This window comes from Condylostylus longicornis, unplaced genomic scaffold, assembly GCF_029603195.1.
Source record: "Condylostylus longicornis isolate FDR11 unplaced genomic scaffold, ASM2960319v2 ptg000034l, whole genome shotgun sequence".
Lineage (NCBI taxonomy): Eukaryota > Metazoa > Arthropoda > Insecta > Diptera > Dolichopodidae > Condylostylus > Condylostylus longicornis.
In genome coordinates, this window is record NW_026578003.1 from 2,805,649 (window position 1) to 3,094,006 (window position 288,358).

Consider the following 288,358-nt stretch of genomic DNA (forward strand, 5'->3'; position numbering starts at 1 on the left):
TTATTTTAATAAACGCTTTTTATTTACTTTTATAATTTATTGTAGGAACAACATTTTTTATATAAACATTTTCTCACTTAATGTTCTTTTCAGAATAAAATTTAAGATATTTCCTTTATTTTCCAAAATTTCTATTATAGTATAAAAACTTAGAATATTATTGGCCCAAAATATGTTACAGTAGGAATCACTACTGTAAAATAATCCAAATTTGATTGATTATTAATAATTAGATTTTCAATAAAATAAATACTGTTTAGTAGAGTATTTTTACTTTTATACTGTTTAGTAGAGTAAATTTTATTTAATTTTTAATTGTATTATTTAATATTTATATAAACTCCTAAACGGAAATCATTGAATCATTAATATCTTTTGCATAACAATTATATCAAGTATAACTAATTTGTCGCAAAGTTAACTCAATTTTTAACACAAACTGCTACTATACAAAATAATAAGTAACTAAATATTGAAACTATAAATTATAATCCAACCACTCCGTGTTTTTACATTTCTTTACATTATAATTAATACTCATATCAATTACATCACATAAAATATTATAGTCTTTTATATCATAAATATAAAATTTAATTTTTTTAAAATTTAAATCATAATATATTAAAATATTAAAATTATTTAATGTTATACAATTATTGATATTATATGTTTGTTAATTCTACAAACAGAAATTATATTTTATTTTAATTAACATATTAGTTTTAAATAAAATATTTAAACTTTCGCTATATATATATATATATAAAATGAAAAATAAAATGCGAATCTGTGATATTTCTTCATATTAATTATAAGTTTAAGTGTAATTAATTTGTTTTCAAAATTTTAATTTATTCTATTTAATTTTGTGTAACAAAATTAATATTGAAATTTTTCCAATTACAAAAGAAAAGAAAATATTACAACTAAAAGTAAAGATTTTATTTAACAAAGAAAAAAAAAATCTAATTAGGGTAATTTATCTTTATTTTTAAAAATACAACATTATTAAAATATTGTTAAATTTTTATTTTATTTGTACCCATTAATTATATTTTTCCAAATAAAAATGAAAAAATCAAATATTTTCATTGCAGTATTAATTTTTTTTAAATACATAAATTGAAAATTTTTCTAATATTTTTAAATTATTCATTTGTATAAAAATATTTAAGAGGATAATAATTAAAAGCCAATAGCGTGTCAAAAATAATAATTTGTTTATAGTTTTAAAATTGACAATAATTAGTACCCAAATAACTCCCATTCAATGTTAATAATAATCACTTTAAAGAATATTTACTCATATTTATTGTTTAAAATTTAACATTTAAAATAAAAACCGTAATCAATTAAAAATTTGAAGAAAACAATTTAATTCCGAAAATAAAATATATTTTATTTCAGTAATTTAATTAAAAAAGAAATTAATACTGCAGTGAAAAAATCTTGAAACTTAATAATTTTCTAATAAAAAGCAAATATTAAAATAGAAATAAGATCAAGATGTGAAAATTTGTTCTTAAAAGTTATGAAAATTCTCTTTTAAATTTTTATAATAAAAAACACTGTTTTTTTATGGAAAATAATTAAAATAAAATTCCATTTCTTGAACAGTAGAACAATTTTGATCCAATCTAATAATATTTAATTTGAATATTCATTGAGTTCCTGGAAAAAAAAACCAATTAATTTTATTTCATAAAATCTCTAACAATTTTTATTTATTATTAAAACTTAAAAATTCTAAAAATATTTTCCAAATTAATTAAAATAAATTTAAATTGCTAGCAGAAACTTATAAATGAAAACACCAAATTGCTTTGTACAAAATTTTCTCACAAAATTTCATTTTTATATAAATAAAATTTTTTTCTTAAACTTCATATGGGGTAGCTATATACATAATTATAATTTTTGGTTTAAATATTTTCGAAACAAAACTCTTAAGATTTAAAAAAAAAAAATATTTCAAATTTATTTTAATATTTTTCTAAATTTTATAAGCCATTCTCTTAGCCGCAAATTATCAAGTCATTATTTAAATTTTATATAGGTTTTATTTATTTTAAACGGACGAAGGGATGAATTTAATCACATTAATTTTTATTTTTTTTATAATATTATTTTCTGCATTTTTGTTTTAATTTCGTATTTTTAATAATACATGAACAATATTTTAATTTTTACCAAATATTAAGAAAAAAAAAAACAAAATGGGAAAAAATTAATCGTGATCAGGGAAAATTTTTTTTTTAATTTTATCATAATTTTTAAAAATAATTTTTTTTTTCTCAGTTTTTTTTTTTTTAATTAAATTTGTGATATATAAAAATTTCTTAATCAAAAAACAAAGTGTAATAATGAAATTATAAATTTTATAATAATTGTATATAGTTTTAATTAATTATACAAATTTTTAGTTATTATATATGTAATTCAAAAAACAAACAAAAAATATCAATTAAAATACAAAATTAATTATTTTCTTTTTATATTATTGTATACATTGATTTTAAATTGGTTTATACACATACATTTATATACCTTGCCTAAATTAAAAATACATAAATAAAAATAAATAAAATTAATTTTAAAAGCGTAAAATAATAAATTAATAGAAAGAAGCGATGGAAATTAAAACAAAAACTATAAACTATTTATCAGTATATTTTGAATCTTAAATTGCGATAAAACAACAACAAAAAAAAATGAATTTTAGTAAAATTAATTAATTAAAAATGCATTATCCATTATATAAAAATAAAGAAAAAAAAAAATCAAAAAAAAAATCCAAAAAAAAAATGAATCAATCAATCATATAAATTAAAAAATTTTGTTTTTTTTTTGATTTTATACAATTGGAAATTCTTTACAAAATTAAAATAAACCTTTAACGGCCCTGACTCTTTAAAATACCCAAAATAATACTTCAAATTCGCTTAATTCGAAAAATATGTTCTTGTGGAAAATTCTGTGTTATATTGTATGTGAACCAAATCAAAATCAAAGGAGTTTTAGAGTTAACTTTCAAATATGCATATAAAATTAATGTTTAAATGTGAAAATTAAAAAATGTTTGGTTTTAATAACGAAATCTTTATAACTCTATATTTAAACAATAATTATTTACCACAATAAACTTTAATTAATTTAGAGTCATAATTAAATTCAGGAAAACTAACGTGATCTGTAGCTTTTAATACCAATATTTCAGCATTAATTTTGAATTTATAATATAAAACAGTGCAAATTTAAAAATTAATTTAATTAAATCCATTAATTGTATGCAAATATTAATAGAACCTTAAATGAGATTGCATATGTTTAGGCGAACTCAATTTATTATAATGCATTTAAAAATATTTTTTTCATTCTTTAAAAGTTCACATTCAATACAATTGGCAATCCTTGTTTGCAAAAACAATATTTTTTTCCTAATATAATATTATCACACGACATTATTTAAATATGTAAATTTATTATTTATTTGTATATTATTCAATAACATCTTTGAAATATTACATAAAATTTTTGTAATCCTTTCATATTACAAAAATTACAAAAATTATTTTAATCGTGTCAACATTTTGATAATATTCTTATATTATATCATAGACTATTGACTTTTTAATAAAATTTATCATTTATAATATTTTATTTGTCGGGCTGGCTATTTATTTACAAAACGTGAATTACTTAATCTTATATAGCTTAAAATTTTCGTCACGACTTTATGAACATATCAAGAAATATATGTAGAAATAAATAAAAAAATGTAATTCCAACGGTTCCATATGTCATTCTTAATAATTAAATTATTATTATTTTTCTAGTTTTCACTGGAAGAAAAAATTCAGAATATATAAATATAGAAGTGTATGCCTAGGTAAAAATTGAATTATATAGGATATAAAATGTTATACATTCAATTAACATTAGAGAAATTAAATTTCTTCATGAAATATCCTAATTAATTTCAAAGCAAGAAATCATGCATCAGACGTTTTCATTGTAAAACTATTCCAAGCGTTGAAGTTGATGTTAAGACAAATCAAATTTTGATTCTCTCTCTTACTGCAGTCTACAAAAACTTTAAATTCTGGACTGTTATACAAATTATCTTTCCCAAGTTCAAATATTCAAGCAATTTAACTGGTTTCTCTAATATTTACTCAAAATATTTCAGCTTTGTATAATTTAATGTTATATTTAATAAATTATAGAAAATATTCTAATAATAATAACAGGCTAAAACTAAAAATTATTGCTATGAATACTGTTATATGTTAATAATGTAGAAATTACTGCCGTACCTATAATATTTATATATAAACTTGTGCATTATATATTATAGCATAGTCTATCTAATGAAAATCATCACTCATTTATCGATGTATAAGTAAATATTCAATATATTCATTGCATAAAATATTTAACAGAAAATGTGCAACAACTTAATAAAATGTAATGATTTAAATATGTTGCAAATAAAGTAAGTAACATGCATACTATATACACATATATGTACTTTATATACACACATACATATGTGTATACATAATATGTATATATGTGACATAAACAGTTACTCGTAAATAAATTCATCAATAATATTATATACTCCCTTCACTTTCATCAATGTTTATAAACATTCAACAATTTATTATTGTGTCCCGTATAGTAACATTTAACAATAATGTATACCTATATAATATATACGTAATTTCATATATGTATTAATATATGAAATTTTCAACAAAAACAAAATTATTCTTTTAGTTTACTTTCACTGCTTGAATAGTTCTATCATCATAGTGCAAAAGGACCAAATAAAATTTTATTTTTTAATAAATTTTTCGTTGTCCTTCTTTATTCTTTTTCGTTTTATTATTAATTTTTGCTTTTATTTTATTTTTTTTTTGTCAAATGATGCAATTACCCTTTTTAATCATCATTTAAAATAAATAAATAAATTTATATATTTATGCTGTTAAAAATATTAGATAGAATGTCAATTAATATAATAAATTAGAAGGTTTCAAATACTTCATATATAAATAGGTTTTTACTATATAGGAAAAAAGAAATAAACAGAAAGTTCCTGAAAATCAAATATATAAAAAAAAACAATATAAAAGTAATACATTAAACGACATCTATGTCCATTATTATGAACATTGAAAGCACTTCAACAATTTGTTTGAGTTCCAACAATAAAACGTAAGTATACATATATGTATGTATATTGTTGTATAATATTTTAAGAATATTGCTGAATGTGCATAAAATTAATTCACTTGCATGTACAGTGCAAGAGAATAGTTCTTATATGTATAAGAATGTGCATTAAACAAAAACAAAAATTCGAATTTTATTGCAACTTGAATTAATGAAAAAATTTTGAATTTTTAATAAAATTCGTTCTATATATTAGTTTAATAATTATTTCTAGAGTGAATATAATAAAATTCTTTATAAAATTATTATAAATTTCTATGTTCTATGTACATATGTATATTCCAAGAGAATATTTTCATAACACATGTTGCTTTTAATATTTTAATTAAAAATTAAAATTGAATATTGTACAGGAAATCTACTTCGTTAGAAAATCGATTCGTACTTTATGATGTCATAGCCTATGAAAAAAGTATCGCTCTACTATTTTTTGAAACAACCACACTAAAAAAACGGAAAAGAACTTCAAAAATAAAATTCAATTTTATTCAATTTTTAAAACTTATATCTCATAGGTTCTTAGATTATTTAATTCAAATTGAAAAATTTCATCAATCCAGTCAATTCCATCTGTCATGTTTATAGTAAATAATATGTTAATTATTTAAGTAAATGCATATACCAGAATTAAAAAAAAAATGGTTTCATCTCAGAAAACTGACTATTTGTCACATAATAGGCAAGCATTAATACTTGTTTATTAACAATTTGTAGATTTATATTTTATTCCTTAATTTATCATTTGACTTCTAATTGATTTTAAACACTAAAATAATTCATAAAATTTAAATTTATAAATATTATAAAAATTATATCAAAAAATAATATTTTCTCTGTTATACAATTTTTAAACAATATTGTCAAGAAAAAGAGAAATCATGGTAAAGCTCTATACTCTCCAGCCAAAAAGAGGGCGAAATTTTAACAGAATCGATGTAAAACAAACTAATTATTATTTGTTTGATATAGGAAATAATTAATTTATTATTGTAATAAATTTCAAATTATTAATAAATTATAAATAAAGGAATATTTAATAATTTTTTAAGAATTCTAAATCTGATTTTTAAAATAATTAAAAAGTTTTATATTTCTTTAACGCAATGCTCCAATTATTTAAAACCAGCATAAAGGCCAGTTACACAATAACACATTGGTTATTGTCTAGACTAAATTATAATTATAAATTAGAATATTTAAACAATATCATAAAATATTTCAACGTTTTTAAACTAGTTTAATAGTTAAAGGCAAATAATTAAAATTTCACTTGTATAAATTCCACTTGCCCTAAAAAAAACTGAAATTCAACAAATTTATGAACTATGAATATAATAAAATCCTTTCTTTTTTTTCTAAATTATATAATACAATAAAATTTGCGAATTTGATTTATTTCTTATCGCATCACCTATACATACAAAATCTTATATAAATATATTTGTGTATTAAGATTTTTATTTTTATAAAACCAGATTTCTTAAAGCCGGAACTCATGTACGTGAGCATAGAATAAAAAAAAATTTTTTGTTGTTATCTATAATTTTAGACACGTACATACGTCATAATAATATTAAATTTTTAATATAAAAGTTTTATATAAATTAATTGTTATACTCGTAATATTTTCGATAATAGTCGAAAAATAGCTTTTATCGTGCTATTATTAGAAAATTAAAAGCTATTACATTGTAGTACAGTTCTTCACCAAACCTAATGTATATAAGAAAATGTTGCACTAATTTTTCACTACACCTATGTATATAAGAATATTATGAGGAATTTGTGCAGATATTACACACATATACGCTTAATAGGATGTTATACAATTTATTTTTTATATGATAGAAATTCACATTTAATGTGAAACAGAAATTTCGCATAATCCAATACTTTCCACGCGCACTGTATCTAAAAAATACATACATACATTTATATACAAGAATGAATATTCAAAAACAAAAATGAATGCGCTTTGCAAAAAAAAAAATTTTTTTATATTCTTTTTTTTTTTCTGTATCCAAAAGTAGAAATGACACACAAAAGTGCAACTTTTATTGTTATAATTTGTATGGTATCACAATGTTATTGAAACTTAATTGAGCAGGAAAAATCGATAGCCATTTTTTTCTTCTCCAACATATAAACATATGCACTTCTATACATACATACATAAACAATTTTATTGTAGCTGTCATTTTAATAAATAGGAACAAAAAAAAATAACAGCAATGTATGAAATGCACCTTTACACACTTCCATATAACAAAAGGACATCAACAAGTATTTTCAACAACTTTTAACTGGAATATATGTATACATATACATGATGTAAATAATTATATAAATATGTAAATATTTGTATGGATATATTATAAATGTATAGGAAAATTAGGTGCATTTACTGTTAATAAAATAAAATTGTACAGAAAAAAAAAAATAATATTTAGAAATTTATTTTGTTATATGAAAAATTAAGAAAATATTTTTAATAATTTTAATAAATTATGATTATATTTACTCTTTGATTAACACACACAATAATACATCATGAAATTCGTGGCTCTAGTTGGAGTTATATTGAAATCCCAATTTTAAAGAAATTTTAAAGAAATTTTATAAAAAATATTACATAAAACTTTTAAAAATAATCATTACAATTAATTCATTAGGTTGATACAATAACAAAAATAAATATATTAGTATTTATGTATAATAAAATATGTAGTGACAAGGTCATCCTCCATATTAGAAATATTTAATATACCTTCATATTAACATATACCACATTTAGAACTTAGAACAGAGTATAGAAAAATAAGCAAGATTTGAAATATTTTCCAACAGATTCATCAGCACGATTTAATACGATGCGAAATTCACATTTAAGACCACTATATACCTCATTAGATTTTGTGGTAAAGAACCACCATTGTTGTTAAATGGCAAATAAAAATAATATACCGCTTTATTCCTGTTTATTTTCTTCTTTAAATGCCTGTCGTTTCTTTTATCGGTTCCCAATTGCATAAGAGGCAGATTTGTTAATAAATTTTATCTTTTTTTTTTTCAGAAAACTGATTTTATAAACTTATATTTTTTATACGACAAAAATTTATTATATAATGTTAATATTGTTATTGAGTGTACCGTTTTATTAATTTAAAAAAAAAAAAAATTTATTAATTTTTTAAAAAAAAATTTATTAATTTATTAATTGGATTTTAGGGTAACTTACAATCTATTAAGTACGAGTATTGAATAACACAGAGAATTACTGAAGAAAGGAAATTTTGTTAGAAATTTTATTGCATGCCAGAATATGTATAATTAGATTTTCTATATATACATACTTATATGTAATTACATATTTTTAATATATTAGAATGTTAAATATGTGACATACGCAATCTTTGAATGCAGTGTGAATTTGTTGTATGTATTATATAAATTTATTATATATACAAATAGTGTTATACTTAAAATTTTAGTCATATGAGATATGGACAGTTCACTTGCATATACTTTTTCCCTTGAATTTATTTTCTTCTAAAATATAAGAGGTTTACAACAGATTTATAGCCAAAAAACCGTTTGAGCACTCTCTCAATTAATTTGCCGACTAACATTTTCTCAATTAATTAAAATATATTCACCATAATATTTTATTTGGACACTCAATTTAATTTTATTCGTTATAGATACAAATAGAAATTTAAAATCCCTAATACAAAAATATTTTTAAAATTATAATTTAAAATTATTTATCTTCAATTGTTTTTTTTTAATTCATTAATAAATTGCTGTATATTATTCATAAAAGCAATTTATTAATATAATTATCAGAAAAAATATTTAATCTCTAATATTGCTCATATAATAATAATTAACTCCCTCTCTTCCTCTTTAATAACACCATTTATTCAATTACTGAAGCAATTAAAAAAAAAAAGTAGAAAAAAATAAATAAAGTTCAAAGTCTAATTTACAATACTTAAAAAACAAAACACCAGCAACGAAAAATTATTAATAATATTAATTTAAAGTTTTAAAGTTCTTCTTTTGTGAATCACTTGTATACAGTATGTATGCATACATATATATGTATATACAGATGTAATAAATTTATAATACAAATATTTCCACATACTTTTACCTAATTTTTGTTAAAAATCTATATAAAACTCTCAATGGATCAAAACATAGAACCTCTCAACAATTACTTACAAAGTCAAGGAAATTCGTAAAATAAATAAAAATGTCGAATATAATTTTAAAGCATACTTCGAAATGTTTTTTAAAACAAAAAACTCTTTTTAATAAAAAAAAAGAATATCGCGCAATAATAAACGTTATCAGTAGAGCTTTTATGAAAATTCACAATACATAAAAAGAAAAAAACTCGTTCTAAAGTGCAATTACTAAATTACGGAATTTACAAAAAAAAAAGAAACAAAAAATAAGGAAATTAAAGTTCGTTCATCCAACTTAGAGGTACTACTATTTAATATGCAATTCTGTTACAAAATGAGCATAAAAATTCTGTATTACCATTCCAAAATCTGAAAATTAAGTCACACTGCGATATCATTTACTTCTATTAATACGAGTACAAACTTCCTGACAATTGTATAGTACGTCAAAAATTATCAGAAAAAAATTTTTAGTTGCAACAAAGCAAGCCCGGAATAGATAATTCCACTCTAAGGTTTTTGTGACACATTTTCAAAATTCTCCAAAAAAAATATATTATAAAAGTAAAATGATTTTCTTTTCATTTTTAGAAATGCAGATTTTTTTATAAAAATATAACAAATCTCCATTATTGAATATAGTTTCTTAAAATTGAATGTTATATAATTTTTAATCAAGGGCTCATTTGAATAAATATATTTCACCAATTCCCTATAATTCGTAAAACATATTTTTCATACTATATAATAAACGTAATTGTTAATCTTTTATACATTTTAAAAAATTTATTTATTATACGGAACAAAAAAAAATAAGCATTTATGCGAAGATACAAACAGTATGATGAGGTTCGATTACGAACAAATAATTATACTTTCATGAACTTTGAGCCCATTACTTAGAAATTAGAATTATCGTAAAAATTGAATTATTTACTGTTGTCACAAAAATGTCGTAAAAATGATAACTTTCAATAATACCCTCAGTTAAAAATTTGTGCAACGTAATTCAAAAATTTGCTTAATTAATACATACATACATAATTTAAAAATTAAAGTACTTTAATGAAATGTGTCGAAAAAATTAACTCCTTTAAGAGCATTTAAGTCATCTTTATTATGTAATATGCATGTTTATTTAAAATTATGCTTAACATTATGCTTAACGATTTGTATTACAGGTATATGTATGTATGTATGTATAACACTCAAATAATGTATAACTGTTTACAGTACTTTGTTAATTCCTTATATCGTATATAATGAAGATCAAATGTAATGAAATTTGTAGTAACTAGAAAGTAATAACTAGTAATTTGTAGAGAATAATAACTAGTGTTAACGTTTTCTTCCACGTCTGCGTCGTATCATTTTCCATTTTACCATAGAAAAGAATTATCCATAAAAAGTATTAAAATTTGTATTTTTGTAAATTAAGTAAAATTTTTTTAACTAATTAAAATAATTAGTTCAATAAATTGATCGGATTCGGATTCATTGGTATAATAGTTGACATTAGCTAAAATACCTATACATATATTTTATACAAGTTATGAGTTAAAATTTGTTAAAATTGACTCGTGAATTTACAAAAAATAGTATATTATACATTAATAAATATTATATTAAGAGCCCCATTGTGTATCTCACTATTTTACTTACTTTGTTTTTGAAGGTGAAACGTTCAGTCGATAATTTAAGAAAAATTCAAAAATCCTATTGAAAAATGAGTAATCTTATTGGAAAAATTAAATATTCATTAGAAAAATAGATAATTCTTGTTCGAAAGTGAATAAAAAGTGAGAAGAAGAAGTGCGTAACACGATTAGGCTGCAAATATTAAAACACATAAAGTGATTAGAAGAATCTTTTAAAATTATGCAATTGCTCAATATTTTATACAAATTACAGAACAAAGAATTGACTTCAACAAGTTCCGTATTTATTTTTTATTATTCAACAAGTTTAATTTTATTCATTTTTCAATTTTCTTATTTTAAAAAAAAATTTTACAAAATCTCAATATTAATTTATATTAACAAAATTCCAATTTTATTGAAATTTCCGCGTAAAATATTTGCTAATTTAATAAATCCAATTTCAAACAATTTTTTCACAACATTTTAATACATTCTTTTTAATTCTATTAATTAAAAAGAAATTGTTTAAATATTCAAAAAATTAAAAAGTGATATTAAATATTTAATTTTTGCCTTATCTATATTTAATAAATGATCACGTTTTTATATACGTAAGTCTGATGCAATTTAATCTTCCGGAAAAATTTGTAAATATAAAATAATTTATTAAATTTCTATCTCTCACGTTTGTAAAATAGAATCAACCAAAGTATAATGAATTTATAATTATAGAATAATGTAAATTTCATTTTTTAAACTTAACTTATTTAAAAATTATTTATATTCAAATGAAAATTTCTATTTCAAGTCAATTAACAATTCTCTAAATCACAGTTCAGTCTTATTAGAAATTATGATAAAAATTAGAATATTGAACATTACCGTTCAGTAAAAAGAAACATTAATTTGATTTTCCGAAAACGATTAAGGGTTATTTATTCCCATACCACAGTTCAGTAGAATATTTTACGTATTAAGCGTCTCACTTTTTCCAAAAAATGAAAGAAGAGATTAATTATTGAAAAAGCTAGAAAAATTAGATTTGGCCGCTGTAAATATGCGACAATAATTTATGTGATAACAGTTGTAACGTATTGTAGCTTCACGATATTTACGATATTTATTTTGAAATCAAAGGCTCTATTGAAGATTCACTTTTTGCCAGACAACTTATAATATTATTTGCAGAAGAATTTTTACTTACATAAGTATATATAATATACTATTATAATTGTATAGAAATCAAATATGAAATGCAAATATGTGTAAAATGAAAACTTATCTAAAATTAATTAAAAATACGTAATATGTATAACACTTTCACATATATCTGCATATCTCTACAAACGATCACATGTATACCTATAAATACTTATACAATCTTATAAAAATTTCTAAACCTTTGATAACCTTTGAAATGCTGAGCTTTTAATTATCAATCAATCTGCTGTACAAAGCAAATAATAAGTTTTTGATATAATATAATTAAATACATATGCAATTATAAATATTTTAGAATTCATTTAAAATATTCTAAAAACAAGTTTCATTTAATTAATAACTATATAACGTATATAATCATTGCTTTTTTTTAATGACAAATCAAAATTGCACAACTAAAATAATTAAGTACATGCAACACCAACTTTTTCAATTTTTTAAAATTTCAGTATGAATGTGTGTGTTAATGAAATCTTGAAATATATTAAGGAACATTGACTTATTGGTTTTATATCAAACCATTATATTATATAAAATTTATACATAATAATTTGTAATTGAGTGCAAAAATTTATGTACTTTACTCTTATTACTTCAAAAAATAAAATTTTGGTGAAAAATTGAAAATGTAGACTTGAAATTATATAATGTGGCCCACTTGTAAATTATATAAAATAGCAATATTCAATTTGTCACGAAGTATATGCAATAGATGATTATTTTTAATGCAAGCATGTTTACTAGACAAGTACCCCAGAGCCATGCCAGTGCAATACAACGTTCAAAAAGATCCCAATATAGCTTTAAAAAGTTAAATTGACACAGTCTGCTGACCTACCATTGAAAAGATTTAAAAAAAACTCTTAAACTTTTCATAATCATTTAAGGGACTTTTCAAGCCCCGGAAAAAATTATCGAAACGGCCTTAAATATTGGAATAATATAATTTCTCGTTGAACTGTTGAATTGCAAATAATTCAATCTTTTTTAGATTAAACTCAACTTTTTTACACAATTGCTTGTCTTCCCTTTCTTTTCTTTTTAATAAAAATTTAGTAACTTGCTTCGAAGTTATGCTGAAATATCAATAAGTACCTACTGTTTAATTTCTAACAGAACCGTAATATCGAAAAATTAAAACTAATTATATACTATTTTATATTATATTATTATATTGCTTTCGTAAATTTTGGTTATATAATTTATATAACAATTAATTCTAGCAAAAATCAATAATTTAATTCAATATCTATTTTCCTTGTTAGACTTTTAAATTTTACAATATCTGTATGTACATAATGATCAAAGGTACATTCTAATAAGCTCTGAAACATGATAATGTGCAACTATCACAAAAAAAAACATGTTAATTAATCGATTGTCTTAGATACTAAAGTTACTTTAATTTTAAACCTTGAATATTATATTTCAGATTAAGATAAGATAATAATATAATGTATAACATTAATTTTATAATTTAAGAATATAACTTTATGAGCAAACATATATGTAAGTATTTATCATCAAAATGTCATTGATCAGTTATTAGATTTGATAAGATTTTGTTAATGGCATTTCAAAATTTGACCTAAACATTTACCTATACACACGGCTTGTAACTTGTAGAGTGGCTATATAATTAATAGCATGCACTATGCATATAATTTGGTTATCAACAAAATTTTCTTTATTTAATTGAAAATTTAATAAATTTGTTATTTTACATAAATTATGTATATGAGTCATATAAGATGTGTAATACAATATAACACTTGAACCATACCTTGCTTATTGCTATAGTTACTAAGTGCAGGAAATCAATTCATTTTTATTTAAATTTCTAATCATTCTTTTTTTAATTGCATATCAATATACGTAACATATTTAAAAAGAGAATCACTAGAAACTAGAATAGTGCGCACTATTTCTCTGGAAAGAGAGCGCAATCTTAAATTAATCTTAAGAATTTGAAATTTGAATTTCATTTATCTTTATTTTAATGATGTTATTTAAATATTATAATCTTAGAATATTAACAAAAATTGTAGTTGTTTTAATTACAATTTTTATAATTCTTTTTAATTCGCTCTTTAACATTTGAAATTTATTTATGAAACATTTTTTCTAAGTATGAAACACATGTTTGATTGTGGTTTAACAACAAACCAAATGTTTTATTTCATATAAAAAATTCTATTTTTAAAACCAATACATTTAATTTATTAAAATTATATTTAACCATACACACACACAGATAAATTTCTTATGATGATAATGTAAAATGAGAAATTTTATTTTAAGCTCCCAAACACATATACAAAAGAACTGCCATTATAACAGCTGTATAATAAAGATAGTGTTTGAAATGGTAATCTCAAATATGCTACATACAATAAAATTAATAGATAACATGTTCAGAAAAAATTAGAATAAATTTTTGGAACGCTTATGAAAAATGAACAATTTTTTAACATATTGATTTCAAAAAATTAAAAATAGAAGATTTCAATAAATTTAAAAAGTTTACGATATAAAATTATTTGTAGATTATATCAGAACTTATAACCTCCAACTGCAGCAATTCTTTATTTAAAACAATAATAATATGTGTCAAAAAGTGGAATGAATCCTAAAGTAGAATGAAAACAAATAACAGAAAAGAACAGATAAAATACAATATTTTATAGTTTTAAATTAAATATTCTAAAATAGCTTTAGTTAAAAAAAAAAAACTAAATTGACTGTACTTCAAAAATGGTTTTTTATTAAATTATTTTAATAATTAGAAAATTTTGTTATTAAATTTGGCCGACATGTAGTAATTATAACTGGAACAGAACTTATAACTTATTTTGTTTTACATTAGCCTGTTCGTCTAATTTGATTTAAGCATATAACATAATATTCTATTATAATTAAAATTTAATGTAGTTTGAAAAACTATCATCTATCAAAACCTAAATAGTATTGTTACTTAAACATCTATCAATACTCAAGTGGTGCTCAAGCGAAATTTGACTACTTCAAATAAAATTTTGCACTGTACTCTTTAACAATATGCCTTTGATACACAACATTTTTTTTACTACATTTTTATTTGATAATCTAAAATTAACATCACTAATATTGTATTTAGAATTTTAACAAAACATAGAGCAAAGAAAAAGGCAATCACTCTATCTAGTGAAAAATTAAAAGAAATGTAATTAAATGTAGTGTTAGTAAATTGTGTTTACTCTACTCTTACTATTGCTATTTCACCTTCTTACTCACACTTTTTCATTTTATTGTTACACACATTTCAAACACACATTAAGTCTTTTACAATTTTCATATCATTCATTTTATCTGTATAGTGTAGTGTAGTAGTAGAATAAATAATCTGAGTTGATTTTTATTCATTTGTTTCTTTAAAATATTGTTCATTTCATTTTTAACTCAATCGAATTTCACACATTCATTTTGATTTTCTTTCAGTCTCGATCGTACTTTCATTACAAGAAGTTGAATTCTAAAATTATAGCGCATATTTAATAAAAAAAAAAGAAAAATAAAAGTGATCGGATTAACAAACTTATAAGAGATTAGGAAGAAATATACACAAACATATATATCTATATGTAAATGTACATAATATATATTTTGTACAATAATTTTATTTAATTTTCAAATTCAAATAATAAAATAAAAACTTCGATAATAAGTTTTTAAAATCAAAAAGAGAAAATAATTTTTTTTTTTTTGTAATAATTTTTTACAAAAAATAAAAGACTGTTGTATTGTAAATTATTTTAATTTTCTTTTATTGTAAATCTTCTACATGAAGAATTTTAAGAATAAAGAGAGAAAAAATTGGAATAAATAAATAATAATAAAAAAATACATAAGTATATAATTACATATATAAAAAATTTTGTAATTTTAAACAAAGAAAATAAAAAAATTATCAATACTACTACGACGACACTTTAAAAAGCAAGAGGTTATAAAAAAATTTATCAACGAAAAAAATAGAAAAAAAAAAAACAAATAAATAAAACAACAATCTTTTTCTTTTTCATATAGAAAATATTGCAAAACATGTTAAAAATAATATTCAAGTTGCAATAAAAAGAATTTTATTTTATTTTATAAAATATATTGTATACAACCTACATATACATATATATACAGATGCATTTATATGTATATAAGAATATACAAAATAAAAATAATTAATTAATATTTATTATAAAAAATTTATTAATAATTATTAATATAAAAATACATAAAAAAATATTATTAATAGTTAATTAATTAAAAATAACAAAAAATAAAAAAAATTAAATATTCTTCAAAATGCCGAACGACAATAACAGTAGTGTTGTTAATAATTTACTTAGTGATAATAAAACAAAACCAATAATTGTTAAAAGTCAAATATCACCAAATCAACCGAAAAAATTAAAAAATTTACCACCAAGGTCTCCAGTTGACTTAGCATTTCATAATTTAACATATAGAGTCAAGGAAGGCAACCGTAACAGTAAGTATACAAAATTTACTTATATATATGTGTATAACAATATATATCATATAAATATAATCATATATGTATGTATAACAAATGTATATAATATACATTTAAATAAATGTAATTAATTTTTTTTAGTTTTGTTTTTTTTTTTGTTTAATTCATTAATTTTATGTTATACATTTGTACATACATACATATACAAATATGTAAGTATACTCACATAAATTTCAATTAAAAGACCAAAAAATATAAAAATTAAATGATTTTTTTTTTTGTATTTCTTCTTTTTATAAATTAAAATATTTATTAAATAAATGTACGATTAAAATTTATTAATAATAGCTATTTAATTGTTTCAGAAATTTTTAAAAATAATTAGAAATATATAAGTAGACAATTTAAATATGGCATTGAAATTAAATTCAAATAATTAAAAAATTATTAATTTTTATTATACTTATACCTACCTAATTAATAATTTAAATATACATATAAATGTAAGTATACATATTAATAATTTATATAAAAAACTATTAATGGAAAATTTTATTTAAATAATCTTTACAAATTTTTTTACATGCAAAGAAATTTTAAAAAACAAAATTACTACTTACGATGCTACATACATATGTATGTTGCGTGTATGAATGTAATTGTTGTAACTCGTCATTTATACTCGTATAATATACAAAATATACATATTCATATAGTTAATTATCATAATATAACAATATAATATTTACATACATAACGTACAATATCAAAGTTTTATTCAAATACTAAAAATTCTTTGCATATCTTTTCATTAAAATATTCCGTGTTTTGTACTTTGAAATTATTAATAATAATATTAATTATAATAATTGTTTTCCGCTACTTATATAAAAGTATTATAATTACATATATTTACTTACTTATATTTAGATTATTTGCAAAGGTCCGTTTGATTTTGATAACATTATTTTTAAAAATAATAATAAAAAAAAAATATAGAATTATACTTGATAAGATTAAAATAAAATTTTATTTTTATATATACTTACTTATTTATTTATTTAATAATACGTATAAGCGTATTTACATATATTTAAGAATTATTATTTATTGTGTTAAATATTTTTATTTATAAAAATATATTATTATATTTTTAAAAATATAAGTATTTGATCCTAATTAAAATGGTATTAATTTTGTAAATTACTTATATAATTATATAGGTACTTGTATTATAACAGTTTGCAAAAAAAAATATTATATTTACTTATGTACTCAATATTAAAATAAATAAATTCAAATAAATATTTTATATTATAACCTTTTTATTTAAATAAGCAATTAAGAAAATAAAATAATTAATAAAATTAATAAAATAGAAAATAAAATAAAAAATGATTTCGGAATTATTGTAAGCATTGTAAATATTATACTATCGGGATTTCTTGGAGAAAATCTTTTATCTGAAATTTTCAAAATTTTATTTTGTTATACTTATAATACAAAATAAAATGACCATTTTACTTTGAATTGTAAGTATTATTAATAAAATGTTTTGTAATTTTGCAATGTTTTGTAAATTGCTTGTCATATTTGATATAGGTTTTCATTAAGCTCTCCACATAGTTAAAAATTCGTAATCCGTAAAGAGAAATAATAGAAATTAACTTAATTAACAAAATTTTACTTTTAATTTTTTTCATTCAAAAAATATTATTGAAATTTTCATAATGAACGAATTTTAATCTACTTTATTTATCAGAATAAATTTTAAAATTTTTAAAGTATTAGCAATAAAATTTTTCTAATAAATATAATTTATCTGCAACATTGTATAGATAGTCTGATATAATTAAATGGGATTAAATAAGTTTTGATAAATTAAATAATTCAAACAATTAAAAAATAATTTATAAATGATCGATCAATTACTAATAATGTTGAAAACATGAACTTGAAATTAAAAATTTGAAATATCAATTAAAATTATATTAAATTGAAAATCAATTTAGCCACTTAGAGTGAAAATGGAATATTTAATTAAAGCTTGTATTAAACAAGTAATTTTATTTATTTTAAAAACAAATTTACAACAATTTTATTTTTTATTATTACAAACGTACCTATTTGATTTTAAATAAAGCAAAACTGTACTATTGTTATATTATTGTATAGAACAGAATATTTCTATCAAGAAAACAAAATGGAGAAGAATTTTGTATAAAAATTAAACTAAAATTCAATGAAGAGAAAGTATGGTGTAAAAAATTTTCATTAATTAAAGCATAAATTGCAAATATTTTAAATAAATATAAAAATGATAAGGTTGAAACACTTCATAATTAGAAAGAAATGGTCTGTCCGATAAAAATTAGGTAAATGTCATAAGTAAATGAACAACAGATAGGAAAATGTAAAATTAATTGAAATCAGTTACAATAATTAAAAATATCGTATTCAGTAGAATCTATTATACTGCTGAATAAACATTCTAGCAAATATAATTAAAATCTTTTAAAATCAAATTGAAACCAAATATTTTAATAAATATTTGGTTTCAATAAATTCTAAAAAATAAATTAAAAATATTTCAATCCATTCCTTTGGATAACCCAGAATGATTTTTTTTATTAAAAAAAAAGTGTGTTGTTTTTGTAAACTACTCAATCTTATATTGAAAAAATTGCAAATAACAATAAAAATGCACTTAGTTTATTACGAAGGGATTAAAATTATTTTGTTGATTTTTAAAATTAATCAATTAATTGATTATATATTACTTATGTATGCAGTTAACTAAATCAATTTTTTTATTTTATTTTTCTATTTTCCTTAATTAATTAACTTACGTATTAAGTTACGTAAATTCTATTAAAATTTATTAACTGACATTAAATTATTGAAAAAGCTAGCAAGTAAACACAAATGAAATACATTTTTTTTTAATTATTTTAAACAGCGACTATCATTATTAATCAAAAGTTATAAGTACTATAAATTAGAATTAAATTAAATCTCATTAAACCGGGTAAAAGATTGTATTTATTAAGATTCTATATAAAAATATTCAATTTATTTTTGTTTCCTATATTTGTTATTATGCGTATTTCTATTTTAAATTTTTTATTTTTCACATCCATATATGCAAAAAGAGAAAAACACATGCAATAATATTGAAAGAAAATTTTGATCTGTATAAAACTTTACTACAAAGGAAAAGGGTGATTATTTTCAATTACAACGTCAAATCAATCATCTCTCCATTGCAAACTGATACTTCAACAATGATTACATACCCTTGGGCTATTTAATTATACGTAAATTGCCTGATTTGTGTCAACCGTTATTGAATTATAATAATTTATCGTAACCTTAAAAAATAATTTTATACGCACATGTTTTACATATTTGTAATTAGATATACTCCAGTCAAAATGGTTGAAATAATATTAAAGTCTAGCATTTACATAAAAAATTCGATTTAGATAAAAAATTTTAATGAAAATTTGCATTTCTTTTCGTATATTTTGGCTAAAAATGAAACTCTTAAAAAATCACCCATTATTTTTATTATTGACACTTTAACATAAACCGGTTTTCAGATTGTTATTTACGTCAAATGCGGTCACAAATATCTAATTATATTTTATACTAAAATATACATGCATACATATGTACGTACAAATATGGATGTTCATACATACATTTTTTTAGTAAATACGTATACGTATATATCTACTAAAACAAAACTTTCAAATAATTTGCATTTTAAATCGATTCATTATTGATTAATTTGTAAAAAAATTTATTAGAAAGCATTTGAAAATTTTATATATGTAAGTACGCATAAACGTATAACAACGGATTTTTTTTAAAACCAGTTCTTAATAGTTTGTATGTTTGTATGGTATATAGTATTTATACCATACATACATACATATATTATAATATAAGCAAAAAATACAATATAATATTATTTATTTTCAATCAAATATAAAATATTAATTCAAGATCAGATCAATATCATGTTTATTGTAAAAAATGCCATTAATAAAAGTGAAATGTGCATTTGGAGACGTCTTATCTATGAAAATGATAAATTTTTTTTTTGTATAAGTACCTCTTGACAGAATTTTTGTAATTTTAGAAATATTAAATGATTTGTAAAATTGTTGCATACATACATATTTTTACATATATATAACACTCTCTTTGTATTATTATGTTTCTCTTTATTGTATAATTGACAATTATTACTTATTAATCAGCAATTTTAAATGATATTTATTACTTCGCCCATGTGTCATTGTGGCAAAAAGTTTTACATACAATATAACAATAAAAACATATAGTTACAATTAAATGCGAAATATGCGTTTCAGAATTCTTCATACACATAAATTTAAAATCGATTCAAACAAGTTTTTATTAGATTCATAACCATTTTTTACTTATATATATACACTTTAATTATATTTTCATATTCACTCCGATATATACATAATGTATGTAAAAATATAATTATACATACTTGCCATATGTTATATTCTCATAATATAATAGCTATTTATTTCTATGCAATATAATTTAATTTAATAGTCTTCTACAAATTCACCTGTTATTCAATAATATTTTTCTGATATAATAAAGTATTTGCGTAACATTTAAGTATGTACATACTGTTATACAAATATTAAACCCGGTAGTATAATAGTACCATTTTTAATTAATCACGATTGTTATGTACTATAATTACCTATACTTAAATTAAATTTTTAATTTAAAAAAAAATAAAATTTTTTTAAATAAAATTTTTCCATTATGTATTTAACTTATAATTGCCTTTACATTTAATAAGGGGTACTTAATATTTGTATTCCAAGTTTTTTAAATTACTCAAAAACTAAAATTCGAAAGTTTGATAAGCAAAAGTCAAAACCAACATCATGCATACTCGGCCACCTTATAGGACCCAGCAAACTTCTTTTCCGTTTCATAAAGATTCTATTAGTACGCTTTCGCTTGTTTCTCGGAATTTTCATTTTTAATTCCGGATCAAATTTGCAGAAGATTTACTAAGGTTTATATAATATACTTATACGTACAATCATATTCATAGTACATACAATAGTATACATATATAGGCATACTAAATATTCTGAAAAAAAAAAATGGCTCTGTATTACGACAAATTATTTAAGAAACATAATCTGTAATAAAAATCAACGTTTTAAAATTAAAGTCAAATGTCATTTCCGTATTAATAAAAAAAAACAAATCATAATAATGACTTTTACATTTTTGTAAGTTTTCATGTATACATATAATAATATAACGTGAAATTATTTACAAAATTATCTTGAACTTGCCTGCAACTGTATACGAGTACATGTATATAACAATTATAAATCTGTATATGCATAAACATATTTATTTTTTATTGAAATCAAATACCATTTACGATCATTTAAAAGTTTAATTGTTATCGGAGAGAGCAAATGTACTTAATTGTAATTAATTTCTTATATTACAATCATATTCTAATAGTATAAAATATTACTAATTATTACACTTACACAGATTTGTTATACTTATAGAAAAATATATACATATGTATAACTTCACTTGACCTACACTTAAATAATTTTACTTTTTTATTATCTAAAATTGTTTCTTTTAATTAAAATTTATCTAAAATTGTAATCTAATAGACTAATTGCAGAAATGAAGACTTTTATTTTAATTGGTAACTAATATATTATTAGAAATATTAGCACAATATTAAATCTATTTGTATTTTATGTTAGAAAACAAATAAATTATTGCTTACAAATATATTTTAAAAATTTCAGAATTAGGGTTTCAATCAAAAACTCTGTCAAAACTATAACCTAAATTCATTTTTGAATCTTTGTAAATTTAATAGTATTTAAAAAATAACGAAAAACCTCTGATATAATCCAAAAATAGAAATCAGTTTGTTTTATATACATAATTATATTCTCTAATATAGATCTAATATGTATAGATATTTTATTTATGTATATGGTTATTTCCTCAAATAAAGCGCATAAAGAAATTCAAAAATTATTTCCGAATTTTTGTTTTAAAATTTCCTAATACGAGTATACCATTTTTTAATTTTTATACTTATTTTAGTATATAATTCAATAAAAAAACTTGTATGAAATGGTTTTCAAAATATTATAACAGATTTTCAAAACATTATAACAGTGACTTATTGTTAAAAATTTTCATTTTTCCGTGCATGTATATACATAAATACAATAAATTTTAAATTTGGAAATTTCCAGTAATATAGAAAATAAATTTCACATTATGAATATTATATCTACTTATATAAATATGGTAAATTCATATAAGATAATAAATACATGAATTATTGATGGTAACTCTCGACATTTTAGATATTGATCAAAAATTTATTCAAAATATCATATTAAAAATTCATTCAACGTGTTCAATTACAAATAAATGTTTGTATATCATAGATTCTTATAATTTAGTATTCCAAACACAATCACCTTAACATCCAAATTAGAGTGATACTGTAAAACTATATAAAATTTGATGAATAGCACTTATAAAATTTTGATTACTTATGTAGTGTTATTAGAATTTAAATGTCAAGGTTAATTATATTAATAAACACCAAGTTAACATTTTAGATTTATTTCTTTCGGCAAATTTTTTTCGTGATACTTTAGTTAATACGGTTTTTTTGTAAAATTAGTCAAAGTCAGGGTTTACACTATTTATGTTACGCTATAAATGTTGCTCATACATTTTGTTTGATTCGTTCACATAAACGTGCTCAAACATTTTGTTTGATTTGATGATGTTTAGTATGACATGTTTTTTTCATACAATTCATAAAATTCTCATATCAAATGGAATCCGAGAGCAATGTTTGATTTCTAAAATTTTTCTTATATACTTTCCACGTTATGTTTTACGTCTTATATTTTGTTATACAAGCACATATATTTAAAATATAATTTTTTCGAAACATTAAAATTTTACAACAACTAAAACCTGAAATGTCTTAAGAATGCATATTTTACAAAACAATTAAGTAAGTTAAAACTTTCTGTAAATTTTTAAAAATTCAATGTACGAAAATACTAATACAAATATTCAACAATTTTATTTTCGAAAAAAATATGTTGACATCATAAAATTTAAGCAACAGAGATAATGTTGCATACAACATTAAATTAAAATTACAACATTTTTATGTACGAACTCCATATTATCTGAATATAATGTGTGTTTAGATACCCCCAATTTTTTTTAAGTTAATAATCCATAATCAACGTTAATAACCCGTAATTTATAAGAAAATTTTAAAAAATTTTTAAATATCTACATATTATGTACATATGTATGTACACACATTATATCAGACAAAAATCACATCTAAGCAACATTACTTTACTTTTATATTTTATTTCAAATAGTTTTTGTCTTTAAATTTTTTTACTATCTAGTCATAAGTAGAGCCTTGAAAACGAGTGAAAAGTAAATTACTTTTTTTATCTTGTTTTCTTAGCTTTTTTTTATTTTAAAGTTTTTCTACTAAAAAATTGTAATTTCTTGTCATACACGTAGTGTTCGAACTTAAGATTTGTAAATATACTATCACAAATACAAATAAAAATGGAACCTTTAAGAAAATGTTAAATTTCCGATCATCTTGTCTTTCTAATGTGTCTAATGGTTTTCTTTTTTGATACAAATGCTCTTTTTCTGTTATTAGCCTGCATATATTAAAGAAACTAGCCCAGATTGTCAGAAAAACTTTTAAAATACATTAAAAGAAAAAATCTTTTCGAAATTTTCAAATAAGATTTCAATTTTGCGCCCCCAATATTTTTTAAATAAGAACCATTATTACACCAAAATCATATTAGATTCTCTTTCTCGAAATTTCTTAAAAAAAATTATTTTATATTGAAATCTACGTTTCCCTGTTTCTATTGTCTTCGCTTCGCTTATGAGCCACAAAATTTGAAATATGTATGAATGTATTTATATTAAAAACATCTGACGGGAATCTACTAAATAACTCACCATATTGAGATAGTAATTTTTTTTTAAATCATAAGCAAAACAACAATTTTTCAAATTAATCATAAATTTCAAATATTTTTAAAACTTATCATTTGTATATTGTTTGTTACCAATACATTTGTGTAGATTGATACTTAAATCTTTTTATACAGAAAAAATCTTACAAAAAAAACTGTATGTCGTTGGCAACAATAGTATATTTCTATTATTCTTTTATTAATTACCATTTTCGAACTAGTTTAAAACAAAATGTGAAATCGTGTTAGCTATATGTAAATGTATGTATGTGTACAACTTGTACATAGTGCTCATTTTCTTGAAAAAATTTGTTTGAAAAATAAAATTATTGCTTATTTTTGCTCATATTTCTTACATCATGATTTCTTTTCTTGCTCTTTCTTATCATATTATATACTACGCTATTATATTTCTTTCAAAATAAAATTTGACAATATACACATACATAATAAGTAATCTTTCTATGTCGATTCTGCGGTAAATAGGCCGGCAAAAAGAAAAAATCGAAATAAAAAAAATGAAAATTAAAAGAAATATTTTCATTTGTAACTCAAGGCTAGGTCATTTTTGAAACAAAAAATTGTAAAAGATATAGTCAAAAAAAAAAACAATAGATAATGTTACTTGTGGTATACAAATAACATGCATTTTAGCATTCCAATATTTTTAATATAATAAAATTAATTTTTCAATACATACATGCATACTTATATTAATTATATATTATATTTTTATTTTTATAATGCAGTCACTTATTAATCATATTTTTATCTTCTCCTATTAATTTTTGAAATCTTCATTATTATATTTGTTTCCAATACTTCTATACTACTCAATTCGAATATTTTTGTTCATTTGTTCATAAGTATGTTTATAGCATAAAATTTGAATTTAAAACTGTTTTTTTTAATTTGCATATACTTATTCGAAATTAAAATTAAAAATATAAAGAAAACTTATATATGTACATATGTATGTATGAATATGAATTAGAAGAGTACATATTTGAATCTTTTTTTTAATTTTATAAACTAATGTTAATATTATCTTGAAATTTCTAGATAAATTCATTTTTCCATATATTGTTTCCGTATTGTATGATTTCGTATACATTTACATAATGTGTACGTAAATATTCATTAAGGAAAACAATTTAAAAAATATTAATAACAATAAAAGTTAAATAATAATTTTTATTTGCAAACAACTTCACTGCATGTAGATTTTATGCTAACATTCTGTTATACAAACTGTTGCACTCCACTAAATAAAAGAATTGGCAAGATCATTTTCATTTATAAGTACATCATTATACTTATATTCGAGTATAATGTTATTTTTAATGGTTAGCCATTTACGTGAACATAATTCTCGAATTATAGAATATTTCAAATGCATAACACTGAAAAATCACAAATGCCAAATTCCAAAGAATATGGTTATGTCAATTTTTAGTAAATTTAGACCTACTTATATAAAAATATTTCAAAAAGAAATAGGATTTCATTTACCAAATGATTGAATTTAGTCCAGTAAGAGAAGTTAAAACTATTATACGCCACTTTCAATAATTCATAATAATGTGCGAAAATAGGTTGACCACGCAGGTTTTTTGGAAAGATTTTAAAAACTAACATTGAAATTTTATCATTAGTTAAAACGTCAAAATTTTTTAGTATTCGTATAGTTCTTGTCGTTTCGATCAGTTTTTAAAATCAGAATTATAATTATTGTAAAGTAAATCGTAGTTTTTGTATAATAATTACATATTTATTTTATATGTGATAACCATCTAGTTGGATAATAATTTAAGTTTAAATATAAGATTTATATTAATTGTCTTGAGTTAGTAAAATCGTGATTTTTTCTCAAATAAAATTTTTTACAGTACTCCCAAATATTATATTCAATAACAGTCAAGATTAAGATAAAATTTAAGTCTATATGGTATGATCTTTCTAAATATCTTCTATATTTGATCTTCTCTTGTTTACCAAATTTCTTTATCACAATCTAGTATCAGACAATTTTCACTGCAAATTTTGTTATTAAATTTATATAAACATATGTATGTATGTCTGTATATATACATATGTGTATGTCATAAAAGTTCATTTGATTTCAATTTTTCGTTTATTTACATATATTTTAAATGTCAATAACAAAATCGAATCGAAATTAAAACTACATACCTACTTATTTAAAACTTTTTTTTTTCATTTAATTCAAAACAATACTACTGCATATCTGCGTATGCACACATACATATATACACAATTTAATACATACTTTTCATACAAACAGTATGAAAAGCTTTAATCAACTATAAATATATTTTAAATGTACGTATGTATATATATATATATATATATATATATGTATATGAAAGGTATGAAATTAAAATAACATTAGTAACCATTTTGCTAATACAAAGCTCGGCTTAGCAAGCAAATAATAAAAAATATAGAAAAAATATAATAATATTTTACTAATAAAATAATAAGAAATAAAACTACATTCAAACTGAAAACAGGTTTATTGCACTTTTGCAGGTGAGAGAGCACATTTCAAAATTTATATAAGTATACAATACTTGTAAAGATTTTTTTTTAATTTTCTTTTTTTACGCTACAAAGAATTTAAAATTGCTTAGCTAATGGAAATTTACAAAATAAAAAATTATACTTAAGTACAGTATTTTTCATTTAAACCCCAAAAAAAAAAAAAATATGAGATTTGTTAAAAGTTAAAATAAATTCACTTTAGTCTTAAAATTTAAATTTAATTTTAGCTTTTAAAATTTCTATTAAAATATAACGCAAATTTGTAGTAATGTAGATACATGCAAATCACTTACGATAATTTTACAAGTTACGCACAATTCAAAATCTTATTCAAGTATCAGACTTCCTTTTTCTTAATTTAATTAGCAAAATGCTAATGTTAAATGAATTAAAGCGTTAATAAATTTATTACATACACAGTATCCATTATATTTTCACATAAAATTCGCCCTATGATTTGACACAATGCACTAACTTTCATACGATTTTAATAGCTTGACTCAATAGATTCATATTTGGAGGAAAAAGAATAAATAGAAACATACAAACCCATAGGTAATTCTTGATATAGATTCGTATATTGTGCGAATTCTAAGAATTTTCTCCATTTTATGAAAAATTTCAAATATTAAAATGTCACTTATTACATTCTGTTGGATACGAAAAGATAAGTAAATGTTTAAATTCAAAATGTCTTATAGATGAAATTTAATAAATTAAATATATTATAAAAAATTAAATGCGCATTGTCAACGCATCTAATAAAAATTAACGTGAATAATTTAACAAGTTTTTTTTCTTCTTTCTTTTTAATTATGACGGAATTCCTAATGCACGTAACCAATAAAAACAGCTTAGTATAAAATAACTATATTTGAGAAAAGAAATATACAAATTAGGAAACCTAATTCATGAAAAAAAAAATTATTTATAACCATAGATTATGCGACTATGTTTTAAGTATATCAATGGTTAAATGTAATAATTTAACGATTAATCGTTGAAATTGATCAATGAAAATTAATTATAAAAATTGAAACTATTATACGGGGAATATTTACCAAAATTCCAATAGAGTTTAATTTATTAGAAACATTTTAATATTTTACAAATATCAAATTTTATTGCTTAATTATTCTTCGATTTTTGAAAAAACTCTCAAAGTTGACAAAGTCTTTTGTTTCGTATTAAGTATTTATTATCAAAGTTAAAACTTAATTTTTAAAAGTCAAATTAAGGCCCTTTTATTATTTTACCATTGTTTCAGCTTTACGTAAGTTTAAACTTTCGAAAAATTCGAGTTTTTAATTAAAACTATTAAACTCGAACTAGGAAATTCCTTTTTGCCATCACGAAATTAGTTTGATTGAACACCATTTTTTAAATGTAATGTATAACTAATTGATTAATGTGATATATATAAATATTTATGGTAATTAAGTATCATATTCAAACATGTACATGTATGTATTTAAACAAAAATAAATTATCTTTAATAGAAAACATTTTCTATGAATAAGACTTATTTACCAAAGCTAAATAACATGTAATAATAATGAAAAAAATCCTAAAAGATAATTGGTATATACTTATAAGCAGTACGTCTATAAATATTATATGACTCATTTTCTAATTGATTCTGTATATAGAACCCTAAAATAGATTAACTTTCGTTACTATTAATATTTTCCGATATAAGTATGTAATGTATGCTACTAGTTTAGTAATAAAATTCATCTATCATTACAAATAATATCTTCGAGAAAATCACTAAAATTCAATAATAAAAAAAAATCATAATTAAACTTCAATACACACCATAATGTAATTAATGAAATTCGTGTAATAACTATATAATTATTGTAATATACCACATGCATATTGTATATATATCCAATGAATAAGGAAATATACTTGTAAATGATCGACAACTTGAAAAATATTCAAATTAAAATTCTTTTCGTTCATATTGTGTCTATTAAATTTACATACTTGCATATATTAATAAAAACATAAGTGTTTACATAATCAAATATAGGAAGAAAATTTAGGTATTATGGAAATTACATACATGATGCATGAAGCACAAATAAAATTTTGAACAAAAAAAAATTTTTAAACAAAAGGTCAATGGACATGAATAATTCCAGTTATCAATGAAAATATTTACTTTAATCTAATTGAAATTTATTTATTTAAAAAAAAAAATAGGAAAAAACAAATTAGAAAAAATTAAACTTCTGTCAATTTCAAGTAACTATCAGTGTCATTACTATTTTTAATTGACATTCGTTTATTATTGTAAATTCGTTTTATTCTTGATTTCCTCCAATTTATTTGATGATTCTTAAACTTAAAGAAAGAAAATATTGAGTATGTAGCGCAATGTAAAAAAAATAATATTCTATTTCGAATTAAAATTAATAACTACTAAATTGGCAGTGATGTCCAAAAAAAAAATCTGCTCTAATGATCAAAATAAGCCTAAAAGTACTTTCACATGATCTATACATGATTTGCATCAAAATTCATATTCTAGCGAAAAATATTAATTTTATTTTGTAATATAAAAATATTTTTGTACAGCAAAAGAATTTTTTTTTTATTTTCTGAAATATTGATAAATTGTCGCTTAGCCATAATGAAACATACTTAATCACATTTAATGAACTAAATAAACAAAAAGGTTCAAAGTAATATGTTCCTAAATTTTGAATTTTACGAATTTTCAAATTTAGAATTTAAAAAATGTATTTTGTTTTTGAAGTAGCTCAATTACTTATTCAATTACATTTGGTTTGAATAAAAAATGTATTTATAAACTAGAAATTAATTTATATAAACTCAAATTTACTAAGTTAAAGTTTACTGAAACACTAAATTAAGCAAATTCTTTAATATTCTTATCGTGAATTCTTGATGTTTTCGAAAAGAATTCTAAGAAACTTCAACTATGAAATTAAAATTTAGCATGAATTCAAAACGAATTTTTTTTTATTTATTTTAAATTTTCACGATTAGTTTTTAAAACATTTATTTTGTTAGACTTTGGTCTACTGTCCATACATATACATATATGTACACATATATATATAAAGGTTTTATTCAAATTCAATGTTTATTCTAAATTTTTTTTTTAAACAAAGCTCGTTAAGAATTTAGAATATATTAAAGAAGTTTTATAATTAATCATTCAAAAATTTTATTTTACAATGTTCTATAATAATATGTTAAATAATTTTTTTTTTCTTTAGAAATTTAAATAAATAAAAATGATTTTAATATTAGGTCAATATGTACAAAATGTGTGCAGAATTTTTGATTAGAATTTTAATTAAAAAATTTAGTACATGTATTGAATATAGAACATTAAAATCCTTTAATATCTTCTATAGGTATTTGTTACTTTAAGAAGATAAAAGTTTATTTGTGGCATTTTATTATACTGTATATAAAGTATTTTATACTTATTGGTATCTACTATAAGTGCTAACTTATAATTGCAATCAGGTTGTAAAAAATTACAAACTGTTTGATTGCTTAATTGCATGAGATCATACAGTTACATGTATGCGCCATTGAATATAAACCTATATGGAACACAAACAAGCATTCAAACAAAAGTTGAAAAACTAAAAATTGCATGTCTGTCTGAGCCATAAAATTCAAGGGTATTCGTATGTGAGTACACACAACATGAGTATTGCAATAATATTTCAAAATATTATTTTAAATACCCAATTAGAATACAAAAAATTCAGCATACACAATAGCTTTATTTAAATTTTAATTAGAAATCTTTAATATTCAATGCTGCTGTTTTAATATTGTATAATTAATTCTCGCAAGTTTATAGGAGAATATTGCAAAATTTTTGTTTTTAATTAATTCTTATCAATCAAAAATGAAATTTTTATAATATTACAATTGCGGCCATTTCTTTTCTCTGAAAATGCAAAAAATAATTATACAATATAAAAATGTTTCTTTCAAAATTTTAATTTAGAATTCCAAAATGATATTAAAATGACTATTGAAAATGAGATTGAATCATCATTCTATTTAAATCAAAATTATAGAAATTTCAAGAATTCCAATTTTCCTAGTACTTACCCTAGTTATACAGCCATGTATAAATTATAATTTCCTTATGTAAAATACAGTAAAAAAAAATACCGATACAGATCGTATAAATAAAAATAAAAAACAATTGAAAACAAAATTTAAGGTTAAAATTATTTTTCAAGATCAAAGTTAAAACCTACGCAAATTACTTAATTGGAATTTGTAAATAAATTAAAATTAATTAAATATTTAAAATATATTAAAAAATGAAAACAAAATATCGAATATTATTTATTATTCTATAAACGTATACTTACATTTATAATAAGTAGCAAAATATATAAGTATTGTATAACTATTAATTGGAAATAAATAGAAAACATGATTAACTGATTTAATTTTTTTTTTTTTTTGTTAATATAGTATGCAATGTAAGGTTCATACTGGGAAAAAAAAATGTTATCATCATCAAAATATTTTTTTTTTTATACACTCATATTAACGTGTTAATTGTACTAATTAGTTTAAAGTCCATATTTTTAAATTACTTTTCAATATTTCAATTTTCAAAAATTTATTTAACAATAAAGTTGAAGAAAATGGACAAATATTAAAAAAAATATAAATGTAAATGTTAAAATAATCGATGATAATTATGTGACCGGAACAATGACCTTTTTTGACAAAATTTTTTCAATATTTTTTAAATGCATGTAGGTGTAATCGCATAATAGACATGATTTGGTTGACTATTAAAAATTATATTTTGTATACGAATACCTTGAACTTTCTACCAAATTAAAATTTTATTTTTTATTTTAATAAATTTTGCATTCATTCAAATATAACTTGGCCATATTTATTTCATATATTGCACATATTAAAAATATTTGAATACTTTAGAATCAAATCTATTTTTATAATTATATCAAAAACATTAGAAATTCTAATTCCCAATAAGTATTTAAAATTTTTATAATTTATTAATTTATTATTATTATTTTTTACAGATGCTAAAACAATACTTAAAAGTGTTAGCGGTAAATTACGATCAAAAGAGCTTACCGCTATTATGGGCCCATCAGGAGCTGGTAAAAGTACATTATTGAACATTCTATCAGGTTATAAGTAAGTTTGTTTTTATTTTTCTTTAAATTATATGTGTATTATACGTTAATATATGTTTAATTCAAGAATAATAATAATAATAAAATTAGGAAAGCAATCTAGTATACAAAAAAAAATTTTCGAATTCTTTTAATTCTATACTCTCTTTCTAATTCTATTTCATCGATAATTATGGAAGACTATCTCTCTCAAACTTTTATTTATAAACTCAACAAAAGTTAATATAAGCTAGAAGATAGATTCAAAATGTCTTATATATAAAAATGTAAAATTACCGTTACTTAAAGTAACTTCCTTGGAATATTTCCCGAAACCAATTACTTCCTGGTTGTACACTAGGTTGATAAACAAAGCGTGAATAGAGCTTTGAGGAAAATTTATTTTCCATTTTTGCGAAAATAAATATCTTTACTATTACTTTGCTATTGAAAATTAATTGCGAGTTGTCAAAATTATATATAACATTACCAAACTTCTAAATCCGTTCTAAATTCCAAACGCTCTCTTTTATAAATGCATAAATAGTTTTGCGAGCCTTAGTTTTAGTGCAATATTTTTCATGGAAACCAATATTAATTGCCTTAATGCTTTAATGAAAATTTGCATAAAATGTTGGTGTACAATAAGTTCAACAATATAAATTGGTTGAAACGAAATCTGCAAAGAATTTGAAATGGGTACCATCTTGTCGGGATTGCATTTTTGTACTGTACTTCATATTAAGTACAGTGCATACTTATTGTACATTACCATCCAAAATAAATATAAGAAATACTTTTAAAAGTTAAAACAAAAAAAAAAAGAGGTTTAAACTACTTTTATGATGATCTTGGCTTGGACATAACAAAAGCATACTTATTTTATTTTATTAAAATGTTAAACTAGTTTTTTAAGATTTTCATGAAATAAACAAAAAATCCAGTTAAATATAAAATATTATTACTTATTTCTTCTTTTTTTAATTTTTATTTTTAACAACAACTTGTTTTTTAATAATATGAACTTTAAAAAAATTTTAATAGTTGTTACAGTCAAGTGTAACCCTTGATAGTGATGTTGACCTTGAGTTTTGAACTATAAATGTTTTTGTTTGTTTCTTTTTTTTTTGTTTTTTTTTTCTCTTTTCAATAACCAACCTGATATAAAATATAATTTTTAAATACCCTTTTTAAATTGTTGGCTAGTTATTATTAAAATAAAATTGACAAGTCTTACTTGTTTTCATATTTAGTACATATACATATATTATGTGTATGTATGTGCAATATTATATCCGTGTATGTGCCATACTTGTATATTAAATACTTATATTTACAGATATTAAATTTTCTTGCACAACAATTTAAGTTGTTAAAAAAAAAAAAAAGATAATTCAAATAATTAAGGCTCGTATTTTCAAGAATAATTGCTAGTTTTTTATTTTACCATATTTAAGCAATATATTTGGCAATTGTATTTCATTAAACATATATACATATTATGTATGTGTGTTTATGTAAATTAAGGTAAATATTTAAATTTATGCCCTAGTTGGTAATGATTTTCAAAAAAAATTTTTTTCAACTCTTTAATTTTATTGCTTCGTGTTGAAGACTTTTTAATTAACCCATGTGTGATGTCCGAAATTCCGTAATTTTTCTTAGTTATAAATTAAAAACATTAAATTCAATTTTGAATTAAAATTCTTGTAATTATAAAAAAGATATTTAAAAATCTAAGAGACCATTTTTTTCAGTTTCACATAATAATTTATTTATAGGGTCAAATTTACAATTGGGTAAGCGTTATTTTTAGTTTTTTGTGATAGAAAAATTGTGCATGCCCTATGGAATTTTACAGAACTAACAAATTTCCTTTAGTTTGGGTACAGCAGTTTCCTATACAGACTTAAATTTTCACGTTTTAAAAGCTCTACAAGTTCACGATACGTCTTTATGTTACTACACTATTTCGACATACTATTATTTGTTCCTACATACATTTTCAAGATTTTATATTCATTTTTAACACTGAAACAATTTTAAAGTACATTAGTACCGAAATGTACAATACTGCGTATAACAAAATTGAATTTATTAATTTTACATTATATATACAAAATAAATGAGCCTTCATTTTCATAATTATTCTTGACAAAAACAAAAGACAAAAAAATATAGAAAAACATATTGGGGGCTTCCATTTTAATTTCAATACTTTTATTCATTAAAGAAACCTTATCAGAGATTTCGGTCAAAAACCTCTTTTTTTTTTATTGATTTTTGTTCTTTTATTTTATTTTAAATTTTCTACTCCTTATATGTTTAATGTAAATACCCAATATTGATTCCCATTCAATAAGAAAATATTTATAAAATAAAATATTCATTATTTCCCATTACAATCTTAAGTAAATGAAATTAGATAAAGTTTATTTTGTGTTTATGGTTTAATTGAAAACAAAAATTTTATAGCTCCACATTTCTGTTATATTTTCGAGTAGCAAGTTAATCATTTAACATTATGAATTTTTTTTTAAATTTTTTACGAAAAATAACGTTAATTTTTTCTAAAATTATACGATAATTTTGACATACTCTAATTTTTTTTTTCTCTCAAAAAATAAACTAGGTTAATACTGATATAGAAATAAAATAGAATTTATTTTTTTTTTTTCTGTTTCCAAAACAAAAGAACCTAGACCTCAATTTATAAACATGTTTAAAAAGAATGTATAATATAATTTCCTATATAAGTACACACAATCAAATATTAACAAACGAATAAATAACACCCTGTAATCTTGAATATGAAGAAAAAAAGAAAACAGAACTGAAAAACAATTACAGTCACAAATTTCAAGGTGATTCAGTAAGTTAATAATTTTAATTTAATTGCAATGTGTTCAGTTCCTTGAATATATTATATAGGATTTGCAATAACTATATGAAATTAATGTATAACTTAATTTAACTGGTTTAGGTTCAAAAGCAATTTAAATTTGCTACTAAAATTAATATCATCATACTTGAAAGTATTTATATTTTTTACATTACAATTATGAAGAAACATATTCAAAATAAAAATAATAAGGCATATTTTAATTCTTTCGACCAAAATTATTGTTCAGCAAAGGCATCATCCCGAATAACTTTGAAACTTAAATCTCTTATACATTTTTAAAATTTTAACTAGTTTTTAACTCAGAATGCCTTTGATTTTTTAAAAGAACTTAGTTTTCTCCGTTGAAGAGAAAACAAAAATTTTTAGCAGATCTAAGGTACTGAATTTAATTTGCAACCGGGTATTTAACTCCAGGTTTTTCTCATTATTAATCACTGGTTCATATAAAGAATGTGTAATACACAATGTGCATATTTATTATACATTTTAAAATTTAATGAAATTTATAATATTTTCTTTTAAAAATATTTGTACTTTGAACATATTAAAATATTACGTAAAATTTGAAATAATCCCAATAATATAATCTACTTATTTTATGTATCTACTACTTGTATATATTTGTATAACTTATCAGTTTTTAACACGGATGATTATTTCATTGCTAAAAAGAAAATATTTTACGCAGTAAACAAGAGTTTAAAAATAACAAAACCTATCATTAATATTAAAAGCAATAAATTAATTAAAAAAATTAAATTAAAAATTAAATATAAAAACTGTTGCAATAAATATATAAAATACATTGAATTTTTTTGTATTCTTATATTTTAATGATTATAAGTGAAGTAAATGAGTGTATTAAGCACGATACCATTGACAAAGTCATGCGATAAGCCTTGATATCATTAAGTTTTATTTTAATCTTAAATTAAAAATTTTATATCATATTGTTGTTAAGTATATAAATACACGAGAATTTTGATATTTTTTTTCGAAAATTTAAAAGGATTCAAGTACTTATTAACTTAAGTTTTTTTTTATTATTTTTACATTCTGTTAAAAAAAAATCGGAAGCACTTGAAAATGTTCACATAATACAAGTATATTTTTTTGCATATTAACACATTATGAGCGGGTGGTCTAGCATGGGCAACAATGTTGCGTAGCGGGGGCGAATATACAATGTATACATCCGGATATATAAAAAGTTTAAAGGCCCTATTACTCAAAAAATAACAAGTTTTTGAAAAAAAAGCCTAGAATAAATTTCTACATCCATATCATGCCTATAATTGAATAAGATCCCAATTTTGTAGGTTAGTTTTAGGTGGATTGCTAAAATCCGCGTAATTTTATGAAGTTCTTGGGGATTTTATCACTTGTTTTTATAAAAATATAAGAAAAAAGAAAGTAAACGAAATAAGAAAAACACATAATGAAATGTACATTTCCAAAATATTTAGATAATGTTATATTCAGAGAACAATAATTAAAAATATAAGAATAAAAAAACACATAATGAATTGTTCATTTTAAACGCTTGTGTCGTTAGGGGTAAAAACGAAATGAAAGGCTGAAAAAAATTATTATAAGACCTTTGTGTATAAAAAAATAAACTAAAGGGCGCGACCAAATATTTTATCAATCGGTCCCATCATACAAATTGAAACATTGTAACAAATTGGTCTAGGAACGCGTTGCACTGTCATAGGAGTAGTAATGTATCATAATAAACGAAGTTCTATGAAACACAAACATAATATGAACGAAATTTGTAAGATAAACAAATTTTGTTATGATTGCTCCGAATGTTATGTCATATTTTTTAGCTTGTTTCATTTAAGAGTGGTAATTTTAAACGAGTAATTTTAAGTATGCGCGCAGCGGATACTTGTACCCGGCCCGCTTATAAGTGATAATCCACACAAGCGGGTACTAGTACCCGACCCGCTCATAATATTTTAAGTATACATTATGTACATAATTTTAAATTCCTTTGATTATATGAAATAAAAGAAATGACATTGTTATTTATTGATGATAAATTAATCGTAAATCGTTTATATGTATAGCATTTTTTATTTACATGTATTTACTTACTATTCAAATATATATGCAAAAATATTACAACAAATCGAACAAAGAAACCTAAGAAAAAAGATTCTCTATCTTAACATAATATAACAATTAAAATTAAAATGGAACTTCATTAATACACAATAATTATGATTAATGTACACACTCATATATATTTTTGTACATGATATATATGCAGAGAATGTATATATATAAAATAATAATGATATTAGACTTTAACCCTTTGTTCTCTGTATAATGAATGTAATTATTACAATTTCTAATATAATTGGTATTGTTTCTAGGTCATAAATATACTAAGAAACGTGTCATAATTATATATCATACTTTGATTAGCTTTGAATTCTTATATATGTACATGTATATGTGCATATGTACAATATTTAAATTTTGATAAGAAATGAATAATATTTTTATAATCTTTTTATTTACTTACCATATTTAAATTTTTAAATAATTGACACTTCAGAACGTGTGAAAATATTAAATTTATATTTTTCAATTGTTTTTTTGTTCTTTTGTAGTTTGTTTTTTTTTTCCTCATTTTCATTAAAATACTACAAATTATTATTAAGTAATGCACCTTCATTTCAATTGTTTTAAGGAAATAAAAATTTAAATTTAAAAATATGAAACATGAATTTAAAAAATTATTTTATCTTGAATATGTTTGTATGTATATACAAATATAAAATATAAAATTCTTGAAAGAATGCAATTTTGCGAATAAAAATCACCTTAACTATAAAAGTATTAACAAGAAACTATTTTATACATAATATGCACGTGACGTGACATAAAAATGACCTTACTTATTTTCTTTTACTTCCTATTTTGAAAAAAATATTTGAAAATATTTTGAAAATTAAATTAAAAAGTAAGAAAATGGAATTCAAATTGAATGTCATATTTTGCTCCTAAATTTTCTATCTTCCTTCTTCTCAGCCATATACGTAAAATGGGGTGTCTTTTATGAGGTTTTGTGGTATTAATATTCTGATTATGGTTTCTTTATTTATTTCATGACTTTGAAAGTTCAAGAAGTTATCCCATATTTTTATTTTCAAAAAAAAATTAAAAATTTTTCCTCCAGCTTTTAATCTCATAGAAGTTCATTGTTCCTAGGTGGACGAATAACAAAGAGCCTAAATTTCTTTGACTCAGAACAATTATTCAAGTAATATTATAGTAAATCAGCGGCGCAATTTTTTGTGAACCTTAATTATATATAATTGAAAATTTGAAGTTCAACAAACACTTCCTCCAAAGATCTGTCACTTTCTTTGTCATTTATGCATTTATAAGCCGACGTCGGCAGAACAAAAATTTCTTCTTCGAACCCAGTTTCATTAGCTTTTGTAAACGTTCTAACACTAAATTCATTCTAATTTGGACCAAATCTAATTGTTGCTTGACTATCTGGAAATGTTACTTCTTTATTTCGTTCTTTCTTTAACACTAGCTACATATTACATTTTTGTTTTTATTACAAAATTTATTTCATAATTGATTTTAAAAATTTTATTCTGTTAAATTGACAGTTTAATAATTGCTTGCTTTTTTTTTCTATTTATAGGACAACAAACATTGAAGGTTCAATTACAATGAATGATAACGAAAGAAATTTAAGTGTATTTCGTAAATTATCCGCTTATATTATGCAAGATAATCAATTACATGGTAATTTAACTGTAATGGAAGCTATGACGGTTGCAGCAAATCTTAAATTAAATAACAAAAAATTTAACAAACAAGAGAAACAAGCTGTGGTATGTATATATAGAAAATATAAAAGTCTTCTATCCAAAATATTCATTATCATTTATTATAAGATTCCCATAAAGTCCATAAAACATCTATAAGAAAATTGTATCTTAAAAAATACTCGTATTTATTCTTGATAATAAATTCAAATTATATTTTTATTTTTAGATTGATGATATTTTACAAACTTTGAATATCGATGAACATGCTAATACATTAAGCCGTAATTTATCAGGTGGCCAAAAGAAACGTTTATCAATTGCTTTAGAATTGGTTAATAATCCACCAATTATGTTTTTTGATGAACCAACATCTGGTTTAGATAGTTCAACATGTTTTCAATGTATACATTTATTAAAAATGTTAGCTGCTGGTGGTCGTACAATTATTTGTACAATTCATCAACCATCAGCTCGTTTATTTGAAATGTTTGATCAATTATATACGTTAGCTGATGGACAATGTGTTTATCAAGGTAGTACAAAACAATTAGTGCCTTTCTTGGGTAATTTAGGTTTAGAATGCCCAAGTTACCATAATCCTGCCAGTTTTATAATTGAAGTAGCTTGCGGTGAACATGGTGAACATACTAGAAAACTAGTTGATGCAATTGATAATGGAGCACGTGATATTAGAACTGCAGCTGATGTTGAAAATATTAAAATGAGGAATTTAGTTAAAGTACATAATATACAAACTTCAAATGATAGAAATAATGCACAAAATTTAAATTCAAATGGTTTCACAACAGAAAATAATAGAACAGCTGATACATCAAATGATACAGCTGCAATAAATGCAGCAGAATTGTTAAACAAAAATATTGTTAATGATATTGTTAAAGAAACAATTACAAATGGTGTTCAAACTCAAAGTAAAACTGATTCGATGGTAATTGAAATGGAACGTGAAGATGGTGTTAGATCTGCATTATTAGCACCAGATATTACATCACCAGAAAGATATCCAACATCTCAATTTCATCAATTTTGGGTGGTGTTAAAAAGAACATTATTGTTCAGTTTCAGAGATTGGGTAAATATTAAATAAATAATTATTAATAAATATTTTCAAATTTAATAAATTTTTCTTAATTTTTAGACTCTTATGTACCTACGTCTGTTTGCTCATTTATTAGTTGGATTTTTAATTGGTGCTCTCTACTATGATATTGGAAATGATGGAGCTAAAGTACTAAGTAATTTAGGATTCCTGTTCTTTAACATGCTCTTCTTAATGTACACTTCAATGACAATTACAATTTTATCATGTAAGTTGGTTTTAACTTCACATTTTTATGACTGGCCTTTTAACTTCACATCTTAAGAATTATATATTGAAGCCAAATGTCACGATCCATAAAACGGCAATAAAGAACCATTTCGACTATCCATAAAAGCTATGCCCATCCTTCTGTGAACGGTTACTTTAAAAGACGAATGCTTACTGTTATTGTACTCATGTCACTGCTTATAATAACGAGATCAGCTTACTGAAACGCGAACCCAGAATATAAAATTTTAAAAAGATCCGACAAGCTTTTTCTTTTTTTAAAATTCAGCAATCATAGCCGTGTAATATGCGCTTGAAAAGTTTTGAAACCTCTAAAACTTTGATCCTGCCATATTAGTTACAGAAATGGTCTTCTAGAAGAATTATTTAAATTTAGACAGTCCACTTATAATAGGCGAATTTTTTAATTATGAATATACATATACCAAAAAAACTTGCATTTGTTAAAAATTTATTTCAATTTTAATTATGAACTACTAATGTTTCTTTTTCAGTCCCTCTGGAATTACCAGTTTTATTGAAAGAAAACTTTAATCGATGGTACTCTCTTAAATCATATTATTTGGCTATTACGGTTTCAGATTTGCCATTCCAGGTAAGTTAGTATTAAAATATATAAACACAAAAATTCTCATATCTACATTTATAATAATACTTCTTTTAATTTTTAGGCCATTTTCTGTGTACTTTATATATCGATTGTATACTATTTTACGTCTCAACCTTGGGAACTCTGGAGATTTTCAATGTTCTTAATAATATGTTTATTAATATCATTTGTTGCTCAAAGTGTTGGTTTAGTTGTTGGTGCTGCAATGAATGTACAAAATGGTGTATTTTTAGCTCCAGTAATGTCTGTACCTTTCTTATTGTTCTCTGGATTCTTCGTATCATTTGACGCGATACCAGTTTACTTAAGATGGATTACATATCTATCATATATACGTTATGGTTTCGAAGGTACAGCATTAGCTACATATGGATATGGTAGAGAAAAGTTACAATGCTATCAAACTTATTGTCATTTCAAATCTCCATTAACAACACTTGAAGAATTAGATATGGTTGATGCTGATTTTACTTTAGATATTGTTGCTCTTATTGTCATATTTATTGTATTAAGAGTTGCAGCATATCTTTTCTTAAGATGGAAATTAAAAACAACACGATAATAATATAAGAATATTAAACTAAATAGTTATAAGAACATGGTTTTTTTTATAGTATTTAGATTTCTATTGGTATTGAGTTAAAATTAAGAATTTGAAAAAAAAAATATATAAGACAAAAATTAAGAGAAAATTAATTTTAAATAAATTTATTTACAAAAATGAATTGTCAAACTTTGTAAGTGGTTACAAAAATTTTATAATTATTATTGTTCTAAATTTGAGAACCATATAAATTAAAAATAAATTTAAAATGCTTTATGTACAACATTAGTTATTTACTAATGTTATTTGAGAAAATTGAATTGTTTCAAAAAGATGTCAGGCCCAACTATAGTTACAAATTTACTCTATATTTAGTAATTAAAACTTTTGCAAAAAATAGTATTTGAAATACAACATTGCATTCTAACTGACTTGTAAACGTAATCTATTGCCAAAATTTTTTAAAATATTAAATTTATTACCAATATTTCCGTTTCCTTTTAATGTTATGATACAACAAGGGTTATATTTATATAGGCGATAAAATTACATACATGAATATTTTAAATGTAAAATTTAAACGAAATTCACGCACATTAAACAGTCCAAAAATTATCATTATTGTCCTATACCATCATAACAAATTCAACTACTATTAGAAAAAATTTGAAAAATATAAAAATATATAGTAAATAAATTTGTAAATTTAAATTTTAGTGCTAAAAATATTTGTAAAACAGAAAAAAAATGTTGTCATCTTTAAAATCATAAACTCCATTACAAAATATTAAAATTTCTTATGTTATAGAATTAAGAAACATAATAGTAAAACTTTTACAATTTATCAAAAATTTTTATGGGTATTAAATGGAATTTTGATTCTTAAAATTTTTATTTCTTCAAAATTTTTTTCCCGTGTTTTAAACACACATTTTTTTTTTAAATATGTGTAGTTTTTGCAAAGTATTTTTGTCTGAAAATTTTTTTACAAAGCGAAAAAAAAATATTAGAGAATTTATCAATTATAGACTAAATTTATATAATATATGTATGTTTTATATTAATAACAAAAATTTAATAAAAATTCAAAAAAAAAATAATAAAATAAAATATTTGTGATAAATTTATACTTTGCGATTATTTATATATAACTAATAATTGAAACAAAATATAAAAATAAATGAAATTAATTTTTGTACACATTTATAATTAAATTCAAAATATATATACATATATATATATATATATATATTTGTATATTTAGATTATAATATCATATAAGCGAATAAAATTGGTGAAAAATTTAATGTAAATGTAAAATTATATTTTTATCAAATTCTTTACTTTTTGATATTTATCTGTATGTTTATAAATAATACGAAATTTATATACGTTTATAAATAAAAATATATAGCAAAAATGTTTGCTATAAAAATTATATAAAATTTTTTTTTCATGATTTAATTTTATCAGGATAAATATTAAATTCTTAAAAATATTAAATTGATTTTCTTGTTTTTTGATAATATTTCGCATTTTTTTTCTAGTAACATAAGAACTGTTCAATCCCTGTAATATTATCCAAAACACAACAGACGCTGCCAAAATTTTAAACAATTATTTATAGCAATAGATACAGTAAATCATAAATAAATGCAGATGATCATAAATGCAGTTTATCGCGGTTTATATAGTGAAAAATGCGCTATATTTGTGTTCATAAACAAATATTACTAACCTAATTTATTCATAAACATTTCTAATTTTTCACAACATAGAGGAGTTAGTGTGAGTAGCATAGTTAAATCATATGAACTCTTTTGATTTTATAGAATAGTTGAAAATATTATTGCATTACAGAATTGCATTTCGCAGTTATGGTTTTTGCAATATTGCGTTTTTAAAAAAATCTCGAAACCTTGTATCGACTTGTTTTAATATTTAATATTTTTGAAATTAATTAATTTACATTTCAAAAATATTATGTTTGAATTTTTCATTAAATAAATTTAACCTAGTTATGATCCTAAAACATATAAAACTGATACAAATTAGAGTTAATACTTAAATTTATCCTTATTTTGATTATAAACAAATTAAAATTAAAGAATGGGTATAAGTAATTTCACACACTCATTTTATAATGAAAAAATAATTATCAAATGAAATGGAGAACTACATACTAAATAAGAAACCAAATTAATTATACTATTACGAATACTTCTATTGTTTATCAACACATTCATATTTCTATAATTAATATTTTATTGAGAATCAACTATTAACTATTTCAATATATAAATAATTAACTATTATAATATTTCCTACAACCTTCAGCTAAACCACGCTTTAGAAATTCAATCCGCAAAATAAAATTAGTTATATTCAGAATATAAAAGCATAAAATTTCAATTTTAAATCATAACATAAATAACTATTAATATAAAAATTATTCACTTTACATAAAAATTACACTTTATATGAAAATTTTAATTAAAATTTTAATAACAATGCAATTTTATCATTATGCGTCATACTATTATCATACAAATGCATTATTTATATATACATAAATTATGTACATACATATGTATTATTCTAAATGATTTAGAAAACAAAGGAAAATTCATTTAATGCGAAAATATGATTACGATTCGAGAAATTTATATTAGTCAACTAAATTTAAAATAATTTTGTATAAATACATCCAAAGATTAATAATGATTTTATAAGAATTAAACAAAAAACAGAGTCATTTAATGTGTAATTTTTATAGAAAATTTAAATGTTTCAATTAACAAAAATTTCCTAGTACAAGTTACGATAAGAAAATGATCATCAAAAAATTTGTGTACAATAAAAACAAGAATTGATCGCAAATTGATTTGAAAAGAATTTCAAAATTTAAAAGCTTTTTAAAATTAATTTTTAACTCAAATACAGATATTTTATACCTCTGGTGAATTTTTTGTTATTAGATCGTAATTAGCATATAATATAAAATTCTAAAAAGAAAAACAGAATTATTTATTATATTGATGTAATGGTAAACAAGTGCCAGCCACTTTATATACAAAAATTCTTCCCGATTAAAACTCGTATACAACTCTTGTTTACCTCGTTACCCAAACAATTTATACATTACGTGACTTAATTCAGAAAAAAGTTATCTTGTATATATTAAGTTTTAAAAAAATATTTATTCATTAGGAAAACAATGTATTTTAGATCTTGTTTGAAAATTTTCTTAAAAAAATTTTTAAACAGCATAAAAGTATTTAAAAGACAAAAATAGCCTGTTATATTAAAAAATGTATTGCTGTGAATCTTTTTCAGAAACAAATTTTTACTATATGTGTATAACAAAATGAGTACCCTAAAACAGAATGAATATTTCATAAATTACAGCCTTATTAGATTAATTAATGATATTACCTAATATACATATATAATTTCCGAAATTCTCATTTTAAGAAAATCATTGAACAAATGAAAATTCTTATTCTTATACACATAGTATACTGTACCAAAAACAATTGGATTGGATTTAGTAACATTTAGGATTGGAAATTAAGTTGATGCGATATAAAAAAAATAAGTGAGTATTAAATTTAAAAATTAATTTAAATTTAAAAATTAACAAAATTTAAAACTAATTATTATAAAACTTAAAAGTTAGTGAAAATTTCAATGGACGTATGCATAGGTATTACGTTTTTTAATGGTTCTTATATTTCTGAAGTGTTAATTTTCCTAATCACTCCCCCATTATTTGAAGCACACTTGATTAAACCAAATTTTAAAATTAGCAAAAATAGCATGTTCAAAGTTCTAAAGAAATTTTTAAGTTTTTTTATAACTACACAAAAGATTTTGTAAATTAGAAGAAGAATAATATGGATATGGAAGAATAGCTCGAGTATTTTACAAATCTGCAATAGTAAAATATTCAGTTTCTCCATATTTGTAAGTATGTATGAAAAAACTTTTAAAATTTAATTTATAACTTTCAGTGCATGTCCGAATTATCGCAAATCTTCATCATCAAACCAAATGACCCTATATAATTTAGTTGATTTGTTTCTTCTTACGTAAATTTTATAAAACAATTAAAAATACTATATAAATATATTGATACCTACATTTATTATGTCTATATACCATGAAATAAATTGTATTTTGTTAAGCATTTTACCACCTTCGGAGCAACAGCAATTAACTATATTGATATAATATTTGATATAAGCACATTTTGTTTATCATTTACCAGTACGAATTCAGCCTTGTTTCAACAGAATAAGAGATACAGCTATAAATGCATATACATACTTTCGTTTTATACAACACGGTTCTTAAAATTTAATCAATCTAAAAAATTATGTGATTTTAATGAAAACTGAAATTTTAGAGGTTTGTCATTTTATCGTTCATATATGTACATAGATGTGTATATTTCAATGTCCAAGCTATTTCCAAGCTGATAATATCAAAAATCCGAAAAGAAGTTGATATTTCGAATATTTGATATTAAAGACTCAATTTTAATATCTTGAGCTTTATTGAAAATCTACCTAATAAGACCTCCTTTGTTATACCCTATATGCACATTAATATAAGAACAGAACGTTTATCGAACTTTACTATGTAACTGACAACAAATTTGTCACTATTAATTATTTGTATTTTTCACATTAATTTTTCAGACTTTAACAAATTTTTATAAATATTTTATTATCATGTTTTTATAGACGTTTCTCATCCATCTTCTAATTTTATTATTAAATTCTTTAAAACCAATATTTTTATTGATAACCGGCTATATAGTAGAGAAACAAAAAAAAAAAAAACAAATAACTCCAATAAATTTTATTTTTTTGTATTCGATTGACTTTGACAGTGTCATACTTATTTACCTGGTTTTTTGTATACAAGGTTAGATTATATTTTTAATTTTATACGAAAGAAATAAAAAAGATAATTACATACATATATGCATGTGCTAAATCAAAAAGATGAGTCAGAAAAGGAAACCATTTTTTTAATTATAAATTTTATATTCATTTTAATTAGATTCTTTTTGTTCGTTTTAGATTAAAAAAAAATAATTTTTTTTTTCTCCGCTTTAATTCTTAGAATATAGTTATACAATCTTATAATTAAAGGGAAGTATTAAAATATTTGGTAATTTGTTATACACATTGTGTATAACAACTGCACATTTAATTTAACACATATAGTTTATAATAAAATTTTAAAAAATATTTGGTTCATATAGAAAAGAACCAGAGCTGTTGAATTTGATTGCCGTCTTAATACATTAATAACAAGCAACGGAAAACATTGCACAAATTGAGTTTTCAATTACAATATAAAATCAATTTTTCAAATTTTTTTTTTTAATCTAATCTAATTAATTATTTTATTAATACTAATCTTAATTGAATTTTTAAACTAATCAAATAAAGTATACAGAAATTAATTTTTAAGTTTTGCGAATTTTCAACCTTGAATAATGAAAAATCTATCATTTCTTTAATGTGATAATGGTCACCTTATTTAGTTTGATCGCAATTACTATTTACTACTATACATAATATATAAAAATATATAATTGTGTTACTGTGTTTAATACAAAATGATAAATGTGCAATTGTATGAATAATGTGTGAGCAGGTCAAAATCATATGGTAATTTTATATTATAGCCTGTAATAATTAAATGATATGAAATAAGATTGTTTGTTCATTCTTTTTTTTTTATTCCTTTCTTTCTTTTTACATTTTATTTTCACATTTCATATTCATTCAGTTTTTGTTTTTTACATCTCTTGCGAAAAGAAATTGTTTTTGGTATTATGAAATTCATTGAAAGTTTTTGGGAATATGGAAATATGTAAAAGAAAAATCGAATACATTTATATAGTGAGTGAGTGTTGGACCGCCTTAGGATTAAGTAATTCCCTTATTAAATAAAGGTTTTAAAAAAAGAATTATGTACATATGTATATGTGATTAATACGATTTTGAATAATGTAACTTGAATTCTTTTTCTTGTATGTCAGTTAAAAATTGCAAAAATTAACAATTTAATTTAGTAATACCAATAATAAAATGGTTTTCATATACTTAATGTAATGTCAGTTTCAAAATTTATTTTTTCAGCTAACATTCAAACTCTTTCTAGTAAATAAATTCAGTATTCGTTATAACGCCTTACTAAATTTCTTAAAAAAGGATTCAATTTTTTATAGTTAATCTAATTGAATTGTGTATCTAATTTGTAACTTGTAAGGCAAATTTTAGGCATTCAACATTAATAAATTCTTGTTTTGTCTGATATATTCAATCTTAAATATATTTCTATTTTTTCTATTAAACAAAATTTACAAACATTTTACAGCTCTACAACATCATTAAAATACATACTTTCATTAAATTTCAATCGAATCAAACCAAATCATTTGATCAAACACCAGAGAATCATCATACATGTTTGAAATCATTTTAAAACATTTCAGTCATAATTCTTACGATAAAACGTAATATAACAATATCGTAATATTTGAGAAAATGAAAAATTCAACCTAAAGGTGTACCGAAATGCTAATCGTTTATGATTCTAATTGTATTTTTCTATTATACTACATTACAATTTATACAATATTGTATTATATACAAACATAGTCTAGGTATGATTATTATACCCTGCACTTCGTGAAGGGTATATTAACTTTGGTATGGAGTTTGTAACTACTTGAAGGAGTCATCTGCGGTATGGACATATATATATATTCTTGCTCAGCGTAAAATTCTGCGTTGATTTAGACATGTCCGTCCGTCCGTCCGTCCGTCCGTCCGTCCGTCCGATCGCACGATAACTCAAAAACGAATAATGCAATCGACACCAAACTTTCACAAGTTGCTTCTTTTGTGCCAAGGACGAACCCTATTGTTATTGGACCAATTCGGACATCGGGTTCGGGTAGCTGCCATACAACTCAAAGAGTTTATTTTAATTATTTCAAAAACTAATAAAGGTACAAATATAAAATTTTCTATACATGTGTCCAATTATATTCTACATATGCTCTAAAAATTTTAATGAGGTAGCTACACCGGTTCGGGTGGCTGCCATACAACTCCAAAAGCAAATTTTTTATATTCGGCAAAATAATAAAGTCAGATTCATGAAACTTGGCAGTTGTGTGTCCAATTATAGGTCAAAGATATTTCTGAAGTTTTGGTGGAATTGCTTGACAGGTTCGAGTGGCTTCCATACAACTCCAAAAGCTAATTTTAAATATTTGGAAAAATAATAAAGTCAAATTTATGAAACTTGGCAGTTGTGTGTCCAATTATAGATCAGATATACCTGCGAAGTTTTAGTGGAATTGCTTGACAGGTTCGGGTACCTGCCATACAACTCCAAAAGCTAATTTTAAATATTTGGAAAAATAATAAAGTCAAATTTATGAAACTTGGCAGTTGTGTGTCCAATTATAGATCAGATATACCTGCGAAGTTTTAGTGGAATTGCTTGACAGGTTCGGGTACCTGCCATACAACTCCAAAAGCTAATTTTAAATATTTGGAAAAATAATAAAGTCAAATTTATGAAACTTGGCAGTTGTGTGTCCAATTATAGGTCAAAGATATTTCTGAAGTTTTGGTGGAATTGCTTGACAGGTTCGAGTAGCTTCCATACAAGTCCAAAAGCTTATTTTAAATATTTGGAAAAGTAATAAAGTTAGATTCTTGAAACTTGGCAGTTATGTGTCCAATTATAGATCAGATATACCTGCGAAGTTTTAGTGGAATTGCTTGACAGGTTCGGATACCTGCCATACAACTCCAAAAGCTAATTTTAAATATTTGGAAAAATAATAAAGACAGATTCATGAAACTTGGCAGTTGTGTGTCCAATTATAGGTCAAAGATATTTCTGAAGTTTTGGTTGAATTGCTCTACAGCTACGAGTAGCTCCCATACAAGTCCAAAAGTTTAAATATTTGGAAAAATAAAGTCAGATTCATGAAACTTGGCAGTTGTGTGTCCAGTTATAAATCAGACATATCCGTGAAATTTCTATAGAATGGTTTCACAGGTTTGAGTAATTGCTATACAACAATGAAAGGTGCAGGGTATAATTCAATCGGTTCATACCGACTGAAACGTTTTTACTTGTTTTTAAAAACATTTTCTACACATTTTCATAATATTTTTGCTTTGAAAAAAAAAAAATGTGTTGTTTTTTTTTGTTTTTGTTTTGTTGCTGCCGTATTTTTTTTTGTTTTGTGTTGTTTTCTGTTATAAAAGGAAACGATGTGAATTTATTAAGAAGCCCACAATTTCGATAGAATAAATTTTATAAACAATATTTTAGTATGGTTTCAGATCTTCTCTATATAGAACAACAAATTTATATGAAATCGGAACGGCAAACATTTTTATTTGAAAAAAAAAAAAAATTTTTATTCTATTGTATATTTTAATAGTGTTTTTGTTATATTGTGTTTTAGCAAGGAAATCATAAAGAAAACGCAGCCACTTGTATGATAGAAAAAATTGCAAAATTTTTTTTTTATTTTTTTATAATTTTGCACAAGAATAGTTTTATAAATTTCAATAAGAAACTAGTAATTTTATTACATGGGAGGAAAAAAATAAACTAGCTTAACCTCTTAAAATAGTGACTTTGTTCTATATACGTATGAGGAAATAAAATTTATCATAATGTTGAATATCGTAATAAAAGAATATTACATAACATTGTACAAACACACACATTACTTGTATTAATAATAATAATAATAATATAAATAAATTATTTTTTTAAAGAAGAAGTGCAATGAACTTGAAAAATAAAAATTTAAATTTGAAAAAAAAAATAAAAAAAAATTATTTGAATGCAATTTGTATCGTAATTGCGCTTATATACCACTTTGTATTCAACTCCCATAGAGAAGTGTATAAGAAGAAATTGTTAATTAAAAAATCAAATAAATGAAAAATTTTCACGATCAATACAAAAACATTAAAAAAATATTAAAAATTAAAATAAATTTTTTTTTTGTTCATAATGCACATTGAATTTTTTTTCTGCTTCTTGTCTTAAAGAATATTTTTTTTAAATAAATTTTATTTTTTAATTACTTATTTGCTTATTTAATTTTTTAAATTTAAAAAACTCTTTAAGCGCAACAAATCTATAAAACTTGATAATTAAAAGATTCAATAAAGCTAAAAAAATTTTTTTTTTTGTCTTAGAAAATAATAAAGAAACTTTTACCTTAAATACTTTGTTTAGATTTATGTGACAACAAAAAAATATTATCACATTTCTGGGTGAGTAAATACGTCTTTATATGGGTGAATTAAAATCATTCATTTGCTTTCACTATTTACTTAAATAAATATATACATTGTTTGTACATATATGTATGTATGTACTTGCATAAATATTATACAAGTACATAATGGGTGCATGATGTCAATAATGTTTTATTTATAAAATTCCATTTGATTCATAGGGAATGAATATTTTTTTTTATTATTTGATAAATATTTTCTTATATTGTTGCTATAGTTTGTATACATGCTATACAACATGTATTACAAACGCCTCCACGTTATACATATGTACATATATGGTGTATATTATACGCAATTTCATATTTTTATAAGAATACTAAGTATATTTATAATGGGTGAATGCACATGTATGTAAATAATATAAATATTATGAAGTAAATGTTATTCTTTTGAAAATTTTGAAAATGCAATTTTATTTATCTTATCTTAGAAAAAAAAAATATAACACTCTTAACAAGAGCAAAAATTTTTTCTTATTAAAAAAAATATTTCGTAAATTTTTTTATTTTTTTTTTTATATATAGAAAACAAAGACAAATTAATGAATAATAATGAGTTATAGATATATTTTAATAAAAATATACTTATCTGAATATGTAGGGGTATTCCGCATTCAGTGGTGCATTGAAATATATCAGGTATATGTATGGATATCGTAGATCTTCATTAGTATATAGAAAAACAATTGGTTCACAATAGGCATTTATCCCGAACAAATTAAGTGGGTAGGGGTTCTCTTAAAGTCTAAATAATTTTTTTGCTGACTTTATTCAAATTAGGCATTACATCAATAAATCATTTAGTGGACAGCCCTGTAAATGACAAGCTAAAAAATTATATGAAAAATTAACTTCATTATTAATAATGTAACAAAAAAAAAATTATACGACAAATTAAAAAAAAAATTGTTTGATACAAAGTTAAAAATAATTATTGAAAATAATTAAATACTTTATTATAAATAATAATTATGGAAAATAAAATATGTAGTTATACAAATGTATTAACAATAAATATCGATTAAAATATATAAATTAATTGAATTATTGAATAAAATAGTTAAAATTAAATTATTTGATTCATTTTAGTTGTGATACACCTGTAATTTCTTATACCGACCTATATATTGTGCTGCGAAATCTCATTATTTTAACTCATATTTAAGTTATTGTGATGATGCACTTTTATTGCTGCCGGAAAATCACGTAAACGCAAAAACGTATCGTAATTTTTATCGGTTGAATAAAAAATTTAATATGTTCGACATCATGATTCAAATATAGTAAAATTTCAAAATTAAAAAATTTAATTTTGTTAAATTTAGAGACTAAGATGCACATGTTTGCAAATATGTACATAATTGGTTATTTGTATTTTTTGAATGCGAACAATTTCTTTCACTTTTCAAAATTTTCAAGAAAAAATTATTAAGTCTGTAATACTCGTAAATACAGCAACTCTTTATACATATACTTATTATATATACATATACTTATTATATATATATATGCACTTATTCGAAAATAAATTTCTTTTATATTCGAAATTCAGGTAGCTATTTACAATTTCAAATAATTCAAGTGCATAAATACATACTCGTATATGAAAATTCTATATAAATTGATTAATTTCAATTATAGATTTATTTAGAATTAAATAAAAAATACTTCAAGCACAGGTCAGAAGGCCTATATACATATAAGAAAATTTAATATACATATATTTATAAACAAGTTCATTGGTATATAAAAATCAAATTCTCGGATTACATATTGTTGATTTAAGGTTTAAATCTTAAAATCTGTTTAAGAAGAATGTCACTTCATATCTATACACACATACATACATACTTGTATAATTATTATATTATATAAATAAATATGTACGTATGTTTTGCAGATAAGTTGATAATTCAATTAATATTTTCAAGTTAAAATTTTATTTTCTTCAAAAAACAAAAAATTGCTCGTTTTATCTTATAGAATTTATTGCAAATGATTAATAAAATTCACAACAATTAAAATATAGTGATAAAGCGCAACAAAATTACTCTTTATCATTCCCTTATTTCCAAAAATCGCGCAAAAAACGTTCTGATTTAAAAATTTTATTGTTAATTAAAAAATAAAATTGTGCATTCGATTTTAAGCTGTTTTTTTTTTTTTTTTAAGTTCTATACGTATAACTTTGTCGAAATTTCAACATTTTTATACTTTAGTACTGTAAAAACTTATATTTAATTATAAGAATGTATAAAGACAATATTCTACTGTTATAACATACCGTGAAAATTTTCACCACAAGTAACTTTATTTCTATAAGATTTTGCATAATTGTAGTAAAAAATTAAATAAACATTATCAACATGTTTTGATAACTTGTGTTTTTACTTCCTATATTGTTTGTTGAAAATTACAATAAAATCTTTTTAATTTGCCCAGTTTCACAAATTTCCGTTTCAATAACAGAATCAGAGGAATATACCCAAAATCTGTACATGGAACTATTTAAAACATATATTTTTTTAATACTTTGTTTTTTAGTGTACATGGCCCCACAGAGCTGATTTCCCGAATTCTCCCTAAGCAATAGTTTAAGATTTTGCCGAAACCTTTCCACTAACACTTCGTATCATTATTTTTCCCGACTTTCAACTTTAGTATAACCGGGATTAAAATACGATCCGACAAATTTAGTTTTCCTGTAAAACCTCCGAAACAACAGGTTTTCAAAAAATGTTCTTTAGAAATCATCTCTAGGGTGATTTTTTAGTGACAAACGATCACACAAAATTTTACCTTCATTCAAGCATATGAAGCTTATTATGTTTATAGATAGATTAAGGTATAATTATCAAAGGAATCAATCAAAAATAAACTTTGTCATTTAATAAAAATATTTTCAGTAACTTTATAAACTAGATAAGTATTCAATTTTAATATCGTCTTTAAGTATATCGTCCACATTCCGAAACGGCTATATGAGTTCACTTTGAATTAAGTATTTTCACTTACATATGTACGTCAATATATATGTACATACCAAGTATAGAAGATCATGTGCAATTAGAATTAACATAAAATCAATAATATAGAAAAAAATTCAATATCAAATAAATATGTATATTTATTTTAATATTCACTATATACATTGTTACACATATTTGCAAATAGTGATAATAGAAATCACCGGGTTAGCTTGTCAAACCTGAAATGATTAATTTGTTAATAAAATGCAGATATGTAAGTATTTGGAAAATTATAGTTTTAATTACATTATTAAATATACAATTTAAAATAAAAAAAAAACATTGTTGTTCAAACTCATTACATTTCTTTATATATTTAATTTTCAAATTTGTTATAATATTCCAATTAAATTTTTATATTTAATTAAAACTACTTCATTAATAATTCTTAACTATAATTGTCAATAATTATATACTTATATGTATTTATTTTATACATATATATATAATTATTATATAATATGCTTGTCACTCTCTTTATTTGTTATCACTCTTTAATCTCATACAATATTTCGTGTTACTTTTTTGACATTAATTGTTAGAAAATGACACATTCATGACATTTAGTGTAGGCTGATTTGATCATTCACTATATAGAAAATTTGGGATGACAAAAATGGTAAAATTCACATGTCACTTGAAAAGTAAGATTTTCACAATAATGAAAATAAATATTAAAAGATATTATGTATTAATTATATTTCAAGAAATTTTCGAAGTTTTCAATGTTTCATTAAAATTTTGATTGGAAAAAAATTAAAACTTTATTCAGGTATCAGTTAAACAGCTTCTTTTAAATTTTATTTAATTGTAAGTATAAATTATCTAAAAATAGATTTTTCCTATCTTAAAAATGATTATAACTTCAGTTTATTGCAATTTTAAATATTTTCATAAAATTATATAAAAATTAATTCAAATTATATGTTTCAAATAAGATCTATAATTTACTGGATGAAATTCATTTAATTATACATATTTTATTATGAGAAAAATATAACTTTAAGCAATAATTACAGAATTAATCTTCAAATATAAAAAATAAAAAAAATTAATGCATAATAATTATTAAAATCAAAAAGTTAACATTTAAATAATAATTTTAAAACCCACTCTATGATGAACTTAAAAGCGTAACTAGTAATAATATTAAATATTTTAATTAAATATTTAAGTTGTTTAATGTTATAAACATTTTACAGCTTTTCTTTGTCGAAATATTCCAATTTAGTGCTTCCTTAATACACAATACATATTATACTCATAATCTACATAATCTAACTCTTCTAGTTCGAATTGATAATGCTGCTACAGTAAAATTAAAAAAGCGTTCGATCAAATTCGATTTACTGGTTTCATAAAAAAGCAGTTTACTGTATTTGAAAAAAAAAATGACCCTAGATCATTTTTGTTATAATTAGAGATTAAAATCTTAAATTGAATAATCAATCATATTTTTTTTTTATAATTTTTTTTTATAAAATCATTATACGAGTACATATATACGAATATTCATATAACTTTTAATTATAATACAATAGACATGAATAATACGACACGGAAAATTCTCTTAATTGATATTAAATATTCTTAAATTCACTTTCTATTTAAAAGTTATTCGAATTCTATTTGCAAATACACACATATGTATGTGTATATTTTGTAAAATATAACCATTTTAATATAATTATTTTGATAGACTTATTATGAATATTATTAATGCTTATAAAATCAAAAAAAAAAATATTTTTATGTAACAAACAAATTATAAAAAAAATTAATGATAAAAATCTTCTGATTATTGGAAAAATTTACAACGTAAGTTTTCATTTAAAATTAAAAATGAATAAAAATAAAAATTAAATATAAAATATGACGCAAACCAATTAATAAGACAAGTTTTATTTGGGAATAGCAATTACAGTATTTTTTAGTACTTTATACACATAGTACTAAAAATAGTACTTTTGTGTATTGAGTGTTGGATACCTTGACGTTTTAAAGTTTGATAGCAAAGCAATTATTGATTCAAAAAATTATTGAGAATCGATTCATATACTTTTGAAAAGAAACGAGTTTCAGGTTTTCCAAAACATTATTATAACATTAAGAATCTAAAGATTACTAATTAAATTTACTCCAATAAGATGTAATTTATCTATTAAAAACGTTCCAATTGATCTTAACCGACGGACTTATACCCTACACCTTAACAATCTGATTATAAAAATTATTTTTTTGAAAAATTAACATTACCTTTCAGGATTGTATGACAGCTACCATGAACCAGTACAGTAATTCCATTAAAACTTTCATAAATGTTAAGATGTAATTAGATACGCGTTTACGAAATATCATATTAATAACTTTATTAGGTTTCGAAATATTTAAAATAATCTCTTTGAATTGCAATGGCAGCTACCCGAACCCGTTTTTCGAATTTTCCAAATTAGAATAACAATCGTGGTTGACAGAAAGAATAACAATTTCCGAAAATTTGATTGTATTGCTTTATTGGCTTTTTTTTAGTGGTAAATTGTTCTGTAATATCTATATTAACACAGAATTTTTCGCTGAACAAGAATATACTGTTTATATATATATATATTATAAGATGTTCATATCGCAGTTGACTCATTCAATTGGTAACAAATTTCATGTCAAAGAAAACATATCTACCTACCCTACGCTATGGTGTAGGGTATAAAAATGTATAAAATAAACTTTAAACATCTCTTAAAACTTCAAAATTTTATATGAAGTACAACAGAGTAAAAAATATGAACCACCCGATCTTAATTTCTCAATTTATGTTATTAATATTTTATTTATAAGTGTTTAATAAAAAAAACAAAACCTATTTTTATAGTTTTATTAAAAATATCCCTAGGCTCCATAATAAAGTTGAGTGCAATTAATATAGTTAAATGCTATTCATTCGCAATGTTAAATATAAAATTTTAATAAAGTATAAAAAATTAGTAACACACCTAAACATTTGAATATTGTAATAGAACAGAATACAAATTACAAAGCAAGTTAAAGTAAGACTTGGTGGTATGGAAAAAAGTACATTTCACTTTAATGGGTACTTAAGAAATGAACGTTTTATTGCAAAAAAATTAGACAAAATTTTTTAAGTAACCATGAAAGAAATATGTAGAAATATTCGATCATCGTCCAAGAGATTTCAAAATAGCTTAATTAGGCATAAACAAGGGTTAATTTAACATCAGATTTATTGTAAAATATGAGCTAAACAGTAGATGATGAAAAAAAAAAATTTATAATAATATATTTTAAGACAGATTTCTGGTTTTTTCAAAATAACTTAAAATATTATTTATTAAATAAAGTTGACTATTTACATTTTAAATTATTCAACAATTTAAATAAAAAAATTGTAATTATGCATTTGCATCAAATAAACATTATTTTTAATAACGTTGAATTCAGTTAAATAAATAATATAATAAAAAATATAATTAGTTTTTTAAATTAATCTGTATACTATACATATTACAATGAATTTATTCAGTTAGAACGTAAAAACAGATCTTAATGTTCGGAATTTTAAATAACTACAAAAATATTATTTTTATATTTATAGTCACACAATTTGTTGACGTACATGTTCGTAGCTTGAATACATATCATAATTTTAAAATATACTTAATTCGTTAGTTAATAATGATTACAATTTGATGGCATAAAAAAAATCTGTTGTGATCAGCACAAATCGACTGCAGTAAGCTTCCATACCTAGCAAATATATGTTTGGCTCGGAGTTCGCTGAAAAGTCGTTTATTTCTTAGCTTCAACAGAACTCAAATGTTAAATATCACGAAATTTTGTTAATTAAGTACTTAGTTGTGATCAAAAATTTATAAGTTCATTCTTTCAATACACAGAGTTTTATTTTATTTTCCTTTATATACGCAAAAATATAAGAGGCCAGTTTAGATAGGCTACAAAATTACATATTTGCGCTGATTGGGGTGCGATTGACCTGCTGCATTTGCCAAATAAACCAACCAACCATCTAAGACTCCAGTTGAGTCCAAGAGTCCAAGCTGATATCTGATTTCTCCCAAACATTTAGAGGTTTCTTTTGTTGTCCAACGAAGCTTATTACAAGATAATCTTTTTAATATTTTCTTAAGAATAATCAAAAATATAAAATCAAACCGTAAAAATATACAGTTCTGTAAGCCGGACACATTCCAAATGTTGATTATAATCACACGTCACATAGCCGAAACGAACTCATGGTATAAAATTTTTCATCAAAATCGGTCCAACCGAATTTGAGATACACGTGTATACAGACTCAAACCGGAATCTCTCTTAAAATAATTTATTTACGCTTCCCTATACTATGAAGAAATGCGTTTTCGAGGAAAACTTGACGCTTGAAATTTTGGTGTCATCACATAACCTCCCTTATTATACGCAATGTGATCGATAATAACGAAAGAAATAATTTCACTATAAATTAATCGTTAAAAACTTTATTACTAAAAACTTTCCAAATTACAATAGAAGCTATATATATATATACTAGTTCACACACACAGATTATAAAAATAAATCTACTTGGCAATTAACTATAATTATTTCATGCACATAATATATAAGCATTCATATAACGAATACATAATTTATTTAATGATGCATTCTCACAATATACAAAAATTTCAAATTTCAAATTCCGTTTACAGTTTGTTTAACATCAAACATAGTATTGCCATACATTGTAAATAATCTGAACTAGCATTATACAGTTCAAATAAATATAAGTAGTTAATTTATGTACACACGAGTATAATGTGTGTATTTATGTTATGATTTCATACATACCATTTTAGTAAAATTATTCAACACGTTAAACTTACAATTTCCATATTGGTGACTTGAAAAAAATAAAAAAAAAATAAAATAGAAAAATAAAAGTTTTCATACAAATACTGCTTTATTTTTTTTATTTAGTTCTATTCAAAAACTAAAACAGTTCAGTTTAGAATTCTATATGATATTAATTTTCTTAAATTGTAAAAAAAAAATAAAATAAAATAAGTAATAAGAAATAAAGTGGTTTTTTTTGGCGCATAAATTTCATGGTTATTTTCAGTTTTAATAAAGAAATTTTCATGTACGAAAATAAAACAAAAATTTAATTTAAAAAGGAAATTCAATAGAATTTTATATATATTTTTTGTTAATTGAATTATATGTATATACGAACAACTTATATATGTATACATACTCGTATATGTATATTTTATTTGGAATATACCGTGAACGTGTACATTTCGTTGAACTTTTATTATTAAATTAATTTTATTTACATACATAAATAATTAAGTAGGTATTTTGGATATTATTCAATTTTAAAATGTAAAATATAAATATTTTACTTAAATAAATACACAATTTATTCTTAATTTAACTATACACTTATATGTATTGAGCGTAAATGTTTAAAATTAAATAAAAATATAATAAATGTAAAATAGATTTAATTAATTTAATTCATTAAAAGTGTAACACAAAATTATAAATGTGATATTAATTAACATTATACAGTGCACAAGTGTATACAATTCACATGTTTTAATATAATTTAAAATTATAAAATTAAAAATACAATCGAAGTGCTAATATATATTCTTTATATATCAATATAAAAAGTGTAATATAATATATACACACTTTATAATTATAATAATTAAATATATAATAATATACACTCTTTATAATTAAAATTTTCATATTTTATAATAACAAAAAATTATAGAATAATATAAAATTGTCGGGAAATTATATCAAATTAGAAATTCATTTATTTTATATAACAGCGTTAATGTCCGATATAAAATTCTTACGATTCTATTTAGATTTCTGTTTGCTTTAAATTATAAAAACTCATCCGAACTGAACACTAAAGGTAACACTGAATATTGTTAATAATTCTATAAGTAAGTTGATATACAAATTATATATACATACATGTGTATATACAGTAGAAGTCAGTTTAATTGAATATTATTACCGGTATAAATTGTTCTAATATTTTATTAATCAATTTGGTTTTTCAATTTATTTTCGTTTTCTACAATCAGCAATATTATTAATAGTTTTATTGAAAATTTTTTTAAATAATTTCACATTATAAATTTTCATTTTAAAACTTTTATAATTTTAGGTTGCTATACGTATAACAATTAACGTTTTGTTAATTGTTATACATATGTCACTTTTATTTTCTTCTACTAATTTTTTTGCAAATATTCATAACCATTTTTGTTTTTTATAAATTATAAGCATATAATATAAATTGTTATATTGTATAACAAATAATTAATATTATAAATAATGTGAATCATATAATGAGCCATAAATAAAAATATGTAAATAAAAATGATCCGTGAGTTCAAAAATCACATTAATTATAACACAATTCAATAATAATAATTGCGGCGAATTGTGAATTGTGCTTTTATTACCGTATTACTGCAATTTTAAAATCAAAAATGTCATTAAACTTTGACAAAAACAAAAATTTTTAAAATTTGACGGAAAGTCGTTTGAACAGAATTTTTCGTTTTAGCTAAGTTATTCTTAAACGAATTCTTTGTTAGCATACGAGTATCTGTTATAAAAAATTTTTATATAAACCAAGTGTTATATTATGAACCAAGTGCTTTTATTACTATTGTATAACTCTATTTTAATTGTATCTTAATAAATAATGTAAACCTTCATTAACTTGCCATTTTATTTTAATTACAATAGATTATATAGGTACTTAGTTCAATTATCACAAAATTAAGAGCTAAAGATCATTTTAATTTAATCATTATAGTTAATTACTATATATTATGTTACATATATATCCATCAAAAGTGTACTAATTTTTTTAACATAGTACTTAACTTATAAAGCAACGAATTTCTTTTTGATAGGTGACTTAAATAATTTGAATTTAAAATTCAATCAACTATAATAATTATAATATACTGTAATGAATATCATTAAATATTATTATTAAGTTAAAATGTATATTATATATGTAGTATTATACTACCCACTTAAATATATATGAAAATAAATACGAAAATAGGAAAAAAAATTAGAATCCTGTTAAACTACTTTCTTAATAAAGAATTTTCTTTTTACCTCAGTGAACGTGTTCTATATTCATATATAATATATAATTGTAAGAAATTATGTACATTAGGTTCATATAATTTATGAAAAATTTTTTTCGTATATGCATATATATATATATATATATATATATATGTATATATGCTTTTGATTCTTGAACTCAATTTTTAATCGTTATAAAGTTAACATATGGCCGTTGTCACATTTAATCAATTACACTATAAGTATAGAAGTTAAATTTTTAGTTGTTAATTTTTATAGTACAAAGTGTATTTAAAATGTTTATTTTTATTAAAACTAGTAAGTATTTATATACATATATGTAAGTATAGGAAATACAATTCATATTTTTTGCAATTATTCTATATAAATAAATTTTATTATGTTATTAAAAGTAAATATGTAGGTTAAGGTTACGTTATATTAGGTTTACAGGGCCGTCCGAGGGGTACACCTAGGCTATTTAGGCTCGTATTATAAATACCCGAACTAGTCAAATACCCCAGCCCGAACCAATCAAATATCGGCTAAGATTCGTCTTATTCATATTTCATATTAATTCGAGTACTTAATATTGGTTGGGTTTCATAAAAATATGACAATTAAAAAAAAAGAAACTATATTTTACAGGCCTAATATTTAACTGAAAAAAAAACTGTAAATTTAAAACTAGAAACAAATTAAAATACTATAAAAGCTATTAAAGGAACTTTGAACTCGAAATTTTTCAATTAAATAGAAAAAACAAGAAAAAATAGAGTTGACCGTGTCAACTCTATGATATCCGTACGAATAAAGTGCGAGTAAAAATGCCTTAGGTATAATTATGGAACAAACTATGGCTTATTAAGTTGTCATATTAACATATTAATTCATGAAAAATTTCAGTACTGTGTTTTCAATATTTTCTAATATATATATGGCCAAACTACTACTATTGAAGCTGAATGATTGCTACCACAAAAAGTTAGAAATTTCAATGATTTTTATTATACATTACAGCTTTAATAATACATCGGTTTTCACGAAATTTCTATAGTATAGCTTCAATAATTTGAAACCTCCAAAACAGTTGAAGCGCTTTTAAGATATAGGCAAATAATTTTTTTAGGTTGTATGGCAGCTACTCGAAACAGTACCTCGATCATATCCAATTTTAATACGATTCTGTACTTTACTATAATAAATCATTTGTGAAAATTTGGTGATCTTAGCTCAATTAGATTTTAAGTTGTCATTGGGACGGACAGACAAACATGATTAAATCGTCTCAGAATTCCACATTGGTCAAAAACACATTCTTTAGTCTATATATCTCAGGCTATTATTTGCCTTAGCGTTACAAACGGTAAGACAAATTTAGTATACTCTAGTACGGGTATAAAAAAAAATTTAGAAATAAATTTTTTTAAAATCACATTCAAAATATTTGGAAAACGTGTACTTTAAGAAAAATCATTTCCTTATATATAAAATTTAACAATTAAAATTATTGCTATAATTTTAGATAATAATACCTCTATTAAATATTGCAAATTAATGTACTGTTATGGAATATATGTACATATTTTTATATATATACATATATTTTTATATACTTACTCTGTTTCATATATGTACCATTTAACATATTCAATTACGTTTTCATTAAATTGCGTGCTCAATTGAACAAAATAACAAAAAACTACTCATTAACCATCACTACAGTTGTATGATTGCATGTAGTCATTTTTATCTATACATGATAAAATTTAAATCACGTAAATTCATTAAAAAGAAAACACAAATTAATATAAATTCTTATAAAGAATCACGTTTACGATATTACGTTATAATTTAAAATTTTTAATGTACATAATTAAGTGTACTTTTATAAAAATTTTATCTTCAAAGCCAAAATCAAAAAAAATTTGACTTATCCGAATTATAATAAAATTTACCAATTTTAAAGCATTTTTCTATAAATATTATAATTGAATAAATAAAATAAATTTCCGTTTTTATAATATGAGTTATAAAAAATTCGAAAATGTGATAACAGCACCGAGATGCAAAACTAAAAATCCGAAGATAGTTTAGAAAAGCTGTTTTTTCGCGAATTATTGATTGTCCTCCCCATTTTGTGAATCATTGATTCTATTACAAAAGCACCTTCAATGAACATTTGGCTGTCAACTGAGTGTAAAGTGAGACTTCGTCAAAATATAAAAGGCACGCAAACTTTCTGAGTATATAGTGCTCACTAAATTTTGTATGTTTAACTTGAATGACAATAATAACGAAATTTTCATTTAATATTTTACAGTCATTAAACAAATTAATTACACATCTGTTATATTATGTAGGATATTTAATAAATTTTGGAAATAAAAAAAAATTGATGGCAAAATTTGATATTTATAAAATATGTTCAAGTTGGAATCCTATACTTGACAATTCAAGTTTACAGCGCTTCTGAGAATGCATATTTTTTTTCAAACTCATATTGTCAAATTTTTTTGCATATTTTGAATTTACGAATACGAGGTTTGTTACAGTTTAGCCTATTAAGCATAATAGAGAGAACTTTTGATTTAGGATTTTTACCAAAGGCCTTGTATTAGTATGCATTTATATAGACAAACCCTCTAATATCAATTTTTTATTTTGTGTACTGCATATATAATTCAAAAAATTCCAAATTTAGAATTACCAAAAAAACAAATATGCTATAAAGCAATGTTGTTATACTATCAGAAATTTTACGAGTATATATGTGTATGTTGTACAGTACAAATATTTTAACTGTTGATAATAATTTTGAATATCATAAATCTATTTATTCAAATATTATGCAATTATTAAACGTTTAATTACAAAGATAAATTATTAACCTATCTTCAGTTAAGAAATCAATTCTTTAAATTTGTTTTTATATACACTTTACTTTTATACATATAAATACGTATGTATATAGCAGTAAATATATAAGAGAAGATATTAGTTCTTAAATACGGAAATTTTGATTTTAATTTATTAAATCATATGCTAAAAATATATTTTAAATAAAGCAAAATACCATTAATAACTACTAAAACTAGTTATTTATACTTAGACATTTAATAAACAAATGAACATATATAATAAAACTAGAATGTGATTTCAAAAGTTAAATAAAAAACAAAACTCATAATTTTAGGACAAATTTAATTTGAAGTTTGTATACAAATTTAAAACCAAATTATAATATACATAATGTATAAGAAAAGAAGCATAAAATTAAAATTAATTAAAATATATATTATTATTACTGGCAATTTTTACTAAACACTCAAAAAGTACTCCTTTCTTTAAATAAATCATAAAGTTATGGCAAATCGAATTTTATGCTTAATGATTATAGGTACTTAGTATATGGAAAAATGAAGTTTATTGTTCGAAATTGTAGACAAAAACAATAAAAGTTGCATCATAAGGTTATCATTATTATTTTGTAATTCTATACACACACGCATAACATAAATTTTATACATTATGTGAAATATTTTAAGCTTGCTATTTAAGGTGCTAGGCTATTCTTGAATAATGACTTAACGCATATTACAAAATTTTTCATGTTTTCGTTATACATATATGAATTTTTATTTTTTGTCGAAAATTTGCTACATCAGAATGACTAACTATATAATAAATATAAACAAGGACATAGCGTGATTATAGCGCAAAATTATTTACATAATGTGTAGATTTAATAATATACATATGTATATGTAGATGGCGCAGACATTATTAAATGACATGCTATAAAAATAAAGTATACTATAAAAATATTTATTAATATGAGAAAATTTTTTTGTTGTAATAATGAAATGCAGTTATAATATTGTTTCATAAAAAACTATATATTAAAAAATTTATAGATGATAAAAAAATAAAAATAATAAAAATTGACTAAAATTGTTATATATCTATTCTGTATTTAAATTTACAGTTACTTTTGAAGCCTGCTAATTTAAACAGTCTCGTGCAAAAATAAAAATCATTTATTTTTTTGAAATTGAACCTATCAAGAATAAACAAAATTTTTATTTTCGGTGGCTCATTTCTTTAAAAGTAAAATTCGAGATAGAATAAGCTGATATGCTACCACAGAAAGCTGAAATCTTATATACAAATAAATCTTTAGTAAAAACTTATTTCTTCAAGAAGAACATTTTTACCTAAAGCCCCTAAAATGTCATTCTTTTTTAGATTTATTGTAATAAAACAACAAAAATTTTTCAAAGTTCGCAAACGTATAAATATAGGTAGCGACACGACTCTTCTATCGCCGTAATGTGCGATGCTGAACATTGATGGCCATTAAAATTAGCCGTTATCTAAGACGCATTTTGTTTGAAATTTTTGATATTGTTTTTCTTTTAGACCGCCACTTTTAGCTCTCTTAATAATTTACAGCATTAGAAGAAAATGTTTTTCCACTTCAAATCCCTCTCAAGATGTCACCTTTCGAAGTTCGTAAAATTTGAAATTTTGACTCTATATATTTCCGAAACTACCAGTTTTTCCAAATTTAATTTTCCATCAAAAAGTATAATGATGTTTGTTCACTTGATAACTTAACCGTGCAATTCAGTCATTACGGCTGCTTTAAAATTTTCTTTTTTGCTCATTCTGAATGTGTGTAAAACATCGATATATTTTGTTATTTAATTAACTTTAATAATATCGTAGAATGTTTAGAAAGCGGTATTTTCATTTGCACATTAGAAGAAAGTGCTTCTTTACAGCCAATTGGTTTGACTCACTTTTTATTAAGCATATAATGTAGACAGAACGTTTTATTTTCAAAACAAACAAAAAATACTTTCAAATCCTTAATCGATTTGAATATTTTTCTTCATTAACCAGTGGTTTAGACCGAATAATTTATATTTTTTGCTCACGTATTATTATACACTGAAAAATTACAACGGTAATTTTAATTTATCACAACAAAATTATACCTTTTTCTTCAGTATATATGTATATAGAACAAATTTGCAATAAAATTTTGTAATCAATAAATTTAATTATTTATTGTGAATTAAAATCACTATGCTTATATTTTAGATAGATAGACACTTTAATTATCTTTATAATGGAATTTGAATTGTTTCGTCACTCTTGTCTTAACACTATTTTATAGAATTTTAAAAATGTACAAAGTGCATCACATACATAAGTTGTTTCTTAAATTTTGATTGAAACTTTGACTACAATTTGATACTTTTTACATCAGCAATCTATATAAAATAAAAATTATTTCATTAATTACTAATACATATGCACTATATAGAGAGATTTCGGTGAACATAATCCTTATATAACCGGTACAATTTTTTTTTCTATAAAATCATGCTTTTGTAAATTGCAATTTATTTATGTAATTTTGCATGCCAGATGAAATCAAACATTACCACTATAAGTATATTTAGTTTTTCTATGATACCAATCAAGAATATCAATCTTATTCGGTATACCTACCATAAACAAAATTACAACTATATTTGTATAGTTATCTATTATGTTTTTATATATATACGAAATTTTATTGTAACCCACATCTGCAATAACCACAAAAATTTAGTAGTATTATTTATATATCAAGTTTAAATTATATAGGCATTGACTTTTGTTATAATTTCAATGCTGATATTATGCATTATCATTCCTTTATGCTACATACATACATACATACTCATATTCGTAGTTCATAAAATTTACATTAAATTTTTATATGGAAAAACAAGAAAAGACAACGAAAAAAAAAAGACTAAAGCTCCCAAGTTAATTCAATTTTTTATTATGCTCTTTTTATGTAGCTGAAGTACATGCGCTTACGATTAAAACTAGTAGTAGAGTATAACATAGTATTGTATAACTGTAAAAAAAATTTATTTTGCAATTGAGATTGAGAATATGATCTGTGGAGAACAAAATATATCTGTGGTAATAAGGCGAAACTACCTAAGTCGAAACAAAATCGAAATAAAATTAAGGTACTGAATTCGAATTAGGTAATAAGACAGAATTACCTAAGTCAAATCAAAATCGAAATGTCCTAGCACATTTAATTGAATTTTCCGAGTACTTCAATAAAATTAAAGCACTAAATCTTGCAAATTTTAGCTTTAGCAATTAAAAATACACCAATTAAAATTGTGCGACTAAACAAGTCAAATCGACATTAAATCTCCGTATTTTGTATTATTTTAAAAAATTTTTCAAAATTCAAAGTTTTTAATGAATTTTTTTAAAAATTTCCTTAAAACTTTGAACAGATCGAACTACTACAAACTACTGGACATAACTGCGATTAAGTTAATTTCTTCTTATTCCTATACAGAAATGAAGCTGTACAAAATGTTAATAAAATGTTGATAAATGGTTTTTAGAAGAAAATCCGAAGAGAATGTTAAAAGAAAAAATAAAAAATTTAAAAAATCAATAGAATTTGTAAGCTGGTAAGGCGGAACACATTTTTTATTCAATAAATATTTTCTTTCTTTTCTTTTGTTCTTTTATTTAGTACCCATATTCAATTAACCAGATTACCTTTTTTACTGAGTGTATTTCATGCATATGAACTTAACCACTCAAACAATAATAGCCATTAAAGAAAGATAAAAAAAAAATTGCGGTAATTGTACCGAAAATAAAACAATTTTGTTCCAAAATAGTAAAAACAATTAAATTGAATGGTGAATACACACAGATACATACATTTATATATATATATATACATACGTATATGTACTTAAATTTGTTTTATATTAAAATATCTAAAAATATGCTGATTTTAGGTCAATTCAGGTTAATTCAGTTGATTATTAATATTATAGGTAAAGAAAAATGTTTTAATTTCGGTACATTAAGAGCTTTTTCATTATAGCATACTAAATTTTTTTCGGATGTTGATCGATTTCTATACTAACAAGGCAATCTTTACAAAATGTACTTTTTTTTGTTAATGTTTGTAAATAAAATCTTCGAAATTATTATTAGTATTAAATATTAAACAATACTAAATAATTGATAAAGAATTTTAGACTTGAAGTTTTTTCTAAAAATTTTGGAGCATTGCAAATTAAAATTCATAATTCATTTCTTATCTGAATAACCGCAACCTTCAGAAATGAACCGAAATTAATCTACCTAATGTTTTGAAAAAATTTTAACAATCTTTAATTTTATTTAATTTTAAATTGAATTGTAGGAAAATCTTGAAAAATCGCTCTTGCCGAAATTTAATTTTGAATTTTTTTAAGTTAGCGCCAAGCGCAACCTAAGTCCCAAATTTCGTAAACCACTTTTTGAAAAATAATCTTATGCATATCAAGAAATTCATTTTTTTTTTCTCCGAAAATTTCGTACATACGAAACCTGAATTCGGATACTAATTAAAAAACAACAATTCTAGTTCAATTGACAATAGACTTAATAAGTTGGATAAATTCGATGTTATTTCAAAAATTTTAAAAATACCCTTACGTAAATCTAAAAATTTTGAATAAAGAAAAAAACTTCGTTCAATTTCGGGTTCATATAATTGATGAAATGACAATTATGACAGATGAATCCGAAGATATTAAATTAAAAGTCTAACATTAATTACCAAAAAAAAATTGTGCTACTGAAATGAAAATCTAATAGTTTCTGAGTTTGGCTATGAATTCATTTTTGATAAAAATCAAAATAGCAATTAACATTCACAATAATTATTTAAAAATGCGAAAAAAAATCTTTATTTTTTTTATTTCCGAAAATTGTACATCATTATTGTTTAATTATTCATGAAAAGAAAAAATTTATTAAAATTCTAATATTGAAACTGATTAAAAAAAATAAAACGTGAAAAAATTTTAAGGTATTTTTAACATACAAAATCCCAAACAAAATACCCCAACGTAAGCACACATTTTCGTTACATATATGAGTATATATACATACACATTAATTGTACATATATTATGATATAATAAAGAAATGGCGTATGAATACTTAATTTAATTTTAATAATAACTAAATTTTATTTTCAGATTTAACCAAAATTGATAACATGCTCATTTTTCCCAATTAAACTTAGAATTAAAAATGCTATAAAACGGCAACATTTCAAAGCTTGACAATAAATTGTTATATACTCGTATAGTGCCTTTAAAATAAAAAATGACTTCGAATGTAACAAGTTCTGATGTAAAATCTCGAAATAATTCTGAATTAAAAAATAATAATTATATAAAAAATAAGAAGATGCAACAAAAACAGAAGAATCCAAATAATTCAGAACTTAAGCATTTACCGGAATGGCCACCAATTAATATAGATTTCAATGATTTATATTACACGGTACCTTCATCCTTTGAAAAAGGTAATTTATTATATATTAAAAGCTAGTTTTCTCTCATGACTTTCGATTTGAACAAAATATAAGCTATTCATTGTTACACGTTCATACAATATGAATCTTCACTAACTTTAAATTTTTTCTTTATCTATTATTATCGATAAAATTAGGAAATAAAACTATAATTAATAACGTTAGCGGACAATTCCGATCAAATGAATTAACAGCGATATTAGGACCATCTGGATGTGGAAAAACTACCTTATTGAATCTATTAGCAGAATACAAGTAAAATATTTAATAATAAATATTATTAAATATATTTTAATTAAAAAAAATTTATATTTATTATTTTAGAACTAAACCAAATTCAGGAGAAATTAATATAAATGGAAAACCACGTCAAACAAAAATATTTCGTAAAATGTCACGTTTTATAATGCAACATGAAGAATTAGATGAATTTGTAACAGTTAGGGAAGCTATGATGTTATCAGCTAATTTAAAATTAGGAAGTAAATTATCTATAGAAGAAAAAAATAGAATTGTAATAATTATAAAATGAAAAACATTAAATTTAAATATGAAAATAATTAAAATTTTACAGAATATAAAAATTTTATTTACAGATAGATGAAATATTAGTAAATCTTCGTTTAAGTAAAGCAGAAAATACTCTTGGTACAAGATTATCAGGAGGTGAAAAGAAAAGACTTTCAATTGCAATGGAATTAGTTGATAATCCACCTGTGATATTTTTAGATGAACCAACAACGTAACAATTATTATTTTCTTAAATAAATATTAATTTTGATAAATTTATAAAAATTTCAGTGGTTTAGATGATCTTTCTTCTTCTCAATGTATAACTTTATTAAGGAGAATAGCACATGCTGGTAGAACAGTAATATGTTCAATTCATACGCCATCAGCAAAAATTTTTCAGTGCAGTGATAATTAGAAAAAAAAATTTTAACAAAATTTTCATTTTATATTTTCTTTTTAGATCATTTGATAATATTTATGTTTTAAGTCAAGGGCAATGTATTTATCAAGGTCTCAGCAGTAATGTATTGCCATATCTTGAAAATATTGGATTACCTTGCCCAAGAACATATAATCCAGCAGATTTCAGTAAGTGTGATAATATTAAATCAAATGAAAAAATTAAATTATACTATTTAATTAAATAAAATAAAATTAATTATTTTCAGTAATTGAAGTATCATGTGGAGAATATGGTTTCGATCATATAGATAAAATGATAACTATAGTACAGAATGGAAAACTTCGATGGTCACCAAATTCGTCGGCAAATGAAATTCATGATCAATATAAAAATTTGGAAAAATTTGAAATGGAAATTAATCAAAGCTCATTAAGTAGCCAATCTGGTTGGTGGGAACAATTTTTCATATTACTACAAAGAATGTTAGTTCGAATGTGGCGTGATAAGGTTTTTATCTTTATACTTTTATATAAAACGTTAAAAATACCTTAATGGAAATTATCAATTTTTAGAGTTATATGAAATTAAAATTTGGAATGCAACTAACTTTAGGTTTATTATTGGGTTGTCTATATGAAGGTAGTGGTACGGATGCAACAAAAGCATTATTCAATTATGGATTAGCTTTTGCTATTATGATCTCTTTTGTTTATTTACCGATGATGCCGGTTTTAGCTGCCTGTTAGTAGAATTTAAAGTTTGTGTTTTTCCCTTTTTTTTGTAATTTTTCTTTTACTTATAATTTAAGTTCCTGCAGAATTTCATTTATTAAAAAGGGAACATTTTAATCAATGGTATAAATTGGGACCTTATTATTTAGCTTTAATAGTAGCTCGAATTCCATTTATGTTATTGATTGCTACAATATATTTAACAATAATTTATGTTATGTCAAGTCAACCATTAGAATTATGGAGATTTGGAAAAATGTTTTCTGTTGCAATACTTACTGGATTAGTATCAGATAGTTATGGTTATGTTATTGGATCAAGATTTAATATGGTGGTTAGTATATACTAAATTTTTGTAAATTTATTTGGATAATATCCTTTTATTTTTTAAATATTTCAGAATGGTCAGTTTATTGGACCAGCTAGTGTTGCTCCTATGATTATATTAGCTGGCTATGGTTTTGGTTTTGGCATTAAAGAAGTACCATTCTATATAACAATTTTAATGAATACAAGTTATTTACGGCATAGTATATTGGGTATAATGGCAGCATTATATGAAAATCGTCCGGATTCAATATGTCCAGATGAAGAAACTATATGTTTATTTAGAAAATCAAAAACTTTATTAAAAATTATTGGTTTAGAAGAAGCATACTATTTGACATCAATTTATGCATTAATTTGTTTTTATATAGTATTTACTGTGACAGCTTATTGGTTAATAAAAACACGTTTAAATTCCAGTTCTAAAAAGAACCAAATAGTACAATATGTTGAACAATTTTTGAAAAAATATTTTAATTTTACATCAAATAGATATTGAATTTTATTATGTAAATTTTACATTTAAATATTGGTTATTGGTTGGTTAAAAAATTTATTTAGTAGATTTTTTTTTTTTGAATTTTATTTTGCCTTTTCATGTTTTTAGGAATTCTACACTTTGAATTAAAATTTTGAGTCAAATTTGTACATTATTTTGTGAAGGTTTTATTTAAAGTACATGTTGAGTTTTCGTTAAAGCCGTTTTTCTTTAAAGCTATTAAAATATGCTTTTATTATAATTAGAATAATTAAATTTAATAATTGTGCCAAATAATAAAAATACATACTATGTATTTGAAAACTGATTAAATCTTATCCTGGCTATCATTTATTGAAGTCTATTTATTTTTCAAAATCTAAAATTAAACACCAGGTGTAACTGTAGAACGTGAATTGGGTCTTGTTTTATGATATACCTACACATAGCAGGAAATATTAAAAACACTGTGCCTTCATTGTTGAAAAGTAATTAATTTTTGTTCAGTTTGTTAAAAGTTAAATTATTTTTTTTAAATTCTGAGCCAAAAAATTCCAAAATATTTAAAAATTATAGACAAATACTTGTATTCAATAAGAAAACAAAATCTATCACATGACAAGAATTGAATATATGCGTAGCTTATCTTAATTATTTAAGGAAAGAAAATCCATACTCTTAATTTTAATATTAACCTTTAAATAATATATGTATGTCTATATGTTTAAATTTTTTTAAAATTGTATATTTATATATATATATATTTTTTTTCCAATTTATACAAGCGATATTTATAATAATAATTGTTATAACATTTTCAAATTTGTGATTTTTTAAAATAAACAATTTTTAACATTATATTTTAAAAGGCTTTTTAAAATCATTATTTTAACTGTTTGATTATTATTATTTTTTTTTTTTTTATTTCACAAACCATTATAGATAAAAATCAGTTCTTTGAGCTTGAAATAGAAAAATAAATGCTTATTGTAACAATAATTAAAAAAATAACTCCAACACCATATAATATACATTTTTCTCTTAATGCTCTCATCATAATTGAATTAAGAGTTCTAGATGATCGTCCTAAATCAGCATTTGTTTCACGTATTTTTGATCTAGTATTTTCTATAGTTTCCCTTTGATGATGTAAATCTTGTAATACTTGATTACCAATCTGCTCAGTTTCTAAAACAATACGATAACCTTCAGTTAATCTATTACCAGTACGTTCTATCCTTTCCGAATTATCTAATAAACGTTGTTTTTGATCATCGGATATAACAACATCATCATTATCATCAATTAAATCGAATGCTGTGCCTTGTCTTGCAATATCTTTAGTTTTTTTGAAATCATCTGCAAGACGTTTTAATTCAGCTTGATAACATTTATATTTATTATTAAGAATATTTCTAGCTGCTGGATCTTGATCACGTATTTCTAATCCGATTTGCTCTAACTGTAAAATTATTAAAATTTTATTAATATTATAAAATTAATAAAAAAAAAATATTTTAAAAATATTATTTTAAAATTTTATTTTCAAAACGCCTATTTTTTTTTTTTCGTTTATATACAAAATTTTCAATTCATAGTACATTTTACATTGCGGTTATTTTGTTAAAATCTACAATTTAATATGTAAGTATATATATACACACATTTATTTAATAATAAATATTTTAATAATTTTTTATAATAAGAATAATTTTTAACAAATTGAAAGCAAAATATCAATAGCATTTAAGTTTAACAAGTATACATAGACATATATATGTAAGTACGAATTATAATTCAGTGGAACATATAAGAGATCAAAATTCATTAGAAACTCGGACCTTACTATGTAATTCGATTTTCGTATTTGATGAAAATAAAAGGTAATGCCATAAAAATTGATTAGTGCTACTTTGTCATTTTTCCGTATACGAAATGCTTTTCACAATAATCGAATTATATAGGCCCAGGTCACAAATATTTTAATTAAAATAGATGCCTTGTTTTAAATTTTTCTATTTTTTCTTTGTCTATGGTGTAAATTGAAATTTAAAAATATTATTTGAAATGAAAAATCTTTTGAAAAATGTTAACTAGAAAATTAATTTATGACCATGTTTGATAAAATTCTGCAGGATTGTACAAACACCGTTCAACGTTTTCTTCGAAACACAAAATGACAATTTAATTAATTACATACCTATTTCAAAATTTATTGAATTTTTGAAAAAATATGTAAGAATAAATATGTAAGAATCAATACATCTAATAGAATAAAAATAATGTCCCAATACCTTTTTAAAAACCCTCTTTATGCCTTTTTTGATTTTTGAATTATTAACTTGTTTCTGTCAAAAATATAAACGATCAATTAACGAAAATAAAACTCATATAGTTTCCACATAGGCGTAAATCTTACAAAAATTTCATCATAATTAACATTGCATATATTTAGGCTAATTTAAAGACTAGTAAAGAATGGTATAAAATATAATATATTTCTTCATTGCTTATAAAATATTTTTATACCATATCTTATCACGTAATACTCGACCAAAAAATTGGCTTAGTTAAAATTTCCCTTTCCTTCTTTATTTACAAAACTAAGAAAAAATAAAAAATTAAAAAGGAATTGTGAAGAAAAACAACTATCAAAATTTTTAAAGAAACTTAACCATACACCCAAGATCCAATCATTTTAAATTTTTTATATTATAAGTACAATTGGATAAAAATCTTTTACGAGTAACAAGAAAAATATCTTTTGACTTGTGACTGACTGTACACGTAAAATAAATAACAGCTGCATATTTCTTTTACAGCTGCATAAAATTAATAAGTCCATTCTGTACAGTTTAGTTTACCTTATTTCTTTTACTCATTTAATTTTATTCGTCTTCGATTTTTATTCTTTTATTCGATCTTATTGTGCAATATAAGGTAAAATTAAACTTAAAAAAAAAATTACCACAGGTTAGGGGTATATAATACATATGTATGTTTGTAGATGCATAAAAATGTGACACATTTGCCTCTGTTTAAAATGTCTATGTGTGTGTAACTTTTGATATATTTACATTATAATTAATGCCATACAAGAAACGAAATCCTTGCTCGATTTCTTATTACAACAATACAAACAAGTAGAGTTTACACATAGAAAATTCAACTGAATATTAAGAAAACTATAGCTACATTACCTACTATAATAATTTTTTATTATTTTTACTACTTGCATTGAAAATTTGGAGTTGAGAGAACAGATAGGTAGACAATTTAAATGGGAAATGAAAATATATATGTATGTAATTATTATGAAAAAAGAAATTAACAGAAAAAAAAGAATAAAAAAAAAAATGAGGAAGTTATAAGAAAAAAGTAATGGCAGTTAAAAGTTGAAATGATAAAGGTGTTTACAAACTGTTTAATTTTTTTCATTTTGTTAGTTTTGTTCTTTTAATTTTATTTAGGTTAATATACTAGCACATGATGAAACACAATATTTTGAAATTATTGTGCTCGATTTATCACAAATCATAAAATTTTGTGTTATCGTCAATTTGGGATTGAACTATTACAGTTCAGTATATAAATAAAAAATATTTTAAAATATATTCCTATTAAATAAATAAAAATAACCTAACCCCATTTACAATTTCAAATGTTAGAATATGAAGAGCTGAAATTCAAACTACAGTATCTAATTGGACAAGAAAATAAATGTTCTATAAAGCAACTAACAAGTTAATCGAATTTTTGGTTATTTTATACCCGAAACGGGCACAATATTTCATTTTTTATTAAAATAGAGCTAGGTCCCTTTAAAAATAAACCCTCCATATATTTATGTATGTATATAGAAAAGAATATTATCTGCATACCTTTACCCATTTTCTGTTAGTCGCATCACTTGACGTGACGGGTTCTTCTTGAAAAATCTCGTAATTTTCTAATTAAAATAAATTCCGAAATTCGAAATTCTATATAATTCTCTATAATATCTCATCAACTCAAATGATGCGACTAAAAGAATATGGGTGTTATTATTAACTATTATTATAAAATCTGTTAGTTTCAATTAAATAAAATTTTACAATCGTTTCTTTAAGAAAAAAAATATTACATTTGCTATTTATACAAATTTTGAGGATTTTCGATTATTCAGATAGACATTTAAATTTAAAAAACTTTTTGCATCATTACAGATCTACGTGAACTACGAGTAACTATTAGAGGCTTACGTTTTAAAATTTTTAATATTTTACATTTTTCTACGCGATTTTTCTTAAATTTAAAATATTTTTTTCAGTATTTAAAAAAAATCTACATACAAAAATGCTTTATAACTTTAAGGATGCTAAGATTTTCGAATGTGCTTCTTTTACAATAAAAATTTATCAACCATGCTAATTTTTGAAAATTTGGTAGTATCGAACACGCTTTGTATTAAGATCAAAGTTAGAACTGAATTTTCGAAAATCCTCTTTTTATGTTAGAATAGAAAAAATAATTAATAAAAGGAAAGATTTCAAGAAAAAAGAATACTTTATGTTATAAAATTAATATTAGTTACTGTTCTAAACAAAACTAAGTAGATACTAAGTAGATTTTCTTATTACAGATTAAACGCTTTTTTTTATTTTTTTTTCTAATTTTTTCGAATACATAATATAAATTTTATAATTATATATGTATTTTTTTTTAAAATATGATTTAAGAAGCAACAACATAGTAAAATTTGAAAAGAATATTTAAAATTTACTAAAATTTTTTTTTTTTTTTTTTAAGAAAAAAAAGAGATATGAATTTATTACATTTTTAATAGAAAATTGAACTATTGTTGATATCTTTTGATTATTTTTATCAACAAAAACAACTACAAAAAAAAAAAAAAATTAATTGAAAAAAAAAAAACGCAATAGATCTCAACAACATTACCAACATTTTAACTTACTCTTTTTCCTTAAGATTTCCACTATAAAATTTACTAGCGTTTATATTTATAGCGTTGGACAATCAGTCCTTCGCTCCAATATCTTCAGTTTAGTTTCTTTTCCTTTTAATTTTACCTGGATTTTTTTTTTCTTGCAAATGTTTTGTTGATGCCACTCTTAACTTTATTATTATATTTTCATTTACATTTATTTTCTGTATTTTTTAAATTTTTTATTCTTTATTTTTGCTTGATTTTATTGCAAAATTAAGCTTATACATATGTTATATATATGTATGCAAAGTTTATGTGTATACATTTCATTCCTTAAAGTCCAAATTAGAGAGGTTTCATCATCAGTTAGGTGGTCTTGTTCCCTTTTCTTAATATTTTTTTTTTTTGTTTTTATTTTTCTTTTCATAAACAATATATATTTAACATATATTGTATCTGTATATGTACATAATATGTAGAAAGATGATTAAAAGAAATTGAAAAACACAATTTGTTCATTTTTATCAGATAAAAAAAATATATTCACAAAAAAAAATCTAGGCTACTATTTTAATCGCAATAATTATTATTGTTATTGTTATTATTATTATTATTAGCATTGTTATTATTAATTTTTGTTTTCTTTCCTTTTTGTTTTTTTTTTATACATAACATTTTACTTATTATGTTTAAACATAAACTTAACATTTACAACATTAAATCTAACAGGTTGACAGAAAAAATTATGTATGCCTTTATAATAATATATATATATATATATAATTATATATATATATATATATTACATACTATATTTAATGTATATGTATATATATATATAAATATACATATGAATCAAATACGTTAAGAAACAAAAGAAAAAAAAATATAATTTTTTTTTTATTTTTAAATTATTTGAAAAAGAAGATATTTAAAAAAAAAAAAAATTACAAATCAAAAAATTAGCACAAATTTTTTTAAATGCTAGGCTATTATGTTTTGTATTTAAAAAGAGCACCGAATTTTTCGTTTTATTAAAAAAAAAATATATATTATGAACTTAGAGTACATTTTTATTTATCCAATATTTTAAAATAATTTTTATATTGTTTTATGATGTAAGCATTTTATTTAATTTTCATTTTTTTATAAAATATTTGCATATGCAATATTTTTTTTTTTTACTAATATTTTAATTTTTTTTTATTGTGTGTTTATTTTATTTTTTATTGATAATATATTTATTATGTACTATGCATGTACTTTTATAATTTAAAGTGATTTCTGTTTTCGCATACAAAATTCTTTTAGGCTGAATTATTATTTGAATCTAAAATGAATTGTTATTTTCTACAACTTAACATTGCAATTTCAAAAAGTTAATGAATCAAATTAATCAATTACAATATGTATAATTTTTCAATAATTTTCTTATCATAAAATTTTTCAATAAAATTTACTTTAATTATATATTTTAAAGATGTTAACTACTATATTGTAATATTCTAAGCTCAATATAACAAAATAATTTTTTCAATTTATATACTGAAGAAGTTACATTTTTATATATATACATATATAATTAACAAAAAATTTAATTTTAAACATAGAAAAAATAATGTATTATTTAGTTAATGATAATCGATTTTAATGCCTTCAATTATTTATTTATTTTTTATTAAATATTATGTGAAACTTTCTATTGATAATTAATTAGTACAAATATCGCTATTGTTTAATTTTAAAACAATTTTAAAATTCAAAACATCTTTATTTAAAATATAAAAAATTTAATAATAATTTTAGTGAAATAATAAAATTTTATTGTATATATTGCGAAATTGTTATCTTCGTTAATATTGATAAAATAATTGAACTTAAACTAGAATAAAACAAAAAAAAGTAAAAGAAAAATAAAACATGAACAAAGTTATCATGTACAAAATTGATAGTTTGAACAAAAGAAAAAATTTACTTAATATAGAAAATATTAATTATTTTATTATTAATATACAATAACCTTTAATAAAATTAACGCAATTAATAAAACTTTACCATAATTTAATAAAAATTTACAAAAAAAAAAAAATAATAGGTCTTAAGTGAACAGTGTTTTAATTTTTGTTTTTTAACAATTTACATATGTGTATAATTCGAAAACAGAAAAACTTTAATATTTAGCCTATTTATGAATGAAAAATTAAATGTATAAAAATGCGAATATTTATGTAGGTAAATGTTTTTTTTTTTAATAAATGTTATACATATATATATGTATAAATGTATATATGTATGTAAAAATTTTTTGTTTAAGTTGCCCTTAAATAGTATTTAAACTTAAAATTTAAGACTAAATGTAAGTGTAAACAAAATTATGCATAAATTTAAACTTAATTATAATATAGAACATTACATGTAAAAGTCTTTTCTTTTTTTCTATTTTCTTTTCTTTTTCTATCCTTTTTTTTTTTTTTGCTTAACTTTAACTTAACTTATGTACTCTTTTCGAATCATTAGAAAACAATTTTCTTTTATTTTTTTTTTTCTGTTATTTTGATATTAGTAAATATTACTTTTATGTTTTTAATTTTTGTTTTTAATTTTTTTTTACAAATTTTTCAAATTGACTATTCATGGGTATAAACATGAACTTTGTATGCTTGAGATAAATCAGAAGATACCTTTGTTAAAAGGGATTCTGAACTAGTAACGCTATGCCGACAATCAAATTCATTTACTTGTTTTAAGTGTTGTGTTTCAAATGCATTTAATTCTAAACTTTGTTGTATATTTCGACTATGTTCTTCAAAAATTTTTTCCATTTTAGCCATGCAACTTCTTACAAAATCTTGTTCAACACCAGTTAAATCTGTTAAACGATTTAATAAGAATTGAAAATCTATACCAGTTCTTAAATCCCAATTTAAACCATGTAATGCAGCAGCTATACTTGAACATGCTATAGCACTTGGTGAATAAACAGAAAAATAATGTTCTTTTGCTGCTAATGATATAAAAGCTTGTGCATGCAAACGTATTTTATCAGTGCTAATATCTGGACATTTTTTATTTCTAATTGGTAAGCGTATTAATAATAATTCTAAAAAATCCAATGGTGTTACTGTAGATAAATCCCATTTTAATCTACTTAAAACATATAATTCCCAATGTATTAAATCTTGTTTGTGTACACTATTATCTGTATAAAATACTAATAATTCAGCTGTTAAACTTCTACAACTTGGTTCTCTTAATTTTGATGCTAATAATAGACATGCGGCAGCTAAAGTTTGCAAATGGGTTTTTTTAATTGGAGTTATATTTAAAAATCTATCCATATAATTTAATGCTAATAATACGACTTCTTCTTGACATTTCTCTTCTTCACATACCTCCATCATCCATTCAGCGACAATTTTACGCATTAATGGCGTAATATGACTTGTTTTGAAATATGAACATGAAACTATAAATTTTTCTTCGCTTTTTAAAAGATTTTCTAGACACCGGTCGGTTAAAAATGTTGGATCTACTACGGCTGATAATAAATTTGTTTTTGATGGTGTAACATAACGTGTTAATCCGTTATTTTGGTTCTTTTTTGTATCCAATTCTTCGTTTAATCTTACTTGTTCGGTACATAACAGTTCCATTTCGAATTTTTATAAAATTATACTTTCTCGATTAAATTGATTAACTTATTGATCAATTTAATTTCATAACATATATATAATTAACCCAATATATATTTATATATATATATATGAATTTAACTTTTTTTATATCCTTCAATTCTTTTCAATTTTATTATGTTGTGGCTTAAATGCAAAATTGACGGATTAGCTTACAATAAAAAAAAATTTAATTGTGTCAAAATAAAACTTTTTTTTTTGCAAAATGGTTCTGCTTCAAATTTTTTTATCGTGAATTTTCGCCAGGTGTTTTACAAATTTAATTTTTTTTTTTACAAGAAAAAAAAACAAAAATATAACTATAAAATTTTTACCAATTCTTCTGCTTCAGCTAGACTTGCATCAATTTTTGTTCCTAATTCTTTTCTTGCACCTATAAAAGACACAAAATAAAAATTCTTAGCTCGTTTTTGCAACACTCATTTTTTAAGAAATTTGTAATGGAGAATCACATCATAGCACACACCACTTGTATTATAGATATTTATTCTTCCAATATTTGCAGTTATTTCACCAATTAAAGCAGAATATTGTTGCTCATATTGTTCAATAAGGGACATTTTGGAATGTTAAAATAAATATATAAAATTTAAATTATTTTACATAATAAAAAGAATTAAAAATAATTGCAGAATCCCAACAAAAAAAAAACACACTTTTTTAATTTCTTGTTTCGTTCGAGTTTTCTATTCCTTCCGAGTTAAAATGTGGCTATTGTGAATAAGAGACAGATAAAATCGTTTTCAGTTTGTAGACAGAATGGTTCTCTTAACCAAACACTTTTGAGGAATTTTTTTTTGAAACAGTAATAAAACAAAACTCTCTCAATTATTCACAATTTTAATGATTGATACCAGCTGTCATTGCATTTAAAAGTTCATTCTACAAAAATTACGATACAATATGTAAGTATATTTGTCATTTGATAAACAAAACAAAATATTGACTTTGTTATGCCAAAAACACTATCAACAAAATATCTGTTTTTAATTTACATAGACTTATTGCATATGCAACAGTAGTAGAAGCTACAAGTTAATGTTAATCTATATTCTACGTTATAACGTCAAAACCTTTTTCATTCAAATTTTTTAAAATTTTTATTCACAGTATTAAACTAGGGCGCTTTCTTATTTATCATAAGAAACCTTAATTCTATCAAAATAAATATTAAGAAATTTAATGTTCCATGTTTTGAAAATAATGAACATGTCGTTTGAAAGATTCACTAAGTTTGTAGTTTTAGATCTCTTTAAAGTAAATGATTTTGATTTTGTTTTTTCCTTCAGCCTCCTTTTTGTTTAGGTCTGTATGTACCGATGTACATACCTTATTAATATATAAAAATTTACTAAAAATATTTGGCAGTAAAATCGAAACCATATTGATATATAAATATTAGAAATTATTTTATAAAATAAGAAATTACGGTATAAAAACATTTTACATATTGTGAATCATTTAAAGAGAAAAAAATAATAATTTCATCGTGAGTAAAAATTAAAGGGAAATTTAAATAAGTTCCACAAAATTCCTATATCCTCATGTTTTCTCTTCGAATATCTAAAAATTCTGACAGCTATAAATTTTCGAGTATTATTTTTAATTAAAACTTGATTTCCATGAATATAAAATTTATAAAAAATCATATAAAAATATTTTTAATTATTTCAAAATCTTATATCTGAAAATATCATATCTGAATATGAACGAGAAAAAGTAGGTGGGTTTTCAATAAGTCTCATAGGAGGAGAATCTTAGAAAATTCTAATATTTAATATACTTAAAAAATTAAGAATCCCAAAAGTAAAATTTTGTTAATTTTGGAAGGTGATAAATAACTTGGAATAACGTGTAAAAACAATGTTTAAAACTTGAAAAAAGAGGATTGAAATAATAATTAATTTCAACAAGTTCGTGTTTCAATAGTTTCGTGTTGGAAAAAACAATTTGGTCCTTTTGATCTTTTGAAGGGGAAATAGATTTCTCCCAAGTATCAGTTTGTATACGAAATTTCAGTTTTCTATCTTAAAGGGTTTAGAAGTATTGTAAACATGCACGGAGGGACGAATTGTGTAGAACGATACAACACGATTATTTTCCAAATTATGTTGAAAAATGTGAAAAATGAGTTCATTGTGGGAATAAATAACTTCACAATAAACTCAATTTCAACTATTCACAATATTGAACAAATTAAAAAAATTAAATTTTTCGCCGCCAGAGATCGCAATAATTCAATTTTCAATTTCAACCCTAACGCAACATTTCAAATTTCCTTAATGTTAACATAATAATATATGATATCATTTATAACATTTCTAAATGTCAGACAACACACTATTTAACACCGGCGCTTGTTATTATTTATAAATTAAAATTAGTCGTCACATCATTAAAGTTTTCTGATTTCGGTATTTCATAATGATGAAATTATCTTTAAATAAATTTTCAATAAGGACGACGACGAATAAAAACGTTTTTAATATTTATCAAGCAATTAATAATAAAATTGTTTGTAATGTAAGAAATTATTCGGAAGGTAAACAAGGTAAATTTGTTAACAATAATAATAATTTTACGCACCTACAAAATTCAAGTGTACAATAATTTCTTATCTAAAATTCCCATTAAATAGATAATTGCAGATTATAGCACCTTTAAGATAATTTACCTTAAAAATATATTCTTATATAAACTAAGGAAATTAGTTCCTATATATGTACATACATAATATGTATATTCCTATATTAAAATCTTTACATTACAGATTTAACATATCAAGAGAAATTCAATATTAAGCATGAAACACTTGATGGAAAGAGACCTTTATATTTAGATGCTCAGGCAACAACGCCGATGGTAAATTGAATATATCTGTGCCAATGTAATTCTTATTTAAACAAATTGAACATACCATTTTTTAGGATCCCAGAGTCTTAGATGCTATGTTACCATACATGTTAAATTTATTTGGTAATCCTCATTCTAGAACTCATGCTTATGGATGGGAAACAGAAAAAGCAGTAGAAGATGCAAGAAAACAGGTTGCTGACTTAATTGGAGCTGATCCAAGGGAAATTATTTTTACATCTGGCGCAACAGAATCAAATAATATATCGGTGAAAGGCGTTGCAAGGTAAATTAAATGTTTGGATTTAGTACGTATATTGTCTACACAAATAGTATAAATAATATGAACAATTTTGTAAACTTTTCTTGTAAAATTTTTATATAACATGAAACAAACTTCTATACCTATTCTATTTCTAGATTTTATGCTTCACGAAAAAAACATGTAATTACAACTCAAACTGAACATAAATGTGTTTTAGATTCATGTCGTGCTTTAGAAAATGAAGGGTTTAAAGTTACTTATTTGCCAGTCAAACAAAATGGTATAATTGATATGAATGAACTAGAAAAAAGCATAACCCCAGAAACATCCTTGGTGTCTATAATGACTGTAAATAATGAAATAGGTAGGAATTATGCAATTTATATTAATTCTAATAAAGTAAAATAAAATTAATTCAGGTGTTAAACAACCCGTGTCTGATATTGGAGCCCTTTGTCGTTCTAAAAAAGTGTTTTTCCATACAGATGCTGCCCAAGCAGTTGGAAAAATTCCAATAGATGTTAATAAAATGAATATTGACCTAATGTCAATATCAGGTCATAAATTATATGGACCTAAAGGGATTGGCGCTTTATTTGTTCGACGTAAGCCACGTGTTAGATTGGAACCAATTCAAAGTGGTGGCGGACAAGAAAGAGGTTTACGTAGTGGCACTGTACCTGCCCCTTTAGTTGTAGGCTTGGGTAAAGCATGTCAATTGGCTATTGAAGAAATAGACTACGATCATAAATGGATAGAATTTTTATCTAACAGATTAATAGATAAAATAACATCTCAATTACCACAAGTGATCCGAAATGGTGATCCTAAACAAACATATAGCGGCTGTGTTAATTTATCATTTGCATATGTTGAAGGTGAATCCTTATTAATGGCACTAAAAGATGTTGCATTATCTAGTGGTTCAGCTTGTACTTCTGCATCTTTGGAGCCATCTTATGTTTTGAGGGCAATTGGAGCAGACGAAGATTTGGCACATAGTTCTATCAGGTATGTTATACACTGAAATTTAAAGTTAAAAACAATATAAAATTTTATTTTTGTTTACAGATTTGGAATTGGACGTTTTACAACATTGGAAGAAGTTGATTATACAGCTGAAAAATGTATAAAACATGTCGAAAGATTAAGAGAAATGTCACCGCTTTGGGAAATGGTACAAGAAGGTGTCGACATTAAAACAATTAAATGGTCCCAACATTAGATTGTAACAATAATTTTACAAATTTGTTGACATTTGAAATGCTCGAAATTTTTTTTGTCCGTATTTGTTTTCGCTTCTTTTTTCAAGACCATTTTATTAATAGATATGATAAAGACTAAGCAAATATTGATTTTAGCAATTAGCGAATAATTTCTGGATAAATATTTGATTTTCGCTGTTTGTAACAATTTTTAATCAAAACTAAAACTCTTGTGAATAAAAGCTTTATTTAATAACAAAAAAACACTTAAATAATGTTATTCTATTGGGATGACTAAATTTATATAAAAACATACAAAACAGAAAGATGGAATCCAGGAAATCGTGAAATTTTCAAAAACAAAAAAGATGAAAAATTAAGTTTTTATGTAACTATATTCATATTTAAACGGCTAGTAGGAATGTTTATTAAAAAATCTTTCAGTTTTATTTAAAAACACTACACCATTGTTAAAATTTAATAAACAATTCAATAATTTAATTAAAATATAAAATTAAAACAATATAAAATTGTATATTAAATACAAGTAAATAATAATTTTAAAGCAACATACACATTTTAGTTTTATTTAATTTTAGGTTTGGTGCTTTCTTTTTTACCACTTAAAATTATTAATAATCTTTTTTTTTTTTGTTTTTTATTTCAAGTAAATACTAACAAATACATGTTGGATCTTTAACATCCTCTCCTAATGAATCAATTTTAAAGCTTTGCTCTTCTAGAGCTTGTAAATCTAATTTGGAGCGATTAGATTCAATTAAAATGCTTGCAATATCTTGAAACATTTCCTCGATACCTTCACCAGTTTTACATGAAGTTTTATAAATAGAGCTTATCATGCTCTGACACTGTTCAGTAAATTCTAAAATATCACTATTAGAGACTTGAGGTTTACTTTGTTCCAGATCAGATTTATTTCCACAAATAAATATTTTTGCATTTTCAGCATATGTAACCACATCTAATAAATGCTGTGATAATGAATGAAAAGATGTCTCATTATCTAAAGCAAATACAAGAATAGCTCCTTCTGCAAATTTATAATAGCTCGATGTAACACTAGCAACACGTTCCATACCACCGGTATCCCATAATTGAAGCTAGAATAATAATTCAAAAAAGAAAAGTAATAGAAAATTAATAATAAAAACATTTAATAGATATTTTACTCGTATTGTCCTATCCTCTGAAGTATAAAACTTATGAATATGATCTAATCCTAATGTGGAATTTCTATCTGTGGCTGTTACGAATGTATTAGTCGCAAATCCTAAAAAAAGAATTAATTACAGAAGTTTTTGAATACATAAAATGTACTATATATTACTATTATCTATTTTTCAAAAAAAATTTTAAAATGAAATCGACACTTATCTTAATATTTTCAACTATTGGTGCATAAAGTTTAACAACCTTTTATAGTAAGACATTACAAAGTTTTATTTACTATGTATTTTTACTTGAACTAATTTAGTATAAATGAATAAAAAAAATTGAGTGTGAGATAAGTAGTTACAAGAAATGATCAAAAGAAAAAACTCAATAATCAAGTTGACGCATAGTTGTTTCCAATTCCTATCATTGATTAATTTCTACTGTTCACTTTAATATATAAAATGTAAAACATTAAATATCTCTTATTTACCAAATATTTCTCTTATCAGTTGTTTAGATACTTTTACTGATTTCAAATTACTAAGAAGTGAAATTAAATTGTAATTTTTTAATTTTTTCTTCGCTCAACTTACTTCTAAACAATGAACTTTTTCCAACTCCGTAATCTCCACATAAAATGACTTTTTGTTCTGGAATTCTTATAGTTGCCATTAAAAAACAAATTGATAATTCTTTTAAATGCAATCTATTTGAAAATTTCCTTTAAATAATGTTTTTTTTAATATCTTTTTCCAAAAACTTTCGGACTATAATTGTATGGATTCATAAAACTATTAGAATAATAGATTTAATAAACACAAAATAAAAATCATCTTTCAATTTTATAAACTACAACCACAATTATTTGACTTTCAAAACTACAAAACTCTGAAAGAAGTAAAAAATTCACAATTTGTTCAAAATTAGTTTAGTATTTGACCGTTGGGTGTGCAATTCACAATAATGAATTTTTTTGAGTAGACTTGAATGAATCTGAAAAAATATTTTTGCATTTTTGCATAAATAAAATTTACTTTAATTTGAAAAAGATCATTTTTAACAATAAATTGCCTTTATTAGATTATTATTTTACGTTTCTTGTTTTTGATTCAAACCGAAAAATTAATAAAAGCGAAATCTGTATTTAGCACCATATTGTCATGTTTTCAAAAGAACTAAACGGTCGACGGCCTTCATTTTCATATAAACATATGTATTTACATACAAATGCTCATACATTATGTAGATAAAATTGAATTAGTAATCAATTAGAAATGTCAATACAAATGACCAAAATATAGGAATATTATTTAATTTTTGGATTAATAATTTTTTGACTTCAATAAATTAGTATTTTCTGTGTGCTAACCTTGTTCGTTTTTTATTTTTACAACGCCGTTTCAATTACATACTATATAAATTATTTTATTTGTAACAATATTGCAATAATAACAAGAAAAAAGTGAATATTCTGAGTGCACTGGTAAACTCTTTGTTTTTAACAAAGAAAATAATTTAAAATTATTTTTAGTGCGAGCTGCTATGACTAGAAGATCAAACGATGGCTCAAATGATGATGAATTGGATAGCCCATCGGAAGGTATTGAAACGGGAACATTAGCAATTAAATCTAACGAAAATATGAAAAATGAATGTGCGTAACTTAAATAAACTTGCAAGCATATGTATGTACATATGTTACAGGGTGGTTTAGACCCAACAATAGTCCTTACAGTAGGGTGCTAGGATGACTCCAGACGAACAAAAAATACCTACTAACATTTGGTTTTAATGTCCTCGAGTTATGAAGCCTCAAAGCTGGAATTTCTGAAAACCTTCTAATTTTTACATTTTTATTACTCCGAAAATATGAAAAATTGTATATAATCATTTCGAAACTAACGGTATTTCGTATATTCTTCTAACGGTATATCAGTGATGTTGAAGATGTTTTTAAATAAAAGTCAAAATTTTTAAAAAAACCCCCATGTTTGTTTCTAAAATACTTCAACAAATCACCTCCTCAGAGCTTGAACACTTGGGCAGAACACCCTGCATAAAATGCATAAATATTGTATAAACTTTTTATTCATGTATATGTACATACATATGTATGCTGTTAAAATTGTTATTTTTATAATTTTATATATGTTATTTTGTGCAGTTATTTGGTTAAGGCCAAATCGAAGGCGATTTACTCCAATGAATTCACCTAAAGCATATTTTGAGATATCAAAAGCAAAAATAATGCCACCTGAAGGGGAAGATGTAACCGTTAAGAGATATGTAATTTATGATTTAATAATTCATCAACAAGTAGAACAAAGAGATCCAAATCCAGTTTTAATAGAAAGACGTTATACAGATTTCGCAAAACTATTTTTATCATTAAAAAGTGAACATCCTCAATTAATGAATAATATTTATTTCCCTAAAAAAGTTTTAATAGGAAACTTTTCTACCGATTTGATCGCAGAAAGAAGTTCCGCTTTTGAATCATTATTAGATTATATTAGTGGCTCAACAACATTAAAGGACTCGAAATATTTTGTTAGCTTTTTACAAGATCATGAATTAAATAAAGCATGTATGTATTTAGATGAAAGAAGAAATGAAGTAGCCGTTCCAATATTAGAAAATTGTTTTCGTTTACTTAATAAAATTTTTATGGATCGTTCTCGACCAGTTTTATTATTGTTATGCCGTTTGGTAGCCGCTTGTACAACATCTCCTGTACCTCATCAATCAGCTGATAAATGGTAATAATGAATTTATTTAATAAAGTAAAATTTTAATAAAATAATATTATTTTATAGGGCTGAGTTGGCTTTAAAAAGATATGAAGGCGTTTGTGATACCGAATTACTTGTTTTGTATATACCATTATTACAAACCTGTTCCCATTTATGGTAATTATTTCTAACTACTCATTAAAATATTAATAAATTTCCTAATGTTTATTCAGCTTAGAATTTTATTGAAAATTTTACGAATACAATTTTGTAGTCAAATTATGATGGCTTCTTTCAATTTCTTAATAAAGTAAGAAATACATATAAAGAAGACGAGATAACAATGTACTCTTATCAATTAAACTAAAAAAATATAATATACTTAGAACATAGGTATAGGAAAACTATACTTATAAGCACAATTAAAATTAAAGTATTGCCTTGAAATACATACTTCTATTATTTTCTGTCTAAAGCTTTTTTTAATTTTCTTAATTCAAATCTTATGTATAAAAATGTACATACGTAATATATAGTTAAATAATTGTTTATTTGGAAATTATGAATTTCAATTTTGCACTAAAATTCATAAAATGGGAAATTTATAGCATATAAAGGAAGAAAATATTGGAATAAGAACATTTTCTTATAAATTTTTTATATTTAATTATATAATGCATATTTTCTTTTAGGTGGCAAAGGGGTCGAGACAAAAAACTAATTACGGAACGTTTAAATGATATGTCAAAAAAAGGTATACAAGTTACAAATGGACCGAGTCTTACACAAGCTTTACATTCATTAGATCCGAGAACTGAAACAATTTAATTTATTAAACATTATTTACTCCCATATTGTTCATATTTTAGATTTTTGTTTAATTTTTTTATTAGGTATATATATGTATGTTTGTTATAATCAAACGTTTGTTTTAGTATAAGACTATTATTAAAGTGGCAAAAACTTTTTTTTTAATTAACTCAGATAATTTTTTTATCTTTACGATATTATTTTTAACTATTTTAAAATGTCAATCAAAAGTAAAATTTATTTTTACACCTTATACCTTTACTTTAAATTTTATTAAGTACAGGAGAAATTATACGTGAAACTGATTTTTTTTTTAACTGGTAGTTGTATTTTCATTTTTAAACATTGTATTTTTGGTTTCGTTTTATATCACATTTTTTTTATTTAATGCATTCTTTATATGTTTATTTTTAAGATAATTGCAAAAAAAATATTGACTAGAAATTAAACAAATTTGTTTTATTTATTAAACAAACATCAATTTTAAAGTGTAATAAAAAATTTTAAAAAATCTTTTGTAATAAAGAGTGAAGCGGTTTTGAAAACAAAATTATATTTATTAAATTCAATTTGAAATTTCGAAAAAAGTATATTAATAAATTACCAATTGATAATTACAAAAATAAATTTAGTCAATTGATTGCTTAGTGCAAAATTTAGTATGTAAGGAAAAAAAAAATATTAAATTCGAATGTTATTTTTAATGATATTATATATTTACTTAGAATTTATGTATACTGTTAAAAAAAATATATTATCTTTTTTTAAAATCAATATAATATGTATTAATTAATGATTTTTATATAATTACAGTGTCAATAGTTTGTTCTATTAAAAACGTACAAATTCCAAGCTCCTGAATTTTTTTTGTTTTGTCATCATTGAGAAGTGTGTGGTACGTGTTAGAATTGAAAAATTTAAATTAAAGCAAAGAGCAAATTCAGTAAGATTCTTTTAAGATGAAAATTTTAAAAATTATTTATAACAACTATATTTGAAATAATCCTTATTTATTTTAAATTTTTTATTGTTGTATTTTGATACTAATTTAATCATCTTAAAAATATTGTGTTTGCTAAGTTAAACAAATTAGGAAACGTTGTTGTTTTAAAACTGTTGTATCAAAGATAATAAAAAGTTTTATTATAGGTGTGTTATTTGTTTAATACTTTTGTTTTTTATGCCTTAAATTAAGAAACTATTATTCAAACAATAATCAATACAAAAGAATTTCAAAATTTTTTGAAAATATTTTTCTGCTTTTTTCAAATAACTAATTAGTTCTTGATTGTAAACCTCTAAAATTTCTTACAAGGTCAAAAAAATTAGTGAAAAATATATTGGAACAATAATATATTTTCGATTTTTATATAATGTTATCAGGAATTTTCAATTTATTGCTTATCTTAAAATAAAATGTAAAAAACAAAAATTAAAATGTTTATTTAATACAAAAAATCATAGGAAGCAACGTTTTCAAAGTAGTAAAAGATTAAAATTGAAAAAAGAAATACTTCACCTGTTCTTCTGCTTCTTTTAAGATGAATACCAAATAGAGGAATTTTATAAAGATATGAAGTTTATTCAATTATTTATCCGTATATGCCAAATTATGTCGAACTGAAATATTTTTGTTGTTTCATATATTATAGAATTCACTGAAATTTTTCAATAACAGCAATTTTGTATAGTTTTTCACGGTAAAAATAATCAAAGAATTTAATAATTATTCACACTCACTAGGTAAGTTAACATATTAAATACCATGACGAGTTACGATAAATAAAAATATATGAGTAGTTACGAGTATGTATACTACACAATTTGCAAGCCATTTTTCTTATATAATTATCTGGGTACTAGAGTTATTTTTAGGGATGCTTAGTAGTTCAAATTTAAAGTTTAGTGAAATATAAATTATATTAAATATAATATAGTATGTATAATATAATTACTTCAACAAAAATTTAGACATTATGAAGACATGATGAATTCTATTATTTAGGCATCATAAACTATATAAAAATGGTGTTTCATGCTTTTGGCCATCAAATAACGTATTTGATTCAAACAGTACATATGACAGTACAAACAAATTATTTCTACATAAGGTTTTGGGCATATATCTTTTTAAGTATTCATACCTAAATTATTATTATTATATTATATACACAAAATACAATCGTACCTGAGAGCACCTCGTAAGCAGTCCAAGTTTAAAATGAAAAAAAAAATTTTATTATAGCTTAGTTCTACTAGCTACTACAGCTTAATTTTTTTACAACTTAATATAACTGTGCAAAAATATTATTTATTGAATTACTATTTAATATACAATAATTATACTTGTTATAATTTATATATTGCATATTGTATATAGAGGCATTTAAGTATAAGTGGAAAATCAAGATGTAAAATTTAAAAGCTTTAACTATAGTGTTGAATTTAAAATTTAAAGTTAAATTTTTTTTTCTTAGACGATCATGTAGATATACAGTGTAGGTATATTATATAATAGTATGTCTGAAATATATTATATATTATAAGAAATTATGTATTATATTATATATATATATATACAATCATATTATAATATTTGAAAGAATACCAAAATAAGTAAATGTCTAGTATGAAAGAAAAAAACAAAAACAGATACAAAATATTTATATTTGAAAAATATTTTACAAATAGTATTTTCAATTTTTCTTTTTATTTTTTTATTTACTCGTTGTTTTTTTTTTCTCTCTTAACTACTTCTGTATTACTGATTCTTTGAAATTCACTCAAATATAGAATCAATGATTTTTCTTGATATTCAGTTTGAAAACAAAGTGGAAAAGAAAAAGGTCGGATCAAAAATTAAAAATTTTTTTTATATTTGAATACGCCGTATAAGTATGATAATTTTGTTTTATGTGAAAGGTTTTTTTTTACAAATTATAATTGAATTTACGATTCTAATAAGTCTAATGGTAGAATATTTTTATTAAAATTGATTTCAATTAAATAACATATTATGTATGTATGTCCGTCTAGAAAAGTTTAGTAAACGAAAAAAAAAGTGAAATTATTATAAGTTAATAAATTGAATTTAATTTAATTATGAATGTATTTAATTCATAAATTTAATAAGAAAGTTCAAATTTAAATTAGATTTCCAATAAGATTTTCTAAGTAAATTGCCAATTTTATATTTTAATATTGTGGGTATGTAGGCATTAAAAGCATTTATTTTTAATTTGTCTTTAATTAATATAATTTAAAATCTACCCGTGTTCGTAGTCACCTTGCCTATGATACGAGTACTATAATAAAGCCCGTTTACTTAATGTCATATTGTCTTTAAATCGAGTTGGAAATGATAATTGATATAAAATTGTAATGTGCATTAACTTTCCCTTTCGATTTTTTACAAATTTGAATTTTTATTCAACTGATGTTATGTACAACATTATAGAATTTAAATAGAATGTTAGTATATAAAAATATTAACTATTAAATATATTTTGATATATAAATATAAATTATATACTTAAGTAATTAATATAAATACTTAGATAATAAGGAAAAAAATTTTCAACAGTTCCTAAAAAAATCAACGTTATAAAGCTTTAAAATACTGTTAGTATTTATTATAATTTCAAAAGGTATACACCTATGTTAATATTTATTAATTTAATGCAATATTAATGTTTACACGAGATATGTGTACATAGTTATATTTAAGAATAATATGTCATGGTTTTAATAAATCAGAATAACATTGTGAAAATTTGCAAAAAAAAAAAATTACACGCTCCATTTCATATTTACTAGCTAATCAATTTTGGTTATTAGTTTTATTTTTCAAAGACTTATATATTTTAAAAATTAAAATAATTTATATACATATGTACAATATATAATTATAATATTGTTAAATATTTCTATATAATATTTCCAATATTAATTGCTTTTAATATTCTTGAACTAAAATTAAATTATAGCAAATTATTATGGTAAATTAAAATTATAGTAATATGTTATATAGTATTCTAATGAAACAATTGCAAAAATTAATTATTATAAAGATTATTAATTTTAAAAATAAATCAAACAAATGCACATAGCTACGTTCCATAATTTTTTATAGTTTCCTTCGCCCAATTAATAAGAAATAATTTGCCTATTTCTAACAGTAATTAAACAATTATTATTATTAATCAAATATTCTAGGGAGGCAAAATTTAATATGTATGTATAGTCTAATTGATTAAAAATTATAATAATAATGAAATTACAAATTTTAATAAGTGACATTAATTGAGTTATAATAGTATATTGTAATTAAAAATTTTCTTCAATGACATTATTAATTAAGAGAAATCAATGAAATTTTTTACTTATCAAAAATTTTACTGTAAAAAATTACATAAACGGGACTTTGCTTGATATAAGATAATGTGTATGATCAAACATAAATTGTTTGAGCATGCATGTGTACCTAGGAAATGTAAATTGTTTGTACATGTTAGAAATATAATCAAAGTTGATAAGATATTCAACTAACATATTTACAAAAAGATATAAAATATTTTTAATTACTTAATTTTTAGTCATCATTTTTAAAGTTCTTTAAATTATCTAGATATACGATTTTTTATAAAATTGCATAAATTTATTACTGATGAACTTTTTCTTTTCGAAATATTTTTAACTGTATATTTTGCAATACATATAATAATATTACATTATACAATATATGATATCACCTTGAGAGAATGCGGGACACTACGAAGTACGAATTTTAAAAAGAAAAAATTTAAGAAAAAACAAAACCAAAAAAACCTACTACACTACTAAAAAATACAAAACCAGTTTGACAACGTCTGCATGGTATACGCGATTTACGATTACCTACCATACATATATGTATACATTATGCACATACGTACATATATTACGCACATTGTTTATATTTACTTTTATTTTTTTCTTAAATTTTTAATTCATTCTTATTCAATTTTAAAAGAATATTTATATATTATTAACCATTTTGTTATTAAAAAGTTTTATGAATATTTTTGAAATATCTATACAGATACTTACGTTATTTACATTGGGGGAAAAAAATTAATAATGTGGTCTATATAGCAAGCACATATGTTTTATGTTTACATTTTAATATAAAGAATTTATGAGCTTATTAGTAATAATTAAAAAAAATATCGGAAAAATTTAAAAAAAAAATTAATAAAAATTATTTTAAGTGATCATAATAATTAAACAAAATATGTATGTACCAAACGTCTACGTTCATACAATTATTTTCAAGCTTTTAGTATTGAAAAAATAATATAAAAGTGTAAACATAATAAAAATTATATAAAATAGGTACATATACAAAAAATATACGGGAATTATTATAATAGGCAATAAATTTTTATTATAAATAAAAACTATAATTATATAAACAGTGGAAACTATTTTTTAATAAAAAAGAAAAAAGAAAATGGGTAACAAATTAACTTCAATTAACTGTAAATCTTGTAATTGTTGTGATGAAGAAGATTCTACTAAAGATCATCATTATATTCATACAGAAATGAGATCTATACCAAATCGTTTTCGTTTAGGACACCCAGGACAAGATCAAATAGGTGAGTTTTTAGAATTAAGTCTAAATAAAATTTTGCCGAATCTTTGATCTATCTTATTCAACACAAAATTTTTATTGCAAATTAATTTGCATTTAATAACAAACCTATGAATTTGGATCCTGTAATTTTTGATGATTTAATACCTCTTATATGATTTAGTACCACACAATAACATACTTGAATCATATAGATATGTATATGGTTATTAGAGAGCTTTATTTTTAGCGTAGAAATTTGCTTCTTTTACAATCAAATTTCAATTTCAATTTATCCTAAATATATTAAATAAGTCGAATTATAACGTTAAAAGTTCATTCGGTAGAGATTTAGGCACTTCGTTTTGCTGATCAAAAATTTATATTTGCATATTATGGTTTATATTTTGTATAAATATATATATATGTATAATTTTTTCATATTTCTTACTTTTAATAAAGTCCTATAGATCCAATATGATCAATATTCATATCATTTTCATTTTATAAAGCTTCATATGATTGAAGTATGGGGTCATTTTCTTAAAACAGAAATATGAATACAAAGTATGGTGTTTGATCTAAGTATATAATAAATTTTATACTAAAAGTACAAATATAAATTGAACCCTGTTAGATCAATAATACTATAGTTTTGTTTCCAATGGAAAATATTTTATTTTATCAAAATTTTTTTTCTTTAAAATTAATTATAAAAAAAAAAATCAATTCTTTTTGCAAATTTTAAACGAAACTAAAATTTCTTATATTTCAAAATATTAATGTGCTCATACTTCAAAGAATGTACGGTATTTAATAAATAAATATTTGATTTTTAATTTAAAGTGTTTTTTTTTTATTTTATTACTATTCATGCTGATTAAATATTTCAATTTAGTCAATTAACCTTTTTAGTGTTATTATTGTACAGACTTTTTTTGTTTTATAATATTAGATTTTTATTAAATTTTTCAATAATTTTTTTTTTTGAAACAATGCCAATAAACATATTATATGAACGCATATACATATACATAATACACAGGGTGATTCATTCAGATAACATATACCATTATTTAGAGCATCGAAAATAAGTAAAATTTTTATTTGAAACTAATAATGAAAATGTCAACAGGAATTTCGAGGAACAGGAATTTTAACGAATTATCACAAGTCAGGAAGCAAGTATTTTTGGTTATATAACTTCTCTTCTGAAATGATTGAAAGTTCAACATCACACTTTTAAATAGGATACAGTAAAGGCCTTAAAATCAACGTATTAATTGCTTTTGTATTTAAAATACCAAGTATTCTAATATCAAAATGCTTAATACAATTAAATTTTAGAAACAAAACTTCAACTTTTTTTTTATAGGGTTTTGCCTGCCTTTGTACCTCGGAAAGCCATTGAGATTCGACACCTAGTTCTAAACAAAAAAATTACTCTTTTTTTTGGTACCCTAAACGATGGTATATATTAAGGCACCTATTACTGAATAACCCTGTATATATGAATATACATACAAATTATATTTTTTCTGTTTAAAGCATTTTTCTTTATATAAATAAATTATTCGAAAATTCGATTTTTAAAATATGTTCCGTTTATCAATAAGATACAAGTATAGCACATGTATACCGTATATATGTATATGATTATGTATGAATATACATATACATTAGTATATAATTTAATAATTGTATTTAAATTCAATTTTAGTCTTGTGGAGATTTTTGTTAATACTCGAATAGTTAAATACTAAATTAAATTAAAATTGTTTTTAAATGACGATTCCCCTTGGTCAGAAATGAAAAATTGTTTCAAATTTAATTTAGTCGGAAGTTTCAATTGTACGTCTGTACATATATTGAATGATAAAGAAAAGGATGCATTTTAGAAAATCTGAAAATTGAATCTATTACAAAATTAATTTTGCACTCAACGAATTATTACAGGTTCCGAAAATTTGTTAAATGGAACAAAATTTAAAAAAAGTTGAGTATTAAAAATTGTGTGGTGAACTTAAAAACTGATTCTTGTTTGATTTATTCGATTTTCGATCAATTACTAATAAGTCATTGTAATTTTCATCTATACTAAGTCAAAAAAAAAAATTGTTTGTGTATTATGCATTTTTATTATAAACAATAAAATATTAAGTTACTTACAGTTCAAATTTTTATATTTATACAACTATGGATAATCCGGCGTCAATTTTAAATGATTCTAAAACAGCAAATCCATAAACACTAAATGTTGTAAGACTCTCAATCGGTTCTTTAAATTCGAATGGTGTTAATTTACATCCATCCAAATATATTTCGAAATGATGTGATTTAACTTTAATAACAAGTTCAAATTTTCCTCTTCTCATCAATTTTGGTGTATAAGTATCAATATTATGTTTAAAACCTCCATTTACATATATTCTTCGATACATTTTTTGTTCATGAAATCTTAATGTTATATCATATTCCAAACATTGACTTAAAACTCCACTACTCCAATTGCATTTATCATTTTCTAAATCAAAACTTGCCCTACATAAACGTGTGTTTATTATTAAAATAGAAATATTAATATGCGTACAAATTAAAGTGTATTAGAAAATACATAATGGAAATTTTAACAGTATCAGAACAACCACAAATAAAAGGAAATTTTTAAATAATGTAAAGAAAAAAATAAAAACAAAATTTCATACTCTGTGCCAGAAGTTAAAAAACGTCCAGTTGCTATTATAACATCACCATGTTCCAATTGTTTTCCAAGACGAATATTTGCAGTTGGTTTTAAAATACTTAAACCCTGTAAAGCCTTAAAGATATTTTCTTTTACAATAATTTTTTATGTAAAATTTTTTAAAATGGAAGAATACCTTATTATCCGAATCACATTCAGCACAACAATTTTTAAATAAAATTTGAAAAATTACTAAGGATATTTGAAAAAATATTTTCGAATTCATTCTTTAGTTTATGAGGGTAAACGTACAATAGAACTGAATTTTTTAAAAATGAAATATTCAATTTATTTTTAATTTACTTATGAAAAAGTTTACTAAACACAAAAAATAAAAATCTGATGTGATCAGCACATAACCGACCACAACATGTATTGTCTAGTCAAGTGAAAGTACTACAGAAGATTATAAAAATGCCTTTTAAACACTTCTTTCCAGTTTTTGGTTAACATACTAAGAAAAATGTAAATTTGACTCTTAGTAGAATTACGCTTTGTGCCATCCGAATTCCCTGAAAAGCTCAACAGTTAATTTCGGTAACAACCAGAACTCAAATATCAAATTTAAAGAAATTTCATTAAGCCGTTTCGTAGATATAGTAAAAAATGAAAAATCGGCCTCCAGTTTGGTTTGCAAGTCCTGATCTCTCCAAAAAATTTATATGTTCATTTTTTTAACACTCCAAATTTAAATATTAAATTTCACGGAAATCGGTTGATTGTTTCTCTTTGTATGGGCAAAATTCTAAAATTAGCCCACAAAAAAAGTAAAATTCCCGAGGCCTAATATATCCCAAGAACTGATCAATCCCTGACATACCTAAAACAAACTCGCATATAAAATTTCATGAAAATCTTTTCAGCCGCATTTGAGATACATTGTGCACACACAGACCGACAGACAAACCGACAGACTGACATCTCTCTAAAAATAGTTTACTTACATTTCCCTACTACGGAAAAGTGCGTTCCCACCGAAAACTCGATATTCAAAATTTGTTGCCATCACATAACCTCCCTTATTGTATGCAATACAGTCGGTAAAAAACGTAAATAATAAGATAACTTAGATTTGACACGCAACATCATATTAAAGTACATATTAATCATTAATATTTTAAAAAGATTCAGGCTACTTTGGGATATTGAAATATTAATTCTCTACATTTAAAAAAAAAAACTACTTATGATAATTAAAAAGACTTGCTAATTCATCAACTCGTGCAATTCTCTTATGTGAATCGCCACAGTTTTACGTGATTGACAGTATTTCATAGTAAACTGTCACAATAATACTTTTTATATGTCCTACGTTTAAATTATTCACGTAGTTGTCACATTACAGATTCATTCGCTAGATATCATTTGCCACCAAAAAAAATGTGCCGAATCCGCATACTTAATTATAAGTATGTATTTTCTATTAAATTATAAGTATGCAACAAGATGAAAGTTTAAAAAATTATTTTGAAATTTTATCCAAATTTGTTCTACACATAGTATGTCACAGAATTGTAGGATTAAGACATGAAAAGAAAATTCAGTATACGTCTACAAGAAAAAATTTATTTTTATCAATAAATTATCAAAAATTCTTCGAAATATTTTAATAAAATTAATTACATATGAGTTTCTAAAAGCTTACCATCTTATTTATTAAAACCTTATCATCTCTAAATTCATATGTATTTACAGGGTATTTATATATAGTATATCATGTTTTATACACCGAATTAAAGTTCATAATTCAAATTTAATTTTTTAAAGTTTCAAAGTCTTATTTAATCATGTCTTTTTTTATAGAAAAACGAAGTTATGCTAAAAAATTAAAATAAAAATCGCTTAAATATGAACATAGACTACATACAAAATTTTTAACTGTTTCTAAGGGTTTGGTAAACGTTATAGACAAAGCAATACGATCAAAAAAATATCACCCTGTATGGTATGTGTAGCAATTATTGTATAATGCTTAAGATGTATTGAACTTAGATTAATCTTTATTATTAGGCAAATTAATCTTAATTATTATGAAATTATGTACATATGTATATATGTATGTATATTTTAATATGATTAGCAAAGCATATTTACATGCAAAAATTATAGATTATTTTATGGTTATTTGTTGTGAACATTTTTTAGTTCTTTGTTTTTTTTTTTAGTGCTTGTTTACCGCGTACTTATCTTCAATTGCTACCGGTCAGTTGTCAATATTTTAATGAAATAAAGAAAAACAAAATTTAAAATTAAAAATATGATTGAATTTCAACAGCAATAACTTTGCAAAACTCATATTTATGAGTATTGGAGCGTATGTTGCCTCCTTTAATACTTCAATTTTAAGCATGGTCTCTAAGAGCGAAGGGGTTTTGCATTATACCATCGGCGCTATATAGTCATGAATTGATTTATAAGGATAATTTATAATTATCCATATGTATATACACTTCTAAATTATAATGTTCGACATTGTTGCTTCATATAAATTACATCTAAAGAAATGCTTGCCCAAATTTACTTTTAAAAATTTCTTATATCAATCGGTATGATTACGAATTGATAATGAAATTTTCGATGTCACATTTATTATATTTTAAATTTATTAATATTTTTACAGTATTAATAATTTATTAAGTATTTTTTTTTTAAATTAATGCCCCTAATGGTATGCAATTTTGTTTTTTAGCATTTCTTATCTCATTTCTCATTTTCAGCAAAATTACAAAAAATATATACTAATTAGTTTCACTGGGTTTATTCGTCTAAGTTCGTTTACAAAATTCAAACCTTGAAAATTTTCTTCAATATCGATACCAAAGTATGTACCTCTAAATGTTATAGTATAGTCCGTCCTAACATTGTCTTTTTTCAACAGCCAATCGCACCCGTAAACAATTTTAAAATTTCATAAATGTTAATATTTATAATAATTGTTTATATACGAGCTATATAAAAAAAAATGAAAGTGCAAAATTGCTTCTCAAGCGCCTAAAATGAACCATTATAATTAAGTACACACACACATACTTTTTTCACACATAATTAATTGATCAAACATGAATAAATAACGAAATTGATAAAATATGCTACTTGACAAACAATTGGTTTGATCAAACTTTATTATACCCGTACGAACGTATGTATATTCGAAGGGTATACTAAATTTACCTTACCGTCTGTAACGCTAAGAAATAATAGTCTGAAATATAGACTCAAATGTATATTTTTGATCAGTGTCGAATTCTGAGTCGATTTAGCTTTGTCTATCCTTCCGTCCGTTCGTACCAGCGATAACTCAAAAACTATTTGAGCTAAGTTCACCAAATTTTCACAAATCATTTATTGTAATAAGTGCCAGAACCCTTTTTAAATTGGACATGATCGGGATGCTGGTTCGAGTAGCTGCCATACAACTTCAAAATTTATTTGACTATATCTTAGAAACTATAAAATGTGCGGTATTGAAATTTCACACAAGCAAATATATTAGTAGAGCCGATGTGTTTGATAAAAGTCGTTGAAATTTCTTAGCTCTTTCTGGTAGCTGCCATACAACTTCAATTGTATTTTGGCCACAACTTAGAAAATATTGTAAACACAGTACTGAAATTTTGCATAAATTAATATGGTACTACGGAGACTAAAAGTCATAGCCTGTCCTATAGTCAGCTATGGCGTATAGGATAACAAAATCGTTCGGATATCACAGAGTTGACACTGTCAATTCTATTTTTTCTCCTCTTTTTGTATATTTTAAATCTTTTTTTTAATAATATGGAATAATATAATATTATTCTTAGGATAAATGTACGTGTACGACAGTGTATTTATGTATGATTTTACATTATTCTATTTTGATTGTAGAATGAATGTTTCATTTTAAAAAAATATCAAACATATTAAAATTAACGCATCAATTAAATTGAAACATAGTACCTATATAAGTTTCAAAGAAATGAAATTTTTCACACATGAAACTGTAAGATCTTTATTATAAATTTTGAATTTTTGAAGAAAAAAAAACTGGTTCCACATAAATTCATTAACAATATGCACACAATTTAAAGTATACGGATACATATATCTTATAGGTGTTCGGTGGCAGTTCGAGAGCAAATACCAATTCTTACTAATATCTTTCTGATAAAAATTATGTAATAAAATAAATAAAAATATAAATGAATATGTAAATAAGAATAAATAAATTTTATTGTAAATGCACTAATCACATAGTATATATAAATGTATATGCACTTAAAATATATTTATTATAATAAAATATTTTCTTAATATTGACTGACTAGCAAATTAATATTAGTGAATGTGTCTTTAACACAAATATTAACAAAAGTATTTGTAATAAAACTTATCTGAATATTTTTTTTTACTATTAACTGTTTATTTAGTGTCATAATTTGATGTGTACAAGTACCAATATGCATCAGGAAAAGATGCTTTGCAATCCTCTTTTTATTTATTTACTACCATGGAATGTCTATGTCACTGCATTCATTTACGCAAATTTATGCCAAGAAATTATAATTTTTTTATATATTTTCAATAATTAATTTTTCTTACGCAAATATAGCTATCGAGTAAAAAAATACGTGCCTCTTGAAACTCTTACTTTTACTTTACCTAATCTATATTTATTGACCTCACATATTTTTGTATATCTCAATGTTAACAGCAGGTTTATATTATAAATTATTTACTTATACAAACAAAATATTTCTATTAATAAATTGAGAATTTTACATTTACTTATAAGAAATGTAATTGATGTCGAACGAGAATTCGATTTATTGCTTATCAAAAGGAGTTATTGGGAAAACCTATAACCCCTCTCGAAAACAATAAAACGAGTTAAATACGACCCTCTCAAATAATTTCAAAATTTTTAAAAACTTGTAACAGTGGTGTCTTTCGTCAAGCCCCCGTTGTCTTTTTACTTTGATCACAATATTTTCAATTTAAAGAAAAATAAGTAAAACAAAATAGCATATAGCATCATCACAATAAATATAAATATCTGGAAACGGAACTACATCACACTTCATTATTAGCATATTTTTATTAACAGGTAGGTAAGGAAATTTTTTTTTTGTTGTATTAAATCCGCCAAGAACATAAAATTTGCGGATAAAAATATCATTCCATTGTACACGCTGAACAAATTGTCAACACACGAGTATTTTTATCTTTTGTTCTTTTATTTTTTATTCTTTTTTTTCATTCTGATTCATTCATAAAATCATGTTTTTACTCATAAAATAAATTTTATTTTTTTTTCTTAATTTTCTTTTTATTTTAAAATTTATTACACACTTTTTCTGTTATCGTTTCATTGCGTCATCGCAGACGATCTAAAGCTTTTATTCTATTGAGTAGAAGCGATAATCATCAAACGTCGTGTCGCCTACTCTATATTTTACATTTAAATGTAGACAAATTGTAACACATGAATACATACATATATTATGATGAATGATATGTTCATTGTCCATAGCAAAAAAAAAAAAAACAAAATCAAAATGAAAAGGGATTCACCCAGTTAAACAACTTTTACTTTTTATTGTTAGCATCTCTAATTTTAGTTCGAAAGAAGAAATAAAGAAATCCCGAATTAAAATAAAACATTTTTTTTATAATTAATTTTTTTTGCAGAAGCCAAAGAGCAGCAATTTCTAATGAGAATTCTCGATTCAAAATTTTATGATTAATTCTAATTGCTTAAAGTAGTTTCGGAAATAGCTTTGAAGAACATCAATTGAATTTAAAATACATATTTTATTTATAATTATTATTCATAATTTCTTATACAATATACGTTATTACTCAGATTTACTGTAGGATCTTATGATCCTCATCTTCGAATTTATTTATGTGAGTCAATTTCAGTATTTAAAAAAAAAAAACAGAAACTTTTTGAATGTTGTAAGAAATTTTAGAAATTTTAGAGATTTTAGAGATAAAAAAAACTAAAAAGACACAGAATCATTTTAATTATTAATTTGATTAATGTATAATATTTGGCAGCTTTCAAAAATGTGTATATCCTACAGTTCGCAGACTCTTAATTGAGATATGTTTAAAGCCGAGTCATATTACTTTTGAAAATTTTTCTAATTCTAACATTTATTTTCATTAGACTTTTAATATTATTCATAGATATCGTGTATGTGTTGATATGGGCAAAAGAAATAAGCTCAATGCGAAATTTATTTTAAAACTATTTAGGATCAGATCCAATTTTAAACTTTAATTTTTAGTCTAATTATAATTAAATTTCAAAAATCATTTCTATTTTTAAAAAATTCATTTTTACAAACTAACAAAAAATTATTTCATATAACAGTATAATGTTGCCTCGCAAATCCGTACTAATATAGTAATACTAATTACATACAACATTCCCCAATGCTTTCTATTAGCCAAAAACAGTAATTTACATTCCAACGAAATAATATAATGCTCTTTTTTAACCCAATAATTATGAATTATAAATTTAGAGGTCAATCCTGCTCTTAAAATTTTTTTAATTATTAAAATCTATACTTCAAATATCTATAAGTAAATAATAACACAACAATTGTTATTATAAAGCACATTTTTATGTTATGTTGAACTCAAATGAGATCATGAATTTAAAAAAAAATTCCTTGATCAATATTACACATAGCTAAAGCACAAATATTTTCTTTCTACATATATAACTGTAGAAAAATTTCCCGTTATCAATTATTGAAATTGTCAAAGAAAGTAAAATTATGATTCAAGTCTAAATTAAATCGAAATAGCCTACTTAATATACGTACATATATTTTTCAAAATTAAATGCAAACAAATCCCAAGATTCATTGTATGTACAAGAACTTGTTGATAAGCAGTGCAAATTCCATATTTGCTAAAATGACATAATTACGCAAGTTATTACAATATTAGTATGCATTTCACTGCGATTACTTATTATTAGTATGCAACATGTATTATTTTAGAAATATTTGTTCTATTATTAGAATTATAAATATAGAAAAATTATTATTCTAATTTTAATTATAATTCAATAAATAATAATGCTGTGGTTATGTTTACTTTTGAAAATGACGAATCTGTTAGAATTAGTTTTTTTAGATTTAAATAGAAATTTAGTGTACATAATTGAAAATTTTTATTGGGAAAATTAAAATTATTACAACAAGTATAAATTAATTAAAAAAAATAATTATAGTAGAAATGAAATTTAAATGCCTTTAAAATGTATTTCCAAAGTGCTACTCCCGTAAGATCAAATGCAACTCTTCTAAGATCAAATTTTTATATTATTTTCATTGATCAATGAAACCATAACCACAACATATCTACATACATATATAATACATACTTAGAATTATAATTTTTTGCCAAATTCCAGTTAAATTTTACAACCTGTGAAAATATCTCATATTTAGTTCACGTGATGAAATCGAATCTTTAACTTTGATCTTGTCTAAAAATAAATAGAAAAATAAAATGGTAATCAAATATTGTAATTAATAAAAAAATTATAAATAAAACAAAATGAAAACAATATATGTATATATTAGCATTTGTCACATTGTTGCTATTTTAAATGAAATCACATATGACGTTCATACATATTAAATACATAATATATGTACATATGTAAGTACATTAAACATATTATTTAATGAAGTGTTGAATAATTTTTCAATTATAGTATACAAAAAAAAAATTAAAATATAAAGCGTTTGATTCAAGTCAAAACGCCCAAAATCAATATGAGAACCCAATTATCCAATAAATTTTTCAATAGAAAATGCTACATAATTCTATTAAATATTAAATATAAAATGTATAGGTATCATAACATATTGTCAACGTTTATATAGTTTATATCATACGATTGCTTAGTACAAGTATTTTAGTATGACATTATAAACGTCACTTAGTCAACAAATGTGATAGAAAGGGTAAGGTGAAGGAAAAATAATAAAATTATTATAAATTTAATATTAGTATATGAAATATTATAAATTAAAAATTAAATAACCTTGGTTCAACCGAAGTTGGACCAAGGTATGGATAACCAGTAGGTTTTTTCGCGCGACCTACGCGTCATTGGCTCATGCATTCCATAGTCCGTACTATGATGCGAAGATTGAAAAGCTCAACCGAACTTGAGTTACTGGGATTCTTCCTGTAAGAAATTAGACCCATTAAAACCGGAGCAACCACTTTACCCACGACAACTTGATGAATGAAAACTAAATCAGAAACCGTTCCACAACAACGAAACGACCTTAAGTCCAAAAGCTGAAGCCTACTTTTGTAATATACGTTAAAAGAATTATATCGGGAGCATATCACATTCAAATTTTTTATTTTTTAAGCGGTCGATAGTAGTTTTGTTATAATGTATATGCCATTCACCTGTTCAGCATTTGTATGTATAGTACTGTTTTTCCCCTTTATTCCTAGAACAATAACAAGAATAAATTTGTTAGAAAAAATTTTTAAAATTATGTAAGTACATATATTATGTTAAAGCTTACCAGATGTCCCAATTTGATCGGAGTTTTCAATTCTGAAAGAGATTCTGATAATTAATTTTTAAATTTTATCATACTGATAATTTGAGTTATTTTGTAAATATCCTATAGTTGTTTCGAAATGAAATTTTAATATTTTAAAATAAGATTTTCATTTAAAAAAAAATTCATAATTGCCTTTTTTTTTGTGCTTTTTTTTTGTGAATTTTCTGAAAAGCTTCTAAAGAATTGATTTATTCTGTTAAATAAAAAAAAAATGAGAAATAAATATCTTCACATCCAATGATATTATTGTTTAGTATAAAAAAATCATTCGTACGGTTAAGAAGTCACTTAATAAAAATAAGTAAAGCGCGTCCAATATTACTCGAGAGAATTTGATCGCTTTTAATTTTTTACAAATATTGTAATATTTTTATTAAATTATTTATTATATTAAGTTTACCATTTATTCGACAAAGTTTTGACGGATTTTTAAATTATATTGTTATTATAAACATAAAATATGAGCAACTTTATACCAGCGTTTTTTCGTAGGCGATCTTCATCGCATAATAGTACAACAAATCGCCCAACCTATAGACAATGGCCTTCAGCAATGTGTAAATATATACATATATATATTTTTTTAAATTGATTTTATATTGTTATAAATGACGCGTTTTCATTTATTTTGGTTTTTTTATAGTTAATTTTATTGTTAAAAAACATTTTTTTTTTTTTATTTGAATAAATTTAGTGCAAAATGTCGTTTAGATTTTGTAACAAAAATAAAATGTTCGGCACACAATAATAGTTAAATTATTCGAATTTGTCAAACGTGTTAGATTTTAATTATATATGAGTGAGATGATATGTAGACAAAAGTACAATGGATATTCTAAAAATAGAAATATTATTGCATGATAGGTATTCAGTTTTATCTTTTGTCAAACCCACTAAACTAGAATATTAATTTTTTAAGTGTTTTTTTTCTTATTTTTTTTTTAAGTTAATTTATGAAATGTTGTTTTTTTTGTTTAAATTTTTGCTTTTAATTAAAAAATTTTTGTTAAATAACATGTTTTGTTTAGTGAAGTTCTGTTAATATTGTTGTAAATGAGTAATGAATTTATTTTTTTTATAAAATATTGTAAATAAAAAAAATATTTTCGTGAGGTCAAGGTTAATTCTGCAATAATATAGAATTTTGGGGTAAACGGAAATTTACTTTGTTTTCTATACGAGAAAAAAAAACAGCTGAGTTAATTAAATAAGGAGGCCAGCTTAAATAAATTTCTCTTACCAGAAAATTTTCCATATATTTAGTTATCATTAGAAGATCTTCATGAATATTTTACCACTTAACGGACGGGCCAAATCTGCTCTGTCGTTCCTAGTTTCCGCGCATTTTTCAGAAGAATTAATTGAATATTAATATAAAGATTTGAATCGTCGTAATTACAATAAAACTTTGTTAATATAATTATACTAAAAGTTAATATAAGTGACTAATTAATAAATTACCACCATTGAGATGGAAGTTATGATAAGTAAATCAGGGGTTTGATCTTTACTAATATTTGTGATTTAGTTTTAATTTAATAAATATAAAAAAAACACAAAAAAAAAGCAACAAAAAGTGCTAAAATATTAAGTGCAAAAAAATAAGCAGAGTGTATACTTTTAATAATTTAAAATAAAACAAACAAACCTAATATTTCGAAGTACAATTTCGGGTTAAATTACACAATAAATACCTTAAAAATTATACTTCCTCTAGCTCTTCCTCATATGTGTAGTAATGAAAGTTTTAAAATTCATTCAACTATATTTTTTTGATTAATATAGAAAGAAATGCATCTAAGAAGGCCTAACTGAGTACTAAGAAAGTACATGAGTATTTTTCAATGTTAAAACTCTTCAATTTTCTTACTGTTTTCACTTTCTTTTAGTTATTGAGTAGTAAGTGTATTAGTTATTGAGTAGTAAGTGTATTATCAAAATGCTGTTAATTTTATCAATATTATAAAGCATACACAAATAAAGTAACAATTACTAATTATGTTAATATTGATTTACGCATTTTGTATAATTAACAATCGATATGCATTTTACTCTTCGATACCGTGAATTCCATTGAACCATATCCCAAATAATTCAAAAATAGCGTATATACAAAAAAATAAATGGTGATTCAAAATATTATTTTTAATGTCTTTAAATCGGTACGAATAAATACTTGAATATTATTATATATAATATTTAAAATATATATAAAAAAGTTGTCCCATTCCAGGTTAATCAAATGTTTAAAATGCACATAATTAGGTAAATTAATTATTCATATTTTTTATTCTTTGTATATACAAAATTAGTGGCAAATATAATTTTAAAGACCATATATTTATGGACCATAACCATTATAACATAGACCATGGTTATATAATATCAATAATAAATTTTATTTCATACGCATTTTTAAATAAAATTTGTGTAATATAAATTTAAAATTACTACAACATATTATAATATTTTAAAATGCTTACCCTCTTAAATTTTATTTCATGCTTATTTATAAAAAAAAAATAATAATTTAAATTAAGAAAATCTATAAATTTTGATTCTATATCGGGTATAGGAGTAATTTTTATAACCGGTTGTTAAAATTCAATTTCATTCAATAGATTTAATGCTACTGAAATATAATATATTAAAAAATTTCAATAAATTTTAATGTTGAATTTATAACAACACTATACGAATATACGAACTATAAATTTTTCATTTTGTGTACACCCATCCCACCCATCGATAACTCAAAATTCAAGAACCATATTGAATTTTAAATGCGATCAAGAAACTGAAAAGGGTACCAGTCAAGCACCTTTATAAAAAATTGGTATATAGCATTTCAGAAACTGTTCAGTGTATCATAATAAAATAAATGTATGTATTAATTATATTTCATTATTAAAATCTTTTGTCCAAAACCTGTGATATATACATGATACTGACGCAGAAATTGTTATTTATTTCCGAAAATAATTTCAGAAAATATTGAATTTTCAATTCTGCACAAGTTTAATTCGTTCTATCCTAATACTGAGGTCCATTATTTAAAAAAAAGTTAATATGAATTAGTTGATGTAGTGATTATCATTAAATTCTTATTTATCGTTGTAAACTGAACATAACAGAACCTACACAGTTAAAATTGTACAAAAGATCAAAATTAAATTTTAAATTGTAGTTATTCAAAATCCTGTAACAATTTTTTTGGTAATTCGAAAATGACCAAGTTCTGAGTTACACCAAATTTTATTTAGTACATATGTATATACATATATACAAAATTTCAAATTCACATGCATGCAATTCAAAATTTTAATTTTGTAATTGCATGTGAATAGGGTTTCTGAAAAACAGTGGTTTTGAAAAAACAGCTGTTGCTGTTTTATAATTTTGAAAAAACAGCTATTAACAGCTGTTTTACTGATTTTTCATATAAAGTGAAATTTCATATAAATTTTCCAATATATGAGAGTGAAAAGCTGAAAAGAGATAACAATTTTAATAAAGACATAAATTTTAATAATTTCTACTTCAATTTATTATTTTAATTCATACTTTTTTTTACATTTATGATACAAAAATTCTTTAAAATTTACTTTTTATAATAATATTTTAAAAATATCAATGCTAATATTGATTTGTCTGATAGACGTAATTAATTACGTAATAGACGTAATCTTCTAATTCTTTGGTCATTGAATTTTTTTCGTTTTGTTGCATGATCCCAGACTGACATTACTAATATAATAAAGAGGTTTAAAAATGGGAATTTTGTATAACTTCAAAATGGGAATTTTGTAAATAATTTTTCATATACTTACTACTTTTCGTGCAAAATTTTATTTACAAACAATTAAGTTGAAATATTTATTTATAAATTATGTGGTGGTTGACGTTGAACTGAAACACTAATTTTAAATAAAGCCAGTGACCACTATGAAGACGAACATTTTTTTTCAATTTCTTAGGAAATTTTTTCCAGTAAAAATTCAAATTTTCTAAGATGACTTGATATTTATACAAATTGTTGTAAATAGTTTGTGAATTATGATAATAAAGATTTACTGAAAAATACATGCTTGCTAGGATTTTTCAAATTTGAATTAAAATTTAAAAATGAAAAACATTAAAAACAGCATTTCAAAAACAGCTGTTTCTGTTTTTTTGCTGTTTTTGATTTTTTCCAAAAAAAACAGCGGCTTTACTGTTACTGTTAAAAACAGTCCAGAAACCCTACATGTGAATTATGTATTAAAAAGACCAGCAAAAGACGAAAATACAATCTTATTTTTACATAAACAAATTGAATACACACACAAATACTGTGCAATTGCCAATAATCTTAAAAAATATAAAATGCAATTAGAATTTTTAAAATTTAATACACTTTAAATATACACATTTCCATATTCATAGTCTATAATTAAAAATTACTCTACGCACTTTAAAATCTTTTATAATTAAATTACATTTCATATTTTTTCACTAGCATGTGCGTTACATGTAATCAGCAATATGATTGCTTTTAAATTGCCTTTATTATAAAAAGGAATTCAAAATTTTATATTTTTATTTTTTGCATTTTTTCATTTAGAATAAACAGTATGCTTTCTATCTGAATAGCTCACATGGAAAAAAAATCGATTCATAAAAAAAAAAAATTTAATACAATTAATATGATTGGATAATAAAACTCTATATTTTTAATTATACTTTCAATAATAATTGCAAAATATTGAAAAATTAGCATTGAAATTAACAAATTTTAATATTATGTCATATTTCTTTGTTCATTTTAACCAAATTTGTTACACATAATATTATATATACATATACAGTTCTCCCCGGTTAATTGAACCGAGAAAAGTTGCACACTTTTTGTATCAATTAAGCGGGTAAATCAATTAAAAAAATCCCGTTTAATTGAACAATTGGTGCAATAAAACGAATTTTTTTAACTGAATCGTTTTTAACTGAATTTGATCCTGCTACTGCATAAAATTAATAAAAACAATAGGAAGCATATCCTATTACATATACTTATCAAAATATCCTAGGTAAAAAGCTATATTTAAAATAGGGGATACACTAATGAAATACTAAAACTCAAATTTTTCTTTATTTCAAAATTTTAAAATTTAAATTTTTCATCATTTTAAATCCATCTAAGTAATGTAACTGTGAATTCAAATTCAAAATATGTAAACCATAATATTTTTATATCACATAACATAACAAAAATTAAAAATAAATATTTCATATTACAAAGAAAACAAAATATTTCATACGTTATATCTAATTTTTCAATAAATTTACTATTGCTAGTTTAACAACAACAAATAGAATAAACAGGTCAATAAACAGGGGAATTTTTCACAGTTTTTATAAGGTAATACCAAAAAAAGAGATTCATTTAAGCGAGTTGTTCAATTAAACGGGACTCAATTAAACGATGTTATTCATGTATATTTTAATAGGGATTTAAAGTTGCCTTAGTTTTTCGTTCAATAAAAGGGGAAAATCAATTAAGCGTGGTGCATTTAACCGGGGAGAACTGTATTTCATAAATTAACTATGCATCCGCCTTATCTCAAAATTAGATCATTTTTGAATCATTAATATTAGATTTGATTTGTAAAGATAGTATGTTTATTACAAGCTTTTTGAAGAAATACAATGTTTGCAAAAAAAAAAATTCAAATTAAAACGACATTTAGACAAGTATTATTAAATTTGATACTCTAAGCAAGCTAAAGGAAACCTTATCTATATGGTGAAAGTAAATGGGGCATAACTGTTGAGTTTATTTAGGACAAAACTGAATTATAATTCAATTATTCGAATTCTCTATTTAATGTTTAACCTATAACAAGTATCTAGAGAAAATTGTTTGAATTCGATAGGTTCTAAAGGGTTGGTATTAATTTCAGAAAAACGTCTGTCGTCAAATAAAATTACGAATTTTTAAATCCATTTTTTGGAAACTCGAAAATGGTCTAATTGCCACAGATACAAACATTTTATATTATTTGTATTTTTTTCTTAAAAATATGCTCCAGTCCGAATATGATTTTTTTCATCTTCTTTCACTTCAATGGTATAATTTGCTTATTAGGTTTTTCGTATAAAATTTAAATTGCATATAGCAAATCATTTTATAACTTGCAGTATTTTAAAAAATAATTTCAGTATTAAAAAAAATTTTCGGATGGTTGGACATCTTTAGATGACTTGGATTTCATTTTTAACGGCACATAACAATTTTGGAGTTGTAGTAGCTGTAATAGTTATAAGAGCCTGGCGACCCACGCGAAGTCCATGCAATAGGTCAACAAGAAGGCCCATTGGCAACCGACAAATTAACACCTTGTAACTTCCGCAAAACCAAAATTCATCTACCGAAATCAATTAACCTCCCTGGCGAATCTCATTTTTATGATAAATTTAAAAAATGATATTTTCTTTAAATCTGACATTTTCACTTACATATCTTAATATTTTGGGTACGAAAATATTTTTATAATCTAATTGAAATAAAAAGAAAGCTTAATCAATAAAAAAGAAATAAATCCGGATTCAATCACAAAATTCTAATACTCAACTTAATTCCTATTAAAAATCAAAAGTTTAAGAATATTAAAAATAAAATAAAAAACGAAAAATCTAAATTCTTTTTGAATTCATTCTATAGAAATATGTATACTAAAACCATAATATTGACAACCTTATAGCTTATAGTATATTATGATTCATATTTTTAATTCGCTGGAAAAACGAATATCATTCAATCATCTCATAAATAATTAAGGAGTAGCTAGCTGTGCAGAAAAAATTGCTCTCAATATTTTTTTTTACATGTATGTATATTCTTAATGGCTAGCAATATATTATTTTCAATTATATCAATAGATTCGATCTGACCTCATTCATAATCTCCTATTAAAAATTAATAATTATATAGCGTGGCGCTAAATATTATAAGCGTTGAACCTACATACATACAATCACATATTTTTTAATTTGCAATTTTAATATTTTGATTTAGTCATGAATTTTTTCTTTTAATTTAAAAATAACAAATAATTTCTTAAGAATTTTTACAATTAAAATATGCATTTTAATAAAAACAAAAAGAAAAATATAAAATAAATAAATTTTTTTTTTTGATAAAATAATAAAAATTTTAAATTTAAATGTCATAATAATTGATATGTAGCTTTTATTTTATTAATGTAAACTTCCGGACACAATAAAAGTGCGCGAATTCATTTTACAATAAATATATTGTTATAGTAGAAAATATTTTAATTTATCTTTTATAATTATATAATGCAATTTAATTATAAATTAGATAAATAATAATTTCAAAAAATAAGCGAAAAAATAGCGAATTTTTAATGAAAATTCTTATATTTTCGCTTACTTTTTACACTGAAATTATTGTAGCACAGAAAAAGTTATTGTAATATTTTTGGCACTATTTCCCGAGTATTTTTTGAAACTCTATACGAAATTAACAATTCTATGGAAATTTTCGAAAATAAGTCCATTTTCATTTAATTATGAAAATTGTAGTTGACTAAGACTAAGGTATTTAAATATTCAAAACAAAAGTTCTAAGTTGTAAAACTTGTAACTTTGTCTGATTTAAGAAAAATCTATATTTTTGGAATAGTGGGCTTTAGGAAATTGTATGCAAAATATTTGTAAAATTATTGTCATGCTAAACTTGACAAAAGCAAAGTAAAATATGTCACATAATTTAAATAAATTTTTGCCTATTCCAGTTAACGATTATTTATTTTAATTATATGAATTTTAAAAATGGTGAAGCACTAAGTAAATAAACAAATACAGAAGTATATATATATTATACTTTAAAAGTGTACTTCAAAATTTGAAAATAAATTTTTTTTTTTGTAACGATTTAAGTGAATGAAATTGCATTCATTTTTCTTCATTTAAATTTCGTGAAAACAACACGAACTAATTCAAAAAAACATTTCTAAAAATAATGCAATTTCATTCGTACATTATAACATTATATTCTAAATATTGTTTTCTAACACTATACATACACAAAATATTCCTAAATTAGTATATGCATTTAGAAGAGCTAAATAATAATTAAAAATATTGAATAAGCATGAATAAATAAATATTAATTATATATGCAAACTAAAACTTATACAATGTATGTACGTATTTTATATTGATGCAATGAGGATTAATATACAATTTTAGAATTACATAATATTTAATCGCTTTTTCAAAATTTTCTTAAATATAATTTTCAATATCTTTAGAAATAATTTTAAAAACCATTTAGAATTTTTAAAAATTAATTTCGACAATAATTACTTTTGTTAGTCATTATACTATATGAATCACTAATAATCTAATGAATTTTCAAAATTATAGTGTTTAAATTTTAACTACAGAAAATTAGAAATTGTGTATAAATTCTTTTTATTTATTTCACTAATTGATTTTTGCTCTGTCAAACATTAATAAATTTAGCACTATTATAATTAAAACGACAAAGAAAGTCCGTGTATTTTAAGGTTTAAGGTTTTAAAAGCAAATGAACTAAAAGTTAATAACTTTCGGCATTTTGATTTTGTTATTAAAATGTTTTCATTTTCTATACGGATGTTATAATTAATTGATAGACGAAGATACGCGAACTCAAATCGCCGTCAGATTTATCAACATTGGGGACTTTAACCCAACCTAAAAAACACACTTGATTTGATAACAATTTCCTAAAACTAATGAATCTGGCAAACCATTAGTTTTACTCTGTCTATATGCCATGGAAGAAGGCACGAACATTTCGTATCAGCAATTCAAGCTAAATCGAGAGGTCTCGTTCGTTTCAGTGATTATCTCAGTCATTATTTCAGCCTCACCCCCTGCTCCAACATTCGAGAGACCTCTATATTCACAGACTTCTACAAAAGTACCCGATTTTTCATAGTATAGTTTTTTATTTCTTCACTTACTTCAGGGACAAACATCATACTACGAAGCATCTAGTTCTGGAAAGTTTGTTAGATATATGTTTGCTTAGCATAACTCCATATAGCTGTACACAATATGTGCACATACAGACTTTATTATTTGGTTATACATATAAACACTCTGTTGAATGTACTAAGTTTGACGCGCAAAGTCATTTCTATAGGTATTTTGCTGTGGGCTCTAGCATAATTTAAATTTAATTGCGATGGATTTACTAAATTTGAGAAATTCACATGCACAGATTTACTTTCATTTAGCTTTTTCTTCAACTTATTTGTCAATTTATACTTATATCACTAAATTATTTACATTATTCCAGATGATATTCTAAACATTCATTGTTATATGTTAATACCATACAAATACCTGATAGTCAGCCAAATGCCTAATATGTGTGGTTCCTCATATTGCACAATGTCATTCAATATTTTTAATTATCAGTTATCAATATAATTATATAATTATAAAATAATTACATATAAAGTGATAATTATACAATTGAAATTAATTATAAAAGTGCGAAATTGTACTTGTTTAACAATATACAAATTTATTAAAGAGTTTGTTCGTGTATTTAATTAATAGCATAACAATACTATATATAGGCTATATTACAAAACCTTATTCTAATTTCTGATTTAAAGTGAAAATTTACGCAAAGATTATTGTATATAATTTTTTAGCAAGAATTTAGCTCAGTTCTGTAATATAATTATTATAATATAATATGTACATATATATGTACATATTTACAAAAACATATACCAATACATTAGGTACATATGTACATACTTAAAAAGTGAATATAATAAAAATACGAGTATATTTTTAAAATTTTTTGCACATACAATTCGATTATATCTAAATTATAAAGCTAAATCAATTATCTATAATCTTTCGCTACCTACACACACATAATCATATGTACATTCACACATAATAATGAATATCGAGTTTCCAATAATGAAATATAAATCACAGCCAATAATATTTGAAAATTTAATAAAAATTTTATATAAATAATAAATGTTTATTACTCAATTTTATTTAATTACTTTGAATATGGCTACCTAAACAGGTGTAATTAGTTGAAAGGTGTTATTAATTTCTTTTTCTTTTTTTTTTGTTAACTAATTTTTAATTTTTAATCGATTATAATAATTGATATTTGTGTTCATATGAAAATTTAAACACAAAAACTAGTTTGAATAAATAAAATAAATAAAAATTTTTGCATGCTATATTTTATAGCACAGATATATATGTATATAATGGCAAATTCCTTTGTTAACCTTACTTAGAAATGGTATTCTTAGTTAAATTATTGGAAGAACGGGGTTGGTTTACTCTATTTTTTATTTCTTTATCTTGTATTTGTTTGATTCGTAGCTCAATACAAAATTATTTTATGAAGTCTTCATGCCTCCCTTTAGTACAAATCATTGTTTCTCTCCAATTTGTTCAGCAGTTGATTTCATATATTCGTAACTTCCTCAATTTTTTCTTTGAAGATCCTGTAAATTTTGCATTATATACATAGATACGCATGTACGTGTTTACAGATATTCAAAACCAAAGAGTTTTATAAATAAGTAAAATTTATGTAATTGGATTTAAAAGTGGACATCCAATATTTGATACGAATAATGTTGGCGTGTACCACAATAATAATTTACAATTTTAAATAATAAAATAAATATCAATAACATTTTTTGATTTATTTGCACTCTATATGCAACATAATATAAAATGTATGATTAATTTTTTATGAGTACGTATGTAAGATATATTTAATTAATCATACATTCATACAATAGAAGAGAAGATCATGAATGATATACATACATACAACATTTTTTTTTTCAAATCTATTATAAAATAGTAAAACAATTAAATTACATACACACATACATATGTATATGCTTTCCTTAATTTAGTAAAACAAAACCATCCCACACTTTATAATTATAAAATTAAAAAACATTTGCCGTAAATGTTTTTATCTTGGAATTTTATATCTTTTTAAAGTGCAGAACGTATATTTTGTATGCGCATACATGATACATAGATACGAGTATGTACACACATATTATGAATTTTTAATATGTATTATTAATAGAATAAACTTAAGCTACACAACCTTTAAATGTTGAAAAATAAACTCTTTTGTTATATAGGTATTTCTAATAAAACAAACTTGTTCATATTTCAGATAGGTGTCGAATCAATAGATCATACTCTGTTAAAAAAGTTAATAATATCGCTTTTCTTTTGATATACTACAAAATTACTGTCTTACAATTTCATTATAGAAGAAAGAAAGCTCTACTTTAATTGTGTTATTGAAGTTGATATTTAATCCGAACTAATTTTAAGCTTTTACTAAGTGGGTTCCGTAAATGTAGCTATACTAAAGACATAATTTATAAGAAGTATGGTGGAATAAATCAACAGATTTGTAATTTTATCTTTTACCATATAAACAATATGTGATAGATATGCAATAAAATTCTACAAAAAAAACTTATTCCGAATAAAGTTATTTTATTCGGAATATAAAAATTATTCAAAGTAACACGAATTTCTATATATAGTTTTTTTAACATTGAACTTAATATTAATTTATTTTTTATTTTATTTTTTTCTCTTTTCATATGTAAATTCTATTCCACCCACTAGATTCCACATCGGAAGCTATTATTGATGTGAAAAATGTTGATCTTTGTTTAGAAGAAAATGCTAAAGAACATCATACAGATCGTTTTGATGCTGCTCAATCATATTTAGTTGTAAGACGTGGTCAACCATTCACATTAAAAATAACATTAAATAGACCGTTTGATAAGCGAAAGGATGCTATCAGTTTTATATTTACTGTATTTGATGATGATAAACCAAGTCATGGGCATGGTACATTAGTTGGATTAGTTCCACAAGATCATGTTAACTATTTAGGAGATCCTTATGAATGGGGTGCAGGAGTTCTCTCCTTGAATGGAGACGTTATGACAGTGTTAATAAAACCAGCTGTAACTTGCCCGGTAACTCAATGGAAAATGGATGTTGATACAAAATTAATTGATGGACCATCAAAAAGTTATACATTAACTCAACCAATTTATATTCTTTTTAATGCATGGTGTAAAGATGATCAAGTATATATAGAGGATTATGATGAAAGAAAAGAATATCTTTTAAGTGATACAACATTAATATGGCGCGGTTCATATAATAGAATGAGACCGTCTGTTTGGAAATTAGGACAATTTGAAAAGCATGTTTTAGATTGTTCACTGCTATTGATTGCAGATGTTGGAAGAGTTGGTGCCGCATATAGAGGTGATCCGGTTCGTACTACAAGAGCCCTTTCAGCAGCAATAAATTCACCAGATGATGATGGCTGTATATTGGGAAGTTGGGAAGAAACTTTCCCAGATGGTATTGCACCTACAAAATGGATTGGTTCAGTTGAAATATTGCAACGATATTATAAAAAACGGAAGCCAGTTAAATATGGACAGTGTTGGGTATTTTCGGGAGTATTGACTACTGGTATGTTAAATGATAGATAATATTGCATATAATATTATGTAATATGTTCTAATATTTTTAGTTGCAAGAGCTTTGGGTATACCTTCACGAATAGTTACAAATTATTCATCAGCGCATGATACGCAAGCATCTTTAACTGTGGATTATTTTATTGACGAACATGGTAAAATTATGGAAGAACTTAATACAGATTCAATATGGAATTATCATGTTTGGAATGAAGTATGGATGGCGAGACCAGATTTAGGCGTTGGAAACCATGGTTCATATGATGGCTGGCAAGCTGTTGATGCAACACCTCAAGAACAATCTGATGGAATGTACAGAGTTGGACCAGCACCAGTTAGTGGTGTTAAATATGGAGAAATATTACGTCCATACGATTCGAATTTCTTGTACTCAGAAGTTAATGCTGATAAAGTTTTTTGGCGTTATCATGGTCCTTATCAACCAATGAAATTATTAAGAATAGATACTTTAGCTATAGGACAACTTATAAGCACGAAGAAAATTGGTAAATGGGAACGTGAAGATATAACACACACTTATAAATTTCCAGAAAAATCAGATGAAGAACGTAATACAATGTTAAAAGCTCTTCGACAAGCTAGAAGTGCTTTTGCGCGCTACTACTTGAATGAAAATTTCTATGACGTTAAATTTGACTTCGAGCTGCGAGATGATATTAAAATTGGTGAAAATTTTAGTGTAGTTCTTAAAATTGAAAATAAATCAACTGAAAAACCTTATACTGCTTATGGACAATTAAATGTCGACACTATTCTTTACACTGGTACACATCGAGAAGAAGTAAAATCTTTAGAATATGACATTGAAGTTAAACCAGAATCATCAGAATATGTTAAAATGCAAGTTGATTACTTTGATTATGTCCCAAAAATGTTACCACAAGTAAGTTAAGTTATTCAAAAAATGGGGTGTTTTACCAAATTTTTCTTTTATTTTTAGGGTGCCTTTAATATTTCCTGTTTAGCTTCAGTCAAAGATACAGAATTTGAATATTTTGCGCAAGACGATTTTCGTGTGAGAAAACCAGATATTAAAATAACATTCCAAGGGAAAATAATATCACAAGAACCAGTAGATGTAATCGTTCGTTTGACAAATCCTCTCCCAATTCCTATAAGAAAAGGTTTATTCCATGTTGAAGGACCTGGTATTGAAAAAGCTTTATTATTTAAGGTAACCTAAGAGCCCTCTTAATTTAATTTTTTACTTGAGTTATATACTAGTATTAAGACTAAATAGTAATTGTAAATATGTTATATACACATAGTATTAATTTAATAACTTATAATTTTCAAAACACTTAAATATCCATCACTAATCTAAGCGTTCTAAAATACAATCCTTAATTTTTTTTATTTAAAATTTTTCGTTTAAAAATTCTTTTATATGTACATACTTACCTACTGATTTTGTAGATTGCAGAAATTCCAGTTGGAGGAACTGGTGCAGCAACATTTAAATTTACTCCACCCTATGCTGGCAGAGGTACTTTAGTGGCAAAATTTGATTCAAAAGATTTGGATGATGTTGATGGATTTTTGGCGTTTGAAGTTGAACCCAGACCAGGTGATGTTTTAACAAATGGTGCTACTTTTACGAATGAAATTGTTATACGAACTGATGTTATAGAATAAATAAAAAAAAGTAACATAAGTTAAAAGTTCGTGTATTTAAAAAAAATTACTTACTATAATTAAGATTGCCATTTTCTTTAGTATTTTTTAAAACTGAAAACATACTGTATGTACTGCATAAAAATTTTTAATTTCGATTACGTATATAACATGTATGGATGTATGTATGTAGCTGTTAAGTATATTTTAGTATGAGTAAACATTTTATTGTTATTTTCGCATAACCTGCCAAAAAAAAAAACATAATGCCATTATTATTAAATTAATGTTAAAATTTTTATAAAACATTTTAATCCGAATTTAGAAGAATAAGCTTTCATAAACATTAACATAACATATTTTATTTTAAATGACTGTAATAACATCATTTTTAGGTTATTAAATATGTGTATATAATATTAATTTTATATTATTATTAATAATGAATATAATAGTAAAAAACAATTTAAAAAAAGTAGTTACGTTATTTTATAATTTTTAAACTACAGTAAAGTTGTCATTTTATGTTTAAATTTGTTCTAAACTCTTGAATCCGAATCAAACTTTGTCCAATATATTTTAAATTTGAAAGAGTATTAAATTTTTTCAAACTAAACCCAAACAAATAACTTATTGAGATGAACTTTTTTATATAAAATTTTTATACGATCAATATTTATTTAATATTCTTTATTTACCATTATGTCAAAAAATATTGACAATAATTTCAATTCATCATAATTATGTTGATACTTTTATCAAAAAAAAAGACCATGTACAGTTTAGTACCTCTTTCCAAAAAAAAGTCTGCATGGTGCCAACACTAATTTGTGCAACCTGACGTTTATGTTTATTTAAAATAAAAATTGTTGCTCTTTTTGGAATAAAGTGTACAACATGTTCAGTGTTGCCACTTAATCTAATTTTTCAATTTTTAAAAAATGATTTATTTCAGAAGACTACATACTTATTCATTATCTTTACCACTTATCTTCTTTTGTAAAGAATGCAAAGTAATCTCTTGTATATAATTGAAGTTATTTGAAATTTTTTAAAAATAAAAAGTTGACTAATTTTTTTTATTTTATATGTCAATATTTTCTAACTTATTACAAAATTTATTTTTCTAAAACATTTTATTTAATTAGCGCTAACTACATATCTAATTGCATTTATTCTTATATTTCGTTAATATAACAATTTACAAATAAAAAATACTCGCTCAATAATTATTATATATGTATGTATGTAGGTATATAGACATAAAAATTCAAATTGAAATGTAGCAAAGTAGTATAATGAAAATATGACATTCCACTGTCAATTCAAATAAAAATTTTTAGTATTAAAGTTTGTTGGTGAAACGAGTCTCGTTTTACTAACATGTCAAATAAAAATTTATCCCAGAAAATTTTTGCTATGTCGTCAATTAGTTGTCATTTTTCATTAGGTAAGCTTGGTCGTGTGAATTGTGTTTAATTAACGTTTCGCTTCAAGCGGATATAAATTAAGACCGAGAAATTTTTATTATTTTTTTTTTTTGTGTTGATATTTTCAAATATATTAAATATTTAAGTGTAATACAATAAAGTTAAAACAAAATATAAATATTTTTTTAATAAGTGTTGTGATATGTTTCAATATAAAATATTCATAATTCCTTTTTAATTAAAAAAAAAGAGAAGTTATAGTTTTTAGTCTTGTATCTTCCTAAATAATAGAAAATAGTAATTTGTGACACAGATATTTTTCATTTTTTGTTTTTTTTTTATTATTGCTCCATTGGATTGTTTTATACTGGAAAAAAAATTTCTCTACACAATTTTTTTTCATTTATTAGTAAAAATATAACTATATAAAAGTAAGTACCTATCAATTTCTTATATCTATATACATATATATATCTATGCATTCTGGTGTAAGTTTTTATCCCGGAAAAATTGTACAAAAATACAGGATTTCAAGTATCTATGTATATAGACAATAAATGAATGTATAAATATTTATGGGCAAAAAATGTACAACACATACTATAAAATAAATGTATATCAATATTCAATACAAATATTTGTTATATTAATTTTTCTACTATTTTGCAAGTATTACCAAAATTTATAACTTTCAAAATTGTAGATTTTTGTTATTGTTGGTATACCACCTAACTTGTTAGTCTTATTCAAGTACCTACCATAAGTACAATAATAAAAATTTTAGAAACTTATAACCGCTTAATTACCTACTTATTTATTTTATTATAGAAATGGATTTAATGAAAATAATTCAAAAATTGTAATTTATACTCAAATAAGTTTTATATACTTACCTGCATTATTATTAATATTAATTTATAATTAATTAATAAAATTAAGTATGTACAATGTAGTTTAACGATCACTTTTAATTAAGACTCCATTATTAAGAGCATGGTCCGCAGTTAATAAAGTTTCAATTTTGCTTTTATTTGGTACACTTCATACGATGATCAAAATTCAAATCTATGAAAAACAACTAACGAACTTGAAATTAATTTTTAATAATAAAACGGTTGTAATATTCTATCAAATTACTAAAATTATAAACTTCAAAAAAATGAACTAATTATTAACCTACCCAGGTACTATGTTATTGGTAGTAATGAATAAAATACCTGTTTATAAAATTTTAATGAATAAAAATTTTCATAAAAATTTATATCTAAAATTTCTAAGGTCCTTTACGCAGTGAGTAGGTGCTTTGTTTGTTCTGTTTCGTTCATCAAGAAATTTGGCGTAAATATGTTACTTTCTTATTAAATGACTGAAAATGCAGTTGTCATAATATTTTATTATTTTTTGCCTGTTCTACATCATCTTGAAAATTTAAGAAATTTTAAGAGAAGATATTAACCAACCAAAAACGCAGACAGGTCTGCTGTCTAATTATATTTGGTAGAACCCATATAAAATTACTATAATTACAAAGACGTGAGTTGAATGAGTGTTAAATCTAAGTCTTTGTTTCTTAAAATAATTTAGAAGATAAAACTGCACATCTTGTAATTAACGATGTAGAGTATTCTTAAAAATTTCTAAAAATATTATTTCCAAAATTTTTACCTAGTATATTTTCCGCTTACAATTAAAAATTCATTCCTGTTATGATAGGACTCTATTTTATTTTGTCGCTTGCTTCTTACTCTTAATTGCTTAATTAGTAAAAACAAATAAATTCAATATTTTTATTAGTAATAGAAAATTAATTACATTATTTTTTAACTTTTTCAATTAAATTTTGAGAAATACTTAATTGTTTATCCAATTATTTTTTTAATAAAAATTTTTTGCATAAGGACAATAATTCTAAATTTATGAGTTCCATGTAAATATTCTATTTATTACATTATTTTATTGTTATTAATTTTGATTATTATTATTAAATATCATTAGTAATTAATTATATTGAATTCTTATTTTACATATATATAATGTATTGTATATTCAACATGTATATAAAAGTATATATGTATTTACTTATTATTTGTGTTATGCACTATGCTAAGTGCTCCATGTTTTATATGTATGTAGTTCTATACAAAATAGAGAAAATATTTTATTGCCGAAATGTGAACAAAAAGTGTAGAAAAAAAACATACATACATAAATAATAAGTAACCATTCATTTTTACCTGAAGCACGACATTTTTTTTCTATGAAAGAATGACCATCACTAAAAGATAGAGTATATTATAATCATTATTTTTATGATTATTACAACATGTACAATTAACATTGAATCCAGTTATAATACTAATAATAATGTGCCATATCATCTCATTGTAAAAAATAAAATGACCTGAACATAAGTATAAAGTAAATATTTTATATACGAGTATGCTTATGTACTTATATATTGTCAAAAATATCTAGTTATATTATTAGGTGTACATTAAGTATACTATTATATTCAACTTCAATGTTACAGAAGAAAAGGTTAAAACTCTTTTACCTCTACTTATTTATTTATTAAATTTTCGGGATATAAGCTGAACTTGGCAACATCTAATTTTATATAATTTCATATAGAGGTTCAGTACTTCTACGAAATTAAATTCCAATTAAGTTAATACTTAGTGAAAGGGAATCACTAAACTTCTCGTTAATAGACGACTAAATATTAAATTTTATGCCTAAAAATTTATCACAATACGAGTAATAAATTATTACAAAGTACAGTTATAAGTAAAGTTTTGTGAATATTTTCCATTCGTAGAATTAAATTAAAACGGCTGATGTTGTTAGAATATCCCAATGTTGAGCAAAAATATTGTTGAATAATTAATTAACTACTATTTTACAATGCCAAGCCGAAAGAAAACTAAAAAATGTAGGAATTAGGAATAATAATTTATTTTTAAGCATGTACCTTGTTTTCATTACAAGCAACATTACTTGTTAAACTGAATTCCTAATTCAAATTTTTTTTTGGCCTAGGTATTCAACACTAATTTTGAACCTAGTATACTAACTAAATTTTAATATATTATTTCCGCGCTCGGAAATTTTAGGTTTTGAATTCTTGTTAACATTACTTCTTCGTTTACAATAATTCTTAAATAGTGAATTTTTATACATTTTTAATTTCATTTATATTAATCAGTTCAATTATTTTGAACTAATTTAGTGCTTTAATAGAAATCTAAATTCGTAAATTGAACAAGGGGTTTTTTTTAAATTCACTTGTTCACACCATCAGTTTTATACAAAATTTTGTATAAAATTGAATTTAATACACTATTTCCCCATTATAAGAACACCATGCCTAATAATTAATTGTTGTTCTTTTTTGTTGTTACTGTAATCTGGTAACTTTAAATTAGCCACAATAATAATAGTATTGTGTATTGATTGTGACGAATAAAAAGTTGAAGGATAAAATAGATTTTTTTTCTTCTTATTTATAATTTAAATTCTGTTTCACTTTTGTACCAAACCATATTATACCCTACCAACTAAAGTGTTTTCAATATAAATAATTTTTAAAGGAATTTTATTGAAACTTGTAATGAATAATATGACTGTCTACACGTATATATGTATATGTATGTACTGATGTACATGCATATAACGAGTATAGTTAAGAAAAAAATTTATTCTTTATATGAGAATTAAACTTATAAGATAAGTATTGTTTTTATAATATTTTTACATTTATACATACTTAAGTAACATTTTTTTATTAGCTTTGTTCATTTAAAACCGGTTACGTTTGTTTAATTTATTTTCATTTCTACTTGTTTTTTACTTCTTTATTTTCTTATTTCTCTTGAAAATCTTGAAAGAATTGCTTTAACTTTGTTTTTTTATAAAAAAAAAATTGTTAGTATGTGCATATAGACATTTGTATGTATGCCTATATATGTATGTATAGAAATGTACATACAATAATACTTATATAAAAGGAAAATAAAAAGGTATTCAATTCTGCAACAGGCAAAACTGATTCATTGGAATTAGTGGTTTTGGTAAAAAAAAAATAAAAGAAAAAAAAATAAATACTTAAACAGAATAAAAAAAAAATTAAAGAAAAAAGTTGAAATGATTCTGATGACGATGATGAAATGATCTCAAGCAAGTAAAATTCTATTAAAATGATAGTATGATTCTCAATTGGAATTCAAAAATGTGAATTGCAAATATTATGTATAAATAATAAATACATACTCATATAAGGCTATATACATACATTTACATTATACTCTTATATTTTATTATTATTCTAGTTCTAGTTATTTAATTCAACTGTTTCTTTTCCTACCTACATACATACATACATATTTAAATTTTCATATTTTTCTTGTAGATACAATAGTAACTTGTATATATTTCTACTTCTATGCATTTTGATTGCCTCTACTTTTTAATTAAGTTTTTGTTTTTGACTCTATTATTTTTATCATCTTGTATTGCTATATTTTATTTAAATGAAAAACTTACGAGAAATTTGCAAATTTTATTTTCTTTTTCTACTTAAATTTTAGTTTTATTTACAAAATAAAGAATTAAAATTCCTGAGTTTTTAGATTCCGAGATAAAAAGAATAAGGATTTTTTGTCATAAGTTTTGAAATACAATTTACGAATAGTTTATGTACAAAAACAAACTTATTGTAAACATTCATTTATGAATAACTCTTAGAATATTTATACATTATTCATGCATATATGAACGTACATTTCTGTTTATATGCAAAATAAAATTTATTTACAAGAATGCATATTTAACTGACAATAAGTAATTTTACTATACTACTTATACTATTTTACAAAATATATAATTGAAATTGAATAATAACCGTCGACTTAAAATTACTTGTTTTTTGTAAATATGCACCTAGGCAGGGTATTATTGAAATTGTAAATTAATATTTTTGCAGCGATTGGATTATGAATTAATTAATGTGTTAAGTTACTGAAATTTAGAAATTCCTTTGAAAGAAATTTTTTATTTTAAAATTATTTAAATATATTTTATTTGCTTTTGTTACAAGTATTGATCAATTTTAATTAGTAGCTTACGAACTATTTTCGTATATCGTGGCCCATATTAATTTCGATAATAAAATTACTAGCGTGTTAGAAAAATTGAAATTTTTGTTAAACAAGGATTTGTACGTTAATTTCTAAAGTAATAACGTCAAATGTCCAATAACAAATACTTGCATAAATAATTAAATCGATACTACAACCAAACAATTAAGTGATTTAAGTAATCTTTTAATTTATTTTAATTTTTAATAGAAAAATTTAAAAATAACTTGACTCATTTGACAAATATAAATATTAAATATTAAATGCAAGTTTGTAAACTAAAATATAATAAAATAAATTAAATACTTAATAAAATTATTTTTAAAATTAAAATTTGCATACTTAACAAAAAACCGTATAAAATATAATCTTTATAACAGTGAATATAAAAAATTCACTAAGTATAATATTTCAATAATTTCCATATATTTGAATTAAAATACAAAAAAAAATAAAAATTATAACATTAAAATTAAAATGAAAACTTGTAAAACTTGTTTTTACTAATTTATATTTTATAAAATCATTTGTGAATTGCATATAAAATTCAAAATGAAAAAGGCACAAACTGGATTAAAATTGAATACAAGCTTCTTTTATTATTTTATAAAATTAAACAATATTATTATGCAAAATTTATGCAATTGAATGAGAAATTTAATAATATAGAAGATTGTTTTGTTTTTTTGCTTTAAAATATGTTATCGATGAGTAGTCAATATAATTATGATCTAAAGAACAAATTTGTTACAAAAAAATTAATACCTATCACATTTAGAAGATGTAAAAGACAGAACAATTTATGGAATAACGTTAGCCGTATGGCAGGACTTATAACAATGCAATTCAGCGATGTTAAACTGAAACAATATTAAATAAATTCCGAGTAGGAAATGTAATTACAATATTTGCATAATATTCATTAGATTCCTATATAATTCGGATCGTATTAGTCATAACTACAAATTACAATTTAATATTCATAAATTTATTGAAGTACTTAAATGAAAAGCATTTTTATTAATAGAATTTAATTAAAATAACACATACACATGTAAACATATAAAATGTATAATTAATTTTTAATAAATTAAAATTTTTTTTTATTTTTTTTTTAATATAAAATTTTTTTTTGAGCAAGTAAAAATTGTAACACACCCTTAAAAAATCATATTGACTTTTTCCTATTATTTAATAAAAATAAAACTTTTAAATAAAATTTATGACCTTTTTATGAATATTGTAAAGAAATTTTCTTTTAACAACCATATGGAAAATATTAATTATCCCAATATTTGCCTTAAACTTTTAAGTACCTATATACTATCAATATTTTTCCTAAACCTAAACCATAATTGTTAAAAAGATGAGTATGTAATTATATAGCATATAATATGTAAAATATATTGTAAACTTATAAGAAGGTACTACTTATGCTCCGGTGTGATTCTCACCTTTATAATTCAATTCAAATTGGGATTTATAGTTAAGTAGGAAAACCCTGGAAAAATGAAACTTTTCTTTTAATTTTTTTTTTGTTCTTGTTTTATGCTTTTACCTTGAAAATCCTTGACCTTTTTGTTTCTTTCTTTCCCCAGCTATTTTTTTTTTATTTTGTGTTTAATCCTTAATGAAAATTTCCTATAAAATAACATTATTTTATCTGTTTATTCTTTTTTATTTCTTATTCTAAATATTATTATAATATTATGTCGTGTGTATGATGTGTACATTGCGTATACATGCCACATGTACATACATTTTTACATACGTATGTTTTCTGTTTGTGTGTACACACTTTTTTTTTTACAATTAAGTGCTTAAAATTTTTTTTCCCTACAGACATTTTCCTTTTTACTGATTTTCATCATTTCAAAAAAGAAAAGGAAATATTAAAATTACTAAATTGAAGACAATTTTTAAGCTTTCATTTTTTTGTTTTATTTTTTGACCTTTTTTTTTTGCAAGGTAATATTATTATGTGAAAGCGAATTGAGATGGTATCTAAAATAATATGCGTATATTTTTTAAAACTGTTTTATTTGAATTATTTTTTCGACATGATTGGCGTAAATTTACCTTTCCCCTTCTACTAACATTTAGATCTAACATTAATTTAATTTATTCAGTACTCAATTCAATTTCTATTGCTGAATAAAATGAAATAATCGGTAATATAATCGAAACTCAAGAGCTGCAAGTGTATAAAAAATTAAAATTTATAGTTTAAATTCTCTGAAATTCGTAAAATATCGGGAGTAATTCTATGTTTCTATGTTGTATTTATACACAATTAATATTCATCACATTCAATTGCCGTATGTAGACGCAGTATACATAGCTGCAATCATTTTGTCTGAGATTATCACAACAAAATGAATCACTGTATTATTTTAAATACATTGTGTGCGTTTATACTTACATAATATATGTATATATGTACGTATATATAAGATTCAGATAATTGGCGTTCGTTTTTGAATTACATAAATATTTATCGATTGCATATTATTGCAAATATCAAAGTAATTTTAATTAAATTATATGTAAATTATAATTTATGAATTTTTTATTTTAATTCGCAATTACTTAATTGCCAATTTTAACTGCATCTTTGCACGTACATACATTATTTATTAGGTAGATAATATTTTGTATTTTTTTTTCTGTTTAATTTAATCAAACAGAACAATTTTTATCTATAGATACACTATTAATCCAATCCATAAATTTATGTTCATAAGCACACAATATTGATATGCAAGACTATCATGCCTTAATATATTATGTGTACATACTCGTACATTTGTTTATGTATGTAGGTATGAAGAGAAATAAATTGAATAACAAAAAAGTTTTTTTCTGATTTGTAAAGTTTTAATTTAATAATTCTATTCTTTTGATTACTTTGCTCTATTATTATAAATTTTAAATTGTTGTCTTGTTCACATCTTATTTTTTCTTTTTTCTCTTTCTTTCTAGTCTACAATTCATTCATCAGAGCTTTTTTTTTTTTATTATAAATTTACTTGAAAATTGAAAAAAAGAAGAAAAAAAAAATTTACTTAAAATTTAATGCGTGGTTGTCCGTTTAATTTAAACTCAAATTTTATGGAATCTTACATAAAAATTTCTTATGCTAAGCAATTTTTAAGCGTGTTGTCGTTAAAATTGAGTCGACATAAGATTCACATTCTGGTAAATGCTCTCCTATTATGGGGCATACTAATACGGATAAGCTGTTTCAATTGAATTGAACATAATTAAATTCGGCTTACAATATTAAAACTTGAACAATATCGCTGGAAGCTAGAAAAACTACTTACATACTTATATTAATATAAGAAATTTAATTTTTTTATATGTTTAAGAAAAAAACTTAGTTTACTTGGTTTTCAGAACAATTCGAAAATATTCTGAACAAATATCATTGTTGTGCTGGAACTAAGCAAGTTACCTTTTGTATATTTATTAATAATTCCACAAAATTTTTTCCATCTTTTGTTTTCCATATGCAAGTTTACATAAGTTTTTAGTAGTTTAATTACATATTCAGTTCGGACGTTCTGATAAACTCATAAATTGCTATTTTTCAAAAATCTACACAATACTTTCAAATAAATTTTAATTTCCTTTAAAAAAAAATTGCAATTTTAAAAAAAAACTATTAAAAAATTTATTACCAATAAATATTATAAAAGAAAAAATATTTTGTTAAAATTTTTTACTATTTATAAACAATCGAACTATAATATTTAAATGCCTCATAAAATCGTTATTCACTATGTCTGTACTATAAAAAAATTTATAACTAGTTAATTTGCAATAAAATAACAATCTGCATTACCGAAATTCATTTACATGATTATTACTATAATTGATAACAATTTTTATTGATATAATTTATAAATAGACCTATTTTCCCCCCGTATTATTACATAAACTACAAAACTTGTACAATATGTTTGTTAACAATAAATGTTTGATTAATATTAAAAAATCATGTAACTTAATTGCTTACTATGTGTATGTAATAATATACAGTACAACAGTATATGTATACATACTGTTATGTAGATTAGAACTATGAAATATAAAATTATGTAAAAACTGTTATCAATTAAACGGTGAAAATTTAATCAAATATGCTTAAATTTTATTTTTTTTTTATTTTTTTCATGAATACACATGTACTTAATACATACTTACATATACATACGTAACTAAACGCGTACCAATTTTTTTATGTTTATATCTATCTTTGGCAATTCTTTTTATTATATTTTTGATTAAATTCACAAGATACAAGGCGAGTGCTAGTGATATTATATATGTACGCACATAATGTACACATGTGTGTGATTCATGATAATATCGACATTCTAATAATAATACGTGTTACCATTTTGTGTATTACAACTTAGAAGTTCTTGGAATGTTTCTTAAATAAAAATAATTTACGTTCTTTTTCAACAGATGTTAAAAGATTTTATTCCTAATTAAAACTAAATGTAATTTTTATTTTATTCAAATTTGAAGACTCCTGTCTTTTACTCCTATATAACACAATTTCGGGGATAACTATTCTCAACTACTTAGAGATTAGAAGTAGGTACCAGAAAAAAAAGTGTTAAAATTACTAAAACCAATAATTAAAAATTGCATAATTTACTTGTAAATGCAAAATACTTAAATAACCAAAACTGCACCAAGTACATACATACATACTTTTAAATTATTTTCGGCTTTCTTCTTTGAATTTTTATGAAATGAAAGCCGAAAAAGTACCCTCATAGTTCTCAAATATTGTAATAAAATTGAAATAAAAAAATTAAATTTACGTAGGTATGTTTGTATGTACGTATGTACTCTGATTGAAGTAAAAATTGACGAGATTTTTTATGACAAGCGAGAATCTAGGCACAAACATATACCGTTACATATACCGTTATTTTAGATATTAAGTTTTATTTGTATTGGGACTGGGAGCTGTAAAGAGCGCTAAGTATGCTTTAAAAAGAAGTATAAAAACGATAAAAGCGTTGATTTTTCCTTTTTGTTTTTATTCATTTTTTATATACTTTTGCTTCTTACATTCTTTTTTTGCTGAACATACATACATATCTCTTGCTTGACTAAATTCTAATGATAATAATAGGGGAATAAAAGGCACAGCAAGAAAGAAAAGAAAATTGAAAATATGATTAACACTAACTTGAAATCTGAGCGATTTTTGAAAAAATAAAAAAGTAAAGTTTAAACAAGTGCGTCACCCTCTAACGCTAAACTGTTCATATTAATAATAACAGTTGTTTTAATTCATATATACATACATATACATATACGTACATGCATACATATATATACGTATATTTTTGCCTTTTAATTTTTTGTTGCTTCAGACCGATTTCATTTATTCTTGATTTTTTGCTTTTTTTATTTTAATTTTTGATAAAACCGCGCAAATATTATACAGGATAGTAGAGAAATAGTAAAAAAACGTAGAATAGTAAAAAAACAAAAATTTGTGAAAATAAATGGTGTCATTTTTTTCCATCTCTTTTTGACTCTTCTAATAAATTATAATAATAATAGCATAATACATATACATACTAACATAATATATACTTAACATAAAAACAAATATATTCTTATATAAGTATATGGAATTTCGGTCTTCAAGATTGTATTAAACATAAAGTAAATTTGTGTTATGTATAAAATAAATTTGAATAAATAAATTTAATGATTTTCCTCTTGCACCAAATCACTTAGCAAAAATAAATTTGGTTACTTATAAATGTGCATATGTAATCTGTATGTAAATATTTATATGTGTTTGTATATAACATGTGGTTGTACTTATGTATGTATGAAAGATTTTATGTTCGCATTGAGATTTTACAACAACAAATACGTGGTTTTTAGTTGACACTATGATCAAATTACAGTTGCCGTAAAATTAATACATATAATTATATAGTTTAAAAAAAATTAATAATGTTCTACTATATACATAAGTACCTGTGTTTGTTAATAAGAAATATATAACACGGTAAATAATTTTTGAAAGCTGGCGAAATTTTAAATAAAATTAATGAAATCAAAAATTATTAAATATTGTTTTCTAAAGTTGCAATCTGAAAGATCAACACTTGAGTAGGTACATACTTATGTATAAGTGGTGTCACATACCCGAAAATAAAGTAACATAAAGGCGTTAAGTACGATAACCTCCATAAATAATTAGCAGGTTCGAAACTTAAAATTGTTTACTTCTTAACTAACTTCTTAATCAATATTTTTAAATACATTTTACATAAATGTGTATTTAAAGATTACGAACATTATTCGGACGTTAGTCTCTCTCTATATGGTAAAATTAAAATCCGAACTTAGTTAATACATGATGACAACTGTAACGAATGACAGTTAGTAAAGTATCAAAAATGAAAACACAAAAAAATCACCCATTTATAAGAATTTCATATAGTAGGTATTTAAAAGCAAAAATTCCATAACACCAAATTAAGGAAACCGCTTTATAGTTTATTTTTTATATACATACATATGTACATACATATGTAGAGTTAAAAAAATAACTAGTTTATATTGATACAAATTAATCAAATGAGAACTACAAACAAAGAAAAGAACAAAACTGATTTTTATTTTGTTTAGATTTTTCGTAATTTATGTAATGATAGTTAAAAACTGGTTTTTATTTTAAAAGAAAAATTTAGCCAACAATAGAATAACTAAATTAAAATAATATAGGGGCAAAATACGAATAGTTATTCTATTATATTCGAACTAGTTAGTAACAGAGAAATTTTATAATCAAAATAATATTTAGTACATAAGATACTATAAGAAATAAAATCATGTTTAACAATATAATTATTCTCTAAATAATATAATGATTTGAAACTTTCGATTCTAAAATCTAAATTATTATTATAAGTATAGCACAATTATGTAGATTATTTTATAAATGATGGATTATTTATTTGTATATTTTCCATTATTGAAAAAATCTAGGTACCGCAGACTTTTACTAATATCATATAAAATCTGTATTAAATTAAAATTACTCGAAATTTTAGTCCTAAAAGTACCAGTTCTTATTTCTTCTATTAGAATCAGAAAACAAACAGCTCAGGTTCGCACAACAAAAACTACTCATCTTTGTGATAGTTATGGCCAACCCCCAGAATCATCGAATTATTTAATGTTATTGTTATGAAAATAATAAACCCCAGTTATTATTTTCATAACAATAACATTAAATAATTCAACAGACTCGAAAATACCACAACCGAAACAAACTGATAAATATGTAAGTATAAAGAATATAGGCAAACTTTTGGCGCATATAAGAACTCTAAGTCAATCAATAATAATTTACCTTCGTCTGGAGGTGTATGACTATACATATATGAATTAGTCCAAATTTAATTTATATTCGCACTTAACACAAGAATTATCAGGATAAATCGTGCTTATAATAACGATGTTGTTAAGACAATAAATTATTAACTTCTTTATTTTCTGTCTGTGTATATGTATATGTACTTAAGTGAAAAAAATTGAAGTAGAATTGAATGATGAGACTTAGTTTCTTTTAATTCTTCAATGCCATTTTCAATATTCTTTTACATGAGAATTTTTTTTTTCAATTTTTCATTATTAATTTCTTTTTCTTCATTTTCTTTCATATTTTCACTTCTTCATAATAATGTCAGTGAATTAACATGTACAAATATGTAAATGTATACAGAAAAATATTCCTGTATGTGCATGTACATATATGTATATAAATATGTATTTTTCTATTTTTTTCTTGTATTCTGCAAACTATTATTATTTTTCTTTTATTCAGTATAGAAAAAAAATTTTTTTTGCAATTTCATTCCATTTAACCCGTGTTTTCATTTATATTTATGCTTATATTTTAAAGCAACACCTTTTAGTTAATGATTCTAATAATTACTTACCTACATAAACTGGTTAATAAAATACATATAAGAAAAACCTACACACATTATTATTTAGGCAAAAATATTCTGACCAACTTTAAACATTTGATCTCTTTAACACATAAAAAATAGAAGAAGAAAAAAAAACAATAAACAAAAAAGAATTATAATATATTTTCCCTTTTACTGTCATGACAGTAAATGCTTAAACATTTTCATTTTTACTTATACACAATTCATTAAATTTAAATATAAATAAATTGCACGTCACAAGACTTTTTTTTTGTTTTTTTGTTTTTTTTTTTTTTTTTTATTCCTCTGAGACTACATGAAAATTCTATTAAGAGTTAGTGTGTACTTAATGGTTATACTAGGAATGTTAAATAATATGTAATAATACTATGTGTATGTAACATATTACAAACGTACACATATTTATAATAAAGCCATTCTTATAAATATGTGATAAAGTAAATATATAAAATAAACAAAATAAAAAAAAAAAGAATAATAAACAAAAAAAAGAGTTGAAATGTTAAGGTAAAAATTACCGATGGCGGCTTATGTGGTTGACTAGGTTTTATTATATTCACTAAACGTATTTAACGAGCATTTATTTTTCTCTCTAACTATTATGAAAATTGTAAATAATATTAAAAACATTCTTTCATATATAAGTAGGTATAGGCCAAGTAGATTTTTCTATTATTTTCTGTTGAAATTTTGGTTTTAATAGGGATGAAATATCATTTTAAGTTATTTAGCCCATATAATAAAGAAAATATTATGGTGTCATGTTGAAGACAATAATAGTAGTATCAACAGCATTTTATATTGATATTGATTAAGTTGATCATCAAATCATGACATTAAAGTTATTCTCCTAAATTCCATGAAAATTTATACCAATAAATTCTACTCATATGAGAGAAAAATGGTTATTTTTAATTTGACATTCTTTACTTTACTTTCCTTACTTTCTTTGTTTTCTTTTATCGTGTATAATTATAGCAAATTTTGTATTAAGTATAAAAAGGTGCAAAATTATTTCTTTCACCCTCTGAAAAAATGCTAAATGACTGAAGGAAATCTACTTTACTAATAAACGATTTTAATTAAATATTCTTTTAGTTGTCAATATAAAAAATTTAAGTAGAAAAATTAAAAAAAGGAAGAAATTTTTATTTGGTTTAAAAGAAAAACGAAAAATATTTTCTTTGAAAAATTTAATTTTTGTCGTACTTATATAAGTATTTCCGATCAATAAAAGATGATGTGGTTTTTCATAGACCAAAAATTGAAAAATCCATTAATAAATTAAAAAATTAATCAACTTAATCAAATAAAATCAATTAAATATGAACGTGTTTGTTAATTGCAAATTGAATTTCAATTATTTCATGGTAAAATTTTAATTGAATGCATTTCAAGGAAAATAAATGGTTTGTAAAATAAATAGCACATTTACTTTTAAAAAATTTAAGTATATCTATGCAATTAAAGTCACGGAATTTAAAATTTCTGCTAGCGTTTTATAAGTCTTACGATTTTACGTAATTATAGTCTACATACTAATGTATGTATATAATTTAGACACAATATTTTATCAAAAACTTGTAAGCATTTTCTTCGAAAAACTTATTCAATTACAAAAATCTCGAAAATTTCATTTTACAAATAATTAGTAAAATTATTGCAGTTCAAATATCTATAATATCTATAATAATCTAAGAGTGTTCCAGTGCAGTGCTACTATAAATATTTTAAGGGTATTCCAGTTTTTTTTGTCAAATTTTTATGTGTCCAGGGTTCTAGATTTTTATTTCCAATTGTCGAGAAGTTTCAAAAAAAAGTTTATGGAATCAAATATTTTTATATAAGTACATACTTTGAAAAAAAATTATTTCAAAGTTGGTTCTGTAAATGTACGTATACTTATAACATATATATGGAATTCAATTGTACTTAAATATATATGTATATTTTGTTCCCCTTTATTTATACAAATTCTAATATAAAATAAACATTGAAAATTTATATTAATTTATATTCAAAAGTTCATTCAACTATTTTAATTATTTGTTTTTAATTTTTTATAAGTAGATTTATGTCAAGGATTTTTATACTAAAAGTATATAAACAATTTTTAATGAACTCTTATATGCATTTTTAGATTTGTAAAATTGAAGATTTGTTTACTATGTCAACATAGTATAAATTTATATAAATACATATTGTTATCGCATTATTGTTCCTTAATGGTTTCCAATAAGATGTTTATTACTCTTAGTTTGATTTCTATAAGTATTGGTTATACGAGTATTATAATGTTATTAATAAAATTCAAGTTTAGTTGATTCTAATAAATTCTTCATTATATATACATAAGTACATACATATATGTACTTATATTATGTTTGTATACATTACATATTATACAAAATCCATTATTCATAGTAAAAAATATCAGTTATATATGAATTATTAAAATAATATGTTGACATACAATTTGTAAAATATGTATGCTAGCAAATTGTAACAAAACATATAATTTCTTTTTATTGAAAATGTTTTAATTTACTTATTCAAGTGAAATTTATTTGGAAGCATATATATATATATATATATATATACGATATACTGTACATATATGTATTTCACTTGAATACAAAAATATAATTCTGATTATAATGGTATATTGAGTGATTTATTTAAATTTAATTATATTTCTTATACTTTCATATAATGTTACCAGCATATTGAATCATTGGAACGTTAACTTTGTTTAATGTTAACAATGTACATGTGATTTACAATTGAAATCAAAATCAACCTTAAATATTTGAAGTTTAAAAATTTTACATCAAAATTACATTTCTCATTTTAATTATTTTTGTCCGTATCTTTCTGTCTCTATTACCTCCAAAATCCTAAAAATTGCAGTTTTTGCAATAATTGTCTAACGGAAAAAATTACAAGAAAATATCACGATACTCGTATCAAGTGAACCACTTAGTCAACTACTTATTCTAAATTAATTTTTTTCCTAATTTTTTATTAATTTTAAAAACGATTGGTCTTCTGTGATGCCCATGCCCATTTGAGTAATATCCTCCTAAATTTATATGGCATTTTCAAAATAGTTGACTCTATTTAATTTCTGAAAAAATTCAAAACATTTTTTCATCCAAAACTAAGATAATTACATAGATTAACTATAGAATATACCAACTACCAGTCCTTATTCAATTATGATATTAAAATTTCTTTAATTAATTATTTAATTATTATTTCTCCTAAATATATGCAATTCGTTATAGTTAAATAATTTTAATAGAAGTTCCTTTTTCTGTGACCTTAATTTTTGATATAATTTTATTACATATGTATTTTTAAATACTTGAAAATATTTAATAAGAACTTGAAAATAACTCTCTCATATTATTACAATAATTTTTGTTCATATAACACTTAATATTCTATTGTATCACACATGTATATGACATTTAAGTATTATGTACACGTAATTATTATATTCTATATATCCTATATACTTATTTAATAACATTAAAAGTATTTAACATTGTGAGTAAAACTCGCAATAATTAATAGTTCCGTTCAAGCTAATGGATAAATTAAAGAGAAGTAATATTATTCGCACATTATTATACCCTGCACTTCGTGAAGGGTATATTAACTTTGGTATGGAGTTTGTAACTACTTGAAGGAGTCATCTGCGGTATGGACATATATATATATTCTTGCTCAGCGTAAAATTCTGCGTCGATTTAGACATGTCCGTCCGTCCGTCCGTCCGTCCGTCCGTCCGTCCGTCCGATCGCACGATAACTCAAAAACGAATAATGCTATCGACACTAAACTTTCACAAGTTTTTTCTTTTGTGCCAAGGACGAACCCTATTGTTATTGGACTAATTCGGACAACGGGTTCGGGTAGCTGCCATACAACTCAAAGAGTTTATTTTAAATATTTCGAAAACTAATAAAGCTATAAATATAAAATTTTGTACACATGTGTCCAATTACATTTTACACATGCTCTAAAAATTATAATGGGATAGCTGCACCGGTTCGGGTGGCTGCCATACAACTCCAACAGCAAATTTTTTATATTCAGCAAAATAATAAAGTCAGATTCATGAAACTTGGCAGTCATGTGTCCAATTATAGGTCAAATATATTTCTGAAGTTTTAGAAGAATTGCTTGACGGGTTCGGGTACCTGCCATACAACTCCAGAAGCTAATTTTAAATATTTGGAAAAATAATAAAGTCAGATTCATGAAACTTGGCAGTTGTGTGTCCGATTGTAGATCAGACATATTTGTGAAGTTTTAGTAGAATTGTTTGACAGGTTCGGGTACTTGCCATGCAAGTCTAAAAGCTTATTTTAAATATTTGGAAAAATAATAAAGTCAGATTCATGAAACTTGGCAGTTGTATGTCGAGTTATAGGTCAGATATATTTCTGAAGTTTTGGTGGGATTGCTTGGCAGGTTCGAGTAGCTCCCATACAAGTCCAAAAGCTTATTCTTAATATTTCGAAAAATAATAAAGTCAGATTCATGAGACTTGGCAGTCGTGTGTCCAATTATAGGTCAGATATATTTGTGAAGTTTTAGTGGAATTGCTTAACAGGTTCGGGTACTTGCCATACAACTTCAACAGCAAATTTTTTATATTCGGCAAAATAATAAAGTCAGATTCATGAAACTTGGCAGTCATGTGTCCAATTATAGGCCAAATATATTTCTGAAGTTTTAGAAGAATTGCTTGACAGGTTCGGGTACCTGCCATATAACTCCAGAAGTTAATTTTAATTATTTGAAAAAATAATAAAGCCAGATTCATGAAACTTGGCAGTTGTGTGTCCGATTGTAGATCAGATATATGAAGTTTTGATGGAATTGCTTGACAGGTTCAGGTACCTGCCATACAACTGTAAAAGCTAATTTTAAATATTTGGAAAAATTATAAAGTCAGATTCATGAAACTTGACAGTCGGATGTCCAATAATAGGTCAGACATATCCGTGAAGTTTCTATAGAATGTCTTCACGTGTTCGAGTAATTGCTACACAATAACGAAAGGTGCAGGGTATAATTCAATCGGTTTATACCGACTGAAACGTTTTTACTTGTTATTATTACCAATTAATCAACTTATAACTCCCCTGTGTTACTTACTTATACGTTCTGATATAGGAACATATATTTTAGTGCACATATATACACATTCTTTAAATACACTCGTACAAAATGTTAAGTGTAATTAATTTGAAACTATAAAATAAGTTGGAAGAACATAAAAATTTCATAATATTTACAATATTAATTTCCTTTTTTTTCCATTGAAAAATTTTCTTCTTATTATTGAATTATTATGTATATAGATATATACATATATACACACGCATTTACTTTAATTACAAAAAAGTTTTAAGTAAGTAGTTATACTTTTACTTTTGCTAACAAAATTTTTTTTCTAATCTAACATTTTCATCTTTAATTCTTACAAATGTAATGTAATTTTTATTATGTTCTTATAATATGTATGTTTCTCAAACTGTTATTTCACGTAACTCTACAACTAGAGAGAGTTCAATTTGGAAACACATTTTATTTATCTTAATGGAAATTTCTTCATGCAACTGCAGAACAGATGGATGACATTTTATTAGTAAATTAGTACAATATATTTACGTCATTTAAATTAATTTTAATTTAGTTATTTTTTAATAAATAAATTTTCAATACAGGAAACGAGTACAGTATAGTAAAAAATAGTTAATCGAGCATATGTTCCTTATAATTCTTTCAATTGATTTCAATTAATACAGAGGTAATTAAAGCTGCCACTTTTATATACACCTTTAAACGCAGCACATCCAAAATTTTAAACACCCTTTCGTTTAAAGGGTGATAAGCCGAAATTTGAGTACGTAGGTTCATTAATTTACTTAACAGTTTTTACTGCACACTGTATGAGTATAAATTTTATACATGTAGTATTTTTAAGAAAATTATTTAACACAGCAATCAATATGAATTTTCATAAGTTTACATACGAATATCACAAGTATACACACAGTATATCAAGAAATTCTTCAAAGTGTTAGTTTGCTCTTACTACTTAACATACAAATTTTAGTAAAAAATTTTATTATATTTTTGGTATCCAACTTCTGGAATTTCAAAATATAATTTAAATAAAATCAATAAGTATGATCTACAAAAATTATTAAAATTTAAAAGAAATCCAAAATAGGGTGCGTGGGATAAAGTTTTAAGGTTACTTAAGAAATTTTTAATTCTTCGATATTAAAATCAATAAAATTTTAAAAGGATCCATATGAACTAAGATATAAATTTTATGTATTAATATACATATATATGCATACAATATATGTATATGAATGTATTTATATTTACTTATTTATTATGTATAGGATCTGATAAGTATAAGGATTTGATAATTTAATTGATTTTATTAAATAAATAACTAAATCAACTGAAAATAAGTGCAATACATTATTCATTCTGAATTCACACATTGCAAAGAAGAATTTTATTTAAAAAAAAATTAAGCGAATTTGATTAATTTCAGCAATATTTAGGCACATGCTGGCAATGGTGTGTATTTTTAGTTTTATAAGCAAATATATTAAGATTGAAATTGTATAAAAACAACAGGTTCAAATGTTATTTATCTACTATTTTACCAACATTTTATCTTAATTGAAAATCTTTGTATGTGTATAAGATGTTTCAATTTGCATCCACCAAATTTTTAAATTTGTTATGCAGTTTTTATTGGAAATTTTTATTTAGCAATAAGATTTCCTCTTTATAGTTAAAATATTTTGATAAAATGAAGAATATTCTATTACTTACTATTAATATCTATTAAGAATTTTAAATTTGTATGTTGAACCCGAAAAAAATAATACGTAATTCGGTTTTTCCTTGGCAAAATAAATAGGTAAAAATGCCTCTAAGTATCTCTTTCAATTAATTTCCTTAAAATTTCTAGATATTTAAACTTTATTCATATAGAATATTTTATTTGCATTATAAGAAGTAATCGTGCTCAACGTTTTTTTTTAATGGGAAGCACGAATTCTAAAAATATATGAAAAAAAACGCAAGAGAATAAAAATTTTTTCATGGATTAGATACAAATCAAATAATAAAACAATGTAAAAAATTTCAACGTAATATCAATTATCAAATTTTATCAATTTAAAAATATCATTTGCAGTCTAGAATTTAACAGTGATGAAACGTTCCAAATTTAACTTAATTTTTATCGTCAACTATCATACCATTATGTATTCGATTTTGTAATATGTGATAAGCATCTTTCAAATGATAATATTTAGAAGAGAGAGCTAAAAGAGACACATTTAAGGAGAAATATCGTTTCCGAAATATTGCAAAACTTTAAAAAAGAAATTTCGTTTTTCATTTGACATTTTCAATAAATAAATATAATTCAAAAATTTAAGAAATTAAAATATAAGAGCAAAATATTGCATTGCCTTGGAAAAGAGAAGAAGCAAAAACACCAAAGACAACACCACTGCAGCATTTACAGTCACAGAATCACAACAGTGGTGTTTGGTATTGCTAACGGATAGTGTCACACGCTCAGTAATATTCAGTATTATCAAAAGCAAAAAAAAATATTAAAAAACTTTCTGCAGATTGGCAATACTTTTATATGCCATTTCAAGTTGATTTTAAAACTCAATTTTAGATTTAAATTTTAACTTTAATATTTTTATATTGATTTCATATTCATTATAATTTTTTAATTTTGTATTACTAAAATAAAAACAAGTTATTTAATATCAACTGAATGCAATTCAATAGCTTATGGCAAAAAGTAAAAAAAAATATCAGACGTCAATGAACTCAATTGATTTAAGGAGGATTAATTTAATAAAAGCAAATGGTATGAATCACAATTGTATTAAATTTCACTTATATTCGAGTACATAGATTTCGAAATTTTTACCCCTAAAGCAAATCTCAGGTAAATAATTAACATTAATGAAACAAGGTCTTCCTTTTAAAGATTTCTGTTATTTAAAAAATTTTTATTCAATACTGGCAGATCTAGGCAATTATTATGTTTGTCATTATAGTGTCAGTTCAGATTTCGATTCTCCTCGATTTCTTACGGTCATCATCTTATGCTTATCAAAGTTGTTACAAAAATTATAATTTTTTAAGCGACTCAAGCATAACTTACGAGTTCCCAGAAACGTTTTTGTTTAAATCATATAAAAGCTTTTTCATTTTTGTGAATGAAGATCCAAAAAAAAAAAAATTCTTTTTAATCTTATTTTCTTAAATTTTTAATAAATTTTTTTTATTCATTATTAAAAATTCATCAAATAAAAACAAAAGTTATGGAAATAATCTAAAATATTAAAAAAAAAAGCAAATATAGAACAAGAACAAAATTTATTTTATTTTGAGGAAAAAAATACAAAACATAGGAATTTAAATAATAAATCTGAAATTTTTGGGAAAATCAAATATTAATGAACCGGTTTTTTAACTTTCATTTTGCAAAATGTTAACAAGTATAATATTTACATTTAACATATATAATATTAATCATTGGTTGGTAAAGTCCATTCTAAAAATTTTAATCTCTCTTAATGTTTATAACAATTCTCATTCTTTTTCATTTCTCATTCTTAGTTTGAAAATATTATTGTAAGTTGATGGATTAAAATGTACAAAATTTAATTAACTTTTAAAACTGCCTTTGTTTTAACAATTAAGTTCTTTCAACTTTTATATATTAACATTTTAATAGTAAAAACCTCATTTGCCATGTTTCTTAATATAAATTTTATTATTTATTATACAAAATAATTGATCTTACGTTAAAAGAGAATTTTTTTGAATTTGTATAATTAATTTCATAAATATTTGATAAGCTAAATGTAAAAGTTCAAAAATATTGAGAAAATTCACTAATGTACAACTTAAGATTGCTTGAATTTTAATATTACATCGGAATTAATCACAAATTCTTTACAAATTACATAATTTATTTACGAGTTTTCTAAAAAAAACAAAACAGGCAATCACTTAAAAACATTAGCCTTACATGTATGCAAATAAAATTTTGAAGTATTTCATCTAAGTAAAGTGGTAATCTAAATTAGCCTGAGCACGTCGGAACGTATTACGGGAATGAATATGTTTAACAAAAATGAACGCGTTAGAAGAGTAGATAAGTTCGTTAAGTTTTGAATTATGTATCTTCTTATATGAAGAGTCAAGACACGTCAATACGATCTTAATCGTATTGAAGAATATTTTCAAATAACAAATGTAAACAAAGCTGATTTAAAATTTTAAACAATTTGGACGATTCTTTTTTTGTTAGAATCACAAAGTTACATACAAAATGTAGAAACTTACAAACTTCGTTAAGTTTAGATGTGTTCTTGCCATGTTCATTTTAGTAAGCACTTAACGAAATCATATTAGGCTCCAATAAATAAATACATATGACTTGTATTTATGACGGAGTTTATATTTACATATTTGCAAAAGTGAAGCTATTCCATTTTGCAAACAAAAAAGAAAAAATTTATGGAATTCTCTTCTCTTTGAACAAAAATGCATTTCAGGGAGCTCAAAAATACATTTTTTCCAAACATCTGTTACATTGAAAACTATCTTATTCTTTCTTCTATCTTTGAATAAAAAAATTGATACTTAAAATTTCTCAAATATTCTCTATTGGACGGACAATTTTCATTCAAAAATAATTCATTTATTTCAATATTTAAGCCCGGGTTAATTCAAGATTCTATAAGAAATATAAAATTTTTCTTTTTAACTTAAAATTTATAAACTCTAAAAAAAATACAATAATTGAAAAAATTTATTAAGTTCATACTTTACATAAATAGAACATAGGAAGAGAAATAAGTAGTTAAAGTTTAAAGAATAAAAAAATTGAAAATAGAAATAATTTGCAAAAATTTACGATTAAATCTAATGAAATATAAAACTAGACATTAAAAGAGCGTTTTAGCATTTTAATTTTTCTATTTTGTTCTTGTTTTTTAGTTTTATTTTTTCTTCGTTTTTCAAGTAAATATTAGTTAAAATCTCACGTATTTTAATACATAATAGAATCATTACTATATATATATACTACCGACAAAAGCATTAGTATATATTCTTCTTAATACTTAATAACTATTATTGCCCCATATGAAAAAATATTTGAATGAAAAATGAATATTATGAATTTGTTATTTCATTTGTAATGCTAGGTATATGTGAAAATAATGAAGGGAAAAAAATATTAATCGAAAATAAGGTCTTCAATATAAAGTAAAACCAGTTTTGTAATTAAATTTGGTTACATTAAGAATGAAACGAAAAATAGTGAGAAATTAAAGAACGACTTGTAATGTTATTTGTTTCATAGAATTACAGAGGGTAAGCACTACACAATTAATAGGAATTTACTTTCAAGAATTCTGAATGACATCATATTTTGCCTTTTTTTATTTTGAAATTTGTTGTTTCTATTCTGTTTCTTTTTAAATATACATAATACATATTATCGTCGGTTAAAAAGCAGAAAACATTAAGTCAGGAAACTGTGTTTTGAATAAATTCAATTTGAAATAATCGTAAAATTGTAAAACTAATCAATTAGTGCAATGGGATTGGTCTCTTAAATTTCTGGATTTATAAACCACATTCTGGATTTGCATGATTTTTTGCCACAACAAAGATTATATTATTCTGATTTAATTCATCTATGAAATCTGAATTCTCAAAAAACGCACTTAATGCTTTCTGCTTTTTAACCGACGTTATATCCAATCTACTTAATAAATAAGCGGAAAATAACTAAACAGATACGACATTACCGGCGAAATTCAATCCAGAAATTACATTGTGGGTAACTAGAAAAGTAATCAATGACTGCTTATCAAGAAGTAGTTGAATAATTACTTACCTTTTGTGTTAATAAAATTTTCCATTTGGATGTGTTTGCACACATACATTGACATTTTCCAGGATAAAAAATGCATTTTTCAACTACTACAAGCCTAGCGAAAAGCGTACAACAACTATTCCGTATAGTCACTGATTATTAAATTATTTTTAATTGCAATAGGTACAGTGACATAAGAATATCAATCTCAATTGAGGTCGCTAAGTTTTTTAAGAAAAATTTTACTATGCATAAGTACTTTGGTAATTTAAATTTTTATTATTCTAAAATTTTAATTATAAAATTTATTTTCTAAGTGAAAACGAAATATAACCCCATCTTAAGGTTAGGCAAGTGAACTTTTTTATAATTTTTGTTTTTATTATTATATAAAAAGAATTCCAGTTACTTTCAGACTCTTCAAACCATAAAAACATTTTAAATAGCTGAATATTAGCGACCCGAAGGTAATTGACCTTCAAATTACCTTTTATTTTTCTTCATTTTATTTAATTTAGTTTTTTTCTTTTTTTGTAATTGTTTTTTTATTTTATTCTTATTTCAAAAAGATTTTCACTATTTTTTGTTTTGTAAGCACATAATAGACTAAAAGAGAAACTATAATGTAACAATAGTAAAGTCTAAAATAAAAAATAATGAAAATAACAGAACAAAATTAACTAGAAAAAAAAAATTAAAAATAATTTTTTATTTAGAATTTTATCATGGACTGTAATCGGTTATTATAATATGCAGAGCAGAATAATGGTTAACGGGTTGAAAAGTAAAATAGAAAAAAAAGTTTGAAAAAGTTAAAAATCATCACTCTGTTAAAAAAGAATTAAAAAATATTTTTCCTGTAGGATTATGTAGGTTATTTTTTGGCAGTTTCTATAGCGTTTATAGCCATCAAGAATTTTTTTTTTAATAACTTAAAAACTGATAATATAATGATGATAATTATTAACTTAAATTTTCACCTATTTATAAAATAGTTATTGTTTTTTCTTTGTTTTTGTTCCATTATATTTTAGACAATAACAATTAACATATAAAAATTCTGTCAAGAGCAACACATTGTTAATTAATATGCTTTTTTTTATATTATATTACAAAATTATACTATAAAGTTGTATATAATAATTATGTATACACAATAAACATACACATAATATCTATATATGTATAAATTGGTCTGTAAAATTAATGAAATTTTAAAATTTTAGTTTGATAATAGAAAGATACAAAAATAAAGCCTAAAAAATTTACACACCTCTCAACTATTTAATTCATAAAGATTTTTATAGCATGTGTTATGTCCAAAATTTTAAAAAAAAATATTTTATATGCATTTCGGATTAAAATTCAGTGTGTTTCGGAATAAAATTACAAATAAAATAATGTATAGAAAAATAATTTAGAACATTGGCTTCAAAAAAATTTCGAGGAAATATTCCTAATAACTTTAAACTGTCTGTTTGCGCCCTTTGTGTTAGGTGTAATATTAAATTTATTTATAAAAACAAATCACTCCGAATTAGCACAACAAATCTGGACCCGTTCAATGTCAGCTCAAGACCAAATAAGGATGTTACAAGTTTCAAGTATCTTGGCAGCGTAACAACCACATCAAGAGGCGCCAAAAAAATGAAGAAAATAAGTGACACATTAAAATTAGAAGACAAAGTTGGAAAAATCGGTCTTTGCATTTGGTTCAAAGATCTGATTGGCAAATAAAAAAAATTAAAAATAAACTACAAGTCTTTGTATACAGATTTAGGGGCCATGTGCAATACTTACTCTAACCCAAGAGTAGAACTTTCAAGGAAAAGAACGCCTAGCACGCCCCAAAAAATGTATTGTGTAGAACTATTAATACCCACAAATAATCAAAAATTAAAAATATGGACCAAAACAGAATGCGATGGTGAAACTTTGTAGCGGCCTTATGGTTCTCACGAGGAATATAGAAGGAAGAAAAAGAAAATTTCAATATACAATAACAAAAATCAAAGACTATACAAATACTTATTTTAACAAAGTTTGATTAGGTCCTCGATTATACAATATTAAAAAAATTACATAAATTTGTATTGAAATATACACTTGTGTATTTATTTTAAAGTTCACTGCGTAAAATAACATTTTCCATATCAGATAAAACCTTGATCTAAATCAAAAATTAAAAAAAAATTCCTATGATATAATAGATCCATATTACTATTATTATTAATTGTATTATATAATTTAAACGGGGCAAAAAAAAAAAAAATAAGAATACAAAATTTTGTTAAGATGTCCTTCAAAATAATTCACTCTTTCTCATTTTTGTTTTTTCGTTGCATATTATATCTAAAATTTAATGTTATAATAACTAACTATAAGGAATAAGTATAAGGGATTTAAAAGTTAATGTAGTGCGAAAATCAAAAATATGAAAATTTATATGACATTATTATAAAGGCAAAATATTTTTTAAAAGATACTTAATGTTTTTTCTCGTTCATTATTATAATGTACATTATATATGTATTTATAGTTTAGTTGAATTTTATCAGTGAAATTTTAATATAAATATAACATACTTATCTATAAATATTTACTATACATATTTATTATTACAATTGTTTAATTTTTTTTTAAAAGAGCTCATAAATTTTAACTAAAAATCAAAATATTTAATGGGCCTTTGGGAGAGTCATTATTTTTTTAATAAAATTTAGAACTTAATTTTTCTGATGTAATTAATAATTTTTCAAATTTTAGAATTTTATATATACTAAAATTAAATACGGAGAGGAAAATTTTCATACTAATTAAAGTAGAAATTAATGCACAAATGAAAAACTTTTTTGTTTGTTCCTATTGTAAGAATTCGAATAAGGGTTATTTTCATATACATATGTATATGTTTATGTACTTGAAATGTAATATACTTTAAAATGGTTCATAAAATTTTTCTAATTATTTTTTTTTTACGGTATATAAAATTAATAATGCCCTTAAGTTTCAAAAGGTGTGAAACACTTTTATTACTTTTTCAAAAGTATATAAAAATATTTTTTTCAGACTCCTATTTTGCAAACATATTAGTTTTATTAAAATATTAATTTTTTTTTATAAAATTCTGACTTTCCAAAACAATCAACTAAGTACATATACATATGTATATTCTAATTGAACAACAATTACAAATTAACTCTTAGATAACAGTAACACGAGTTAAATGGTATACTTTTCGTCTTGAAATTCCGTTATTACAAAATTCCGTTAGTTCAAATGCAAGGCTTGTGAATATGAAAATATGATGGGCCATAAAAGTTAAAAAGTATTGAGCTATTACTGAAAAATATAGTTTAATTTAAGATTGGCCTAAATTGCAAATAACATTTCCGGTTACAGGCCTCCACAAATCCGATTAAATATACTTGTCTATTCCATTGATTCAAAAAAATTATAATGTAATTTGACGAAAACAAATTCAATTCAGATAGATCCACATTTATCAGATCAACTTTTCATTTACAAGCCAGAATAATTTATTTGAAAAAATATTTATTAAATCGAATATTTATTGATGTTTTTTAATAAAAAAATTTCGGGTTATACACAATATAAAAGTTATATTCCAACCTACTTATACATTGTTTAAAATATTAACATAAGTGTATTTATATTAAGTATATAAACTAAAATTCAATTTTGACAAGTTCAAGGTCATAATCTTTTTAGAATTAAGTATACATAAGTGTTATACACACATCAGTTTTTTTGCTTTTAAAAAAAAATAAGAACATTTATTGATGTTTTTACATTCACATACATGTGTTCGGGTATATAATGAAATAAAAATTCAAATTTTATAATGTAAATCAAATTCTTAGAAATTTACTTTCCTTTGTCAAATATATATAACGTACATGTATACTTAGGTATTGTACATGTATACATATATGAATATAAGAAAAATATATGTATACATAATATTATTTGAAATTTCTTATTAAATTTTCCCATATACAGCATCCACATAAATATTTATTTTATAGTGAAATATTTCTTCTTCAACTTCAACAATGTCACAATTTGCATACTATTTAAGTATATATATATAACAAACTTAAAGTATATGCACATATTATCTTCACATGCATATAAATTTAAATTTATATAATATTAAATAATTGTATATATATATACATCATTATAGAATTTTATTCATTAATCAAATAAATTTCTAAAGAATACAATGAGAAGAAGTCAGAAGCATTAACCTTTTTGTTTAAATTTTCCATATCAAAGGACCGAAAAAAAAAAAACTTACATAAAATATTTTAGTTTGGTTTTATCTTTCCAATATGAATGTATATATAAATATACACGTTAATATATTATACATCCGTATGTATGTATGTATATCCCTTAGGAAAATAATATGTACGTAGTCATTTTTGTTTTATTAAAAAAAAAAGATTATAAAACCAAAATTTCATACTAAATAAGGAAATTTCGGAAGAAAAGTTTTTCAAATTTTCAACCAAAAACTACATTGTAAGATTTACAATAAAAAAAAAATTAAATGAGCCAACAAATACCGTAGAACACAGTAGAGATAAACAAAAAAATTTTGATGTGGTCATCATATAACCAATCGTAATGTTTATTGTCTAGTTCAGCAAAAGTGTTATGAAGATTATGAAAAGTGTTATAGAAGATGTTCTCAAATTCACTGAAAAATTTGCCAGTTAGTAACAACCAGAGCTCAAATGTCAAATTTCAAGAAATTCCATTAATTAGTTCTGATGGAATCTGAATTAAATATTTGATCTTTCCACAAAATTTATAGGTTCATAGTTTTACCACCCAGAATTAAAATATTAAATTTCAAGGAAATTGGTAGAAATTAGTGAAATAATGCTCAAAAATTTATAATCGCAAAAATATATAGTCGGCCGGCAGTTCCCGAGGTCTGACAAATTCCAAAAGTTGATCAATCCGTGACATAGCCGAAATAAACTCACATATAAAATTTCTTCAAAATTGGTTCAGTCGCACTTGAGATACCCACGTTCACACACAGACGGTCAGACCGATATACTGACATTTCTCTAAACAAAAATTCATTTGCGCTTCCCTACCATGGGGAAGTGCGTTCTCATTAAAAACTCAACATCCGAAATTTGGTATCATCACATAACATCCCTTATATGCAATGCGGTCGGTTAAAATGATAAAAACTAAAAACATAATTTTTATTTCCTTCCAGAAAAAACAATTTTTTTTTATAAATTTTTTTTTTATATAAAAAATTATCTACAAATTCATACAAATTCAAATAATATTTCTTTTCTCTTTTTTTCAAATTTATTTGTACAAATCCATAAAATATATACACATACACTTATATATTATATTATATGTATATCTATAGAATTTTATTTGTATATTTCGGAAAGGACTTTTTATGAATTTTCAATCAATTTTCAGCCGGAATAAGAATTTTCTGCTATTATTTGCTAATTTAAAATTCATAATTTGTTCTTAGATAAAGTAGATTTTCGAATAAAAAAAAAAATAAATAAATAATGTTTATTTTAACACAACGTGACTGCAGTTATATATACTCGTGGCATATTATTATATACTTATGCGTATAAGTGTACATAAATAAGTATGTACCTATGTTAATCAACACCGTTTCTCAATTTGAATACTGCGACATGCAGTACCAACTTGGATCGCATTTAATTAGTAACTTATTTAAGCTTTATTTTCATAATTCCTTCCAAGTTCTAAAATTAAATCAGAAAAATAATGCTCGTACATACATATTTTAAAAATTTAACTGCAAAATAAATCTGAATAATTTAAAAATAAAAACTTTAAACATTAAGAACATAAAAATTTCGCTCTTATTACATACATACATATATATGTAGAGTTATTCAAAGAAGATATACTAGGTGCCACAATTAGAAAAAAATATTGAGAATCACTGGTAAAATAATGCCACATTTTTCATTATTACTAGATACTACATATTATTTAACAATAAAGATAAATTTGAACATGATAATTTAAGCAAAAATATATTTATTTAAATTAAATAGATATTTATACTCGCAAATTATAATTACAATATTGTTGAAATAAGTTTACAATATTTATAAATGTAAACATAATATTAAATTTTAAAATCATAAAATATTTCTTCAATAAAAATTGTAATTACGTGTCAATAAAAATAAATTTGCAGAAAACTTTATTCGCAAAGTATACACATGCACAGTATGCGGAATTCGACGCTGATGAAAAACATACACTTGAGTCTAAGCGTTACAATCGGTATGGCAAATTTAGTATACCCTTCGAAAATACGTTCGTACGGGTATAAAAATTTGAAACGTGCAAGAAACCATGTTTTTCTACTATTGTATTGGCCGGCCATTGATCAGAATTTTCTTCACTTGGTAACGCTCATATTTAATCACACATTTCGCCAGTGTTAAGAAAATAGGTTAGCAGTGCCCAATCTACGGACAAAATCAATGTTCTTGAAAATCACATAAATTGAAAATCTCAAAGTAGCTACTTAATAATTGGTTTTCAATTTTAGAATTCGGTTATTTATAAAGTGTTACCAACTTGTAAATTTTAATATACTATATTATGGCAAAGAATTTGGCTTATGTGAATATTTTATAACTTGGAAATATAGTTTTGTCATACATACATAGATACATTAAAATTAATATTAACTTTTGAAAATTCAGTTTGAAAGACCGAAATATTAGATCAATTTCGATAGAGAAGAGAAACCGACCAAAACATTTTTTTTAATTTCTATGAACAACAAAAATTCCAACACTGCTATAGTGCCGCATATATGTATTGAAAATTATTTAAGTGAATGTACAAGTACACTGATAACTCGAAAAAAGAAATCGAGAAAAAAAAAATGAAAAAACATCGAAATTAAAAAAAAAAATAAATTAACGAAGAACTGTAAAAAAAAAATGAACTGGAGAAAATGGAAAAATCATCAAAAAAGTGAAAAATTTATGATTTGATTTTTTATTTATTTTTGTATTTTTTTTCTTGTTTTTTTTTTTTTTAAATCAGTCAATCGGATTTAGACTAATGACAAGCGTATCAGTGCTGTATCACAATTTATAAAAAAAATTTAAAAAAAAATAAAAAAAAAAATTGGTTTGATTACGTGTGTATGAGTGTGTGTCACTATGTATCAATGGTTGTAGCGTTATAAAAGTGAAAGGAAATTCGATAAATAAATAAATGACTTAAATAACCTTTACGGGAACATACAATCGCTCATACATACATACATACGTATGTGTAAGTATGCACATACGCAGATCTAGATTTCATTTAATGTAAACGTAAAATGCAAAGGAAAGAAAAAAGAGGTTAAATTTTTGTATAAACTTAACTGATTTTTCTTTTTCTGATTTTCCTTTTGTCATTTTTTTTGTTTTTTTTTGACATTAAAAGAAATTTACACTGCCGGGCATTTTGGTGTGGCATAAAAATAACAGAATAAAATAAAATTTTTTTTTTATTTTGCCTAACATTTACACGTAATTTAAGATAGAGGAAAATATTTTTTATTTTCTAGTTTTTTTTTTTGATTTTTTTATTATTTTCAATAAAATAAAGAAAAATGTCGGATGTTCAATTGAAATCAAGATTAAAGGTAATTTATATACTAAAGAAGTTAATTTATTTTTTTTTTGCTATTTTTTTTTTGGGAAAATTAAGTTGATGTACATTTGTTGTTACGTGACTTTTTTTAGCATTTAATTTAGACAAATTTTGCTAACATATCACGTCTATCATTCAACATACTTATTTACTGTATTTACATATACAGGTATCCCTTGATTTATGCCCCCTCGAATAGCGTAATTTCGATTTAGGTAGTAAATTTTCAGTCCCAAAAACGTCGTTAAGCAAGGGATGCGTGTACATATACATATATGTACGCAGTACGTATATACTAAATGTAAAAGTAAACGTAAGATAATGTAACTAATGTAACACTTATACCTAACGTATAAGTGTTAAAAACAACAAATTGAACATTGTATTAATATTAAAATTGTTTTGCCTATATTTTATAATTTAAAATATAAAGAGATTATAATTTAATTTTAAACTTAAATTAAAAATGACACTTTCTAAAAGATTTTTCAGATTATAAAAGTGCAAACGTTATTAAATATTTTCTACCATATAAAATTACAACTCTCTTCTGTTAAAACTCAACCAAAGTACAGTCATTCTCGATTTCTTATTCTCTTGACCCTAGAATTGAATATTTTCCTTACTTGACCGTTTTTAGAAATCCGAAATGATACAATGGAGCCAATGACTTTGGTCATAACAATTACTGACGACATTTTCCGATACTCTCTCTCACAGAGTTTCAGAGTTATATCTTCCTTTCCAGAGCGCTTCATCAATCAGTATCTCCAACAAGTGTATGTTTCTTAGATAGATGGTGTCTAAATTTAAAAGCTTGCGTACTTTTTCGTTAAATTTCTTTACATATTATTAAATTTCTAAAAATTTCAAAAATGTGTAAGTACCTGCCTAGATATTATTTAATTGTTTAAAATTTATGGTTCTAGTGTATAAACAGTTTACAAAAGAAGTAATTTAATCTTAAAAAAAAAATTATTCTTTAAATATTTTATTTTCATACTTTTTACAATTATACTTTAATTGAATAATTTGAAGAATAAAAATCTTTGTTATTTAAATTACAAAAAATAAAAAACCAAGATCATGAAATATTTTTACTTCCAAAGCACATACATATTTCTTTTCCTGTTTCATTAAGCATATTTCCGAAAAATTTCGTCAAAAATGTTCTTATCACTTCGAATCTGGTTGTTTGTTTTTTATTTGATGGAATACTAAAATAATTTAAATAACTTCTGCGGGAATCTAAAATCACTTAATTCTCTCTTACACTTAAATTGTAGGTCTACAAAATAATGAAAATCCAAATGGTGTTTGAAAACGCAAATATCTTCAATAAACTCCGAGTTTAAATTAATCGTTTTATTATACGGGTGAAGTTTAAGTTTCATTCCTCCTTAAAATATACAATACACAATAAGATAATAAGATAACCTCCCTTATTGTATGCAATGCAATTCAATAGACCTTTTTTTCAATTATTTAATCCTAAAATTTTTAATAACTTGTTAAAGAGAAATGTACTTTTTAAGATTCATGTCATAAATAAATTAAATGTATATCTTTTTTGTATACACAGCTAAACACAAATTGACCATCTTAATGAATTTCTAATGACACTTATACAATATTTTTTTTTTTTTTGGAAAGAAATTCTAATTTATCTCTACTTAAAACACAATTTGTCTTCATGTAATTAGTGAGTACTTGTCTTCACATAATTAGGCAAAACTTTGAAAAGAAAAGTAATAATTAAGTGGACTTTTTAAATCTGGAAACAAAAAATTATAGTTAAATTATGTTTTTATTGTTGGCCTAACCACAATTACTCTTTTCAGTGTCAAAAAGTCAATAAAAAAAAGAATCAAAAAAAATTTTTTTAAATTTCTTAATTTCACCTTAAAGAGTATGTAATCATAAATATGCGGTACTTTACGAAAACAATATAAAAATTAGTTTAGAAATTTTGTTAACTAAATAAAACATTAAAAAAAATTTGTATTTGAATTTGCTTTAGTTAAAGAAAATTTAATATAATTATGACCAAATTAAAGGTCTTAATTCATTCGAGTTGATGATTGTGTGTGCATATCATCTTTATTTGATGGAAACTTTTCAAATTTGGAAGAGTATTTTATGCGTCCAATACATATGAATATTTTATACAGTTTTCATAAATTTTGTTAATAAATTAAAATTTTTTAGTGAAAATTAAATTTGTCCCACTTTTAGAATATATGACACTTTCATTAACACTTTTATTACTAATTTTTTGAACACATGTAACAAAAATTGATTAAGTTTTAATTCGATGTCTTTTGTTCGAATTTGTTCTTTCTAATTAATATAATTTGATATAAACTCCCTAAAATCATACACAATTAGATTTTGATATTTTTTAAGCTTTCTTATTTAGTTAAATTTCTATTCGCGATTGTTATTAAATTAATGTTAATTATTTAAATGAAATTTTTGGCTTTGTATTAGTAAAAATCAAAAAAACTAAATTAAGATTTAAAACACCGAAATTTTTTCATCAAAATGTCAATACCATCTAATTTAAAAGTGTTAAAAATTTAACAAACATGTATAAAATATTTTGATTACTTTTCTTGAACTTTAACAGCTGGAAATTCTCTATAAAAACTTAAATAAATTAAAACAAAAATGTTATATTGTTAATTATCAGTATGTTGTTTTAAATGATTTTTAATTTCAACCATATTTAACACTCCTTCCTTTCCACTGGAGGGTTTCCTTCATTATTTCTTTATAACCTATTAGAAAATACCATTTTTTGTTTTATAGGTAACTGAGTTAACTCAAATGTGTCTTTGAGTAATTTGTGTTTACAAAATGATATTAAATTTTAAAAATCTTCAATTTCCTAAAAATGAAGCATAAAATTAGTGAGTAATGTAACCCAAAATATTACTTATTTTATCTTAAAAATTGTCAATCTTTGCAATTGCATGAAAGTAAGTAATACGTTGAACATTAAAAACATTATTGAGTACCAAATTGGGATCGCCCATCAGATAGTATTTGAAATTCTTTGAAAGTATAGTCATTAAATATTTTTCTAATTCAATTACATACGATATTTATGTTACTTGTGTGGATATTATGATAATTGTGTAGTTAGCGGAGACAACTTCTTATTTTGGAAGGCGGCTTCTTATTAATATTTATTACATACTATATATTTTACGAAGAGCAATTTCGTATAGCACTTTATATGAACATAATTTTAAATTTTTTAATCTATAAAAATTTAATATAACCGCAAATGTTATAATTCTTCATAAGTTAGATCAATAAATCCCAAACTCTATAATTTTAAATTTCTTTTCTTATCACATGTAATATTTAAATTTATAATTTTTTTATACTCAATTATTAATTCAATTAATTTTATTTATTTTCTTTTCAGATTAAACTATATACATACTTTACCATAAATTATAAATAAATCAACTTAAGTAATATCATACATTCACCATATTATGGCATAATAGTGAAACACATTCCAGACCAATTTACAAAAGTAACAAAATCTCTAAATTCAATATCTATGTATAATATTAAGAAATGAAATTTAACCACTAACCTCGTATCTCATAAAAATCATAATAAATATTAATTCTAAATTAAAAATATACAAAATATAACAAATAATTAAAAACAAAAATAAATATTTAGTTTAAAATAAACAATAAAAGCAGCGAAATTAACAAAATATTTATGCTTATTTACTAAAATATCGTAAAAATCAGCTAAAATTCAATTTCTAAAACTAATTAATTACAAAATCAAAAATAAAATTTTTAGCTAATTAAATAAAATAACGAAAGTAACAACAAATCATAAAAATAAAAAAAAAATAATAAAATGGCATTATCAAGGGAACAAGTGTGACAAATCTATTCTCATAGTTAAGAACAAAAATTAACAAAAAGTGAAAGAGAGAGAGAGAATAGACTTTTTCATTTGTTATTTATTTTTTTCTTTTTCATTTCATTTAAACCTAAATTTATTTTATTTTAACAAATTTTTACTCTCTTACACCAATTCATTTCATTTTATGGGTTTTTAATGGTTTTCATTTATTTCCCCCTTCCCCAAAAAAAAAAATCAAAAACTAAATATCTTCCAAATCAGTTATGAAAATTAAATGTAAAATAAAGTTTTGTAATTTAATAATTAATCATTAATTAAATTATTTAATTAATTAAATTAAATTTTATAAAAGTGAAATAAAAAAAAATAATTTTTATTTTGTAAATTTTATTTTTATAATAATAATAATTAAAAAGAAATTTTTTTTTGTTTTTTTTTTTTTTTTATTTTATAAAAAAAAAAAATATTAAAATTAAAAAATGACAAATTTAAATTTGACTAGAATGTTTCGTGGTAAATTTCGTTCCAATACATGTCGGATAATTATTTTAACATCATTAGTATGGGTCATTATCGATATAATATTAATTGCACACTATTCTGAATGTATCGGAAAAGATGGTTGGCGATGTAAACGACCTGGTGAATATGACGTACAGGTAAGTTTAAATTTAAATATACATAAGTGTTTATTACATATATATACACTATTATATTCTTGTATGCTAATTAAATGTTAATTTTTTATTTACTTATTTAATGAAAACAAAAAAGAAAGAAAAACATTTAAAAATATTATTTTTGTTTTTACTTTTTTCGTATATAAAAATAGCTTAAAAAATATGGTATGAACAATTCCTTACTGAAAAAATTACAATTTTTTATTTTAAATTATAATTTTAAGAATATTTGCGAATTAATTTAAAAAATATGAATTTCTTGCAATATTTGTAAATTTGTTGTAATTTTATTGTAAAATTCTTGTGTACACATTTTACAAGAATTTAATTTTTTCTAAAATCAAATTAATTTTTATTTTTGAAAAATTTAATCAGAAATTATACCTGAATACTTGGCTACATCAGTTACGCTCATGTCACTACAAATTTCGAATTGATAAAGTGCTCTATTTGTAATATAGATGACGCTCTTAGTGTAACGACTTTTCAATATTAAAAAGTGTCAGGAAACAAAATAAAATTAATTACGAATATTACGAGTACATTTAAAAAAAAAATCAAAAATTTTACTGATAAATAAAAGAAATAATATTAATAATTAAAATACAATTAAATCATCAGTAAAATACAAAAATTAACAAATGACTTTTACAAAAAAATAGTGTCTAGATTAATGGGTTCACTTGATGACTTTAATCATGTGCCTTTTATTAGGCTAGCCTTAAAAAAATGTCTTGGTATTTTAAAAGTATGTTTTTCCAAGTGTCATTATTCGATTGTGTTATCACTGTCTTGTGATAGATTGCTAAAACATTTTTTGTTTTGCATTATTCTAATAAATTTAGAAATCTTATAAAATTTTCACATTTGAAATTTGATATGAATACAATGCTCTTTTTCTGTAATAATTTACAGAATAATTTTCATATGATATATAAAAAGTTAAAAGAAAAAAAAATTCGTAGTAAAAATAAGTAATAAAAAAATTACAATGGCTCGTATTTCCTTAAGTGTAGTTGTGTGAGACATAAATAGCTTATTATATTTTTACTGTCATTGTACTTAACAAGAATAAAATTTTTGTAGTTATTTTAATTACTTACTCTAGTAAAACTATAAAATTTTAAACTACTATTAATGAAAACTGGTTCCTTTAATTTAAGCATACTTTATACCTGTCTAGTTTTTACCAATTAATATTTATCTTTATAAATTAATATTTTATATTTGGAATTTTAATAATAAATATTTCAATTCATGTTAGTTTAATGAAAATATGCAATAGATATATTTATTATATAATATGTTATATTTGTTAACAGAATAATTTTTATCAAAATTAAAAACCGATAAACAACTATAATCGTATATGTATTCACGATTTATGGTTTTCTAATATTTTTGCTGAAGTGTTCCCATATTAATCCATAAAAAGATTTATTTTTTCTCTTGAGTACTAGTAAATACACTGTTATAAACCTACACGCTTAGGTCTTTAACCTTACCTTTACAGAGCTAATCTAAATTGTTTTGTTCTCATAAATTTACATTTTTAGCACAGACTTTAATTTTGCTATTACTTGAAATGTTTTAAATATTTTTTGAAAATTGTACATACAATGTTAAGGAGCGATTTCCAAAAATAAACATAATTGACACATCAAATTCGAAACATTTAATTTCATACCTCGTAAACGATTTTTGAAGACTAAGTACTTTGTATTTGTCAAAAATCATTTCATTTAATCAATGTCATCTTCGTTTCAATAATTTGCATTAAAACTATCTTAAATTATTTCAAAAATGTAATTGATTTTGATTCGCGCTAGTATAAAGTTTTCGTTCATAATTTTCTTGTAATTTCACTTTCACTTCAAAATAACATTTACTAACTAGATACTAAATTTATTAAAAATTTAAAAAGTTACAAAATTATTTGGCAGGACAGTGTCAAACTATAACCTACATATACATACGTACATACAAATTAATTATAAATAAGTTGTTTTCCCTTAAAAGATGATTAATGAATAATTAATTATTAAAAAAAAAAAAATGAAACCTTTGCGAAAATGAGACAAAAGTGGGAACTCAAAATTCAAGGAAAATTAAGAAAGAAATCAGTAATCAAGCAAGAAAACAGAATTCGTTAAAGATATTAATAAATTTACAAAAATTTTCTACATACATACACACTTGTAATAATTTTGTTACTTAGTGTATGCAAGCATTTTTTTTTTAAACTCATAGTTTTCTCAGAAAAAAATTAACAAAATGCTGTGTTGGCTTTTATGCATAGTTTTTTTTTATTGATTAATCAATATTGATTAATGCAAATACTAAATAAACTTTAAGCTTAATTAGTATTTGCATGCTTTTGCATTCTCAGCAGCTATCGTTCATAAGGAAAGCATAGTTAAATATAAGTCTTAATAGCGCAATACAATTTATATGGCAATCTTCAATACACATACTTAATATTAAAAGTAAAATAATACAGGATGATTATGTAAAGATTACGATATCATATTCAATAATGTGAAGATTCGAAAATGGGTAAATTATTTGTCCTGTTAGTTACACAACAAAAAAAAAAACCCCTAAACAATTTCAGATTTTGTGAAATCGTCCAAAATTGCCTGCATTTCGGAATATGCATGCTAATTCATGAAATATTGTACTTTTCACAGAGTCACATCGTATACTTATGATGTGCAACTAATGACAAGTATAATATTTTTTCACAAAATACGCAGTTTTTTTTTTTATTCATGAATTTCAATTTCATTATTTTCATAATTATTATAAAATAGTTATACATACGTATATATACATATTATTAAATGAATATACCATCACCACCCAAGCAGAATTTCTACTCACTACTCTATCATCATTTAAAATCGTATAAAACAGTTGTATTTAAAAATTTAAGTGCTCGAATTAGAACTGTACAACATACATACTTCTAAATCTATTTTGGATTTGGACATACATGTATATATACTTATGTATATGTAATCATACGTATATCTATTATAACAATTGAACTTTTAGGTTAATTTATTTATTGTTTTAAAATGATTTGGCGTAGGAACTTTAATGATCAGATAATTTTGATTTTGCTTTTTTTTTAATTAAAAACGAACACGATTAAATAATCAAGAAAGATTAATTATTTTTGTTTTATAATTTTTATTATTATAATTATTATTATTATAAGAAATTAATGTTTTTATATCCATATAAGTATGTGTGTACAAGCAGTTCTTAATTTTAAAACTATTGCAATAAAATTTTTTCATGGACTAAAATGTATACAATGTTTGTCAGCTTGCGTTTAAGCATTCATGTAGGTACGTTTATTTTACATTTATTTTTCTTGTGAATTGTTTAGAAACTATTTATAGAAACTTGATATGACTGTACATACAAAATTTATCTTATCAGAAAACAAATTTAAAGATAATAGAGTACCAATTACATTTTAGTTCAGGTACAATTTATTTATTAAAAGAAAATTAATATTTTATTGAAATTTTTTTGAAAAAATTCAATATAAAAAAAAATTTAAAATTGCAATGTAAGCCTTATCAAATTTGTGAAAGTACCAAACACACTAATAAAATATGTACTTTCTAATCGGAAAATGATATATGTACATATATTGATTAGTTTACGTATATGTTTTGTTTTAGTTTTTTGATAATCGTCTGCATTTTTAAACATTATAGCACTTATAAACATTATAGTTATATTTTAATATTGACCCACAAGTTGAATAAATATGTTTATGTACATATGTGTTTAGAAAGCTTAAATTTTTTTGACCTTTTGTCAATAATAATGGTATTTCACAACTTAGGCATTAGAAACAATTTTAATTTTATAAATAATTCATTTGATTTTATTCATTTGAAGATGTTAGTACAAAAATTCAAAATCAATTGTTTTAAAATCAGTTCATTAAATAATTATAGCTATGAATAATACAATCAAATATAATTAAAGCTAATTTCATTTAAATAATAAGAGACCAATATAATTTTATAGTTCTATCAATATAATTGTATAATTATATCAATATAATAGTGTAAATTTGAATAGTATAAAATATAATAAGCGCGATGTTATATAATTATAAATAATTGTTTTATTTAATCAAATGACTATAATTTCTTTTATTTTATTGTTTAAATTTTATGTTATATAAGAACAATCATTGAAATTTATTTGCTTCTTAATTTTCTGTTATATAATTTGAACATATGTACGTATATGAACATATACGTTTTTAAACATATTTATGCAGATATAATAGATATATGCAGTTTATAATATGCACATATAAAGATATATGCAGTGAATAGATATTATTCTCAATTCTTATTTAAAATATGTTAAAGCTCTGAGCCTAACAGTTATTACTATTATACGTTATGTGTAAAAATTTTTAAAATTGCGAGTAATTATAAATAAATTTGTCCATATTGAGTTAAAGGCAGTCATTTAAATTTATTAGATTCCCCTATCTCTTTCAGCTCCGTTTTCTTGTCACACTTATTCTCTTCGAAATTGCCATTATTAATTTAATAAGGATTGATTGCGATATCTATACATATAGTTAATAGCATTTTAAGTAAAAACAATTCATGTCTATTTTTATCTCTTTAATATTTTTAAAATTTACAATTTATAAAATTTTAATTATACTTACATATATGTATGTATGTATTTTACTAAGCAATTAATAAATAAAAATATATAAAATTATAATAATTTTCTGCAATTAATAAAAAAAAAGCATTGATCTTGCATAACCTTGAAAATATAGCAAAATTTTCAATAAGTAACCAAACAAAAAAAAATCTCAATTAACTCTTAACAACAAGTAATTAATTGATTAACGATCAAATTATACTTGCATTGTACCTAAAAATAAATAAATGTAGTCATGCAGTACAACTCGCTTAAAAGAAACCCAATTTTATATTCGTTCTTGTAACGCTGAGCTCCCTTTAATTGATATGTTCATTCTAAATGAAAATTTAGTTTGTTATAAAGTAATGTTTTTATTTTAAACTGAGCTTTTAATTTTTACTACAAATTTTAAAAGTATTTTGAAAAATTATTTACGTATTAATTATCGCCTTGCGTTAACTGTTCTATATTTTATTTTAAATTTAGAGTACTTATAGTGCGCATTTCATTTTTCATTTCTTATTATGGTTTCGCCTCTTTTTTATTTTTAAATCATTGAGATTTATGTAAGATTATACGTACTAGTGGGGGAGTTTTTATAAGCGGGTTATACTGTATTTTACTAATACTTTAAGAATATAACAGAAAGACATAATGTGATGCGTTACCTTGATTAAATAACTGGTTTTAGTCAAAATTGCTAGTATTTTAAGCAAAAGAAAAAAAAATTATTTTTCAATAATTTAAGAAGCGTTCAATCAAGTAATTTTTTAAGAAATTGCTATTGTCAATTCTGTACGTAGTACAAAAAAAAATATTCTTCATTTTTTTAAAGAAAGACCAACTTATACATATTAATTTATATATGTATGTGACTACGTATATTTTTTATGTAGTTGTACATCCGTCAAATTAATTTCCTTAAATTTTGATTGTGATGAATTACGTATTTAATAGGCGCAAAAGATACAAAAAACCTGAAAGTAACAAAAATGCTGAATATTCAAGGCGCAAAAGATAAGCATTATTTACAGTAAATTAGATAAAAACAAAATCATTTCTATAATTTTTTTCGGGAAAACTAATTTAGCTTTTTGTGTTCACTCATATCGTAATCATTTCTTATGATAAAGTTTATCGTATACTTTCATACGCACGTATATATATTTATGTATAATATCGCACATACGAAACATCTACTTGTGCACATATTATGTACATATAGATACACAAAAATATTTTTTTTACTGATGGACACGAGTTCACTTGTAAGAAAATTAAAATTCTACTTGAATTAAACAAAAAAATATAAATACCTATAAGAACATGCATATTATTTAATTTTTGATTGAATTTATTTGTATGTAAATGTGAGCATGGAAACTTCACTATAACAAAAGTAAATCCCTTACTCTTAGAACACTATATTTTATAAAAAAAAAAGGTACACGGCTACATTTGTTTTAAAAAAAATTCATAATTAAATTGAAAAATTCGCAAAATTTTATTCTTGTTCAAATTGTATTTCTAACTGAAATCATGGATCTCACACAACATGATAATGTACAACACGTTTATTAAAAACATATCTACCGTATTAGAGGAGAGTTTCGTTACAAATACAATTCGTTCCTTCACAATTTCAAGTTCTACGGCAGCTACCAGAGGGAGCCAAGCAATTTCAACGACTTTTATCAAACACATTGGTCTCAATAGTATATTCACTGATGCTAAATTTCAATACAATAATTTGCATCTATAAGATACAGCCAAAAAAATTTGAAAGTTGTATGGCAGCTTCCAGAACTAGTACTTCGATCAGATTTAATTTAAACAGAATTTTCAAATTTGGTGAACTTAGCTCGATTAGTTTTTGAGTTATCGTTATTACGGACGGACAAGCGGCCAGACATGATTAAATCGACTCAGAATTCTACTCTGATCAAAAACATATACTTGGGTCTATACCTCAGTCCATTATTTCTTAGCGTTAAATGGTTAAATATAAATCAACAAATATGATTAAATGTAGAAAAGATTAATCAGTTAAAATTTAGGAAATTCCAAATTTTTTATTTGTAAACAAAAACAATAAAAAGTAATGAAAAAACAAACGAATCACAGGAACGCTTTAATCTGTAAATGCTTACTCATAAATTTTTATAAAAAAAAAAAAGTTGTTTATTATATGGAAGCATAAAAATATTATTATTGTAAATTTTTCCATTTCTAATTTTAATTTTAATTACGAAAAAAATATGCTGAGCTGATTGAAGATTATCTCGAAACTTAGGTCAATTATCTAAACATTTAAGATTAGATTTAATTAAAAAAAATGACAAAATTTTTCACTTTTATCACCTTTTGAGAACCAAAAGATTAAGGTACATAAATTTTGCAAAATTTCAAACATAAATTAAAGTACATAAGTATATAGAAAATTCATATTTCCAATCAAACAAAAAACGGCAAGAACTTGTTTGTATTGTACTTGCTCTTAAGACAATGTACATATTAAGATATGTACATTTATAAAAAAAAAATCGCCTAAAAATTTTAAACTTTTGATATATTCTATTTATATATCCTATTTATATAGTATATGTATATATAACATAAACAGTACATATGTATGTATGTACATATATTTATATGCATGGATAAAAGATACTATATATTTGTGTTTTAAAAAATAACAGCCTTCAACTGCATAATAAATTTAGTCTTTTGAAAGTAATAAAATTTTGCAAAAAATGCATGACGCAAGAATAAACAAGAAAAAAAAATCAATAGGTACTTATTTTGGCAGCAATTACCTACTAAGTCATACTTTTTACCTACTAAGTCATACTTGATTTACATTTTCTTAAATATTTCTTCCCATCTTACGTCAATTTTTTTTTAAACATTGAAAATATTCAACTAGGATGCTATTTTTATATTAAGTCATATAAATTTTTATACGATGGTATCACATTCTTTTGTATATACTTATATATGTATATATATGTATATATTTGTATATATATGTATATATACTTATGTGTATGTGCAACTTACTCACAATTAACTTTAAAATCAAATTAATATCGTTCTACACGTACTCGGACTTATTTTAATTGGAATTTTTGATATAATTTTAATAAAACTTCTAAAATTCCTTAATTTCCACTATGATTTATTAAAATATATAAATTGATTTTTCTTTATTTATTCATACAAATGAATTCGCACAATCTCATTAATTTAATGTTTTCTCATAGTGATTTAAATACACTTAATTTAATAAATTTTGAATCTATAGGTTCAAAAGTAAAAGTACATAAAAAATTACTTTTGTTCTTCTTTTTCATTCGGTTACCCACATTTTAATATTGTATATGTATGTATGTATGTATGTAGATATATGAAATTAAAAAAATAAAATATTGCATTAATCTTTTTATTCTCATTATTCGGCAATTTTAAGTAGAAAGTAATTATTGTTTTTCCCGAAGAAAATATTACTACATTCGCGAATATTTTAACGGGTTAAAATTAAAAAAACAAAAATCACATTCCATTCACCATAAATTTTTAACTCTTTTAAATTTTAAATATTTCCTTATAGTTTTTTTATGAATAAAAAATTAATATAAAATGAATTCCATTTGGAAAGAATTTAGGAAATAAAAAGAAAACAAAAAATACAAAGAAATCAAAAAAGGAAAAAAAATCTTCATCAACAAAATTTCAAGTTTATAAAAAAAAAAAGTTGCGCACCTTAATTATGAATGAATTAAACTAAAAAAAAAATCTCAAAAAAAAAATCAGAACAAAAAGAAAGAAAACAAAAATTAAGTCTCACTTTCACTGAATATTCAAAGATGGCAAATCTTGTTTTACGGTTTAAAATTTATTTGGTTCAACAGAAAATTAAAAAAAAAAAAAATATTATTTACTTACCCAGTTCAGTTTATTTTTATTTTTTTTTTAAATTTCTTTTCAATTGGTTGATTCTCTTGATCTTCCGCCTGACCACATGCTACACTTTTCTCTCTTCTTTAATCAAAAAGATTTTATACAAAAAAAAAAAAATGATTTTAAGATTTTTATTAAATGATAAATGGAAGATGACCATAAAAGAATTAAAAAAAAAAATTATAAGAGAAATGATTTTCTTTTTTTTTTTCTGTGTTTTTGTAATTGTATACTTTTAATTTTTTGTATACATACAAAGATTAAATTTCAGAAGATAAGGGCGCACGTTTCTACGAGTATTGTGTTTCTTAATTTCTTAATGTATGAACATTAATTATGTTATGCATAAGACGGAAACTAATTGAAACCAAGAAATACATAAATCCAACAATAATGTCTTATACATACAATCAGACGCCTTACACATTGCGTCACTTCATATTCCTGCCACATAGAATTTGCAAATTTTTACTTAACAATTTTTTTTTTTTAACAGTAAACGGACTTGGCAAATTTTTATTCTTCATTAAATATTTTGTAATGCATAAGTACGCATAAGAAAGAAGCCGACAACGTAATTTATATATAAAACATCTTGATGAAAATTAACATAAATTATCAAATTTTGAAAAATTTTGCTTAAATTTAATAAATGTAGGCTGTGCATAATTAATAAATATACATATTCACATATATAAGTATGAAATTTTTGTTAAATTTTGTATACTAAGTGATTTATTGAAAATTTGACTGTTATTTGGAACTACTTTTAAGTACATACATATACGTACATACGAATGTCCCTAATATTTATCCGATTTGCTGCTAAACTGAGCATACTGAAAAACAGCAATATTTAATGTTCTATAGTAAATTGATATCCCTGAGCATTGAATATTCAAAAAATTTCTGTAATATAAGTATGCGCTTTTAAATACTTTTTTCGTCGACTTGCTAAAAAATAATTTAAAAAGTGGGAGACATAAACTGTAATAATGTGCATTATTTATGCATTATTTTAAAAATTTATTGAAAAAAAAAAAACAGCAAACAACTTAAATTATACTTATTTTAAATGCTTGATGGTATTTTTTCAGATTTGTTTCGCAGAAACAATGTTTCTCTTAACTCGTTTTTTCTCAGTATACCAAAATTTGCAAACCTTTTTAGCTTATACTTATTGAGCAAAAAAATAATAAATTCCAAAAAAAAAATTTTTTAATCTAACTACGAGTACAAATTCTATTTAGTAAAACATTCTTTAATGTAAAAAACAAACATTTAATTTTGTTGGACGACAAAAAACAAAGGTTGAAAATCACTGACTCAAATCAAATTTAAATTAGTTATAATTTGAGTACTTTTATTTTTCTTCTCCATTTTCATGTGAAATTTTTCAAAAATTAAAAAAGTTCACTAAAAATTATTTTTATACCTTAGCAAATTTTTTTAGGGGAAAGTTTATTTTCTTTATTCACTTTTATTTTGTTGAAGAATACGTAAAAAAATTGTATGATTTTTAAAGACATAATCTTTATTTATTTTAACAATAATGAAACAATAACTCATTTATACTAATTTTTTGTAAAAACTTAAAAACAAGTTAAACGGAATTATTATTCTTTGTTTTTAAAATTTTGTAAAGTTTATTAAATATCTAAATGAGAGCTTCATGATTTTTAATTCAAAAGAATTTTAAATGAAAAATTTAAATTATAAATTATGAATAGTTTCCACTTTTGTGGATCAAATTTGGATCATTTTAATAATTTTGAATGCGATTTTTATTTTATTTTGATTTAGTAAATGTATTTTTTTAATTACCAAAGTAATTACTTACTAGTATTTGTAATCATTGAAATTTTTGTACTTAAAAAATTCACACATACAAATGAAAAATTAAGACGAGTATTTTGATCAAAAGACGGTAACACTGTATAATTACGTTTGCATAGCATCGGCAACAGTTTTTTTATATCCCAGAAATTTTCTTAAATGAGATCTAGAAATATTACTGCTGCTCTCAAAAACTTCTAACATGAAATTTAAAAAAAATGTGCTTTATTTACGAGTATTAAATAAAAGAAGTGACTATTTCTTGGAAAACTCAAATTTGTTTTAAGATGATTTCCATAAAATCGAGAAAAAAACTTAAATCTTTACTTTTAACACGCCAATTTAAATTCTAAATTTGTATACTTAATTACTCTGGTTTCCGAAATTTTATTCTGACTTACGGCATTATATAAAGTATAAAAATTTCAAGCAAAGAACGTACATTTGCTCTTTTCCGTAAATTTTAGAAAATAACGTTTGTTTACTCGCAATCAAACCAGTTTCTTTGACTTTTAGTTTTCATTAAAATTCCATCATATTGGTAGTAACATGAACTATAGCGCACCATAATTTATGCATCAAGTACTTAATATCTTTGAAAATCACGTTATCTAAATAAATTTTTCATAATTCTTCTTAACAATTATAATTAAATTTCATTATAAAATTTATTTGGAAATTCTAGTTTAAGAATAAAGAAATTCCAACTTTTTCAAATATTAACAACAAAACGGTATAAATTAAGATTATGCAAAAAAGACAATTTTTTAAAGAAAAAAAAAAGAAAATGCATTTAACATCGATCGATTCAAAAAAATTCATAAAAAATTTTTAAGTGAAACACTGTAATTGTTTTTACTTTTTTTTTTTTATCAATTTTTATTATAAAATTTATGAAAACTACATTGTGTACGTTTATAGAATTATAAAGTTTTTTTATTTAAAACTTCTTACAAATTCACGTAGTTTAAATATTTATTGAATGGAAAAGGGTGAAAAAACCTTCGTGACATAATTTCTTTTACATAAGTATAAAGTAAAAAATTATCAGAACAAAAAAAAAAACAAATTTTTTTCTTATTGTATTCTTATTGCTTGCACTGGATACTTTAGAAGCTTGGAAAGTAGTAAAGTCATGTCCTAAATTTTGAAAGAAAAAAATAATGCAAAATTATATAAAATAAAAATTTATAGTTGGCCGAAGAAACTATGCGTATAAAGTTTTTAAAAAAAAATGAAAGATTAGATTATGTTAAAGAATTTACAACAAAAAAAAAAAACTCTTAAGCCAAATTTTCTCAGTATACTAATATTTGAATAAATTAAAAAATTGAATCAAACATAATTGTTTCAACAAAAGCAACTGTTTAATACAATTTAAAATCCTGTACCAAAATTACTATTATATCGGGACGAAATTTGAGTCCCGAATTAACTAATATGAGAACATTACGTGGGGTCATTAATTTCCGTATATTTTGTAATTTTAATTGATCATAATATTATTAATTTTTTTTGATTGAAGAAAATAAAAAAAATTTAAATAACATTTTGAAATAACAATTGAATACTATTTTTTTTTTTTTTCAAATTATTTATGTCAGGCAACACTGAAAACTGTAACACTAAATAATAAGTAAGTAATTGTATTTAAATTCAATAACTTCCAAAGTGTTTGTGACTTAAAAATTTAAATTTAACTCATTTGTACACGAAACAATTAAACTAACAATGAAGCTAACAACATGTCAATATGGTAAATGCTAAATGCAACAATATACCATTTTTGCAGTTTTATCCATTGAGGTACAGAGCTATGGTGAGAGACATGTCAAAATCAATCATTATTGCCAATTAATACTTTCAATACTTATTTTATAAATAAACACACACTAAATACAATGTACAAAAATATATGATGTGAGAATGTTAACATTTTAATATTGCAAATAAACTAGCAAATTTATTATACCCAATGGACTACTTGTATATGTTCGCATGGGTGCATAAAAATAATTTTTTCCTTATTTTTCTTATAGCTTTTCAAAAAAAAAAAAAAACTTTTCTTATACTTTTTTTTTTATATGAATAAAATTGCAAGAAAATTGATTAAATAAGAAAAAAAAAAATAATAATAATCCTCACTGAATAGATGATGCATCTACATACAGTACAATAAATCCTTTCAAAAGAAGTATATATATGTGGGTCAAAATTTAAAAGTTTGCACAAATGAATTTTTTTTTTTCCAAATTATTTTTTTAGAATTTTTTATTAAAATAATTTTTTTATAGTTGCCTAATATATAATGTACAATCTCCTCAAGTGGTCCGGAGGTTTTGTAAATATTTTAGAAATTATAACCAAAAAAGTAAGCTCAGGTTTGAATTTAGTTCAACTACGTTACCGATAAAAATATCTTAAATTTTTCGATCTCTTCAATGGAAATTATTATTTTCATATTTTACTCTCATTTGTAATTAAAGTTATAAATAAATTTATTCTGTAATATTGAAAAATCATTTTTATAAAAAAATAAATTATAAGTTATTTCAACTGTGTTACTAATTTTAAATTTAAAGTTTTTATTTTTAAAATAAAACTATTTAATAGTTTTTTTCTTGCAGGAATTTTTACATAACTGCTTTAGAAATTAATTTTTTATTCTAAAAATGTCCATAACAAAAAAATTAAGAGCTTAAATTTGAAGAAAAAAGTTTAAAACAATATTTTTTTTTGATTTTTTTTGTGACAAAACAGTAACGCAGTGGAAAATATAGTAACACTGTTGAAAAATTTGATTCAGTCTTCAGTATATTAACAAAAAAAATTAAAACAAAAACAGTAAATTTCATGCTGTTGTTTAATATGCTAAGATATTAACTTTTTTCCTCTCGATGAAGTTGTATATATTCGGTTAAGTTTTTCATTTGCATTTTTAACAATATACATATTTAAAATATAAATAGATAGTGGCATTTTGTATAATAATCAATAAAATATGTTATCGCCTATTTGTATGTAAAATTATTAAGAATTTATTCACCAACTTAGAGTAAACTGCCTTAAAAATCAACTTTCTTACCATGTCTTCAGTAGTGTTACTTAAATTTAGTAACACAGTTGAACAGTAACGCAGTAGAATATTTTAAAATAAAAAGTATATTAACATAAAACTACAACATATTTTTGCATTTTAAAGTATACAGTTGGTTAGTTTACTTGGTTTGCTTAATAATATGCCACTTTTTTGAATTTTTAAAAAAAATATTTAAACAAAAGCCACGTAACACAGTTGAAAAAAGCGTTTTACATTCACGGCAAAAAAAATTCAAACTATCTCCAGCGATGTGTTTGGAACAACATTCACCACTAGCCCGAACAGACTTATTGCGTATTCTTTAAAACAAATAATGATGCCAAAATATTTAAAAAAATGATTAATTTTAAAAAATTTTATGATGTAACATAGTTGAAGTAACGCAGTTGAACAATTCTAGTGACACACTTTTTTTCTGTTAAAATTACATTAAAATAAATTAAAACTTAAAAACTAATTTTTGATTTTTATTTAAAAATAATGAAATAATTTTGCAATGTAATTTAAAATATATCCTTCTGTGGGGGAAGTTCATGAAAATTTAAATTGAAAATTAAAAATGTGGTCTGTGACAAGTTTCATTTATATGAAAACAGAAAACGCGCTCCGACAATTTTCCAAAATTTTCCAAAAATACTTACTTTTGCAATCTAAAAATTTTTTTTATTTAAAATTAAAGATTTTATAATTTTTATTTTATTAATTAAAATTTGATTTATTTTCTAAAAAAGTATTTATTTAAGCTTACTTTTTTGTGACGCAAATGTGCTAACTTTTAAATTTTCACCCATGTATGTATATATGTGCGATAAGTAATCTATGGTAAGAAGAAATATTTATGTTAGAAAATAATAAGTTATTGTTATAAACATTGTGTGTAACTCTTAAAAGTATAGTTTTGCATTCTTAGAAAATTTATTGAACCTCGAATGCAAAAAAAAAACTAGAAATTAGCAGTGTTACCGAATTACTTGAAATATTTTTATTTAATATTAATTGTGTGTTTAAAATTAAATTTTATAGTTTTGGAAAATATCTGTTTTAATATAAATTTGATGTAAAATATTCAAACATCAAAAAAATATTTTTTTGACAGATAAATTTTATTTATTTTCACTTTTGATAACTTGCCGTTATATGTGCTGAACTCTCTGAATTTGGAGTAATTAGTAAAATAGTATATAGTTTAATTACGAAACAAAAATCCCTAAAATTCAATTACTAATTAAATTTAAAAAAAAAAAATACAAAGTTACAATAAAAGCAATAATTGTGAAATCAAACAATTTTTTTGTTTTTAGAAAATTTGCAATAAATAAACAATAAACTTTTATCATTTGCTCGTCATTTATATTTGTCACTAATAACAGACTTTAATTGAAATTATCATTCTTTATCTTGTTTTTTTTTTCTTTCAAATTAAATTTTTTTTTTCATCAACTGAAACAGATTTTTAAAACTTCCTATTACAATATAAACACATACACGTATGCATATGTACAATTTGTTTAATTTTTTTTTTCTTTTATTATCACAATTGTTTTTCAAATTGTACAGAAAAAATCGATCGATATTTATCTCTGTATTTATTTGACGTCCCAATTTATTACATAAAACGAATTTTTTTTTTTAATTAAGCAGAGAAAAAACTTTTTTTGTTATAAAACTTCATTTTTATTAAACTTTAAAATGGCAAGGTAAAGTTGTCAAATCCAGATTTTTCAAATACACACATGCATGTTTATTTACCTGCATTCGTAATTTAAAATTATAAGAGAAACTTATTAGTTTGTTAATAAATTAGATCTTCATAAAAATTTAATATTCAGATTATTTTTTTTAAATGTGTGCAAAAGTTTTTTTCTAATAATTCATAACTCAAAAAAAAAATGTTTAAATAAATATTGTGTATTTGACATGTCAGTATGGAAAAAAATATTTTAATACGTAATTAATAAATTTTGCTTATGCATAACCTCATTTATTGTTTTAAGAAATAAAAGATAATGTTGAAATTAACGGCAACACTTTTTGTTCAATAACATTATAAGTCAAAAAAAAAACCGGTTTATTGATAAATCATATATACAGGGTGAATCAGTAAAGAAAACAATATTATATATATATCATCGTTTTGTACATGTAAAGTGGATAAAATTTTTGTTTGTTTAACTAGATGACAATTTTATATACTTTCAGAATACCAAGGATTCTAATTTTAGGAAAGATCAAATTTTTCCCCTTTTTTTTTTACAAAACTTTTCCTAATTCCTTAAGCTTCATTAAACTTAAAATAATCTTTTATATAAATATAACAAGAAAACAAATAATTTTACTTTAAGATTTTAAAGTTATTTAAAAAAAAAGAATTAAATCAAAAATTCGTTTAATTTTTTGATCACCCTGTATAAATACTATAATATATTATAAAAATATTAAAATTTAAAAAGTTGTTGATTGTTTTTAAACAAAATTTGCAATTTAATAAAATTAAATTATATTCTAATCCCTTAAGTAAATAATTCTTTAAATTCTTTTTCTAGAGTTTGAGTGTATGGTAAATTATTTTTAATAAAAGTTAATCAAGTATACCTTCATATAATGCTTTAGGCAATAATAAAAAAATTTGTACAAATATAAATATGTATGTATGTATGCGTACTCAAATTACATTTTGAAAAATAACAAAAACCATTAAGTATTTTTAGAGATGATTATTTAATGTTGTGAGCCGATTACTTTTTATTCTGAATCGAGGAAGAAAAAAAGAGAAGTTCTCAGAATTTTTCATTTTAAAATATTAAATTTTATGTTTGTTAACAATATTTTATAACAAAATGTATTACTTAACTGATATTATTTTTGTAATTGATTATATATTTTAGAATTACTCAACACTTAAGGAATCAATTTATTTTAATGTTAATTACATATTAAGTTTAGTTATTATTTCAGTATTTTATTAGATTCGCTAGTTGGTAAATTAATAAGTTAGCTAGCTATATATGTTTTACAACAAACATTTATAGTTTCATTAAATTTTCTAGAATCCTTAATTAGTGTTTTAAAAAAATATTCTCTTCAAAAGGTAAATTTTTAAACAATAATAATCCTTGTTAGCTTTTAATTAGTATGCTCTGTTTTAAGTATATTTTTTATAATAAAATTCTATTATTTGATAATTATATTTACAATCTTCTACAATAAATTATCATAATTTTTTTAATGTAAATAAAAGGTACCACTAAATAAATAATATTCAATAAAAAAATAGAAAAAAAAAGAGAAATTAAATCAAAGGGTTTTCCTTACTAGATTCGTATTTTATAATTATATAAAATTTATTCACATGTAATTTATTTAAAATAAATTTTTAATTAATTAAAACGATAATTACGCGGGCTCTTAAATAATGTACCTATTTATATACATATATATATGTAAGAGCAAATAAAATAAGTACATTTATAAAAAAAAAAAGACATATTTAAAAGGGAATAATCGTTGATCAACTTGTTCTTAAGACACATACTCGTATTTAAGTATTTATTGAACAAACCAAGTGAGATCATTATACTATGTCAAATTATTTTCTCAGGAAAAGGTTAGTTTTTGAATAACGCCGCTTGTTATATTCAATTGAAAACGATAAATTCGAATAAAATTGTTAGTACAGTAATAAAACTGTACAAGAAAACCAAATATATTTGCATATTAACTCTATTAAATTAATAGTTAATGACTGCATCGCTTCAGATGCACATGATAACGCAATGCCAATTAAAAAAAAGCTTTTGAATTCAAAAATATTTCAAAACACTAATTTTTTTTTTAAATTGAATCCCGTGGAAATTTTCTTTCTCAAGAAGACCCCTTTACTTTTGGGACTTTTTGCAGGTCTTCTAAACGAATTAATATTTTGATTATTCATTTGAATCATTTTCATAACATTTAAAAAATATGTACATAAAAGCCCCAATTAAATATAGCAATGATAAAACAAAAAGAAAAAAACAAAAGGCAAAGAGCAAAAAAAAAAATTTCTTTCTCTTATTTTCTGAAAAGAGAGTGTTTACATATTCTTTTGTACAAACTTTATTGCCATTTATTATCTGTACAGTCCTAAAATTCCTTGATACAATATTGAAAATTAATCTTTTCAACCCTTTTTTTTTATTATCGTATTATTTATCTTCAATATTACAATTTGCTTTCCCATTTTATTTAATTCAATTATTTATTTGCAATTTGGATATTTTCCGCAGTACCTATTTTGATTGTAATTCTGTAAGTGTTTGTATTACGTTACAATTCAAATGTGTGTTGCCATATTCATAAGAGTATACAAAAATAATACATATGTACATTTATGCATAAATGTTTTTGCTTGTTATACAACATGCATACATATTACACTATTTATACTGTAGTATAAGTGTTATAATATTGTTATATATACTGTTAATTAAATATTTGTAATTGGATTGTATGTAGCTTATGTAAACTACAGATAGAATAAAACAGAAAAAAAAACAGAAAAAGTTATATTTGAATATTAAACACGGGTCACTTTAATTTTATATTGTTAAGCATTATTTAATATATAAATATCCTTTATATAAATAGGCATGCATTTTTGAGATAAAATGAATGAATGCACTGTTAAAATATTGAATTGATTTACTTGCAAAAAAAGAAATATTTACCTATTTAAATAAAGGAAAATTTACTTGTATATTTTTGTGTGAATAATAACTATGTAAGTACTTAACTTTGTTTAATTTTTCCCTCTTCCCGGTTTCGTTTTACTGAATATTGTTGCTAATAATAAAGTTGATCTAGCTTACCCAATGTATTTAATTTAAGTATTTCAAGATTATTTTAAAATTTTATTTGTTTTCTATAAATTTGATGTTTTAAAGTAAATTTTGACATACAAGTAAGAAATTTCTCAAAATATAGTTTAAAATATTCTTAATTTTTCCAAAATTTATCCAATTTATTATTGTCATGATTTAATTTTAAAGTTGATTAATTCAGTACGATGAAAAGTTTTACAGTATTCTAAAGTTTTCTTAAGATGTGTAAATCTTCACTGTTGTATGAAAAACAAAGTGACTGGCAACAATGCATTTTATACTAAAAAAAAATTTATTTTTAATTAAATTATTGAATTTTTTATTAAATTGAATTTGAATATATTTTGTTACATTTACTTTTTCATCATTATAAAATTAAAATAGAATTGTCAATTCATTAATCCCTTAAATATTTTTATATTAAAAATAAAAATCATTTTCATAATTTATGCTCGATTGATTAATGATTTGTATTATATTTTTTTTTTGTTTATTGTTATATGCTAACAAAATTGATTATATAAATTCTAAAAATTTCTAAATGAATAAATTCTATTTTTTATATTATATTAGCCACTTTAGTATGAAAAATGCGGGAATACTTAATATAATTTATTTATTATAGAACCTTTTGAACTGTAAAAAAAAAAAAATATTTTTTTTTTATTTAACAAACAGTAAAAAATTGAAATTAAAAAGAGAAAATCAAATATTTACGCATAGAAAACAATAGGCATGTGAAAATGAAAAAAAAATCATTAAATACAATTGAAGTGAAAACCAGCAGCAACACAACCTACCCTACACTCTTCTATACCATTTTTATTCAACAATTTTAATATTTTTTTTTTCAATCAATGTTACATAAATTCAAGTGATTTGGAAAATAGGTAAAACAAATTTCTATTTCATTGAGGAAACTAAAAGAGCAGCATAATATAGAATTTCAGAAAATGAAATTTTTCAAGAGGAATAAACGAAAAAAAAAAATAGAAAAATAAAAGTGAAAAGTAAAATTAAATCAACTTTGTCACAATTATTGTTTTTTTAGAAACAATTTTTATTATAGCCCTACAACTTAATTCCAGATTTAGAATATGAAAATAAATTTTTTTTTTATTTACAATTTTCTAAATTATTCACGTTCAATTTGTTCAGTGGATCATTTCAACCGTAAAATAGTTTTAACAAATTATTAGCTTAGGTGTCAGTGTAGTGTTATAATTTTTGAAATTTTCAATGTTTTATTATTGTATTATTTAAAAAAAAAAAAGGTATTCATAATTAATTATTATTTCAAAGTGTAAGTACATCAGCGGACATAATTTACGTATATATCTGAAGTATAGTGTATACTGAAGCAATGATTTCAGAAGTAACGTACTTGTATAGTCTCAAATGTAACATTTTATTATGTTAAAAAAATGTAAACATTAATATTATTTTTAAAAATATGTATACCTACTAAGAATTAAATGAAATTTACATAAATATGTTCCACCGACCATAATACAAGAAATATGGAAGATATTGTAATTGTAACAAAATTCTCATTTTGTATAGGCATTCCCCAGAAATTCATCTGGGGAATAGAGAAAAAACAATTTTTGCACTCCTTTATATAAATTTCTGCTATGAACTGATTTTTTTTTTATTGCTCAAGTTTTGTCACGCATGGGGGGATCTTCAGGGTTATTTTTTATTTTGGACCATATCTTCGGAACTTCTAAAAGCTAAGTATGTAGTTTGTTCTTATAATACTGGCAACTATATCAAAGGCATCTGAAAAATACTATTATATTTTTAATATACAAATTAGAAAAATTCTTAATTTTTTTTTGATTTAATCTACTTCATCCTTGTTTACGGTCGTCCCACACACAATTTCCATAAAATAATATTTCATATAGAGACGTCCCTGATTGATTTTAAAAAAAATTTATAAAAATTTAATTAAGTTAAAAAGGTTATTCCAAATTATTAATTCGACATCTTATTATCGTAATATTTTAATAAATTTAACTAGTTTCATTCTTCTTTTTATTTGTTTGTTTGTTTGTATATTGCTATATAATTAATTTATTTTTGTTTACTTACATATATTTGTCCAATTATTTATTCATCTGCCTTTTTATTTTCAATTTTGTTTTATTTTCCATTTTTTTTTTTTTTGAAATTGTGTAAAAATATGTATTTGTATATCCATTTTGTACAGCTGTTTAATTAACCATAAATAGGGGAAAATGTAAATTTGACCAGCTAGGTGACCATCAAAGTATACATTTAATTTTACTTAAATAAGTGTAGCTAATAAATTAAAAAAAATAAATAAATTAATATTAAAATGAAAAATCTATGACCTTTATGATCACCCTTTTATTATAAATGAATGGTGTAACGAAAATAACTTTAATGCAAATAGAATATTATAAAAACGATATTGAAATTTTTAGTCTTTTATTCTTTTAATATTGAAAAAAATATTTCCCGTTTTTGTTTACAAAAGAGTTCTTTTGGTAAATTAAATTAAATAAAAAATTGACTAACAATTCGAAGAACAAATTTTGCTATTTTAAATTAATATAAGAAAACAATATGTTTATCGAGGAAAAAATTTTCAAAATTACGGTCAAAAGAAAAGAATTTAAAAATTTCATTCTAATTCTCATACTTATGATGATATAAATTTTAATTCTTTATAGTTATAGTGTACTATATAAGGTAATAATTTGTAATTCCTTCGAGAATCTCATACACATTGTACGTCTGTATATGAACGTTAACAATTTAATTTACAATTTAATTATGGCAATGCCAACTAATTTCTTCATCCTAAAAATATTAAGTTATTTAAAAAATAAAAATTTTATAATTTATTTTTAATATTTTGCATCAGCGGACTTTCTTCGAAACCTGTTAAATATTAGTCTTTCAAAATATGTAATTACTTCATTTTAAAAATTGTTTAGATTTCAAAATAATAAAGCCTTTCCTGCTATACAGTCTCACAGGTTATTTTGAATGTTACAAAATATAGCGAATGAGTTTTTTAATCTGCTCAGATTACAAAAATGACTAATATTTTTTAATTATGGCAATTATATAAAAATTTATTAACTATAATATCATTGTATGCAAAGTTTTAAGTGATAAAAGGTAATTTTTATAATTATGCACAACGAAATATTTTTTCTGGGGGGCGCTAGTACATATTTAATACCATTTTCCGTAAGTTGGTTAGGAACTAATTAAAATTAATTTTCAAATCAATTTAATTAAGTCATTTAATAGATTTTATAAAATATCTCAAAATCTCTATGTAATTTTAAATTTAAAAAAAATATTGTTAATTTAAATGTATTTTGTTTTTAAAATAAAAAAATTCTTGTTATCTTTTGTTTAATAATACTACGAAATTAGAAATTTCAAGTTTTAAGGCTAAATTTTTTTTTAATAGAATAGATATTTTTTTTTTTGCTGTTCATTTTTTGATATTAAAAGTATTATTTCAAATATACAGGGTAGTCTGGTCCAAGTGTTAAAGCTTTTGGGGAGGTGATTCGTTGGAATTTTTTATAAAAAAAAAAAATCCCTTATGGGTGGTGAGAGGGAACTTAGACGCCTCATGGTATGTGGGTTTTCCCAAGCCCAAGTGTGCAGACTCCGAGCAAGTATCCGAAAAAACTTTACTCTAGCATCAACGATTTCGAAGTTGCATTCTCAACTCCTACTCCCTCAATTACACTCAACGGCCCCCTCTCTCACCCCATCACTCCTCCACCGAATATCTCCCGAGAAAAACTCCAACGAATCATCTCCCGAGAGCTTTGACACTTGAAGCGGACCACTCTGTATATACCTACATACTATACATATCTCTATTCAAGTACCATGTTATGTACATTACTAACACGAGTTTTCACTAATTCATTTAAAAATCTATTCAAATATAAGTAAGTATTTTATATAATATGTACATCAGTACAAGCGAATGTTGGAAAAAAATAATCCGATTAACATGTTAATGACAATAGAATACATGGATATTTCTGTATGTAGGATATGTAAGTACCATTAAATTTAAAATGAATTTACCAACAATGTAATGAAATTAAAAAAAAACATTTCATTTTTAATTCTTTTATTCAATATTTTTCTTTTATTTTTGTTTTTGTTACTCACCAAAACGTAATATTATTATTGAAACAAATTAAGTTTTTTAAGTCAAAATAATATTATAAATTTTTTTTGTGGCCCTGTTTTTATTTTCCTTTTTTTTTTTATTATTACATATGTGCTACATACGTTACATACACATACTTTTAGTGAAAGTGCATTATTTGAATTTATGTCAATAATATATTTGTCATATCCAATAAATGGCGGCAAAGTAGTGATAAGCCCATAAAAAATGCCTTTACAACTAAATATGTAAGTAATGTTAATTATGTAAATATTGTAAATTACTTTAATTTTCATTATAGTCCTGGCAATGTCTTTTAAATACGAAAACTTTGATAGATAGACTTTGAATTTCGACAACATATTTTTAATTGTAAACTTAAATGAACGTCATATGTGGTTGTCAAAAAATATTTAATATATTTAAATAAGCACTAGTGGAAGCGCTGCAAGGCAACCACTCTGAATTTTTACAAGCGTGCTTAGGCAAATGAATTTTCATTTGTGAGAAAGTGCCGAGTAGTAAACTATAAAAATCATTTGCGAGAATAAGAAGTTCTAATAAACTAAATATATTATAAAAACTAATAATATATTATCATAAAACAGAAACACTAAAAAACATCTAAATTGACATTAAAAAAATAAAAACAAGCAATAAATTTATAAAAAATGATTTTCTGTCAAATTATTTTCTTCATCTGTCACAAACTTTTTTACCCAAGCTTTCATTAAGTTCAAACCAATTTCAAATATATTTGACGTGGAAAATTTCAATTTAATAAAATTGCACCATAAATGAAGTTGATTTAGAATTTTAAAAGTATTTTTACTGCATTTACATTAAAATGAGAAGTCAGAATTGAATAATTTCTGTATTGTATTTATAAAAATTTTAATGTGAATGTTATTTTCTTTTTATTATTTTGATTGATCGATGTTTACAAAAACTTGCACATGTAGAAATGAAGAAACACTACATCGTAATAGCGGAAATTTAATATTTCAAAAGAAATAAAAACGAACGTGTAAACATAATTTTTTGTATTCTATAGTTAAGTATACTTTCATTGTCATCTCGAATCAATAATATGAAGATATTTTTAATCACTTTTACTAAATATAATTACAACAATAATATAATCTCATATTCTGTTGTCTAGCGCGAGTTATATGAGATAATATGAGAAAGGATGGCAAATCGCCTATGGCAAAAAAGATCCAGACAATTTTTTTTAAGTTTCAACTTATTTTCTTTCATGTAATATTCTTTCATTTTCTTTTACGTAATATTCTACACAGAAATTTGCAAAGTTAAATTAATTTGCAAAACTTAATGGTCAATCTACACCACTCTTACAAAAATCGAAATCCTTTGAAAAAGCTGTGAAATAATTTCACATAATGTACTTTTACTGTTAGTCCTGACAGCAATACGTTATAAAAGAAGTCAAGAATTCTTTTAGAAGAGTATCATCAAGCTAATTTCAACAAATTGTTCATTTTAAATGTAATTTTACTGCAATTTGTAACTCAAGTAAGGTGTGGTAACCTTAATCTATGTTTCAATTTATTCACAATTACTTTAAAATTTGATTATTATTCACAAATTTTCGTTTTCCTAGTCCTTTGCTAAAAAACAAATTTCAAAATGATGAGAAAACCCTGATCATTTCCCCAAGAATTAAGCTGTGAAAATAATGAAAATTTCACAAACAAATTTTGTACGCATAGATTGCAATACTAAATGAAAAATCATTTAATATTATAAAAAATTTAAAATATTTTTTTTTATTTATTAAACTTTATTTGCTTATTCAGTTGCATCCGATCACAATTGAATAAATAAAAATTACATTTAAATGAAATAAAAATCCTATACGTTTAATTCTACTTATTATACTGTATACGTATATATATACATACATATAGGTATGGTATTTAAGATATATATATATATACATAAATATATGGTATTTATGTGATAATTTTGAAAACGAGAAATTATTATTACTTGTTCAAATAATGCACACATAATTATTGTATTCGATCTCTTACGTACTCTTGAAGATTCAAGTTATTTTTATCAGACATCCATACTTATTACCAATTAAACATTCTTTTTAGATTAGATTACTAAGAATTTTTGTAATTATTCCCGTTATAATTTATGTATATAATAATATTATATAAAAATATATAAGTATGTATTAAAATATTTATATGTTATTCGGACATTATCTTTGTGTTAAAAGATGAAAATGTCTGGAAAATATCTAATTCTTTATCTTCATTGTAAAATAAAACTACAAAGTGTGGTAGATACCACAGTATACCACAAAATATCTATATTGTTAACTTATTTTGGAAGATTATAACTAATATTATAAAATAATGGCAATTTTCGTCATGTCTAAATCATTAAAAGATAGATCAACATGATTTTGCAACATAAAGAACTGAAAGATCATACCTACTTTCGTGTAATTAACATCTATGTTCAATTTTGAAAAAAGAGTAAGATCACTAAATTTATTTTTTACCATTCTTCCTGAATGAACGGCTTACAGCAATCCTACGAGCGAGACCTGAAATTTAAAAGTCTAATTATTTTATATATAATTACTGATAAATCTAAATCAAGAAAGATTTTTAAAATTATTTTAGTCTAGCATCAAAGTTGCGATAATAATTACTACTAAATAACAATATATTGACAAATATTGGTCGCTAAATTTTGTACTGACATAGAATTATTGCAGTTTCGATGTGCTAGATACCCCGATTTCGAATTTTGGATAATGTTGTGATAGTACATAATTTAGCAAATTATTGAAATCGTCATTAAATAATTAAATTTAAATAAAATATAGAAAGAGAGAATAAATTAAAAATTTAATAAAGAGAATACTCCATTCAGTTATAGAACGGAACACTCTGCATATATACAATATAATGTTTACATGATGTAAATTACAATATCATAATATATTTTTTTTATGAACTTACACATTTTTATTTTATATACTTACTTCAAAAATTAATTTTTCGTATCTTTATTTATTGCTTATTACAGATACAACCTGAATCAGGGAAATTAGTCGATGAAGATAGTATGGTAGATGAATCTGAAATAGATACAGATAAAAATGCTGATGGCAGCAATATAAATAATAGCAACAATAATAATAATAATGGAATAACAGTTTCTTTAACATATCGTAGTGTTGTATTAAAAAAATGGAAACCAGTTCCACCTGTAAAAGAAATTAGAGGAAAACCAGGTGAAATGGGTAAGTGTTTTATATATATTTTTGCTTTTCTTCTTGTGTTATTTTTGTTTTTTTTTTTTTTTTTTTTTTATAACAATTTATATATATAGTTTGTGCAGTATTGTACATATAAATAATTAAAATTTTTTTATATTCTTTCTAATGTACATTCATTGCTTGTATGTATATGCATATACATATGCTTATATATATAATATTAATTTAATTTGGTTTTGTTATTATCTATTTTAGGTAGACCAGTAAAAATTCCTGGAGAAATGCAAGAATTAATGAAAGAAAAATTCAAAGAAAATCAATTTAATTTATTAGCTAGTGATATGATCTCAATAAATCGTTCTTTAGCCGATGTACGACATGAAAAGTAAGTTCTCATTGCGTGTAATTTAGAATTAGAATTGAAGTAAAGCAAGTATAGGAAGCAAAAACCAAGAAAGAAAAGAAAATGGAAAAAATTAAATTTTTGAATAAAACATAAAAGATTGTTTATAGATCAATTACTTAAGTGTATAGTGTACATACCTACTTATGCATATATATATGAAAATAGGTAAATGTAGCAATTCTACAATAATATCAAATTGACGTCACTTTGAATTCAATAAATTCTAAAAAACAAAGTGTTGTATATACAGTAGAAGCAGCTTAAAAATATATATTAAACGCTGTGTTTAACATTAATATCAATAAATAACACTTTTTTAAAGGTGGATTTTTTGTTGTCTTTTCGTATTTTTATCACTTTTAAATATTTCTCGCATGATCGCTACAGTTTCAAATCGGCGTAGTCTGATTCTGATTATCAATTTGAACACGGAAAGATAGACAACAATTCGAGTTCGGCCTTCGTCGATAACATCTTTGAAAAACATACAATTAAGAATATTCTTATTAAATGTATTTATAAAAAACTGGCTTAAAATTTAACACCCTACATGAACCAGCCAGAAATACATATAAAATCATTTTTAAAAGTTAGATGATATCATTTGATTTTTTGATTCAAATAAAAAGTTAAATCTAGTCTCTTCCTTTAAATTGAAAAATCAAACACTTAAAAAATTACTCAATACTTTTTATTAATCTTTTATTATTTTTTTATTTAAAATAATTTGCATTTATGTATGTTATTAATGCATTCATTGTCATGTAAAAAAAATCTAACAATCTAAAAAAAATTATATGTTACTTAAATATTAATTTTTTTCTTATTTTGATGTAGTCATTTAAATGAATAATTATAATAATGAAATGTAATTATATTTAATTAAATCGATATAAAAATATAATATAAATTTTATATGAAAACAGTATTTAAAATAAGAAACTATTTTTTCTCTCTGCAAAAGAGAAAAAAAATAGTTTTTTATTTTACCTACAATCCGCAATGCAATGTGCACTGCCACTGCGCAGTCATATTTATTTTTCAAAATTGAGTTTTCTAGCATTACGTATTATTATTACGTTATTTAACATATTTTCATACTGGGTATACAATACAAAAATAAAAATTTAGTTTAGTTCAGAGGAAAAAAAAAGATAATTTAATCTGCGTGTTAAAGTTTCTAGACAGAATTTATTAACTGTATATGATTTCATATACAGCATGTTATAAAATATTCTAATAAAAGAAATAATTGCAATATTTTGTAGAGGAACATAAAAGAAAATCTGAAATAAAATATAAATTCTTAATTATTTACTAAACAACATTTAAAAATAGACTTTTACATTATGAAAAAGTTCAAGTTAAAATAGTAAAAAATATATACACTGAATATACTATTACAACTTCTGTTTATGGTTTAGAATAAAATATTTGTTAAGATTGTGGTTCAAACTTGAAAAGCATTCAAAAGTATTCAATATTGTTCAAGTATTTTGTATAAAAAGCCTGAAATTTTCATAATACCAAAAACTTCTTAAATAAGAAAAATTTTACAATTTGTCGCTAGCTCCTTTTTAAATAGTAAAATAAAAAATTTATTACAGTTTTTAATTTATTTTCCTTGGATTATATGGCCTTATTTTAAAAATATTTGAAATTTAATAATAACAAGTGAATTTTCAGATACTCACATTTTTTTTTTATGAGTATGTCATGATTTTCTTTATTTTTATGAGTGAAGTACCTATGTATAATAATTTTCGAATAATTCTTGTATAGCTATACATGTTAAACTTAATAAAATTTAAAAATAAATAAATAATTAAAATTACTGTGATTATATTTTTTATTTTTAGTTGTAAAAATAAATATTATCCACCGAAATTGCCAACAACATCCATAGTTATAGTTTTTCATAATGAAGCCTGGTCAACGTTATTACGAACAGTATGGAGTGTAATTAATCGTTCACCTAGACCAGTTTTAAAAGAAATTATTTTAGTTGATGATGCTAGTGAAAAAGGTTAGTTATATAATTATGTATATATAGACTATTAGTTAAGCAATTTATTATTATCTATTGAAATTACATAAATTAATTTTATCTTGTATGTTACCATTACAAATTTCATTGTATACTATATATGTATGTATATGTAAAAATTATTGCTTATATAAAAAATTTTATTATTGCCAATGGAACTGATCATTTAAACTTAAAAATTATAAAAAAATGTCATATTTAATCAAACACTTTTGAATTGTTAATATAAGGTATATTAGATATATAGAAATATAATATTTTTATTGCAATATTAATTTGAAATTACATATTTATACATAACCTTATAAATGTATTTTTAGATTGTGGTTAACCAATTCATGTCAGTTCATTCATTCATTCAAAGTTTTTTTGTGGTATTAAATTTACAAAATAGTATTATAATACAGATATAATTAAATAATCAAGATAACTTACATATTTTTTACATATTTTATAAATTTATAATAAAGTGCAGTATACTTGTACCAATATTCAAATTCAAATAAATATTTTGCAACTTTTCAAAATTTCAAAATGAGAACTTTAAATTACTAAATTGCTTGTATATTATCCGAGTTTCAAAATTATTTGAAACAACATTTTATAAACAAGAATGTTATCAATTTAGTAAATATTTTCTACTAAATTTTCATTATCAAATAGTAACATAAAAATAAGAAATTCCCATTTTTTGTTTTTTTTTTTTTTTTTTTACAAAATATATCAGTTAATTTCACTAGGTTTTTATAAATATCACAAAACTTATGACATAATTACTTATATGTTTGAAATTTCATAGTAAAATTTCTATTTCTGAACATAAATTGATAATTTAATGTTTGTTATTAAATTAATTGAAAAGAAAATTTAAATACAATTATCTGTAAATTAATTAACAACGTTCGAGTATTTCGTTTTTGATTATTAAAAATTTTACAAAATAAATGGCGTATATTTAAAGCGATAGATAAATAAGTAGATTAGCAATAGTAATAGCAATGCAATAAAATATTTGTGGCGGTAACACTTATTCTTTTTAAAACTGTCAAAATCAAATCTATGAAAATAAAAAAATTATTGTAATTTTAGATATCAAAATTGTATATTATAATTTATTACCATAAATTTTCAGATCATTTAGGAACAAAATTAGATGAATATGTAGCAACGCTGCCAGTAAAGACTTTTGTATTAAGAACTGGCAAAAGATCTGGACTGATAAGAGCAAGACTTTTAGGTGCCAAACATGTTTCAGTAAGTAATTGATTTTGCTTTTTGTTTCATAATCATAAAATATATACATATATAAGCGTGGTTATAATTCATCTAATCTTATTTTCAAAATAATTTTTAATATTAAATCTATCATACTCTTTAACAATTGTGCTTTTTTTTTTTTAGGGAGAAGTTATCACATTTTTAGATGCACATTGTGAATGTACAGAAGGTTGGTTAGAACCATTATTAGCACGTATCGTACAAAATCGACGAACAGTTGTTTGTCCAATTATTGATGTAATATCAGATGAAACATTTGAATATGTAACAGCATCAGATCAAACATGGGGTGGATTTAATTGGAAATTAAATTTCCGATGGTATCGTGTTCCACAACGTGAAATGGAACGACGTAATAATGATAGAACAGCACCATTACGTACACCGACAATGGCTGGTGGATTATTTTCAATAGATAAACAATATTTTTATGAAATTGGTTCTTATGATGAAGGAATGGATATATGGGGCGGTGAAAATCTGGAAATGTCATTTAGGGTAACTATACAATATTTGAAAATGCCTTTTTTTTTCAATTGAACTTGAAAAATTGAACACTAAGAATATAGACATAGAAAAATTGATTTTCCTTTTTAAAGTAAATGAAAAAGTTATACTTTTATTTTTTTGTTTTGTTTTTTTTTTTTTTTACTTTTTTTAGTTAAATATTTTATCTATTTATTATTTTTTATATTTCCCTTTTTTCTTATTTTATATTCTTTAATTATTTTATAATTATAAACTGAAAAAAAATACATTAAAATAAAAAAAAAAACAAACCCTAAATTTAGATATGGCAATGCGGTGGAATATTAGAAATTATACCATGCTCTCATGTCGGACATGTCTTTCGCGATAAATCACCATATACTTTCCCAGGTGGTGTTGCAAAAATTGTATTGCATAATGCAGCACGTGTTGCTGAAGTTTGGATGGATGAATGGAGAGATTTTTACTATGCAATGAGTACAGGTTCGCGTAAAATTCGTTTATTAATACACATTTTTTTTTTCTTCATTTCATAATTTTGTCTATTCAAAAACAATAAAAAATTACAAGAACCAACAGAAAAAAAAAGTAAAATATTTTTTTTACTTTTAAATGATGTTAATTAGATGTTGCGAGAACATTCAATTTTATCATTTCATTTTAACGCTTTATTTAACAAAGAAGAATAAGCAAAGTAAGCTAGAAATAAGTAAATTTATCCTAATGCAAAAAAAAAAATCAATTTACTAAAATAACAACATAGTGTATTTGGGCTCAGTATATATTCATACATAACTTATATACATAGGTGTATTCTAAAAATAAAATTTAGTTTAACCCAATCTAAGTCTAATTTATATTAATTTTTAAAATTAATTAAAAAATTTGTGTAGTTTTAAAATTTATGTTGTTTTTTTTAATAAGCTCTTACTAATCGTAAGTTACTAAACCAGACATTAATATTATAATATTTTTATTAATTTTTTTTTTGTTGTTGTTTTATCTTTTATTTTTGTGAATGTCCCTATGTAATGTGTCCTAAAATAAAATTCGAAATTTTAACACAAATTTTAAAAGTACCATAAGGAAAATTATAAAATAATTTAAAAAAGAATAGGGAAAATTACCACATTTGAATTTCAAAACTACAAAACTATTAAAATGTATAATTTTCATTTCATTTTTAATTGCGTGTTGAAACAACAAAGATTTCAATAATAATGTTCATTCAAAATCAAATAAAATGTGAAACAAAGTTGTGTATTACGTTTATGTTAAAGAAAATCACTATTTATATATAATATGTACATTAACTATTAATTTTGTAACCACAATGATGCACCAATTTTAAAATTGTATCATCAAACTTTCAGAGAATTTTCAAGATTTATAATTTATTAAATAATAACTATTATAACCAAGTTATTTGTTAATTACTCTAAATTTATTTCATTTCCTTAAACCATCGTAATTTGACTAAAATGTTAGGTCGATTTATTAGGTTAGTTATATAATTTAAGATTGAATAACTTTTTTTTTTGTTAAATTTCTTTGACTAAATAATATGGTGACTAAATTGTATCGAACTCTTCTAACCTGGGTGAAATCTATCTCTATCAAATATTTGTTTGAAAATCAGTAAAAAAATACGTATTACTAAGATTTTTAAACTATGAAAATTGATATATTTAGAAAATTCATACTAGAACAAAAAATAACAATATAAACTAAAGTGATTTTTTACAGTCTAAGAGAAACTAAAAAAATTGTTTTTCTTTTTTGACGTACTAATAATAATTTATTGCTCCTCTACTTTTTACCCAAAAGTACAATGTAATAATTAACCCCAAATTTTTAGTATTTCAATTAATACAATTTAATATGAAAAAAAGTAGAGACGAGGAACTAATAATAAATTTTAAATTTATAACGTAACCACTTAATCCTTTTTTCGTTTAATTATTTATCGTCTTCTTTTATTTATATTTTTATTTAATACTTTTTTTATTTATGATATTCTTTTGCTTCTTATTTTATTTTTAACATTATATTTTAATAACAAAATAACAATCAAATGAAATTTATATAAACAGTGAAAATAGAGAAAAATGTTAATTTAAAATATCTAAAGTTAAAAATATTGGAGTAATAAGTACAAAGTATAATTTAAAAATGTTATCACTGTTTCATAAATTTTCATTCAATTATTATACTAAAAAGACAAAACAATATTATTGTCTATTTTGTTTTTATTTTTTAATAATTATTATAAACTGGTGTCCGCATAATGCTTATATATAAAATTCTGTTTTTAATTTAAAAAATTCCAATTTATGTCTAATACCTAAACCATTCAAAACAAAATCTATAAAACAAAAAAAAAACAAAAATTCGTAAAAAAAACAAAACGAATGAACGAACATTCAGGTATGGACATGTGGAGGTGAATTAGAAATAATACCATGTTCCCGTGTTGGTCATGTTTTTCGTAAGCAAACACCATATACATTTCCTGGTGGTACAACAGAAGTTGTTAATCATAATAATGCTCGTTTAGCTGCAGTCTGGCTGGATGATTGGAAAGAGTTTTACTACAATTTCTATCCAGGTTTCTAATAACAAAATTAATTTGATTGCAAATAATTGTGTTTTTTTTTTCGTAATCTATATTTTATAAATAAATATACTTAATATAATTTTCTTTTCCTTTTTGGTATTGTAGTTTTTTTTTTCTCTTAATTACTAAAATTACTTTAATTGCTTGGTGTTTGACAGCTTATTGTTAGTACTTTAGTTTTTTTTTTAATTTATTTTATTAGCTTTTAACTTTATAATAAATATTATATAATTAATAATTATGTATTTGTTTTATTTTACTTCAGAAATATATTTTAATATTCGAAATAATTTATTTATATTTTTGTGTATTATTTTTTTTTATTTCATATAATGTTGAATAAATGTAAAATAATAAAACATTTTTGAAAAATTGCAATTTCACATGCACTTAGTAACACTACTTAACGAGTTTTATTTCAACTATACATATTTACCAATATATACATATATGCGTATATATTACACGTATATGTGTATATATATACATACTTTGTTTTTTCTTGCAACATTTTCATCGCATATAATTTTAAAAATTTTTACGTATAAATATATTTTTAATTTATACTTTTAGCACGTGCATATTTATGATTTAATTTAAATATTAGTAAAATAATAAAATTCAGAAACGAAAATTAATTTATTAAGAAAAAATTATTACTTCCAAAGTTATTTTTGAAGTGTTTTAAGAAAAAGAAATCTAGACTTAAACTCTTGATTTTTTGATCAAATTTATTTAATTTTTTTAAACAAATCTTTTATTAATTTAATTACTTATAAAATATTTGTACTATAATGTCGTTTCATCATACTTATTACTCTCTCATCCTTTTCTTCGGCTTTTCATTTTTAACCATAAGTATTCAAATAACTTGTAGAAAAAAAATGAAGAATTGTGAAAAGGAGATAAGAAGGAGATGTTACATTGGCATCACAATGTAAACAAAAGTGTAAAATGCATTATTCGTTTCTAAATTTTATTAACGAAAAAATTGTTTTTAAATAAAATTTTAATAAAATTTAAAATTTAATAATAAATTGTAAAAATAAATTAAAATTTATTTAGGAGCTCGAAAAGCACAAGCTGGTGATGTAAGTGAAAGGAAAGCTTTAAGAGAAAGACTGAAATGTAAAAGTTTCAGATGGTATTTGGAAAATATTTATCCTGAAAGTTTAATGCCATTAGATTATTATTATTTAGGAGAGGTAAATAAACTTTTATATGCGTACAAACATACATATATAAAAAATGTTCACAATATAAAACTTATTTATAATTTATCATTTTTTTTAGATTCGAAATGCTGAAACTAAAACATGTTTAGATACGATGGGACGAAAGTATGGTGAAAAAATTGGTGTCAGTTATTGCCATGGCTTAGGTGGTAATCAAGTTTTTGCATATACAAAGCGACAACAAATTATGTCGGATGATTTATGTTTGGATGCATCAAATGCACATGGTCCAGTCAATATGGTCAGATGTCATAATATGGGTGGTAATCAAGAATGGGTTTATGATACAGAGGTAAAAATTTTAAATAAAATTTTTATTTTTATAAAAAATAACAATCTTTATATTGTTGAATTTTTAGGATAAAACAATACGACATACAAATACTGGAAATTGTTTACAAAGACCAAGCAGAGAAGATCCAACAACACCTTTATTAAGACCATGTGATTTTTCAAAAGGACAACAATGGTTAATGGTATCCAAATTTAAATGGCAGGCCCAATAAATCTAAAAAAAAAAGGATAGTGTACACATACATAATATTGAGAATATCAATAAGAACTTTAATTTTATTTTTTTTGAAACGATACGTCATAAATAAAGAATTGAAAAAAGACCCGTACCAATTATTTGAAAAATTTATATTATTCCCAATCGAATATAAATTCTGATAAATAAATGTTAACTTTTAAAAGTCTAAAGCTAACAATATTCAAAAAAAGAAAAACAAATATATACATTTATGTATATAAAACTAATTTAAATAAAATTTAAAATAAATTCTCGGTAAAAATACAAAATTAATGAACAAAAGATAACGATCAACTTTTAAATGTCATATTTAATTTAATATTTAAATATAGCAAATATACAATCTATTTAAAAATTAAATAAAAATTAAAGAAAATGTATGTATGTTTAAGCAAAATAATGATGTGAAATTAAATAAATTAAGTAATTTTTATCGTATGCATATACATATATATTATGTATGTATGTATATAAAAAATACTATAATTTAAGTGTAAATTTAAAAAAAAAAATACAAAAATCAGAAATTAAATTAAAAAAGAAAAAGAACTCAAAATAAACGTGAAATATAATATAGAAAACGTGAGTGAGCAGTATTTAATAAATATAGTACTGATTTAAATTAAAATTTTATAAATATTAAAATCTGTTTTTATTTTATTTTTTTTTTAATTGATCTTATGGTTATCCTACAAAATACTTTAAATTAAAAAAAACGTTAAACTTTTTAATTTTATTGAATAAAATATACAGATTCATGAAATTATACTAGCTTAAAGCATAGATATATTCATATAAAATTTAATACAAAGAAAACAAAATATTCGGAGCAATAAATATTTTTAACTTAAGTTAATATTTTATCACAGGAAAATAAGAAATAAAATTACTTTTTTTGTTTTTATTAAATTTATTAATAAAATATAATCGAAAATTTGCTTTAATTTTAATGTATTGACATTATTTAAATGTTTTATCAATATGTGTTAAAAATAATTAAAAAATTAATTTGTAAAATTTAAAATTTCATATTTCCGATTTGGAAATATTTAAAAATTTTAAATCGCACTTTCTTTCTAGCTCTTAATTGGTATTTAATTATATATTTTGAAATTAATTTATTTAAAAAAAATTAAACAAAATATTTTTTGCATTCGATAAAAATCAAAATAATATCAAAAAAATTCAATATGTATCTTTTATTTTTATATAACTTTTAATTTCTTCCAAAACTTTTGTAAATTTGTAAGTTAAATGTATACTATAACGAATAATTAAAATTATTTTATAACCAATTTAATAAAAACTAAAGCAAACAAATAATTTGATATAAATGTAAAAGATTGAGAATTGTAATAAAAATATTTTATTTTAGTTTAAATTAAAAAAAAATCATCAAAATTTCAAAAAAAAGAAAAAAATTATTAAATGAATTTAATAAATTTAATGTGATAAATTAAATACTTCTTTAAATTAATTTTTTTTTCTTTTCATTTAATATTAAATCAAACAAAATATAATAAAAATTTTTATTAAAATTTTTTAAGAAAATTTTCATTACAGTAACATTTAATCATATAATATAAATACAGTAATAACTTCGTTTTTATTTTTATTTTTTTTTGTATTAAAGAATATTTCATGTTTTTGATGCAAAATACTTCCATTTCTTAAACTTTATAAAAAAAATATAAATATAGCATTATAAATTAAAATAGAAAGAATACTGCAAACAATTTCCATTAAAAAAAAAATTGTATAAAAATTAACATTATCATTGATAACGCTGTTTATAGCTTAAAAATCGACATATCACATTATATCGCTTATATTTTAAATAAATTCATATATAATAAATAATTATGTTTAAAAAAGAAAAAATATTGCAGTATTTAAATTCAGTAAGTTTTCTTGGAATATTTTATATAAAATTATTTTCTTTTTTCATTCTCTAGTTTTTTTTTTTTTTTTGTAATGAAACTTTAACGCTTAATAAAACTAATTTAAAAAAAAAAAACACACAAAATTTCATTTAAATTTTTTTAATTTTTCTATTTAAATAAATAAAATATTAAAGGCTTGTATCGTAGAACGTAAAAATATTCTGCCATTTTATATAATATTATACATAATTAAACATAAATGTAATTAGAAAAATATAAAATTCAAGTTTTCAATAAATATTTAAGTTTGTCTCTTTTATTTTTTTACCAATTTTTTTTTATTTTTTTGCAAATCATTTGTTATTTATTAAATATGATAAATATGTAAATACATTAAAAGTAAAAATTAAAATATTAAAACAAAATATATAAAGAATATAATTATCAATTTTTAATAAATTTTAAATATTATTTAATCTAGCCTCAATTATATAAAATATGAAAAACAGTATTTTTATTTTCAGTTTTAATTGTGAGTTTTGTTTTATTGTGTCAATCCCTCTAAATTATTCAATAGTAAAATTTAAAAAAACAATTTTTCTTAAATCTCTGAATACAAAGTCACCGAAACTTTGTTTTAATTAATAAATAATTTAGAAATGTTTTTTTTTTTTAAACCTATAGAAAACGAAAAAGTAAAATTAATAATATTTTTAGATGAAAATCTACTATTAAAAATATTTAAAAGATTTGATAAATAATTGAGGTTTAATTAAAAATTTTAATTTAAATTTTCATATTGCTGTAAATTATTATTATTTTATTAAATAATTTGATATATGCATGTATGTAAATTGAAATATATATATATATATTATATTACATATTCGTATGTATGTATAAAATTAAAATTTTGCACAAATTTTATGAATCAATTTGTTAAAACGATTTAAATAAAAAAAATATATTATTTTAGTTTTATACATACCTATATAAAATATATCTACATATATATGTATATGATTTAATTTATATATATATATATAATAATTAAATGATATTCTTTAAATAAATAAGAAACCTTAAAATTAAATAAAAAAGTATATAATAGAAATTTATTTAAATATTTTGTAAATATTTTATAGTTAGATTTTAATATAAACAAACAACAACAAAAAAAAAAAAAAAACAAAACTATTATTAAAAAAAAAAAATAAATAAAAAAATAGAAAAATTCTAATTTTAATTGTAATTATTTTATAGTAATATTTTAATTATATTATTTTATAATAGTATAAAAAAAATGTATTTTAGAATTTAAGAAATTTCCATATCTAAATTTTGTAAGAAATGCAAAAACTGCGTAATCTTACAAAATTTACAAAAAAAGATAAGAAAAAATTACAAGATTATAAAATTTTAAATTCAATAATGAATTTTTAACATAATATATAAATATAAATTCCCTTAAAATATTATCTGTACATAATTATAATAAATACATTTTAAAAATCTGTATTATAAATTAAAATAGCCACTATATTGTTTATACATTATTGATAATTCTAAAATATTGGCGATTGAAAATTGTTCTATTTTTTTTTCATTTTTTCAAAACAATTTTTTATTTATTTTTTTTTTTTATTATCAAAATTTAATAATTTACAAGGTTTTCTAGTTCAAGAATATTAAATTTTTCGCATATAGTATTTTAAATTTTTAAAAAGTAAATTTTAATAATTCAAATTTTTATTATAATATTACATAACATCACGTTTTTATTATATGCAAAACAAAATAAAAATTAAATAAAAAATTTATTGTTTGTCTATCTTATAAAATTTTTTTTTTCCATTTTTTTAACTCCAATCCATATTAAAAATTGATATATGAAATAATCATTTAAATAGTACTTTTTACAACAAAAAAAAATACGCTTATAAATACATTATAATATTGAAATATTTTAAATTTTATTAAATAAATATGCATCACTTCAATCAAATAACACATATAAATTGTACAAATAAATAATGGAAATAAATAATATATTTCTCAATATTTAATCACTTTAAATATTTTCTAAACTAATCTACCTAATTAACTTTCTTTACTAAATTATTAAATTAAATAAATGTAAAAATATAAGATCGTCATTTCAAAATTTTTTAGAATTATCAAGAAAAAAAAATTATTTTGTTTTTTTATTCCCTAGCATTCGTTTTCGTCACAACCACTATTTATTTAGAATTATTATAAAAAATACATATTCAATATAATATAAATAATATGTATTTTTATTATTTTTCATTGTTAATTTTCCAATAAAAGAAAATTAAAATAAATTTATTTCTAAAATATAAAATATTTTTACTTAAAATATTATTAATAAAATAAATTTTATATAATGTGTTTATATTTTATTGTTTATAAGAATAATTTTTTTTTAAATATCTCTGTTAAAATTTTAAAATGAATATATTAAAAATATATTGTGTAAGTACGTATATTTAAAATAGAATGATAATATTAAAAAAAAAACAATACCGCAAAAAAAGAAAATCATTTCTTCAAGTTCAAAAAAAAAAAAAACCTAAAATACATAAAAACAAAAATTATAAAAATATAGATAAATATAAAAAAAATAATTCCTACTTAATTTGAGCTTGAGGATAAAATAATTTTTTTACTTTTTTTTTGTTTATTTTTATTTTTTTTCTGTGAATTTATTATTTAATTAATTTTACGGTGATGGTGCAATTTATACTATTATTATTGAAAAAAAAAAATAGTTAAAATAAAAATACAAAAAATAAATATTAAAAAAAAAAAACAAAATATTAGAAAATCTTTTATATTAAAAACAACAAAAATTAAGTTAGATAAGATTGTAAATTAAGAATAGTTTCTTATAAGAAATTATATAAAAGCAACCCTAAAAACGAACTAATATTATATTATATATATTATATAAAATTATATTAAAAGAAAAAAGAAATAAATAAACATTTTTGTAAGAAAAACATTTTAATCATAATTTCTTAAAACATAAAACAAATTTTAATGCCGATTAATTTTTTTCCTTATTAACAATTTCATCCAAAAATTTTGATTAAATTTATTCATATTTATTATAATTTCAATTTATTTAATCATATTATAATAATTGATAATCTTCTTTAGTATCTCCAAATTTTTGATAATTCAGAAATGCACTGAATGTTCCAAATTAAGTTTTTTCATACATACCAATTAAATCTGCAGAAACTAATTATTCTACTTTTGCAGGTGTATAACATGCTCGAGTAATTCATCATTATCTAATATTTTTCTATTATGCTCTTCTAATTTATAATATTTAGAACATTAAGCACAACAGACATTTTCGAACTTGCAGTAGAATATTTCCAAGATAGTCTGGATATATCGAAAGTACTTTAAATTTAGACCCTTCAATATTGAGGTCGCATTACCACAATGTTTTAAAATTTTTTTGCTCCACATATAAATTTATTGATGCTGTTTTCGAAATGTTTTTGATAAAAGTATACATAATATGCATCGGCCTTCTAAATTCACGCCAATATATATGCAAAATTATGTGTATTATATATATATATATAAATATAAGTATATAAAGACAAGAAATACGAAATAAAAATTAGAATAGGATATTCCTTGACCCTCTTCCCATTTTGAACGATTTAATTGAGATCAAGTTTTAAAAGAGCTTTAAGGGTATCTGGAAATTGAAATAAAATGCTAATACAAAAATATGTTGATTCATTTATGTCACCTAAAATTGGCTTTTACTCGTATATTAATTTTTTTACTGGTTTCTTAATTATTTTTAAACCGAAAATTAAGTCTTAACTATTGATACTTGAAAAACATTGATATTTAATAGAATAAACAATTATTATAAACTTATATAGGTAGATATATACACATTTTCTCAATGCTGTAGCAATATAATATACAATACTAAATAAGTATATCAAGCTAGCTTCTTTTTCGAGATACCAGTAAATAATAGAGCTTCAAATTTTGCATTTAAATTTCTTCTAAAAATTTGATAATTTAAAATCGTAATATACAAACTCTAACTTGTAGGGAGTACGTCACTATTATTTTGCAATTTTGAGTTAGTATGCAACTTGACATTACAAAAATATTAGTATTTTTGTCAAATTAATTACTATGTTTAATATCTGGAATTGGAAACTTTGATTTATATACATACACACATACGTTGTGTTTCAACACTGAATATACATAAATAACATATAATCGTTTATAGAAACCTAGCCGAACAAGGAATTTTAAGTCTACATGGACTTCAATAGCACTTTCAAAACATGCTTTAATTTTACATGTAAGATACTTAAAATAAAGCCATTAAAAACAATGTATACTTTATCACTTTAATCTTTATTAATTTTTCACTTTAGTGATCATTCATTGCTGTCTTGTTTTACATCTTTCAAGTGCGCCAGATCTTTTGACAGTTACGCACAAATATGTTATTTAAAAATATTAACTTAGGCGCCTAACATAAATTAAAAAATTTGCTTATTGTTCCTTGGTTTCTCTTAAACGTCTGACAGCTGATCTTACTGAAGCAGCAGCTGTTGTGGAATAAACCCAGGCACCACCTGCAACTACACGTTTACATCTCTTACATGACCAAATACCTACACAAGCACGCTTCATTGCATCCTAAAATAAAATTCATTTGTAAACAAATTGTATATATGTATATATATATATATAAATATGCATGTAAATTTAATACACTTTATTCATTTTTAACTTTTCTACTTACTTTACCACAGAACGTACAAGTATATTTAGAATGCTGGGTAATTTCCATTTTTTTAACCATTTTACGTAGTGAGGCACCATAACGTGTACCATATTTACCTACAATTCCAACCTTTTTAGTACGTTTGGCCTAAAACAACAAAAAGTAAATAATTTTCAATTAATTTAACTTTATTAATATCTATATTTAAGAAATTTAGATAAATTATTTCATGAAATCTAAAGTAAATATTGAATTTTCGGGATATCATTTAATAAAAATATAATATTACTAAAGATTATTTGAATTAAAATTGATTTTTTTTCTGTAATTACCATTTTTTCTGATGTTTCTCTATCAAAATTTGAACCGGAAAGAAACGCCAGATGTCAATGTCAAACAATCAATATCTATTTTAATGTCATAATAAAAAACACTGCCAAGTGTGAAATATATTAATTAAAAATTTTATTCCAAAATATCAAAGATTTAAACCATTTTATAGCAAACATAAATTGTTTAAAAATTATCTATAAATTTTATTAAATTTATAGCAAACATAAATTTCCTATGAAATTTATAAAATTTAAAATAAACTGAAAAATTTTCAATACTCTTCTACGGAATACCTAATAATCATATTATAAGACTGCAAAATTTAGCTTAGAAACTTTAATACCCGAGTTTTGTGCTAATTCAAATATAATTATAGTACAATGTTAAAATCAGAAAATAGTTGTGAAAAATACATTATACATTTGCCTATACATTTTTCACCTGTTATCAATAGATGAAATTTTGATACATATGTAAATAATATTTAATAATGTGAATTTGTAAATTGTCCTAAAAAATATACTTCCAATCAATAAGTACTACATTTTATCAATGGCAGACTTGCTATTTTTATAATAAAAATTGCAAATTGAAAATGTAATTTACAATATTTTAATTTTTACTTACCATTAATAATGTACCATTATTTTCATTCTTTATACCAACAAATTCTATAAATACATGTGTATGTACATACTTATGTACATATATATATGAATGCTTGCGATATCATTAAGTATATTAACACAGTATAAACACATTATACTTACAATCATACATACATAAAATATGTGTATAAAAAAAAAATATTTCCCAACTTCAATGCTAACTAGAAAACTTGTACCTCTCGAATACATAATTTTTCTGTTTTATTTAAAATCTACACATCTACATACACAAATAGAATACAGTTTTTGTTTTTGCTTTTTTGTATTTTTCAATTTGCTCAAGCTAGCCACTTTGCTAATACTTCTATATACTTCTTCTTAACAACAAAAATTATTTACATTTTGTTTTTCATTTAAGAAAAATTGGTCTTCTAGAATTTTTAATAAACTGTTTTCCTGGTATTTGTTGATTAAATTCGACTTTAGCACCCAATGGCACCCTAAAAATATTCTTTACAAAATTTTTCTTAATAAAGTTCGCGACGATTTTTTTTAGTGTTTCTACATTTTTTCAATTCAAAAGTTTTTTTTTTGTTTTGTTTCTGCGAGTACTTTGTATACAGAACAAATCGATTTGTTCATTTGTATCGTCATCATACTGTATTCAAAAATCGAAAATAAAATTTTGTTTGGTGAGTAGAATAAAGTTTTTGATACCATGGTTGTGTGTATAAAATTCTTTAATTTTAGTCTTTTAGTAGTCATCCAGTAAAGTCTTTCAAATAGGAATAAGTGAACATTTATGTAATACATAAAATAATGCATTCTGATCATATATTTGCAGTAATACATATTGTGAATACATATTATCATAAACAAAAAAAATTATCATTACCCATCTGTCAGTTGCATTGCTAACACAATTATTTATTTATTAAAAATTAAGTTTTTACATTAAAAATATTTCTAATTTTAATTAATTTCAATTGAATTATGATCGGATACTTAAAATATTATTTGATTTTGCTTAAATAGAGATTTGAACATAATGTTCCTATATCAATGATACACATACAAACTTCAATGTTCCAATATAATTTTGAACACAATACATTGAATACCTTTTACCATCTTCATATAACGCTGTACTGTTATGCATGAACACTATTATTTTCTTTATAGTAAAATTCATTGTAAAAATTCAATGTAAAAAATTTTCATCTAAAACAAAATTTATTTTGCTCTCATTATTTTCTCTTTTTATGTTTACATTTTCTTGTTGGCTATGGTATACAAAGGAATGATTGTATATATGTACGTATGTACACAATATTAAAAAATGATTTTTATAGTAAGAAGATAAGAAGAATTTTATTGCCAAATTTTATTTAAAAAAAAAAATATAATAATTTTTTAATAACAGTTTTGAATAAAACTGTACTCCTGTTATCTTACGATTAAATTCAGTTTAATCATTACCCCCAATACCCATAGGTATTGAGTTTTTTTTTACTCTTTTTAAAATAAAAGGTAAAATATTGTAGAGAAGGAAATTACGTAAATTACGCCACTTTAGAATAAGATCTTAAATATTTTGTATAATATCATCATTCTCCTTTTATTGTACATTCTACATATTTATACATATATATTGGATATTTTTATATATGAATATGGATGGGTGTGCGTAAATTTAAAAATATGGAGTTAGCATTTATTTACATTTTTTACATTATTGTAGGCAAATAGAAATCACATTTGTTTTAAAAAATTTTCTGCTTTAATACTTTGCTTTAAAAAAATCTATTATATTATAAATTTTTTACGTTTATTCGCTGCAATTTATAAATATTTTTTAAAGAATGGAAGGGATAATAATATAATAGCACCTATATGTATGCAATTTGTATACAATGTACATAACCATACAAGAGGCCTGCATAATCAATATTACGTTATTGATTTGTAAACTATATTAAATATGCACCTACAATATGTAATCACTAATATTATTAATTTATAAATAAGAGCAAATAAACTCTCATGTTTTATTTAAAATAACTCTCTATATAGAAACTTCGTATAATTATGTATGCAAAAATATACACAATCGTATTTGAAATTTTAAAATAGCAATTAACGAAAAAAACATGTCAATAATTTAAAATTAAATAAGACGTGTACTTATTATTCACATAACTTGTATTTCTCAGCCATTAAACAAAACAATGTTAAGAAATATAATATTAAATGTTATCCATTGATAATATTTTAAAAAATTTGTACAAATACACATGCATACACATCAATAAATATTATAATCATGCGGATGCAATTTAAATTATCTTCAACGTGAATGTAGTACACGTAGTTGCAAATTCTTGTACTTCGTATAACAATTTTATAAACAAAGGTAAAATAAAATTACTTGTGCCGTAAAAAAAGTATAAATATGTTGTTAATATCGGAATAAAGAATAAAATATGGACTCCACTCAGAAAATATTAAAATTTTACAATTTTTTTTAAATTTTTTTTCATCTTTCTTATTTTCGCAGATTAAAATAAAAAAAAGTAGACAAAAATTATAGGAAAAAAAAAAACTCAAAATGACAACACTGGATTAAATCAATTTGCCTATTAATATAAGGAGCCCATAACTGCGGAAATAAAAATTTACTTTTTTTCTTTTATAAATAGAGCGGATCTATTTTTAAGATTTTTTTTCAAAATATCTACATATAAAGTCTAGGTAGAGGTAAATGTGTATATATTATAATGTATATATGTATAATATATATATGTTAATACTGTAATAAATGTACTTGAATTTATAATAATAATGTATTCATTACGTTGGTATAATATTGTTATATTGAATGATATAATGTCGAAACATATTTTATATTTACATTATAATGACGTGTTCACATATCGTACATACAAACAGACTTCATGTTAATAAATTATTATTGATATATTGGAAAAAAATTATTATTTATTAATTGTAAATACGAAAAATACTAGATTTTATTAAATGGTCTTTAATAATATTATTTTATTCGAAATTTCTATTATTTCGAAAAATTTCAAAAATATTGTAAATCCAACTCATAATATATTGATAACGGTATTTTTTCACTATACATCCATTTTGTTTGAGCTTTTTTTTTCTTCTTTTTTTACTACTCGAAAAGAAACTCAAAATTAAAGTTTAGAGTGAAAATTTTAAAAATGACATTTTGAAAAATTTTTATTGTAAAATTTTTTAAATTTTTAATTTTTTTAAAAATTAATGTTAGAATTTAATATTTCCGATAAAATTAACAACTATAGTTTATTAGTGTATTTATATGTTGCTAATTTGTGAATATGAAAATACAAAAATTTATCTTTAAATTTCGTTTTTTTACACTTCAGTTTAGAATTGAATTTTTTTTCAATTTTTATTTATAAACAGTAAGAATGCAACCAGACATGTCATTTAATAATTTTACAACTATTTGATTGCTTATTTTATATTCCATATACATAGGTTTATATTCAAACGCACACTCATTCAGTTGTGTTATCAAAATTTTACAACAGATTCAAATTAATTTAATTGCTTAAGTGTAAACGCAATTAATTTGTTATCAAAGTGTAATAGAAAAACCAAAAAATTGCAAGCCTTCCTGCACCCTAAACACATTCTCACTTAATTTAAAATATAAAAAATAAGTAAAATGTACATACTTAGAGGCATTGCCTTATATTTGCCATGGTTAACTTTTATTAATTTTTAATTTTTTTACGAAGTATGTATGTGGGTAAAAAATTTTTTACTCTTAAACAATAGAATATTGTATTTATATATATATATGTTTGCCCACATTTGTTATAATGTTAATTTAAAATTAATATCAAATTTACTGAGATTCTTAGAAATAAAATTAAAATTTAAACTTTATTTAATATTTATCTAATAAATTAAGATTCTGGTGGAAAATTATACAACATGAATTATGCACTTGATATTCACAATAATTTAAAAAATGTACACATTCACGTACAAATATACATACCTACACATATTACATTAATTACCTCTGCTTACATTTTATTTAACAGAAAAATCTCTTATATATAAATACAACCATATTAATTTTAAAACTCTTGGTAGAAAATCATGAAAATATCAAACACTCTAACATAACCCCAAATTATCATAAAATTATAACAATAAAAAAAAACAAAAAAAATAAACAAACAAAAAAGCAAAAAAAAAAAAAAATTTTCTAACATTTTTCTATTGTTGTCTTTTATTGTATATGAAAAATCTAAAAGACTTTTATTACGAATTTCTAATACAAAATATTGCTTGTGATTTTCTCATATTATTATGCAATCCTATTAAAAATGTTTGTTAGAATTTGAATGTAGAAACACTTTTTTTTTATAAGGAGAAAGAAAAAAAAAAAAATCAAATCGGTTTTTCTTCGTCTTTTTTCCTTTGAAATTTTTTTCTTTTGTTGTTTTTCTCAATTTTCTTTCTTTCATCTCATTTAAAACAACACACAACAGGCTACAACACAAAAGGTATGTATAGTTCATGTTATGTATACATACATATATCATTAGCCCTATTAATTTATCTAGTAAGTTAAAAATAGATAAACAAACATACAATGTGCAGCAACACTTTACACACTTTTGTAAATTCATTCCATTACAAATTTTGATCTAGTATTTTTACTATAAATATGATTGTATGTATATATTGTTTATGTAGTTGCATAGATTTTCATATAAACGTGTTAAATACACTCAAACACATCTAGTCTTTTATAAACTTTTATTTATATACTATTAAAACAATTCTATATCTATACTATATTCGATTGAAAATTATTTTCCTTTGCCTAGAGTTTTTCTATTTTCATCATTATGCTTCTTTTCAATAAATTCCTTCTCATTCGTAATTGTTCTGTTGGTATACTATACCAAGTACATACATACATTCTTATATAAATATTCTGTAAAAACTAATAGATTTTTCTATTGTTTCTTTGTACATACATTCATACATATGTATATATGCATGAATGTAAATAATATTTATAGTTGGTTATAAATATATAAATATCCTAGAAAATGAAATGAAAAATTTCTATACATTTTTATTTAATAGCATTTTTCTAAATTATAGATATGATCTCCTAGTTTTGTGTGAAACACCAGACGCGCTTAACGGATCAAAAAAACATTTATTTAATTTCTCAATCGATTTGATTTCAATATAAAAATTTCAATTAATTTGCAAATTCAACGTAAATTATGCCAATCGAAATAATAAATGAAATTTTTTTCTTATTTTCTCATAAAATTGAAAATATATAAAATTGTCGAATGGTTAGGTCTATACAATTGTGATTAATTAATTATTATGAAGTTCATTTTTAAAATTAAGTCTTATCAGAAAATCGATGATAGATTAAAGAGGAAAAGAATCGCAATTGAAGTTTTATATTCATTGCTATAGATCTATGCAGTACATTTTTCTTGACTGTTGACAATACAAAGCATCTTTTCTAAAATAATCATAAATTAATTTCAATTCATTTATAGAATTTAAAATTTAAATGGAAACTATTTTTTAAAAAAAAAATGCAATCGAAAACTTACAGTTTTACAAAACGCGGACATTATTTCAATTAATTGAAAAGAGTACATTTTTAAATGAAGTTTTTTTTTACCAAATCATACAACAATATTAATATTAACAAAACAAAAACTGCCTTATACGAGTATTAGATAACAAATAAAATGTTAATTTACAATATTAATAACTGTTAAACTTCATAATTTTACATGTACTTGGAATCTACTCTGTTAATTATACTAAATTTAAAATATTTGTGGCATAACAATTTAATGAAAATGACAGATGAGAAGAGATTACAAAAATATGTAACGTAAAAATAAAACGTACAAAATTTTGACACATATTTTATGTGACAGACGCAACGCAACGCGTTCAGACTCCAGAGTCATTTCAATAATTTATTTACTTTATTTAATTTTATTATTTTAGGTATAAGGTACATACAAAATTTTCTACATAATTTTGAAATTTTATATTAATATGTTTGAATCAAATCGAATTTCAAAAATTGTGAATAAAACTTTAAAAAAATTGAAAAAACACAATGAAATTTTTATGACAGATACGAAAAAAAATAACTCAAAAAATATAACGATATCGAAAATGCAAGTCCGAATTGAGTATAAAAATTGTGTGCGAAATACGAAATATGACACTCATAACCAGGCTAACAGATTACTAAGAAAGTAAATTTTAAAGAAAAAAATCTGAATTTTTGGAGTAAAAAAAATTAAAACAAAAAATTTGTTATGACTATGAGAGTATTGTTAAGCGATGATTATTAAATTCAATTCAATTTAACAGTTTTAATAAATGGTATATGTAAGTTGTTTTTTTTTTAAAAAGTGTAAGTATAGAAAATAAATGAGTACAAAATTTCGAATTTTGAAAAGATTTATGCATGTATTTTTAATTTACTTATAGTTACTTTTTTTTTTTTTTGATATCGATCGATAGGAAAAGGAAGTTTGTTCACTTATTTACAAGTGAGTGGAGAATCACCTCTATGATAAAAAGTTTTCTTACAGAGACGCATAAAAAAAGAATGCCATTCTATGACTTGCTCTAACATTTTTTTTTCAATATTTTAATAAAATAACAAAAAAAAAAGAGATGGCAAATTGCTTAAGTTACAATTTATTCGTTTACAAAAGTGAATAGTGCTAGGTAACATGAAAAAAAAGAAAAAAAATCTATATTTGAAAAGTATATAAAAAAGGTTTTCTCTCACTCATTGAAATGTAGAATCAAATAAATAGAAAATCTCCTTATTTCATCTTTAAACTAAACAGAGCACAAAAAATTTGTTTTTTTTTTTTTTGTTCTTCTTTTGCAGTAAATTTTATATTTCTCGCTCATATGCGCATCTTTTTGTATGAACATTAATGGATACAGTGTACTCGTTTTATTCAACCTGTTTCTTTTAAACACTATTTCATGAACAGGTTAACAGATTTTTTCAACAGTAAAAATATATTAAAATTTCTGATTTGTTTGCGTAGTATTCAAGCAATTTGTATGGAAGGAGCTGGTATATAAAATTAATAAAAATGAAATAAAAAATACAATACGGAATTATTGTTATTATTACTTACTTTTACGTACTTACACAAACATACACAATATGATTACAATTTAATATCTATGTATGTATATATGTATATGTAATTAGGTAAATGATTTTATAAAATTTTTAATACGTCACTAGATAATTCGAATTTCGTTTCTTAATAACAAAAAAATGGATGGCAGAAGCGTATTGCGTAGATATTGTAAAATTTACTACAATTTATATACATACATATGTAAGTATTTATAAACATAAGCATTTTATAAAAAGAAATGTATATACGCTCAAACATATTCATATATAAATATTATATTGTATGTGCATACATACATTTGTATAATTAGAAAAATCAATTTAAGAGTTTATAAATTTTTAAATTTCAATTTGTTAAATAAATTTTATCTTTACAATATTATATTGTATATACATATGTATATGTTCATATGTATAAAAATATTTCTTCGCTTAGATACGACTTTAATTGCACACACACACACACACACATGCTCGTATATTGTACATGCTTGTGTTCAATATATTTAATTGTATTGTGTGTATTTGGTTTTCAAACAAAAGAAAAATCGCTTAAAAATTCACAATAGCTAACAAATATTATATTTGAAGTTTATGCACAATATTTACTTTCTGTTAATCTGATTGCCTAGTCGGTTCGGCGCTGACATTTCACAACGACCCAGTTAACAAAACACGACGGTACTTTTATAATTTTTAACCAAAATACACGAGAATTTCCAATGACAGCTGCTATGAGCGCTAGTTTCTTTTAGCTAGCTTATTTTATTTTTTATGTTAAAATTTGTTATAAATTTTCAATTTTAGAAATTATTTTTAAAATAAATGAATGTATGTATAGAAATCCACAAGCATATACATATGTACGAACATATTCATTAATACAACTGTAAAAGCTGATTACAAATTTTTATAGATAAAAGTGTAATGCTGTTACATTTATTAAATATACAGGTAACAATGTACAAGTACTCTAATCACTATGAAAATTAGAAAACAGTACAAAATTTATTAGGAATTAGATTTAAATGTACATATTTTAATACATGTTACAGGCATTGGCACTGTATACTTTATTTCTATAATATGTAAACATTTGTATTTTATACTTACAGTACATAGATATAATATATGTATATAAGTTTATTATGTACATATGTATGTACATATTTTGCACATAAACTACATATACCTACATGTATGTACATTTAGAAGAATTGTTTAGAAAATTTCTCTACTATATAAGAATGTATGAATGTATGTGACCTTTAGAAAAACGGCCTCAAAAATGAAGGTCGCGTCATTGAGATAAAACCTTGCTAACAATGTCATTGTCAATAATAACATTTTCAATGTTATTTTCAGGGTTGTTTGTTAAACATTCGACCTTATATTCAAGGTAAAAATATTATATCCGTGAATTGTACTCTCAGTAGAACATTGTTATATATCAAAAATTTTAGGTTTCAGAAAATGAAGTTTTTTATTTAATTTGTTTTTTTTTTTTCAATTGGTATAAAAAAAATTATAAAAATAAATTGTTTAAGAAAATAATGAAATTTTAAAAATTAACACATTATGTAACACAGTATAATGTCATTCGTACATATTATATGTACATATATACATACATGTATACGAATACACAAATAAATTTTTATAGAAGATGCGAATAAGGTGGAATTGATTAGTAATTTTTTCATTTATAAACTGCAATAAATTGTAGTTGAATTAGTATTGGTAGATAACAATGATATTACAGTTTTATTAATATTAAGTAGAAAAGTGACAATAGCAAAGAATTTTTGTTTGATATGGGATTCACATATGTATGTACATATACTTATGCCTGTATTTAACAAAAAAAAATATGTCGATCTTTAATATATGTAAAATATTTTTATTATCAAAAAATGCCGACCTAATTAATTGAATCGATAACTTGACTTATCGAATCGCTACCATAATCTTATACAATCTTTAAATTATTCGTTTAATATTTTTCCTAAACATATGCAATGGAAAGTATGGTAATATGCTGAATTGTGTATGCTTCTAAATATTTGGTAATCATTATAGCCGTATACGAACGTATGTTCGAAGGGTATACTAAATTTGCCTTACCGTTTGTAAAGCTAAGAAATAACGGTATTAGATATAGACTCAAGTGTAATTTTAACAAATTTTCACAAATGATTTATTGTAGTAAGTGCCAGAATCCTATTCAAATTGGACATGATCGGGGTACCAGTTTGGGTAGCTGCCATATAACTTCAAAATTTATTTGGCTATATCCCAGAAACTATAAAGGCTCCTTCTGGTAGCTGTCGTACAACTTCAAAAGTTATTTGGCTATATTTCAGAAACTATAAAAGTTATGGTACTGAAATTTCACACAAGCAAATATATTAGTAGGGCCGATGTGCTTGATAAAATTCGTTAAAATTTCTTGGGGTCTTTCTGGTAGCTGCCATACAACTTCAATAGTAGTCTGGCACACACAGTATTTTGAAAAACACATAGTACTGAAATTTTGCATAAATTAATATATGGTAATACGGCAACTTAAAGTCATAGTCTGTCCCATAGTCAGTTATGGCATATTCATTCGTTGACAAGGTCAACTCTATATTTTTTCTCGTTTTTCATTATTTTTATACCCACATGCATATAAGCTCTATTTGTATAGATGGGTTTGTTTTACAAAAGTCAATCAAATTAACAATTTTTTAATTCAATGTTATTGAAGAAATTAACATACATAGATATTATTTTATATATTTTAATTGTTGTGTGTAGATAAGATACGTATATGAGTTTTATCGGTATGTCAACAAAATTAGTTTATTTTTTATTGTTATCGAAAATTATTGTTAATGCATGAATAGCGCGAACTACTGTCATTATAGTATACATGTATGTATGTATGTATAAATGTTGGAGGGCTTTAACAAAACAGATTACAAATTATTTTATTTTACTTGCGTTGACGCTCAAATTCTTATGTTGTTTCTGTTATCATGTATTAAACACGTATGGTATGAAGGTATCCATTTTTATAAACGAAAATACAAAAGCAAACAAGACAAAATAAAGAAAACAAAATTTATTTTGTATGGCACAATTTTTTTTTTTTTTTTTGGATACCTTTACGTTTCTTTTACTTTTTTTTTTTTGGCTTTCTGGGCTCACACAAAACAAAAAACATTTTTGGGGGGATAATAATTGCTTGCTACCAAAAATGAACGCCTTGGAATGTTCTCAGATAATCGAAGCTTTTTCTTAAATAAATTTAATAAAAAAAAATATGCTTATTAATAAAGAAAAAAAAAATAAACAGACGAGACGACAAACAAAATTTTGATGATAAAATTGAAGAAACAAATGAAAAAACCCACTTTATCAGAAAACAGCAGAAAAAAAAAAACGTGAAGTTTAGTAAAAAACGAAAGTAAAGTTTTTATCATCGCATGGATTTTCTTCCCTTCCTGACTTTTATACTCGTGTCGTTTTTTTTTTGCTTTTTATTATTAAACTTGCGCAGTATATCAATCGATTAATACAGAACGACGGCAGCAGACATTTAAAAAAAAAAATATTTTTCTCGTTTATAATTTAAATTCTATATTTTATTTTGTTTCTATTTTTCCTTATTTTCTGTTGTTATTTTTCATAACATTTCTTTTTCTTTCAAAACGAGAATCTGAAAAATATAGAAACAACGATCCGAATCCGACCATACATATGTACATACATACATAAGCTGTAAGATAACAAAAATGAACACCCAAAAATTGTTGAACCAAAAAGTACAATAAGAGAACAAAAAAAAAACAAAAAATAAATTTTGGGTGTAAATTTCTTTTTTCTTTTAAATTTTTTTGGGGCTACACTTTTTTCTACAAGTTGATACAAGTGTTTATACCCACCAAATAACATTATAACTGCTACATACTGCTACGTCAGTATTTTATAACATTTCGTTAATGTGAATACAAAGTTTTCATACAAAATTTTCTATTTACATACATACATATATAAATGTATGAATGTGTGTATGTATTATAAATTTTCTATTTCTGTTTTAGAATACAACATGGAAGAAATGAAAGTGAAATTTAATATCGGGTGAAAGAACTCCGCCTCATCAGAAAACCGAACGAAAAGAAAACTTTTTTTTTTTTTGTTATTGTCATTTTATTGAAAAAATATCCGGACCCTTCTATTTTTGTTTTTTTTTTTTTTGTTAATTTGAATCCTCTTTTTCCTGGTGTACGTCTTCCCGGTCATTTTATTTTTAAGAAGTGGTCAAATTTTTTTTTCTTTTTGTAATTTTATATTTAATTTTTAGGTTAAGGTCATTTGTATTTAGTATAAAAATTTGACAATGGGTCCTTAAAATCAACGAGCAGTTTGTGAACAGTCTATATTATTTTTTCAAAGATAAGGGCATCCAACAGTTTCTTCTCTCAAAAATTGAACTTTTTTTTTCTAGTCTTGTGGTCAGCAACGGCCCACAAGTGATTTTTCAAACCAGGCGAACAAATTCTATAGAAAGGAATATTTACAGACACAAAAAAAAAAAAAAAATTGATTTTTTTTTTCAAGAATAAAAAAAAAAAAAGGAATTATAAAAAAAATTCCAAATAAAAAAAAAAAAAAATTCATATAAAAAGGAAAATTCAAGAAAATTAAAAAAAGAACACTTTATGCGTTTCTTTCATTTTTCTTAAAAAAAAAAAAACAAACAAAAAAAAAACAAACAAAAAACATTTTATTTTTTTTTTTTGTTGCATAAATAATAAAATTTTTTTTTTGTCTTCTTTTCGGCTGTGCTCTTGCATATATTTTTATTGTTCCTGAGTATTTGATAAAAAATTTTTCTTGGCACAATTAAAAAATTTTTTAAAATGAAATTTGAAATTAAAATTAAATGTGGTAGGCTCCTGCTTTTAATACAATACTAATCCTTAATAAAATGGGAATGCTATAAATAAAGCAACCATTATTCAGTTGTTTTGATAGTTCAATAATGTTAATTAAATATTCTATATAACCTAAATACGATAACGTTCATATTTACGTTATTAATTCATTGACTGAGATCGTAATGGGAAATGAGCAGATAGAGCAGAGTTAATTTTTAATTTTTTTTTTTAATTTACTCTACTAATTTATTTTCTCTTCTAAGTTTTAACCTCAAAATCTTATGTTTTGTATCCTATTTTGCTCCTGGGAGAAGCATAGGGCTCGTGTATGATATTGTTGAATGATGAACCAGTTTCTTGAGTCATCATTGAGTTTACTGTAGGTAGGTAACGAGCCTACTATATAACTAATAAATATGTATGTATGTATAGTACATAGTACATTTGACTTTCTATATATCCGGTTTATTATTAATAATATTATGGAATTTACTACATAAAATATACGTATAATATGTAATTCCTCATAAAACACATAATGTTAATATTTATATACAGGGTGTCTCGTAACAAAGTGCACTTCTATATTGCCATTGTATATAGGCCCTAATGAATAGACAAAACTTTTGTATGGAGACCATGTTCGGAGTTACTTTTCGAAATTTTAAGTATAACTTCGCGACTGTGTATAAGACAGGCGCATCAACAAATATGATTTGATATGAGATTATGGGCTTTTTTATTAATATTTACATTAATTATAATCTGTTCAGATTTCGGAATCACATGACTTCAAAGTTCGAAAAAGTTGAAATTTTAACTTTTCGTTTTCAAAAAATGTTTAGTTTCTATAGGTGACGTAATATGGAAGCTTTCTCCAATTTTAGCACAGGTAGTAAGCTTGACAACTGAGCTTCAATTTGGTCATCACGCTTTCTGATCTGATTTAAGAGTTATTGGTAAAAATAGAGTACTGTAAATGCTATTTTGTACCAAATGTTTTTCTCCAAAATAACTTAGAAAAATGTACAAAAACCATTCAATATGGTGTCTCTGTTCTGTGGGCTCTTTCATTGATACAGTTACAATCAGTAAATTTTGTAAAGTTCTTCCAAATTTTCTTTTATAGTTTTACAGCTTTTGCAGTTAGTTAAACATTTACGTCAACATTCAAATTTCAAACTCTTTCAGTTTTTAAATGGGTGTATAATTTACATTCCGAAAATATTTCATATAATATTATATATACATGAGGCACTCAACGCATTAGCGGCCTACTTCCAAAAATGACATTTCGAAAAATTTTGCGATTGAAATGTTAAATATTAAATTATAAAGAAAGTTTTTAAAAGGCAAAACTTATGTCTGAATAGAGTGAAAAGAGGAGTAAAGTAAATATTTTGAAAATATAGAATAAATTCTTTATAGGCTATTACAGCTCTATTGAACATAATAACTCATTTTTATAAAAGTGTTGCATAGGACGCTAATGTACTGAGCGCCTTGTATGTATAGTGATATATCCACCAATTAATAACTTGCATACATGAAAATTTTAACTTAATCATATTACACTTTCAGTGTATAATAAATTTTTCTTAATTATACCATTTGTGTACACATACGCATACTATAAATTAGAATAGTGATAAACGGATGAAAATTTTTGTAATTATACAAAATAAAACTACTTTTTTTGACTATTTTAGATTAAAAAACTTAACACAGACTAGCGCCTCTCAAAAAAAGTAATTCGTTTTGTAATTACAGTCTCCATGTAAGGCACAAGCATAATTGACAAACTATAAGATACAAACAAAGAGATACCCTTGTAGATGACATATAATCAAAGGAACGAGTTAAAGACAGAAAAATTAAAAAAATTTTCTCCTCGAACTGGATTCGAAGAGGTGACTAGAGCGTTCGCCAAGAAAACGGTATGTTCTTTACATTGCTTTGTACTGTAATCCACATGATTACTAAGTATTGTTTACATTGAGTTGCTACATATGCAATCTATACTATTTGAAACACACAATCACAAGAACATATGGATAAATAGGTATTGTGCCTATTACACTAATGTATTATGAATTTACTAATGCAACGTGTATTAAAGATATACCCTTGCTTATATTATGTTAAAGCTGCAAAATGTTGCCATTGTATTAAAATTAAAATTTGTAATTTTTTTTTTAGAACAAAACTTTAATTAAATTTTAACTAAAACTTTTGTATTTTGATTTGTTAAACTGAAAATTTTATTTTGATATTTTGTATGTATATTATTATACATTATTTGAGTTACAGCGTATATACATACAAACATATAAAAATTTGTTAGAAAAATTCTTCATTGTTCACCCATCCTACCATTCTACGACTCCAATATAAGTAGATACATACAATATACATGTACATAAGTGTAATTTAATTAACAGTTTAAAAATCTGTTTTTGATCAACATTTTTTTTAACATAACATTGAAAATTTTTATCAGCTTATAAAAACGCTCTTAAGTACAGTTGCAGATATAGTATTACATACACCAAAAATTAATTATTACTTACAGTTTATATATAATAACAACATAAATATTATGTACTTACGGTTAAACATCCATAATAAATATGTACATATATAATATTATAATATTGTTAACATAAAAAAATGTTGTTTCATTTTCCGCCCATTTGAATTCAAAAACAAAGCAATTCCGTATATTATAATATTATCACGTATGGTGTGTGTGAATTTTGTACAGCAGTGTTATTAAATATTTCATTTTATTTTAAATATACATACATATGTATACATTCTATTTACACGTATCCATATATAAATACATACTTGTGTATTTCTACCTTAAAGCAATTTCTTAATGTATTAACAACAATGTAAAAAAGCTTTAATTAAAAAACTATACAAAACCTTTGAAAAATAATATTAAAGAAAGAAAGAATTTACAAACCTTATAATTTTTTAATAACATTTATATTTTGTTTCGTCAATTATGGGCTCCTGGCACTTGAGACATGTGAAAGTGTTTGAACGCCCACTATTATAAAAATTCCATTTTGTTTTTTTTATTTTTTTTTTTTTTATTACTGTAGTAGTGTGGCAAACTGCGTTTTCATTTTTTACGTACATATATCGTTTTTATACTTAACGAATTACTGAAGAAAGAGAAAGAGAGATAAAGAGAAAGAACAAACAATATTATTAATTTATAAGAATATTTTAATACAGAATTTTAAGGAAATAAAATTGTATACGAATTAAGAATGAAATAAAATATTTGATAAATTATTAACATTCATACATACCTATTCACATTATGAAAATAAGGCGTCTTATTTACTTATATTTTTTTTTGAAGTAAACAATTGAAGTGAATAAAAGTATAACCTTTTTCTTTCATGTTAAATCAATTTGAGTAAAAAAAATACGCAATGTATGTACATATACCTACTGTTTGTAGTTAATAATTACCCACTCGTATTTCTGTAGGAATTGAGAATATCATTTTACCGGTATAATTTACTCAAAAGTTTTTAAGGGCGGTGATTTGTTATCTCTTATTTGTAATTAAATGAATAGTATGTTGGCGGTAAGAAATACGTTTGAACAATATTATGTATGTTATTATACGAGAATTGGTTATTATATAAATATATAAACATTCATGTATGTGCTAACATATGTATGTATATGCAAATGAAAATATGTAAATTGCTTTCATATTCACCCCAAATTATATTGCATACGTAAGTATTATACATTTATAACTATGCAAACTAAATACGTTACTTTCTATATTAATTATTAATTGTATACAAATATATATACATGTAAGTATGTGCAAATGTGTATATTTAATCTAATAATTTAAATACATCTACTTATATAATGTATACATTGTAAGCAAATATACGTATACAGATATGTATGTAAATCTAAAAGTAGAAATGCAACTATAACTTTTATCAGAGGCACTAACTAAAGGTTGTATGAATAATAAACATAATATAGAATGTGTGTTTGCGTTGTGATTGATTTTAAGATGTGAAAAAATTTACAGCGAAAAATTGCAATTGTTCGAACATCGATTTGTGATTTTAGAAAATTTTCAAAGATTCCAAATCGATGGAAATTTCAAAAGATTCTTTGCTTTGATTCCCGTATGGATTTATGAATAAATGTTTACATATAAAATAGAATTTTCAAGATAATTTACCTTAATTATATTTATATTATTTATTTTTTTAATTTACCTTAATTACAACACAACATAAGTACATTATGTTGTATTTTGTTTTCGGTTTCCTTATCAGATACTACTAATTATAGATATACTGTGCACAGTATCCTCCTTTCTGTTAAAGGTCTGCATTAATTAATAACAGTGATTTCATAAAATCTTAAAGAATTTACAAAAATTTTTTTTTATGACATTTATACTATACCATTTGTTTGATGTCTATGCACTAAACAGGCTTGTTGAAATGGTCGTATTAAAAATTATTTTTTATATGCAGTAGTGAGTAGTAGATATTTTCTACAGTTTGTATATTTCTCTTTTATTCATTTCCAAAACATACTCGTATGTATAAATATTTTTTTTATGATTTCCTACATTTGTAAAAAACAAAAAAAGGTTGGTGCTTATAATGATAACGATATAAAATACAAACACTTTTGTCTATTCAAAATTTATTTTATAATAGAATTCACACAACTACACCCATTCGTGTTATTTTGTGTGCGATCATATTTGTATGATTGTGTATAAAACAAGAGAGAAAACTGCGCTAATGCTTTCATTCGTTTTTAATATTATGTTGACCTAGTAGAAAAGAGGGAAGCAAAAATCTTTTGGCGGGGTCTCGTTAAATGGTTTTTGATTTTTTTTTTATTTATTATAAAAGACAAATAAGAAGAAAAAAAGCAAAATGAATTTTTTTTTTTCGATTTCATTCATACACAATTTTTGTACTTTGTAATAAATAAAGATTTAGAGCTCTTATCTATTTTTATTATGTAAGCAACAATTTTGAATGCCATGCCCATATGTTGTTCAACTGTACTTAGAATTTCAATTTTATTATTTTATTATGATTTTATAAATTTCGAAATTCTAAAGAGTTTTTTTTTTTTGCGTTTGTGTTGAATGTTATAAAGATTACCTTAAATTTCCCCACATAAAAGAACAGATGTTTTGCATAAAGGAAGGAGAAAAACGGTCAGAGGGGTTTTATTTTGGAAAATAAAATATTTCTTGGTGTGTGCAGTAGAATAAAGTATATTGTTACGTCATAACAAATATTATCTGTTTTCTGATTATAATTACAGTATTCAGAATTAACACAATTAATAGCATTATGTGTGATGTACAAATATATGACGTGTACTCAAACTAACACTGGTATAGAGTTACTTCAAGCAGTAATGCGTTATTTTCATTGCCTTTCATCTATGGCAACATGAATGTGCATGTGTGTATGTATATAAAATTACAAAATTATAAACAAAATTTTACTATTAAATGAACGTGTGTACTCGACTATAACTTGTCTATTAAACTAACTGTACTGATATATTTACTGTTACTATACCATAATTATATATGCGTACATTTCGAGCACAAGTATAACTTTTACTGATATTATATTCTAAAATATGTATACATATTATATTTTAAGGTGTTAAGCAGAATATATTGTTATATTTATATTACATAACACATAATATATGTATATAACATGTATAGACACACAGCAGCAGCTTAAATATAATAACTACTTCATAGTTGTATTTAAGATTCGTGTTAATGATATTTGCACATGATAATGTAGTACGATTTTAATAAACACAATAAATTTTATTATAATTTTTATTAAAGGAACAGCAGCGTGTGGTCACACTTAAGAGTAGCCGTGCAATTTCATGTGTAGGCGTGTATTTTGGTGTGTACATTCCGAAAATGTAACCACGGAAAAGCACGGATATACAAATATAATCAGGATAACAGCATAATATAGAAAGCAAAATGTTTACTTCATACAAAACAGTGTACCGAACATTTTATGAAAAATACATACTATAAAATGTGAAAGAGAAACAAAAAAAATATTTAAATTAGAAAGAGAAAATTGAATATTTTTGCAATTTCATTATTATTTATTATTTTGATATATATGTATATATATATATATTGTGTGTATGGGTGTGTGCTTTATAAAGGCAATTGAATGAAAAATTTTTTGTTACATTAGAGTCACACGTATTTTTTATATTCTATATTTTAAAGATTTTTTCTACTAGTGGCATTGTAGCATTGTATTGCATTTCTACTGACATTCTAGCATTGTCTTGCATTTCTAATACTATTAAATGTAAACATGTAGGTTTTAAACATATAGGTTGCTCTCACAAAATGTAAACGTACATGTTGAGAAAAATGTAAAGAACCCAATCAACTCTTACCAATTCTTATAAGAGAAATTTTAATTTCTTCTTTCGTAATTTTCATGTTAAATTGCATAAAGATTATTTATTATTAACCCGTCTACCAAAATAAAAGATTTTCAGTCAATTTGACGTTCTTAATTATCTCAAGCGAAATGCACGCCAACTTGACAAAAATTTCAGTATGCATTGAAAAAACAATAGGAGAGAAACGTCAAAATGTAGGAGGAAAGTTTTTTTTTTTGTAATTAAAGGTACACAACTGACTAAAGTAGAATTGCCAGTCTATATTTGTTTACCAAAAATGTTTAAGGTAGACGCCCTTATATAATTTATTTCTAAGACTTACCTATTTAGAGAAAAGTGATTTATATCTTTCTCAAATTAATAAATGAATGTTTTAAATAAAATTTGTGCTCATACTAAAATTCAATAATAAAACATAGATTTTTCTGACTAAAAAATGTTAGAATATTCACAATTCAATTATTTTAAAGTTAAAGGGGGTTTTCGTTTATTCAGTTTTAGAACAGTTCTAGCTTGTATTATGTTCGAAAATTCACTGAAAATATAGATTGTTCGAAAATGACTGGCTGTAATAAAGTTGCGTTCGGAAATTCAATCTGTAATAAAAAAAATGTCAGAAATGTAGCACAGATCTCTAGTTTAAATTTTGTCGCTGACTAATAAATTTTTTCAGATAATGAAAGGTTATTAAAGTAAGTTTTCGTTAAATTTTTATATCTTGTTAAAATTTCATTGTTTTGCAGTGAATTGGAAGTCGAAAAGTATTGTTGTACAATTTCATAAACATATCATTCCTGTTATTTTTGAACGACTGATTATTTAAAAGTTTCAGAATTTGTAGATTGCGTAAACAAAAAACAAAAACTTAACTAAAGTTTTTGCATATTGTTTAACCCTGCGCTACTTAGAAATTTTAGTTCTAATGAGCTTTTACTAAAACTTTTTGGAATGCAATATACTTTGTAAAGTTTACGTCGTAAGCGCATTATTGAAGTCACGGAATAATAAACAGCTGTTGCATATTCATTTTTTTTTGTTTTTTTTTTTTTTGATTAATGACACCGAAAATTTTTACATATACATATATGTAAAGATTAGAAATATTATGGAACTGTCGAAAATATTGTTGGATTTTTGTCAAACTTGCTGTAATTTCAAAAGAAAATTAATTTTATATGAAATTTTTGCGGTAGTTTGCCCTACTATAGATAACCGAATAAGACCTGATAATCAGAAGTAAAATAGCATGCATTTTTAATTTAATTTTAGTTTAATTTATTATTAACCTTCGATTTCTGATTTCAAATTATATAGATTTCGTTCAACCCAACTATTATTCGATGCATCTGTATTTGTTCAAAATTTAAATTCTAATGGCAACAATATTTTCGACAGTTTATTTTTCAATAATATGATGATGATGACACTAAAAGTGAATGATAAATATAAAAATGATGACATTGAATGATGAAAACAATGATGGCAAGTTCTCTTTATTTTCAAATTTCAAAAAATAAAACAAATTCTCTATTATTATACCGAAATTTATTATTTCTTTTTTTTTTTTTATTTACACAAAACTAATAAAAAAAAAAATGTATTTATATTTGTATTTTTTTTTTTAATTCTTTTTTTTTTCATAAAATTTATATCTTTTTTAATAACTAAGAAAAGATATTTGTTTTTTTTTTTTTTAACTTTTTCTCCTGTTTTAAATTATGTAATAGGTTTAATTAAATAGTATTTTAATTTTAACAAAACTAAAGTTAATGTACATACATTTTTGTTTTATATTTAATATAAATGTTTGTTTCATTTTTTTTTTTGTTTTTTAATTTTATTAATTGTTTTAATTTTTTTCTTTTTTTTTTTTCAATATAATATAATTAATATGTTAATAATTTTGTTTTAGTTTTTCATTTTTTTGTTTGTTTGTTGGTTTGTTTCTTTCTTATTTATTTATTATTTTATTTTTCATAATAAGTTTTGCTTTGTTTTTTATTTATTTATTTATTTTTGTTTTTAATATTTACAAAAAAAAAAAAAAGTATTTTTCATTTAATTAATTTCGTTAATATTATCATTGTTTTCTTTAATTTTTGTATTATTTTTTTTTCATATCAATAAAATTAGTAATTGAATTTTTTATTGTTGTTTCTTTATTCTATTTCTGGTTTTTTTTTTTCTTTGAAATTCATATTTATTTAATGCAATAGAATAAATACATACATCTCAATTTTTATAAACTTTGTTCTTGTTTTTTTTTTTTTGTTACATTTTTAAAGTTAAAAATAATTTATTTATTTTGTAATAGGTGTTGTGTTTTGGTTTCTTCTCTAATTATAAAGTAAATATATACTGAAATACAATATAATTTATTTTTTTTTACTTTTCATTACTATAGAAAAATGATTAATTAAAATTGTTAATTTCATACAATTCCGATGGGATTGTTAAAAAAAAATATTTTTAAAATTGTTTAAGACAATGAAATGTGTATAGAAGGTAAAGGTAAAAAAAAAAAAAATAAATAAAATTGATACAAATTAATAATACTCGTACATCAGTGTCAAAATGTCTAGATTTATATAACAAATTTAATATGGGGGGGAAAAACTCAAATTGATTTTGAATATCTTTATTAGTATGTTAACTATATGAAAAATTATAAAGAAACAAATTACAACCAATTGATTTTGTTTTATTTTATTCTAATACCGTAAATAATACCGTAAACATTCTCAATCAACGAATTTGAAATTAATTATTTTAATTAATTGGTTTTAATTAAATTAAAAAAAATTTTGTTTTGTAATATACCGTTATTATTATTTATTTTTCCCAATATATCAAATGTGTGCAATTGACGTTTGTCATAAATTCCAAAGTGACATGACATACAAGTTCATAAAATTCCGATATATACGTTTGTAACGCAACTCATTATTTTTTGTAATTTCTTTTTTTTTTGTATTTCTTTAAAGGTTGATGCATAAATGATTATTTTATATGAATGTCGAAAAAAAAAAAATATTTTAATTTTAAAAATAAAAATTTTTCGCTTTATTGCAAAACAATTTTAAAATATCAAACAAGTGACATACGTACTGATAGAAACATTAAATGTTTTAATATTATCTTATTAATATTATTCTGATTTATAGCTGGAAGTAATTTAATTTATTAATTAATTTCAATATTAATTATATTACAAGTCAAAGTTAGCAGTTTTAAGAAAAAAATTTATAAGAATTGTAAATTTTTTTTTTTTATATTACACAAAGCATATAACAAACACAATTCATTCGTTTATTTTATTGCAAAAATAACAAGAAATAAATTACAAAATAATATTTTACTTTTAACATTCATAATTTTGGTTAATTCAAATTGTAATGCATTTAATCTATTACATTTTGATTAAAAAATTATAATATTTTTGATATTCCTGAATATTATTTTTTTTTTTTTTTTTAAAGAAAATGTGTTTTTTTTTTTTTTATCTAAACATAGCCTCTTTAACATATTTTCTTGATAAAAAAAAAAACATAAATCGTAAAAAAGGGAAATTTGCAGGAAATTGATTTTTTGTTTTATTTTTTTTTCTCTCTTTTATCAATTACAATAATTATTTGTTTTCTATTTTTTATTTTATAGATTATAATTATGTTAAAAAAAAAAAAATTTAACAAAATTTTAATTAAAAAAAAAAGTTTTGCAGTTGATTTTAATTTGTTTTTAATTTTTTGCTTAAAAAAGTTAAAAAAAGGGGGGGAGGCGGTGGTTAGGGGATGAGGGCCAATAATTTCCTTTTATTATAAAAACGATATTTTATATTTCTATATACTTTATATTTTATATACACATATTAAAAAAAAAAAATTGGTAAATTTTTTAAATTACATATATTTTGACTGACTTAAGTTTATTGTAGTATAAAAATGTTTGATGAAAGTGCTTATTAAACAATTTACAAACATGAGACATCTCCCAGTATATATATATATGTATATCAAATAGTAGTAAATGACATAAGTCATAAATTCCAATACATATATGTTGCCAACGCAATTGACGATATTTTTTATTTTACCCATTTCTTCAAATATCAATATGTCACTTGTAAAATTGCGTAATTTCACATGATTATCATTTGCAAAACGGCAAACGTTTGACGTGATTGACATATTATTGTCAAATGTAATATACTGGGAAACGATCATCAGTAATTATTGTGAATTTTTATTTTTTTTTGTTTTGTTTCGTTTATTATTTTAAATTTTTGTTTTTTTTTTATAAATACATAATTTTGATTATTTTTTTTTTTTGTTTTTGTTTTAATTTATTAATTCAATCTAATAATTATATACATATACATATGAATTTTAAAAATGGACATACAATTCTTTAACTAGAAGAAAAGAAAAAAGTGAATTATTGCATTATTCAAAAAAAAAAAAATCTTATTTTCTTTATTCCGATTATTAAAGTTATTATCAAATTTTAAAAAAATGTGTAAAATATTTATCCCTTAAAACAGAAATTTTTTTTTATTGCACGTAATTAAAAAAAAAAAAAAAAAAAAATTTTTTTTTTCTTTGTTTGTACTTTTTAAAGGTCCAAGATTAATTTTATATTTAAAAAATAAATTTTTTTTATATATATTTTTTTTTTCTTAAATTTTGAAATTAAATTTCAACTGCAATCTGGGTTATTCTTCACAAATTTAAACAAAATGAAAAAAATATACATTATGTACTTATTTAATGTGTTTTATATTAATTATTATATGTATAGCAATATGAAATTTTTAATAAAAAATATAACAATATAAATATTCAAATTTAAAAATTATAATAATTTTATTGCAAAACCTTTTGATATATTTACTTATAGCTTTGAATTTTTTTTAATATTTACGAATCTGAAAATTGCTGATTGATGACCGCCTTACCTTATCAATTTAGTTTTGATTTTTATAATAAGTTATTTAAAATATTATTATGAATTTTTATTTCCAATTTGAGGCAGTTTTCTTTTTTATAAATATGGGAAATTTTTTTGTATAAATATTGAAAAGCCTTATGGCTTTATGAAAAATATACAAAAAAAACATATTTAAAGTAAATTTAGAAATTTTTTCAATAAATGTAATGTGAATAATAATCGTTTTTAAGGATACAAGAAACACAATCATTGTAATCAAATTTAAAAATTGACAGCAAATTTGATGAGCGAACATTGTAGGTAAAATTGTTACAGACAACACATAATAAAATTGCCAAAAAATCTAGACTAAAATTTTACTTGGCTATTTAATTGAATTGAATGCAGATTTTGTGATTTTATTTGCATACATACTTGTCAACTTATTACCAACTAGTATATTACACTAAAACAACACTAAATAAATATAATCAGCATTTTCGATGAATCCTTTCGATAGCGGGTGAAGTAATTAATGTTACTGAAGAATCAGAGGAGACAGAACAAGTGATAAATCTTGAACAAGAGTGGCACACACAGGGGTCTACCTCATTATTAGACAAGCATGTAACCATAGACTTCCTCGGATGAAATGTTGAACGAGTAATCAGTGTATTAAGTCCTCCGTCAAGTAACCCCGAGTTAAAACCCCAAAGGCTTACCGCTGAAACCTCCTCCTATCAAGAACATTTCATTCTTAGGGGAAAAGTTGTAAATGATACTGATTGGAACTTAATGAAGCAAGGTTTTATTACCTTCCTTGAATTCGCTAAAAAAGGGGCAGATAGATTATAACTCTATTTGTGAAATTCGGACAAGAATAATATACAACACCACTCCGAAACCAAAGAACCATAGGTCTCCCAATGTCAAGCCTTGCCATCCCCCCTCCAACAGAACCAGAAATTCCACAAAATGATTCCAATTGCTCCGCTGAAGAATTAGGCGATCCCAGATATAAAGAAATCATGGATGAAATAAACAAGGGAATCCCGATAAAAAGTAAGATATATAAATATACAAAGAGGTTAAATGTAGAAGCGATAGATTTACTCGTATCTCCAAGAAAACTTAAAGATCTGATTACAAAAAATCCAAAGGCAGATTGTGAATCACTGCTAATAAATACGTGGATATCAACAACTAAAAAAGGAAAGACTTTACTCAAGAATCATAAGGTTCTCTATCACAATGAAAAGAAATACAGTGCAGGGAAGAAAAAATTACAAACTAAAATGTATTGCAACCCTGGATCAAAACGATTATTATATACTTTTAAATTAAAACAAATAATAAATGTATAATATAAATTAAATATTAATTAAGAGTTATATTTCCATGCAAAAATTTTTTTAGCTCGTTTCAATCACGTTATTAAGAAAACTAAAAATTATAAAAATTATTTTTTTTAATTATTTTAAGTGAATATAATTATTTTATGATTTAATTTTATTTTATTAAAATATTTTGGAAGAATTTCATGAATTGCAAGCGCAAAATATAAATTGGAAAGGCAGTGAAATTTAAACTTTTTCTTTTTTTTTTTTACAATACAGTAAAGTATACCTTCGTTTTGCCCATTTTTTTATTTCGCATATTTATGTTTTGCGATTTTCCATTATAATTTGGCAGCATTAATAAATTATGGCAGTTAAAACACATTCATACTATCATAATTATGTGAAATTTTTTTTGAAAATTTTAATTTTTTAATCATATTATTTAAATTGATAAATGTTCAAAGCTCATATTTCTTATTCAAAAAAGAGTTTTGCAATAAAAAAATTTATAAGGATTTCGAAAAAAATAAAAAATGCATATTTGATCAAAAAAAAAAAAGGAAAAGAATTTTCATAGCGACAGTTTTTTTTTTTTGTTTTTTTACTTTTTGAAAAGAAAATTAATATTTCTTTTGTAGTTTTTCTCATTTCATTTTTCTTTTTTTTTTAATTTGTTATGTATGCTATATTCTTAATTATTACTAACTTATATATATCACAAATTTTTTTTTATATAATCATTTGTCTTAAAAATTAAAATAAAAAATAAAAAAATCTAATTTAAAGGAAATATATAATAAATTTACATTTTTAGTTGAGATGGTTTCATCAATATTATTTTGAAGATGGAAATGTTTTACAATTAAAAATAAAAACAAAAAAAAAATAAAAAATTAAAATGAAATGAAATTCTTTTTATTAAAGTTCATGCGAATTTGAATAGTTGATCAATAAGTTAATGAAATAACAAAATCTTTACATTGAAAATAAATACGATTATTTAAAAAATATTATTATAATTATTTGCAATTTAATTTTCATTTTGTTATCCAATTTATATTGAAAAATATACATTTTGAAAAAACTAATTCAATATAGTCAATTGTTTTATGTTTTAATACTGATAATATTGTTCTCTTCTTAAATTTATTTAAATTTAATGAACAATCAATATTTTACATAATTTATAATCAATTAACAAATCTATGAGAATAACGAATGAATTCCATTCTGAATGACTATCATAAATTCAACTCGTAGAATTCTACGAATTACGAACTTAACAACATAACGTAGACTCTTGAATTATTACAAAAATCTACTCGTACAGATTAGGAATTAGAATTTTTTGAAGTATCAAAATTAATATTTTAATTTAATTAAATATTATGTGTTTTTTAGCTGAGTTAGAGGAATAAAAAAAAAAATAGGGAATTTTTTAATTTTAGAGAAAAATTTTAAATTTTAAAATTCTCTTTAAATTTCTTGTTACAAACGATTATTACTTTTGTAGACATTTTATTATTAGTATGAACGTAATTATATGATTAATCTATTACGAATTTTCAAAGTAGAATTTTAGTAATTTGCAATTGACATTGTTAATTTTTACGAATTTCAGAGATACGAACGGAATTCATGATAGAGCTGAAGATATAATTATTAAAGAATACAAATATTTTGATATTTTAATCTTATTTAAACATAATATTAATAAAATAATATTTTTGTTTTAATAAACTTTGTTAATTCAATTTCGCATAAACGATTTCATAGACGACAATCACAAACGATGAGATTTCATATTTTAAATTTCTTTAAAATTTTAAAACATTTTACCTATCTTCAAAACTATATTGTATTTTTTTTACTTCTTTTTTTTTTATACAAAAAAGTTTTTATTTTTTTTTGCAATTAATTTTCCATTTATTAAATATATTATGTAGTTTTGTTTTTGTTTTTTTTGTTTATTATGTTTTATATATCTAATTTGCTTTTGTGTCAAAATTATATTAAAAAGTTTTCCTATACTACCATTTTTAAGGAGTTTTTAAATACATATATATATATATGCAATGTACGTATTTTGATACACGTATAATTTCTATATACTACTACTTTTTTGTTTAATGGGTTTTGTCTGCTATTATATTATTATGATCACACGGTAAGTTAAGATCACATTAAATCGGTTTTAAATTAGTTTCATAATAATAAATTTTACACTTTAATGATAAAAGTGCGCTAATAGATTTTAATTTGGAAATATTGTTTTTAATGATTTTCTACAATTCTTTTTTTTAAAATATTGAACTTTTATTTTTAAGTTGTTGCTTTTTATTGGTTGGAATAAAAGTAATTTATCATCAATGTAAATTAAAACAAAAAAAATATAATTAAATAAAAAATATTGAATTTTAGATATGTTTGAAAAAAAAATATAATTTGTATGTATAAAAAAAGAAAACAGGAAATCGAACTAAGAGAATAATTAATTAAGTAACAGAAGCATCAAAAAATTAATAGTTACATGTTAATTAATTTACATCTTGCATTTATAAATATACAAAAAAAAAAAACATATTTGTATTCTGTATTTTTGTTACAATATATTGTTTTAATATATTACAATTTTGTAATTTTGTAAACATTTACTGTTTTGAAAAGGTTTATATATCTTTCACTAATTCGGAAAAATTGGAATTTCATTTGAAATAATTTAAATATAATTTTTTATTTAAATCTGCAATTTTTTCAGTTAACCTTTTACATTTTGGGGGTAAAAAATAATTTTCTATCTCTTTTATATAATAAAATTAATTAAAAAATAATGAAATAGAAATTTTAGCTTTGTAAATAATATTAAAGTTTAAAAAAAAAACAAGATTTATAAAACATAATTTTGTTAATGAAATTATCAATTTTAAATTTAGTACTTATTATAAAAATTATTTATGTATATTGTTTTATGATATTATAATTAAGAAATTCGCAGATTTTTTGTTTTAAGAAGATAGTAGATATTACAGTTTTTATTAAAAACAACAATAATATTTAATTCTTGTAATAGATACATAATAATTATAATGTTAATAATTAGCTTTAAAATTTAACTAACAAATTATATTGTACTTAATTTAATAAAATTTTCAAAAATTTATTAAAATAAAGTTAAATTTGAAATTTATTAAAAATTTTTTGATTATCTTATTAATTTGTTAAAGGAAAATTTATTTATTATTATTATATTTTTTGCTTCTATTGAAATGTGGATTCATTAAAATTATCAAAAAATTATAATTCTAAAAATTCATTTTACTTTAATCATTCTCAGAAATTTTTTTAATCTAAATATAAATATTTTTAATATAAAAAATAAATTTTAATTGAAAATGAATAATTTTTCATATTTTAAAGCTTTAAACATGTATATTTAATTTTTTTTTCGTTTTTGTTTTTTTTTTTTTGTTTCTTGTTCAATTTGATTGACAATGGTTCTTAATTTTTATATAAAGTGGACGGCATATAAAAAAATTTTTTTTTTTTTTGAATGTATCTTTTAAATACATACATAATTATTCAAAAATTAGAACTTATGAATAACATCTCAAAAATTAAGCAAAGAAAATTATATTTTTGTATGTTTATAACAATTTAAAAAAAAAAAAATAATCCTTTAACAATATTAATAAAATATATGTTTGTTGTATGGATATTTAAAATAAAATTTATATACAAAAGAATAGAAAATTTTTTGAATTATAATAGAACAATAACAAAATATTTTTTTTTGCTTTTTTTTATTATTAAAATAATTAAAAATTCTAAAATCTGTTGGTTGTATTCGAAACAATAACTAAGAAATGTATTAAAAATTTATAATATATTATTTTTCTTTTATATATTGCAAAAATATTTTATTTAGGAACCATCAATATACTCTTTTAAAATATTGTTGGTTTCAATTCAAATAATTTACATGAAATATCGTGGCATCAGAAAAATTAAAAATTCAATTACAAATATGAATTAAAAAAAAAATTGAATAATAATACAAAAAATTGAATATTAAATACAAAAATTGATAATTTAAATAACATTTTTACAACTATATGAAATTTTGAAAAATCTACAAATCTTATTAACTTAAAAAAAAGAATACACCCAAATTCTGCTAGTAGCATCAATTGACGGGATTGTTTGTTATTCAAAATCCTTGAGTTTCTCAAAATAAAAGCAATTTCTAAATTTGAAATTCTACGCCGAAAACTAAAATACTTTTCAATAGTATTCAATCACCTCAAGTGATGCGGCTAACAGAATATGGTTGATTGTATCAAATATTACCAAATATAAATAAATATTTTTTGATTCAGATATTTTTATATTTAGAATTGTACAATATAATTTGTTACCAATTTATTAAATATAATAAATTATCTTCTTAAAGCATTAGAAAATAATGATATTTTTGTTTTCATTTAGAAAAAAGAAAAAACAAACAATGCAATCTTTTGAATTCATCCTAGTTAAAGCTGTTATATATTTTTAATAGATTTTAGAACTGGAAATATTAGAAACATTAATCAAGATATTCAATTCATATCTAATGAATGAATGGGAAAAAAAATATTTTAAGTAATAATTAAATAAAACAAATGGGAAAAACTGAAAAAAAAAAAATTTTATCATTTTTATATTATCACAAAGCTCATTTCACAAAATTTGTGTTGCTCTTTCTTTTATCATTTAATTTATTAGTTATTTTTTTTTTGCCTTATTTTATTATGCAATTCTTTTTTTTTTATTTTTATACCATAAAAATTATTTAATTTTCTTTTTCAAATATATATATATAATTTAATTGATTTCTGTTCGTAAATGTATCTACTATGTATATTTATACATGCGCATAAATATAATATACATATATAAATATTATTATTATTATCATTATCATTATTATTATTATTATTCACATATCCACATAATTTTATATATACAATTAATTTTAAAATATGACATTTAGATCAGTCATTTGCTTATTAATGCAAGTGTTATTAATTTTTTTTTTTCAATTCTTTATTATATTGGATGAGATCACTTGCATAAATTATATGTACATATTCTGAATTAAATTTTAAAAAAATTTTAACTAATAATATAAATTAGAATATAATTGAATAATTTTGAATTTTTTCTTTATTTTTCTTTACTTTGTTATTGAAAAATTTTAATAAAAAAAAACCTATTATTAAATAAGAGATAAATATAATTTTAATTGAAAGAAAAAATCAAAGAATGATTAAGGCCATCTGGTGGCAAAATTTATTTAAAAAATATTCATTTTTAACAACATTAGAAATTAATTCGCCTCATATTTTGTATAAATGCTGTTGTCATTTTTATTAATAATAATATTGAGCTATCAATAAAATATTTATGAGATCAACTTTTTGTTTTATTTATTATATAATTACTAATTAGCAATATCAGTATAGTAGAGTTTTTTTTTTATAATATAGGTAGATTATAGATGAATTAATTTTCTTGTTGACTTTATTATTTTAAAATTTTTAGGAAATTCAATGAAAATTCAAAGAATTTTAAAAGTAAAAAGTTTTTTGAATTGTAGAAAAATCCAATATAATAATAGTGATTTCATCCTTAATATAATTAAGAGATTATCTATTTTTTTTTTATTAATTTTGAATTTTTTGAAATTTTAATCTCTCTAAGTTAATTGATTAATTTCTTTTTCTGTTTTGACATTACACAAATCATTTTTTTTTGTTTTTTATATTTCCTTGTTACTTTTTTTTTTATAAATGAAAGATTTTCGCCACTACTTATTTTTTTTTCTTCTTTTAAATTTGTAACTTTATATATATAAATATATATATATTTATATATATACATTAAAATCTATTTATTTAGTTATAATTTTTTTTTATAAATGTTTTTTAATTGAATAATATTTGTTGTTTATATTTTTTTCTTATTTTAATTTTATAAAATATTTTCTTTTGATTTTCCTGTAAGAAAATTGAAATATTTAATTAAAAAAATCAGGAAGAGAGTTAATAATTATAATTAATATTTGACATAACAAATCAATTAGTCAAATGTATAAAATTATTAAACATTGAAAAATGAGTATATTATATAAAAAAGGTTATAATTATTGAATATATGATACCCAAAATGCAAAATGTAAAACATATAACCAAGAATAAAAAAAAAAATAGTTTTGAAAAAGTGTTTATTTTAAGTGGCATATTTATAAGATGAGTGCAAGTTAATAATGATTTTTATTTTACATAAATGCGTTTTATATTTTTTATAGGATTATAGAATTTAATTTTGTTTTCAATTTTATGTTTAATAATATTTTTAATTTGATTTTTTGTTTGTTGCAGAATATAAAATAATTGTTAATTATAATATGTTAATTATTTTGAAAAAAAAAAAAAAAGTATAATTGGCCATCGATTTATTTTGTTTATTTATTATTTTTATATATTTTTGTTTTTGAATTTTACATATTTCAAAAAATATATATATATAAATGTATATTATCATATTGTATTAATTTTATTGTTCAAATTTGAAAAAAAAAATTTCCAACCAAATCAAAATTTTCATTTTCATATTTTTTTTTTTTTGTTTGTTTGTTAATTAAGAAAATTATAGAATATTTTAAATAACCGTTGTTGATTGAAGTCAACCGTTGTCACAGATAAGTAGATTCACCTGAAAACACACGTAAATAATTTTTGTTTAAAATTTAAAAAAAAAAATTACTAGTTTGTTTTACAAAAGTTTTGTAATTAAACAAAAAATAATAAAAGATAAAATTGTTTAATTTTTATGTATATCAAAGAAATGGATCTCAAAATAAAATTTCCATATTTAATTTTAATTTGAAATATAATAAACTAATAAACTAATAAAAAATATATTGAAAAAAATTAATTTTGAATATTTGTTACAGTTGACTGGTATTAAACGAATATTTTTTTTTTGTGTTGTAATAAAAGAAGACTCAATCAAATAAATTGAAAATTTAATGCAAAGAAGCCAATTGTTTTAATGGATCAAATATTTTATAATATCTTAACATTATACTTAAATATTTATAAAAAGAAATAATAAAGTAAATTAAATCTTTTCAATTTGTTTTTAAAAAAAAAAAACAAAGATATGTCATAGTTTTAATTTCTTAATAACATTTTTATTAAAAAGTAAAAATTATAAAAATTATTTAATATTATAATTTCAGAGTACTATGTGTCAAATGTTTTCGTTAAAGATATTTTCATAGTATATTATTTTTATTTGGTTTTTCGTGCATTGTTATGCAATTGTGTAAATTATTCCTATGATACAATATTAAATACATTATGTGCATATTGCATTTGTATATTGTTAAGGTTTTTTTTTTTTAATTAACGTTTAAAGCTAATCCACATTTGAATATAGACAGAAAAATTATGGTATATAAAATTGTCTAATTCCTGTTAACTCAATAAATATATTTAAGGAATATAAATGTCTAGAAATGATTGTTATCGTTTCATTTTCGATTAATATTTGAAGAAGTAAGATTAATTTTTTTTTCTGTAATTTTAAAATTAAAACTATGACATTTTATATGTATTATTATAGGCATATCATTGTTAAGTTTGAATATCACAAATTTATATCATAAACTCATAATAAAAAGGAAAAAAAAAAACATACCTAATAAAGCGATGATGGGGATGAATTAAAAAAAATTGATTTAAGTTTTCAAAACAAAAAAAAAACATTAAAAAATATTTTTTTAATAATTTTTCGATTAGATATTAAATTTTTCATTAATATTTATATTAATTAATTATTTCAAATTTAAGGACACAGAAAGTTTTTAGGTTATGAATTAAATGTTAGTCAAAAAGTTTCAAAAAAAAAAAAAAAAAGATTTGTAAAATAATTGACTCTTTAAATTACGTTATATTATTGAAATAATAATAATAAAAAAGAAAAAAAAATATGATTTAAATGTACCCACTATAATTTTACTATTCATAGTATTTTTGACATCTTCAGTTTTCTGAAAATAGGTTTCAATTTATTTCATTTGATTTTTTTTTTAATTAAAATTTCAATGAGTTTCAATAATAATATTCATTGTAGTATTGATTGCAAATCAAATTTTTCAAGCTATTGTCAAAAATCTTTAATTATTTTAAATAATTCAATTATGTACTACAGACTCACGCAAAAAAATTATTTCATAAATTATACATGCAAGTTATAAAAGATTCTTGTATAAGAAGAGATTTTAAATTGATTATCAAATAAATAAAATAATAAATTTATTTATTTATATTATTAAATATTTAAATTCACGAAACATGTAAATTTTTTTCGTATGAATTTCGAAAAGTTTTTCATTTCATGTTTTTAAATAACATTTACTTTATATGTTTAATTTACTTTAATCAAAATGTAAAGTACGATATTCATATTGCAAAGTATGCTATAATGAAGTTCATATTGTAAAAACTTTTTATAATTCATACAATAGAAAATGAAAAAAGAAATAAGTTTATAAGATTTAAAAATAAATATTTACAAAAATGTACAAAATTGAAAGTAAGTATATTATAAATTTTAGTTATGAACTTTGCTTTTTTTAAATTTTATCCGAGAACTCACAGGTATTTGTTTTATTTATTTTACAGATAATAAAATTTGCTTTATTTACTTGAGTTTCTATGCCATAAACATAAAAAGTAATATGTACGACGCATTAATAATCATTACAATGATTAGTAATGTAATAATATGTAATATTCACATTATTTAAAAAAAAAAATTTTTAACTATTTGTAGATATTGTAAATTTGTAAATATTGTAAGTACATAATTATAACATAAAAGGTAATTTTGTTTTTTTATAATTTCTTATTTAAAAAGCAAATATGTGTAATTTTTTTAAAATGTTTAAATTATGAGCATGAAAAATGCATAAAATTTTATTTTAAACAAAAAAAAAATACATATATAAAACTAAATCAAATAATAAAATAAAAATGAATAAATTATTTTTAAGAACTATGTTAAATACAATTCGTACACATCAGTTTCTGTTAGTAATTTATATTCACAAATTGTTAATCTGTTGTCCAGTGAATTATCGCCATTTGCTAAAATAATAAAAACAGTGCAAAAATTCAAATGATAAAAAAAAGGTTTATAAAGTTACAATACAAAAGAAAAACGAAATTAAAAAAAAAAAATGCCAAGTATTAAAAATTATATGTTCAATTAAAATATCATGCAATTAATTATATTAATAAAATTTAATTTTTTTTTAAATACATACACGATTCATGATTGAAATTGTTATACAATTACCCCCACACATCAGTTATATTTGTTGTATATTTTTTTCATTTAAATTTATTATATGCAATTTTTTATTAATTATTACAAAATTTCATAAAAATGAAAAAGTAAAAGACAAAATCAAAAACATAAACGATATTACATCATAATTATTGTTGATTCGATTTATGTTATGTTAGTAGTACAATTTTTGGTGTTTAGTAGTAGTATAGTTGCACATTATTTCACGATATGGAATGAGATATGATATTTGATATTATTATACAATAAGAAAGAAGAAATACAGTTATAAGCCATAGCCCCAGCATGGAAAAAAGAAAGAAAAAAAATGTAATATTTTAATTAAATATAAATAATTATAATATATAGTGTATGAAAATATTTAATAGATTTGTAAATTTTCTTTTTTTTATTATTCTATTTTTTATAATTAAAATTCAATTTTCTTATAATATAAAATAAAAACAAAACAATAAAAACAAAAAATAATAATAGACTAAATTATTAATTTTAACAAAATTAATAAATAACTAATAAAAATTAATGAGAAATTTTTACTTAAATAATTATATTATACTAAATATAGAATTAAAAAAAAATATTTATTTGACTATTAAAGAAAATTTTAATTCTAGAATACATAAAAATTATTTAAATATGAATATTTTCAGTTATAATTAACTTAAAATTTACCGACATATTATATTTTACTTATTTTTAAAATTACTCGTAATAATAATTTTCATTTCTTTAAAATTTTAGTTTTTAATATTGAAAAAAAAAAATAAAAATTTTTTACGCATTTTGTAATTTATTTTAGTTTAATTAGCCGAATTTTTGCTTTTTTTTATTAAACTATGATAAAAAAAAATAATTTTGAAAACAAAAATGGCATTCCATAATTTTCAAAAGGTTAATTTCTAATTAAATTTTATGTATTTTAGATTCAATTGAAAACAATTTTATTTAAGAATTAAATTAAAAAAAAAATATATAATAAATTTTTTAAATATAAATATTAACAATTATTTTTTTTTTAATAATTTTATTATTATATAATTTTTTTATCTATTATTATTATTTTTTGTTATAATTTTTTTTTTAATTATAGAAATTAATTTGCTTTTTAATTAAAAATTTTACGTAGATCCACGCCTATAATTTAATTTCAAATTTTTTAATATTGCTTTCATTCCTAAATTTGAATTCGATGGAAAATTTTTTGAAAAACGTCTTTGCAATAAATTAACTGAAGCCTGTGATTTCTCCTCTTCATCTTCAAAAATTACATCATGTTGAGATTGAGATTTATTTGTATCTGGTTCTATTTGTAAATTTTGATTATCCTGAAACCATTTTTCAGAATTATGCAATTCTATATTCTCGTTTTTAATTTGATCAATATCACAATCACTTGTTGTTATTCCTTCTTCTTTGTTACTTAGCTCACATTTTATTTTTATCTTTTCATCTTTATAATTTTCTTCAATAATACCTTCTATTCTAAAATCGTCCAAGTTATTTTTTATTTTTGACGATGTTTTATTTATAGATGATACAGTTGATATTGTTTTTGTAACAATTGATACCTTATCACTAAGAAAAACCTCATCACTATCAGAATCGTCAATAATTACTAAATTATTAACATTATACGAAGAATTTACCCCCGTACTATGACTTTTAAAACCAGTAGCTAAATCTTCTTCTGTATGTTGTTGTAAAATGGTATCATAAGCGGAAGTAGATATATCATAATTATTATTATCCAAAGAAGATTTATTTGATTGTGAAGTGTTATAAGAGGAAGAAGAGCTGATTATCGATTTGTAATTGTATAAATTTTTAGTGCTATTTATCACCTTACCTTCAATTGGTAAAATATTTTGCTGATTTTCTACAAAAATATAAAAACACAGGCATAAAAACCAAAAGTAAAACAAAAAAAAACAAATAAAAAATTCAAATAAAAATGAAAAAAAAAAATAAAAAAACAAATAAAAAATGAAAAAAAAAAAAAATAAATGAAAAAATGAAAATGCAGCAAATTTTTATGAATCAATGGTAGATGTTAAACGAATAAGCGTAAAAAAAAATCATAGATACTTAAAAACAAAACAAAACGCAGATATAAGAATTGAACTATCTAAGTTCGAAATTTATAATTAAATATTGTATAGCATTCAATTTGACTGGAAAATGGATATTATAATTAAAATATTAAATTCAAGTGAGATATTTTCTGACTAACAATGCATATTAGCAAAATTTGCAATTTCTAGATAAATTTTTTTTTCAGAATTTTTTTCAGAATTTAATCATTATTTAAATCATATTTTGAACAATACTACATACATTAATACATACTTGAGATTTTTGTAAAGTATTTTTTTTACATTTAAACCCTATTTATTTGTTTCACCCACCCAATTAATATTATAACACTTACTCTTAATTTAATTAAATTGAAATATAAAGAGTACTACAAATGTTTGGGCTGAACAGACTCTGTTATATATACTTTATATAGGTTACCATTTATAAACTCCAGATAAAGCATTGTTACACAGATTTATTTATCTTTACTTGATTTTAGAATTCCAAATAAATTAAGATTTTCACTTTATCAAATAAAAAAAAAAATTAAATTAAAACTCAAAATAGAATTAAGAAACAAAAATAAAATAAAAGTTAAATAATACTATTTTAAACATACAAACAATATATAAAAAATGAATTAAAAGCCCAAAAATTCTTTCCAATTATTTTAATTAATTGTTTTTATTTTGTTGTTTTCCTAACTAAAAAGATATTCTTATAAATTTATTTTTTTATTGTTTAAAATTATTAAATTATTAAATTTAAATTAATATACATATGTATTTTAATATTTATACACGTTTACATTTTGTATTACATTATTAAACACACGATGCATCAATCGTATGTATCCGAATTATTAAGAAAGGATTTTAAAAAAAAAAGGATATAAACGTGTATAAGCACATATAAAATATTTATAATTTACATATATAGGTATAAACATATAAACAGAAATGAAAATTAAATAAATTCAATTTTTTCAAATGTTAAAAATGAATAATAAATTTAAAGAATTTCTTTTATATAAAAAAATTAGAAAAAAAATACATGTACCTGTATATAATTTATATATATGTTTTATATATATATATATTTGACAATATATATACAATTTCAAATACAAGAATTCAAAATTAATTAAAATTTTTAATCTTATTTTGCAATCATAAATTACAAGGTAAGGTAAAAATTTAAAAATAATTTTAGTAAAGCAGATTAAAAAAAAATATCTTCATATGCAATTATATTTATAATTTCTTTTCGGCAAAAAAAAGTCAAACTTATGGAATATAAAAAAAATTTAATTTTTTTAATAGAATAAAGAAATAAAAATTATTCTTTAATAATGAAGGTAACTTAGTTAAGCCTCGTGAACGAATGCAATTAAAACATTCACCCATACTCTGTTAGTAGTATCACTTCAGGTGATGATAAGTATGTTATTAAAAACAATTTTGTATTTCAATACAGAATTTCGAATTTTGGAATAGGCTTTATTTTGAAAATTACAAGTTTTTAAAAAAAAAAAAAAATACCTATCGCGTCAGTTAATGCAGTTAACAGAACATTGGTGATTGTTTTTTTTTTTATTATTATTAAAATACCTAATTTAAAAAGTTTTATACAATTTTATTTATACAAAAAACTCCACTCAAAACTTCACAACTAACAATTTTCATTTCATCAAGTTTTATTCAAAAAATAGAATACAACTTTTAAAAACTGTTTTATTAAAGGATTTTGTGTCCAAATTTATTAATAATACAAATTTCTTGCTGTTATATTTTCTATTATTACTGATTTAATATGAAATTATTCTCCATGTCTCTGTATTCTGATCTTCCTAATGTTAATTTTAATATAGAAAATAAAGCATGTTTGCATTTAATGAATTATAGTCGAGAATAATTTATTTTTACAAAATTTTTCAAATTAAAGATATGAAATTCACTTTTTGAAATTATCCAAATTAAATTTTTGTATAATAAATAATTTAGAATAAATATTATTTCAATTTTCTTCAATTATGATTTCTATTGATTAAAAATGTTTACAGCAACAAAAAAAATTTGATATTAGAACGATTTATATATATTTATGTATTGCATCCATTATTAATTAGAAAACATTACATGTTTCAAAATAATAAAGGTCAAACTTTTGATGTAAAATGATCAAAATAGACTTATTCACCGTAAGTAAAAAAGTCTTATACCGCATTTTATTTAATTTATTGTACTAATTTCAAAATATTAGACAACAAATTTTCAATGTATTATAGGCCTAACAAAAAAAATTATTTTCTATTAAATTAGTATTAATCCTGCTCATAATGGTTAATAAACATTTTAAGTATATTATGATTTATGTCTATTGAAATTACAATCTCATTTTTAATAATAAGTAGAATTTATATTTAGAAAAAATTACAAGATAAGACAAGATTTTCATGAAAAATTATTTGTAGAAATGTTTGAAATAAAATTTGAAAGTACATTTAATAAAAATTGCATTATAAACATTTATTGTAAAATAAGTGTTTTAATCCCACTAGAAAAAGTGTAATAATTTAATTACTTAAACGTTATAATCGAAGTATGTAGTTAATATAAATGAAATTGTTAAAAAAAGTACAAATATACTTTGTTTTATAAATCCTCTTTAGTTATGGGTCGTATCTCAATCTATGACAAAGTAATGATAACCGACTAGGAGTTTAGACTATAAGTAATTAAAGGAGAAAGTTTTTGTAATTATAAATATAAAAAAAAAGTTGAAATTGCAAATTAAATAATATTGTATTTTTATAAATTTTATTTTATAAACATTATTTGTTAAGAGATTATTTTGCTTTCTAAAAGCTCTTTTGTTGTATATTTTCAATGTTTAATTAAATCAAATATATATACGTATACATATTTATGTATAAGTTGAATAATATATATATGTATATACATAATATTATATATATATATATTACTATATATAACACATATATATATATATAAACTTATCTTTTTTAAACATAACAAGCATTTCTGGATATTTTATTTTAATCATTACAATAAAAATAGAATTTAATAATTTTAATACAAATTAAAAAAGGGGAAAAATAAGATCAAGTATTCATATCGCAAATAACATGAGAACTACTTAATATTAAAAAAAAAAAGTAAAAAAACAAAATTAATATTAATTCTAAATAATATCTTAAAATAATCATATATATATATATATATTATTTTTATATATATATATATATATATATATATATAGAAATAATCCTTATTAACTAGCAACATTAATTTATAAGAATATAGAATTGAAAATGTGTGCATGTATCTAATAGTAGCCATATAAATATTTTTTAATTTAAATTTATCTTATTACATACAACATTTATTTTTGATTTGAATACCACAAATTTATAACATTTTCCATTTATTACTCTAATTTTATGAGAACTATAAATATTTATATAAATATATATATAGATATATGCATGTACATATATGAATTTGTTATTTATATATGTATATACATATATTTTTATAATTATATTTTATTTTAAAAATATTTTATTAAACTAAAAATTTATTAAAAATTGTAGTCCCTGTTTTACTAAAACTGTTATTTTATTGTGCAGACGATAATATAATATTATATCAAATTAACAAGATAATTTAAATAATGAGAGTTGGCATGACTGGAATATTATTAATTTATTAAAATAAATCGTACATGCATTAAATTCTAAATTTTTCATTTTCATTTTAAATCAAAATATTTTTTTTTTAATTTTATTACCAAATTTAAGAGTTATTCCAGTCACAGTAACTAAAAAATTAAAAAGGAAAATTAATGTGAAATATTAAAGACAATTATAAATGATAAGAGCAAAGCTACAAGTTTTTGTTTTTTATTTCTATTAAAAATTTCTTTTTAATATTATATTACAATTAGATCTATGGAATAGAACCTCGTTTGAAGATATTAGTAGTAGAAGTAGTAGCAGATGTGGTACTAGTATTACTGCTATTATTCATACTAGATGAATTTAATCTCATATCGCTTATATCATTTAAACATTTTTTCATGTGACCAAAGTTAAAGGGATTTTCAGATGACTGCTGTGACGGAGTGGATGTTGTCTGAAAAGGTGAAGAAGATAAGGCTTGTACTTGAAGAACGTTTTGATTACACTTTTTCGGTTTATAATCACTTTGGTTTGTAGGATCAAAAAACATTTTTGCGTCAAGCTCATCAATAGAAGGAGATCTTTCTGTTCGTCCTAAACTAGATATTTTACTTTCATTTTCGAAATAATTCCTAAGATTAATAACTGATGGATAATTTATCGTTGAATTCTGTTCTGATTGTATTTCTTCCAAAATTTTATTAGAAATATTTTGAGGTGTTTTGATATTAGATTTTGTTCTTTCATTATTATCCTTTTCAACTTCATTTGCATTATTATCAGATTTATAAATTTTTTTACCTTCATCCGATTCGAATGTAAAAAAACCTATTGAACTTGTATTTATAGGTTTAGCTACAATCGTAGGTGTTTTTATAATTTCATCTTCCAAAGGATTTTCATCAATTAGTTTAAGATGTGAAATAGATGCTGGAGAGGTTCCAATTCCACTGGCAGTCCCATAAGATCCAACAAATGATTGAGGACTTTTACTTATAGGAGATGTACCAAAGCTTAATTGACGATCACATAATGATGAATAAAAATCAACAGATTCAACTGATTTTGCAAGTTGATTACAACTGTTAGATGAACCTCGTTTCATTTTTATATTATTTACATTACCACAATTAACTTGTATTTGATGATCTACGTTTAAAATTTCATTATCATTTTTTAAATCACATTTTTCATTGCAACATTTCTCTTCATCATCATTTTTGTCTGAAACAGATATTTCTTTATTTTCTAAATTTTCTGATTCAGGTTCACATTCAAGATTTTCCGAGAAACTGGTATGTAATAAATTTTTTAACAATACATCTTGATTTTGAGATTTTCCCTCTACTTTATTTAAATTTGTATCAGTAACAGTTACCAAAAGATTTTTGGACGAATTTGATTTTGTAGCTTCTTTTTTTAACAGTAAGCTGTTTTTATTGATTGATTTAATGTCTTCGACAACCACAAAATCATTTAAATAATTATCTGAAACCAAACTTTCATTCGATATTTTGTATATATTACTAGTTTTGCTACTATGTCGAAATAAAGCCCTTTTACTATTTTTACGTGGTTTTTTAAAGTGATTACGAAAACTAGAAAATTTGAAATTTTTACTAAATTCTGGATCTTTTTTTAAATGAAAACTTTGTAGCCATATTTTTAATTTATTTCGTTTTTGGGGATTTTTATCAAAAGGTAGTTTGCCAGCTACACCCCCAGTTGATACTAAGCTTTGTGACGAACAATAAGATTTTGATAGTGTTGGAGCCGAAGGAATAAAAACTGAAGTACTTTTAAGTGAATTAGGTTTAAGAAACAAATCGCCTTCAACGTTAGATGTACTAATTGTACCAATACAAGGTTCATTTTGAATTTTACAAGTTTTTGAATTCTTTTCTGTTGTATTACTTTTATGAATAGAGTTTATATTTTCCAATAAAATTTCGTTTTTTTTAATTTCTTCAACATTTCTAATATTTTCTGCTGTTTCTTTTTTTTTCTCTTTGTTTTGCATTAAGTTAATGTCTTGCTTAAAACTAAAAATGTTGCTATTCGCACTATCACTAATAACATTACTACTACTACTTCTACGACTACATAATTCACTACCATCATCGTTAGTCGTTCTACTGATAATTTTAAAATTGTTACTATTGTTTGATTTATTTTTAAAATTTAATTTACTAAAATTAGAACTGTTTAACAAATAATTATCGTTAGATACTATTGAAGAAGTGAAAATTTTATCTGTGTTTTTTAAATTAGGCAAAATTGAACTTGTACTTGTAAACATTGTTTCAGGACTGGCGTATGAATAATCATTACTTCTTTGAATAGAAGTGGAAGATGGTTCCATATAATTCAAATTTTTTACGTTACTTTCTATTGTTTCATGATTTCTAATATTACTACAATAATTATCGTTACTAATTTTATGTATCATTATACCACTTTCCTCATTGTGAATATTATCTAATGAGCCACTACATTCCGCCATCATCGGTGTAATTGTTATTTGATTTAACGATTCATTTGAATCTTTTTTTAATGAATCATGTTGAATATTAACACATTTTTTACTAATATTATTATCACTTATATTTAATGAATTTAAATCATTATTTTCGTTTAATGCATTTTTATTAATTTTATTATTAAATTTTCTTTTAATGTTTGATGTAACTTGGGAACAATTAAATAATATAACGTCTGCAGAAGAAGTAGAATTATTAGTATTAACTTTAAACTCACCAGATTCCCAATCTTCGCCAATACAAGCCGATGATGAAGCAGCGCTACTTATGCTTATACTACTGCTGCTATTACTGCTACTTTTACTAGTGTTACTACTTGTGCTGTTTGTTCGGGACTCATGTTGCTGTTGGAGATGTTGTTGATTAGAAGAAATAGCCATTGATTTATTGGAGGACGGTTGTTCTAAATATTGTTGCTGCAATTGTTGTTTTGATAACTTTCCAGGATGTTTTAAATTATTTTTACTATTTTGTTGTTGTTGGTGGTGTAAAATTTGTTGCTGCTTTTCATGTAAAGTCTGAGATAACTGACTTTGTTGTTCTTGCTGTGTCCGTTGTTGCTGTTGTTGTTGCTTTTGTGGTGAAATAACAAGGGATGAAGATAATTTTAACGATAAATTTTTATTTTTGACAGAAATTGTACTGTTGTTGCTACTATTTTGTGTTCCTGGTGCTGGTGGCGAACTTGTTATAGAATTTATATTCATTGGTCCTACAGAATTCATATTTCTATTTTGTTGCTGTTTATATTGATTTTGATTTGTTGGGAAAGCATATTGTTCTTGCTGCTGCTGTCGCTGATGTTGTTGTTGTCTAATAGCTAAATTTGTATTATTTATTGAATTACTACTATTGTTATGGTTTTGTTGTTTTAATGGTTCTATAACAGGCTGAATATCCATTTGTGAATGATGACCTGTACTAACATTATCAACGATATAATTGCCCCCACTTAGGGCAGAATTGTTATAAATATTACCACAATGATTATTATGGTCGTAATTACTATGCACAGACGTATTCATAACAAGATTATCTGTTTTATCACCACAAGCATTTACATAACTATTTCGAGACGGAATTGTTTGAAAAACTAACTGCACCTAAAATTTTAATGAAATATGATAGAATATAGTTTTGATTTTGAATTAAAACAAACACTGCAATTACCGAAAAATCTTCAGCAAATGTCTTATTCTCCTTATCCTTATGCGCATCATCAATTTCATTTTTCTTAAATTCGTAAATAATTTTTGTATCATCACCATGACCATGTCGTTCTAAAATTTAAATATTTCACTAATTATAATTTAACTGTGATTATTATTTCTTTTTATATAATTTACCGCCTTCTTCGTCAATGAAATATACATTAAACCAAAGATGAAGCATAGTTTTTTTAGTTACTTTATGAGATAATTCAATTCTAACATCGCCAGTCACTGGTATACATCGATCCGTAATTTCAACATTTGAAGTTTTACGAAAATCTATGGCAAAATTTTGAAGAGTCTAAAAATTCAAAATATTTAACTACATAAATATTTGCTATAACAATAAAATTATCAAAATATATACCTTGACTTTATCAGGGCAAGACGGATCATCTAACGTGCTTAAACTAAGCACTGTACCTTGGCTGGAGCTTAAAGGTGGCGATGAGAATCTAATTTCACAAATCTAATATATTATATATAAAAATAGTGTTAAAATTGTTTTCACATTTCAATAATTATTATAGAAACAAATTACCTGTAATGTTCTTCTTTCATAAGGTTTTCCAGACGTTAATAATTTTGCATAATATTCCACATATCGCCTTTGGGACGGTATCGTAACACCTTTTTTATCTTTTGTACGCTTTTCATCATAATAACTAAGTGCTTCATCTGCAGTTCTTGCAAATCCACATTGCAATAAATAACAACAAATCATAGTGCCTAAGATATATTAAATATTTTTGATTTCATTATAAAAATTTAGTTTTTTATTTTATATTTACCAGTTCGTCCTTTACCCGCCTTACAATGCACAGCCGCCACGTTTCTTTCATCTCCCTTCAACCAGCTATTTATATCATCACAGAATTTTTGCATGAGTTCAATTGTAGGTGGATTATGATCAGCAAATGGAAATACGGCCACCCTCTGAAATAATTGAAAGAAAATTGTAATTTCTTTAATTTTCTTAAATTTTAACTTAAATTAATGTTGAAATGCATTTTTATATAAAGTTATAAAAAAGAAAGCAGGAAAATGAAAAGTCTAATACAAAATGGCTTTTTTTTTGGAAATTTTAAGAGTTTATCAAGGATCATGTTCTAATAATGATAATATATAAGGTTCATAAATTAAAGGCAATTTCTCCTGTTAATATTTCTTGGGAATCCAACAAAATATCATTGATGTATACGTGGGATCTCAAAGGTTTTGTGAATGAAAATTTACCTATTCCATTATAATAGTTACATTGTTTAATACTATTTTAAAATTTTCTTTACTTGTTTAATAAACTAGACACTATTTCAACTGAAACCAACTTTAATAACATTAATACATTTTATAAATTCAAATTCAATATATTTCTATATAAAAACGAGAGTATGATTAAAAATATTTAATAATTTAAGAAGAACATATATTAAAATAAAAGCCCTTGACTTTCAATAAGGATTTAAAAAACAAAAAATGAAACAAAAGAAAAGAAAACTTTATTCAATCATAATAATTTTTATAACTTATTAAATATTAAAATATTCTAATAATAAGAATTAATAAAAATTTTTCTTTAAAATACCAAAATCATTTAACACATTTTTTATTAAAAAAACATAAATAAATACTTTTGACCTCGATTGTTTTATTATCCTGATAAATTTATTTATTTTAGGAACAGTTTGCAAAACATATATATATATATATATATATATATATATATATATATATATATATAAATGTATGGTATTTAGAGTAAAGAAACATTACGCGTGAATTAAATTCTTTTTCTCTTTTTTTTTTTTATTTTATTAATAACTAGTGTTTGCTAGAATGTCTTTTTTTTTAATTGTTATCAGTCCAGTGTCATTGATACTTTAATAATTAGTTATGATAACAACACAATGTTCAAAATTATAGATTTTATTATAAGTAGAACCAGTTTTTTTTTTTTATTTTAATTCAACTATTTTTAAGTTGTAAGATAAAATTAAATGATTTATTTAATATGCTTTAAGGGGATTAGAATGCAATGGAAGCAGATTTTAAAATTTTTCAAAGTATATTCAATATTTTTTTTATATTTATGTATTTTTAGGACTTAAATTTGGTTGTCAAACACAGACTGTTTTTTTTTTCAAATATAGTATCAATATAATTCATTTAATATGAATTTTATATAAAATTATTAATAATGTCCAAAATTAAATCATATTATAAAATTTATTCAAAATATTAAAAAAAGAATTTTACATCTTTTGAACAATGCCATTTTTATAATTCGGGATTTCTTAATGCTTAATTATGCTATTTTATCTCTAAAACTTTTTGACTTATATTTGTGAAATTCTAAAAATTATTTCAAATTTGTATTTTGTACAAATGTTTCACCGAACAATAATTGCTTTATTATCTAGAGAAAAATATTTTAATAGTTATACACGAATAAAATTTTAATTAATTACAGTAATGAACTTCTTAATTCTATAGTTTTTATAGAAATTTACTTTATAAACAAAAAATTATTGTAAATTTAGGCAAATGATTGTTTTATGAAATTGACTTGATAAATTGGTAAAATTTCAAATTTGTATAAAACTCTAATACGTATTTTATTTCTCTTGTCAAGATTTATTTAAATATTGATTATACATGTATATAAATTAGTAATTAATATAATAAATAAATTATTAAATTTCTTTACTTACCCCATGAAATGTACTTATATCATAATTACGCTCCGAACATAAATTATAAATTTTATAATGATCTTTATGATTTTCTTCTAAAAATTTTACAACATCATCTATGTGATTCCTATACCATTTTTCAATATTTGCAGCGGGATATCCCATTGCTATTATATTGTCACATATGTCTAAAAAAAAAAAAAACAAAAATTAAGACAAAAGATTAGTTTATTTTCTATTATTGGATAAAATAATGTATTTAAAAATTATATATTTTATATTATTAATAATATAATATATTTTAATTGATTCTTTTATAGTTATTTATTATTAACTAAATATAAATAATGAAACATGATAAATTCTCATATAATATATAAATCAAAAACCAGCAAAAACTAAAATTAAAATTTAAAATTAATAATAACTACATTAAAAGTAAATATTAGTGAAGATATTTTATTGCTATAAATATTTTATTATTGATATAACAAATATAGTTATTTTATTGAACTTAATTTGTTTTCATTTTACATATAGCAAAAAATAGAAGTAGCCAATTTGACGACAATTTTGTTTACTTTAGTTTGTGATAACAATTTATTTAAATACAAGTTTATTATTTGAGATTAATATTAATTTCTACTATCATAATTTTGTACTATTTTTTGTAATATAATTCTTAAGTTGAATATTCTATATTTAATATTTTAAGTTAAAAATATTTTTTATAAAAATTTGCAAATTATGCAAATATTATAAATTTTTTTCGGTTTTTTGAACATTTTATTGGCTAATGCCATGGTATTTTAAAAAATCAAAATTAATAAAAAATATTCTTGCAACTATACATAAAATTTTTAATTATTTGAATATTTTTTAAGTGTATTTATTTATTTAGATAAATAAATACTACTGTCATTATAAATTTTTTTTTTTTTGTTTTACTTACATGACAAATCTAAATCATAACCATTCGCAACATATCGTTTTCTTTGTTTACTGACAACATTTCTAATAACATTTGTAATTGTATTTGCCATTTTTGATGGACTTTTTTCTGTTGTACACATAAATATTGAACGAAAAATTTTACAAGTACTTGTATTATTAAAGCAATTTAAAGCTTTTAATTTATTATTTCTTTCTATTTCACGTGATGATGTTAATGACGGTGATGACGACGGTGATCTTGATAAAACTGTTGATGCTGAAGAAGATGATGATAATGATGATGATGTTGTTGTTGTTGTTGTTGTAGATGATGGAAACGATGATGATGTTTTTATTGTTGGTAATTTTATTAATTTCAATACTTTACAACTATTACTATTATTACTATTAATATTATTATTTTTATTATTATAATTACTGTTGTTATTATTATTATTATTTTTATTATTATAATTAATGTTATTATTATTTTTATTAATATTTTTCTTAAAACTATAATTATTATTGTTGTTATTACTGTTATTATTGTTATTATTATTATTATTATTATTATTAATAATAATTTTATTATTAATTATATTATTATATTTCTTGTTAAAGTTGTTAATACAAGTAATTTTGATTTCTTCTTTTTTAAGTGTACACATAAAGAATTATTTTATTTGATTAATTTTTATGCCCAGTGTTCTTTAATTTGTTTTTTTTTTTTAAGATTTTAAGATATTTATTCAATCTTTATTTATAATATTTTGTTTTCTTTATACATTTAGTAAATTTAAAAATTTTGAAGACAATATTGGCTTCTTATGATTTCAAAACAAAAACAAAAAAAAAAACAAAGAAATTTTTTTTATGTATTTTCTTCTTTTTATAATTATTTGTTTTTAATCCAGAATATTATGATTTTCTCTTCTTTGATTTTTTAATAAGCAAGATAGTAACTTTTTTAAAATAATTTAAAATATATAGATTTATATATATATAATTATATGCAAGCACATAAATATGAATATATACAATGTATATATATATATATGTGTGTGTAAGAGTTTTTATTTGGAAAAATTGTTATATTAAAAGTAGTTTTTATTTTTGTTATTAGCTTTTCTTTTAATTTTATTTATTACGGATATAATAATATTATTATGTATAGATAAAGTTTTTTTTTCTCCTTAAAAACGAATGTTCTTCTTTTTCTTCTTTATATAGAGATTTTCTTTTTCTACTTCTTCTACTTCTTTGTTTTTTTTCCTTCTTCTTTTATTTTCTTGTTGTAAGTAAAGTGGTATTCTTTTTAAAATTCCTTTTTTCTCTTTTTCTCCCTCTCTCTCTCTCTCTCTCTTTCTTTTTTCCCTCGTCTATTTTTTTCTCTTTTATTTTTTTTTTTTTAATTTGTTTATGTATGTTCAAATTTTTGAAACTGGAAGTCACTTATTTACGAGTGTTTTATAAAATCACAGTTAAAGTTTTCTATTTAAATTTAATATATAATTTGTGAAGATATATTATATATTTATATATTATAGTTGAAATGTTTTCAATGAAAATTCCTTTTGTTCTCTTCATTTATTTTAATTATTTATTTATATATACATATATGTATATATGTATATATGTTTTTGTAGTATTTTTTTTTTCTTCTATTTTTAATATTGTTTTATATATTTAAATCATCCCTTAGTTCATTAGTTAGTTTTTTTTTAACTAATCTGTATTTTGGTACAAAATGGAATAAAATTGTATAAAATTTGTATGAACTATGACTATTATTATGTTTTGATTTCTTCTTATAAGCTGTCATCCTTTTTTTTTCTTTTTTATACTTTATGAATATAATAAGGTTGAATATATGTAAACGCATATATATATATTTATATGTTTATCCATGTGTAGTATTAATTAATTAATTTATATCCTATTTTGTTTATTTTATTTTGTTTCTTTCTTGTTTTTTGAAAATTTTTTTTTTTAAATATTAAGGAATATGTTTAAATCGTTTTCTTTCATCTTTCTTTTTTTTTTTTTAATTTGTATTCTTCTTTCGTTAAGTATAAGTAAATGTGTAGATATTTTTATATTATCATTTATGTAATTCAAATTTTTATATAAAAATTAGCATTTCATTTTATATACTATATAGTTGCATAAAAGAACAAAATTAAGAAAAAGAACCATTTTGTTTTTTTTTTGTTTTTCAATTATTCCTTTTTATAAAAGTAATTTGATAATTCTTCTTCTTCTCTTTAATTTGATTTTAATCAATTAATGTGAAATTGCGTTAAAATGAGAAACATAAGGATAATACATAATAACAAACTAAGTAAGTAAGATGATGATAATGCGATGATGATTTACTCGTCACTGGGAATTCATCAAAAAATCAAGAAAAAAAAAATAAATAAATATTATTAACGTTGAGAATTTAGAAAAGCAAAAAAAGATTTGAAAATACGAAAGTATCTTTGTGCAATGTAGATTATTCCTTTTATTTCTGTTTTCTTTTTGTTTTTATTCTTCTACAATAAATGTGTTTTAATAGATTGTGTCCTTCCTCTTGATGATTATGATGATATTTTTTTTTTATTATTATTAAAAAATGTTGACTGCAAGCAAAATCACAAATTTTTTTTTTTTTATAAAATTTGAACTTTATAAATTTTTTTGTATTAAGTGTTAAAATTTGCGTTATTTAATATTTTAAATATATATTAGGAATTCTTTAGCTCCGCTAACTTCCTTTGATGCTTAACTAAAATGAGATAAAAAAAAAGATAAAAAAGAAATTAGAAAAAATAATTTTTGTTTTCATAAAAATTTATAATTATATGTATTTTTGGATATAACATAATTTTACTATTTGCATAATGAGACCTTATACCTACATATTAAAAAAAAGAATCTTGTTTTTATTTCTACGGATTTGCAAAGATTTATAATAAGAAATAAGTAGACGCACAGACAGGTTAGCTGACATAAAAAATATAGAAACTAACTTAAAATGTGCTAATCTGACAAATCAAGCTGATTAATGTTGCTTTTAATTCAAATTATATAATTTTTTTTTTTAAAAATATGTATGATGTTGAGAATTTTCGAAAATTCAGTACTAACTTAGATCTTAATATAAAAAAGTAAGTTCAATAAATCAAAAACTGCTAAATCTTTAAATGTTGCATGTTCGATTAATCCTTAGAATAAAAGAAGTAAGTTCGAAAATCGTAGGATGCTTAAAGATTTTGCTGTAGAAATATTTTTTGTTTAAAAAAGAAAAAAAAAAACATAAAAGTGTAAGTTATTAAAAATTTGTAAAAATATACCAGTTAGTTCCTTTAGATTTGTAATGATGCCAAAAAAAAAAAAAAAAGATATTCAAAGTATGAGAATTTTAAGTCCACATTATTTAAAACAACGTTTATCACATTCATTGCTTAATATGCATATGCAATAACATTCGAGAATTATCAAAACCAAATGACTCTACAAAACAATTTATATAACGCATTTACAAAAGATATATATATATGTATATATACAATAAGTGATTGTATAGATTTATATGACCGGTAAGACAATTGATCTAAAACCTTAAAAATAAAACAATCTAGTTTACCTTTAATTAAATTGAAAAGCAATTTTTTTTGAAAATCTTTACTTATAAAAAAAAAATATATGTTTAATTAACTAAAAATTCACTATGTACAAATTAATATTTGAATATAAAGATGCAATAACATACATATATCTATAAAAGTATGTATAACTGCACTAACAATATACATTAATATTTTATATAAAGACCTCTTAGTTTTACTAATTGCATGTATCTATGATCTACATGAATATAATAATTTTATATAACATTATATAAATTATTTAAATATATAACTGACTACATATATTATAGAAAAAAAAAACAGAACAATACGAATACTGTCATAATATGTCATGTACTTATAGATAATATATAACGGTTTGGAAATTTTGCACCAATTTTTTAATAATATGAAAATTTTTGCCTGTACGTTGAATTTATCACGTTCTCCCATTTATTAAAACAAAAATTTTTTAATTATAAATTCAATGAATAAAATAAATAATAAATAAGTAAATAAATAAATATATATAAGCAATTATGTATTTCAATTTCTAAAATAAATTTAATAGAATAAAATTTTTGTTTAAAAGCAAATAATTAAATAAAATCATTAAACAAAAAAAAATGGAAAAAAAATTTTTGAAATATTTTCTCAAAACCGATTTTAATTATTAGTTTCATTTTTTTTTTCTAATAATCTTTTAGTACAAATAATAATTTTAATATTATTTTAATACAAATAAAGACTTTATTAAATAAAAGAAAGTCAAAAAAAAACCAAAAATCTGAGTAAGTATTTGATTAATATTTTCAATATTTTTTTATACCTACAATTTAAAAATGAATAAATTTAAACTTGTTCAATAATTTTAATTAATTTAGAATGTACAAATCTTTTAAAATTTTTGTGTTATAATTTCTAATTTAATAAATAAGAAAAATGGTGCCTATGATGAAGTTTCAAGTAATTTATGTTCTAACTAAATATTTTCAATATTGGGCCTTCATAATTATACAATATAGTAGCTCTTTCTAGATACTTCAGAACATTTTAGAATTTAGATGCACAAGTAATTAACTTTCACTAATACATTTTGTAAAGAAAAGTAAAATACTACTATGTCATTTTAATTGATCTCTAACAATTTGTGTGTATTTCATCGAAACTGTATTTGCTTTTTGAAAATAAAAGAAATTCATTTAATTTTTAAAATAAAATATTTGTATAATAATTATTCAAAATTGGTTTTCAAAATAATTAATAAGTAAAAGAAAGGTACTTATTCGCATTCAATCTTTGTAAAATAGTACATATATCTTAGTAAAATGTATAAGTAAGATAAATAATGAAGTTGTTCTACAAATAAAGTAATTCTATTAAATTCTAGTGTTCCGTTGTAGAAACTGCTTCCGCTACGACACTAAATTCCGTTGCCCCAAGTTACGTCACGAAACGTAACGTAACCTGACGAAACGTGGCGTAACGTAACATCACGCCATGCCACAACACGTCACGTCACGTCACGTCACATCACGTCACGTCCTATCACATCATGTCGAATAACACATTATGTTTGTGTTATGATTACATTATATACTCTTTTTGAGGATCTTAGTGTGGCTTTTATCACTAGGGTAAATATAGACATAGATAAATTCGACACAAAATTCAATATTGAAGAAAAATATTCAGAGATACAAAACAAAACCCTACGAACCTAAAATTCGTACGACTATAGAAGTAATATTAATTCATTAAAATAATTTACCACATATCTATCATAAATAAAATTTTTAAGGTTCTCTCTCATATAAATATTGAACAAGCTAATGTTTATTATCGAAAAATGAATTTATTTTTCTTTTACGTGATTTTTTTAAAATCATGGGGTTAAATTTATTATAAGGAATCCTTCTAGAACAAATCAGAATAATAATTGCATACATATTACTTATAATTTTAAGTACATAAGCACTTGAAATTATGCTATACATTTTACAATATTATATATGGATATATAAATATATATACATAAATGACCAAAATTAAAGAACAATAATAACACATACTATAGTAAGTGTAGGACTAAAAATATTTAATTAAGCAATATTTTTTTTTATAATAATGGCAATCTTTAATGTCGATTTCTTTTTAAAAGTTGGCACATAAATATTATTATATTTTTATTTTGTTCATAATGTATGGTCATTAAAATTATGTACATATACATATACTTATGTACACTCGTATATCATAGTATGACATACTTAATACAATTATAGAATTTTAATTTTTAATTTTTACCTCAATATTATGTGTATGTAATTATTATTTTATAATCTTATAATTTTGATTATTTTTTTTTAATTAATACTTATTATAGTTATAATTTATTTTGTTTTCTGTATCGGAATTATTTCCTAACTGTCGAACTTATTTTATACTTATACTTACATATATATTTATACATTTATATATTTTAATTTCACTTTTAATATAAGTAATATATGTATACATGTATGTGCAGTGCCGGAATTTGTTTACATAAATAATTTAAAATGAGATCAGGGTATCCTGCAGTCAAGCCAATCCAAAATTCATTTTTAGCACTTTTCCAAAAATTTTTTGAAAAAAAGTGCTTATTAGTTTCACTCTGTCCGTCCGTCCGTCCGTCCGTCCGTCCGACCGTCCGTCCGTCCGTCCGTCCGTCCGTCCGTCCGTCCGTCCGTCCGTCCGTCTGTCCGTGTGTCTGTTTACAAAACTTCTACATTTTTAAAGATAGAAAGCTGAAATTTAATACGTACATAGATCTTTAGTAGAAACTTATTTTTGTAGAACAAAATTTTTACCTATCTCCCCCCCTCTAGAAGTTATACCCCGCCAAAGCACTAAAAATGGCCTATTTTAACTATTTGTTGCAATGAAACTATAAGCATTTTTGAAATTTTGCAAACGCAGAAAGGCTGTCCTACCGCGGTATACTATAGTTAATTTTTAGAAAAACAAAATGGCCATTCAAATTTACCGTTATCTACAGTCCTTTTTTACCAAATTTTTGATGTCGTTTTTCTTCTAGACCCCAGCCTGTAGAAGCTTGAAATTTTAGGGGCTTTTAGACATTAACATGTAGTTCATTTCGTTAGAAGAAAATTTTTTTCCATCTCCACCCCCTCTCAAGTTATGGCCTCTTGAAATTTGTAAAATTTGCATTTTCGACACCTTATATTTCTGAAACCGCAAGCTTTTTCAAATTTCTATAAACGCAAAAAGTTAACGGTAAATTCCATGATATTAAAAAATATAATTATTTTTCTTAACTCACACAACTAACCCTTAAAATCGAGCATTATGTTAACCCCTGCTTATATTAATTTTTGCTTTATTTCAAAGACTGCATAAATCGTTCATCCTAAATATATGCAATCCTAGAAATAGTTTTGTATATGAATGAAAAAAATTTTAATAGTGTGATAGGTATACATACTCGTAGACTGTATTTAAAAGCAGAATTTTCACTTGTTGAAGGGAAAAGTGCTACAATATAAACCATTGGTTTGACCCAACTTTATTAATTTTATTATTACAAGTATAATAAGTATATAGCTCATTACAAGTATAAAATTTAAATCAAAAGTTTGAAAAGTTACAACATTCTAGAAGAAAGAAAAAAACGATCATCGTTGATTATCTATCTAGCGTTCTAAGAGTTTACTTTTAAATTAGAATCGAATTCAAAATCTATTTAGCAATTTTACTAGAATTTTTTATAAATTATATAAGATTTATGCGTGAATAATAAGTACATACTGATATTTCTTTCCAGCAATCACAGACTTTGTTCAAAATTTTTACTATTAATCCTACAGTTGACAAATTAACACTGTAATTATTTTTGCTTATTATAGTCTGGCGACCCGACATATTAAATCCGACTCTGCATACATTCAAATATATATCAACATATATGTAAGTATGTCGCAATTTTTATCAAATAATAAATATTTAGAATATGTACATATCAATTTATTAAAATTTAATATTAATATACATATGTTTAAGTACACCAGTAATACTTATACTGATGTTGATATAGAATTTAATGCACAATATAGATTTGTATATGTATGTATGTATGTAGTTATAAAAGAAAAATTATTGATTTATTATTGCCTGATAAAAGTAATTTTTTATTACCTTACTTATGTATATACTCTTTTTATATATGTACATACTTATATTTAAATAAATTAACAAGATAAACAAATAAGTATGATGAAATTGTGTATTTTTGGTTAATTCTACCCCCTTGTTGGATATTAACTAAGTTCATGTTTCGATAACAACTTTTTTTTGTTCAATTACTTTATTGTACAGTAATTTAAAATTTTTTCGTATCCCTGAACTTTCTTATTTGTATTCATGCATATTGAAATGCTATAAGTAAGTGAAATTATTATACTACTGTCATATGTTGTTTTTTTTGCACTAAGTTACCTATATTATGTACATATGTATATATGTAATTAGTTATTTATTTACGTACACAATATACATATAATTATTTATAACAACTGTCAAAAGTTTTTTTTATCGGCATTATTGAGCTTTTTGTTCTCTAATTAAATTATGCTCACATTTGTGTTGAGGCAGGTTAAAAATTAATTTTTGTAACATTTCATTTGACAATCGTTGAACTTAGCAATTTTTTTTTCTTCTTTTTTTTCCCAACGTTTTCTTTTTTATTTTTTTATTGCAAAAAATTTGCTACTCAATGAAATGTTAAACGAAATAACATTTATGTGGGCATTTGCGTACTTACATATAATATAATTGTATTCATGTACACAGAATTAAAGAAAATAGGTGTCTAATAAATAATGAAAATATGTAAAAAAAAAAAAAAAATTAAACAAGAAAAAGAAGAAAAATAATAAATAACTAAAATAAATAAAAATCGACATAAATTTATAAATTATTTGCTACAATACCACAACAGATCGCAAATGAACTACATATTGTTATATAAAAATGTGTAAGAATAAAAAGGAAAAGAGCAACAAATATGGAAAGAGAGAGAAATAGATAGAAAGAAATTAAGCATTTAATTTGAAGGTTACTATATTTAATTGTTCAGAAATGTATGTATAAAATTAAAGAAATAAATCACAGTCTAATTGTTTCTTTTTATTATTTTTTTTTTCTCATTCTTTATTTAGTGATTGAATAGAGAATGAATATTATAAAATAAGTTGAATACAATGAAAAAACTGACAACTGATTTTGATCATTGTGATTATTATTAATTTTGTTTCAGGTAGACAACTCTAGAGGATCATAAGATGATAAAGTTGATTAGCTTTTGATGGACAGTATTGGTTAAAATTCAAAGTACATGTGTAGAATAATTTTTATTTTTTATTGTTATTGTATCATTTGTTAGCAAATGAAAGTTTCTAATAAATTAGGAACAATAGATAAATTTAAATTTACACTTATTATTTATCTAAAGTACCTACTTACATATGATGCAAAATAATTAAAGCTCATAAATTGAAATATAGATGCACAGCTTTTTATACTGCAAAAATTGCATTAATTGTGAATTTTTATAAATTTTGAAATTCACTGTTGCAAATTGAAATTGTATTGAAAATTTAAACATATTAAAATTTTGAAATCAAAGGCATTTAAAAATTTAGATCTCAATTGTTAAGCTGAAATTGAAAGGTAATTACAAGTATTTCTTATTTTTATTTATCTTATTTAGTTATTGGTGATATTACCAATAACACAGTAATGTTATTACACATAAAATATTAAAAGGTTGTAAGTATTTAGCGTATGTTCTTTTTCTTTTCAACAGTGCTATATGTTTTATTTATGATAACATTATTAATTTTTTTTTTTAGGTTAATACTGAAATTTCAATTAGAAATTGGGATAGGCTCGTGTTGGCAATTAATTTTATGTAAATTGATATATTCAATTTTATATACATATACATACATAATATTATGTAAGTATATTTACGTAAAAAGCGATTAACAAATTCTTGTGATTATAACGTGTAAAATTATGTACATATAATGCAAATTTCGAAAATATTGTAAAATGTTGAATTATTCAAGTTTTATTTATTCTAAATAATTTAGGGTTTAAATTTTTAAATGAAAATCAATTACATTTTTATTAATTATATACTTGTATTATTATTATATATGTATGCGGTTATTCATTGGTAATACTCTTATGAAGAAAATTATTCACATAAATTTTCCACAGTTAATAATATTAAAAGTACATGTGCTTTAATTCACACAATTAATTCGCTGTAGCGAAATTTACATTTTAATAATGATGTAGAGTGTTATAGAATAATATAGTGAAAACTATCAATTTTTTATATTTATGAATTTATTAATTTCATTTTAGTTTTATTAGAAATTTGATAATATTTAGATAACTTCTAAATTTATCTATAATATAAAAGTCATTTATAATTTTTGTGAATCCTTATTGTAGAAAAATCAGAAAATTTTTGTTTCTATCTGAAAATTTTATTGAGAAGCAAAGTTTTATAATAAATTTTCCTTAATTTGTAATTAGAAAATTTTCATTGTTTACAGCATAAGATTACTTACGTTATTATTAAGTATTAAATCGGATTTATTTCTAGATTTAACTAAATTAAGGGGCAGTTTATTTTGATGAATGTATTTATATTACGATATCTAATTTAAAACTGGATTCAAGGACTAGAAAGACAAAATAATATTGCAGAAAATGATTGAGGAAAAAATTCTACTATTGAAGATTTTATCCATCAATCTGAATCCATCTAAATCCATTTATCCATTAAGTATTATAAAACATTATTATATATCAAAGATAAAGAAAATTTATAAGAAAATAAGTATAGTGTGAGGAAAACGATCGATTTTATGATTCTTATATAAAATCATTTTTATTAATATTATATAATTTTTTTTCCAATAAACTCTTGGCCTAATTTATAGAAAAATTTACTTTCAATTCTTGAATTTCAAAGTAATGAGTAATTAAATAGTAAAATCTAATTCCAATTTTAGTTTTCTATTTTGGAGTATTTATAAAGTTTGGTCTAACCAATGGTTTGTATTGTAGCACTTTTCCCTTCAACAAGTGAAAATACTGGTTTTAAATACAATATTCTATGTATATAATAAAAATATTTCTATGTATACCTATCATACTATTAAAATTATTACTACTCGTAAATTACTACTCATAAACGAAACTATTTTTAGGATTGCATATATTTAGGATTAACGATTTATGCAGTCTTTGAAATAAAGCAAAAATAAAGTTAAAGAGGGGTTAACATAATGCTTGATTTTAAGGGTTAAAATTTTTAGGGTTTTTGGGGCTATAACTTGTTGAGGGTGGGAGAAAGGTAAAAATTTTCTTCTACGGAAATAAGTTTCTAGTAAAGATCTATGTACATATTAAATTTTAGCTTTCTGTCTTTAAGGGTGTAAAAGTTTTGTAAACATGTCCACGGACGGACGGACAAACAGAATGAAACTAATAAGCACTTTTTTCAAAAATTTTTTGGAAAAAATTTCATATAAAAAATTAAATGTGCGCATTATTTGCAGTATCAACTTTTCATTGCTAAAATATTTTAAATGAAAAAAAAAATTAAATTCTAATTTTAAATACAAAATTTTTTTGTTTTGTTTTTAAAAATTTTAATTTCCTTATTAAATTTTCTAGTTAAATAGTTTTAAAATATTGAGTGTTTAATTTTTTATGATTTTAGTGACCCGCCAAAAAAGCAAAAAAAAAAAAAAAAAAAGCAAATAAATAAAATATTCCAATTACATTTTTCTAAATTAAATGAAACAATATTTTTAATGTATTTTTGCAAATAATATAAAAAATTAAATATATATATATATATATATACATATATATATATGCTACTCATATAAGTACAAGCCATGTATAATACATATTATAAGTACTGTTTCTATATAAATAAACGTGTCATGTATATGTATATATATATATTTTGCTATATTGTTATAACATCGAAATGAGAAGTCCTGCATAACACAACGTTGATCAATTACAAAATATTAAAAGTCCATTATATTCAAGTATACGAATTTAAAAACAAAATTTGTTAGTGCTTCCTACATATATTTAGAAATATATTCCTTGATAAAATTCTCCGAATTCTTGAAATTTAAAGAAAAACGACTTTCCTCAATGGTTAAATTTAAGAATAAAATCGAGAATTTGACATTTACCTTATGATCATTTTAAAAAGATGCAATAGTTTATAAACTTTACGAGTTTGCGAATAACATGTGGTTGTGATACAGCAAACTGCCGGTTGAATGGTATGAACAGGATGGCGAAAAAATTTAAATATGTACTATGTTTTATAGAATAATAATTTGTTCATTAAAATCTATTTGCGTGCAAGTAAATTTATCTTATTTGATATTTAAATGGAGAGATAGATAGAACAAAACTATAATTATTTCTTAAAAATTTTTCAAAATATCTAAAAATTTTTATCACACATTAAAAAATTCTGCTTTACAGATTTTTCTGCTAAAGCTCTTTATAAATGTGTATGGTATCGGGAAATAGACTGTGTAAAAATAAATTGCAAATAATTCTGCATTATTAAATTTAATAAATGAACTTATTTTTTTACGTACATACATATACATTTATATTTCACCTAATTTGATTTGCATAGTAAAAATTTTATTAGTAGTATTTGAAAAGTAGACAAAAACTAAAACTGATTATAAACGTGTAAATGAAACATGACATAAATTTTTATGAGAATATTATGATTTTATGATTTTGTTGTATATTGGATATCATAAAATTCCAATACAATAAATAATATAGTTTAGAATTTTAAAATATTATGGAGACAATAAAAAATAAATATAATTTTAAAACTTCTATAACTTTTATAAATAGAAAAATATGCAAAAATTGTCATAAAATTTAACTTCTTTTGATGTCAATAATCTGTCAATTATACTTGTACGGTATAATTGAGGAAGAGAGAGGGAGAAATTATAACTTGTACATTGCTATGATGGTAGAATTTATGACAGTGCACGATACATAAAATTTTCAAATATTCCACTACCGAAGTGCTAAATTTAATTTAAAAACTAAATAAAAAAATATAAACTTCTTCATTAAAATATTTGCGTTACGAGTAAGTAGGTAAAAATATTGTTCAATATAAAATCAGAGCAGAACAATAATATTCAATGTACAATAATAATAATTAACAATAAAATTTTATTTTAGCTTTTTAGTTTATTTGAGTTCATTGCAGTGCAATTTGTTATATATACTCTCATTGAAAGTGTGAAAATTTTTGTAAGTAAAAAAAAAAGAGTTTTTTTCTTTTTTGGAATTTCAAAAATTTTTATTTCAAAAAAAACTTAATATGGTTTTGCTTGTAAGTGGTTTGCTTTACTATTGCTTTTGGGCCATTTAGTACTTCTCTTCTCAGTAGTACGTCCGTAGTATAGATAGCAACTGTATACCCCTGAAATTGAATTGATTGCTGTAGTATTTTTAGTGAAACTGTTTTAAGTCGAAGTTCAAATTCCTCTTTTTGTTTTTGAATGTATTACTAAAATATTGCTAAATTGTGTAAGAAAAATTTTTTTTCAAGATGACAAAAAAAAACACAAAAGCAGCTAGTATATCTTAGTAAATCTTTTCGATAGCAAATTAAACATAGAAGTTTGAAGGACATCAAAGCAACCAGTAATGTATTTCAACAAAGTTTCACCAATATTGATAAATTTGCATTTAATTGTTTAAGTAAATAATGTGGTGGGAGTAAATAATGCGGTGGAATGAGATCGAAATAGCATACGAATGTAATTCTAAAATTGAGATAAGAAGTGTTTAATAGTGTGTAAGAATTGATTTTTAAAAAAATTTTTAAAATTAAAATTACTTCGAAAAAAAAAAAAAATTTCTTTTTTCATTAAAACTTTTCTAAATTAATATAATCAACTTTATTATTATATTATTATTGACGTTAGTAAAAATAAAATTTTCTTTAAGTGAAAAATTATTTAATAAAAGGAAAGACAAAACATGACGCAACACCCATTCTGTATTTTTTTTTTTAGGAAAAGCCGGTAAATGTACGTCATAGGTCATTTCCAAATATAGATCATTAATAATTATTTACAAAAAATTATAGAACATTTTATTTTCTACCTTTTTTTTTCACCTTAGCACAATAAAAAGAAAAATCAAATAAAAATTATGTAAATAAAAAAAAATTTTTTTTTGTTACAAAGAAGAAAAGAGGGTTCTTTAAGTTTTATGTATTTGTCCTTGAATTATTTGTAAAAAAAAGGTAGTATTTTTTAATTTTATTTAAGTATTAAAAAAAAAAATTTTTGGTTTTTTGTTGGAATATGTCAATCAGCAGCATAATTTTAATTATTGCTTATGTTGATTAACGCTATTTTTAAAAAAGGTTGAAATTCAACACAAAATCATTGAAATGCCATACTTAAAAGAAAAAGCCTTAGATACAAATGTCAAAAGATGATTAAATTACTTATATTTACAATAATTTCAAAACAGTAAATAATTGTAGAACTAAAAATTGCATGTGTGCCTGAACCATCAGAAAAAATGTAAAAATAATCAAAATTTTTAAACGATAATAATATTTGGCCACATAATTTTTATAAATTTTTTAAAACGATCAATTACATTTGAGTGTTTTTCATTGACATTGAGTGGTCAATTTAAAATAATTTTGATATTGGAATTTTAAGTGATCACGTAAATTTTTACTACTTATTCTCAAGAATATTAATTTTTTTTTATGGTAATCCTGAAATAAGTGTATTCCTTTGAAACATATTCCTTTTAAACAATTGCATTCATATTTTTAAGGAACAATGTTCTTTTCTATACGCCCATTATTTTATACATTTTTAATACCATTGCGTACTTTTGGGTTTACCAACTATATGTAAATAATGCTGAAATTATATGATTAATCACACGAAATTAAATATTTATATGTATGTACTTATATTATAATTTTTTTAACGTCTCTGCTTTTGTAACTTCATTTTTTAGAGCTTAATAATTTTGAAAAGCTAACTTTGTATTCACATAATCTTAATTTTTAAGAGTTTATCAGATTCATTTAGGAGAAATGATAATAAATATTAAAAATTAAAATTTTGGTCAAAATATTCTCCAGATTAATTTATTATTTTTGCAATCTCAAAAAAAAAAAACAAAATTTGTTTATAATGAAAATTTTTAAAATCTTATTTTACACTTCAAAATTCTCTCTACTCGATCAATGAATTTATAATAAATTGATAACGGTAGTATTTCTGATACCTATAAATAAGTAGCATTTCTGATACAAAAACCATAATTTCTGTACAAATTACGCATTTAATTTAAAATGAATAAAAGTATTTTCTTAATTATTTCAATTTTTTTTTTGTTAGCCTGTTAGAACAAATTTTACTTAATAATTTTTTTTTAGCACGAGCGCATATTTCTTTTCCTATATTTTATTATTTACTAAATAATTAAGCCACTCTCAGCACTCTGATGGTATTACTTCGCTTATTAAAAAAAAAAAATTATTTTTGTTAAGTACTCGTGATTTTTTTCTCTTATTTTTGCTAAAAAATTTTTATTTGTTAAATGTTGTGTGTATGTATAGTAAATTTATTTGTAGTTTTCTTTTATTGTTTTTTTTCTTCTTTTATTTAATTCTCAAGGAGAGGCTAGTCGATAATTCTAATTTGAACTAAAAACAAAATAAAAAATCATATTTAATTTTTTCTTTCATTTTTTTTTCTAGTTATATTTGTATATCAAATTTTTATTTAAAAACTCATGCATGATACTCCTTTTCTTGGTATATTCTATGAGTATGTGTGCATGATCGAATGCGGAAAATTCTTAAATTTTAATCTTAATTTCATCTAACTTTAATTTATTTTAATTTCACAAAAAAAAAATTATAATACTTATGTATGTTTGTTTATATACCTTTAATAAATTATAATAATATACACAATGACATAATAAATATTATTTATATGCGCTAATAAATTAGATGTACATTTACACATGTCTGTGCATATTATGTACATACATATATTAGAATATATGTATAATATTTACGTTTATTCGTAAAGTATACGAAAAGAATATTTGATATTGTGAATTTCGATATTGTGAAATTTTTATGAAATAAATAAAAATGTGTGTAATTTCTATTATACATATACATATATGAGTTCTTAAATAAAATATGATACAACTAACTTACATATTTTATTTAAACATATTATTAAATTTCATAAATATAATTGAAATTATAATTGTACATCTAATATAAAATTCAATGAAAGTAAATAAAATAATGTTATCGCTGAATTGCTTGAATTTCAAATCAAATTTTGCACATATGTACATATGTATGTATGTATAAATCTTATATGAGAGAATGACAGCGAGAAAAAATTGTGATAATAATTATTATAGTTTATGTCAGGGTAAAATCAATAAATTTTTTTTAGTATTAAAATTTTTGGTTGAAATTAAAGTTTTTACTGTCAATGTGTAAAATTAGGTATGAAGTTTCAACTAAATAAAATATTATATGTACATATAATTATGAGTACCTAAAATTATATGTGTATTAGGTATGGATTCAATTTTAAATTTTATATTAATATCGATCAGTCAAAAATTTTTTAAACCTATAAATTTGAGATATCATAAAATTAATGCGAAATAAATTATACTTAGTATAGTTTGTATTATAGTAAATTATAGTATAGTTATAGTTGAAGATAAAAGGCTGAAATTTTATATGTACATAGATCTTTACTAGGCACTTACTTCCGTAGAACAAAGTTTTTACCTAACTCCTCTCTCCCCCCCCCCCCCCCCCCCCTTCTTATATTTGCGCAACCATTTTCAAATTTCTATAAAAGCGAAAAGTTAACGGTAAAATCCATGTCATTAAAAATTATAGTTATTTTTTCTCACTCACACAATTAACCCTTAAAATCGAGCATTATGTTATCTTCAAATTAATTTTTGATTTATTTCAAAGACTGTATAAATCATTCATCCTAAATATATGCAATCCTAGAAATAGTTTCGCATATAAATGAAAATAATTTTCATAGTGTGGTAGGTATACATAGACTGTGTCTAAAATTAGTATTTTCACTTGTTGAAGGGCAATTGTTGTGCTACAATACAAACCATTGGTTTGACCCAATTTTATTATTGTTCTGAAAACTACTAAGTTGCAAATTAGAAACGCAAATGCAACTTGTCTTTTCAAAAATACTCATAGTCTGTTATATAATTTACAATTTTCGAAATTCTTTCAAAAAGCAATTGCGCATTAGGATATGTCTAAGATGTAATTTTTCCTTTTGAAGATGCTGAAGGTAGTCTTTTTTATGTTTTTTATACCTTAAACTCAAAATTAAAAAAAATTCATCATACTTTTTTTTATGAGTATTGTAAAAAAAATTATTTTATTACTTTTACCAATATTGAACTTTTTGATTTAATAAAAAAAAAATTAATAAAGCATAAATATGAATAACAAAGAAAAAAAAAAGTAGCAGGCAGGTACGCATATTTTTTTCTCTTCTTTCCTTTTGTTGTCACATTTTCCCTCTATTGTAAATATTTGAAAGAGGTAGCAAAACAGTATAGGAAAAAACGGCATATTAAGCAGAAACAGTTCAACATACATCGATACACACTATAAACATATCTACATATATAAATGTACATGTGTTATATTTGGGTATCTATTCATTAATATTCAAAAATCGTTTTTAACCTCAAATGTGGAATCGTGACAACAATAAACACTTGTAATATAACAAAAAAAAAGAAAAAATAAACAATTCCTATTTTCTAATCTGTAATTTTTATATCGAAATTTTTTTTTTATCTACAGGTAGAATTATAAATTTATTTTCAAATTAATTTTCTTTAATTTAGTAATTTTTTAAGAAAGTTAGGAAATTAATTTTTTTGATTTGAAAAATTAAATAGTTGATTATGAGTATCCAAAGCAAGCATTTAATACCCATAATATACATACCTGTGCATACATAAGTAAACATAAGCTCACAATGAGGTTAAAAAAATACGCACGTGCATATGTATTTAACCTCATTGTGATCTCACTTTCTCAATCACCTTTTCTAGTCACAAATCAGATAATATGCAAAGCATTTTTTTAAATTGTAAATTACATTGAACCTTATTTTAGGTATCGAATTGGCGATCGCAGCGACACTTGTCGGAGAATATCGGGGAACATAAATGTTTCAGGCATATTCCAGTTGTCTTTCTGATGTGACATATGGCACAGTAAAGCATTTCATTTTCGATTATTTCTCGCCATGATGTCACTCGAAAACTGCAATATCACATTCGAAATAATGTGACAGCGGCAATGACAAATGTCACATATGTAAGTGATACGACAATCATACCAAAGGTTCATTATAAATAAAAATATAGGTAAGCAAAAAAATAAGATGCAAAAAATGTTTTCATGGTTTTTCAAAAATTGTAACAATCTATACATCTAAATATACTTTTACATACATACATATATGTATTACATTTGTAATTAATCAAATAAAATTTTTATAAATGTAATACATATAAATAAATTGGTATAATGAGTGCTAGAAAGAATCCACGCAAATATTTCGAATTTTTATGCAATTAATATTCAAATAATAATTTTACCGCTTTAAAAAATATGTGCATAGTTTGCATTACTTTTTGTTACCTGTACGTAAACTTTTCACGCATTATTTTTTCATATGAAATCCAAAATATACGTATTAATAATTACATATGCACATATGTATATGTAGTAAAAGTTAAACATTGTTGCAGTTATTTTTGGAAAAAAAAATTATATGTACATTAATTTTTGTATATTATGGTTGGCCAATAAAATATTATACTGCATTCAATTTATATTATATTAAAATTATAATAAATATTTAATGAATTTCCAAGTGTAGGTATGTAGACTTTTGAAGTTATCTGTAGATGGGTATAAAAGAAGCTTATATTTAAAATAAAAAAAAAATTACTTCTGAAGCACATGCGTTAACAGATATACTTAATACTTATTAGTGCATACTGCATGTTAAAGAACACAGTATTGACATTAAAAATATTACATCATTTATTCTGACAAAATAATTAAGATTTTTACATATATTACAATATATGAAAATTGAAGAAATAATTCCAAATAAAATCGGTTATATGCAGCATATGTACATACATATGTATTTATATTGTATGAATATTAAGAAAATTTCGCATATACGCATATTTTGTTACTTTGCCATCATCAGGTACCACATATTTATAATATACATATGTACATACATATGTACGTGTACGCTTTTTCAGTATTTACGTACTAAAACGCAAAATATTTTAAAAGGAACCACAGTAATAAGCCAACATAAAAAAAATAAAATAAGAAAAAAAAGACAAAATTTTATGTGATTACATACACACATGTGTTCTTACATAATTATATTACATCCATATTATGTATGTATGCAGCTTATATGCATCCCTTACAAAGTAACAAAAACTTGCAAGTAAGGAACTGTAAGGTAAAAACATAAATATGGAACGAACATGAAGTAAAACTAGATTTTTTTTTCTTTTTTACTTTCAAACATATTTATGATTTCTTTTTTTTTTTTTTTCATTCATTCGACATAAACGAAAATTATGAGATTGTGTTGTTGTTATATTTTTGTTATATACATTCATACATATGTATATTATTATGTCGTTGTTAAAATGTTAAGTATTTAAGAATTAAATTGAGAGGTTGCCGGCAGGCAGTCACAAAAAAAAATGTACCACAGTTAGAAGAACACATTTAGAACGCAAAAAGCCGCAGATTTTTTATTTTCTTTATTTTTTCTTTTGTTTTATTCTTTTTTCATCTTGTTGGTGCCTTTTGCTTTTTTTTTCATTTTATTTCTTATATTCATTTAGTATAAATGTGTGTATATATCTATACATTTGAATACAAATATTTATAATATATGTACGTGTGTATGCGTGTATGTTAGCACTTGTAATTCTTTTTTCTTTTTTATTGGTTTTCTCTTAGTACTTTTTTTCTTACTGTAAAAAAAGCAAGTAACATAAAGAATTTTTTTCTTGTTTTATTTCGAACTTCAATTATGTATTCACATATGTATGTATGTATTTACATATAAAATGAATTTGGTAATTATATACACACTATGATATATTAAAGTACATACATCTGTACATGTACACATGAGAGCTAGAGAAAAAAAAAATTGAAAAATATCTAAAGATTGGTTTTTATACAGACTATATTTTCTATATAAATGCCCATATAAATATAAACAGAATGAAATTAAAGAGGAAGAGAGAATTATATATAAAATGAAAGAGATAGATAGATAGATTGAGAGAGAGAGAGAGAGAAAGAAAGAAAAAAAAGTTATATGATTATAAAAATTTTGACAATGCCAAATGTATTTAAAAATGTTTTGGTTTTTAAGGTTTTTTGTAAATTTTCATAATTTTAGATAACAAACAGGGATTTTTAATAAAGAAACTATCTGAAATGCCGAATTCAGTATGTATAATATTCGTAATTTTAAAAAATTGAAAAAATCTGCCCGCTCTTTTGTGTAGTAGAAAAATTTTTTATTACAATTTTTTACACAATTAACTTTGAGAACAGAATCAAAGTGGTGAGCGACAAAAATGCACGATTTCTGTTGTTAACCCAGCAGAACAAGATTTGCGAAATACCAAAATCAATTGCATATTATATGAACAGTATCTTGCATATGACACACATGGAAACAGATTATGTCGAAAAAAACCGCCAGTGAAAAAAAAAAGAATTTATATTATTTCTTCGTCGACGGTGAAATTCGTTGCGGTAATTTCTTTTGATTTTGGACAGTCCCATTTAAATATGTGTATTCTATATGAATTTTGACATTTCGCAAAAACATAGAATAACGTAGATAAGAACGTTGTATAATTGCATATTTAAATTTTTCTCGCATTAAAAATCAGAAAGCAGTGATATTATTTGTGACAGTTAAAACAACTGTTATGCTACCAATCATTCGGTAACATATTTAATTAGCAATACCGCATTAAAAGTCGCATTACCTAAGTGACAGGTAACATATTTAATTAATATATTTAATTAGTCATCTAATTTGATCATTAATGTTTTTTTAAATTTTTGAATTATTGAAAAAAGTCACATGAAAACTAAATCTTCCTCTAACATTCACATGAATAAATAATTTTTGACAATAGACAATCAGTTTGGCAATACTTTGTTTTTTTTTTTTTTGTTCTGTACTTTCATATAATGTTCTGGTTACATTTTATATATCTACATCCTTTTTTTTATATACCACCACTTGTCAAGATTTTTAACTAAAAAAAATTTAAACAATTATAAGAATAAAGGAAAAATTCAAACGACTTAAAAATAGAATATTGGTGATCTCACTTTAGCATAACTTTCACATACATAGAATTATTTGTGCTAAAAGAAGACAAGTAGATGTGTGAAACTGATTTTTTTCTTTCTTTTTTATTAAAAGAATAAAAAAATCTTCACATGTTCACATATTTGTTTGTATAGAAAAAATAATACAATAGATACTTTTGCAATTTTTTAACGTGTTAGTAAATTTGCTACTATATTATATTTTAAAATTTTTTTTAAGCTAAAATCACGGCACAGTAGAAACTCACACTATGACATTTATTTTTAAGTCTCATTTTTAACCTATTTCTTTATTCATGCTAAAAATTCCAATACATTTCAAGCCCTATCTTGTTTAGAGTAGAATAATATCAAATTGTTGATTAATCTCAGTCATAACGTGACATTTTTATTGAGTTCTAAGATTTTTTAAATTAATATTTTTTTAATTTAGTACAAATATAAAATTTATAAAAGTAAAAATTAATATAAAAAATATGTTCGAAGTTTATCTATCTATTATCTCATTCTCTTCAATCTCTGAATGTCATCATTTAAAGTTTTTGTTTATGTGTTTGAAATATCATAAATTGATATATGTACTTATGCAAACTCATTCTCATTTATATACATATTATAATTGTGTTATATAAATTCATACAACCTTGGGCTTCAATATTATAAAAAAAAATATACATACATACACTGTATATAAAACCCGACAATGGGAGAATCAAAGAGAGCATAAGGAGTCGATTATATTTGCAAATTTTTCTTTATAAGAATTGTTTGAAGGTCCCCTCCCGTCTACTTATTATTCAAAGATATTCTTTTGAACTTATTCTGGGAGAAATACAATTCTATCCCTTTATTCTCAGATTATGAATCAATTAAAATAAGTTTTATTTGTACACTTCATTAGTTAAGGTGTATATATCTCATCAAATTTGTCTCATCTCAACAATAACCGTTGTTCGGGGGATAAACATATTTTATCAAGCCAATCAGTTCAATAAATTGCCTTAAAATGGATCATGTTTTTTTGACAATACATTTACTATTTAAATACCATTTAAAATTTTTTAGTAAAACACTTTCAATATTTTTATTTTCAAAATTTTGCCCGAAATTTCAATTTATTTGTGAATTTGGGAAAAATTTATAACATATTCTTTCCATCTTAAAATATTGTAGCAATTTCTGGTCTTAATCGTCTTTTTTTTTTTTAATTTTTAGAATCCTTTAAAACAATCTCGTATAAAATAATCTGGAAAAATATTAGATTAGGCACAACTCCCGAAAAATTTTTCCAAAATTTCATCAAACTTTTTTCAACAAAAAATTGTGAGCAGGCTAAATAAATTTTTTGAAACTATTGCATACTTTGAGGAACCCTCCTAAATATATGCAACATTATAGTACAAAAAAAAAGAGTTAAATAAAAATAAAACATGCATTTTTGAAACATCATGTAAATTTTGAGAAAATTTAAGTTTTTTGTTTTATATTTTTATTTTGGAAAAACAATTTTTAAATAGTAAAATATAATTTTAATAATGGCGACAAGAAAAATAATATTTAATTTTTATTTAGCGGCAATTTTATGCAAAAGTTATATTTTAATTGGCCATAATAAAAGAGTATAAAATAATTGACGTGATGTTGATTTTTCTTCTGTCATGATGAGAGAGAGAAATACGACCAAATTTACTTAACACATGTGTCACTAAGCAAACACATATGTAAGTATATACAGCAGCCTTCAAATTTTATTTGAATTTAGATTGTAGAATAATATGTAGTATGTAATTTTATTATTTATTTTGTTTTTTGCTTCTGTGTATTTTTTAAATATATTTTACATACATAATAGTATTGTGTTGTGTAATCTACTTATATTCATGCAGTTACCTAAACTTAAATTTGCTGTTTTATAATTTTATCTATATAGTTTTATGTGGGTACATAGTATGTACTTATATTTAGAGAAATTATATATTCCGAATAAACAAAGAATATCAATTATATTGTGTCTTATAAGAGTTAAATAAATACATACATACGTAAGTGCCATATAGATGTATATGTTTATTGAAACAAGTAAACATATGTATTATAGATTTGTTCCATTCAAATATAAAAACTCTCAAATGTGTGCACAATTAAAATATACTCATACATTATCAAGATAAAATACTCAATAATACATTTAAACATCATTCGTTTTTGATTGTATGCATTTAAATATTAAAAATGGTCTTTCAACACATAGAAAATCTAAATAGAGAAAATATATATATTTTTTTAACCAGATATTTTAGTGATTATAATAGTTATAACAATATAGAATAAAAAGTAAAGTATAAAAACCAGAAAAAGAAAAATTAAAAGTAGAGCTTCGATTGTTGGAACAGAACTGTAATAAAAGATAAAAATTTTAGGTTCTTTCTGACTATTTGTTATAATTTTTTTTTATTATTTTATGTTAACAATATTATATATACATAAACGTACATACATACCATTATATGAACTATAAAATTCCCTATAAAATTATATTCGCACTTATTGTTTAGTTTTTATTTACGAAAACTTTGTATTTGAATTTATTTGAAGATGTTCTCTGAGAACACGAACTGTAAACAAATTATCAAAAATATTTCAAAATCAAAATAAGCTCATTATTTTCGCTAACAATTTCGGCATTAATAGCCTTTAACGGCTTTCGGATTAAAAGAATTTGATTTTACCTATATAATGCAGCTTAAGCCATACAGAAATTCATTGTACAAATCATTTTAGCCAAATTGTTCAAAAAAATTTAAAGCAGTTTGATAAAGTTAAGAATATTTTTTGATTTTCTTTGAAAAGAAAAAAAATAGAAAATTGACCATGAACTAGACAAAATATCGAACAGATTATTGGGTTACCATTATTTTTTGCAGAGGTGATAATCTATTGCAGAGGTGGGGGAATCTTTTTACCCTTGTAAAATTAAAAAAGTAAATAATTAAACATAAGTAACAAAAAAACAACTTCAAATTCATTGTTTAATATATTTAATTTAAGTTAAACTAGATATTTGCACTTGTTTTTACTTGAAAGCAATTGAATATTTAAAAAGCATATAAAAACAAAAGCCGACGGGGCGAGGCCGCACAAAAACCATTAGATGCTACATGCGGCCTCGAGTCTATTGCTTAAATATTCTAAATAGTCTAAATACGCTCTATTGTCTAAATATATATACATTTAATGATCCTAACTGAAGTTGAACCAGGAGTCTCTCAGTTTAAATAACGGTGTCATTACCAACTTTCGTTTTAATTAAATTTTATAAGAAACTGATGACAGCTTTCAAAAGTTCTGCAAACTAGTTTAATAGCTTTAATAAATACTAAAAGAATAATACAAAATTCCCTAATTTAAATAAGAAGCTAATTAGTTCTTTTTAAAGAAAAATTTTAGTTTACTAACTTAAGATTATATTTTTAAATACCTATATGTGCATATAAAAGTAAATTTTATTTTCACATACTATACTTTAAATAAAATATGAGATTGCACACATCAATATAATATTAACCAACCATAATACATTCTTTATAGGCATGTATTTGTACAATAAAATTTAATTAGATTTTTTCTTTTAAGAAATTTCTCTGTAGGGGATGAAAAATTAAAAACATTTCAAATAATGAAATTCATTTAATTTTTGGTCTTTTAGATATCTTAAGAATTTTTTTTTTAAATTCTCAAAATATCAACAATATTTTAATGCAATTATGTGTACTTATTGAACTAGAAAAAAAAAAATTTAAAATATATTTTTTTTGTTTTTTTTTTTCTGTGCTAACTATTACTTAGTACCAATTCAAGGAAAATGAAAAATTTTGTTTGGATCTTCAAAAAAACAAAAATCAAATAAATGAGCTTGAAAATTTCTTCAATTTTAAAAGCTAAAAGATACTCGGGACTTGTGGAAGCCGATTAACAAAACGGAAATGTGATAGCAAATGTACAAATCAAAATTTTTTACTTAGGCAACATTTCCATTAAGTATTTCAAAAAAAAAAAAAGAAATGGATGAATTAGTAGCTAATAAAAATTATAAAAATTATAAAGGAAACAAAAATTATGATTAATTCTTTTTCGGGTTAAGACTAAAGAGATTAATTAATATTTGAAAATTAAATTAATTGAACATCTTCAAAATGTGTAAAAAAAAAAATTTGAATATTGTTGACAAAGAATATTAACTTTTCTATGTATTTGTCTATAATATCGTAAATTCTAATAGAAATTTTTTTTTGGAATTTACAGTGTAAATAATCATAATTAATAGATTTTCCAGTTTATATAAATATATTTCAGTTTTCATTCTCAATAATTACTTTTTGGTATTTTCAATGGATTCGGTATTTGTCTAGATTGAAATATTACAAAAATATTAATATCAAATTATCTAGCCAATAATACTTGTATCACATTAACTATGTATAATAAATTTTTAAAGCGTTTAGTTTTTCCAATTTCCACCAATAATATTTTCGATTTTCGAAAGCTTTAATCGATGTAGGAAAATTTATACTATAAAAAGAAATTGCACGCCTACTTAATTAGAATATATAATTATGTGTAAAAATAATATGTAAAAAGAGTCAAAAACCGTACATTCTGGGCAGCCAAATTTCAAAACATAAAATTAATCGTATAGTTTACCACATAAATTAGTAACATTCTAAACGTTCCCCCATAGTGAAATTGTAAATCAAAATGAATTGATTTGACGTTAACAAATCATAGACATGAGATTCTAAAAACTGGTTATTTTTTTGTTTCAAAATATTTAATAAGAATTTTTTTTTTTTAGAAATAAAAAACTTTTGTTTCAATTAATTATTTTGTTTTCAATTAATTTTTTTTCTTTTTCCATAATATTAAATGAAGAATAATATTTTCAATATATTTTTTTTTAAATATCATAGGGTCTTAATTTTTTTTTGTGCTCACTTTTGAGAAGAGCAATGAGTGTCGAATAATAATGCTCTAGTATAATTTTCGAAAGACAAGAATATTTTTCATATTACATATGTACATACATATATCATAAAGTAATTTTTTCCAAAAATAATATACTTATACAAAAATTAGTAACTAATTTGAATATAAAAATTCAAAAAAATTAAAAAATAAAAACAAAAACAGCATGTTAAATTGAAATTAATAAAAATTTACAAAACTCTTATTTTTTTATTTTTATGACAAATTTACTCAAATAATAAATTTCACTTTTATCTACTCAATTCTCAAAAATTTTCTTCTTTTTTGTTGTTGTCTTTTTTTTTGATATTCTCTCTCTTTTTAATGATGTAAATAAATAAGAACCTTTATTTTTTAAACTCTTGGTAAATCGTTAACTAAAAATGTTAAAAAATAAGTACTTTAAATATACTACCTACTTAATTTTTTTTTTTACTGTAATCATTCAATTTAATACCTTTTGAAAATTTATTAAAAAAGAGAAAAAAAAAATTAATTTTCGGTATGTATACGCGTTTATGGTTTGTACTCTTAATATTCTCTACGTACTCAGTAATATCATTTTGATTTATTCTTACAAATCAATTTTATCATTTCATCAATAAAGACATACACCTGTCATTTAAAACAGCAACAACCAAAATTATATTATAACATAAAATATGAAAAAAAAAAATCAATTTAGAGAGCCGGTAGTAACAGAAGAAAAATGTATAAGAAAAAAAAAACAGAAAAAAAGTACAAAAATTATAAACACACATTCACTTGAATATTAATAATTTTTTTTTTCTTTTTTTTTCTTGTAAAATTTTAAAGTATACTTATTTGTATTTATGTATAATTATATAGCCAAATATAATACATATTCTATATATACATATGTATGTATGTAAATGGGTAAGTAAAAGAAAAGTCTTATATCAAAATTTTCTACATAAATCTAAATCCAATCCTACCTTACATAATAAATTACATTTTTTTTTCATTATATAGCTTTCTTTATATACCTTCACATATAAATATATAAAAATATTCTTATATATAAAAATATCTAAATGTATGTATATTATAACAAACGACACATTATAACATAACGTATATATAAAAAAGTATAATATATATTTAGAAAAATTATATCATAAAAATATAATGTAAAAGTACAAAGCAGGGCTGCCATAAAAAAATAAATTCAGAAAAAATATCGGAATATAGAAGTAATGAATTTGAATAAAATTTCAAGGATGTTTAACATGAAATTCCGATCAATCCCTACCAGTTGAAATCACATTTCATATAGAGACTGGTTCAACAGAAATCCATAAAATATAATCTAATAATAGAATACAATAATATAAGGTAAATAGAGTCTTTGGTAAAACTCCTACTAAACTCGACAAATTTTAAATTTTCAGACTTGTGACTAAAGCCTACCAAAATACTTAGTCGAATTTCTTGTACTTACGACTTGATTAAATTGTCTTTTGCTTGCAAATTTAACTAAGTAAAGGTTACCAGCATGATATTTGTCCACCTATTGCAACATGTAATTTGCTAACCCCTTCCTGTACACAATTCACCTTTCTAATCCTATACATCTATTCATCTTACCCTATACTATCATTTTCATTATTGTTAATTTTATAACCATAATTCATATATTCGATTACATTCCAATTAGCGCTAAATTTCACATTATAACTTTTGAAATTAAATAATTTATTATGGAGCTTGGAGTGCAGCTTTTGTTTTTGTTCTATTTGCAGATCTGGAGTTGTTAGCTATAACAACAAAACCAATTTTATTTCAAAATTTTTTAATGAAATTTGTCTTGAAACTAGGACGAATCTGTGCCAAACATTAATTGAAACAAGAAATTTTTCGTAAATAATTAAAATTCTCTTAATTCAAGCCAAAAATGTTTAAACTAGGAATTAAGAACAAAATAAAAAATTCTTGAATTTCTAAATTCGAGTGATGGCTGAATTTTTTTAGATGAGTGCTTAAGAATTCATTAAAATAAAAGAAAATAAATATTTGCACGTCTTGTATTTACTATGTATTTCAAGTTACAGCCCTGGTGGAGAAATATGTAAGTAAAAATTAATATCAAGTTTTGATAAATGAAAAAATCTATAAGAATGTAGGTATATACCTATATATGTATGCATGTAAATAAGCCATATTAAAGAATGAATTTTGTAAAACATTAAAAAAAAATTTTTTTTTACAGTCATCTTGATTTTTCATTTTCATTTCATTTCAATTTTTTCTATTTTTGTTTTTTTTTTGTTATTATTATTTCTTTTGATCAATAAATTACTTGCTTATATCTATTTACCGGCTATATAAATGATAATGGTTAATTTATAATAAAATTTCAATGATGATGATTATTGATAATAATAATAATAATGTTGATGATGACCGTGAAAATTTTTTTTCTCTTTTAATTGGGAAAATACATACAAACATATGTACATATGTGCATACATAATTATATATTTTATTAATGTACATACATACGTATATTAATGTACATAAAATATGCCAAATTTAAAAAAATTATTATGAAAATAAAATGTTGTTCTAAGTTCAAATTTTTACTTAATTTTTATTAAAAATTTTTCTAAAATTTAAAGTAGTAGGTACTTACAATACTTTTTAAATTTACATTTTTATATTAAGGCATTTAATATGAATAATTGTACATTCACAATATAATATGCAGGTATTTGTATGTATTTATGTATGTATGTATGTATGAACTTGTAATTACATATTTTATATTTATAGAAAATCTTCATATACAAATTTTTATTTCATATTCCACATATTATATACATACATACATATAATAAGTATTTACATAAATATATTGTACATATGCATGAAGATATAAGTATAGTCAATATGTATGTACATACACATGTGTCTAATTGCTTTAAATTGCTTTTTAAATTCCCTCTAATGTAAAAACAAGAAAAAAAAAAATAAAAAAAAAAATATCCCTCTTTAAAATTTCATATCCAATACCGGCTATATTTTTGTACAAAAAAATTTTTTTTTCATTTTCTTTTTCTCTTTATGTAACCATACCTATTTAAGTCTTATGTATATTTCTATATTCATTTATATATATATGCATATATCTTCTGCAAAATATACATTTGTAATGTGAATGAATATAAATATGATATAAAACAAAAAAAAACTTGCTTATTGTAAAATTCTAAAAAAAAAAAAAGAAAAATAAGAGAAAATCAAAAATAATTACAATGTAAGAGATCTCCATAACTATTTCAGTGTTGCCAGACGAACTTTTCAAATTCAAATTTCGTGTTTTTGATTTTAAATTGTTATGAATTTTCTTTGTTCTTTCAAATTTTCAATTTTTATTCATCATTAATTTTGCCTCATGTTTTAAAGCATGAGATAATTGTTTTGTGTGAATTGAATTTATATATATATATAAATTCATATGTAACAAATACACGTATGTATAAAAATCAATGCCCATTCACAAAACAAAACTTAATTTAACACTTGTTAGTTTAATTTGTTACTGTTAGTTAGTTGTAAAATTTGGTGAAATAAATTACAAATAAATGAAATAAGAATACTTTTTTAAAATACTTCTCGTCCAGATTAATTTTATGTACATACTTATATTTTTGAACAAAAACCCACAGACTACGATTGTATGAAAGTCTTCATTGCCGATAATGCAAGCTCAGATAATATTTTTTGAAATTTTTTTATTGCAATGCCGAATTCATTTTAAAAAAAGTTGTACGAATAGATGATAAATTTTCTAAACAAAAATGTGTACAAATTAGTTCCGTATATCTACGGAATTTGCTATTAAATTTTAGAAAAAAATTATTGTTAGATACCAAAGAAAAGTTATATACCAATCATAAATAAAATTTAAATAACAAACTAAAATTAATAGTTTAATTTTAAAGTAGAGAACAATTGCATGTTGAAAAATTATAAGTTGTAATTTTTCACCACACAAAGTGAGTAGGTTTTTATTCTTGCAATTTTTAGACAAATACAATATGACAAAGAAATTTTTTCAATTGCCACCGAATTCCTAAAAAAAAAATCTGAGAAAAAAAGATATTAAATTTTTACGTCTTACTAGTAGCTTCTAAATTAGAACACTATCATCTGGCCATATTAATTAAATACATACATTATACTTTAAAAATTTAAAAATTTTTGTTGAAAACTTTTTTTTACCACTTTCACGAAGTAAAAAATTTTACTAAAACATGAAAAACAATAACAAAATTTTTTGAAATTTGAAAAAATGGAACTAGTAAAAAATAAGATTGGGGTAAGTATGTACATATGTATGTATGTACTTGCATAGATAGAAGTTTTTAAGCATTTATGAACGTTTGAATTCAACTTAAACCTTGAGTATTTAATATTTCTATAATTTTTATTAATAATAATACTTTTTTATCATAATCGCAATGTTGTAGCTATCCGGAAATGAATTAATTTTTTAAAGGATTTGATAATTTGTCAAAAAATAATCGCAAAATAATAAAGAGCTTCATGTCAAAAAAATGGAATCCATAATTTTTTTTTTCCTTTCTTTTCTTGTTTTTAATTTTTTTCTTCTCACTTGAAATTTTTAATATTTTTTTCTCTCCTAATATTTCATTTTATCTTTTTATATAATTTTTAATTATATTGGTATTAGTACCACGTTAGTACGCACATGTTCTCTTGCTATTATTACATGATATATTAAATAATACGTAAAAGTATTATGAGCACGGAATTGCTTTAAATACCAGGCCTGGACATATTGAGAGAAAAATGAATAACAATAAAAAAATTGGAAAAATTCTAAAAAAAATTTTTAAAAATATTATAGGAAAGAATGTATTTCTGTATTTATACGTTCTCTTATTAAATTTCAAATTATTTTTGAAGGCAATAAGTAGTAGTATTACAATTTTAAAATTTAAAAAAAAAAATTTTAATTTTTTACATTAAATGGAGATCCCGGCCAAAAGTATTATCTACGGCATTAACGGCATTAATCCGTATAATAATAAGAAAAAAAGAGAGAAATCTTTAATGAATTAAATGAAACAACCACAAAATTGAAAATATACAAATTTTAATGCTGAATTTAAAAGAAGAATGCTGAATTTAAACCTGCCATTAGGAAGATAAGGCACAAAAAAAACATAAATAAAAGAAGAAAAAGTAAGAGTATTCGAAAAATATATATCAACTTAATTTTTATTAATTATTATATGTAATTCCGCTTGATTTAGCTTAAATTAATTAGATTCGATTGCAGTGTTACTAATGGTTACTGTACAGACTATATAAAATAACATCTAGCTGAAGTGTATTGTTGATGGAGAAATATCAAAGACTTAAAAAGTTAAACAGAGTTAATTACTATCTAGGTATACATGTACGTGTAGGAATTGCATGAAGATTTTCGAAATAAATTTGATTTTACTGCAAGCTGTAATTTTTGTAAATGTGAGTACTTATATAATTATGCTTTAAAAGAGTAAATGTGAGTACTTATATAATTATGCTAAAATACCTTAACCCCTTCATAGCATTATTCAAATAACTCGTAGATACTACTCGTAGATACTACAAATTTAGAAAAAAAAAATAACTTTTAATTATAAAACGATAACAATCAGAAAACATTCAAATAATTTTATTTTATATTTAATTTTCAGCTTTTAACCAATGGTAGTTTTATATAAAAAATTTTGGAAATTGATTTTAAAATGAACTTTTATAAAATTACTGCAGAGATAATTTAGGCATCGTAATTAAACGAAACGTAAATACGAAATTCAAAATTTTCATTTTATTCTCCCATTGTCAGAGACTGTGCTGTCATACTGTTTACTGTAACCGTTTGTATAATTTTATAATATAAAATAAAACAAAAAAACACACACTTCCATTGTCAGCCCAACACACTCAAAAAAATAAAAACTTTTGTATGTATTATGTCAAATAAAAATATGCTATAAGATATAATGTAATATATATTTTATAAACTGTTTTCTTTTTTTCAACTCTCATATATTACTAGTGCTACAGGGCGAATAATGTTCACACAATACAATTAAAAATATTACGTTAATACTTTACATTTAAACGCGAAGAAATCATTCTGGACATTAAGAGCTACAAAGAGAACAAAAAAATAGGATTACATGTATTCTTATAAGAATCTTTCTTGAGAGGCCGGTAATAAAAAATTTTTTCAGAAAATATTAATTTCCTTAAAAAAATAACCATAGATCTTTTCCTATAGATAATTTTGTAATTCTAAAGTTCAATTGTAAAATTTATGGGTGCAAAATCATGTACATATTTATATACCTATGCACATATGTAACATCACTTAATTAATAAATATTAATTTAAAAAAAATTAAAGTTTTTCAATTTAGTTCAAATTAAAATTATTTCAAATTACACAAGGTGAAAGAAAATTTTACTCTCATTTGGGTTGGTTTAATTTTGTTTAATTAGGCTTAAAAGATTGTCAATTTTTTCTTATTAAAAATTTAGTATAAAGTTTTTGATATTCTATATTTATTAAAATTGCAACACACTAGAAGATGGTAACGATTATAGGAGAGAGGGACGTGTATTTTTGAAGTAAGAGTAGTTTTTTCCCTTTTTTCATACGTTCAATATTCTAATTTAACTTTTCAAAATCTTTGCAAATATTTTTATAGCACATACAAAATGCATATATATTCATAAAATTTGTAATTTAAAAGACATTTTTCAAAACACACGTTAACTTGGTTTTGCATTCTATTAAAATTTTGTATCAAATAGAAAAATAACAATAGCCGTACAATTTAGTTACAAATTGAATTTTTTTTAGGGAAATATGGATAGCTCAATTGGATTCGTTGAACTGAATTAGAGAAATTAAAAAAAAAAAGGAAATGAAAATTTTAAATCAACTAACTTAATTTTTATTTTGGGTGTGTGAAAATTGAAATTAAGTATGCAATTAAGCAAAAATCAATAAAATTACCTGAAGCATAAAATCAATCAGAAATCGCAATATAAGATGCACGTCAATTATTTCGACTTGCTTAAAAGAGAAAGAATATACTAAAAATTTGACACAAATTAGAATTTTTTTTTATTTGATATAAGACTACGTTCAAAAAATATCGATTCAAGTACAAGTAAAATTCGATATAAGTACAAGTATATCAATCGAAATCGATATTAATCGTTAAGATGCTTGGAATGTATTTAAGCACTTAAAGTAAATTCATTTTTTTGTTACTTTTAAGCTGAGCGCACTTGTTTTACGAAACTTTATTATACTTTTTATCACATATTTTTGACAAGAACAGATTGTAGTTGTAGTAAAACAGTACATTACAAATTAATAATATAATTGACATTTTAAATGAAAAACTTCCACATTAAAAACGAATTCGATTGAATTTTTAATTCAATTTCACACAAAATGCATCGGGGATTATCGCGAAGCCGACGAATCAATGATTTTTGCTTTATGTACTTGAATATTTATATATTTCTAAGTTATGTATGTATACATAAATATAAATAATATGCCAGAATTCATCCATCTTCCTTTATTTCTAAATATCGGATTATATAATTAATGCAAACAAAAACAAAAGAAACTCCTCCTAAAAACGTTGTTCTAACTTAGTACTAGATAACAGTTTGCATGTTTAATAAGAACTGCTTAAACTGTAAAGCAATACTTTTAAAAATATAGAAGTGTAAGAGCAACATTTTCAAAAACTATAACTGTAAAAGAAAAGTAGCACAATTCGGAAATTTCATGCAATATCGCATTTTTCATTGCCTAACTGCAATAGTTTTACTATTAAGTCAGAAAGAGGGTGACCATGTTTTCTATAATTTTTTTAACTCATATCTCTATGTATTTCCTTCAATAAAATATTCAAATTTATTAAGATTTTTTTTTTTGCGAGAATTCAGAGTTTTTTTTTTATTTTCATATGGAAGAATAGAACTGCATTTTTTTAAAATAACTCAGATAAAAACTCACTGTTAAATTAGAAATGTGTACGTACTGTTCGTTTTCGGAAAAACCTTATCCTGTCAAAAAAATTTATTAAAATCAATTATAATGATTAAAACAAAATTTCTTCTCTCTTAAATATTAATAAGTACCATGTATTCACATTTATTTATTTTTCTTGATAAACTAATTTATTACTTATAATTTATCAAAAGACAGACACAAGCATACACTAATAACAAGTAAGTAAGGAATTGAGTAAATAAATAGTAGGTACATATGTACATATATCTTAAAACTTTTTCCCCAAAATTCTTTTAATCTGCAGTATTTTCCTTACAATTTTATTAAATTGTAATATATTTGGTAGTTGCCTACATAGTAGGTAGGTACCCACATAGTAGTTAGGTAAAACTTTTTTTTTAAAAAATTATTTTTTTTTTTATTCATTCTTACTTAATCTGTGCTCTCTGCTTGGATACAATCGTACATATGTATGTAGGTATGTATAAATATATCATATACACTACACACATGTGTATGTAAATATGTATTTATATATATACAATAAAAAAAATTTAAAATAAAGCCTTAAAAATCTATAATTAAAATAATTTATCTATGATGTATGATGGGGTTCTTGCAATTCCAGATTTTGTCAATATTCACGTTCTCTTTACATTTTTTTTTGTTTGTTTTTCTTTAAATTTTTTACAAAAAAAAAAAAAAAATATTAATTGTGAATTAAGATAAAAAAATTTTTTTTTCACTACTTTTCTTTTTTTTTTTTGTTTTATTATTACTTTTCTCTTTTGCACACACGTTCTATACACACACACAAATAATTTATATATAGGTACATATGTAATTTATAGTTGCGCTTATTATATTATATTACATTGTATGTATATGGAAGGATGTAGATGTAGGTGTGTGTAAATAAAAAAAAATTCAATTTTATTTGTAATTTTTTAAGTGTGTATGTGCATATACTCGCATACATATTTTTTTTTTTGACAAATAGATTAAAAACACAAAAAAAAAAATGCATGAAAAAATTTAATTAAAAAAAAATTAATAATAATTTTGTAATAATTCAAATGAAATTAAAAAAAAAAATTAAATTATAAATGTGTTTTAATTATGTATAAACCTAATGCCTACCTTGTATATACATATGCATGTATAATTTACAAAGTATAAACTACTTATATTATATTTTTATAAAATAAAAATTGAAGAATTTAATTAAAACAATATTCATATATACATATATATGTACATATATTTGTATATTATACTTAAAATGTTATTTGTGTGTTTAATGTATATATTACATCCAAATGTGTATGGATGTAAATATTAAATATACATATGTAAATATGTATGTATGTAAGAATGTATGAAATAAATTTATTAACTTAACAAATTTTCTATTTACCCTGTTTCATTAAAGTGGGTAAAAATTTCTAATAAAAAAAATTATTTTTTTTTTCATTTTTGAACATACAACATGTGTATATATGTATGTAGGTAGATAGGTAGTTAAATAAAAATAATTAAATAGGTACCTACCTATGTATCTACCTAAATATTTTTACATTAACATTTTTTTTTTTCTTTAATAAATTACAATAAAATTAGCTATTTTAAATTTATTAGAGAAAAAAAAATATGCATACCTACTTACATATGTATGTATTAATGTTCATATGTAAATACAAAAATTCAAAAAAAGAAGTAATAAATAAAATTTGCAAATAAAAAAAATTAAAATCTTTGATCTTAAATTTTAATTTTTATTTAAGAAAAAAATATGAATTTTTTTTAAGTATAAAAAAGAATTTTTTTTTTTGCGATTTTTTTGGTATATGTATGTATGTATGTTATAATAAATATGGGAGAAGAGAGGAAGGTAGGTAGGTAACCAATTTACCTATCTAAAAATTTTTATATATAATAATTGACATCATTTTTTTTTTAGTGTGATATCCAATAAATTTATTAACACGTTAATTTTTTTTTTTATATACAATAGCTTAGATTGAGTAAAAAATGGAGTAGGTACACAGAAGTTCAAAATATAAAAATAAAAGAGAATAAAATTTTAAAATTAAAATAATTTTGAAACGAAATTCTTTTCATTTTTTTTTTTATTTTTTTTTTTACCTACCATTTTATTATGTTAAAATATCCTTGTGATTTGGAAAAAAAAAATGTGTACAAAAAAAAATTTTTTTTTTCTTCAACCAACGAGAAAATTATGAAATTTTTATTTTTTTTTTTTCTTCTAATTCACTTCGCACAACACAAAGAATTTTCAAAAATATACTATCTTTCTCTTTTTCTCTCAAATTATATAGAAAAAAAAATATAATATACATATGTATAAGACGACTACTTTTCTTTATCTGTAGATGCCTCTTTCCATTATCACTTATATTGCTTTTTTTTTTCTTCCTTATTTAATAACCACTTTCAAATTTTTTTTTATTTTATTTTTTCTTTAATCGTTTTATATTTATATATATTTCTTTTTTTTTATATATCTATATATACATATATAATTGTATATCTTTTTATTTTACTTGTATAAATTTCCTTTCCAATAATTTTTTTCTTCTTTTTAATTAAAAAAAAAAACTTATATGTTTCTTTTATTTTTCTTTCTTTTATAAATACATATACATTGCTAAATACATTTTAATATTTTATATTAAATATATTATAAAAAAAAAACGAAAGAAAATTAAGACTTTTTTTTTCAATATAAAAAAAATTTATAAAATTTATATTTTTTTTTACTCCCAGTTTTATGAAAAACTGGGATTTTTCTTCTGTTTCTTTTTGTTTTTTTTTTTTTTGTGTATTTTTTTTTTTAAATAAAAATGAAAAACTTCCGCACAAAAATCAATCCACTACAAAAAAAAAAACGAAACACATTATACAAAGAGCAACGACGAGTGACCAATAAAAAAACGCGAAAAGAATGTTGTAGTTTTTAGAAGAGTTAAAATAGCTAGTCCAGCGTCACTTTTGATATTAGTTTTGCTGGTTGCCAAAAGTGTATATACACAAAAAGAAACAAAAAAAAATTTTTTTTTACATTTCGACGTATTAAATTTGACATATGAAAAATATTAATAGTGTGCGCAATTTCTTAAATTAATTTTTGAAAAAAAAAAATTTTAATTTTTCAATATGACAATAAATTCTTAATAAAACATATGTATATTAGATATAATCTGTTCAGGACGAGACAAGTATTAAATTTTAATTCAATTAACTTATTAATTTTTGACAATTTATTCATTTGAGATTTCTCAGCTGTAACTATTCAAATAAATTTTAAAAGTCTTCATTAAATATGATCCTGAAAATTTATACAATTTTAATTATAATAATATAACCAAAGCGAATTCATTCAAATATATGTATTTTATATGAATTCTAACATTTCGTTGCGGAAAATCGCTCTTACTCTGTTTTCATCATGTAGGTAAATCCACCAGCAAAAAATGAAAACCAAAAAAACTCCTAGTGTTGTCCTTTATGGAATCATTAATCAATTCAGTTTTGGAAAATTTTGATTAACATTGTTTTCCGTGTTTTTTTTTGTATTTAAATTTTCCTATCCACAGTTTTAAAAGGTTTTATAGCAATCAATTTAAATGACGCGGTATGCGGTAATCTAAATTCAACATTATTTTTGCAATAAAACTATGATTGACATTTGTATAAACTGTTAAAGACAGTTACTGTATTTACATGCAATTTGAAGCCGACTTCCAGCAGGTTTCGAGTTCATATAAACGCAACTTGACTTTATATTTTTAAGAAACACTGCAAAAACTAAATTGAGAAGGGATTAAAAAATTAATATAAGTAAATATAAAATAAATTGCTACAACGCCATTTCTAAGACATCTTTACGACTCTCACTGACGCAGTGTCGCAGCTATGTGAACAGAGCGTATACTGCATTATAATAAATACATTCTATTCTTGTCACAAAATATCATATAATTTTAATAAAAGAAAAAGGCGTTCAACCGCCGTTAATAAAAAAGGCGACTTGTCAATAGTTCAATTTAAATGAAGAAATATGTAAACAAAAGACTATCTAATACTTATGCATTTACATTTAGGTTTATTGGGGCAATTTGACATTTGATTTCATTTCTTGTTTTCTTCTTATGTTGTTTTCGGTTTATGTTATTTATTTTTTTAAATACTGTTATAAATATTAGGCACAGCTTACATGTCGATCAAAGATTGACAATCATGATTGAGATTGATGATAATTTCCATTTACATTGCGATCAATATTTGTTATTCTTTCTACATGTACTTTAAATTTAAATGCTTAAAAAACTTTCACTTCACTATGAAATGACAAATGGCAACAAAAACCAAAAAACTTTTAAAGGAGCTGATCAAAGCCTTTTTTCTAAAACTTATGTTTATGCCTTTTTTTTATGTTATTGCTGTCAAAAATGATTGACAAAAATATAACCAGCTTGAATATTTCGTTAATCAAGAGTTTGGAAATTATTAATTGATAATCAATCTTCATCGACGATTACGATTGAGTAATTGTCAATCTTCGATTTAATATATGTATAAACGCTGACTTAGCGAATTTCTTATACGTTTTTTAACATTCAACTTCTAATTTAACTCTTGGCTTAGTTAATATTATTTGATGTTTGCATCAAATTTGAAAAATATCAATTCCACCATCTATTTTTTTTAAAAGCGGAATATTCATAAGTATAAATTATATATGTACATATGCTTTTCCAATTTCATTTCAAGTCGGTGTTATTAATTTGCACGCGCTAAACACGTTACAAAACTATAATTTAAATTATAAAATAAATAATATTTTTATATCAAAAATGAAACACAATTGTTCTTTGAATAAAAGTTATTTTCAAAACTATCACTGTAATAAACGTAGATAAAATGAAAAGCCGATTACTCTCCGTATTTGATTTGGATTTTTTATTCAAATTTTCTTCAATTTAAGTTACTTTCGAATTGGATTAAATTAAAATAAGTCACCATAACAGAATTTTTATATTCCAATTTTTAAGACAAGTTCATTCTCTAAATCACTATTACGTATACATACATATGTATGTATGGATGTATATAAAATTACCAAAAATTTGAACTTTGAGTTACGTAGATAGAAATTTGGAAAACTTAACTTTTGAACAAGCTCTTTCCTTTTAATTTTTTTTTCAATTATTTCTTAAAAATACTTATATTAAACTGCGCATATTGATATGTCTTAATTTTGATGTGAAATGCAATAGTTACAAACAGAGAAAAAACATTTCTCAAAGTTAATTTTCGACTTC

The 288,358-nt window shown here is 22.4% G+C and overlaps 11 protein-coding genes across 16 annotated transcripts; 6 read left to right on the plus strand and 5 right to left on the minus strand.

Annotated features, from left to right (window-relative positions):
* Nucleotides 1-15,748: 15,748 nt before the first annotated feature.
* LOC129608725 (ATP-binding cassette sub-family G member 4) lies at nucleotides 15,749-43,053 on the plus strand. The gene is made up of 7 exons (XM_055520396.1): nucleotides 15,749-16,823; nucleotides 32,560-32,677; nucleotides 39,237-39,429; nucleotides 39,593-40,459; nucleotides 40,526-40,694; nucleotides 41,212-41,312; nucleotides 41,389-43,053. The coding sequence occupies exons 1-7, from the start codon at nucleotides 16,637-16,639 to the stop codon at nucleotides 41,887-41,889; spliced, it is 2,136 nt and encodes a 711-aa protein (XP_055376371.1). The 5' UTR covers nucleotides 15,749-16,636; the 3' UTR covers nucleotides 41,890-43,053.
* A 26,452-nt stretch (nucleotides 43,054-69,505) lies between these two features.
* On the plus strand, nucleotides 69,506-72,401 carry LOC129608717 (ATP-binding cassette sub-family G member 4). Its single transcript, XM_055520386.1, has 10 exons — nucleotides 69,506-69,832; nucleotides 69,979-70,096; nucleotides 70,166-70,355; nucleotides 70,438-70,583; nucleotides 70,643-70,753; nucleotides 70,815-70,942; nucleotides 71,023-71,264; nucleotides 71,330-71,498; nucleotides 71,566-71,822; nucleotides 71,889-72,401. The coding sequence occupies exons 1-10, from the start codon at nucleotides 69,631-69,633 to the stop codon at nucleotides 72,312-72,314; spliced, it is 1,989 nt and encodes a 662-aa protein (XP_055376361.1). The 5' UTR covers nucleotides 69,506-69,630; the 3' UTR covers nucleotides 72,315-72,401.
* Nucleotides 72,402-73,094: 693 nt separating this feature from the next.
* Nucleotides 73,095-81,672, minus strand: LOC129608719 (vesicle transport through interaction with t-SNAREs homolog 1A). The gene is made up of 3 exons (XM_055520388.1): nucleotides 81,379-81,672; nucleotides 81,227-81,285; nucleotides 73,095-73,755 (listed from the first exon to the last, which is right to left on the minus strand). Exons 1-3 carry the CDS (start codon nucleotides 81,470-81,472, stop codon nucleotides 73,243-73,245), a joined length of 666 nt encoding a protein of 221 aa, XP_055376363.1. The 5' UTR covers nucleotides 81,473-81,672; the 3' UTR covers nucleotides 73,095-73,242.
* On the minus strand, nucleotides 79,844-81,468 carry LOC129608718 (G1/S-specific cyclin-D2). Its single transcript, XM_055520387.1, has 2 exons — nucleotides 81,379-81,468; nucleotides 79,844-81,285 (listed from the first exon to the last, which is right to left on the minus strand). Exon 2 carries the CDS (start codon nucleotides 80,871-80,873, stop codon nucleotides 79,848-79,850), a length of 1,026 nt encoding a protein of 341 aa, XP_055376362.1. The 5' UTR covers nucleotides 80,874-81,285; nucleotides 81,379-81,468; the 3' UTR covers nucleotides 79,844-79,847.
* A 1,571-nt stretch (nucleotides 81,673-83,243) lies between the features above and the next one.
* On the plus strand, nucleotides 83,244-85,808 carry LOC129608729 (cysteine desulfurase, mitochondrial-like). The gene is made up of 6 exons (XM_055520404.1): nucleotides 83,244-83,463; nucleotides 83,683-83,774; nucleotides 83,840-84,051; nucleotides 84,186-84,394; nucleotides 84,450-85,041; nucleotides 85,102-85,808. Exons 1-6 carry the CDS (start codon nucleotides 83,337-83,339, stop codon nucleotides 85,253-85,255), a joined length of 1,386 nt encoding a protein of 461 aa, XP_055376379.1. The 5' UTR covers nucleotides 83,244-83,336; the 3' UTR covers nucleotides 85,256-85,808.
* LOC129608730 (ras-related protein Rab-1B) lies at nucleotides 85,773-87,227 on the minus strand. Its single transcript, XM_055520405.1, has 3 exons — nucleotides 87,005-87,227; nucleotides 86,426-86,526; nucleotides 85,773-86,356 (listed from the first exon to the last, which is right to left on the minus strand). Exons 1-3 carry the CDS (start codon nucleotides 87,081-87,083, stop codon nucleotides 85,910-85,912), a joined length of 627 nt encoding a protein of 208 aa, XP_055376380.1. The 5' UTR covers nucleotides 87,084-87,227; the 3' UTR covers nucleotides 85,773-85,909.
* A 434-nt stretch (nucleotides 87,228-87,661) lies between these two features.
* On the plus strand, nucleotides 87,662-90,499 carry LOC129608767 (sorting nexin-20). The gene is made up of 5 exons (XM_055520471.1): nucleotides 87,662-87,873; nucleotides 87,943-88,065; nucleotides 88,576-89,170; nucleotides 89,228-89,320; nucleotides 89,836-90,499. Coding segments are annotated over exons 1-5 (948 nt in total). The 5' UTR covers nucleotides 87,662-87,872; the 3' UTR covers nucleotides 89,972-90,499.
* Nucleotides 90,500-95,378: 4,879 nt separating this feature from the next.
* Nucleotides 95,379-121,484, plus strand: LOC129608721 (annulin). Of its 2 annotated transcripts, none has more exons than XM_055520391.1 (5): nucleotides 95,379-95,592; nucleotides 118,623-119,495; nucleotides 119,557-120,407; nucleotides 120,465-120,698; nucleotides 120,941-121,484. In XM_055520391.1, the coding sequence occupies exons 1-5, from the start codon at nucleotides 95,445-95,447 to the stop codon at nucleotides 121,157-121,159; spliced, it is 2,325 nt and encodes a 774-aa protein (XP_055376366.1). In that variant the 5' UTR covers nucleotides 95,379-95,444; the 3' UTR covers nucleotides 121,160-121,484. The 2 variants fall into 2 exon arrangements, with proteins under 2 accessions (XP_055376366.1, XP_055376367.1); XM_055520392.1 differs by lacking the exon at nucleotides 95,379-95,592 and adding an exon at nucleotides 107,184-107,467.
* Nucleotides 121,485-122,584: 1,100 nt separating this feature from the next.
* On the plus strand, nucleotides 122,585-194,770 carry LOC129608760 (polypeptide N-acetylgalactosaminyltransferase 5). Of its 3 annotated transcripts, XM_055520459.1 has the most exons (12): nucleotides 122,585-122,999; nucleotides 157,849-157,962; nucleotides 158,818-158,974; nucleotides 184,710-184,926; nucleotides 185,158-185,287; nucleotides 187,168-187,334; nucleotides 188,488-188,609; nucleotides 188,757-189,131; nucleotides 189,425-189,605; nucleotides 192,805-192,944; nucleotides 193,033-193,266; nucleotides 193,334-194,765. In XM_055520459.1, the coding sequence occupies exons 3-12, from the start codon at nucleotides 158,819-158,821 to the stop codon at nucleotides 193,478-193,480; spliced, it is 1,869 nt and encodes a 622-aa protein (XP_055376434.1). In that variant the 5' UTR covers nucleotides 122,585-122,999; nucleotides 157,849-157,962; nucleotide 158,818; the 3' UTR covers nucleotides 193,481-194,765. The 3 variants fall into 3 exon arrangements, with proteins under 3 accessions (XP_055376434.1, XP_055376433.1, XP_055376432.1); XM_055520458.1 differs by lacking the exons at nucleotides 122,585-122,999; nucleotides 157,849-157,962; nucleotides 189,425-189,605 and adding an exon at nucleotides 191,550-191,730 and having other exon boundaries at nucleotides 158,795-158,974; nucleotides 193,334-194,770; XM_055520457.1 differs by lacking the exons at nucleotides 122,585-122,999; nucleotides 157,849-157,962 and having other exon boundaries at nucleotides 158,795-158,974.
* A 5,031-nt stretch (nucleotides 194,771-199,801) lies between these two features.
* Nucleotides 199,802-200,594, minus strand: LOC129608765 (60S ribosomal protein L37a). Its single transcript, XM_055520469.1, has 3 exons — nucleotides 200,529-200,594; nucleotides 200,215-200,343; nucleotides 199,802-200,108 (listed from the first exon to the last, which is right to left on the minus strand). The coding sequence occupies exons 1-3, from the start codon at nucleotides 200,529-200,531 to the stop codon at nucleotides 199,962-199,964; spliced, it is 279 nt and encodes a 92-aa protein (XP_055376444.1). The 5' UTR covers nucleotides 200,532-200,594; the 3' UTR covers nucleotides 199,802-199,961.
* A 35,998-nt stretch (nucleotides 200,595-236,592) lies between these two features.
* Nucleotides 236,593-249,202, minus strand: LOC129608777 (putative uncharacterized protein DDB_G0277255). Of its 3 annotated transcripts, XM_055520489.1 has the most exons (10): nucleotides 248,665-249,197; nucleotides 247,731-247,900; nucleotides 245,811-245,955; nucleotides 245,561-245,748; nucleotides 245,387-245,488; nucleotides 245,155-245,320; nucleotides 244,979-245,088; nucleotides 244,026-244,911; nucleotides 237,336-237,365; nucleotides 236,593-237,176 (listed from the first exon to the last, which is right to left on the minus strand). In XM_055520489.1, exons 1-10 carry the CDS (start codon nucleotides 248,783-248,785, stop codon nucleotides 236,608-236,610), a joined length of 2,487 nt encoding a protein of 828 aa, XP_055376464.1. In that variant the 5' UTR covers nucleotides 248,786-249,197; the 3' UTR covers nucleotides 236,593-236,607. The 3 variants fall into 3 exon arrangements, with proteins under 3 accessions (XP_055376464.1, XP_055376463.1, XP_055376462.1); XM_055520488.1 differs by having other exon boundaries at nucleotides 236,593-237,365; nucleotides 248,665-249,198; XM_055520487.1 differs by lacking the exons at nucleotides 236,593-237,176; nucleotides 237,336-237,365 and having other exon boundaries at nucleotides 241,273-244,911; nucleotides 248,665-249,202.
* Nucleotides 249,203-288,358: the final 39,156 nt, after the last annotated feature.

Bases quoted from the DNA above. Each gene is read 5' to 3' on its own strand.
- LOC129608725 (XM_055520396.1), top strand. From the start codon at position 16,637: ATGCCGAACGACAATAACAGTAGTGTTGTTAATAATTTACTTAGTGAT. The intron at 32,678-39,236 runs GTAAGTTTGTTT...TTCTATTTATAG, and splicing joins AACATTCTATCAGGTTATAA to GACAACAAACATTGAAGGTT. The intron at 40,460-40,525 runs GTAAATATTAAA...CTTAATTTTTAG, and splicing joins TGTTCAGTTTCAGAGATTGG to ACTCTTATGTACCTACGTCT.
- LOC129608717 (XM_055520386.1), top strand. From the start codon at position 69,631: ATGACTTCGAATGTAACAAGTTCTGATGTAAAATCTCGAAATAATTCT. The intron at 70,754-70,814 runs GTGCAGTGATAA...TTTTCTTTTTAG, and splicing joins CCATCAGCAAAAATTTTTCA to ATCATTTGATAATATTTATG. The intron at 71,265-71,329 runs GTTTTTATCTTT...ATCAATTTTTAG, and splicing joins TTCGAATGTGGCGTGATAAG to AGTTATATGAAATTAAAATT.
- LOC129608718 (XM_055520387.1), bottom strand. From the start codon at position 80,873: ATGGAACTGTTATGTACCGAACAAGTAAGATTAAACGAAGAATTGGAT.
- LOC129608719 (XM_055520388.1), bottom strand. From the start codon at position 81,472: ATGTCCCTTATTGAACAATATGAGCAACAATATTCTGCTTTAATTGGT. The intron at 81,286-81,378 runs GTGTGTGCTATG...TGTCTTTTATAG, and splicing joins AAATATCTATAATACAAGTG to GTGCAAGAAAAGAATTAGGA. The intron at 73,756-81,226 runs GTAAAAATTTTA...ATAATTTTACAG, and splicing joins TAGCTGAAGCAGAAGAATTG to TTAGAGCAAATCGGATTAGA.
- LOC129608729 (XM_055520404.1), top strand. From the start codon at position 83,337: ATGATGAAATTATCTTTAAATAAATTTTCAATAAGGACGACGACGAAT. The intron at 83,464-83,682 runs GTAAATTTGTTA...TTTACATTACAG, and splicing joins TTATTCGGAAGGTAAACAAG to ATTTAACATATCAAGAGAAA. The intron at 83,775-83,839 runs GTAAATTGAATA...ACCATTTTTTAG, and splicing joins CTCAGGCAACAACGCCGATG to GATCCCAGAGTCTTAGATGC.
- LOC129608730 (XM_055520405.1), bottom strand. From the start codon at position 87,083: ATGGCAACTATAAGAATTCCAGAACAAAAAGTCATTTTATGTGGAGAT. The intron at 86,527-87,004 runs GTAAGTTGAGCG...TTCTTTTTTTAG, and splicing joins AAAAAGTTCATTGTTTAGAA to GATTTGCGACTAATACATTC. The intron at 86,357-86,425 runs GTAAAATATCTA...TTATTATTCTAG, and splicing joins CAGAGGATAGGACAATACGA to CTTCAATTATGGGATACCGG.
- LOC129608767 (XM_055520471.1), top strand. The intron at 88,066-88,575 runs GTGCGTAACTTA...TATTTTGTGCAG, and splicing joins CGAAAATATGAAAAATGAAT to TTATTTGGTTAAGGCCAAAT. The intron at 89,171-89,227 runs GTAATAATGAAT...ATTATTTTATAG, and splicing joins CATCAATCAGCTGATAAATG to GGCTGAGTTGGCTTTAAAAA.
- LOC129608721 (XM_055520391.1), top strand. From the start codon at position 95,445: ATGGGTAACAAATTAACTTCAATTAACTGTAAATCTTGTAATTGTTGT. The intron at 120,408-120,464 runs GTAAGTTAAGTT...TTTTATTTTTAG, and splicing joins TCCCAAAAATGTTACCACAA to GGTGCCTTTAATATTTCCTG. The intron at 120,699-120,940 runs GTAACCTAAGAG...CTGATTTTGTAG, and splicing joins AAAAAGCTTTATTATTTAAG to ATTGCAGAAATTCCAGTTGG.
- LOC129608760 (XM_055520458.1), top strand. From the start codon at position 158,795: ATGACAAATTTAAATTTGACTAGAATGTTTCGTGGTAAATTTCGTTCC. The intron at 184,927-185,157 runs GTAAGTGTTTTA...TATCTATTTTAG, and splicing joins AGGAAAACCAGGTGAAATGG to GTAGACCAGTAAAAATTCCT. The intron at 191,731-192,804 runs GTTTCTAATAAC...AAATTTATTTAG, and splicing joins TTACTACAATTTCTATCCAG to GAGCTCGAAAAGCACAAGCT.
- LOC129608765 (XM_055520469.1), bottom strand. The intron at 200,109-200,214 runs GTAAGTAGAAAA...ATTTTATTTTAG, and splicing joins CTTGTACGTTCTGTGGTAAA to GATGCAATGAAGCGTGCTTG.
- LOC129608777 (XM_055520487.1), bottom strand. From the start codon at position 248,785: ATGTGTACAACAGAAAAAAGTCCATCAAAAATGGCAAATACAATTACA. The intron at 245,089-245,154 runs GTAAATTATATA...TTTAAATTTTAG, and splicing joins TTTCATTGACGAAGAAGGCG to AACGACATGGTCATGGTGAT. The intron at 244,912-244,978 runs GTAATTGCAGTG...TTAAAATTTTAG, and splicing joins CATTTGCTGAAGATTTTTCG to GTGCAGTTAGTTTTTCAAAC.